Source organism: Leopardus geoffroyi, chromosome C1 (assembly GCF_018350155.1).
Source record: "Leopardus geoffroyi isolate Oge1 chromosome C1, O.geoffroyi_Oge1_pat1.0, whole genome shotgun sequence".
Classification (NCBI taxonomy): Eukaryota; Metazoa; Chordata; class Mammalia; order Carnivora; family Felidae; genus Leopardus; species Leopardus geoffroyi.
Window position 1 is genome coordinate 42978218 of NC_059328.1, and position 266796 is coordinate 43245013.

The window sequence follows — 266796 nt, forward strand, 5'->3', positions numbered from 1 at the left end:
ACAAACAAGCAATAAAATCTCCATAAAGTCAAAAGGTAAGTGACAAACTGAGAAAAACTATTTGCAGTTCATATCAGAAAGGATGAATCCCCCCCCCCCCACCAGTATATACAAAGCGTCTAGAAATGGAGGAGAAAAAGACCATCAATCTAATAGAAAAAGATGGGCAAGAGGTAAGAATAGGTAGTTCACAGATGATCCTTAAACATATGTAAAGATGGTCAACTTCATTCAAAGTAAGAGAAATACAGATTAAAACTATATCAGGCTACAATGTTTTACCTAACAGATTGGCAATAGTCAGACACATTTTGTTGCAAATTTGTGGTGACACAAAACATCCTCATCCACTGCAGATGAGACAGCAAAAACCTCTGAGCAGCAAACACCACCTATGAAATTTCCAAATTCATCTACCCTCTCATGCTACATCTTACCTCTAGGGATTCATCCTCTGTCTGGCACCAATGTGAAATGGCACGTGCACAGGGTTATTTAACTGCAGAATAGCAAACAGTAATAGCAAAAGATAGAAATAACGTACTGTCGTCAGGTGGGAACTGGTTAGATATTCTGTGGTGCATCCACACAACGGAGTGGTGAGAATGTATAAGAACATAAAGAACTTTGCACTTGAATGGAATGATTTCTGGCATATATTAAGTAACAAAATTAAGATGCAGAATGGTCATTGTGTAAGAAGGGGGAAAACAAAAATAAGTATTTGTGTTATGAGTATTTACAAAAAAGCGCTGGAAGGATACATGAGAAATCAAGAGAAATGTTTAGTAATTAGACTAGAGCAGCAGTTCTTAAACGTCTCAACCAGCATCACCTGGAAGGCTTGTTAAACACAGAGTACTGGCTCCCACTCGCAACGCTTCTGAATCAGTAGGCCTGGGAAGGAGCTCAAAACTCCTTCTAGCAAGTTCCCAGGTTGCCAATCACAAGGTCGGAATTTGAGACCCACTGGGCCAGAAAATGGGATAGACAGAGGCTGGAGCAAGGCTCTTCCAGGTATATCTTTTAAAATCATTTCAACTTTTTAAAAGATGTGAATGTATTACTTAGTCAAAGTCTTTATTTTAAGATGTGTTCAATAAAATAACCTCTCTATCACTTTCTATCCTTTTAACCTGTTTTATTTTTCTAACAATGACTATTATACCTAAATTGATGTTATGTTGTTTACTTGCTTTTCTCTCTCCCCTCACTAGACTAGGGTAAGGGTGTTGCTTTTTCATTGCTCACTCCATTTCCAACACTAACATTATGTCTGGCACAGAGCAGGTTCTCAAGAAATAGTTGTTGGGTAAATGAAGTATCGCTCAGTTCTCTTAGGGTATGCTAGGTCCAGCTCCAGATGCCTCACTGAGAGGATACCTTAATGCCCAAGACCCTCTTTTAGGTGAGGACCAATTCAGGCGTTGAATGTTGGAACACAGTTAACTTTAACAGTCTCCATGTAGGTTTCCCCCTTGACGTTTTAGTTCCGCAGTGAAGCCAGGGGACCCGTGGGCTCAGGTGACACCGTGCTGCAATCTTGCCACACTGTGAAAGCGCAAAAAGAGGTTGGGTTTGGAAGTCACAGACACATGGCATCCAATGTCACCAGCCACTCACCAGGTCTGTGACCTTAGGCATCTCTAGCCCTCAGTTTCCCCAACTGTAGATTCTGATGCCTATCTCTTGGGATGGCTGGGAGAATCAAATGCTATAATGCGCAAGACCCTGGCACCCAGTTAACGTTAATTATTTCTTGGCTTTTCAGCTGGTTTATTGCATCAGCTGTTTTCATAGTTCTGCCCCCTATCTTGGTTTATTAAGTAAGAGTTGTAAAAGTTTATAAGCAGCCTGCACCCTTGTTTTGATTGGCTCTCAAAGTGTTTAACAAAGATCTGACTTAATTGCCAACACTTAGTAACTAGAGATCCTACATAAAAATCTGGATTTGTGGCTTCATTGGAAACATCTGCATGACCACAATCGCTGGCGCTCGGCGTTGGCTTCTTTTCTGCTCACAGTTCCCGTGACTCTTCACCTCCTTCCACCTCACCACCCCGTGTCACCCTGAATAGCTAGCCACTACAGGCTTCGGGTCCCTGCTTTAAACCCCCCAGTTTATAAAGTGGTTCCACTTCTCTCACTTGAACTTCACCCTTGAGGGAGATGTTACCATTCACCCCTGCGCTCTGACCTCCCGGGGGTTGTTAATATTAGCAGCAACAATAAATAGCTAGCATTTGTTGCGTATTCAACACATGCCACGCATTATTCTAAGCACTTTACATGCCTTAATTAATTTAATCCTCACAACAATTTTTTGAGATATTTTCATTATCCCTATTTTACAGATAAGAAATTGAGGCAGAGAGAGGTCAAGTGACTTTTCCAAGGTCACATAGGTAGAAGGCTCAAAATGAACCTTTCTATTCCTCTTCTGTGTCCTCATCTGCATTGTAAGGCAGTGCAGTCTTTCCTTGTTTTCTTTCTTTCATTCATTCTTTCTTCTTTCTTTTCAAATAGGCAAACCTAGGGGCGCCTGGGTGGCGCAGTCGGTTGAGCGTCCGACTTCAGCCAGGTCAGGATCTCGCGGTCCGTGAGTTCGAGCCCCGCGTCGGGCCTTGGGCTGATGGCTCAGAGCCTGGAGCCTGTTTCCGATTCTGTGTCTCCCTCTCTCTCTGCCCCTCCCCCGTTCATGCTCTGTCTCTCTCTGTCCCAAAAATAAAAACGTTGAAAAAAAAAAAATTTTTTTTTTTTTTTTTAAAAAGAAAATGGAAGGGGCGCCTGGGTGGCGCAGTCGGTTAAGCGTCCGACTTCAGCCAGGTCACAATCTCGCGGTCCGTGAGTTCGAGCCCCGCGTCAGGCTCTGGCCTGATGGCTCAGAGCCTGGAGCCTGTTTCCGATTCTGTGTCTCCCTCTCTCTCTGCCCCTCCCCCGTTCATGCTCTGTCTCTCTCTGTCCCAAAAATAAATAAACGTTGAAAAAAAAAAAAAAAAAAACCAAATAGGCAAACCTATGGATGCAGCTTCTGGTAAGATTTTGTAAGGGTTTTTTGGTGGGGGGAGGGAAGATGGAGTTACATTTTGTAATATTTGTGCCCTGCTGTACCCCCATCACCCAGAACAATGCCTGGCATGTAGCAGAAGTATATGAAATATCGAAAGAATATAGCAATAGAGGCATTCATCATCCATTATCAGCTTTCAGTACCCCTGGGGTCTGTTAATTGGTTAGTTAATTGGCATAGAGATGATGACCTACTATATGGGCATATGATGGGTTCTCTGCTCTTGAGTAGTTCAAGTTCAGGTGAAAAACACTGACAAATAAAATTCAAATACAGGATATACACAGACATGTCACTGGCCAAGAAAATTACATTTCCCCATCACAATAATTGATTTTCAATAAAGGCTAAAAATGGAGTCAAGTCAGTTTCGAATGCTAATTATCTCATTGAGTTTGTATTTTCAGTGGTGAAACTGGATGCCTGAAACAGGAAGACCTGGAGTCTGGAAAAGTTGTGTGATGAAAACCCAAGACAAAATGCAATTTGATAGAATGTCCTGCTACAATATTCTCCTGTGGCTAGGGTAGGCTCACTGGGATCCAGCAGAGACAGTGAAGTTTAAGGTGTTTGATCAGACTGTTTCTACCAGTGTTTCCCCTATGAGGGTTTCTGGAGAGTCCAGGCAAGGACTGTAGACTTCCAGCCTTTTGTTTTCATTTTTTCTGGTATTGCTATGCCCTGGACTTGGCTCTCTAGAAAGCTAGTCACCTAGCATTGTCCGTGTCCCTTTCTCCCTCCTTCCCTCTCTCAACCTTTATCTCCCTTTGCTTCCCTCCTGTCTCGCGTCCCAACCTCTTTCCATCTGTTCATCCTTTTCCCTCCCTCCCTCCCTTCTTTTCTTCCTTCCGTCTTTTCATTATCCATTATTTCACTTTCTCCCACAATAAGCCTACGAAGTAGTCTGGTCAGGGATTATCACTGCAATTTAATGAGGAACTTAAATCGCAGAGGAGTGAAGTCATTCTTTTAGGATTATCCCCACCCTCCCCCCATGGATCTGACCCTCAGGTTGTGTGCCTTCCACCACATCACAGCTTTATTTCCCTGTGAGAACACAACCTCCATCAGAACCTTTCTGCTCTAACCATGACATAATTAAATAAAGATACAAGATGGAAAAAAAAAACCACCTAGACTTAGGATCCTTCTCCCTTTTTTAGGACAATCGAAATTTGGCATCATTTTCTAAATGGGGTGGAAACTCAGCTGCACACCTCGCTGCAAGACTGGGTATTCTCCATCAAGAAACCAGCTTCATCTCAGGTAAGAGATGAGTTCTGTTCAGCTCAGCTAACCCAAGCTTTTACCCTGGCTGGGCACCGGGCTGGGCACCGATGAGACCTGACACTGTTCAAGGAACTCACGATCTGTGTGACATAAGCTACGTAGAGAGGTCTTGGGAGACTAAAAAGGATCTCCAAACACAGGTGCTCCAAACCCCTTCTTGGAGGAGGTATCAGCTGAGTTTAGTCTTGTTGACGAACAGATGTTGTCTTCTGGTGAAAGTGAGGAAGGGAGAGACAACTTATCATATGAGCAAAAGGATAGAAAAAGGCTGAATAATATCCCATTGCATGTTTATGCCACATGTTGCTTATCCATTCATCTATCCACGGACACTTGGGTTGTTTCCATCTCTTGGCTGTTGTGAATAATACTGCTATGAACATGGATGTGCAGGTATCTGTTTGAGTTTCTGCTTTCAATTCTTTTGAGTATATATGTAGAAGTGAAATTGCTGGGTCACATACCTATTGCTGTTTTCTTTTTTCCATTTCTTTTTATAAAAATTTCCCTCGTAATCATTTTTAAGTATACAGTGAGTTGTATGAAGTACATTCATCTTCTTGTGCAAATATCACTACCATTCCTCTCCAGAACTCTTTTCATCTTGCAAAAACTGAAACATTTTACCCATTAAACAGTGACTCCCCGTCCCCCTCCTCCAGCCCCCAGCAGCCACCATGCTGCTTTCTGTCTATGAATCTGACTACTCTAGGAACCTCAGGCGAGTGGAACCATACAGTATTTGTCTTTCTGTGACTGGTTCATTTCACTTAGTGTAATGTCATCAAGGTTCACCCATGTTGTAGCATATGGCAGAATTTCCTTCTTTCCTTGAATATCCACTGTAAGTATATACCACATGTTGCTTATCCATTCATCTGCCAGTAGACAGTTGGGTTGCTTCTATGTTGTAACTATTGTAGATACTGCTTCTTAATATATTATGAACATCTTTTCCTATGAATAACAAAATTTCCCCTTTTTTAAAACAAAAGGCTTTTTTTAGTGCCTTATCATTGTCCCACAATTTAGTTGACTAGTCCCTGATAGTTGGAAATTTGGTTTATTTCTTAATGTTTTGCTATTATATATATATATATATATATATATATATATATATATATATTTGCTATTATATATATATTTGCTATTATATATATTATATATATATATATATATATATATATATATATATTATATATAGTGCTGGAAGAAATACTCATGAATAGCATCTTCGCATGCCTGACTGATTATTACCTTCAGATAAAAGAGTGTGCACTGTGTTCAGGCCTTCCGTACATACTGCTGGGCCCTTGTTACCACCAGCCTCCCTCCCTCCTATGCCCAGGCAGTAGCCTAAGCCTGAGCAGGCTGCTGCACAGGCCCCCACCCCTCAAGGCCAGAGAACACCATGATGTCCAGGCATCCCTGCACCTCCTAGGGGTGAGCACCAAAGGGCTCCTGTAATAGAAGCTGATAAGGCCTCACGCCTGCTTACCTGTCATGGGGTTCTTGGGTGGGGCTTTCCCCACGAGGTCAAGTGTGTGTCATGTGGCAAATGGTCTTTGCCAGAGAAAATTTGGCTAAACAGAAATATTCTCAAACTAGCTGAAACTAAAGGGGGTGATTTGTGAGAAGGGAAATGGAGAGCACTTAAAGGGCCTGAAGATAAGGCCACTTGGGCTTCACAAGGGTCTAGAACCAAGAACTGAAAAGTCAGGAGTTCAGATTCCTTCTCTATCCCTCTAGAGTGATCTCCTCTCTCATACCTTCTTCTCTTGTTGCATCCCCTCAGTCTTCTCTCTCTCTCTCTCTCTCTCTCTCTCTCTGTACAGATCAAGTATCTGTCTTCCAACATGCCATGGTGGACCACTTGTCCCACACCCAACAGTAGCTGACCTCTTGGTTTCAGCACCATCATGAGGAATAGCGGTTTCTGGGTCCCAATCCCAAATTCCTGGGAGAAGGTGTCTCTACCTAGAAGAGGTATCTATCTGGGGGAAAGAGGACAGTGTAGCTGAGCCCACACTCCTCATGTAGAAGTCACGGCTGAAGGACATAACAGAAAGATTTGGAAAGGTCTGCATCCAAAGGGATCCCACACCTGCCCGGCAACTCTTTCTTGCACTTCCAGATTTCAGGTTTCAATGGGATCATTCTCTGTCGACAAACCTTTGAACAGTACAACCATTCTGCAGGAAGGAGACCATGTACTCAGAAGATTAACTCAAGGGAGAGCATGAGGGTGTCTAGGGAGGAAAGGACAGAGTTAAGGGAGCCAACCAGGGATGGTGAAGCACTCTGGGACCAGAACCAGGAGAACCAGTCCCACCCACACATGGGCCTGAAGGCAGAGAGGCAGGAAGCTGTCATTGCTGAAACCAGAGAGGACTGAAGTCATCAGTGGTAGGTCAGAGGGGGAGGGACACAGCCACTGTCCAAACTGCAGACAGAGCAAGAAATAACTGGCCACTCTCTCCTCCCACCCAATCTGAAGCCAGAGGACAAGGCACTTGGGTGATGATGGGTTTATAGGGTTCAGCCTCCCAGATCACAGAGCAGGGCAGAGAAGGATGCAGAGAGGACGCAGCTGGGGTGGCACAATAGAAAATACCCAGTCCAGGAGGTTACGACATACTTTTTTAGAACATGATAGGTGTTTAACTCTCAACTTTGTCCTCTCACTCCTGGGAATGTAGTTTGAAGATGATGCAACTTAAAATTTTTATTTGTACTAACTTTGGGAGGCAGTATGGCTTAATGACAAAGTGTGGGTTTGGGAGGCAAAAAGGTCAAACTGCAGACCAGACTCTCCTATTTCTTAGCTTTATGGGATTTGGGGGCATGTGGATTGACATCTCAAAGCCCCATTTTCTTCATCAGTAATACCTGTCTCCCCATGAAAGAAGTTTTCTTTTCCTTCCCTTCTTCTTTTCTTTCTTTCTTTCTTTCTTTCTTTCTTTCTTTCTTTCTTCCTCTCTTTCTTTCTCTTTCTTTCTGCTTCAAATAATTCTTTATTGAGAGGCTTAACTACAACCTTATAAAGTGAAGTGTGTGAGCATGAGGCATCATGGATATACCACAATGGTTCTTATTTCTATGATTTTTTTCACTATAACATTATCTGTAACAAAAAGTTTAAAAAGTGTGAAAATAGCCTAGCTACCTAACAATAGCGATTAAATAATCAAAGCTTGCCATCCCACTCTAAGAACCACAACCATGACTGTCATGGTGAAGACAATGAAACCACAGGGGACAATAGCTCCATTGTAGAAATGACTGAAAGGGAAGTGTGGCAAATACTAGGTTTACAATACTTAAAAGTATAACAAACACAAGAGAACATGAAGAAATAGAAATAACCAAAATGGTGAGAATCATGGGTATTTTGTCTGTTTCTTTTGAAAAAAAATATGTTAGGTGATTTTAACAGTATTTATATAAACACAGTATCAAAAATCACACAATTATTTGACCTGAACAAAAGTAACTCCTTCCTAAGGCTGACTGGACTGTTGTAATAAATGGCCACAAAACACGGTGGCTTAAAACAACAGAAATGTAGCTTATAGTTCTGGAGGCTAGAAGTTCTAAATCAGGATGTCAGCAGGGCCATGCTCCTTCCAGAGGCTCTGTGGGAGAATCCATTCCATGCCTCCCTCCCAGCTTCTGGTGACTACTGACAATCCTTGGCGCTCTTTGGTCTGTGGCCATGTCCCTCCAATATCTGCCTCCACCTTCACATTGCTTTCTCCTCTGTGTCTGTGTGGTCTCCCTCTGACTCACTCTTACAAGGACACTTGGCATTGGATATAGGGCCTGTCTAGGTAATTGAGAATGATCCTATCTTAAGATAACATAAACACACAATGGCCAGACCATAATGACAATGGAAGTCTGACCTACAACCCCAGCAGCAACAAGCTTGGTAAGGAAAACCACAAACCTCTACAGTAACCAGCCCAGAACAGTCAAGCTTGGTCAATGACAGTCATCTTTCCTATTCTTTGCCCCTACTTCCAACTCAGGTTAGCCAGAGAAAGCCAAAGACATCCCCAAGCCAATCACATGCAGATGCCCTGCTTCCCTTAAATAGCCTCCAGGCAGAGCACGCTTGAAGGTCTCCTTTTTATTTTACCATAAAGCTTTCCTGCTCGGTGCCTGCCTTTGAATCTCTACCAAATGCAAATGATGGGGGCTGACTCCTTAGGCACAGTAAGCTCTAAAATGATAGCCTCTGTTCTCATTTGGGTCTTTGTTTATTTCCATTGGGAAGTCTCTCCATTCTGCTCAACTGAGTGCACTTAGGTTCCTACCCCTTGGTTATGAGCATTGCTTAGAATGTTTAACCACTAAACCAGTACAGTGCTTGGCACATAGTGGACGCTAAATAAATTGAGTTAATGAATAGCCCTCTAAGTTAAGGTGAACTGCATTGCTGCAACTCCACGTTCTTAGATTAAGTTTAAGAGAGTAAAATTATTTTACTTCATTTTAGGGAGATTCCATTGAACTCTCAGTTATTCTGAGTTCTTTGAAAATGGAAATTTTTAGTTAATAGAACTTTCTGGTTGACTCAGTCAGAGAGTCTAAATGCCCTTGAATATGCTCCTCATTGAAAAGACCTTAATCCTTCTTAAAGTGAAAGGAACAATCCAAATGACAGCCCTACCTTAGTTTAAAGCTAGGTTCTCTTTTCTGCTTATTATGGATCTTTGATAAGAAATACAATTGCTGAGAAGTCTGTTTTGCTTGCTGTTTGCTATGAGCATTGTGAGACCTTTCCTGAATGTAACCCGCTGTGCAGTAGAATGGGTTGTAAACCTTCCTAAATGTAATGGAATGAGTGGTTGTACATAAACTAACCGGCGTTTCTCGCTTCTGTAAACCTGCTTGCTTAGCACATTCCTCACCTATCCCCTTCCCCTTTTTTTTTTCTCTCCCACCACAAGTAACGGACAAAGCCTTCCCGCCAAAGGACAGACAAAGGACGCCCAATCAGAAAACCACAAATGTCCGTACTTTAAAATCGACTAATCAGGCCCCTCATAATTTGAAACCTCACCTATGCTGTTTGTCCCTGTCTATAAAAACCCTATACCAACTCTGATCGGGGCCTCTTGCGTCACCGGCGACGAGTGCGCAGAGGACCAGGTTCGAACCTGCAATAAACGACCCTTGCCGCTTGGCTTTGACTCACGACTCTGGTGGTCTTTTGTGGGAGGTTTAGGAACTTCGGGCATTACAAAAGATGCAGATGTCATGTTATCATTTCATAAATGGTGCTGTGAAAGTCTCAAGTGCCACACAGGATGGCCAGAAGTTGGATGGTGCTGGCTGTGGGGCTACACCCACATTGGGGGCTATTGTTGAACTAACTCCCCAACTGGAGTTTGTTTTTTTATTATTTCTTGCCAATGGAATGGAATGCAAACTGCTTTCATTCTCATTCCTTGATTCTTTTGGTTGTTCAGATTCTGGGTAAATAGGCTGTCAGGCTGTTACTGAGGACTAAGGTTGGAGGGAGCAGAGGTGAGAAAGGCAGAGGACCTGCAGGGAGGGGCCTCAGAAAAGGCTTCTGAGAGGCTGTTGTGCCCATGAGATGCTGGGGCCACAGGACCCTCCACTTCTATTAACTATGCAAGGTGGTAGGCACCATTTCCAAAGCATAGAGAAGACAATTTCTCTGAAAACAGCAAAAAGTTTTCTGACTCTTTTTAAAAAATATTCAAAACATCCTTTTCAAGCTCTGTTTAGCTCTGTTTATAGCTGTGTTTAGAGTACAGGGCCTTTGGTTCGTCACTATATATTCTGAGTCTTGAATACAATTCTGACTTTCACATCAGCAGGTATTCTGACATGAGAATTTATTTACCATAAAATCCAGAGAATGTTCTTGTCTCCATCTCTCCTTACTTTCCCTCCCCTTCTCCCTCTTCCCATTGTCCCACACGTGTACTAAAATTCTCTTCATTTCCCTGGCATGCTTCTACCTGTTCTTGTCAGTCTTTGCACATGTTATTCCCACCGCCTGGCACACCCTCTTCTTTCAGTCCACCCCATGAACCAAACAATTCTTTAAACAGAAAAGAGGGGGTTCTGGGAAGATGCAGCAGTAAGAAGCATGACGAGTCTGTCTCCCCACTGAGACAACAATTGCACTGGAAGAATCTGTCTGATGTAACTATTTTGGAACTCTGGCTCTGTTCAAGGCTTGCAGATTCCAGGGGAAGACTTGGACAGTAAATTGTAGTGCATTTTAATCAATTTTAGCTCTTAGCACAGTAGCAGCTGCCCACCCCAACAAACCCCCCCCCCATCTCCAGCCACATGGCAGGCAGCTGTGCCTGTGTTTCTGGAGGAGACTGCACACAACTTGTAAGAGCCAAGGCATGCAAAAAGTGTCCTGTCCCCCAAATATCTGTGCTCTGACACTGACTGCTGCTTCTTATCACAGAAGGTGCAAAGAGGTGGCTGCCATTGCTGTTACACTTCCCCCCACTGTTGCAAGTCCCTCCCCCTCCAGCTGAAGTGATTTGCTGGGAATTTTATGCATTGCTGCCCACCCCCCTTCATTTTTCTCTTCTTTCCCTTTTGGGAGACAGACATTAATGACCAGCTTGTTCAAAAACAACTGAAAAAAACAACTTTCAAGGGAAATTAGACAATGCATGCACAGACCCAGAAAAGACCTGAGAAGGTGTGAAGTTTATGCCTCTAGCTGAACCTCACCACAAAGGCAGCCTACAACAATCAAAACAACAAAAACAGTAAATAAAAACAATAACAAAGCCCAGCACACCCTGGGGGAGGAGGAGAATCTGATTTCCAGAGTCACCAGATTATTAGATTCAATTGTCCAGTTTTCAGCAACAACAACAAAATCATAAGACACACAAAGAAACAGGAAGGTATGGCCCTCAAAGGGAAAAAAATAAATCAACAGAAGTGAGCCTGAAAAAGACCTAACGGCAGGTATGCTGGACAAAGACTTTAAAGCACCCATCATAAAGATGTTCAGAGAACTAAAGGAAGATGTGAAGAAAGTCAAGAAAATGATGTATGAAGTGAAAATGGCAGTAAGGAGAAAGAAAACTTAAAAATCAAAAAGAAATTCTGAAGCTGAAAAAAGGAGTAACAAATGAAAAAAAAAAATCACTAGAGGAATTCAAAGTCAGATTAGAGCTGGCAGAAGAAAGGATAAGTGAACTTGAAGCTAGGACAAAAGAAACTTCTTCCTACGAATATGTCCTGGCCCCAGGATAAGAGGACAATGGATGGCATGGCCTATGTGGGCAATACAGGGCTGGACACATTCCCTGAAATTTTCCCCAAAGTGACCCTGTTGGAGTGTGAAAATAACAGAGAGAGAGAGAGAGAGAGAGAGAATGTCTCTATTGCAGAGGGACTGCCCATGTCAGGAATGAGGCTGATTTCTTAGAGTACTGTGATGGCTAATTTAATGCATCAATTTGGCTGGGCCATGGTGCCCAGATATTTGATTAAACATTATCCTGGATGTTTCTGTGAGGGTGTTTTTGCATGAGATTAACATTTAAATTGGTGGACTTTGGGTAAAGCAGATTGCTCTCTATAATGTGAGTGAACTTCATCTAATAAGCTGAAGGCCTAGATAGAACAAAAACTGATCTCCCCTGAAAAAGAAAGAATTCTATCAGCAGATGGCCTTTGGACTTGAACTGTGATTCTTGCCTGGGTCTCTGGCTGCTGGCCTACCCTGTAGATCTTTGGACTTGCACCTCCATAATCATATGAGTCAGTTCCTTAAAACAAATCGATCTCTCTGTCTCTCTCTCCCCTTCCCTTCATACACCTCCCCCCCCCCACCCGACCCCTACACACACGTATATATACATATTGGTTCTGTTTCTCTGTAGAACCCTGACCAATACAAGTACCTTCCAGGCTAAGAAGTCAAGATAGGAACCAATCAACCACAGCAGAACGTCAGAAGTCCCATTTGAATAAATATTTGTCAACTCTTGTGCAAACATGGTAAACTATCCAAGCAGGAAGCCAGTTCAGGATGCAGCAGAATGCCATCCCCAACTCCTTCCACGAACCCCTCACCCCATGCAAATCCATTTAGCGACCGATCCTTTCTTTTTCCTGCATTTCATCTCTCCTCCTGCTACCACCCTAATCCGAGCCATCCAGACAAATCCCCTGCCTGTTACACAGGGCCCTTGACATCCTAAACCCTGCTGGCTTCCGGCTTTGATCCCTGCCGGTCCCAATGTTTTCTCCCCACGCCAGCTGGCAGATCTCCTCACCACTGCTCATGTGGTTCATGCTCTTTTATGCCTCTGTGTTTTTCGGTCACCTCACACATTTCTGATAAGGACTGCCCTTGTGTACGACCCTGTGCTAAGAGCTGACCACGCAGTCGTAGGCCTCAGGCACTCTAGTCTGGGGGAGAGATGGGCCTGGGAGCATGCAGGTGCAACCTCAGGCTGCCAGGGCCCGAGAGGGGCCCACACAGGCTACAGATGGAGGCAAAGCAGCACGGAGTACGGGCACTTCACAGAAGGCAGGGACATCATAGTGTCACCCACACTTCCCTCTGTTGCCTGTGCCTCTTGCCCAGGGAACTTGCTCCACGGCTCCGTATCAGTTACGTATCCTCTCTGCTCAGAAGAGCCTGCTGTGGCCTCACTGCTCTCTCCAGGGACCATCCACTCTCTCTCTCCTGGGCTCCCTAACATTTCGTATTTACCACCTTCCTCACTTCCCACGTTGAGTACTCATACTCAACTGCCCGTCGAGCTTACTCTGTGCTGAGACGCTGCTGGCCCAGCAACCACCCTGTGCAGCAGGTACTGGCGTATTGCCCTCCGCTCACAGGGGTTACATTCCTTGCTCAGTGGCTCGTGGTTCGGGAGCTTAATCATTTGAGGCCCCAGGGCTGAGCACCCTTTCTGGGACACGGTAGGTAGTTAGTAAATGTTTGTTAAACGGAACTACAGTACGTCTTTCCAAGTGCACGGCTTTGCAAGCTGAACGGAACGGAATAAAGTAAACTAGACATATGTTTCAGGAAAGACTTCAAAAGCAGAGTCCGTTTGTTGTTGTTCTTTTCTGCCATCACTGACATGTCTCACTGGCTGGGGGAGGCCCAGGAGAGAGAAACCAGATCGCCCCCTCATTGGTTCAGGTCACCGCACCTTGCCACCACCAGCCAAAACGGTGTGGAATTCTGCAGCTTCGGGAACCGCCCTGGCAAGAAACACTCCTTGGCGCCAGGTTCCTCCCCCTTCTGTGTGCCAGCTGGGGTCTCTCCTGGCTGGAGCTGGCCCCGCTGAATGCCAGACATCTGCAGACAGGATTTGCAAACAACTGGCTCAAGGTTCTGAACTTTTGTGATCTCATCCAAATGCCTGACTGTGGGGGGCAGGCTTGTTTTCCTAGGCTACCAGCTCCAGAGGGGTGGGGGTGGGGGTGGGGGTGGAAATTACACTAGACTTGGACCCAGAGGCCTGGGGTTAGTTCTCAGCCCTGCCACTTTACAGCTAAATGATGCCGAACCTCAGTTTCCTTCACAATAAAGTGGAAATGATGACTGTTCCTACCTCACAGGGTTGTTATGAGAAGTAAGACGATACATGTGGGACATGCTTTTGACTGCTTTTTGCTGTAACGTGCAAGGGATTGTCAGTAATTCAAAGAAGCCAGAGTGCCTCAAGCCACAGTCTCAGGGCGACGTACCCACCGCGGCGAGCACGCCCTTAACAGCAAATGCCAAGATGTCTAGACAACCCAGTCGGTTTATCTGAGTTCATTACTGAGATCCGCATAACAGAGAAACTGCTTGTTGAGTTGATTGGACCAGATTTAGTTATTTATAGAGGCGCCTTGGAACTGGACCAGGATCTGGAGGCAGAAATACTGGAAATGAATCCTAGATCCCCAATTTCTGTTTGTGTAATTGTGAGCATGGTTTTTCAGCTCTAAAATTGGGACTATAATCTCTAGTCCGCCCTTTATTTCCCACGGAAGTTCTCTTACAGGAGATACAGAAGGGGATGTCTAGGAGGATATTCATCGTGACGGTGTCTGTGGTAGCGGACAGAAGAGGTACTGAAGGTTTTCCCTGCCAGAGGGATGGACGAGTAAGCTGTGGGGCCAGCAACTGTGCGGTTTAGACACACATACAGCAACGTGACTCTTCAAAACAGTGTTGGGAAAAAATGTAAGAGGCGGAACATCCGATCACAATACCATGGAGAGAAATACAAAACACAAGCACGCACAAAACAAGAGGACGTATTTCACAAGAATACCTGCGTATGTATAGAGATATCAAAGACGTGAGACTAGATGCCTATGAGGGGAGATGAAGAGGGGTGGCGATTAGTGAAGCGGGTTAGGGGATCAAACCAGAAAAGAGCATCGCACAGACCAACGACAACAACGGGCTACTCACCGAGAGGCACCATCAATTCAGCTTCCTGCATCAGATTAAAAAGAAATCCCTACCTCTTAAAAACTGAAAACAAACTGAGGGTTGATGGGGGTTGGGAGGGAGGGGAGGGTGGGTGATGGGTATTGAGGAGGGCACCTTTTGGGATGAGCACTGGGTGTTGTATGGAAACCAATTTGACAATAAACTTCATATATTGAAAAAAAAAGAAAGAAAGAAAGAAAGAAAGAAATCCCTACCAGCGCGCCTGGGTGGATCAGTCAGTTAAGCGTCCAGCTTCGCCTCAGGTCATGATCTCACGGTTCACGAGTTAGAGCTCCTCATCAGGCGCTGTGCTGACAGCTTGGAGCCTGCTTCGAATTCTGTGTCTCCCTCGCTCTGTGCCCCTCCCCCACTCGTGCTCTCTCTCTCTCTCTCTTAAAAATAAATAAACATGAAAAAATTAATTAAAAAAAAAAAAAAGAAAAGAAACCTCTACCTCGAAGTGTTGTCAGAATTATACATAATGTCCACATAGGTCCCTGGCTCGGTACTTGACATATGGGAGATGTCCAGCCACTGCTGCTGTTTTTATTATTCACTCATTGAACACCTAATATACCAGGTATCTACTTCGTGCTGGGTGCCGTGCAAGGAGCTATGGAAGAGACAAAGACTGGGTGTCTCTCAGGCACTGGAGAGATCATGCTGTCGCTGTCAGACCCCCCTCACTTTCCAGAATAAGGCTACAAAAAGTGACTTGCCCAAGGTCACACAGCAAATTAGTGACTAAGTTAAGGGCAACTGTCCAGGTCTCCAGGGCTCTTTCTAGAGCTTCATCAAAGCCAGGACCTCTGAATCCTAGACGACTGAGAGGCTTGTATTTCTTGTTCTATCACCCCGACAGTCCTCCCTGAGGCTCCTCTTTTGTTCATATACTCAGGGGTGTGTGTGTGTGTGTAAGAGAGAGAGAGAGAGAGAGAGAGAAGTAAATTAATAAACTCTTTTAAAAATGCACTTTGAGGGGTGTCTGGATGGCTAAATCAGTTGAACATCTGACTCTTGATTTCGGCTCAGGTCATAATCTCATGGTTTGTGGGATCAAGCCCTGCATTGGAATCTGTGTTAAGCATGGAGCCTGCTTAAGAGTCTCTTTCCCTTTGCCCCTCTCCCCCGCTCCTGCACTCACTCTCTCTCTAAAAAATAAATAAAAATAAAAACGCAATTTGGTAGGCAAAACCTTTTAGGTCTATGGGGAAAAAACAGAAAGGTTTTGAAGGCGGGCAGACACAGACCTCCAAGAAGTCCCTCCTGCCCTCCCTCTTCTGGGCCTGAACTGCTGCGTTAGCAGGTCCCTGGTCAGAGTCTCCCAATCAGAAGCAACCTCCACCCCCAGCCCTCAAACTGGCCCTGTTAAATCTTTCCACTTAAATGCTGCTCTGAGGAGAGGGAGAAATGTCCCTGTAACCTTATTTCCTTTCTCACCCTTTTACTCATCCTTAAAATATCCTGTTCCCCGGAGACCGCAAGAGAGCCTCCAGAGAAGTCTCTAATGGAGTGCAGCTCCCTGAGGTTTGATGGAGGGGTGGGGAGAACTCTGGGCCTGGCTCATGGAGTGCTGTGTCCAGGGATGTGAGTAGGTGGTCAGAGAAGCCCAGAGGAGACATAGACATGGTAAAGGAGAGGGACAGGTCCCTGAAGACTCTGCCAATGTCTTGCCAGCCTTGATTCATGGGGTATAAGAGACTTTCCTACGATTTCAGGAAAATTCAAGTTTTCTCATGGATTTCAAAATAAGATTGGCAAGGAACAGAATAACACGCTGATTTTCCGAGAAGACATGGTTAGTTTTGTGTCAGATATGAATAGAGATGAAGAGGAAAGAATTCTCTCTGTGATGGGAAGTCTCTATCTCCAGGGGATCTGGCACAGCCCCATGGCATTGCTGAGGAGGAGAAGTGAGGCTAACATTGAACGAGCACTTACTCTGTTCCAGGGACTGTGATAAGCCCCTACTAGATCGCTGCCATTTAGCTCTCACACAGCAGCCCTGTGAACCAGGCACTGCGGGGCATGCATTTTTCTGATAAGACGCAGAGAGTTCATGGGTTGCCCCAAATCACACTGCTGGGAAGTGGTGGGAACAGGATTTGAACCCAGGTTGTCTCACTCCATGGTCCATGGGCCTAACGGCTAAATGAACCAGCAGCTAGGTCATAGTCTGGTTACTAGAGATCTCCCAGCATATGGCCGAGAATGTGAGATAAACAAACCCTTTCTATTCAGGGCAGGGATCCCAAGTGCCCCCATCACTCACTGCTCATTTTCCCTGAAGAATGCTTCTTAGGGAAATGCATTCTAGGAAAACATCAGTCAACAGCCCTCTGGAGACTACTTTTGATTTATATTATCTCAGTATTATCTCTAATATTTTATGGTGTGGTCTCTGCTAATGAACAGCAGAGGATATCACTGGGTGTTACACAGCTAATCCCCTTTATTGTAATCAATTCAGTAGCACTACTGCTTATGGAATGTCTGGATGACACTGTTATAAGATATTTAAAGAGATTTGAAGGCACAAAAACGAAATAAAAGCCACCACAATTACTGGAAGAAATTCTGTAAACCACAGCCTGGTTCAGACAATACTGATAGGACCCCGCAAGGATTTCCGTTTAATGGCTAATGTGGCGCCACCGTGTGGCAGGAATGTAAACACCAGTCACAATATACCCCTGCTTTGAAATTGTGTCCTAAGTTTTTTTAATTAAATTAAATTAATTTATTCTTGTTATTATTATTATTTTTTTTTTTGAGAGAGAGAGAGAGAGTCAGGGAGAGGGACAGGGAGAGAGCGAGAAAGAATCCCAAGCAGTCTCCACACTCAGGGTGGAGCCCAACTCAGGGCTCAATCCCACTGTTCTGGGATCATGACCTGAGCGGAAATCAAGAGTCAGAGGCTCAACCGACTGAGCCACCCAGGTGCCCCCTGATTAAGACTTTTTTTTTTTTTTAATTCCAGTGAGTTGCATTATTTTAAAGTTGTATACATAAAGTCAGGCTTTATTATTATCTCATATTACACTATTATCAAGGAGCCTGTAAAGTACAACATGGGTGACCTGTAGATCACGGTTCAAAATTGCTCCTCTTGCATGTTCAACTGATTAAAGAAGCTGTGTGAAGTAGATGAGAATTCTGATAATCTGACATTAGGTGCATTAGAGAGGCCTTGGCTGCACCCCATCTGGCAGGTCCTCAAAAATATGGTAACAAATTAACTTAGAGAAGCACTCTGAAATTGAACCAAAGAACCTTGGGATTTCTGGGCCAAAAAGAACGTGTCAGACAATATGGTGACCCTTCAGGAAGGTACATGTTAATCACGTGACCTTCTTCACAGTCACAAGCTTGCTCTGGCTCAGTCAGCTGTCTTTAAATAAATCTCATTTGGGGCACTTGGGTGGCTCTGTTGGTTAAGTGTCTGACTCTTGATTTCAGCTCAAGTCATGATCTCATGGTTCATGGGATCGAGCCCCACATAGGGCTCTGTGCTGACAGCATGGAGCCTGCTTGTGATTCTCTCTCTCCCTCTCTCTCTCTGCCCCTCCCCCGTCCCTCCTCCTCCTCCTCCTCCTCCTTCTCTCTCTCTCTCTCTCTCTCAAAAACAAAAACATTAAATAAATCTCATTTGGGAGCCCATCCTGGATGGATTTCACTGGTCAAACTCTTAGAGTTCTGGGAACACTTGTTGGGAACCACATATAGATACAGTGCATGGCATAGGGTGCAGTCAATACTTTTTGGTTTCTTTTCCTTTTACTAGTTGAAATGTGCTTTGTAAATGACAAAGTGACAAATGTACAAATGTCATTGACAAACGTTCCTGGTTAGAATGAGGTAGGTGGTACTGGTCCAATGGAAGAGACCAGTGTTTCTCAGAGACTAATGTATCTATGACTCACCTGGAGATCTGTCTACCCTATGCCTCCACCATTTACCTTCAATGTGTCATTACTATTTGTCTATATCATATCTCTCTCCACCTGTCAGTCATTCACCTACCTATCCCAACAGCTCTCTGCACCCAGGGGTCTGTCTCTTTACCCTTTCTCAGATAACATTGTTAACTGTTAACTATGAATAATTAGAATGTGAATATTGGCCAGCTCTTTTATTTCAAATCTAAATTGTTCCAAATGCCATCATTTTATTGGCCTGTCTAGAGATACTCATTATCTTGGACGGGCATCTTTGCACCTCTGGGTCACTGTTAGAAAGCACTGATCTCACTGTAGAGCTGGAAATTGTGTGTGATTTTTATTTTAAAAACATTTTTAACATTTATTTTTTTGAGAGAGAGACAGAGGGTGAGCAGGGGAGGGGGAGAGAAATTGGGAGACCCAGAATCCGAAGCAGGCTCCAGGCTCTGAGCTGGCAGTACAGAGCCCGATGTGGGGCTCCAACTCACAAATCATGAGATAACGACCTGAGCCAAAGTCAGACACTTAACTGACTGAGCCACCCAGGTGCCCCTGTGTGTGATTTTTAAAATGCTAAATTCTTGACATCAGCTCTTTGTCAGTTTGTTCTTTTCTCATATAATCTTAAAAAAAAATCTGACTGAGGTTTCTGTGTGGTTGAATTCTGTGAGGTTTTTACTAACCCAGAGCACACACACACACTCCCATTAAAGTTCTTGTCCGTTGAAATTGCCAAAGGGGCACAAGAGAACAAGGCCTGAGGACTCAGTGAGGACAAAGATTTCCATTGGAAAATGGTCTTGTATAATAATCCCATCATATCGAGGAGATAGGACAAAGCCATTATTTTTGTGCCTTGAGACTCACCTTCCCTCTTTCTGCCCAGTGCTGACTTGGGGCTATGGGCGGAGAGGCCTGCTCCTACCAGGGAAGTCCACGAGTGAAAACGGCCACGGCTGGAGGATGCTGAAGTCGAGCTTAATCTTCCTCACTTTGGAAGAGCTGAGTGCACACAGGAGTGAAGCAGAAGTCAGGAATCTATTGCCACGGGGTCCAGAGACGGGCGGGACTTCCTCAGGAGGTACTCTCAGCTGTGGGTGAACGCTCCACCTTGCCCCAGCCCAACTCTGGCCCCTTCGTAGCCACATTCTCCATTGTATGCTTGTAGCCAAGGACCCGGAGGCCTGCCAGCTCAGATGACCAGAACCCATGTCTCAGATGCATGATCTTGGTCCTCTGGACCCCGCAAAAGGTGCACCTTCTACTACCTGAAGACTCTGCAAGGTTTTTACGCTCTGGCCCTCTGTTTTTTCCTCCAGTAGTTCTGGGCAATGCTTCAAAAAGTGGATGTCAGGTTAGTTATAAGTTAAAAGGAACAGGTTTTTTTTTTCACATACCACGATTCCTCACTCACTGGTTTAATCAAATATCTAGTGTACTCACATATGAGTTTGTTTGTTTGTTTTTAAATATTTATTTATTGGGGGCAGGGGAAGAGGGCAGAGAGCCCAGTGTGGGGCTCGAATTCACAAACCATGAGATCATGGCCTGAGCCAAAGTCAGACCTTTAACTGAGCCACCCTTTTTGTTTGTTTTTTACAAAAAGTCCCTTTTTGTTTGTTTTTTAAGTTTATTTATTTATTTTGAGAGAGAGAGAGGAGAGAGCGGAGGAGGGGCAGAGAGAGGAGAGAGAGAATCGCAAGTAGGTTCCACACTGTCAGCGCAGAGCCCAACGCAGGGCTCCAACTCACCAACTGTTCATGAGATCATGACCTGAGCTGAAACCAAGAGTTGGATGCTTAGCCGACTGAGCCACCCAGGTGCTCCCTCATATGAGTTTAAAAAGGGTTTTTTTTTTGTTGTTGTTTTCATGAGTGTATTATTCAGGGTTCTCTAGAGAAACAGAAGCAAAAGAATATATATAGATATACAGAAAGAGATTTATTATGAGGTATTGGCTCACAGGATTATGGAGGCTGGTGGAAAGCTGATGGAAAGGAAAGCTGATGGAAAGCTGATGATGTAGCTCCAGTCCAAACCTGAAGGCCTGAGAACCAGGGGTACCGATGTTCTCGGGCAGAAGATGGAAATCCAGTTCAAGCGGATAACAAACGTACCCTCCCTCTGCCTTTTTGTTCTGTCCAGACTGTCATTGGATTGGATGATGCCCACCTGCCCTGGCGAGGGCAATCTTCTTTACTCAGTCTGCTGATTCAAATGCTAATCTCTTCCAGAAACCCCTTCACAGACACACCAGAAGTAATGTTTTACAAGCTACCTGAGCATCCCTTAGCCCAGTCAAGTTGGTGCATAACATTAACCATCACAGTGGAGCAGGGAGTGTATTTTTTATACTTGGGTTTCAATTTTTTGTACTTAAATACTTTCTCACATACTGTTTCTCTTTAAAGGTTTGGAGTTCGTGATGACAAATCTCGCTGAGTGAATTTTTGAGGGCTGGCCTGCGACTTTCCTTATCTCAGGCAACATTTGGTCCAGGTAAGAGCCAGCAGAACTGAAGAACTTGGGACCGCCAGGCCAACTCGAGTTGCTAGTTCCTGTCATTTCTTTCAACACCTAGATCTCTTTTTCATTGAAATGTGAAATCTTCTGATGCTTATTTAAAATTCATTGTCTTTAAGAATTTTGATTTTGAATAAGAATATTACTTTAAAAAAAAAAAGAATATTACTTTAACCTGGCCAAGTTGTGCTTTTTCATATTAATTTGAAGCAAAGCAGAACTCTGGGATTACTTCAACACAAACAATTTATTCTTCAGGATTTTTCTCTAAGTGGAGGAACTTTCTTGACTCCTACACAGCAAAAGTTGGTGTTTCCAGTCTTCCAGCTCAGGGGTACCCTTGATGTGATGCAGGCACCAAGGCCATCCTGAAGAAAAGCATATCTTCATGATATGCCTGCGTTCAACACGTGGGTACATAAACAAAAACAAGAGGACCTGCCTTGGAGGACCTCAAAAAGTTTACTGTGAGAGATGAACTATTAATTAGATGAGTCAGGTTTCACATATATGACAGTAAAGGAGGATGAAAAGTGCTGTGGAGCCATAGAGGGAGCGATGCGTTCTTGTGGGAGGAGGAAGGATGAGGCTTGAGAAGGACTTCATAGAGGTTGTGTGTTTTGAAGTGGCGTTTGAAGGATGTTGAGGTGTACTAGGCAGAGAAGCATGAAAGAATATTCTAGAAGGAGGCACAGTTAAACAAAAGGCCACGGAGTAAGGACAAGTTCTGGGAATGCTGAGTCATTCAGTGTTACTACGGCATAGGGTCCTTGGGGTGACCCGATGGGGTTAAGAAGCAAAAATTCTTCTCCCCTTCAAGGTCCTTCTAGCTGGACTAAGAATCAAATTGATATGAGACAGAATAACAGGAGTAAATCAGATTCAGTAGTGTACATATGGGGAATCCACGCAGACATGGATATTCCAAAGGCAGTCAGGCGAAATGAGGTATGTACATCATCCTGAACTAAGGAGAAGGGGCCTAGGAGTCTGGGGCTTCAGAGGAAAGAAATACACTTCACAGGACGATAAGAAGAAGAACAGATGTTGGCTAAATTCGACGTTTGCCCTTACAGATGGGTCACTCAGATAAAATTTATCTCTGCTAATAACCCTTGTTCTGGGACCCTCCCTGCCCCCCGCCAATTTAGATTCTTTTATGTAGTTAAAGGAGAGGTAAAAGTTACTCTTGAGTCTGCAGGGTCTCAAATGCCTTCAGCTCAAAATGATCTTCATGCCAGAGTGGTCCATCTTGGGGCAGCCTGCCTTTGACCCTACTATGGGATTGGAGAAGCAGGTGGGGACCAGAATTAGAAGGCCTTGGCTACTGGTGTGAGGGGTTAGATTTGTTCCAATCAGCCATGCACCCACAGAAGGCTTTTGAGCCCCTCTTTCAGCTGTTATATTGGATGAGCACTATTCCTTAGCTCTCTGTCTCTAAAATGTTTATTTTGAGAGAGAGAGTGCACACACACACACGCAAGCAGAGGAGGGGCAGAGAGAGAGGGATTCTCTCAAACAGGTGCCGCACTCTCAGCACAGAGCCAGACGTGGGGCTCAATCCCATGAACTGTGAGACCATGACCTGAGCCGAAATCCAGAGTCAGACACTTAACTGGCTGAGCCACCCAGGCTCGCCAGCCCTCTGTCACTAGAAGTAAGCCACTGTCCTTCTACTGGGTCTGCTGTTTCTTCTGGGTTCTCTGATCTCCTTAGCTCTACACAGCTCCTAATGTTTGCTTCAGGTTTCAAGGCTTTCAAAACTGGATTTGATGGAATGTTCTAATTTAGAAAAGAATTTATATTCTCTCTCTGGCTCTATACACTGTAGGCAAATGGCACTGATGTTTCAGGTTTGGGTCAGCTCTGTCTGTTCTCCCTTCAGGGAAGGAGGATTAGATATTCAGTATCTTTGAGTTTCATGTTCAGTTCTTAAGGATTTGTAGTCACCACCGAATGAATGAGTGTTAGAGCTGGTTAGTGATCTTCCTGTTCAACCAGGGGTATGGGGTACCTAACCAGATTAAAGACAGGGCTGAGACAAAAACTCAGGTCTTTCGACTCCCAGTCTAGTGCTCTTTCTGATGTGCTCCGGCCACTGCCACTGTTTATAGACAACTATGGGGCAGACCGAATGTACCTGGCTACTTCAAACACACAGGGCCGTGACTGACAGCTGGAGCTAAGAAAAGGTCAAGTTCCCAGAATGGAATTCTGTCCCTCAAGCCAGCCAACAAGGTTTTATGTCTTTTGATACCTTCCTTTCTTGTGAAATAGGAGCAGAGCCTACTTAATCCTTCAGCTGCAGCTGAGAGCAGGGATTAGACTGTGGTTGGGGTTATTTGTTTTGTGAGGGACAACAGGTCTCTGTTCCAGTTGTATCATCTTAGAGTCAGGGTTGGAAGGAAAGCTGGAGGTGATTTGTGAGAAGAGGCAGCCTCCTGTAGTCAACAGAGCATAGCTTATCAGATTCTCAGCGCTTTCTTCGGCTTTTCTTTTCCTTCCGCTCCAGTTTCTGTATTGCTCCAAAACAGAAGGGAGTGGCTTCGGAGTTCCGTTTCCCGCCGCCTCCGGAGCAGCAGGGAGACCAGCAGGGAGAACAGCAGGGAGACCAGTTGAGCAAAGAGGCGGCGGCGCTACCCGCCCAGCAGCGGGCCGGAACCCCGAAGCCAATGGTGCGCCCATGGGCGGGGCCCGCTGGCGGGCGGGGCCGTTCGTGCGCGGGGACGGCGGCTGGCCCTTTAGTGGGCGGAGCTGGAGGGCCGGAAGTAGCTCGGCGGACCGACGCTAGCCTGACCGGCGGCGCTGATCCGGTGACCCGGGGACCTCGGGGTGGCGGCCTTGTCTCTGTCCCCTCGAATCCCCATCCCCTGCCTTCTCGCCGTCCGGGACGATGGTGGCCCGCCTGCTGCTGCGCGCCTGGCCCCGGGTCCCTGCAGTTGGCCCGGGGCCCCTGTGTCGGCCCCTTAGCGCGGGCTCGGGGTCCGGCGAGTACCTGCAGCGCAGCATCGTGCCCACCATGCACTACCAGGACAGCCTGCCCAGGTGAGCCCGGCTTCCCGGTCCCCGCTGCCCTCCAGGACCGGCCCCAACCTTCACTCCCGTCAGTCACTCACGACTCTTCTACTGGACCCGCTTCCACCCGAACCCCCTCCCTGGGAGGCTGTCGTAACACGCAATCTGGAATACTGTCACTTTGAGAGTCTCCTGGTAGAGGAACCTCAGTACGTTCAAATTCTCTACCAGAACTCCACCCCCCCACCCCCCATTGCTCGCTCGGATTCTCCATCCTGAACCCTTCTCGAATTCTTTCTCCAGTAACCCAGCTTCCATCCTGATACCGAAGACTCCCTCATATTTCTTCCTGAAAAATGCCCAACCTTCATATCTCCAACACCACTCTTACCCCTCCAACTAGGGTGTCCCCTGAAGTACTTTCATGACTGCCCCGCGTTCCTGCCCAGAATATGGACAGGCCAATTCCTGATACATAATAGTTACCCTCCCTCAACTTTTCCCAGCACTCCGCCCTCAAGCCCGTTGCTCAGCCCCACTCCCTGTGCCTCCAGTACTCTGCTCTTATAGCAGCTCATCCAATACCCAGCACACTCCTCCAGTGTTCACCTTACCCTCCCCCGACATCAGCACTCTTCACCCCTTCCAGACCTTCCTCAGCTACCCCTAGGTTTCTCCCCCTAAAATATCCTTTCTAACCCACATCACCCTCTTCAACTCCAGCCCTCTCGTGGAATTCTAGACACCACCCTCAGTGCTCCTCTCAAAGTCTTACTCAGCTTAGATCCAGAACCTACCCCAGTTCTTCTATTCTTCTGTATTCCTCCTCACCTTAACTACCCTCTCCACCTTCTAAAATGCTTCACCGAGTGTACTTCCCCTATGAAAACCCAATAAATCTTCCTCTCCCTTTCCCTCACCCAGTATTTTTTTTTACTCAGTATTTTCTTTTCTTTTTTCGTATTTATTTATTTATTTATTTATTTATTTAGAATGCATGAGGGAGGGGCAGAGAGAGGGAGAGAGAGAGAATCCCAAGCAGGTTCCTTGCTGTCAGCACAGAGCCCTACGCAAGGCTTCATCTCAGGAACTATGAGATCATGACCTGAACCAAAACCAAGAGTCGGATACTAAACCGACTGAGCCACTCAAGCGCCCCTCACCTGGTATTTTCTTCAATATAAAAAAAACCTTTCGGTTTTCCCAGCCTTTCAACTCCCAGCTTTAATCTCAGCTGCCAGGGCTCCTTTTTCAATGTTAGAGATTTCCTGAAGTTCTCTTAGCGTCTGAAACCAGACTTTAACTTCTGTACTCGCTCACCGGTTAGTTCCGGGGACTTTAGACAAAGTCCCAAATTTGTCTCAAAGACCGTTCTCACTTCCTCTCTCACCAAACTGCCATCAGGGATCTCCCAGTCCAGGAGCTGGAGGCCAGGGCTCCCCATCCCATGAACAGAACATAGATTGTATCACAGGTATCATCCTCAACTACTAGGTTGCTATTTTTCTCCACATCCAGTAGCTGTTTAACCCGTTGTTATCCCTGCTGCCCACCCCCGCCCTCTCAGGAATATCATTTGAGGTGAAATAACTGTGCAGACATCTAAAGCAGACTAAAATGAGATTATCTAGCCCCAACCCCAGTGCTTAAGTTTGGCAGGAGGAAGGGAGAGAGAGAAAGAAAAAGTGGCCTTTGTGCCTGTAGGCGAATCCTGTGTAAGCTGAGCCCGTATGTGGGGGAAAGGTGAAGAATGACAGAAGCTCCCTTCACTTGCCAAGCCCAGTTGCATCTGAGTTTCAGGCAGGCCTGGGCTCCAGCCCGGTTTAAGATCAGAGGGATTTTCTCCATTAGAATTAGAAAGCTGAGAGTAATACTCCAGATCATTTCCTCCAACCTACAGCAGAAAAACCTGTCGGAATTGAGCTGTAAATGAGCTGTTGAGTCATCAACATCAATGCATAACTTTCAGCAAGGACACCCAGGCCTCTGTTACCTCAGTTGTAAACTGGTGGTTAGATAAGTTGAGATTCCTTTTATCTCTGAGATTCTAGGCTGGCAAAATGTATTATCTTTGACACTCATTTTGATGTCCCACTTGGTGAAGAGCTCTGGCTTTGAAGTCTGGTAGAACTTGGCCTCATATGCTAGATCTGATGCTTTTGTAACTTCAGGCAGTTCCGCTAATTTCTTTGAGCCACGGTTCTTCCCTGCAAGGTAGGAATGGAACACATACTTCATAGAGCTAATGTGAGGATAGAGTGAGGTAAGATGCCCAAAATAGGGAACTATTTTAAGTCCTTGGCCTGGGGAAGGACTAGTCCCTTTGTGGTGGTCCAGTTGGATCCCATTCCCTCCCTCTTCCTGTCATATCACTGCCGCCTTATGACCCAGTGGCCTTGGACTCACTTTCCTCTAAGAATCCTTGCACCGTCATTTGTTTGTTTTTTAGGTGTTACGAAATTTTTTCTTGGCTCTTCTTTAGTGTGGTCAATATACATTCCATAAAATTTAGCTTTTTAACCATTTTTAGATGTATAGTTCAATTAGGTGTTATTTTTTAAGGGCTCTATTTATATACACTGAACAGTTAGCCTCAGAATATAAAACTGCAAGCCGTGAGGGGACAAAGGGTGGATCAACCTGACCGACTCATTCACATTATTAATTTGAGACACATTTATTGGTATGGATTTGGAGACCAATCAGTCATGGTGAGGAGTGTACATATGGGGAGGGGGCGGGGAGGAGATTTGACAGATAGTTAAGATATAATGTGATAAATGGGAAGCAACATTTCATCGTGGTTAAGATTGTCAACCTGAACATAAAGAGCTGCAATGAGAGGCAGATGAGCATTTCTTTGGGAGTAAAGAATTGCAGTGTGGGGAGCACAGATTCAAGTACATACCCAAATAAGATTCCCACTTGTAGGGTGAAAGCAACAGGTTTATATGAGGAAGAGATAGGGGGCAGTTACATGAGTTGAATTAAAAGGGGGAACAAAGGTTTCCTACACATGCTTACAAGCCAAACTACTCCAGGGTATATATTAACTGCTGACTTTTCTTTTTTTTCTGGAATGTCCATAGCCATTAGTCTTGTGATCATGGTGTTTGTTCTCCTGTTGACTTCTCAAACAATTGTTTAAAAACAATTACCATTTTGTCCAGAAGGTTTTGGCCAGTTCAAACAAAAGCAAGTAAGGCAGTTTCTCTACAATGGCTGCTTCAACTCCATTTTAAAATGGCTCTAGTCCTGTCAGTTTTTCACAAGATCATGAGGCAGGAGTTAGATCTCATTATTGTTTTCAAATATTTTTTTAAGTTTATTTCTTTCTTTTGAGAGAGAGAAAGAGAGCATGAAAATAGGGGGAGGGCAGAGAGAGAGAAGGGGACAGAGGGTCCGAAGTGGGCTCTGTGCTGACAGCAGAGAGCCTGAGGTGGGGCTCGAACCTGTGAACCGTGAGATCGTGACCGGTGCGGAAGTCAGATGTTTAACTGACTGAGCCACCCAGGCATCCCATATGTTATTTTTAATCCAGCTCAACTTCATACTAACTGCACGGGTATAAGCAAAAGTCATCTAACCTTAAACTTGGGATGATAATGTTACCTTTCTCTCGGGATTGTTAGAATTAAATACCCTCATATAGTGCCTTTAATACAAATCTGGTAAGTACTTAGTAGATAATCATAAGTACTGTAGCTGCATTAGGCACACATGTGTTGCATATATAGGATGTGCTTGTTGACAACTATTGCATCAGTGTGGAGGTAGGAGTGATGGTGCCTGGGCGAGTAAGGGAAGCTTCACAGAGGAGGTGACATTTGCAGAATTTGACGATCACCAAGTGAGAGAAGTGAGGGAAGGATAGAGCAGCTAGTGCCCAGGAACAGAAGCCTGAAAATGCATGACATGTTCAGAAATGTTGAGAAGTTTATGGAGAGCCCAGCCCAAAGTAAAGAATCACCATTTGGGCCCTAAGTTATTAGAATTGGGCTAGGGGTGTGTGTGTGTGTGTGTGTATGTGTGTGTGTGTGTGTGTGTGTGTGTGTGTGTGTGTGCACGTGCGCGCGCACACGCATTGGGGTAGGGATTGGGAGAGACCCATTGTGTCTTTAAAAAAAATAATATCAGTCACCATTTAAGTTGTATAGTTGATTCACAATAAATGTCAATATTATTTTGTCTTTTAATCCCTAATCATTTTAGATGATAGTTGATGTTCAAGACAGAATGGGCAGGTTCTCTAGAATTCAGACAGGGAGGGAGGTGAGGCCAGAATGTCCAAGGTATGGAGGATAACAGGTAGAAACAGTAAGGTTCTGGGTAGGCCCCAGGGGCATGTCCTTAAAATAGATCGGCTTTATTCCAGTGATAACTAGATTGTGTAAAAATTACAAAGGGTTTTTTAGCTGTGTTCTTGGCAGGAAGAACAGTGAAGTGCCTGCTGCTTGGAAGCTGGGTAATGATAGCAGGTCACTTACACAGAGTCACTTACACAAGGGATAATTAGTGAGATATATCTGCTTGGTGTTTAGATGGGGATTCTCTAGATTGCGGGTGGGGAAGGAGAACCCGCGTGGTTAAGATGGAACTGCCAGGCATCTCTCAAGTCCCTAACTCTACCTCTTTCAAGGCACCTGATGAATTACATCACAGGCAGCACAAGAAACTACAGGTGTGCAAATGAAACCCCTTTTGGTATTTAAGGAGCTGCCAAGAGTCTGGGGGTGACCTTGCGACTTGATTTCTAAAGATAAGACAGTCAATGTTGCCTATAAGTGAACACTTACTGGCCTTTGTGGTAGCAAGTTACCGAACTAAACTGGCCTAAGCAAACAAGTATAGGGACTCACAGACCTGCAAAATCCAGGTTGGATTAAGGGCTCAAGTGATGTCATCAAGACTCTTTTGCCTTTCCACTCGAAGCTATTCATTTGTGTGATTCCATTCTTAGCCAGGCTCTCTCCTTATGGTGACAAAGTGGCAGCCACCACTTAAGAGACCCCAACCTTTTAGTGATCTCAGCTAGTAGAGATTTGCCCCTCCTAACTGTGCAAAAAAAATCCTGTAATTAAGTTTTATAGGTTCACCCTGAGTCTCATTGGGTCTGAACCAGTAAGCTGTAAGCCCACTCCATGGATTTGGGTTGGAGTCAGCTCCACCTGAACCAGAGGGACTCGGGTAGGAGGGGTGCTGTTACCAGAAGAAGAGAGAATACATGGAAGGCAGGCAAAACAATAGAAATGGTGAAACGTTGTGCTGGGCACAGCTAGTTCCCTAGGGATGTGAACAGTCTAATGGCAGAATTTGGATCTATAGGACATAAGGACTGAGTAGATTAAAAAAAAAAACCTCGTATTTAATTGAGTGCTTACTAGGTGCCAGGCACTATTCTAAGTCAGTGACATGCATTGCCTCATTTAATCTGCACAGAACCCTAGGAGGTACATATTAATATCAAAAAATTTTTTTAATGTTTATTTTTGAGAGCGGGCATGCGCATGGACACAAGAGTGTGCATGAGTGGGGGAGGGGCAGAGAGTGAGGTGGACAGAGGGTCCGAAGCAGGCTCTACACTGACAGCACAGAGCCCGATGTAGGGCTCAAACTCACCGTGAGATCATGACCTGAGCCGAAGTCAGATGCTTAACTGAGCCACGCAGGTGTCCCTAGGAGGCACGTACTAATATTATCCCCATTTTATAGATGAGGAAAATCAGGTATAGAATGAGTGGTGTGCCCAAAGTCACATAGCTGTGAATGATGAAACCAGATTAGCCACTGCAGCTATGCTGGCTTGTAAGGGGAAGAATCAATGTGACTCCTGAAGTTACAGTCACAGAATTGTAGAGGGGCCTTAGAGACCACCTTTTTCAGTTCCGTTATCTTACTAAAGACAAAACTGATCACCAGAGGTGAAAAGGGACTTGTTTTAAAAAATTTTTAACAGCTTTGTTGAGATATTGTTCACTTTTTAAAAGTGTACACAGAGATTTTTTTGTGTATCACAAGAGTTGTGCGACCATCACCGCTGTCCAGTTCATTTTCATTCCCTTCCGTCCACCCGCAAAAAACACCCGTACTCATTAGCAGTCACTCCCTGCCCCCCTCCCATCCCTGGTAACCACTGGTCTATCTTCTGAAAAGTGACTTGTTTATAACTAAACTCAGGTTTGCCTGGCTTCAATGCTTATGCTTTTCCAGCATACCACACTGTCCCTAGACAGAATAAATCTGCAGTCGGCAGGGTCATGCTCCCTTGCATACGTTCCATTTTGCATCTCAGTACCTGCTTGGAGGAGCCTGTGTGTCAGAAATGAAAGTATCAGAGCAGAAAGGCTTAATGACAGAGTAGACAGGGGAGGGCAGAGGACCGAGTCTTCAGAAAACATGCACTTTTAGAGAAAGAGGACGTAGGGAAAAGAGACTCAGAAGAAGATGATGGAAAAAACACTAGCAGGGCGGGAGGAGAGAATTTCTAACTCCATCTTTGATGTTCTTAAGGATCTCACGGTTTGCAGTCTTATGGGGGAGAGGACACAGTACATAGCCCACTAAATGTGATGGAGAAGAATCAGGGCTGGGGGAGGAAGGGAAGGAGTAATCAGTGCCTGTTCTCTGGCAGCCCATGTGCTGGTGGAGGTCAGAAGTTTCAAGGAAGGATCCTGATGAGTGGCGAGCTTCCCTCTCTGTGCATCACTGTAACCACGAGAGCCAACTCTGCAGTTCTTCCCAGCTCCACATTCAGTGGCATTGTGTTGGTAGCTTGAAATTTGCCTGGTGGGAGAGTTACAGAAATTGGTAAATACTAAAAATCAGGGCTTCACCCCTTCCCACCCGGGAGCTGGTTTACTAACCCACCCCCCTTTAGAGTAGCAAACAGATGAGGATGGGGAGAAGGTGGTATACTTGGCTTTGAGAGGAAAGAGACTTGTTTAATGCAGGTGATGGGGGTCAGGAGGGTGCTGGTCCTTCCTAGAAGTTGAGGGGTGGCTTTCTTTGGAGAGAAATCTGAAAGCAAATGGTGTTTTAGAATAGTCAGATTTTTTTTTTTTTAAGTTTGTTTATTTAGAGAAAGTGTGCTTGCGAGGGAGGGGCAGAGGGAGAGAGAAAGAATCCACGTGACAGCGTGGAGCCTGATGCGGGACTCGAACTCACGAACCATGAGATCATGACCCGAGCCGAAGTAGAATGCTCAACTGACTGAGCCACCCAGGCGCCCCTAATAAGGACTATTTTTCTAAAACTGCTGTTGCCTCTAATTTAGAATTTTGTTTAAAAGAACTTTTGGGGGCGCCTGGGTGGCTCAGTTGGTTAAGTGCTGACTTCAGCTCAGGTCATGATCTCGCAGTCTGTGGGCTCGAGCCCCACGTTGGGCTCTGTGCTGACAGCTTGTAGCCTAGAGCCTGCTTTGGATTCTGTGTCTCCCCCTCTCTCTGCCCCTCCCCTGCTCGCGCTCTGTCTCTGTCTCTCAAAAATAAATAAACATTTAAAAAAAATTAAAAAGAACTTTTGTTAATGTCCCTATTGTATTAAAACAAAGTCGAGAAAATTAGGTAGATAACTATGAGTAGATAATTATGAGGTAGCTGAGGTAGTATTTGAGATTTTCTGTGTAGGTCCACGAATATAAGGACAATAATTGATGGCGTTAAAGTGTTATGAGTGGTTACTCAGTGCAGCTAAGTCCATACTGACTGTAAATAATTCAGATTAATTTTGACATCATGTTTTTGGTAAACATGCATTGAAAAATAAACTGAAGAATCACAGTATGTCTTACATATAGTAGGCTTTTAAACTGTGTTTTAAAGGGGCGCCTGGGTGGCGCAGTCGGTTAAGCGTCCGACTTCAGCCAGGTCACGATCTCGCGGTCCGTGAGTTCGAGCCCCGCGTCGGGCTCTGGGCTGATGGCTCAGAGCCTGGAGCCTGTTTCCAGTTCTGTGTCTCCCTCTCTCTCTGCCCCTCCCCCGTTCATGCTCTGTCTTTCTCTGTCCCAAAAATAAATAAACGTTGAAATAAAAAATAAAATAAAATAAAAATAAACTGTGTTTTATGGATAATTTCACAGTTTTCCAAAATGGCTGCTGTATTTAGATTTTTTTTTTTTTCAACGTTTATTTATTTTTTGGGACAGAGAGAGACAGAGCATGAACGGGGGAGGGGCAGAGAGAGAGGGAGACACAGAATCCGAAACAGGCTCCAGGCTCTGAGCCATCAGCCCAGAGCCCGACGCGGGGCTCGAACTCACGGACCGCGAGATCGTGACCTGGCTGAAGTCAGACGCTTAACCGACTGCGCCACCCAGGCGCCCCTATATTTAGATATTTTGAATATATTAGTGCTGATTTTGAGCTGACAGAGGTAACTTCGCAAACCACGATTAAGTTTTGGTATTATAGGCTATATCATTTAATAAAATTACTGACATGAAAGAAAGTACACCTCACTCTGCTGTCCATGTGTTTTCATTCCACTGTGGACCAGTAATTTTATCACCATAGCCATCATTGGGATTGTACTGGTAGAGAATGATGAGTAAGTACACACACAGGAAGATCTGGTTCTCCTCAAAGGACTCTTGGTGGCTGGGCATAGCTTGACCGTCAATCCCATATTTGGCTGGCCCTTGGACAGGACTGTGCTTCATTTCTGTATGATTTTCTCTCATAAAATGCACAAGGAAAGTTAAAAAATAGAACTTTCTGTTTTCATCTTGGGGAAGAAAAGTGCAGTTGTTCCAATTAAGAGTAGGATTAAAATCAGTACCAATACAGGGTTAACACAGGTATTGTAATTGTGACTAGGGAACAGGAATGCTTCAGGCGGCTTCCACTTCCCTATTTTGAATCTGTTATTTGAATATTTATTTCGCCTATGAAATTCACCATTAAGACGTTAGAAAGTTCTTATTTTACCTTTAAAAAAAGTTACTATTGATGCTTACATTAGTAAATCCTTCTATTCTGATTTGTTTGTGGATTCCCATTATTGGTTTTTGTTTTTGTTTTTGGAAGGAAATTATCTGGTCATTAGTTATTAGTTTGGGTTATGAAGCTAATTGACCCCTTCCACATATCGTCACACTTATACTTAGTTTCTTTCCAGGCTGCCTATTCCTAAACTTGAAGACACCATTAAGAGATACCTCCGTGCACAGAAGCCTCTCTTGGATGATGGCCAGTTCAGGTAAATGCAGAGAACCCTGAATGACCATGGTTGGGTGGTTCAAGAGAGGCTGGCAAGTAGTAGTTTCATGAAGTGTCTGTGATCCAATTGGGTCTCCAGAAATCTGGGACCTCGTCCTTACATTTTCAAGTTTAGGAAATAGATCTTCACTCAGAAGGGGCTGAGCAAGCCCTGAAGTGACATTGTGTCTAACCAGACTCAACAGGCAATGGTTTATAAGGCAGAATGCCAAATTTATACTGTATCTCGTCAGGTGGACCTGGAGGCTAGCTGGTAATGGTCATTGGCAGAGGGCGTGTGCTGTTGGTAGGGAGTTCGTTGAGGAGAGCACATGGCAGACCAGCAGTTTGCTTGTTGAGCATGTGTACTGAGCTGGATAGGATGCTGCCTTCCCCCCACCCCAATTCATTCCCTTCTGGGAACCTTAGTATGTGACTTTATTTGGGAATAGGACTGTTGCAGGTGTAATTAGTTGAGTTCATACTGGAGTAGGGTGGGTCCTTAATTTCGTATGACTGGCATCCTTAAGAGGAGAAGAGACACAGAGACAGCCATGTGATGATGAAGGCAGATTGGAATGCACCAATAAGCCAAAGAATGCCAAGTTTAGCTGGTAACACCAGAAACGAAGAGAAAGGCATGGAACAGAAAGAGAATACGGCCCTGTCAACACCTTGACTTTGTACTTCAAAGAACTATAAGAGAATACATTTCTATTGTTTTAAGCCATCCAGTTTGTGGCATTTTGTGATGGCAGTCCTAGGAAACTAGTTCAGCATGGAATTGGAAAATAATATTGGATATTGTCAAAAGTGGGTTGCATTAAGTTCTTCTATCCCACTTTTCCATAATGGAAGGTTTTGTGCATTTAACTGGCACTGTCATTAGAATCACAGAGTCCTTGGGGCGCCTGGGTGGCGCAGTCGGTTAGGCGTCCGACTTTGGCCGGGTCACGATCTCGCGGTCCGTGAGTTCGAGCCCCGCGTCGGGCTCTGGGCTGATGGCTCAGAGCCTGGAGCCTGTTTCCGATTCTGTGTCTCCCTTTCTCTCTGCCCCTCCCCTGTTCATGCTCTGTCTCTCTCTGTCCCAAAAATGAATAAACGTTGAAAAAAAAAATTTAGAATCACAGAGTCCTTCACTGAACAGTGATGGAAAATGTAGATGAATTGTTCATAATCTAGTCCTCTGCTTTTAAATATTCCATATTAGTCACTTGAAGCTTCTCTTGACATAGTTATGATTTAATAGCTACCAGTTACTAAGTATTAGGTTTAAAACTATCCTGAATCCTTAGCTTTAAAAATACTTTTTTTAATTTTGTAAGGTGGTATATTATTTCTGTTTTACACATTAAGAGACCAAGACTTAGATCAAGACACATGTCCAGGGTCCCACTCAGCTCTTCTTGACTCCAAAGCTTATGTCCTTTTCTCCATACCAAGCTGCCTCCTAGATTATAGATTGTTGTGTGAGATGTCGATTGATCTTCCCGATCAGTTATTTTAAGAAGATATCCTAAATGTATCTGTTTGGGATTGGTGGCTGTTCTTCTTGCTCAGAGGGACTTCCTGATTTCAGTCCCAGGTTCTAGGGATATGCTACAGGGGCCCCACAGCTCTGTGTAAGAGTTCTTGGCCATGAGTCTGGAAATCATGTATTTCCTGCCATGGTTTGATTCTGTCTTTTCTCGAACATTTCAGGAAGACAGAACAGTTTTGCAAGAACTTTGAAAATGGGATTGGAAAAGAACTGCATGAGCAGCTAGTTGCTCAGGACAAGCAGAATAAACATACGAGCTACATTTCAGGTAGGTGGGCTGGGCTGTGGGCACGCTATTCCTCAAGCCCTCCACAGTGGAAAGTAAGGCATCGTCTGTCCTGTTTTGGTCTCAGAATATTTTTGGTGAGACCAGCCCACCAGAGTAATGTCTCATCCTCTCTTTCTTTTTCTTTTTTTTTTTTTTTAATTTTTTTTTTTACACTTATTTATTTTTGAGAGAGTGAGACAAAGTGAGAGTGGGGGAGGGGCAGAGAGAGAGGGATCGGAAGCAGGCTCCAGGCTCTGAGCTGTCAGCACAGAGCCCGACGCGGGGCTCGAACCCACAGACCGTGAGATCATGACCTGAGCCGAAGTCGGACGCTCAACCAACTGAGCCACCCAAGCGCCCCTCATCCTCTCTTTCTGAGGTAAACATGAAGGCCGAGTGAATTCCTCCTCCACTAAGATCTCACCTGGAGTCAGTGCTGAGGAGCAATGTCTTGCCTGCTCTGTAGGTAGGACCGAGACAGAGCCTGATCATTGGTTCTGTTTGAAAAGGATGCAGGATTAAGTCCTGTGTCCTGCGTATATCATCCTAGACCCTTCGCACTCTGGCCTAACTGCCCTCTCCAGCCTCATCCCTTACTCTTCTCCATGACAGTCTCATGCCTCAACAAAACTCAACAACTCACTGTTTATTTAGTCTTTCATTCTTCTGCGTCTTTATCCATGTTGTTCCCACTACCATTTTTTAACCTGTCAAATTCTTTCTTTAAGACCCAAGTATGTGGTTGCCAGATGGCGGGGGGTGGCGGCGGGGGGACAGGCAAAATGGTCAAAGGGGGTCAAAAGGTGCAGACTTCCAGTTATAAAAGAAATACGTCATGGGATATAATGTACAGCGTCGTGACTATAGTTAATACTATTGTATATTTGAAAGGTGATAAGAGTGCAGATCTTGAGAAGTGTCATCACAAGACAAGAAGCTTTTATAACAGTGTGTGGTGATGGGTGTTAATTAGACTTACTGTGGAGATCGTTGTGCGATATATACAAAAACCGAATCGTTGGGTTGTACACCTGAAAGTAACAGTGCGTTATGTCATTTACATTTCAATTTTAAAGAGAAAAGACAAAAAACATCCAGGTGGGATGATTTTTCCAGGAAACCTTTCAGTTCTCCTCCCTCTCCTTTCAGAGTTTGTTTTTTCTGCCTCTGTTCTCACAGAACTTCTTTTAATTTAGTTTATATTTTCATAAGGTTATACATGCACATAGTTTACAGAATCAAATGGTTCTACCAGTCTTGTTTGGAAAAATGGCAATTTCCTGACCCTCCCCTAGTTTCCCGCTTCTTACTTCCAGCTGCTCATTCTTCTGCTGTCTACCCCCATTCTGCACATCACATGCCCGTTATCACTGCTTCTTAACTTTTTCAGTTGTAGGCATTATCTGCTGACGTCTCACTGTGGAAGACCAGAACTGAGCAGTCGCTCATGTCCCCACCACACATATGAGTGTACATGCACACGTCCCATTCCCTGACTATTGCAGGGTGGTTGTTTGTCATTTTGGTTTGTTCGATACGTAGTGTTTATACTAAGGACCACATATACCCTATTGTCAACTGAGTCGTGGAGCATACTGAGATTGTTTTTCCTGTTCCTGTGTGAACTTTTTTCCTCTTAAGTTAATAATGGTCTTCTACTTTATTTTGTTTCGTTTTCTATATGCTTAATAATTTATTGGGGAAGTTTTTTTCTCATCTTCCTTCGTAGTCTGTCTCCAAGTTGCTTTTTTTCTCTGTTTTGCCCGCTTTTCTTTCTTCAGATCCTTCATAATCCTTCTCTGTTGTCTTAGATTTGAGTGAGATATTGAAAAGCTCTGTGGATAAGGGTGGGGCTGGTCCGTCAGAACTTCACTGTAATGTGACCCGGCTAAACCATTTCCTTGGGGTGCCCTTGTACTAATGTCTCTGGGTTAGACTCCCAAGAAAGGCTTTTCCATTAAACTGCCAAATGGTATGTTCCCCGGTTGCTACTGTTGTAGGAGTAGAGTAAGGGAAGAAGGCTTGAGATCTCACCTATGACTTCTGTCCCTAGTTTTACTTTCTCCAGAGAAGAAAACTTGTCTGCCAAATACTACGCATTCTGGGGGTTCTGCTGTGTAAATCATGTTATCTCTTGGCTTTCTCTGCCACTGGCTTAAGGTTGGCTTTTTTTATGTTTATTTATTTATTTATTTATTTTGAGAGAGAGAGAATCCCAAGAAGGTTCCTTACTGTCAATGCAGAGTGCAACATAGGGCTCGAACTCACTGTGAGATCGTGACCTGAGCCGATTTCGAGAGATGGACGCTTAACCAACTGAGCCACCCAGGCGCCCGTGGTAGACACATTTTCTGATAAAATATTGCTTCTGGAATTTTTACAGGTGAAATATCCACAGGAATGTAGAAGGCTAGTTTGGATGATCCACACACTGACTATTATTTCTAATTGCTTTTTGAGCATTTCTTAAAAGAGGGAGTACACAAATGTACAGCGTACCCAGACTGATGGTGAATACTTTCCCCCACGTTAGGTTGACAGCCAAGTGTGAATGTTGTCCCTGAAAGGAGATAAAACAAGAGAAATCCAAGGAAATGGGTGGGAACTAACACCTGTTCTGTTTGAGCGTGAATACAGGTGAGATGTTACTGTATTTCTTTGAGAGTCAAGAAAGGAAATAGAATGAGAAAGAAAAAGCAATAAACCTAGGGAAATGGAAATCAAAACCACAATGATATACCCACCAGAATGGCTGTAGTCAAAACGACAGACAATAATTAATGTTGCCCAGGACATGGAGAAATTGGAACCCTCATGCATGGTGAAAATGGTGCAGCCACTTTGGAAGACAACCTGGCAGTTCCTCAAAAGATTAAACACAGACTTAACTACGTGACCTAACAATTTCATTCCTAGCTGTTGCCCTAGGAGAATTGAGAATATCCATCCACACAAAAACTTGTACACACCAGCATTGCTCATAATAACCAAAAAGCGGAAGCAATCAAAGGTCAGTCAACCAATGAATGGACAAACAAAATGTGGTATAATGGAACATTACTCAGCAATAAAAAGAATGAAGAACTGATACACGCTACAACATGGCTGAACCTCAGAAACATAGTAAGTGATAGAAGCCACATGCAAAAGATGGTGTACAGGTCGTGAATTATTGCAGATCGAAAAAATAATTAGGGAATTTCACCCTCTGGAGGCTGATGTCATTTTTTTCTGCATATGCTTGTTTTTCTCCCTCAAATTTTATTTTTAGGGACTACATTAACTTTTTATGTTGTTCTTTTTTACTTTTATTTTTTAGGCCCCTGGTTTGATATGTACCTGTCTGCTCGAGACTCCATTGTCTTGAATTTTAATCCATTTATGGCATTCATCCCTGACCCAAAGTCTGAGTATAATGACCAGCTCACCAGGGCAACCAACATGACTGTTTCTGCCATCCGGTTTCTGAAGACACTTCGGGCTGGTCTTTTGGAGCCAGAGGTTTTCCACTTGAACCCTGCAAAAAGTGACACTGATACCTTCAAGAGACTCATACGCTTTGTGCCTTCTTCTCTGTCCTGGTATGGGGCCTACTTGGTCAATGCTTATCCCCTGGATATGTCCCAATATTTTCGGCTTTTCAATTCAACCCGTTTACCCAAACCCATTCGGGATGAACTCTTTACTAATGAGAAGGCTAGGCACCTCCTGGTCCTAAGAAAAGGACATTTCTATGTTTTTGATGTCCTAGATCAAGACGGAAACATTGTGGGTGCCTCTGAAATCCAGGCTCATCTGAAGTACATTCTCTCAGACAGTAGCCCTGCCCCCGAGTTTCCCCTGGCATATCTGACCACCGAGAACCGAGACGTCTGGGCAGAGCTCAGGCAGAAGCTGGCGAGTGGTGGCAATGAGGAGGCCCTGAGGAAAGTGGACTCTGCTGTGTTCTGTCTCTGCCTAGATGACTTCCCCATTAAGGACCTCGTCCACTTGTCTCACAACATGCTGCATGGTGACGGCACAAACCGCTGGTTTGATAAGTCCTTTAACCTCATTATAGCCAAGGACGGCACTGCTGCTATCCACTTTGAGCATGCTTGGGGCGATGGGGTGGCGGTGCTCAGGTTTCTTAACGAAGTGTTCAAAGACAGCACTCAGGCCCCTGCTGTCACCCCACAGAGCCAGCCAGCCCGCACGGACTCTTCTGTCGCCGTGCAGAAGCTTAACTTCAAGCTGAATGATGCCTTAAAGACTGGCATCAGCACCGCTAAGGAAAAGTTCGATGCCACCGTGAAAACCCTCACTGTCGACCTCATCCAGTTTCAGAGAGGAGGCAAAGAGTTCTTGAAGAAGCAGAAGCTGAGCCCTGACTCGGTGGCTCAGCTGGCCTTCCAGATGGCCTTCTTGCGGCAGTATGGGCAGACGGTGGCCACCTACGAGTCCTGTAGCACTGCAGCATTCAAGCACGGCCGCACTGAGACCATCCGCCCGGCCTCCATCTTCACCAAGAGGTGTTCCCAGGCCTTCGTCAGGGAGCCCTCCAAGCACAGTGCTGGAGAGCTTCAGCAGATGATGACCGAGTGCTCCACGTACCACGGCCAGCTGACCAAAGAAGCAGCAATGGGTGAGATGGGGTTGGGGAGCATGCCCTTGGGTCGTGTTGCCCTCAGCTCTGGGGTAAGCCTCAGTAATATTCTTCTACTCCAAGTCTGATTTCTACCACTTTCCCAGTTTAAGCCATCTGCCAACTCCCAGATGATTATTATTTTCTACCCTAGCAGTCTAAACAGCCAGACTAGCACTAGGGATCAGAATGTTCTTTTCCTCCTAAGCAGGGATGGAGAAATGCATCTAACTTCATCCTCACTTAGGGTCACTTTCAGCTGATTGTCTTTCTATTATTTATTATTATTTATTGGCCATCTAACTTCTGACAATCCAGGATTTCTGAGTCTGCGGCCTCTCTTGCTTCACCTCACTTGTGTGTTGGCTTCCTATCAATAGGCCTTCTCCGAAGGTCTTCCCAAATCTAAGTGTCCTCCTTCCTTTGCCTCTTTGTGGTAAAATCGGAGACCCGGAAAGAATTTGGAGGACCATATAGTCCTGTCCTTTTCATGCACCCTAAAGTCCTGGAAGTAAAAGGGATCTCCCAAGACATTCTGGTCTCATCCTTCTCCATTTTAGGGGTAGGAAACTGAGGCCACTGGCTCAGCATTGCACAACAAATTAGCAGTAAAGCTGAGATTAGAACTCTGGTCAAATACCCTTTATATTTTATTCCAGTGACTCAATCTTGTCTTTTACACTTGACTTGGACTTCGGGTTTTATTTGGGTTTTTGAATTCATAGCTCTCTTCATGCACTTTTCTTGACTGCTTGACTAAACTAACTCCGTTTCAGAATTTTAAAAATCATACTTTAATTTTAGGCCCTGCTGCAGAGGTTAGTGAGTTGGAGGTGCACATGTGGAGGCAGATAGACCCTTCTTCCACTCTCAAAGATGCCGTGAAGGGGACTCCTACTATGGGTGGGAGGTTTTACTAAGGTCTCTTAATTCCGGGATTCTGAGACTCTGGTTTCCTATTTTGTCTTTGACAGGCCAGGGCTTTGACCGACACTTATTTGCTCTGCGTTACCTGGCAGCAGCCAAGGGGATTGCTCTGCCTGAGCTATACCTGGACCCTGCATATGGGCAGATAAACCACAACATCCTGTCCACGAGCACTCTGAACAGCCCAGCAGTGAACATTGGTGGCTTTGCCCCTGTGGTCCCTGATGGCTTTGGCATTGGGTATGCTGTTCATGACAACTGGATAGGCTGCAACGTCTCCTCCTACCCAGGCCGCAATGCCCGGGAGTTTCTCCAGTGTGTAGAGAAGGCCTTAGAAGACATATTTGATGCCATAGAAGGCAAATGCATCAAAACTTAGCTTCTGAGTGAGTGAAAAACTTCCATCACTTCTTGGACGTGAAAATTGGAGCCTAATAGCCAGTAGGTGCTAGTATAAGAATGAAACTAATCATGAGGTGCCTAAGCAGCCAGTGCTGTAAGACTTGAGCTTTAAGGTCATGGTTTTAAAAATTTTTTTTTTTTCAACGTTTATTTATTTTTGGGACAGAGAGAGACAGAGCATGAATGGGGGAGGGGCAGAGAGAGAAGGAGACACAGAATCGGAAACAGGCTCCAGGCTCTGAGCCATCAGCCCAGAGCCTGACGTGGGGCTCGAACTCACGGACCGCGAGATCGTGTAAGGTCATGGTTTTAAAGCTAAACATATAATTTCCAAGTGGGACTAGACCACAATTAAGGGTAATGTGAGATTTCAATTTTAAGGACATTTGATCAGAAGGTGGGATTTGGAAAAATAACTCTCAGGTGTATTTATTGTTGAAGCAGAAATAAAATTTAATTGTTGCTTGGAGATGGTATCTTTCAGTTGTTGTTTAACCTAATTTCCTAATCCCCACAAAGAACATTAAGTTCAGGTAACAGTAAGTTCCCATGGCTCCTGGCTCTTCAGGTGAGGTGGGAAGCACTGTTTCATCCTCCCTATGAACTTGTCTCTCTCTCCTGGGGACATCTTCTCTTTGATTTTTTTTTTTTTAAACATTTATTTATTGTTGAGAGACAGAGTGCAAGCAGGGAAGGGGCAGAGAGAGAGGGAGACACAGAATCTGAAGCAGGTTCCAGACTCTGTCAGCACAGAGCCTGATGCAGGGCTCGAACCCATGAACTGTGAGATCGTGACCTGAGCCGAAGTTGGAAGCTCAACCGACTGAGCCACCCAGGCGCCACCGGAACATTTAAAGACATCTTCTCTTTAAAAGTCCTCTTCATTTTTCTAGTAAGTGTTCTGCTGGTGCTTCATTCTGATAGTCCTGCAGCAGTGAAGGATATTCCAATGGATTTGGGGAGTGTTATTTGACTATTCCAGCCAAATCAAGATTTATAATTGGTGGTGTATTTATTTTAACCAGTTGAATCTAGCGTGCTATCTGTGGCCTAATGTACACATGATCACTCAGTACATTTTGCACTTGAAATCTCTGGTTTTGAGTGAACACAGAATTTTATGTTAATCTATTGTTATAACACCACTGTGATATGAAGGGTGTTCTGTTCTATCTTGTGTTTTGAAAAAGAAGGGTTTTTGTTTGTGTTTAATTTCAGCTGCATTCCCAGTGGATACCCCAGTGACTCAGTGGACAGCTGGGATTTGAATTCCGGGACTGGCCAGTCACCAAGCACTTCCAAAGCATCATCTCACTTAATTCTTCTTACAGTTCACATAAACATGCCTGCACCCCTTCTTAGTCGATTCCACCCTTCACTCAGTAATCATTTAGTGATGACCCAACAGGTACCAGGTCCCCTGTATTCCGTGGTTTGATTAGAGAGGGCCATCTGAAGGCTGCCAGGGCACGTGAACATGATGTTGCTCTCACCTGGGAACTATCAAGAAAACCTGAACTAGAGCCCCTCCGTGCCCGTGCCAACCCGGAAGCACTTGCCGAGGCCCCGCCCTGCCCGCCCTCTGCTCTGCCGCTTCCTCTGCGTGGTAGCGGCCACTGTTTGCTTTCGACCGCGGAAGTACGCTGGTGGGTTCGTGCATCTGTACGGACAGCGGAAATGGTTGACAGGATGACAGGCAAGTTCAAAAGCAAGTTTAAAACCTATGCTATCTGTGGGGCCATTTGCAGGGTGGGTGAGTCAGACGACTCTATTTCTCCGACTAACCAAGAACGAGGGCCTCGTCTCAAAGAACTTCTAACTGGAGAGGATCCTGGATGTGTACTATTTGTCATAAACAAATAGTGACACCGCCCCCCCCCCCCCCAACACCTGAACTCCTGGTATCCTGGTTCTACCGTGTCCTCTCTATGTGACCAAAGGCGAGTTATTCTGCCTGTCTGCTGTGTGAGTTTCTTTTCGTAGAATGAGGACAGTTCCTATAGCACGGGGATGTCATGAGGACTGGATGTAATGATAGAGGTAAAGCATCTGGCATATAGTTGAAGCTAAATCTGTGTTCTCTTGCTGCTGTGAGGTCTCTGCTGTTCCATTCCTTATTAAAGCGAGTTGGTTCCAGTCACTTGCATAGCGAGTTCCCCACAGCATAAGCTCTTAAGACTGAAGCTTTGATTGGAACTTACAGGGCTGAGATGCCTGTTTCATGCATATGTTCAGGGTGAATGGACCCTTGGGTAGTACAGTGTTCGGCATTCCTATTTACAACTTACCCGACCCTTCCTTCTGGTCTTGGGTTCATGCTTGAATTCTTTCATTCAACATCTGAAACTAATTGACCTCCAATGATGAACTTTGTTAAATTAATCCCTGCTCTTCCTCACCCTAAAGCCGCTCCCATGTGGAATTTCCTGTGTGAGGAGTAGGCTTTGGGAAGTCAGCAAGTTTTGTCCAGGTGGCTTTCTCTGTTCATGACTCTGGAACGATGTGGCTCATCTCCAGGTTCACAGCCATACCAGCCTCTCTGGAGATTATTTGCTTTTCTTTGAGATTCCCCCTGGACCTCCTGAGTGAGTTTTGTGGATATCATGTAGTTTATGGTTTTTTTTATAGCTTTATTGAGATATACTTCACACATTATATATTCCACTTATTTAAAATGTATCATTCAGGGGCGCCTGGGTGGCGCAGTCGGTTGAGCGTCCGGCTTCAGCCAGGTCACGATCTCGCGGTCCGTGAGTTCGAGCCCCGCGTCGGGCTCTGGGCTGATGGCTCGGAGCCTGGAGCCTGTTTCCGATTCTGTGTCTCCCTCTCTCTCTGCCCCTCCCCCGTTCATGCTCTGTCTCTCTCTGTCCCAAAAATAAAGAAACGTTGAAAAAAAAAAAAATTTTTAAAATGTATCATTCAGACATTTTAGCATATCCACAGTTGCACAACCATCACTACAATGAATTTTAGAATATTTTCATCCCCCCAATAAATGCTGTACCTGTTATCAGTCACTCTCCTTTTCCCTCAACTCCTCCCTCCCCACCCACAAACCCTAGACAAACACTAATATACTCTTTGTCTCTCTAAATTTTCGTATTCTGGACATTTCATATAAATGGAATTATACGATATATGTATGGCCTTTTGTGATTGGCTTCTTTCACTTAGCATAATGTTTTCACGGTTTACCCATGTTCTAGTATGTATCAATGCTTATTTTCTTTGTATTGCTGAATACTATTTCAGCATATGGATATACCACATTTTATTCATTCACCAGTTGATGGCTATTTGGGTTGTTCTACTTTTTGGCTGTTAAGAATAATTCTGTGAACATTTGTGTGTAAGTTTTTGGGTGGACATGTTTTCATTTCTCTTGGGTATAGATGTAGGAGTGGAATTGCTGAGTCATGTAATAGCTCTGTTTGGTCATTTAGGGAACTGCTAGGGTGTCTTCCATTGGACACATTTTACATTTCCACCAGCAGAGTATGAAGGTTCCAATGTCTCCACATCCTCACCACCACTTATCATCCATCTGTCTATTTTGCATGTGGTCATTGCGGTGAGTGTGAAATGGTATCGCATTGTGGTTCCTACTAGCTTATGTTTTAAGTTAGACCACATCAAACATGCTTTCCGAATCTAGCGACACCTCTCCAGTTATCCTCATGTAACATGACAAAGAATGGCTAGAATTTGAGGAGGGGGACACGAGACAGTGGCGGGTGGAGAAAGTGAGGGAGGTTAGGGTGTGGCGGGTCGTCCCTTTCTCCATTCTCCTGCTGCTCCTAGCTTTGACTTCTGTTTTAGCCAGTAAAGGGCCTGACACATAGTGGGTTATTGCTGGAGATGTCTGTTCTCTCCTAGCACCCACACCTTTGCAGGGTAACCTTGTGGCTTCTCCTTTCAAGAGGTGGAATCTATTTCCTCACTCCTGACTGGCCCTCCTGACTCTAGACTTCACTCATTCACTCCAGTCCATTCTTCCTCCTCACTGTAGCCAGTGATTTTTTCCCGTTTCAAGCCTGCTTGAAATATCCCTGCTTAAAATTCTAAAATGGTTTTTCACTACCTTGCAAAGAAGTCCATATCCTTTAATGTGACAGTTGAGTCCCTGAGGGGGCTGGCCCAACTGATATTTTCAGCCTCACCTATCTTAACAGCTTGCACATCCTCAGGGATGCCATGCTATTTGCCATTGCCTCTGCTTGGAACATAACCCCCTCCCCGCCCTTTTGGCCATCTTCTGCTCGTCTTTGAAATTTCAGCAAGATTTCACTTCCTGTAGGAAACCTCCCCTCACCCTATCCTGAGACTGAATTAGTGCTCCTGAGTATGCCCAAAACGTCCTGACAATTTAACCTTTCCCACAGCACTTTACAGTTTCTGCAATTGTCTCCATTGCGAGGCTGTGGGCAACTGGAGGGGCCCAGGGCTGGTTAAATATTTGGGAACTAACAGAATATCCGCCTGAAGCCCCGTGCTGTGATTGTCCGTTCATCTGTCCCAGCAAGCGTCTTGAGGGCTGTATCATCATCCCCATGTTCAACACAGTGCGTGGCATCTGAGCCTTTGTAGTCCGTGGAACAGCAAGATGGTCACTGTAGGTAGAGGTTCTGAGCTGGGCAAGAGAGAGTGGACAACAGTGCTTACAGTTCAGTATGCCGAAGGTACTGAAGCAGCCTCTCCATACTAACTCCAAGCAAATCAGAAGAGTGGCAACAACCCAGCGAGAGCCCAGGTTTTTCAGGAGAGCTAGCTCATTGAATTACATTGGTTGCAAATTCATTTTCCTCTTCAGTTATTGTTAAAACTTTGTTATTAGGATATTTCAGAAGAGAAACAAGTTTTTGGTTTTCTCACCTAGTCTTGACAGTTGACAGTTCAACTCCATATATTTGTCTGTAGTAGTGATTCTTAAGGTTGTAAAATTCCTAGTATTGTCTAGCCCAGTAATTCCTGCCTGGATGCATCAAAATAGAAATTCTGATGTGATAAATCTGGTCTTGTGTTAAGTTAGAGGCCTGAATCCTCATAGTCTTTTCTTGAAAGCCTCCAGGGATTGGGAGCTCATGAAGTAAAATGTATCACATTCCAATTCTGGATAGACATTAGGAGAGTCTCCTTTATATTGAACTGAAATCCCCCTGAAACTCTACACTTGGTGCTAGTTTGCCCCTATGGAGTATAATTCGTCTTTGCACTTTTCCATATGTCAGTCCTTCAGCTCTGTAGAGGCTGATCACCTCTGCCCCTTCCCCCCAACCCCCTTCCTAATGTTTTCTCCTAGAGAAACCTCTCCTGTTCTCACACTATACCTCACAGGAATGATCTCCAGGTTTTGTTTGTAATTGCATTAAAGAGCAGAGCACCAAATGAGACAGTTCACCACAGCATGGACTAACCAATTAGAGGCTGAGAGAGGGCCTGCTCTCATCCCATTTCTTGCCATTATTTCTTTTGATCTAGCCTGTGATCACTTTTAATTCACAGTGAATTTGCAGTTGTCATAGGGTGAGCTTATTATGATTAACCCAAAGCCAGGTCTTTTCTCACCTGTAACTCAGCCCATGTCTGCTATAAATCTAAGTAATTGGGTTTTGTAAGCAACAGCTGGTGTTTGTCTTGTCTTGTTAGATTGTGTCTTTCCAGTCCAAACCAATTCTTTCTAAGCAGGAAGCGATAGGCTCAGAAGAGGGAGCTGTAGCAGCAGTACAGTACTTGGGGAACTAGGGCAAGGTTGGCTATCTACTGCTGTTTCCCAGTTTAGGGAGCAGCTCCATGTGGGTACTTAGTCATTAGAGAACAGCCCAGACTGTCTGCATTTCTTTATCGTTTATTTACTTATTGAAAGAGCATGCGTGCATGTGAGAGCAGGGGAGGGGCAGAGAGAACCCCAAGCAGGCTCTGTGCTGTCAGCCCAAAGCCCAACAAGGGGCTTAGTCTCACAAACTGTGAGATCATGACCTGAGCTGAAATCAAGAGTCCAGACACTTAACCGACTGAGCCACCCAGGTGTCCTAGACTGTCTGCATTTCTAACAAAATTGGAACTGCCTCCATTTCTTCCTGTGTGTGGTGCCCCCGACATTGCGCTGAACATGTTGCCTTCATTATCTCATTTAGTCCCTGCAGCGGCCCAGAGCACATCCTGCTGTGAAATCTCTTCTAATGATTCTGGTGGTCTAGAAACATCAGATTCATCTCAGGTTTTAGCCCAGAGATTCTAATTCAGTGGGAATGATGTGGGGCCAGGAAATTTACCCTTTTCAAGTAATCCCAGTGATCCAATGCGTATGTATGTTTGGCAGTGACTATTTTAATTAGTGGCTTAGTTACTTGGCTCTTGAACAAGACAGCGTGGGTCTGATTCATCTTTCTCCCTCTAGAGCTTGCTGCAGCAGAAACCCTCAGGGAAGATGGCCGAATGAAAATTCAGATGCATGCTAAGTGTCAGGAGAGTGAAGATGTCCAGTGTTGTGGGTCCTGAGCTTTCTGGAGGCCAGCCAGGTATGCAGCCTTCTCTGGAGCTCTAATGGCTAATGAGGGAAAGGGCTCAGTCCAAGGGAACTTGGCTCACACAGGAATGGGGACAGCATTGTGAGATGATCACTCAGGCTGCCTAGCCAGGCAGAGATTCTGGGTGACTTTGCCCTTTCTGGGAAACAACAGAAATGACTGTTGTACACGAGGATGTAGCCTAATGTTACCCAACCTTCATCTCATTGCTATTCACAAAAAGCCAAGTGTTTACACACACATGCCTAGTTTAAAAAAATGCTGCTGGATAAAGATGGTACCTTTTAAACAGCTGTTCAGGGATCACGTAAGAGTATACTGAGGACCTTTGCAGAATGTCCAAATTAAGATGGTAGGGAACTTAGGCCTCAAATGGTCTCATCTTCCACTTGTCCCCACATCTGGCTGCTTTAACTTCCACTACCTGGACAGGAGACCACAGTCCTGGAGTGTGGGGCCAGGAACTAGCTTTCCTGGTGGTGATGAAGGGCAGGCCTCAGACATGCTGCCACCATTTTGACTAATCTTATTGAGCAACAGAATGTCAGAGGTCAAAGTGCCCTTTTCTTTTAGATGGAGAAAATGGGGTCCTGAGAGGAAACGTACTTGCCCAGGGTTTACAGTAAGCAAGACAGCCCAGGATTCTTCTTCTACCCAGCATAATGCTGTATCAAAGCACCCAAGAGAACTAACCTTGGAATAGACTTATATGCCAGTGAAATAACGCCCCAGTTTCATTTAATGGGCAAATGTAAACAATTGCCCCAGCACCACTTATTGGCAAGTTAATCATTTCCAAACTGGCAATACCACCTGTCTTAAACCATGCAGTTTTCATACATGCAGGGGTCTGTCTACTGTTCCACTGGTCTATTTGTATATCAATATACAAATACTACATCATGGAGGCTAACTGCCACTGCTTTATAACTACATCATGGTATCTGGTAGAGGGAGTATCCCACCTGCGTCATATCATGGATTTCAGAATTTACATTCTGTTAAAAAAGTTGAGATTACAAGAACTTTATAGATACATTTGTTGAGAAGGATCTTTATAATTTCAAGTTTTCCTATCCATCAATAATAGTATAGGTCTCCATTTAGGCTTTAACACCTTTCAGCAAAGTTTAATAATTTTCTCTAATATCATGGTGGCTTACCTGCCATTGCTTTGTAACTACATCGTGGTATCTGGTAGAGGGAGTCTCCCATCTGTGTCGTATCATGGATTTCAGAATGAATTTACATTCTGTTAAGAAAGTTGAGATTTCCACAAGAACTTTATAGATACATTTGTTGAGAAGGATCTTTATAACTTCAAGTTTTCCTATCAATCAACAATAGCATAGGTCTCTATTTAGGCTTTAGCACCTTTCAGCAAAGTTTAATAATTTCATCCAATAAGGTCATGAACATTTTTGATAGATTTAGTTCCTAGTTTTGGAGGTATTTTTTGTTGTTACTATTATAAATGGCACTTTTTTCTTGAATTAGATTTTGCATATTGCCATCGTACTGAAATGCATTTGGTTTTTGGGTATTGATCATAATTCCAGTACCTGTTCATGCTTTTGGATTTTCTAAGTGGAAAATCACAATCTGTGAAAATGAGTTGTTTCTTCCTTTTCGAGACTTACCCTTATTTTCTTTTTGCTGTGGGACCTCAAGCACAAGGAAGAGTAGCAGTGATCAAGGGGATTCTCATCTTACCATGACCTTGCATGGAATACTTCACACATTTCCTTTGCTCTAGGTTTTCTGTAGATCTCCTTTGTGAGATAAGGATAGTTCCTTTCTACTTTGTGGTCTGCTAAGAGTTTCTATGGTTTGTTGTTTCTGTTGAATCGGCGTTAAATTTTACTGAATATTTTTTCTGCATCTGTTGGCATAATCTATTTTTCCTTTAATCTGTTAGTGATCATTTGGTTTCTTCTACCTCCCTGAGAAATGAGAAAATAATCTAAAATATAAAGAAAACCTTGAGATCCTTTTAGTGTTTGTTTTCATGAGCAAACACACACTGGATATTACAGAGGCCAAAACCTAGAAAGGCTGCTTACTCAGGCTTCTTCCACTTATTTGCTTTCATGCCAGGCAGTGGACTTGGACCCTGTGGGTGACATACTTCATAGACCTGCTGAGGGAGGGCCAAAGAAGCCCTGCTTTATCAGGTACAAAAAAAGAGGTCCAGGGGCCAGGAACACAGAACCTGGAGGAAACATGATGTATGTGCCAGACTAGAGAATGGACAAGGTAGGAATCTGTTCACCACCCTTGGATACAGCCAGCTTTACCTGAAATCTGAGGTAGTGCCCCCCATAACCGGTCTGGAAGTGGGCAGGCTCTTCCCCTATGGGCCTCTCAGAAATTGCAGTAATTTTTATTGCAAAGAATTCCTGGTTCCAGCAGAACACTAGAGCAATAAGGTCTCACAGCAGGTTTTCCAGATGGTGGATTTACCAGTGTGAAGGCATGAGCATGTCCTCCTGACCTTACTGTGCACTGAACTCTTCTTTCTATCTGCAGGGGGATCTTCAGACCTCCACAGGGGTGCATGACCACACAGTGACAACCCAGGACCAGCAGGAGCTGTAGGGAGCACAGAGGCTGACTTAGCAGAAAGAAGAACTTTCATACTGACTCCCCTGATGGGAGAGGATTGCCCCATCACAGCAAGTGGGCACAGACCTGATGACTGTCTGGCAGGAATTTTACAGAGCAGATTCATGCCAGGACTGGACTGTTGACTCCAAAGTCCCCACCAGCCCTGGAACATGAAGTGACACCAGCTAGAGATGCCTGGGTTTACCTGAGAGCAAGGTGGTCAGTGCAGTGTTTTGGTTCAGGACGTAGGTCCTCCGGGTTGACCTGCCCCCTCCCCAAGAGCTGGAGAGCCCTGAGAAGTACAGGATGGATCCTGTACTGTGGGAATGTGCCAGGAAACAGAGACTCCCAACATGAATTGTCATTTGTGGAGGGAGTGGCTGTTACCTGACTCTGTCTTCATGCACCAGTGTAGCACAAACAGCGGCTTTATTGGTGATGCTTGGGAAGCTGTGGCAGAGCCCAGCATGCAGGCTGTGAGGGCTCAGACAGCTTCCAGCACACAGGGGATGAGGGGATTAGCCTCAGTGGGCTCTGCTGCTTGGGGCACATTGTCCCTTCTCAGTTCATTGAGGCACGTGTGCAGGAAGAGGGTTCAGCACTTCACAAACTGGTGGGTGACCTCGTAGATTCCCACAGATTCCTGAGCTTTTTCGTCATAGTCAGTCCAGTCCTGTGGGAAAAATGGCCGTTATTAGCCTCACGAGATGGGACAGTGTGCACAATGGTCACGAACTGGGACTTCAAACATGTATGACCCAGAACAGAGCCAGATTCCGTTTTGGGCAAGTCACTTAACTTCTCTGAGTCTCAGTTCTATTAAAAAAAAAGGGGGGGGGGGGGCGGGAACAGTAGCAGACCTCCATCTTGAAAGAATCTAATGAGGTAACACATGTAAAAGTATTCAGCATAGTACTGAGCGCATATAAGAGCTCAGTAAATTTCAGTTACTGTTGTTATTAGGTGCTATGCAGACTGAAGTTTCTGTTCTTTTGAAGCCTGACCACAAGGCCTATGTAAGACAGTAATGTGGCCAGTAATACAGTTGATTCTTGTTATTCATGGTAGTTACAATCTACATAATCACTACAAACACTGAATTAGCAAACAGTGAACCGCTATTCCCAGGGAAAATATAAGGTTAGGTTCTCAGAAGCATCTGATCACATTTTCTTCAATGAATATATAACCTTGTTTTGGGTAGGTTTTTGTTAAAAAAAAAAACCAAAAAAACAAAAAACACCTTATTTAACATATATAGTTGATTCATTAATATTGAACTCCTAGCTGACAGCACTATTACTCCTGCCTAAACAAAGCTGATCTAACATGCATTTTCTCCATGCATTTTCACCCCAGACTTCACTAGACAGCACTTTAGCACTACACTTGGGGCCATTTTAAACACCAAAATCATCAGCAAAAAAAATGTGGAGTCAGCTTTGTATTGATGATCTTTGTTCACCAGAAGGGTAATTCCCACCAGGTACCCTCCAGCACCGTGCAAGACCCCCCAAGTCCTGTACCTTCTCCTGAAGATTAATATCACTGAAGACCGTCCCCGATTCCACGCCCTCGGCAGCAAACCCAGCCTGTAGGTGACGGGACGGCAGCTGTTAGTCTGGGGAAAGGAGGCACCAGTCTGGCATGTGAGGCCTGGCCAGGGAAATGGTTCTCTTCCCACCACCCTTGGGATGGGAGGACAGAGATGCAGTGGGGGCACCTGCTCTGGAATAACTACTGCACTTCCAGGGCCTGGCAGCTGCCCCAGGAGTATAGTAGTTCCTCCAAACTAGAGCCTTGGACCAGAGGCAGGAGGTGGGGGGTAAACCTTTCCATTACCCAATTTTCTGAGATCCTAGGCACGTCACTCCCCTATCTGGACCCGAGTCATATTGTTTATGAAATGGGGATGACAAGACTGTCTCATCTCCCTGCCTCACAGATTTGTTGTGAGGTCAAAATGCTGCACAACTAAAGTGGGATAAGCACTGGCTCTGGAGTCTGACAGACCTGGGTTCAAATAACAGTACCAGTGTTTATGAACTCTGTCACCCTGGGCAAGTTGCAAAATCTGAAATTCTTTCCTTGTCTGAAAGATAGGGTGAATAACTTCACAAGGTCACTGTGAGGATTAAACGAAGTAACACGTAAAAGTGACCAGAACGTGCCCATCATATGGTAGGCACTTAATAAATAATTATTATTCTGAGAAGGAAGTCCTAGTCCATGGTCTGTGCATGAAGCAGAGTTCTGTTGTCACTTTCTATATGCCCTCCCCAAAGATACAGGTTCCCTGGGAAGATACACGCACCTGAGGCTGGAAATCAACTGGTTCAAGGCCCCGACACTCAAACTCTACAATTGTCTTGAACTTCTCATTGTCTTCAGCCTAGAAAGGAAGTGTGTTGAGGGGGCAGGCCCAACTGGACCCTTAGGATGATCCCACTGCCCCTGCTCTTCCTGCCAAGTGGGCCCAACTGCCCTTGTGAGCCCAGAATGGGACTCAGGAGCAACCCATTCCCTTCCGGAAGAAGTCTGCACTGGTCACCTGCTCCCCATGAGACCTTCTTGTACACAGATGCTGTAGAAGAAACACTGTGGGTTCTAGAGTCAGCCTGCCTGGATAGGAGCTCAGACAGAGCTCTGCCTTCTGCCTCTCTTCCCATCTAAGATGGTCAGACTGGGCTGAAGAAACCACTGCAGGTTTGTTGTGAGAATCTGAACTATGTGTAAAGTGCCCAGCTATAGTCCCTGGCTATGCTCAATAAGTGATAAAATTCTCAAAAAATATGAACAAGAATGTTAAGCTATAAAGTCTCCAGATCTTCCAAATGGCCCAGTACACTTAACTGCAGCCTTTTGCTAACCATCTGCCATGCTGTGAGACAGGAGGCTTGGAGGGGTGCCAGGGTGACACAGTTAAGTGTCTGACCCTTGATTTCAGCTCAGGTCATGATCTCACGGTTTGTGAGTTCAAGCCCCTCATTGGGCTCTGCACTGACAGTGCAGAGACTGCTTGGGATTCTCTCTCCTTCTCCCTCTCTCTGCCCCTCCCCTGTTCATGTTCTCTCTTTCAAAATAAATAAACTATAAAAAAAAAAAAAAAGCCTTTGAAATGGGATTTTCACATGGAGGGGGCACCCTGAGAGGGGTGAGTTAGTGAGGAAACTCATGCCTACCTCACCCATGGGCTCAGAGATGCCAGGCACCACACCCACACATTCAATCACATTGTGTCATTCACTATAAAATCTATACATTAACCATGTGCCTAGCACTGATGAGACACTGTTGGCTCTGGTTTGTTTTTGTTTGTTAATCTGTCTCTTCCACTATATTATCAATTACTTGGCAGCAAATCCTCATGACTTCTCCCTTAAACTTCAGGAAAAAGCTGAGAATTTGGCAAAAATCATACATGTTTCAAAAATATTAAACAAGGGAGGGGCACCTGGGTAGCTCAGTCTGTCAAGCATCTGACTTTGGCTCAGGTCATGATCTCATGGTTCATGAGTTTGAACCCCACGTTGGGCTCTATGCTGACAGCTTGGAGTCTTGGAGCCTGCTTCAGATTCTGTGTCTTCCTCCCTCTCTCTACCCCTCCCCCACACATGGTCTCTCTCAAAAATAAACATTAAAAAAAATTTTTAAATACTAAATAAGGGATAGATGAATACAAGTAACTACCCTTTAAACAGAGACCCAAAAGCACACACTCCCTCCCTCCCCTTTAGACTACTTTGTTAACACAGTAATGCATAACTAGTTATAACGTCAATATCAAGGATGGGATGCACCAAAGGACTGTCCCACCCATGGTTTCAGAGAAGGCTCACTAGTCCCTCAGGGTAGACAAAGTGCTCTCAGTGATGGAAACTGAGTGGCCAGGTTGGGTCAGATGTACACTGAGCTCCACAGCCCAGCGCTTATAAAGAAAACACTGTAATAGCCTGTTCATGAATCTCTTTCCTACCAAGCACTCAGCCAGTATATTGTGAATAGACGACTAATACCATGACAGACTGAATGAATGAACAAGTATATGAATGAATGTCCCATGGCAAGTCACTCTGGTACAGACAGAACTCTAGAACCCAGGCCTCTTAGCTCCCAGCTTAGATTTAATCCCACCACACCTGCCACCACAGCAGGAAACTTACATTGTAAGATTTGATGGTGCTGCTCAAAATCTCTGAAACATAAGAGAAGACAAAGTTGACGAGTCCATACCCTGGCCCTGTCCAGGTGCCCAGATGTGGCTCTGGGAAAAAGAGTCTGCTGCAATCGCTTGGGCACCTCAGGCCTGGGTCCACCCGCAGTAACATGAGTTTGCCTTTGGTCTGGTACCAGGAAGATGTGGGCCTGGTTGGGGGAGCTCAGGATTCACAACCTGACCTACCGATGGAGTTTTCCCTTGCACACAGCTTGCACTTCTGGACCATGGAGGCGCTGCCACGACCTCCCTTCAGTGCCACACTGTCCTGGCAAGGGTAAAAAGAACCTCTAGTCAAACATCAATTAGACGTAAAGGTCTCAAAGAGACCCAGTCCTACCACTTATTAGCTAAAGAGACCAAGATGGAGAGAGGGAGAGCCACCTGCTACAACAAGAATCCTGGGGAGGCTTTTTGAGACTGAGAAAAAGACTCTTTTTGGTTTTGGGCTCTGCCTCACATCCCAAAGAAGCCTGGTCTCCCCAGTGTTGATCATACTAGTGCCTGCCCTCCCAAACTACAGAAAGTAGGGTGCAAAGACCTGTGAGATTAGGGCCACAGGTTCCCTCCCTAAATCCCTGCCCAGAGGCATATGTGTGTTTGTGTTTGGGTATGGTGGTAGGGGGAGTAGTTACCATCAGCCGAATATATTGCCACTTCTCTGAAATCTCACCACAGTTGCCACATTTCATCTTGGGGGAGGAAAAAGAAGATCAGTAAAATAGCTGGTTCAGCTGGGCAGACACTAAAGGAAGGGTAAGAACAGTGAGAAGTGGGCATGTTCAACCTACCCCTTGACCACAGTCTCACCTCATCCTTACAACCGGCCCCACCAAGGATGTAACTGAACTTCTCTCCGGGCAAAGAAAAGGTCAAGTGTTTTTCGTGCTGGCATGCACCCCTCCTAGAAGCACCCAGTCTAGCTGGAAATTCAAGGCTAATATATAGTACAGAAAAGGCTTCAACAGCCCTCACCCCCATCCCCTCGTTAGGTCTGGAGCTTTCCTTGTGTTCTCACAGGCCTTGTAGGTTCCTAGTAAAAGTACTCATCACTCTGTCGTTACTCTATTTCTCTGTCTCCTTAACTAGACTGTGTGCTTTTTGAAGCAGAAGGGCATCAATTCCTCAAATAAGCTCTGGTACTCGAGCTTCAAAGTATTTGGTAATAAAGGTGCCAACAAAGCTTCCTGAAAGAGACAGAGCTTTTGCCAGGTTCTGAAGGATGCTGGGATTTAGACAACGAGGGAAATAAAGCAGAAGTTCTGAGATCTGGAAGAGTGAAGGACCTCAAACTGCTCAGGTAAGAGGGGGGGCCTCTGTAGACCCAGTCACCAGAGTACCAGATTCACCAGTATAGGGTAGAGAAGGAAGGGGGAAGCCACGCACAAAATTAAAACGCTTTCACGATAAAGCCTAATCAACAAATAAAACAGCGAAATTCTCCTCCTTACTAAATAATCCCAAGCCCTCTTCAGGTAGTCTTTCGGTGTTTACACAACATGAAATATTTCACGGAGAGAAAATTACAAAAGGAACTCCTAAAGACTACCACTTAAGAATTAACCAATACATTTTAAAAAGCGAACAAAATTCTATCCAGGAAAATAACATTTAATGGCTACATATTTCCGATCTTGCTGGACACAAAGCTCCCGTTGGACCGGCACTTCGGGACTGGAAAACTATTCTGGGAATGGGCCTGTGGCGCCCCGCCCCCTTCCGGAGTTGCTCCGGGGCCGGGAACCTCACCGCGCCTACAGCCTCCACGATGCTCCTCCCTTCTCCCGCCAAGGCCCCTCCCATCAAGCTGTACCTTCAGGTACCACCGGAAGTCCTCGCCCAAAGGCCGGAGGTTGGTGACATTCTCCAGCGTGGCTTTGAGCTGCAGCGCAATTTTCTGTGAGGGAGGGCCACCGCAATTGCAACAACGGCGCCTGCGCCGCCCTATCTAGCCCCAGTCCCTCCCCTCCCGGTACGAGCCTCCCCGCTCCTTCTCAGCGCGGGCCCACTTCTCTCATTCCCCCCTGGCACAAGCTCCCGCCACCTTCCCGTCCCTGTCCCGGCGGCAGTCCGCCCTCGCCTTACCCCCATACTGGCCCGGCTCGGCCCGACCAGGCCCGGCACTGGCTGCAGCCGCTACTTTCCGGCCCGTCGTAAACTGTGGGCGCCGCCAGCGCACCCGGGTGCGGACCTCCGGCGTGCGTGGGGCGGAGCGGAGGGCGGGGTCTTCACGCGCCGCGGCTTCCGGGGCATGCTGGGCTTTTTCTCCGATTAGGTGGACCTGTGTAGGTGTCGTGAGTCCGCAATTCGCCTGAACTCAGACCCGCCGAATCCTTCCTCCAGCAGTCAGCAATTTGCTGATCGCCAATCTCGTGCCAGCACTATGCTAGTTTGAGGGATACCGTAGCAAACAAGATAGTCCCTACCCGAAATTTCGGCCAGGGCTTTTTCCTGCTCCTCAGTTCTTTCCCGGCTCCTAACTGGTCTGGTCTTCTCTCACCCAACAACCACTTGGTTCCTGCTTGCCTTTTGAGGCTTTTTAGATCATGTCAGTTCCCCCTGCCCACAGCCAGCTTCGCAGATTTTGGGGGATGGAGCCTTTCATCTCTAAACTGCTCTTTCCTCTTTTCCCCGGAGACCTGCCTTCAGAAGGTTGCCCCGTGTACACGTCTCTCACTGCAGTCTCCAAGAGGGGCCACTCCCTTTCAAGGGCTCTTCTCTGGGCTCCGTGTACATTTACTGAACCTTGCCTTAACTGTCCTCTTAACCAGGGCACATCTGAGACCATACAAAAGCTGTGAGTGTCCCAAGGAACAGCCCATTTGAGACTTAGAGCCTTTGGGGTTCTCATGGCCATTTAAAATTTGGAGTGACTGTGCTTGGCTACTTTACCACCAACTTGATTCATTGCCCTGGGGAACCCTTCTATAATGGGGATATACACTGGAGTTAGGAGCCCTGATATCTCTGGTCCCAGATCTGCACCTAAGTTGCTGGCCCGTAATCTTTGAAGGAGGCACTGTGTGTGTTGGAGGAGGGTTCAGGGGGAGACACTGGCCTAGGAGTCAGAAGACTTGGGACCTGTCCCAAGCTGGCCTGTCTTAAGGGACGTGAGCTTATCCTAATCACTTCCCCTCAAATGAGATTTGTCAAGCCCAGCTCCTTTCAGCGCCCACAATCTGTTCAACCAGCAAGGAAGCTTCCTTGGCTAAGGAAGCAGTACGATTTAACATCAAGAAAAAGTTCCTACAAATACACCTGCTGAACAAATTCCCACAGTATCCATATCAGTTAGGTATCAGTTGTTAATGGGTGTTGGTATTTCTGATTTTATTTATTTTTAATTTTTTTAACGTTTATTTATTTTTGAGACAGAGACAAAGCATGAACGGGGGAGGGTCAGAGAGAAAGGGAGACACAGAATCTGAAACAGGCTCCAGGCTCTGAGCGGTCAGCACAGAGCCCCACGCGGGGCTCGAACTCACGGACTGTGAGATCATGACCTGAGCTGAAGTAGGCCGCTTAACCGACTGAGCCACCCAGGCGCCCCGGTATTTCTGATTTTAAAATGGATTATTCGAAAACTTTTCTGAGACCAGGCATTTTATCCCTTGTAATGTATTAAACCAAAATGTTTTCCTCCATACTGAAATACCTGCAGATGTGTCTATAAAAGATGATTTAAAAAACCCCAACCTCAATTATATCTCAATAAAGCTGGAGGAAAAAAATACCACTTCACACCTAAAAAATTTAGCAGTACTTCATTAATATAAAATATCCAGTGTTCAAATTTCCTCAATGATGTCAATTTTGTTTTTTGAATCAGGACCCAAATAGGGTCAAATAGTGTACTAATTATGTGGTTTTTTTCTAATGTGTGTTTATTTTTGAGAGAGCGTGAGCGGGGGAGGGGCAGAGAGAGAGGGAGACAGAATCTGCAGCAGGCTCCAGGCTCTGAGCAGTCAGCACACAGCCCATCGCAGAGCTTGAACTCACAAGCCGTGAGATCATGACCTGAGCTGAAGTTGGATGCTTAACCAACTGAGCCACCCAGGTGCCCCAAATTATGTGTCTCTTAAATCACCTTTAATCTCCTTAAATCTGGTTCTCATCCCATCTCTATTTTATGTTTGCAATTTGTTTATTGAAGAAACCACATCCTCTGCCCTGGAATTTCCTCTGGATATTGGTGATTGGATTTCTATTGTATTTGATAACTTTTTTCTCTATTCTCTTATTCCTATAAATTGTTAGTTGTATCTAGAGTTGATTAGATTTTTGGCCACACTTCACATACGATGTTAGTGTTTTAAAAAAATAACAGAAAAGTTCACATGCTCAGGTCTTTATGAAATAATAAAAAATTGCATTTTGTTAATGTATTTATTAAAGACGTTTATAGTTTATAAAAAAAATATTGCCCTGATATACACAAAAATTTCCTGATAATGGTAATTAAAAACAGGTACTCCCAACCCCCCGTGTGTCCACACCAATATTCAATCTAGATTGGCTTAATCTTGAAGTGTAATCCAATAAGACTGAAGACCAAACACTTTAGGTCCTGGACAAGATAATAAAATACTCGTAGGCCTTCTGGATCCCTATAATGCAAGAGGAAAAATATGTTTAAAAAGCTGAAAAAACTGGCCAAAACACCCCATGCATTAAAAAACCCATATTATTTATGTACCAAGATATTCTTCATAAAGATATATACAACATTAAAACTTTAAAAATAACCAAGTGTTACTGAAGGAAAAGGCTATGTGTTATATATTAAAATAGACTATTATGAGGTCATTTAAAATGTTAACGTTTTTAATAGGGAAATATTTATATTAAATGAAAAAAATCATGATTAAAAGATTGTTGATCTCAAATATATTTTTTGTACTTTTTAAAATATAGTTTTTAATGCACAGAAAACAGACAAGAAATACTTCGAGATATAATGGTTGTTTAATTGGTAAGTTTATGGGTGATTTCCCCCTTATTTTTCTGTATTTTCTACAGTGAGCATGTATTACTTTCAGAATTAGGAAAACCTTTTAAAAAAGTAGTAGTACTAAGCAGGACCAAGAGGCTGAAGATTACTATGAAACAACTAGCTAAGAACAAGAGGACTGTCCAAGGGAAGACAGTTATGCGTGACATGTACTAAAAGTGAGGCATATATAATTCTAAATCCTCAAAACACAGGAGCCACAGAGGTTGCCAAATTCTAAGGGCTCTTTGTAGCATACAAACTCATGTCTTAACTCTATAATTTGCCCTACTGACAACATGATTTTTAAATTTGTATTCTAAACAGTTGCAAGTTTCACCATAGACTGTAAGATGTGCTAGTCTGAATGGCCAACACTGAGGAAGGTGTTCGGATCGATCCACTGACTGTACAGTTTATCTCAAGCTCCTTTTTGGTATATTTCATTTTCTGTTCTGGCCAGATTCCTACCTACTTTGGCTGCTCCTCTGACATTACTCCATTTGTGTCACTGAGAAGCTGTATGTACCAATGACTGAATAAAACATCAAAAGCAACAGGAGCAAGCCCCTGGAAATAATTTGGAGTCTCTATGAGAAGAAAGCTGACCCCTTCTGTATTGCATCTGTCCAAGATCTTACCATGATGGTCCCAATTTGGTTAAGGCTTCTTATCAATCTGCTTAAAAACAGACACATCTGGATATAAGGATCATGTACACTTACTTGGATTGATTGACATCGATAAGAGAACCAATTTTTGATGTTGTGAAAGAAATGTGTTCATCTCCAATGACAATTTCAAGCTCCTAGAAACATTTAAAAAAACTAGGTCAAGCCAAGTTGGATTTTTCATCAACCTCGCACAAGATGCATCATCTGTCAAGTCATACAAACTCGATGACAGATGGTCACATAAACAAGACCAGTTCACTCTGATCACTAACTGTGCTGGGTACTAGAAACAAAGAAATTAAATACTGGTTTCATCCTTGTATGCTCTTGGGTCTCAATTTCTAAATAGTGAGCACTGTAAATCTTTAAAAACTATCAATGGGGGAATGCTCACTGTGTGCTAGCTATTGTTCTTGGTGCTTGGGACAGATCAGCAAAACCAAACAAAGGTCTCTGCCCTTGTGGAATTTACAATCTAGTGAGTCCTACTTTTTTCTTAAATTTTTTCTATTTCTTTTGGTTTATAGTTTTCAATTATGAAAAGACTTCGAACAGAAAATATAGAAAACTATGAGACTGATGTTCTTAACACCCAGATGTGAAAATGTTAATAGTATGTCAAACTTGTGTCAGATTTTTTTTTTTAAAGAAATAAAACATTACACCTACAAAGTTTAGGTCCACCTCCCCATTCCATTCTCCTTCCTGCATCCCAGAAGTTGAGGCGTATTCTTTCCACTCATGTTTTTTGATTTGGTGGTATGTTTTTACATTTTTACGTAAATGATCATACTATATGCATCTTTTTGCTTTTTTCATCAACACTGTTTTTGTATGTGACCTAGTTCATTAGTTTTAAATGCTTTAGAATATTCCAATCATAGCCCTATTGAAGCAGACTTAAGTTCCCAATTTATTTTACTATAACCAATGTGGCAAGAATATTCTTCCATGCATCTCCTTATATGTATGTGAAAATGTCTCTAGGAAAATTCCTAGAAGCAAGGTATAAGGTTTTTCAGTTTTGCCAGATACTATCAAATTATTTCCTAAAATGCCTGTACTGATGTTATTCCCACTACCATGTAAGATCTTTTTCTTTCTCATATCCTTTTTTTAATTACTTTATTTATTTTGAAGAGAGATCACATGCAGAGAGGGAGAGACAGAGACAGAAAGAATCCCAAGCAGGCCTGGCACTGTCAGTGCAGAGCCCAATGTAGGGCTTAAACTCAGGAACTGTTAATTATGACCTGAGCCAAAATCAAGAGTCAGACGCTTAACCAATTCAGCCACCTAGGCGCCCCTTTCTCATATCCTTTTTAAAACTTGATGCCCCCCTCCTTTTGCCATTCCAATGAGTCTGAAATGGCATCTCATTGTTTTCCTAATTTTCATTTCTCAAAATGAAACTATACATATTTTCATGTATTTATTGGCCACTTGTTTTTCCAGTTCTGTAAATTGTCTACTCATAACCTTTACACATTCTTATCTTTTTATTATTAATTTGTAGTTCTTGATATATCCTGGATATAAAAACCCTTTACCGGATGTTTTGCAAACATCCTCCTTCAGTCTGTGGCCTTTCAACTTTATCATGATGTCTCAAAACAGAAGTTTTAACTTTAAAGAAGTCAAATTTATCAGTCTTTTCCCTTGAAGAATTTAAAATATTCCTTCTCTACTCAGAAATAAGAAGATTAAGTTTTCTTTTATGTTTTACAATCTTGCTTTGTTTCTATAAATGGTCTAACTTAAAAATATTCTGTAAACATACTGCAAATTGTACCGGTATAACTGTTAAACAATCCATCCTACTTCTATTAATTTGAAAGCTCACCTCTGTTGTACACTGTTCTGAGTTCCCATAACCTTCATGGGTTTGTTTCTGGGCTCTATTCGTTCCAATGGTTTACTGGCCAATTCTGAGGCAATACCACAGTACAAATGACTATACCTTTTCAAGAAATCTTTAAAATTATCTTGGTTACTCTTGTCCCTTTGATCTTCCATGAATTTTTTTTTAATGTTTATTTATTTTTGAGAGAGAGAAACAGAGTGTGAGAGGGGGAGAGGCAGAGAGGCAGACACAGAATTGGAAACAGGCTCCAAGCTGTCAGCGCAGAGCCTGATGGGGGGCTCGAACCCATGAGCCATGAGATCATGACCTGAGCCGAAGTCAGACGCTCAACCAACTGAGCCAGACACCCCTGATCTTCCATGAATTTAATGCTCTCTTAGGTCTTAGGAAAAATCCTGTTGTGATTTTGATTTGAATTGCAATGAATTTATAAATTATTATGATTTTTTGAATTTATAAATTTTAATGAAATTGATACAATATTGAATCTTTCCGTCCATAAAAATGATACATATTTTTGTCCTTCATAAAGCCCTTTCCCGTAAGTTTTATACATCTTGTTAAATTTACTAAGTTCTTTTTTTTTTTAATGTTTATTTGTGAGAGAAAGAGCGTGAGTGGGGGAGGGGCAGAGAGAGAGGGAGACACAGAATCCAAAGCACGTTCCAGGCTCCGAGCTGTCAGCACAGTGCCCAACGTGGGGTTCGAACCCATGAACCTTGAGATCATGACATGAGCCAAAGTCAGACGCTTAACCGACTGAGCCACCCAGATGCCCCCCAAGTTCTTTTTTAGAGAAAGCATGAGAGCATGCGAGCAGGAGGGCAGGGGCAGAGACAGAGGGGGCAGAGAGAACCCCAAGCAGGCTCTTTGCTGTCATCGTGAAGCCAGACGTGGGCTCTATCCCACAAACTGTGAGATCATAACCTAAGCTGACATCAAGAGTTAGGCGCTTAACTGACTGAGCCAGCAGGTTTAAAAAAAGAAATTAAAAAAAAAATTTTTTTACTCCCAAGTTCTTTATAGCTTTTGCTGGGATGACAAATGGAATTTCGTCATAATTACCCTATCCGACAGGTTGTTGCTAGTGCCTAAGAGTATGCCATGTCCTCTTCACAGGACTACTGTGATTGTTGAATGAGTTAACAGAGCTGAAAATGTTATAAATGGTAAAGCAAAATATGTACATATGTTTCTACTGAGATCCTATGGACATAAATTAAAAATCAACTTTAGAAATTAACGTTAGAAAGTACTGAGGATTTTTTTTCACTCTTCCTCAAGAGCTGCCCATCATTTTGAGGTGATTTACGAATGAACTTATCTGGGTTTTTATATTAATTTAATAAATGTAATTATTACTGAGCTTTTACTACACACTAGCACTACTTTAGTCACTAGAGATACAGCAGTGAAAAAAAAATAGGCAAAATCCTTGTACTCAAGGAGCTTGTGTGGGTATATGCGTGTCTGTTGTAGTGGGGGAGGAAAAGGGATACATGACAGCAAACAAGACAATTTCAGACAGTAATAAATGCTAGGAGGAAAATAAACAGATCTTATTTTAAAAAAATGGGGAGGGACATTTTAGATTGGATGGATAGGCAAGACATCACTGAGGAAGTGATGTTTGAAGCCTGCAATAATAAAGACAGTCTTGGATAGAACATTCCAGATAGCATGTAGCAAATGCAAATGTCCTAAATTAAGAACAACCTAGTTGTGTCTTGAGGAACAGAAATTAGGTCAGTAAGGTCTGAACACAGTAAGAGATTGTGTGAATGGTCGAAGATAAGGCAGGAGTTTGGAATTTATTTTTCATTTATTTACTTAATAAATGTTTATTCATTTTTGAGAGAGAGCATAAGCAGGGGGTAGGGAGAGGGGGACAGAGGATCTGAATTGGGTTCTGCGCTAACAGCAGTGAGCCTGATGCAGGGTTCAAACTCACCAACTGTGAGATCACCACCTGAGCCGAAGTCGGAGCTCAACCAACTGAACCACCCAGGTACCCCTGGATTTTATTTATTTAAAAAAAAAAAAAAAAATTTTTTTAATGTTTATTTATTTTGGGGAGAGAAAGAGAGACAGAGCATGAGCAAGGGAGGGGCAGAGAGAGGGAGACACAGAATCTTAAGCAGGCTCCAGGCCCTGAGCTGCCAGCACAGAGCCCCACGCAGGGCTTGAACTCACAAACCGTGAGACCATGACCTGAGCCGAAGTCGGACGCTCAACCGACTGAGCCACCCGGGTGCCCCCTGTGGATTTTATTTTAAATGGAATGAAGGCAGTGGAGAATTTAAAATTAGTGGAATACATACATTTACATTTTAAAGATTAGTCTAGCTTCAGGATGGAAAAATGGGCTATACAGGACAAGAAACAAGGAAATCAATTAGACGTCTGGATTAGGAAGGGAGCAGCTGAGGCAGAGAGAAATAGCTTTCCTATTAACACAGTCAAATATGACACTGGCTTTTATTTTAATTACCATAACAGTCTTCAGAATAAATGTATAAGCCATGAATTTAAACACACATACTTAGTTTGCTGAAATAGCCATGTTCTATTTATCTTTGTATCTTCACACTGCTTTGTCCATAGTCGTTACTCAGTAAGTGAGGTGGGCAGTGAAAACTCTGAGAATGGCTGTGGGGAGAGTTACATGGAGAAATCCAGGGCTGGGCTCTAGGTGGTCAGAAACACCACTTGCTATCTCTGTATCCTCCCTGTGGGATTACTGCTTCCTTAGACAAAGTGCTGGTAATCTGCTTTGTGTTGGGCTCCGTAACACACACACACACCCACACACACACACACACACCCAACACAGCTTCAATGTCATATGCAGAGCACCTTATTTGTAAGATTTCTGCAATACAGGATAGTTGCTAAAACACTCACCTGCCGGCCTACTCGGTCAGGAGGAGGCCACAAAGCATCATCCTCTTTGGTAATTTCACTGTCATCAATTATTCTCTTCAGTTCCTCCATTACACTTTTATGTACATAAGCCTGAAAGCAAATTGAAAAATGGAATTTAAGTTGCAAGTGTTCTGACTCAGATAGTGATGAAAGATTAGGCTTACAATCAGTTAAACAAAATCGTGTGTAAAATACCAAGTGCCATGCCTGGCATCTAACATGTGTTCAATGATGTTAATAAGTAGCAGATTCAGAGTTTAAACCAACACTTGCAAGACTTTAAATGATTACCAGTAATTGATTCAGCACTGTGAAAGAAAATATAAACTAAAAGAAGATGTGAGAAAAACTTTAGGTGTCTATAGATATGTCTACGCTTCTCTATTCTTTTTCAATACTACTCCCAGAAAGAACAAAAATAAGACAAAAGGCTAAACTGCAGTGAATGAAAGGCTCTCAGAAGGCTCATTACCTCTTTTCTGATCATGACGTCATTTTTGTAATTGCTGTTGTTGGCATACCTCAATTTCCCTGTGAGGAGTAAAAAACATTCAATGTATAATAAAAACATATGAATAAAGCATCGTTAGTTCACCCAGACTATCACCTGTTGCTTAAAATGTATACCACCTTTCCCTTCAGTGTCTAACAGATTTACTATTTATATTTTTGGGGTTCCAACAATAGCAGTCTTTTCAGTTCTTCACTTTAGGCTATTAGATAGCCTCAAAGCCAAAAATACTGCTGACACTGAATTATAATTCTTGCAAAAGGCGGCTCAAGTGTGGTAAAAGAACACAAGCAAATCCTATCTCTGCAAGTTAATGTCCTCAGCTGAAAACAGGGATAATAATTGGTAATTTCATTGCACACAGGGCCTCCTGAGGCTCAAATGAGTTGAAAGCAGCCTGAAAACTGTAAAATGCTGTTTACGTATATTGATGTGACCATGCAACATTCTGATCTACTCCCGTGATGGAAAAGTTGTGATTTTATTATTGAGCATATTTGGCATATAAGGCCCTTTGTGTATATGTGCATCCAAAAGACTAATCGGGGTATATGGTGGGTATGAAGGTTTTGTTTTGTTTTGTTTTTACCTATAGAATAGAAGGCACAAAAAGAGCCAAATTAACTGATGCCTCACTGCCTTGTCTCTCTTTTGGTTCAGTTCATTCTCCATACAGTAGACAAAGTGATGAAGTAACCGACCAATCTAAATAGGCTACTCAGGTACTGACAATAGTTTCTCACTGCCTTCTTGATAAAATCCAAATTCTTCAACATGGCAAACTGCTAAACTGAGCCCCTGCCTGCCTTTCAGGCTCACTCCTGCAACAGCCCTCTCTTACATAGCTGGAGTTAATCACACTGCTTGGTTTCTGCTTGGAACATCCCATGCTCTTTTTGGTTTTCAGCCTCTATGATGTTAATGCTGTCCAAATGCCTTGACTCATCTGCCTAACCAACTCCTACACAGTACTCAAGACTAACACTCCCCCTTTCATCGAGTCATTGTATGCCGGAAGCTTCCTCTGACTCTCTAGGTCTCCTAAGGCTAGGTTAGGTGCCTTCTTTCTGTTCCAGAGTCCGATCTGTTTCTACCACAGCACCCAAAACACTGTCTTGTCATTGTCTGTTTACAACTGGGGTTTGTCTGATTCATCTTTGTGCCCCCCTTTAGTGGGGGTTTTCTTTCATTTTTGATTCCTTTTCCTTCACCACAGTGGCCCTTCTCCCAAATCCTATCAAACAGCAACGTCCTATTGGTTCTGCCTCCAATAGTATCCTAAATCCTTCTGTCCACTTTTACTAGCACCCTAGTCCCAACCAACATCCTTTTGTCTGGAACACGTAACTGTCTCCTAATAAGTACCGGTTTCCACTCCTGCCCATAATTAGAATGCTTTTTCAGGAAAAGATCACATCTCTTCTCTCCTTAAATCTTTCCAAATGCTTCCTGCTGCATTTAGAATAAAATCCAAACTCTTTACCACGGCCTATAAAGACCTACATGATGTGCCCCAGGCTACTTATCTGACACTGTCTCCTGCTCTTCTTTCCAGAGCTCTCTACTCTTCAGCCATACTAGCCACCTGAAACATGCCTAGCTCATTCATGCCCTGCAGCCTTAACACTTGTTACTCCTTCTGTCCAGAACTGCTCATTCTTCTTGAGCTTCACAAGGCTGGCTCCTTCCTGTCAATCAGAGTTCGGTTTAAATATTACCTTTTCAGAGAGCACGCCAGTGGCTATCCCGCTTAGAAGCAGCCCACCAGCAATTGTTCCATCATTTTATGTTCTGACCACTCTGTCACTATCTGGAGTCTCTTTTATGATATCTCTCCCAGCACCAGAATACAAGTTCCACGAGAGGAAGCTTGTCTGTCATTCACTCCTATCTCCCAGAATGTGAAAGAGAGCCTGGCAAAGTAGGCACTCAATCAGTGTTTGCTGAATGAAGCATTCTGGGCAAAAATGTCACCAAATAGAAGTCCCTGCATATGGAAAGAACCAGCGGAGCGGACACAGGAGTGATCCTTTGAGATCCGAGCCGCAGGCAACAGTCCCTTCCTCTTCTAGCTCCTCGCACGTTCCGGAACCCCGGCCTCCCCATTAGCCCGACCCCAGGCCCAGTCCTCGCTCCCGGGGGCCAGAGGCCGCTCTTACCGTCTGGTCGGAACTCAAACTCCAGGAACTCGTGGCCGAACTTGCCCTTGTGACCCACGTAGTAACGCAGATAAAAGTCACTCTCCATGGCTCACGAGGAAGCAACCAAACTTTACCCGCAAACCTCACCGCCACTGTTTGCGCCCAACACTGACGTTTACCAGGGCGCGCGGAAGTGACGTAAAGGCAACACGGTCCGCCTTAGCGCAGCGGCTCGGTCGCTTCCCAGTCCCGGAAGTGGGGGCAAGTCTGGCCCGTTCCCCAGCGGAAACAAGGCTTCTTCCACCTGCCCCGCCTCCTCGACCAGAGACGGGAACGAGGCTGAGGCTCGCTTTCTAGGGTTTTCTTAACACCTCGGGCCAGTAGCAGCTCCAGTGCCTCTGGGTTTCTGTGGAAGGTGTGGGGGCGTTGTTTCGATTTCGGGCTGAGCATCCCGAGTGCTGCGCCCTTCCAGGCTGCGCCCTTCCAGCCTCGACTTGTGTGAGTCAAACAATCTATTCACCATCTCTGGATCTAGGTCTCGGTAGTAAAACGTGGTTAAACGACCTGACTCCCTAGAATTCACACAATGGTACATGTGTCAAAAGTTGGCTCCAACTGAACTTTACTGTTCACGGACCAGTTCAAGAAAACCGTTCCCAGAGACGCTTTTCCAGAATCCCGGGTGGAGATTGCCATTTCCCTGGAACTAACTTACCTCCCATTTTATCTCTTAATACTTTTATTTCTTTTTATTTCTACCTTTCCCTTTCTACCTCACTGGTCTCTAGAGAAGGTGCTGTGAGTAGAACTTTAATTTGAATATTTGATCTCCTACTCGTTTTCTATACGTTTTTTACCCAGCAGTGATTCTCAACCGTGGCCGTGCAATGGAGTCATTTGGGAGCATCTAAAAAATACTGATGCCTGAGCCCCACCCCAAACCAATTAATCAAGCTCTCTCACGGTAGACGTTGGTTTTTTGTTTTTGTTTTTTTTTTTTTTTTTTTTTTTTTTTTTGCAAAGCACCCCAGATAAGCCATGTCTGAGGACAAATGCCCAAAAGGCCCTTGTCTCTTCAGGTCAAAGTGGTTGACCTCAGTGAAAGTTTTCCGGCTGTGGAAAAATTTTCCTCCGTGAGTAGGCAAAGGACAATCAAAATCCTAATTATTAGAAGCCTGCTTAGGCTCATCTAAGTTCCAGCCAGAGAAGGTAATGAAATCAGTTCTAGAGACAATGCTGAGATGGCATCACTCTTGGGACCTGGCTACTATAACTGTATACTATTCTGTATTCAGGTAGGGGTCTCTGATTCTCATTCCCAGTCTTACCATTACTCCCTTTCTTCCTGAAAAAAATAAACGGCAGCCGAGTATAGAGTGCGTGGGATGGGGAAAAATCACTGGAGGCTTGTGTTAATGACTGATTCACTGTGACTGAAGGCGAACCGATTAGCTTTTTGGACCTCAAGTTTATTTTTTAAATAAGCAAAATAATGTTTTACATCTGGCAGGACTGTTGTAAGGATAGGAAATGATATTCTGGAAACTGGAAAAATACTTTGCAAACTGTAAATTGCTATAAAACTGTAAGGCATTTTCTTAAAAAAAACACTGGATATGGGTGGTAACAAGGGAATTGTATAAAAAAGAGAAAGACGGGCTCCGTTTTGACAGCTCAGAGCCTGGAGCCTGCTTCAAATTCTGTGTCTCCCTCTCTCTCTGCCCCTCCCCTGCTCACACTCTGTCTCTCTCTCTCAAAAATAAACATCTTTAAAAAAAATTTTTAAGGGGTGCCTGGGTGGCTCAGTCGGTGTCTGACTTCAGCTCAGGTCATGGTCTCACGGTCCGTGAATTCAAGCCCCGCGTCGGCCTCTGTGCTGATAGCTCAGAGCCTGGAGCCTGCTTCCAATTCTGTGTCTCCCTCTCTCTGGCCTTCCCCTGCTCACACTCTGTCTCTCTCTCTCTCTCAAAAATAAATAAACATTAAAAAAAAATTTTTTTTTAAATAATTTTTTTAAAAAGTGGGGAGCACCTGGGTGGCTCAGTCGGTTAAGCAACCGACTTCGGTTCAGGTAATGATCTCACAGTGAGTTCAAGCCCCAAATCTGGCTCTATGCTGACAGCTAAGAGCCTGGGGCCTGCTTGTGATTCTGTGTCTCCTCTCTCTCCTCTCCCCTGCTCATGCTCTGTCTTTCTTTCTCTCAAAAATAAACAAATATTTAAAAAAAAATTTTTTTTAAAGAGAAGGGAATCACCAGGTATTAAGCACCTAATAAATGTGAACCCATTAATAAGTGCTTGTTCTTTGCATCCTCACAACAATCTTGAGGTGGTAATTGAAATTAAGTATATAGAAACATCAGGTAATCACCATGAGGTTATTTTCCAAGAGTGAAATTATAAAAATTATAGTGTAACTGCTGAATCCAGGCATCTGCAGATGTGGTAAATAATGAAAGTTTTGAGAAAATTTAAAGGACACTGGACTCCAGACAGGCTGTAAAGTGATCCAGGTTTGGGGGCATGAGACAACATGGTGTAGCTCAAAGAATAGGGTCTGTGTATTTGATGTGCCTGAATTCAGCATGATTCACTGAGCATTTACTGTGCTATGTGCTGGGAATACAACAGTGAGCAAGACAGACCTTTATAGAACTTGCAGACGAGGCAATTAAGGAGCATATGAGTGATTATTATGTAGAGATAAAGGTTACAAACAGGGGAAACACAGAATACTATGGAAGCACATAGGATGGCTCCTAATCCAGTCTAGGGGCTTAAGGGCTGCCTTCCTGAAGGAAATGTTGCACACAGAGGGCCCAGAACTGTGTGGTTAGAATACAGAATGAGGTTGTGAATATAGTAATGAGGTTGGAGACGGGGCAGAAGACAGATGGCTTACAAGCCATATTAAGGAGTGTGAGCTACAACCCAAAGGTATTGGATTTTAATGCAAGGGAAACCGACGAAGAGCTTTAAGCAGGGAAGTAGAAAGAAAGGGTGGTGGTGACACAACCTATTCCATTCTAGAAAGAAATCACTCTGGCTGCAATATTGTAGATTGGAAAATGGAAAGAATTAGAAATATGAACTTCAGATAAGTAGTTGTTAATCTACGGTCATGATAACCCAAGATAATGGTGACCTGTACTCAGGTAGTGGCAATGGAGATAATAAAAGCGGATGGATTTGAGACAGAATACCATAATGGAAAGGGTAGGTAAAGGAGATGTGGCCAGAGAAAAACCAGGAATATGCTGTCATGTGAGCCAAAATAAGAGTAATCTAAGGAGTGTCAGCAGTGTTAAATACCGCTTCCAGGTCAAGGGAGATAAAGACTGAAAGTATTTATAAGATTTATAATCAAGGAGGTCCTGGGTGACCTTGGTAAAAGCAACCTCTGTGGCTTGGAAGCAGAGGTGGGGCAGAAGTATTGGTATGCAAATAGGCAAATTTGTTGTGGAAGCCTAACCCTAGGAGTTGGCTCTAAGAGAATGGAGAAAGGTTTGCGGAGGAATGGTCCTAAAAGGAATATCAAGGACAAACAGGAGTTAGCCAGATGAAGAGGCAGAGAAGGAAAATCTAGGCAGAGAATGCCATGTGTCCAGAAGGGCTACATGTGCTACATGTACTTTGGGGATACTAAATGTAACAGTGTGACTTCAGGCAGTTCCTTCACCTATTTCCTCATCTATAAAATTGGAATGATAATATTGATAGTATTTATCTCACAGGACTTAAAATCATTTTTAAATGTATTTTTTATTTTTGTTTTTTAAAGTAGGCACCATGCCCAACATGGGGCTTGAACTCACGACCCTGAGATTAAGAGTCTCATGCTCTACCAACTGAGCCAGCCAGGCAGCCCGATCTCACAAGATTGTTGAAGTCTAAAATAATTTGTTTAGAATACCGGGTACACATCAGGGACTCAATCAATGATAGTTCACCGCCCCCCCCCCCATTAAAGCATCACCATGAAACAATACTTTCAGATTTTAAAAAATGAATTTAATCTCTCTCTAGAAACAGTGCACCCATTTTACAAATGTTCACATTTGGTTTTTCGTTCACCAAGATGATGTCAGTACAGCTAGTGAGATGCAGCACACCACCCTTTGCTTCTGGAACAGAAACCAGACTGCAAAGGGCACTGGGCACAGAAGCTAATGGGACTCGGAGTGACAAGACAAAAAGAGCAGAAACGGTTAGTGTGACCCAACATTCTAACATGCCTGTTACATCAAATATGGTCATTCGAGGGGGGGGGGGGGGTGGGGGGGGGGGGAAGACAAACAAGGAAAATTCATTTGGGTACAATGTGATGCAGTCTGCAAACCAGTACTTCACCCCCAAATTAACAACGGCTGTATAGAACAAAATGCTATTTTAAAACACATGGTTTGTACAGGTATGTTTTCTCTTGTAGTTTTTGTAAAAAAGTATCAAAACCTTCATGTCTTTAAATATATATATATACATATACAGGTGGCTTTTTTAAAATTACTTTTTATAGCACAAAGTGTTTGCAAATGCAGAGGGTTTCTGCTGATTCTTGACTATGCACATGGTGCATAGCCTGAATGAACAGAGCTTCCTGATTTCTTATATTAACTGAAAATTTGAAGCTGTAATTCCTCCACCTCTAAGTTCTCTGTGTCCTGAAAATCCCCAAGACCCTAAAAAATACAGTGTGAGAAGACTCCGATACTCTATCTTCATGCATTGATGGGAAAGGAAGTTATTTACTCTGAATGTTTAATTGCTAACTCATTTAAATTCTGTGAAATAAAGAGTGTGTGGCTGGAGTTAGGGAGGGGAGTGAGACTCACATTCCTGTGCTCTCTCCCGACTCCCACCAGCGCCTGACTAGACAGTGCTCGGGGTTCCCTCTGCAGACTACACATCTCCAAAATTTCATTTTCTCACTGTTGAGAAAAATCTCAGAGGCTCTTGACAACATGGAATGCTTCTGTGACAATTCCAATTGCCCTTCTATTCAAAGAAAGTCAACTCAAACGTATGAAATGCAGTCACTATTTCCCTTTGGCCACTGGAAAGCTTGAGGCTAAAGACTGTCCTGTCGGCAAAGTGCTGGCGATGCATCCTGATGAATTTTCCATGGTGCACTTGGTGCCTCGTACACAATAAATGTCTTAGAAATGTTTGCATAATTGAATCAGAAATTAAACATAAGTATTCTATAAAGTGCTTACGTTGAACCTGTCTTTCCATCCAGCCTCATTTCTTGCTAAGTCCCCCTTGAACCTTTTGCTCTTTATGATGAATTACATGCAGCTCTGTGAAGTCCCCATGCTGTTTCATGCCCTTGTGTCTCCTCTGCCCGAAGCAGCCTGGACACCCCTGTTTAGTTTTCAAGACTTAGCGCAAGGTCACTTCTACAATGCCCTTCTTGACCCCATTCCTCATCTCCTTGTGTAGAAGTGACCTCTCTCTCCTTTGTGCCTTAATAATACTCTGGAAAGAATCTATTCTTTTTGTTTCCGCATGACTTACTCTATTGTTACCGTGAACTCCTCCGTAAGGACAGAAAACATCTGCTTGACCTGTACATCTGCAGTGCCTGGCACTTAGTTGGTACCTAGCAAATGGTTTCAGTGAATGAATATACTGCAATCACAGAGAAAACTGGAAGGACTGATAGTACTTATTGCCATAAACTGAATTCCCATCTCATCTTGAGGTTAAAGGTCACGTCAACCTATTTTATAAATAATCATGCTATCAAGAGTAAATAAATAAAATTTTAGTTTTCTGTTTCTGGAAGGCTCTTTCTGCCAGTGTCTTCATAATTCCTCTGGAAAGATAGGCCATAAGATAGGTAGCAGGTTTGGTATAATATTCAGGCAGTTCAAAGTGGTCTCTTGGAGAAGGAAAAGGCCTGGGACCAGTTTCTTTTAAACAGAGAAGAAATTGTCTGATAAATCTTCTACCCGCCTGGCATTATCTCTAGGCTTCCTTCCAGCTCTAAAATCCAATGACTCTATGATCTGGGTATTGGCTGTAGATACATGGTAGCACTGGGGCAAAAGGCAACAGAAATGCAACTACACCTCAAAATGAGGCTCAGAAGCCTCCAAGACTAGAGAGGGAGGACGGACATGACCTCCTCAGACTTCATCTTATTGACTACCATCCGACACGTGAGGATTCTGCAACTTGTCTTCTGTAGGTTGCTCCCATGGGTGTCTCTTTCAAACTGCACTTGTAACATATTCAGGAAACATGGATGTCTCTGAGAAAGTTGTGTTTCGCCATCATTTTGAAGTCTCAGGCTGAACCATCCTGACTTTTCTCATTTTGTGTGTGTGTGTGAAGACCAGGCTCTGACTGAAACTACGCATCATTTCCCCAGGAAATTGTTTCTTTGGAGGCAGGCTATTGAACAAGTTGCTTGTTCCATGTAAGTCTCAATATTTCTTGTCATTTTTATTCAGTCAAAAATAATTTTACTTTTCATTCTTGAAAGAGTAGTAGTGACTAATTAAGCTCCATAGGAGTTGGCCACCTGTTTTTAAAATCCTATTTGGTATTGGTCATTCTAGGTCCAGTGCCTCTCAATGAATATTTCAGGACTATCAACACATGCTTATCATGAGGAAATTGCTTGTTTATGCAGAGCATGGTGCCGACGCTCCAGAACACAGCTGTTTTTGTCAGAAGTTAGGAGACCGTGAGTGACGTGGAGAAAGGTCCTAGGAACAGGGTTCTAGAACTCCAGAGTGCCTGCCTGGAAATTGGAAGGGTATCACGCTGGTAAGACATCCAAACTTCACTGAGTTGGGGGCAGCTGGGGGTGGGTGGTGTCAGAATTTGCTTACGTGTCTTGTCCCTGGCTGTCTGGTGGGAGTGACGTGGCAGAACAGCAGAGTTAAGAAAAGATCAGACCTTGGATGAGAGAGCCAGTGGGGACAGAATTCCTCTGGGACTATAGGATTATGTTTTCAATGGTAGACCCCGCAAAGAGAAAAGAGCATTTCTCCCGCCTCTCCCAAGGCCCAGGAAAAACAAAGAAAAGTGTCCATGATGAAAAAAAAAAAAAATCTATACATATACCCAGAGTTTTTCCTTTTATTTACAAAGCAGTAAACCAAATCCCTGTTTGAACATATACATCCGATATACTATAATGTTGTGTATGCCATGTCTCCCTCAGTAGGACTTCAAGTTTCGCCACTTTCATCGATATGAACACGTGATGGTAGCAAACCTGTGTTGTATTCCCCACCTAAAGGAAATGGTAGAGAGTAAAGGAAGGGAGAAATAGAGATGTAACAAAACCTATTCCACTGTCCTTATCCTTGCTCACAGCATATCTCAGAGGTTGAGCATATCTCGGTGCCTGAGCCAGTCTCTACAGTAAACTTGGGCTGTTCTAGAAATGTCTTCACTTAGCTCTCTACAAGTAAGGATGGCATCCTAGGAGTGCTTCAGAGGAAACATAAGGAAGTCAACCCAAGCATCCTGAAGGAAAATGCAGTTACTTGAAACGCTGAGCTTTACAACAAGGAGTAGCCGAGGTTCAGGCATGTTCTCATGTGAGCTCATGAGACCTCCTGGCGCCGTGCAAAGCCTGTGCACTGGCCTCAGTCACAGAAGAGAAAGCCCAAGTGGGAGTCACGGCAGCCACAGGTGAACTGCAAGGCCTTTCATGACTGACTGGGGTCCTAGAAATTGCCAGAGGTGGAAAAGATCTGCTTCTCCCACCACATGTTTGCCCAAACCATGGCATCTGTTTTTTGAGCCAAATTTCCAAAGGCTTCTCTGAAAACCACAGATACCCCTCTGTGGACTGTTTTACAATATACTTATCTTTATGTACTTGAACAACAGCCACAGGTGCGCCTCTTCTCTACAGATTTCTCTCTCTCACACACATACACATATAAACGTAAATGCACACAGAGTCTGTATGGTGGGCCAATCATACCAAAAATAAATACTCTCGTGTCTCTAAATTATTTATAGAACTAATCTTCTTTTTGAAATATGTTAATAAATAATCTAAATGGGGGAGGGAGTTGAAGTATTTTTTTCTTCTTCTTCGTCTTTTTTTTTTTTTACTTATGTTGATGGATAGCCACAAAGCATAATCATTTTATATGCCAAAAAAAAAAAAAAAAAAAATCAACCCCCAAACTCCAAAACCTAAAAAATCCCCCCCAAACCAAATACCCTCTGTAAATATAGTTTTAAAATGATGAGTAAGCTACTGGACCGTCAGCCCCATTTGGTTATGTACATCATGTTAGTCACTCAGCAGTAGCCATTCCATGAACTCCTCATGGGTAGTGCAACCAGTTAAAAAGTGTATAAAACATTATACATATAAAAACTCTCACATCCTTTGGATGTTTGCAGTTCATCATAACTTTGTGGTTACCTTTCTGCAACATAAATTAAAAAAAAATTACACATACACACACTCACTCACACAGACCCATATACAGAAAACCCTTTCATCCAGGCATACACCATCCAGAGAGTGTAGTGCATGGGACCGAATTCCATGAGGCACGAAGGGAGTGGTCCCATCCTCAGGGCAGTCCATCATCTTCAAGGCTTAATGCCACTCGCTGGGGAGACAGAGCAAAGAAATCACCATTAGACCCACAGGAGCTATTTATTGAGTGCCCACAAAGCACCGGACATTCTATTACTTTATAGGCATTAGCTCACATAATCTTCATACTACCCCAAGAGACAGGTTTGTCATATTTATTTTATAGATGAGGAAACTGAGACTCGATGAGCTTTAACAACATTTGTCCTGGATCACATAGCACATGGGTGAACTAAAATTTGAACTCAGATCTGTGTGAATCCAGAGTTGTAGCTTTTGCCTCTTTGTAAAGGATCCCTGCAGAGATCTCAACTTCCTCGGTCCTTCCTTATAGGATTTTAGATTTGTTCAACTTCAGTGGCTTAGCTTTGGCAAATGCTTAATCCCAGGCCATTAGCCACTTGTCTCTAGCTTGTGAGTCACAATTAGGAAGGCAATCTGCCGCACCCCTCCTGATTATACAGAATCAGAATGTGATACAAGTTGGTTACATTCAATCTCTCTTTCCCTCAACCTTATTTTCTAGTCATTAGATAGACTAGACTTAGCTAGACTAGTCTAGCGAGACTTACCCGCCCACAAATGGCTGACTGTACTGGGCTGAACCCATTAGCCCCTGAGGTGGTCTATTCCATTGGAACAGTGGACAGTGGACTTAACTTCTTTCCTATACTGACATGAAATCTGTTTCTTTAAATATTCTAATGTTCCCTGATTCTCTTAGACCCAGAGGGTTCTATAATACAGACAACCCTTGAAATATGCGGATAGTGTTTGAGTTCTCTTCCTTTCCTTCTGAGTGTTTTCTCCTCTGGGTTACACATCAAGCTTTCCCCAACTGGGCCTGATGTAATCCTGCTTGCCACTCTTCCATTTCCTGGATACACTCCTTGGGCAGACCCCAGTGTTTTGCTATCTTTCTCATAGCTAAGTGAATTTGGGCTAACCACTTCACCCCTCAGAGCCTTGGTTTTCTCATCTGTCAGATGGGAATAACAGGACCTACCACATAGAGTCGTTGAGAAAGCAGATGAGGTCATGTCTATAGAGTGCTTAATACAGTAACACACATGAGGTCTAGAGTATTCTAGACCAACTTGACCAGCAGAATAAAATAGAACCAGACTAGCATTTCCCATCTCTGGACAGCCTACAATCAAAAGTGACCCCCCTGCCTTTCAGATCATCTTTGGGCTTTGCAAGAATACCATGGCCTTGCTCTACTAGCACTGACACTTGAGACTCTCTTCTGGTCCTGTTATCCTCCCACTCTCTCCAAGACAGATCTCTAGGCCAAAGGTAGGTCCCAGAAGTAATGGTGGAGTGAGACAAGGACAGGGGGGAGAACGGGTTGTTGAGGATACTGAACAAGATTCCAGGCCATCTGCCCCATGATGTAAGTGGAAAGAGCACAGACTTTTGTGTACATACAGACTGGAGTTTTTATCCTGGTCCTTCTGCTTCTTAGTTGTGACCCTAGGCCAGTTATTCAGATTCTCTGACTCTCAGTTTCCCCATCTGCAAAATGCAGCTAATCATATCAACTTTATAAAGTTACTGTGAAGACAATACAAGGAAGTGTATGTAAAACACAGAGTAGTGTCTGACACACAGGAGGTCTCACTAAATATCTCCTATTTCTCTGCAACTGGCAAGAGCTTATTCCTCAGGCCCTCGAGGCATCAGGAATAGCTCCTCCAGAGTGGTTATTTGTTCTACACATCTACTTTACGCGTGTAGAGTGCTTTATAACTCACAAAGCTCTCTCACGTGAGCTGTCTCACCCGAACGCTATGAATTTAGGAGGCAGACAGAATGGGGGTTATCATTCCAATTTTACAAATAGAAGTGAGCAGAGAGAAGTGACTGAGACCACAAGGCTACAGAGCAGTGACACTGGGAGCCACCTCCTCAGGCTAAGCTCAACACTTCGTCCACTGTGTCCCCCACCCCCGCCCAAGTCTTTCAAACTTGGTCAAACACCTGTTTGTATGATTGGCCAAGGGGAAGGCTCAAGGCCATCTGCTGACCCTCCTCACTTGCTCAACTTCATTTCCCATGTCTCCCTTCATGAATAATGTACAATGCAAACTGCCCTGCCCCATACTTGATGATTTCTTCCACACACCCTTTCCTTGGTCAGCAACGAGCTCATCTTTCCTCTGCCCCGACACCCAGCTTACAATTTGCAGCCTTCCAGGACCGGAAAGCCGCCTGGGATTGGCTGCACCTGCCTAAGCTCACGCCCTCACTCACCAGCCCCTCAGACTCAAAGTGGCACTGCCCTACCTTGCACTTGACGACAGGCAGCTCGGAAAGAGGGTTCTTCGGGAGTTGGTGCAGCTGTGACCTTGGTTCCCCCGGCAAGACAAAAAGCTCCTTGAGGGCAGGGGCTGGGTCTTCCAGTTCTCTGGTCTCCCCAAGACAGGGCTCTGCCCACAGTGGGTGATCAAAGCTGCTGATCGCCTGACAGGGGGATGGACTGGATGACCTATGAGGTCACACTCAGCCCCCTGACTCTGCTATACAACCATGACATCTGCTCCAGACACTTTGCGGTCCTTGCTCCCCCAACAAGCCATGCCCTATTGTACCCCTCTGCCTTTGCACATGCTTCTTTCTGGAATGCCATTTTTCTCCTTCTCTCGCTGGATAATAGCTATTAACCTTTCAAGGACACAGTTCATCTGTCACAGCCTCTGTGAGGCATTCCCCTGCCTGATCTCCCAAACCGAATGAACAGCTCCCCTGTTGGTGTTTCCATAGCATTTGTTCAGCAAATATGTACTGGGAGCCACCTAATTCTGTGCTAGGCACCAGGGAAACAGATTAATCAGACAATCCGGCCCTCAAGGAGTTCCCGGTCTAGTGGGGAGACCAATGTGCAAAAAGACAAGTTGACTACAGTGTGACAGGTGCTGTGATGGACAGAGGCTGTGGGAGAACAAAGAAACCAGGGAAAGCTTCCTGGAAGAGAGACTCCTGAGCTCCACCGTGGCATGACACACACAGCCGTACAATAATAAGTGACTCTCTCTCACCCCCCACCAGCAACTTGGAAGAGAGTACGTTCCTTTCTTACTTGTGAACACGTCACATCCAGTGTGGTGCTTGGCTCACGGCCAGCATACAGTGTTTGTTGAAACAAATACATTTGAATTGCACGGCCACAGTTACCCTTCCATGCCAAAGGTTCTGAAAATGTACTCAGCAGAAAGAAAGACATTTGGCTTCTTTACCCTAAGGAAGAGCCTCTAGCTACAAGGTGGCCCTTAGACACTTCTACCCCAAACACCTGTCCCAGCATTTCTGTGTCCCCAGGGCCTAGAGGAGTGCCTGGCACATGGTAGGTTCTTGATAAAGTTGGAAGGAAGGAAGGAAGGAAGGAAGGAAGGAAGGAAGGAAGGAAGGAAGAAAGGAAGGAAGGGAGGGAGGGAGGGAGGGAAGGAAGGGGAGGAAGGAGGGGTGAGGAAGGGGGGAAGAGAGGGAAGGATGGAAGGAAGGAAGGAATTCTTCCAGCAAGGGATACTTACTGCAGGATAGACATGGCCGATCTGAGCAGTCCTCCCTATGTGGAGCTCATCTTCTTCTTCTTCTTCTGTTGTTTTCCTGTACACTGGGTTGTCAAAATTCATGCTTTTGGTGTTCTTCCGCTTCCAGTTTCTCCAGATCAGGTAGCCACTCATGCACAGCAGGGCTATTACCGCTGGAGGAAGGGACACATTACACTGAACTTCCAGCAGGCTCTAGCCCACTGCTCAGACGTCACTACACTTCTTGCCGCCTCTCTAACTTTCCTGCCCCTTGTTGCTCAGGCCGTTGTGCTGGGTTCTTCTTCTGCTGCTTGGAAGCCCTTCTCCTATCTCTTCCTTTATTAACTACTCATCCCTTGAGATCCAGCTCAAATGTGAAGTCTTCTCAACTTCTCAAGGAAGAGTCAGTTGCTCTCTCATGTGTGTTCCGAGCCTACGGTACTATACTTTATATATCTGTACCCCCAACTAGATTGCGCTCTTTGTGGGCAGGGACTGTGTCTTCTTTATCTCTCTATGCCTGGTGCCTTGCTCAGCAACATGTACTGAGTGAATGAGTGAATTTCTTCACCACACCATTGTCCTAATGCTGCTGCTTCCTTGGATTTCTCTGAGAAAACCATTCTTTCCTCCAATGGAGGGTGGATGGTGGGGGTGGGGTGTTTCTTCCCAAAGCTGGGACTCTGCAAGAAGAGAAGCATCTCTAGAGGGGGACACAGCGGGAAAACACAAGCTCTGAGTTGGAATAGATGAAAATATTAATGAGTAAAGGAGGAAGTTCTCAAACAGAGCTGGGCAAAACGGGCGCAAGCAGCTTCATAAGAGAGTAGACAATCACCATGAGCATTCAAGTGGAGGCTGATGGCAGCATCCAGGATGCTAGAGAGGGGGGTTTTACTTCAGTTAGACTGTAATAATCAAGACCCATTAAAGATAGGAACAAGGCAAGGATACCTGTTACCATTGCTAGTATTTATTATTCCAGAGACCTATCTATGCAGTAAGAACAGATAAAGAATTGAAGGGTACACACAGGGGAAAGGAGGAATACCAAACTTATCAGTTTTGTATGCTTAGAAAATCTTAGAAAAGCAGATGAAAAACTATTATAAATAATTTTAGTTCATCAACAGTTCATATAAGGGGTGCTGGGGTGACTCAGTCAGTTAAACATCCAGCTCCTGGTTTTGGCTCAGGTCATGGTCTCATGTCTCATGGGATCAAACTCTGGGCTTGAGATTTTCTCTCTCTCTCTACCTCTCCCTCGCTCATGCTCTCTCTCTCTCTCAAAATGAATAAAGATTTTTAAAAAATTAACAAAAAGTCAATAGCTTTCTTATTAATTAGCAATAACCAATTCGAAAATGGAATGGAAGAAGAACAGAACACATTCACAGCAGCCCAACAAAAACCATAAAATACCTGGAATAACCTAGCAGGAAATGTGCAACTCCTATATGATCTACAAAATTTTATAAAAGGACACAAAAGACTCAAATAAATAGGGAGATGTGTTAAGTTCCTGGATGGGAAGCTTCAATATTGTAAAAACATGAATTCTCCCCATATCAATTTATATATCCAAAGCATACGATTCCACCATAGTTTTTATAAAGATGATTCTAAAGTTCATCTAGAAGAGAAGTTGGAAAAAACAGCTAAGAAAATATTGCAAGAATAATGATGCCCTATTAGAAGCTAAAGCACAGCACGGAGTTGTTCTTCTGGTACGTAGGAACAGAGAATAAAGAGGCTAGCAGCAGATCAAAGTCTAGAGAGCCATGTAGTTTAATATAAAGATGACAGTTCAAGTCAGAAGGATGAATTATTCAATGAGGGTCTTGGGAAAACTAAACAGGCCTATAGAAAAAAAAAATAGTTCAGTCTCTACCTCACACCATACTCTATAATAAATTCCAAATAGACTGCTATCTAAATATAAAACAATGTTTAGCAGAAAAATGTATAGGGAGATATTTTAATAATTTATAGTGAGGCAGACCTTCCTATGTGAAACACAAAACCCGGAAGTCATAACAGAAACGATGAACAGATCTGATACTTAAAATTTTTAAGTTTATGCATGGCAAAAGATACCATGAACACATTTATAAATCAAGAGGCAGTATGGGAGAAAATATTTGTCACATATATTACAAAGGTTTAATATTCATCATGTATAAATATTTCTACAAATAAGTAAGAATAAGAAACAGAACCAACAGAAAAACAAGACTGTGAATAAGCAATTCATTAAGGATGAAATATAAATGGCCATTAAGCTTATGAAAAGATACTCTACCTCATAGGGAAATATCAGGGAAAGAATATTCATCTTTAACCTCTCAGATGAGCAGAAATTAAAAATATTAATCATATCAGAGTGTATTGTATCAGGGAAGGTGCATATACAAGCCCTTCTATAGAACAGAATATGTCAGGAAAGGGCTTGATTTCTCTTTCACTAAGCAACCTTCAGACTATTTTCCACTCACTCTACTCCAAATCGGCCTGAAGTAGTCTCTCCATCATCTTTAGTGTTGAAGACTTTCAAGGCCAATTCAAATGGCGTCTTCTCCAGAAGTACCATCCCCTCTCCTCTGCCGGGCATCACGCTTCTATTACAGCACATTGTGATACATGTTAACACCTCTCTTGTATCACTTTTTATGACTAAGTCTGACTAAAGACCGAAAGCTCTTAAAGTCTTTTTTATCTTTTTCTTCCCTGGGTCCTTGGCACTTGGCACAGTCCCTTGCCCGGAGTAGAAGTTTTTAAAATATTCACTCACTGGCTCACCACCATACTGAGGACTGCCAGGATAAATGGGCAACGTCCCTGTCCCTGACGTGCTTGTGGGCAAGCCAGGGAAATCAACTTGCGAATGGACAGTTGCAATTCAAAGATCCCACCAAGAGAAGAGACTGATATAAGACACGGCATATTCAGGATGCTAAGTGAACAGCGGGAGGCGAGAGAATAAATCGGCCTCCGTGGTTCTCCGTGAGGTTTAAATGTTACATTGTGGCCATATTGAACTTCTAGTTCCAAACCCACTCTCTCCCCTCCCCATGCTATTTCCCGGTGCTGGTTTTACTTCATGCTGTTATCACTGCTCAGGTTGCTCTGGATTCTTCTTCATTTGGCTGACTCAGCTCACATTATCATTTCCACTAGGAAACCTTCCCTACCGATTCCAAGTTAAGCATTCTTCAGCACTTCCACTGGACCACATATGGCTTTGTTTTAGGACTTCCCCTGACATAATCAAAATTATCTGTTATGTGTATCTCTCTGACAAGACTACACTTTTGGAGGACAAGAACCATGTTTTAGTCATTTTTGATCACCTTCCTTCCACCTCACAGAGGCTGGTACCTCGCAGCTGCTTGATAAATGTTTGTTGAAAACCAAACAGAAAGAAAGCAAAATAGCATGTTCTACTAAAGGAATGGCAAGCAGCTCTCCTCATTAATTCAACAAATACTTTATTTCCTACCGCGTGCCAGCCACTGCGAGCAGCTGGGGAGAGTGGCGAGCAAGAGAAGCTCCAGCCCTGTCCCCATGGAGCCTACAGTCTGCCTTCACATGGCTGGCATGCAGAGTGTGAATAGTGGGGAGCAGGGGTGCACTGGGGGCTGCCTGGGGTCAGGTCCTGAAGGGCCTTGTGTGCCAAGCTAAGAAACCAAATTATAGGAATGGGAAGTGGGTGGGAAGGCTGCCGGGACAGAAAAAGTCAATGAGACAGGTCCGTGTGCTAAGTGCTTGGCCTTTCTAGTGCTTTTCCCCAGACCCGGAGCACCGGTTCTCTCTTTTCCACAGTAACTCGGGGCCACACTCACCCATGGGCACGATGATCCCAATGACAGCAGCAGTGACTGTTGAGCCCATCTTGCCACCTTCATTCCCATCTGCAAAACACAAATGTGCAGAACGATGCTCTGTCACCCAAGTCCTTGCTGGCCTCACGCTGTAAGAATTGCCCAACTGCTTCCTGCCCTCATTCCAAAGTGATGATCCTGGCTAATGCCGAACAATGCAGTCTTTTAAGATCCTATCAAAACTCCCTTGAGGTGAGCAGGACAGAGGTTATCTCCCTTTCACACGTGGGGAAACAGAGTCTTACTGGGGTTCTAGGGACTCAAGAGAGAGTGAGCACTTCTGTTTACACCGCCTTCTTTGTCTGTCCTAGTGGTCTTGTGAAGCATGTAGGGTAAGGGTAATTATTCTTCCCACTTTGTAGGTGAGGAAACTGAGGCTCAGAGATAGGAAGTGGCTTCTTGCAAGACCCTCTACAAGTTAGTGGCACCTAAGACTTTTAAATAGTAGGTGGGCACCTCCACCTGCTTCCTCAGCGAGGTCCAATATTCTGTTCTGATATGATCTCGTCTTCCCACATATCCCCCCATCATGAAAGAACACAGAACTCATTTACTTACAGTGCTGGGAGTGGTTGCTGGTCACAGGGCTTGGGGTAGACGGGCTGATGCTTGGCGCCCTGGGGACACTAACTGAGCTGGGGACCACAGCTGCCAGGCTTGGTGTCTCTGTGCTGTGGTTCTGGGAGGTGAGGCTGTGGACGGTGGTCCCAGGGGCTCTTGCAGTGTCGGCTAGTGTCCTCGTTGTGGTAGGAGCTAACATCGTAGTTGAGGTAGATTGAGGTGCTGGAGGGGAAACACCGTGGAGGTCACTTGGACAGAGAGTTTTTGTTGCCTTATGTCTAACTTTTTGCCTCTATGAATTATACTTATGAACTCATCCTCATGGCTCAGCTCAAATGTCACTTCTGGGAAGCCTTCCCTAAACCTCCTGAATGGACTATGATCTTTTCTTTAGCTGAATCCCAAGCACTTTGGGTTTATACTGCACACTGATTTGACGAAGACAAGTCATTAAAGCAAGACTATAGAATTAGGTGTGGGAAGACCACTGTAAAAGATTGGGAGTAGGGGAAATCACACAAATCTACAAGGATTTTACATGCATATTATTACCCTGCTAGGTCGAAATTCTCACTCCACTTTAAACAAAGTGGAACATGGAAATCCCAAATGATGCAGCAGATTTATGTTCAAACAAAAGGCCTCGGCCCTGTGTCAAGACTGAGCGATGAATATAAACTTGTATGGTCGAAGTCATGACTATTAGTCTCAATCGTATCACAAAAGGGCTTCTTTTTGTGTTAAGTTCTAGGTGAGGAAGAGGCAAGCTCAGAGTCACCTGCATATAAACAGTAACTGAAGCCATAGGGGTCAAGGGTTCTTAATTTCAGGTCTTTAATGGGTTCCAGAAACCCCCTGAAACTGAATTTAAAATGTCGTATGTATACGTGCATTTTTCTTGGAAGTAAGAGGAGAAAGCCTCAGACGGACCCTGGGGAAAACCAGCATACAAGGAAGGTAGAGAAGAGACAATAAGTAGCCAGAAAAGACAGAGGAAAACTAGGAGCATATGTCATCCCAGAAGCCCATGGAGGGTGTTAGCAGGAGGGGGTCTCGCACTGCCAGGGGCCAGCCCTCCTGGTAGGTCTGCTTACCTCGGTAGCACCTCTTCATGTCTGGGCCCAGCCACATTGTGTCAGGACAGGCACACGTGTACTTGGGAGAGGGGCTGGAGATCTGAGGAGCAGGAAGGCACAGGTACTCACAGCCTCCATTGGGCTGGGCACTCAGCTCACAGGCATCTGCAGCTAATGGCACAGAGACAGAGACAGAGTTGGAGCAAAGGTAAGGCATGCCAGTTCCTCCCTTCTCCTGAGGATGAGCCCCTTCCCACTCGGCTTGATCAAAAAGCTTTCTCTCCTTTTACTGGGCACCTTCCAGCAGTGTGTCTGGTGTTTTACCCCCACACTTTCATTCAATCCTGACAACTCAGAGAGGTGGGTGTATGCCCCAGACTGACAGATAAAAGACACCCAGTTTCAAAGAGAAAAAAATCGTCTAAGTTATAACTCTAGGGATTTTAGAGATACGATTTAAACTGAGGTCTATCAGGGTGCCTGGGTGCCTCAGTCGGTTGAGCGTCCGACTTTGGCTTAGGTCCTGATCTCGCGGTTTGTAGGTTCGAGCCCCGTGTCGGGCTGTGCCGACAGCTCAGAGCCTGGAGCCTGCTTCGGATTCTGTGTCTCCCTCTCTCTCTCTCTCTCTGTCCCTCACCCACTCATGCCCTCTGTCTCTCTTTCTCTCAAAAATGAATAAACATTAAAAAATTTTTTTTTAAATAAATAAATAAACTGAAGTCTGTCAAATTCCAAAGCCTGTTTCCCCCCTCTGCCACATGCCACGTCTATTTCTTTTTTTTTCTTTTTAAATGTTTTATTTATTTATTTTTGAGGGAGAGTGTGTGTACAAGCAGGGGAGGGGCAGAGAGAGAGAGAGAGAGAGAGAGAGGGAGGCACAGAATCTGAAGCAGGCTCCAGGCTCCGAGCTGTCAGCACAGAGCCCGATTCAGGGCTTGACCTCACAAACCGTGAGATTATGCATGGTCTGAAGCCGAAATCGGATGCTTAACCCGACTGAACCACCCAGGCGTCCCATGTCTATTTCTTACTTAAATTTCTAGGTCTAGAATCAAGCACCAAGCTTATCTCCTTTCCCCACTGTGCCTTCCCACTGTCACCTGGCACCCACACCTCAGTTACAGTTAGACTTAGTACTATATCCTAGTGATAGAGGACGGGACAACCTAGTAGCAGGATTCCTGGCTTCTATTCCCAACCAACAAGCTGGACTGCTATGGCCCTAGGATACGTTAGCTCACACTACTGCAAAATGGGTACACATAATAAATGAGAAGCAATGTGTTCCTTCATGGCAGAAGGAGCTCTTGAAATCAGATAGACCTGAGTTTGGGTTTCAGTTGTGCCACCCGCTAAAATTATTTTGCCTCTCTGAGCTAGTTTCCTCCGTTGTTAAATGGGAAAAGTAATACCTGTTCTTTGTAGGCAAAAATAGGGCTTTATATATTTTTTATGCCCGGCCTTATTTCACCAAGAGCTGAAGGAAATGAGAGAAAATATGTGACAGCGAAGCGCTCTACCGATGAGAGGGACTGTTGCTATACCTTCTGGGTGTGCTGAGATATTACATTACACGAACGTGAATGCAGCCTACCCAGGGGAGGGAGAGGACAAGGGCGGGGGACCTGGGACCAGGGAAGGCTCACCTCTTGGCTGCTTCAGCTCATGGAAGATGACAATGTCATGTGGGTTATTGAGGTTCTCAGCTAGGATGGAGATTTCCAGGCCATTGAGCCGATTTGCACTGAAAATGGCCTCATTCTCCAGGTCTGTCCAGAACACCTTGTCCTGTAGGGTACAGATGCAGAGGACGGGAGGCTAGAGCGTAAGTCTGAGGGCCTGGCCCCAAACCACAGTCACAAGAACTGCCCTGCCATCTCCCCTGAGCTCTCCTGCCCACAGATTCGCAGGGGGACACTCAGCCTCTAGTCTGTGGCATATACTCTGGTTCCCTTCTGTCACAGAGGGCTATTTGTTGATTCTGGGCCTTGGCCTGGAGACTGCTCATTAATGCTGAGCTAGGTCTGCTTCCTGGAGTCCAGAAGAAACCGAAGGTTGAATCTTTATAGCTGTTACTATTACTGGGGCCTGGGACCAAGATTGGAGGGGATGTATGAGCTGCTGAGGACTTATTCCCTGCAAGGCTGTCCTACGGCTTCTGGTTATACACACATACACATCCAGTGCTTAGTTCATATAAGACTACAGGTGCATGTGTAGGCAAATCCATATTTATAGGTATAACCATGCAGCCTCATGCAGAGATCTGGACACATACCCCTATGTTCATCTACACACACAAAGGCACGCTTGTACCTAAACACTTAACTAAGTATTTGTATACATATTTACATATTCACAAGCATGAGCACATAGAGAAAGGCACAATTTTAGGTGGACGCATTTATGTATACGTATGCACATACACCATACATGTACATGCCACATATATACACAAGCACATACATGTCTGAACACACCTGTCTTTCGAAGCAGGGGCTGGACTTGAAGGTGGGGCTTTGCCCACAATTTCAGAGCAGTGCTGAGTGAGGTCACTCCAAGCAGATATTGCCAATGCCCACCATAGACCAGTGTCCCCTTGCTTTCCCTCCCCTTGGTGGCAGAATTAGTTTAGGGGAAGAAATAGGTGTGTGAGACCTTGGTTGGTTCTGGCTTCCTCGTTCCCCGAGGAGAAAGGTTGTTAGGGTCAGAACACAGGTTCAGGAGGGTCTTGACTCTTCACCCTCTGGGGAGCTTTGTGAGGGCCGAGATGGTGTCCGACTCACTTCTGTGACCCCAGGGCCCACCAAAGGTCAGTGAAAGTGTGCTGAACTGAACAGCATCTCTCAGGCTATTTCTAACAGTAGGTTTTATGGAAATGTATATTCCTTCTTCCTTCTCTCCCTTTATTGGGTACTTCTGTATATGGGGGTAACAGTGCCAGGTGCTGAGGGTACAGAGAGGAAACACACATGGTCTAGCAACTTACCCATGAGAAGGGCTCTGAAAGAGGTCTTGGGAAGGGAGCACAGGACAACAGGCTGCGAGGCCTTTGTCTGCAGGGAGCTCACACATTGTGTACACATTTGGCTTCCCTATCCCTTTATCTCCATTTAGAGAAGTCTCAGAGAGCTGATCGGTTTGAATAAGCCTTTTCTAGGCTTCAGTTTCCTAATAGGGCCACGTCTCCTCTCATGGGGCTCACCTCAAATACAGCTATCCCAAAAGGGTGGCTCAGGAAGTCAGGGGAGGAAATCAGCATCTTTCTGTTGCCTCCGCTGAGGTCAATGCTGGAGAGTTGGTGCAGCTTGGAGTCTACCCAGTATAAGCGCTGGTTCAGCAAATCTTGGGGAGGAGAAAGGGGACAGAGGATGGGGTCTTGAGTTTGGGACCCCAACCAGGATCTCTGCTTCTCTGTGCCCTCTTCCCTACCCATATTTCTGGGCCTGGCCTCAGACTGAGGCCAGCCTGGGGCAACCGTCAGGAAATAGAGGCACTGGCACTATTAGCGGGTACAGAAACAAAACCCATGGAGCTCCAGACGGTGGTCAGGATCAGGTAGTAGGACAGGCCCCCAATCCAGGGAAGGCAGGGCTCACCCAGGGTGATTCCATTGGGCCATTCAATGTTGTCTGACACCAGCGTTTGCCGGTCTACACCATTGAGCCCAGACTTCTCGATCTTGGCCTGGTACCCCCAGTCAGACCAATACATGAACCTAAAAGAAAGAAGAACTCAATTGTGCTTGTTGTCAGGGGACAGGGTTAGGGCTGTCTATGTCACGGCACTCAATGACCCACCGAATGTTGAAGATTACGCGTGATGGGAACTGGGAAGGGCTCTGAAATCCACTGGAACCATCATCAAACCTAACAGTTAGCAGATGCGTTAGCTTCCCCTCATCTGAGAGCCTGGGGAAGCCTGTGTTCACGGAGAGCTCATCTGGCCTCAGTTGCACCCCTGTGAGCCCCTTTCTCCCACTTCTGGCAGCTCTAACCAGAGTCCAAGAGGCCAAAGCAAAAAAGGCCCTTGTCAACCCTCTCTTACCTTCCTGGTGTGCAGAGGAGAAAGTGGACAGCTTAACCCAGGGTCACACAGCTAGAACTCTGTCCAGGGTTTCTCTCTCTTCTTTCTTGAACATTTATTGAGTACCTACTCTGTGCTGTTTATGGAGTACCTACTTGTGTGGCAGGCACTGAGCTGAGTGGTTTCACCTCACATACTTACAAATGCAGTCATCACTGCCCCTCTAATCCAGTCCCCACAGAGCAGGCAAATGAGCGTTCAAAAATGGAAACAAGTTGTCACTCTCCAGTTTTTAAACTTTACAGCGGCTTCTCCTATTGACCTTAAAATAAAACCCCAACTCCTTACCACAGCTGACAGGGCTCTGCATCATCAGGCCCCTGCCTACCTCTTTGATTGTCTCTTCTGCCATCATCCCCACCTTTCCAAACCCCACACCTCCCCACAGGGCTCCTTAGTTCCTCCAGGGCAGGAACTAAGCTTCTTTGTCAGACAGGCCATCACAGAGCCTCGGGCCTCCTCCGCTCTTCCCCTGGTTGCTTCTCAGTTACACATCTCTTCAGTACAAAACCTTTCTCTGTGAGTAGGCTTACCCTGTTATTATCTCTCAAAGCACAGGATCTTTCCTTCCTAGCACTTACGCAATCAGTTTATTTATGTACACATTTGAGTAGTTTGGTGTATTTCACTGTCTATTCTCCCCACTAGTCTATAAGCTCCACCGAGGGCAGGCTCGTCTGTCTTGTGCCTCATTGTGTACCCGGCAGGTGGCTCATGCGTGATACAGAACAAGCTCTTATTTAATATTTGCTGAATAAAGTAATGTTTTCATTATTAGTTCCATTTTATAGATGAGTAAATTGTGGCTCAGAGGGGCTGACTTACCTCGGATCACACTGCTCATGAGCAGTGGAGCCAGCCTTCACATTTAAATACAAACTCAAGTGGAACTCGAGAGCCTGTGTGCTTAATTCTCCCCAAAACTGCCTTTGCTGAAACCAGGTGTCAAGCCAAGGCCGACTCTGGGCTTGGGGGGCTGAGTGGTTGCCCTGGATATTTCCTGTCAGCCACTTTGGATTCACTCTTCACTCATCCCCGTTCTGCTCTGTACACCAAAAAACTGACCCATGTGCGAACCACATCGGTGGGCCTGGCTCCCTAGCCTCCTGGCTTCCAGGTGCATTCGGCAAAATATTTGAGCAGAGGGAGGGAGACACTGAGATCAGGATATTTGTTCTGGACTCCTCTCTACAAAGCTGCCTCCAGCCGGCTACTGCTCTGAAGGTGACCCTCTTTCCTTCCTGGACCAAGTACTCCTCCCTGCTCCTGCCCCTCAGTGCACTGTTAGGGACAGTGCATTACATCTCATCCATGCCTCTGTAAAATAATTCCCTTGTTAAGCCCTCCTCAAATGATCTTAATTTGAGTATGCGGTGGGTTTCCTGCTGGGACCCTGACAGATCCATAATGGGCCGGAGATGAGCTAGGTATAACTATGTCGGGGGGGGGGGAAGCATACAGGGAGCAGGGCTGAAGTGGGGGCTACGTGACAGAGCTGAGCATCTATAGGGTGCCTGGTCCTGTGTGGGGTCCACCTATGCGTGTTCATTAAATGGCGGCTGTCAAGTCACTGCCCGGGGCCTCACACATTCTCTCAAGTGGCCACCCTGGCCCCCAGCTGTCCTCACTGGAAGAAGAGGATTTTCTTATCCCTGTTTAACAATTAAGGAATCAGTCATTGGAAGAAGCTAGTGATCCTTGTAAACTTAATATGACACAGCTGCCAAAAACCATGCCCTCTCAGGACATCCCCACGGAGGAAGGGAGGAAGGGGGCCTGCTCTGCTCAGAATCCCTACCCCCAAAAGGGAGGTATGGCCAGATCAGGGCAGCCTGAGTGGTGAGGGGCCCAGGGCACTCTGGGCACAGGGGTGGGCAGCCTGGAGCAGAGCAGACCCAGTGATCTTGGTCCTCCTGTCTTGCTGGCTGTCATGCAGGGCAGGGAGTAGACATGTTTGATGTAACTCCAGAGGCCAATACAGAAAGTCAAAGTTAGGCAGATTTGGGAATGTGAGAAAAGATCCGAAACACTCCAGTGGGCAGAGCTGTCTTGAAATGAAACAGCCCCAGTGGGAAACCCTGTTCCTGGGAGCAAGGGAGCAGCCACCAGATGCCCACCTGTGGCATGCAGCAGCCTGAGGAAAGACTTCCTGCCCCAGGAGCTTCTACTAGGCAATCTCTGGAGCCTGATTCTGCTCTGACATGCTCTGATTCTATGATATGATGGGCAAGCAGTGGAGTCCAGGAGAAACCTGGGACCGATGCCCAAGGAACCCCTGGTCAGGGGTTAATAGTCTGAGGGACCCACATGGGCTTTCTTCCCTTGGGCTGTCTGAGCGGCTCAGGGCCGTCCAAAGTCTTCAAGAAAGCTCTTGTGACAGACACACCAGGACTCAGTGCCACTGGTGGGGGAATGGGAAGTCTGGGTGGGGACACTCACCCTCTCAGGGGGTCGACCGCGATGGCCCGGGGTTCACTGAGGTCACGGCTGAAGAGAGTACATCGGCGGCTTCCATCAACTGTGGCCACTGAGATGGTCTTGTTGCCCGAGTCAGTCCAGTAGATGTGCTTGTGGACCCAGTCCACCGCCAGGCCCTCTGGAGAGTGCAGCTGCTTGTCAATGAGGACCTCCTGCTCTGCCAGGTCGCTGGCCTTGTCCATGTAGGCGCTAGGAGCAACCAGAGCTGGCCGTGGGGCAGGTGTTCCAGCCACGGGTCCATCTGGAGCTGCCTGGGTGCCCTCTCCCTCTCTCAATTCCCTCTAGGCCATGGCAGTGGATTTGAGAGGAACTTGGCTACTTCCTATTCAACACATTTCCTGGGCCACCAAGGCAAGCATACAGGCTTGAGTCAGCCACAGCCTCTGGGCTGGAGGAGCTCAGGTTAGTGGGGGACGGGAATTTACAGACAGGTAATTACAGTGCAATGTGACTACGGAAAGCATCAGAGACTAGAGCAGCAGAGAAATGGAGACTCCATTATCCTGGAGGGCTGCAGAAGGCTCTGTAGTTAAGTCCTGAAAGACTAGTTTGCTAGGAACGCAAGGAACAGAAAGCAGAAGGAATAGCATGTTCAAGTGCCCAGAGGTATGTGTTCTGGAATAGTGAGGTATTCGGTGAGGGTAGAGCTGAGTATGTGGGATACAGACTGGAAGTACATGTAGGCAGGGGCCACAACCTGACAGGCTCTGCAGGCCATGCTAAGCAGTGAGGATTTTATTCTGGAGGGAGTAATTGAAAAGGTCAGAGGACATGGCCAAAGAGGCATGTTAGATCACTGTGGCACTGATGCACTGGAAAGGGAGGGAGTGAAGGCAGGGAGACTGGCTAGGAGGCCATTACAGCATCCGGGTGAGACATGAAGAGTGTGCAGAAAGGCTGTGCCAGTGAGAATGGAGAATAGGGGCTGAGAACACAGTAGACACTCAAGAGGCAACACTAACAGGACTCTCTGTCTCCCAAATGCTGTTCTTCCCAAGGTTCTCTTCTCCCCCATGTCCTCTCTCTAGTTAATTAGTTCCATAGTGCCCACCGCCACCCAGAACTCTGGCTCTCCCATTGTGACAACTCTCTTAAGCTCCAGACTATAAAGGCAGATGGCTCCTCTCAGATGTCCCATGGACACCTGGAACTCATGTCCAAAACTGCCCACCCCATTCCCCTCCCCTCAGCCAGCCTGAATGGGCAACCCCCCCAACCCCATCCTCCTCTACTGCTAAGATCTCAGAGAATGGCATCACTGCCCACAAAACCTTCCAAGCCAGAAACTGGAAACCCCCAGAATAGGTCGTCTGTCATCAAATCCTGCCTCTTCCAGGCATAACTGTTGGGCAGGCACAGTCCTAGCTGCTTCTGTGTGTGTGAACTGAGTATGTGTCTGTATGTTGGGGGTGTGGTAGGCATCAAATTGTCCGTGAGTAGGAACTGATAGATCTGCCTCCATCCATCCATCCATCCATCCATCCATCCATCCATCCATCCAATCGTTCTTTTAACAGTCTACCCCATGCCTGGTCATCAGCAGTTCTGCCATGTGGATCTCAGGACAAACAAAGGACATGACGTCTAAAGGGGAGCCCAGGCATGCAGGGAGGCAGGCTTGTGGTATTTGAGAAAGACCTATGAGAGGACCTCCTCATGTTGTGTGAGGACTTCTGGAGAGCCAAAGTCCACTGACTATGGCATCAGACTGGGGGTAGTGCCAGCCAGGAAGGGTTCCCTGATGCCCCCTATTGGGTAAGAGGCCCCCCTCTGTACTTTTCTCTAAAGATCACCACAATAGACGTCACTATGTTATGGGTTGATCCTCCAGGCAGGACCAGGTTGAAGTCATCTTTGACTGAGTCAACCTCAGTCATCCCCAGAATCCAACACACAGATACACGAGTTGCTTTTAAAAGTCCTCACCAGGGGTGCCTGGGTGGCTCAGTCAGTTAAGGGTCCTACTTCAGCTCAGGTCATGATCTTGCAGTCTGTGAGTTCGAGCCCCATGTCGAGCTCTGTGCTGACAGCTCAGAGCCTGGACCCTGCTTCGAATTCTGTGTCCGCCCCCCCCTCTTTGCACTTCCCTGCTTGCACTCTGTCTGTCTCTCTCTCTCAAAAATAAATAAACATTAAAAAAAAAAAAGTCCTCACCAAAGTCAGAAAGTCTTCCTTTCTGCCCCAGTGGAACATTTCCTGTGTCTTGCTCTGCCCCACCAGGCCACCAGAGGTCAGTCAGGCCCAGGTGCCTGGGGCTCTGAGCTGCTCTCCCAACAGAGCTCTCAGCCCAGGCCAGCCCAGGCCAGCCCAGGCCAGCCCAGGAGAAGGAGAAGGTCTGGCAGCTCCGTATCCATGGTGATCGCATGTCCTTTCCCAAGTCCCAGTCCTTCCTGAGGGATACTCAAGGTGGGGGTGGGCGGGGCACAGAGGCTACCATTCCTCTCCCTCTCTCAGGCCCCCACTCCTGCCCAGGCCTGGCTACAGGACACCGGCACTGCTCACCTGTAGATCTTGCGGTAGGAGAGGTCACACCAGTAGATGCGATTGGTGGCAACTTCCACATCCAGTGCCACGACATTCTTGAGCATGGGGATGAGGCGTGAGTAGTCCCGCTTCACCAGATCGATCCTCCGCACTTCATGCCGGTTAGTGAAGATCAGGGACGGGCTTCTGCCGGCTGCCGTGCAGGAAGGTTGAGAGAAACGTTCAGTGCAAAAGGCAGGGAACTGCCACTCGATGGCTTGGGTGAGGCCTAATTTTCCTATAAAACGGGGCGAGGGGTGCAATTCCTGCCTCACAGCTCAGAGGAGCAGATGAAATATAGGTATGAAGAGCATAGGTACAAAGTACCATGTATAACAGGAGGATTTTCCTTCTCTTTATTAGACACAAACTCCCCCCAAATCTTCTATGACTGCCCACTTCGTTAGGCTCACACTGAAGGCCTTCTGTGGTGCGACCCCGAGCTCCCCTTCCAGCCTCATCAATCACCCCCTAACACACCTCGATTCCAGCCACCAGACCACCCGTCATTACCGAGCCATGGCAGTTTGGCCACCTCGGGCCTTTGCTAAAGTGGTCCCCTCTACCTAGCACGTGCTGCTCCCCAACTCCCCTGTGTAGGGCCCCACTGCAATAGTTCAAGGGGCAACATGAGCATTAAGTGTTCTAGAAAGAAGACTGAGGCTACAGTGTGAGGACAGACGTCAGAACTAGGGGGAGAGGTGAAAGAGGTGAGACTTGGGGAGGTCATCGTGAGTCTTCAGTTTAGGCACAGTGTGTGTGGGGACGTGGCAAGAGATGAAGATTCAGCGGTTGCCGGGGGCCAGATTTCGAAGAGTCCCATGAGCTGGGTGTGGAGTTTGTACTTTATTCTGAGTCGGTAGCAGGGGTGGGATGCGTGTTATGGCACAGGTCATATACGTGCAACAGAGACAACACATGACAGCCCGTGCACACACAAAACCCATTTTTAGATTTAGGATTATATTTTAGGAAGCTCGCTAGTAACCCAGACATTACTGGCTACTCAGTGTGAGGACCGCTGTGCCACAGGCCTGTTAGGACTAGCACCTAACTCTGGCTGCCACTTCTCCAGCCTGTTTTTAGATGTATCCGGCCACTCTCAGGTACCAGCACTGTCTGAGCGGCAACACGTGTCCCTGGAGTTGCGTGGGCCTTCTCCCTGTGTTTCAGCTGACACTTCTGCAGGCCACCTGGTCCCTGTCACTGTGCATCTGTGCCAAGCTGATGTGTTCCCTGGGGGCAGGGCAGGACTGGCACGGAGCCACGTGGGGTCTGGGCCTGTGACCCATGTGTGGATGGAGCAGGGTGGGAGTGAGAGGGAGGGTGCGGTACTGAAAGAGAGCACAGAAAAACAGGACTCCAGGTACAGGAAGGAGAAACAAGGAAAGCCAACCTCAAGGCCCTGCCATTGACTGTGCGATTTTCCTCATCCCAAAACGAGAGCAGGGGCACTATGCTGCGGAAGGCAGGAGCGGGCTTACGGGGTATCTTGAGGCGATTTTTACTGAGAGCTGCGTCCGTGACAGGAATCCAGTGTGCTGATGATCTGAGTTTTGTGTGACTGCACTTGAGATGTTCATTTGCGGGGGTCCGTGATTACGCGGCAGTTGGGTGGCATTGCCACTGCACGTATACAATTCAGGGTGTGGGTTACGTGCATCCCACGTGGGGTGAGAACAGGCCGCACGTTACGTGTGATGTGATGTGCACGTTGCATACTGTGCAGTTGGGGTGGTATGTTTTTGGGTTTGCTGGCTACAGGTCCATTACCGTGGCTGCTGTGCTGTTACAGTCTCTACACTGTGCATCGTATTAGTGCATCTGAACTCCAGACTCCTGTGTCCAACTGTCTCCTCACAACCTCTGCTTAGATGTCTAAGCAGTTTTCTTACCCTTAACATGCTGAAATCAGTCTAATATTCCCCCGAACCTGCTTCTCTCACTGTCTTCTCTCACCGTCTTTCCCAGCTCTGTAAATAGCAGTCCTGTTTTCCCAGTTGTTTGGCCAAAAACCTCAGCGTCATCTTTGACTCTTTTTTTCTCTCACGTCCCACATTCGATTGGTAAGTCCTGTCGTTCCAAAGAAACCCGGACCTTCAAAGTATGTCCAGTCTGTCTGCTTCTCGTTATTTGCACTGCAACATCCTGGTCCAAGCCACGCTCACCTCTCTTCTGGGTTATGGCAAAACCCACTTACATGGTTTCCCTGCTTCTTCCCTTGCCCCCTACAGTGTCCTCCTAGCACAGCAGCCAGAGGAAGCCTGTGAAAGTGTAAGGCACACCGTGTCCCTCCTCGACTCAAACCCCTCAAAAGCTTCCCCCAGACTTGGACTGAAATCAAGAGTCAGCCCTTACAACGGTCTAGAAGGCCTTTGTGATGTGCCCCGAGTCACCTCTCCAAATTTATCCCCTATGCTCCCTGCTCTACCTGCACTGGCTTCCATGCTATTATCTGAACACACCAGGCATGCTCCTGAATTAGGGCCTTTGCACTTTCTGTCCCTTCGGCCTGAAATGCAGTTCCTGCAGATACATGCATGGCTCCTTCCTTCACCTGCTCCAGGTCTTGACTCAAATGTCACCTCCTCATGAAGCAGAGGGCGTCCCTGACCACTCTACCTGAAACTGTAACCCACTGCCCTCCTGGGCCTCCCTCCCCGCTTCCCCACTTCGTATTTCTCTTTCACTGGTAGGCCCATCTGTCATGCACTGTATTTACTTATCAGATTTCTTGTCTGTCTCACTCACTAGGATGTAAGTCCCATGAGGACAGACAGGGATCTGTGTCTGTTTTGCTTCCTGCCAAATCCCCAATGCCTACAAGAATGTTAGGTGTTCACTATAAAGAATGGAATAGGATGGATTCAGCTGGCTGAGCTGACCCACGGGTAGCTCTGCCCAGGTCATGCGCTTTGTGTGGACCACCCGTGTTGTGTGTGTAGTCTGCATGGTCCAGCTCGGGTCTATACGTCGTGAGTGGTGCATGTGCAGTCTCTGTGGGCTACACTGGGTGACTCTGTGTGGGGTCTGTGTGGGTGTTAGTGTGGAATGCGTTGTGTGGATGACGTATACTTACAGTCTGAGCACTGTGTGTGTCACCTGCTTTCTGTGTGTGTATATGCACATGTGTACCCATCTGCTCCTCACATATGTGCAAGCACGCTGCTTTCTGTATCCTCGCAGAGCTGCCCCCTCGTCCCCCACCTTAGGGTGCCCATACCGACGGCCTTGCAGTTCTTGGTCAGCGTGTCCATCTCGTAACCCGGGTGGCACTCGCACTTAAAGTAGCCTTTGTAATTGACACAGATCTGGCTGCAGGCGTCTGGATCCTTACACTCGTCGATGTCTGTGGGGAGGAGCCCAGGTCAGAACTGGCAGGAGGATCTGCCTCCGCTCGGTGAGTGGGGGGGGAGGGGGGGGGTGACAGGAGGGTCTCACCGCCACAGGTCTTCTGGTCCAGGAGCTGGTAGCCTGCTGGGCACGTGCACTCAAAGCCAATCTTGAGGTCAGTGCAGATGTGGGAGCAGCCGCCATTGTTGTGCAGACACTCGTTCAGCCCTGGGGAAGGGACACAGGCTCCTGAGGGTCCAGGAGCCCAGGCTAGGGTGGGGGCAGGAGAGGGGTAGGGCCTAGAGCTGAAGCAGAGACTCAGGGCAGCGGGACTCCCACAGAACCAGGATGCTCTCCAACCTCACTGAGCCTCAGTCTCATGAACCGGGTGACTAGGGAAGAGGAGGCTCAGAGAGGGGGCAGGTCCTTGGTCAAGGCCAGACACAAAGACAGGGACAAAGTGGAAGCAGAACACAGGTCCTTTGCCTCCCAGACCAGAGCTCTGTCTACCAGAGGCAGCTTGGCTGCCTGAGTTCTTTCCTTTCACAAACACGTTTCTTACAAATCCTTCTTCCTTGTGACCTCATCGTACATGGACCACATCCAACTCTCAAGATACCCCAAGAACCCCTTCTGAAATGCCCTTGCTTAAATATCTCCAGCCTCATGGAGCCCACTTTCCTCCTAGGTAGCTGGTTCCACCTGGAACAGGCCATTATAAAGCTCCTCCTCACTGGACTGGCCTTCCTGAAGCTTCTGCTTCCACTCCAGCTTTACTGGGTGGGATTGGCCAGAGTCTGACGGCTCCCTCAGAATCTCCTTTAAAGTGCTAATTTGTGGGGGTGCCTGGGTGGCTCAGTCGGTTAAGTGTCTGACTTAAGCTCAGGTCATGAACTCACGGTTTGTGAGTTCAAGCCCCATGTTGGGCTCTGTGCTGACAGCTCAGAGCCTGGAGCCTGCTTTGGATTCTGTGTCTCCCTCTCTTTCTGTTCCTCCCCACTCTCACTTTGTGTGTGTGTGTCTCTCTCTCAATAAAGATTAAAAAAAATTTTAAGTGCTAATTTCTGGTGCCCTGCCATTCAAGCGCCTTCCTCTGGACACATTCCCTCTGTCCATGTCCCTCCCTGGCAGGGCCCAGTAGTCTGCCGTCCAGAGGGAGTCTGAACAACAAAGGCTGCCCCTACTGAGCTTGTGGTTATCTAAGACCCCAGGCTTTTTCTACATAGAGCTGCTGCTTGGTCAGTTCTCTCCCACCATGAAATACAATAGATTATTTCCACCTGCTCTCCTCTCAGCACCCGTCCCTCTTCCTACACTTAGCCACAGGCCTGGTCCCAGGAATACCAACTGCTACAAAGGGTGAAGGGATGCCAGGAGGTTACCTGGTCTCCTCGTCCTCCACCCCCTCATCCCCTCTGGCAGAATCCTAGGGGACGTCAAGGAGGCCAGGACCAAGGCTCACCATGTTCTCATAGCATCTTCTGAGCTTTGGAATCCCAGAAGGTGAATTCTGCAAGCCAAGAGAAGGTGCCATGCCATCCTTCTACCCACCAGGCTCGTGCACTGCCGCTCCAGCCAAGCCAAGCAGAGCTGAGCCCGCCATGGCCATGCACATGGCTGGACTGAGCTGCCCACCCCAGGCCATGCACAGCTGTGGGTGCCCCCACTCCAGCCTGAGCCATGCTTAGGGAATAGGGACCCCTTTACCCCTGGGCCTCCTCCTGTTTCCCGGGGACGTTGGTGGAACTGAAAGAACAAGATGACAGCAACCCCATGACTGGAGGATCTCGGGGTGACTCAGCCAGGCCCAGCCCTGGGAAGGCCCAGCCCAGTGGGGTGGGCGGTACCATGGCAACTTTGGGGTGGTCTGTGTGGGGATCCACCCCTGGGAATCTTCTGTCACTCCAAACCTTTCCTGCCCTCTCCCATACCGTATTATCCCCCCAGTGCTGTCCGTCCATCTGCTCACCACTCACCCACTGCCTCATCCATGCCCCCACTTGCTGCCCCCCTCTCCCTCTCTAGGAAGCTCCAGGTAGCAGCAACTCAACAGCTGTATTTACGGAGCACTTGCCAGACTGGCATGTGTCGGATGGCCCAGAAAAGGGAAAGCTCAAAGTGGCTCAGGCTTCTATGAAAGAGGAAAGCACAGAGTCCTCCAGGGCCGAGGTGCCTGGGGGCAAGAGAACGGGTCGTGGGTCCGGACTCTGTGGCCCCTGCTCTGGAAAAGCCAGAGCCGAGGCGGAGGCTGAAGGGCATGTCTGGGCCTTCCCAATTCTATCTAGCCTGGAGGCGATTGATTCTGCTGGGGGCCTGCAGGGGAGGAGGGGTGGTGGTCCAGAGGCCTGAGTGGCATCTGAGGCCCAGCAGGGAAGGAAGGGGCAGTGTCACCTTCCCCAGCACGTGCGCCTACCTGCATGCTCACACGCACCAGCTCATGTGCAAAGGCACCGACAGGCCCATGGACTCCACAGACACATTCACACAGATGCGGGGACACGCAGAGACACGAGATGCGGTTCCCTTGCCTCACTCAGAGGAGGAGCCACGGACACAGATACTGGCCTCTCACCAGCACAGAGACACAAATACATGCGTACACACTTCTCTCAGGTATGTCATGCAAAAGATCAGAAAGAAGAGATTTAGTAGGTTAGTGTCCCTGGTGAACTCCCAATCTGGGCGGGGTGGGGGGTTAGGCTCCGTTGCTCCCACTTCTCTATCCTCTTTTCCCTAGGCTTCTTCTTCTGGAACTTTACCTGGGAGGGCCCTTGGCGGAGGGGTGGGGGCAGGAGGGCCCGAGAGGAGAATCTGTCCTGCAAGCTTAGGTGGAGCCTGAGTGACCTTCACCCAACCACTCTTCCATTCAAAATCAAGTTTTAAATCTCAAAAAGGGGTGGAAATATGCCACTCCTGGGGAGTTCTAGAGAATGAAACCCCCCTGAGTGCCCAGGATGGGAGATGCTGGGTAGAAATGAGTCTGCCAGGAAGGGAGGGTCCGATCTAGGCTCTGTCCTCCCAGGAACCCTCTGTTCAAACCCCTGACCTTGGCAATAAACCCTCCTGGAGCCCACACTGGGTTTCCAGCATGTTCAGTGGGATGTTCACTTCACCTACAGCCCAGACCCTCCTGTTCTTTTTGGCTTGGAACACACCCTGACAGCTGTAGTTATTAGGACCGTTGCCTCATTCTGCCCCTCACTCACGCCCAGCCTGTTAAGTCTTGTCTCCCAGATTGTCTGAGCTCCTCCTCGGGGTCAGGTTGGTGCCACCTTCTGCTGATTGGTCTGCCTTATCCTCACCCCAGGCCTGGCCTGAGCCAGGTGGCCCTGGGATCCACTTCAGTTGGCCACCTGCCTGCTGTCCCCTACCTCTCCCTCTGCAGGGGGCTGGCTGGGAGGCCTCAGAGGCCAGGGCCCTGGCTAAGTCAGGAGGGCAGAATTACTGAGGAAGAAAGTTTCAGAGTGAGCACATACTCAGAGGTCTGAACGCGGAAGGAGTGAGGAGGAGAGTCCGAGTTTGTGAGAGGAAGCATAATTGAGCATCCGGATTGGAAAGAAAAGGCAGTTCGACTTGTAGAGATGCAGAATGAGGCCCCAAAGGCAAAGAGCCCCGTCTGAGGCCACAGGACAGCCCACAAGTCCAGAGAGAGGGTGAGAACAGAACGTGTGCAGTATGGCGGGCACAGGCCTCCACCAGGATGCCAGGAGGGGGTGGGGGGGGGGGATTAGTCCAGCATCCAGAAGTAGACAGGTACTGTACCACACTCTTTCAGAGGCTCATCCGACCAGTCCCGGCAGTCCCTTTGAGCATCACACACTTTCCCGCCGTCCACGCACTCGCCACTCTTACACTGAAATCTGCGGGGACCCTCACATGTTGACTCTGTCGGGCCGGACAAGAGAGTGGACAGGATCTGTGAGACCTTGGGCAGGGAGGGCTGGGCTGGGCCAGGTCCCTGGGAGGTGAGCAGAGCTCCAGCCCCAGTCCTCCTGGTCTCTACAGGGCCCAGGACAGACAGTTGAATACAGGGCTGGTGGGAGCTCTGTTCATAGAAGTACAGGACCCCAGGGATAATCAGGACGCCTAAGTGTCATCTAGCTGGGCAGGGCTAGAAGGTGGCGGTGTCTGCACCTGATCTGGCAGTACTGGGGCCCTGAGAGGGAAAAATGGGAGCCCTGTGGAGATCCTGGGGGCTAGACTGACCATCTGAAGGAGACCTGTGCCCTAGAGACCCTGCATCGGGGAGGCTGCCTCACTGCCCAACCCTTTATCCATTTCCCCAGATGACCCAGGGTCAGGGTCCCAGAGAGTCATCTGAGAATTAAGGAGGCTCCCAGCAGGGGACTGAGCTTCTTCTCATTCTGGGAAGGAAGCCACTTGGAGGCTTGAGTGTGGACAAATGGTGGGGGCTGGACTTCCTGCAGTGTCTTTTCACATCCCCCTAGGCCTCTTTCAGTGTTTTGTGAAGTCCAAAATCTGCCAAAATCTGGTTCTGGGGCTAGTAGGCCTCCAGGGAGTAAATCTGGGTAATTTAGGGGGCAAGGGATGCTCCGAGGGAAGACACAGCTCAGGGACCGAGGGGAGATCTCTCCAAACTCTGCTCTCTCTGGAGCCTGGGAATGCTCAGGCCTCTTCTTCGAGGAGGATGTTCCCCTTTGCCCCCAACTCCACGCACCCTGCAAGCAGCCAGCTTCGTCACTCCCGTCCAGACAGTCCTGTTCCTGGTTGCAGCGCTTGATTGTAGGGACACACGTCCCATCCCCACACTGGAACTCATCCCCACGGCAGGTCCCCAGTGCTGCCAGGAGAGGGCAAGGAAGGAGCGTCAGGGCCAACATGGTGTTGGAAAAGCTCTCCTCCCCCAGGCCCAGCCCCCATCCACCCCTGGCAAGAACAGAACCAGTGGCTGAGCTTGGGAGTCCTGACAGGACACCTGGCCAAGGCACTTCCAGTATACAGATGGGGAGACTGAAGCTCAGAGAGGGGGAAGGCCTCACCCAGGATCACACAGCACTCTGGCTGGCAGAGCCAGTCTAAAACTCAGGTCTCCTGTTTTCCCATCCACTGCCTCTCCCCAGGGCCACCCGTCTACGCCGACACGTTGCCTTCTTTTGAGTGTTGGTGTTCATTGGTTAATAATTTCATCCCTTCGGCAAACCCTTCCTGAGTGCCCACTGCATGCGGGGCACTATGTGGGGTGTGGGGAACCCAGAGACTACTGAAGGGCTCTCCATCCTCTAGGAGCTCAAGGGTGCCACAGGGGGGTGGGGGTGGGGGTGCTGAGGAATGCACAGACGACACCACAGAGTTGGCCACGCTGTAGGATAGGGTGGTTCAGGGTAGCCCAGGGGGAGAGACCCAGCCCAGCTGGGAGGATTGAGGCCTTGAAGGACAAGCAAGCCCAGCAGGTAAGGAGGGTTGGGGGAGCTCCTGAGTGTATCAAGGTCTCGGGCATTGGAGCCAGCGGGCAGGGAAGGGTAGGGGTGGGAGGCATGACAGGGAGGGCAAGACCAGAGAAGACCCTTGACCTGTGGGGTTAGACCTGAGCCGCGCAGCTTTAGAGACTTGGGGACCTCAAACAAGACTCCACCTTCCCCAAGCCCACGCCCCACCGTAACCCAGGTAACCCGGGCGGGCGGGGCAGGCGCCCCGGAAGCCCGCACATCTGGCCTGCCGGAAGGGGGCAGCGGGGCCGCGCAGGGGCCGCGCAGTACGGGGGGCGGGGGCTTACGGCAGTCGGCCTCGTCCGACTTGTCCTTGCAGTCGCGGTCGCCGTCGCAGCGCCAGCCCAGGTGCACGCACTCGCCGCTGCGGCAGGCGAACTGGGCGGCCGCGGCGCAGGAGGCGGGCGCGGCGGTGGCCCCGGGGCCCGCACGGCCGCACAGCTCGGCCGCCTCGTCCGAGCGGTCCTCGCAGTCGAACTGACGGTCGCAGACCCAGCGCTCGGGGATGCAGGCGCCGCCACCGCCGCCACCACCGCCCCCGCAGCGGAACTCGCGGGGCCCGCAGGCCGGGTCGGCGCAGCCGCGCTCGTCGCTGCCGTCGCCGCAGTCGTCGTCGCCGTCGCACACGAACACGGCGGCCAGGCAGGAGCGGTTGCTGCACTGGAACTCGTGCGGGGCGCACACTGCGCGGGACAGAGAGCCGGGTCGGCCCGGCGCCCCGGCCCCGCTGCAGGGGCCCTGACCCTCGCCCACCGGCCGCATGCGCTCTGCGGGGCCCGACGGTGGACGTGCCGTCAGGGACTGCACAGGGGGCTTCCAATCCGGGGCCATGCAGGGGGGTCTTGGGCAACACGCTTGCCCTCCCTTGAGCCTCCGTAGCCTCACTGGGAGCGAGAATTCCCGTCCCGCCTCCAGCATGGCGGTGGGGCTAGGAGCGCTTCCGCGGCAGGGCACTGCCTGTCTTGAAGGGCCTTGTGATGTTCCTAGGGAATACCTAACGTGACACTGACCTTTCCCAGGTAACGAGGTCTGGAGCTGTCTCCTAACAGCACAGCTCCAGGCCCCTTCCCCCCACCCCCCACCCCCCTCCCTGGCCCGCACTATCCCAGTTAAGTCCCCTGGCCTGGCATCCAAGGTCACTGGCACGGAACCACTGCTCTACCCCAACACCTCACTCCTGCACACACCGTGGCTTCAGCCATACTAGACTATCTGCCCACCTGCTCACTTCCAGGTCTTTGCCCAAGCTGTTCCATCTGCTGGGTGCTCACCTCTTGCCCACCACCGTCTCAATTTCACAATGAGGAGTTCTCATCGTTCAGGGGCCCCAATTCCACCTCTTTCACAACACACTTTGGCTCTCCTACTTGGGAAGCCTCCCTCCACCTCTGCTTTCCTTTCCGGTGCCCTTCACAGCATGCTCAAGTGTCTGGGCCTGATGACCTTCTCTGTCTCCCTTGTGACAACCGCATGGACAGGTTCTGAGACTGACCCAGCTTCGTCCTGAGGGCCTGGCACAGAGCTCCGGGCAGTGCACGGTGTGGAGCGGATGGATGCTGGACCAGCCCAGGTGTGAGGGGTAACTAAGGGATGTGCAGTAGTTAAGGGCATAGGTCACTGGCCCTGCCTGGGGCCCTGGGCTTCCTCTCTCTGGTGAACTGCTCGGTTCAGAGCCTGGGAGGGCCTTGGAGACCACCAGCCCAACCACTAGTTTACCGATGGGGAAACTGAGGCCCAGAGAGGAGCAACTTGCCCAGGGTCGCACAGAACCAGAACTCAGGTTTGGGGCTCTTCTCTCCTACTCTGACCCCTCTCAGCTTTCTGGTTTTCTCCTCTTTTCCTGGAGTGTAAGCTGTTTTCCGAGCAGCGACCTCTTCACCTTTGCCTACTTCATTCCTTACACGGAGGCCATGAAAAAGCGTGGGGAACCAGGTGGGACATGAATGCAGTGGCTATGGCCTTGGGTAATGTGGTGGTGGCAGCAGCACCAGATCTCTCCACATGGGGGCGCCAAGAGTCTGTTTTAATTTTCTGATAGAAAAACGTCATTTTTCATTGTTATTGGACATAAAATAGAATGATGTCTTCAGTTTCACAATGTAGGCGGCTCCTCACGTGTTGCTGACGGCTCTATCAAGTTTCTGACAGTTGCTTTTTTCCCCCCTTCTGGGCTTTTGGGATGTTGGGGCACTGGTGGGAAAAGCACACATTACCTTGTGGTGTCTGCCCCTCAAGATTACTCAGATGCCTAGATTAGCTCCCTTCTTTCCTGCCAGACTCAGCTTGCACATGTCTGGGGGGAAGGACTCACTAAGTTTAGCTTTCTGGGAAGATGTGCTTCTTTATTCTGAGTTCTCCCTGAGGTTCAAAGCTGACAGCAATATCGAGAGCCATATTCTCAGATCTGCATCCAGAGACCCCACTCCCAGCACTCACAAATGGAAGCAGCTCTGAGGGAGGAGAGAAGGAGAATTCTTCCTCTGCCCAGGTGGTTGGGAGCTATAGCAGAGACACTCAGTGAGACCTTCTAACCCCTCCCCTCACCTCCCCATCTCCCTCCCAAGACGTGCCCTAGTTAGAGATACTCCCACCCTGTGCAATAGGGGCTGATGGCCCTTAGAGCTGGGGAAACATCTGATTATGGGTGGGTAAGGAGGGAAGTGGATTTTCATTGGCCAGCGAAGCTCCGCAAAATCATCACAGCTGAAGAAACAGGCCAATGCCATCACCAGGGCTTTGAAACTGCTGGCCCCAGCCAGGATCTCCCCCCATACCCAGATGCTTCCTGCTTCAGACACCTCAGAACTCCAGACTTGGAATCTAGAATGCTGTGACTCAAAAGGCTCCAGAGAGCTGGCATTTCCTCTGGGCTAGGGAGGATGGAGAGGATGTAAATATAGAGGCTGGTGGAGGAAGTGGGGTAGGAGGCAGTGGTGGGTAAGTGCCTGGCAAAAGCCCCCATAATACTGCAAACCACCCCTATCTCAGCCCAGCCTTGCAGCCTCGTTATCGACAGCCAGTCTGTCTCCCCTATTAATCATGAGCTCCCAGAGGGAGGAGCGTGTAGGATTCACCTCATCATCCTTTCAGAGCCTGGCTCCAGGCCTGGCACACAGGAGGTGTCCATCGAATGGAAACAAGCATAGCCCCACTGGCCCAGGACCTGCTGGCCTGCTCCCTGGGAAGGAGATAATCCTGTGTTTGAAGCTCAGTGATGTGGAACTACCCCAATGACCACTTCCATCTGTCCCTGCCGAGGTTGCTGGGGATGTCTTCTCTGCCCTGTGACATTCGAGCTCACCAGTCTGAGATTTCAGCATCAGACGTCCTTCACACTTCAGGAGTCTGCCCCTCCCCCCGGCACCACCAGTGCCCTGGCCCAGGCGGCCACCATTACTTGCCACGTCCCGGCTCTGGCCCCCTGCCCTCGCTCGGAGGTTGGTGGAGACGGATGGAATGGATGAGCAGATGTCAGATATGGTAGAAGTACTCCTGGGCTTGGCTATCGAGAGCTGGATTTGAATCTCAGTTCCATCACTCAGCCTCGGGTGCTTTTTCCTCACTTGTCTGAGCCTCAGTTTCCTCACCCGTAAAATGGGAATGATCATGGCTGCTCGTGAGGTGGTTGTGAGGATGAAAGCAGGAAATGTCTCTCCAGAGCGCCTGGCCATTACTAGTGTCCTGATCGTTACCCTTTGCTCTCCACCCACTGAGCCCCGGAGAGAAGGCCCCTCCCAGAAGTGGCTGCTGCTCGCCAGTGCTGCCTGACCCCCTTGTAGACCCCGCGACCTAACCCAACTCACAGGTGGCACAGCCGGCCTCGTCCGCTCCGCTCTCACAGTCCTTCTCCCCGTCGCAGCGCCACGAGGCGGGCACACACTTGTGGCTGGCAGGTCCACAGCTCAGCTTCTCTGCGGGACACACCTGTTTGGCTGTGGAGACAGACACAAGGGCATGGCTTAGGCAAGGGGGACACAGGGCATGGTGCCAACCAGTCCTACTGCCCGACTCCGGCCACCTGGCCTGAGCCCCTGGGGATCCGTCAGGGCCCTCCTGCCCAAGGTCCCGGTTTCTTCATCTGAGAAGCAGCCACTGTCTGCCCCTGAGACCCTCCGAATTCTACATCCGATCCCACCACTCCCTGTCTAACGCCCTTTCACGGGCCCCTGGCCCCTGGCACTCAAGCCTCCCTGACTGCCTCACCAGCCCCACCTCCCTCCCTCCAAAGCTCCCCTTTCAGCTCCAGCAACGCAAAGCTGCGCGCTTCTCTGTCATCTCCCCTCTGTGTGCCCTGGGGTGAAAAATATACTCCAGTTTAGCCTCGGTTTGGCTTCCAGATCAGTGACTCGGCGATCTGAACCTGTGGATTTGGAGGGCTCACCAAAGCCCCAAGAGCTCCCTCGGTGCAGCCCACCCCCTCCTGGCTGCTCCCCCAGCAGTGGTGCCGAGCCCGCTGTTGCGAGCAGTGCTGTGCGGCAGGGCCCAGCGGGACCACACAGCTATAATTACTGCAGCCGCAATCAGAGGCTGACTCAATCAGGGGCCTGAAGCCCCAGGGTTGATTCTCAATTTGGAACAAAGAATGAGAACCCTGATCAGAGCTGGGGACGGCGCTCATCCTGAGCGTCCCTGGATGAGCCACGTGACAGACCCAGCTGTGGTAGATGCATTTCGGACCTCCATGGCTGGCTCCCTACTACCTTCCAGGGTGTAAACTCAGTCGTCTCTAGGATGTGCCAGGCACCGAGCTAGGCACTCATTTCATCTTCACAAAAACCCAGCAGGGCGAGGATTATGTCGAGGCCTCCAGCTCGGAGGTCGAGTGCATGGGCTCCGGAACCTGGCTTGCTGGGCATTAATTCAGTCACTCACTGGCTATGTGACCTTGATCAACAGTCCTCACCTCGGTGCCAATAGATGGGGGAGGATACTATTCCTTGGCCCACAGGATTGTTATGACTCCCAAGTTAACGTCTGTAGGGCACTTAGAAGCACGCTCGGCCCAGTGCTCACTTATGATTATGCACTCTCCTCCAAATGAACAGAGGAGCACTTGTCTCTTCACTCAGCGAGTATCTATTGGGTACTGCTGTGTACCAGACATGGTGGTAAGCCCTGGGTGCTAGTCACACAGCTGGTAAGAACTGAGCGGGGACTCAAAGTCAGCTGTGTCCGATGCCGGGCACTTGGCACAGTCCACTGCACCTGCAGGCAGAGGTCACTCTTGCCTCCCCCTTCAACTTCGCTCTCTCATCCCCGACCAGGTCCCCTTTCTCTGCTTCCACAGCAGGGAGGAAGTGGCACAGGAGATGGAGAAAAGGGCAGATAAGATGGGAGAGGGGGCAGCTGTTTGAGGAAGGGCCCCCAGACACTACTATACCAAGGGACAGGAGTACCTTGGACCCCAGAGTTATCCGTAGGAATAGATGTCATGAAATACGAGGCACCCTGCTGGGAACACAGGATTCACAGGATTCATTTTATGGAAATTCCACTTCCCAAAACTGTTGCATAGAGCCCTAGAGAGCGCTGACACTCAGATCTTCTACAAAGACTGCCTTGCGGGGCGCCTGGCTGGCTCAGTCAGTTAAGCGCCCAACTTCGGCTCAAGTCATGATCTCGCGGTCCATGGGTTCCCACGTCAGGCTCTGACAGCTCAGAGCCTGGAGCCTGCTTCGGATTCTGTGTCTCCCTCTCTCTCTGCCCCTCCGCCACTCCTTCTCTGTCTCTGTCTCTCTCTCTCTCAGAAATAAATAAACATTAAAAAAAAAAAAAAAAAAAGACATTCTGCAAAGGCTGCCTTGGGGCAGGGTGTAGGGTGGTGAAGGAGGTCTGGCAGCTGGGAGGTGGGGCCCTTCCGGAGCACCTCTATTACCCCTGCACTGTAGGACCCCAGTACGCACAAGAGGGAGCTGAAGCCGACCAGTGTTTCCCAGATTCCTGACTGTAGGGTGGGGTGTGGGGGCTGTGGGAAAAGCAGGTTCCTGGGCCTGGCTCAACTTAGGCTGAATCCAGACTTTGAGGGCAGAGCCCAGGAATCTGCATTTCAGTAACGCTCTTCAACCCCTGGTGATTCCCATGCACCCCATTTGAGAACCACTGGGTTAACATTCTGCAAGTCTAAAAGATATAGGATATGTTATCCGTTTTAAATTCACTCCTATAAAAGCGATAGAAGCATTCTATATGCGTGCAAGCTCCCGAGAGAGCAATGAGACAGAGGGACGAGGTGACCGTTTACCCCTGAGCCAGGCCTCAGGAAACAGAACTTCACGGGGAGCTGGAAGGAAGCCGTATTTACTGAGCACCCACGGTGTGCCAGGCTACTTCATTTTCTCATTTCACCCTCACCCTCCCAGATGAGCAGACCCTGCAGGATAGAGGTGCCAGCTCCAAGGGTGCCATTCACAAAGATCTTCATAGCAGCACCCCTGGGGTAGAGCAGGGCAGCAGGCCTTCAGGTAAGCACTCCATTCTGCAGATGAGGAAATGGGCTCAGAGAGACCAAAGAACTGGCACAAAGATGCACAGCAGGTGAGAGGCAGAGGCAGAGAGGCTTCTGACTGAAGCCTGCCCTTTCCATCAAAGCCTGCACGCCCCCGTGGATGGAGAGGTAGACTGAACTGGCCCCAAACTCTACACCCAAAAGCCCAGGTGACTGAAATGGCCCTTGACCGTCCTCCCTACCTCTCGGGGCCTGGTTCTGCATACCCCAGTGCAGCAGGCAGCCGCTTGAACTTTTAATGAATATTTATATAGTTAATTGCATAACCTTTCAGCAAGGACAATGATTAAACAATCCGTCTGCTTCCTTTCTTTATAATTAATAAGACATTTGCTGTGTCCTTAAATAGACAGCTCTAATTATAGGCTGCGGAAGATTCAGCAGTGCCTGACACCAGCCCTCGTACCCACCCTCAAAGAGCCAAGACACCGTCCTGGAATGCTAGGACCCAAGAGGTCACATCGAGGAACACCCACTATAGTGACAGCAGTCAGAGACCCAGCGAGGGGAGGGACCTGCCTAGGCTACTGAATATCAGGTATTCCAACCACCTCTCTCTCCTAGAACCTCACCGTCTCTGTTGTAATGCAGCTCTTCCCCGAAGCTAGCAGGCGAACCTCGCTTTCCAGGCTCCTGGGTCAGGCCTCCTCACTGCCTAGCCCCAGGAGGCTGGTCCGGGCTGGCGTACAATATCCCCTTATGAGGCGAGTGCTCTTACCACCTCCATTTTACAGACGAGGAGAGCAGAGCCCGGAGAGGGTACGTTGTTGGCTCAGAGTCTTGTGGAGAGAGGCAGAGATGGACTTTGAGCCCAGGTCTCTTACCTCCAGACACACTGCTTAACTTACTGCACTTAACCACTGCCCGTGAGAAAAGCAGGCCCCATGGGTCCCCACCAGCACCTCTGGGCTGGAGAGGGATCACCAGAGGAAGGAGGCTCCCTGGGCCTTTCCTCAGGTGGGGACCGCGACATGGCCACCTATTGTCCACTTTCGGGATAACTGAAGCCAGAGTTCCCCCCGACCCCGCCCCAGGCAGCACAGTGCAGGACAAGGAGCATGAATGTGTTTTGGAGTCGTGCACACCTAGGTCCAAAACCATCTATTAACATGAAGCAGGTCAGCAAGTCACTTAACCTCTCTGTACCAAGGTTCGACCTGAAAATAGGGTAACATAATCCCCTAGAGTTGGTAGATGGTTTAAATGAGGAAACATGGAAATCTCTACACTCAGAGCCTGGAACAAACTCAGAAACCAGTTGCCCCTGTTTAATGAAAGGCAAACGCACGGTGCTGGGAGGGCCCCGGTCTCGTTCCTGGGGGTGCACATCATCAGAGTCCACATGGCCCACCACGATGACGCGCTCTACCCAAACGCCTCTCTCTGAGAAAGATGCCCCGAGGAATGCCTTGGCTTGCTGTCAAGCGTCCCAGAGGTTCTGAGAGGCAGGAGGAAGAACCCCACCATCTCTCAGATACCAGGAATCCTCCAACGCCAGCAAGGGCGTGAAATTGCATGCTGGAGTGGCTGTAGGCATTATCAATTCCCAGAGAATCCTGCCCCAGAAATCTAATCCATTTTAATTTATGACTTCACAAATTAATAAAAAGAGAAATGTCTGTCGAATAAAAGAATGAAGGTGTTTGATGGCCGCTTAGTGAGCGAGACGTCTGTGGTGTCAGGTCATGTGAGGCTTAGGGGCAGACGACCTCCAGATGGGGATGGGCAGCTTTAGGAGGGCCAGGGACTAACGGGGTGGAGGCTACCAGTGTCCTGCTGCTGGCAGGAAGCAAGGCATGGGGTCATCCCGTCATACAGGAGAGGTGGCCACACCCAGCTCCTTCCCATGGGCTCAGGTGAAGTCCTTCTAGCTGGTCAGCCTCTAACTGGCTAGGTGATCTCCAAAAACCTCCAGGCCTCCACTTACTGATTTATGGTAGGAAAGTATACTTCCTGATGGTTCATCAGTAAGGTCCCCCTTCCAGTGGAAAGGTTCTAAGACGATGAACAAAATCCCATTTTCAGTGATCAGTACCCAAAGTTGCAACTCACTCACCTTGGACCAACCTCCCCACCCCTACCCTGTACCCCTCCCATCATGTGCCTGGAGGTGGGTGAGAAGCTGTCTCCAATCAAGTGAGCTATAATTAGAGCTAAAATGCTACTTTCATTAGGCAAATGTCCCAGGCTTTCCTACTGTGACTCTTGGCCGTATCTGATAGACACAAAACCCAGAACCAGAAGGAAGGAGAGCCAGGAGAAATCCCAGCCAGCTAAGGGCAGATGACATAGTGGGGGAACACAAGAACATGGGGACCTGCTCCCAAATGCCTTTCCCTCTCTATGCAGACCTCCTACTTATTCTAAAATGTGAAATTGGTGTATGTGGGAGAGAGAGACTGGGATCAAGATGCAGTAATAAAAGTAGCATTGCCGTTTACTCCAGCACTGATGCTTTGCCACATTTTTTTCATTTTATCCGTGTAACCCCATAAGGCAGGTGCCATCACTCCATTTTACAGATGAGTAAACTGAGCCGTAGGGAGACTGGACAACCTGCCTGAGGTCTCACAGGACCTGGACCCAAATATATCACACAACCAAACCCACTATACTTTACTATTGCCTGGAATCTTTCTTTGAGCTGGCATAGTCCTTAGGAACCTGGTAGGCTATAGAGGCGAACCTGGTAGGCTGTGGAGGTTGCTATGGCAACACCAGTTATATGAGCGGTGGGTCAGCCACCAAGTTCCCCATTTGGTGGGGAGGCAGTGAGCAAGCCTGCTACCAGGTCCTGCTGCCCCCAATTCTGCCTGTCCCTTGAAGTCCCACTCTGGCCCACCTCCTCCAGGCAGCCCTCCTTACCCACAGGCCTTGCCTGCCCCTGACCAATGTAACTTGACACAAGAAGTGGGATCCTGGGCCTTGTGCCCCGGCTGGGACAAGGAAGGTGCTAGGAGTCCAGGAATCTTAGATCATGGTCTTTGGAATTATGAGACGTTAGAAACTGAGGCCTGAAGAGGGATGGGAAAGTGTGCAGGATCTCACAGCAAATTCACTGGGAGAGCCCAGAGGAGAGCTGGGCCTCCCAACTCCCAGGGTGCAGCCTTGAGTCCTGCTCCCACGGGCACTCCGTCAAGCCTGAGAGCCTGACGAGCCCACTCGTCTTCTATCACAGAAGGCCGACCAGCCACAAGCAACCTGTGTGTCCTGGAAGCAAAGCCCCCAACTTCTCTGGGCCTCTAGTAATTCAACTGTAGGCACAAAGCAGACGTGGGAGGCAGGAGGGGGGAGGCTGGAGAGCCCCTGCCAAGGGATAGATAGGAAGGCAGCAACTGCTAGAGGGAGAAAACCAGAGGGAAACGTGGGGCCGGGCAGGGAGGAGAGGGGGGCGAGAGGGAGGATGAGGAGAGGGGCAGGCAGAGGAGGGAGGCGGTCCAAGACAGCAGGGGTGGAGAGGGCTCCGGAGATAGGGTAAGGGAAAATGAAAATGGACACTCACACAAGGAGGCAGAGACACAGGGGAAGGGGGAGCCTAGCTCTCAGGCAGCAGGACAGACCCCAATAATAACGGTGATGAAGCTCCCCCCATCCCCCTGCTGCCTCCTTCGTCCATGGTGACTGCTGGAGTGGGTTGGGATGGCCCGACTGGCTGACTGCAGTCCCCCTGCAAAGCCCCCTGTGGCCACAGCCCCTTCCCCACACACACACTCCCAGCCATATGCAACTCTGCCCCTTGTTAGCCAGGCAGCCTCCGGCAAGTGGCCAAACCCATCCTGGCCTCAGTTTCCTTCTCTCTATTTTTTTTTTTTTTTTTTTTTTTAGTTTTTTTTTTTTTTTTTTTCAACGTTTATTTATTTTTGGGACAGAGAGAGACAGAGCATGAACGGGGGAGGGGCAGAGAGAGAGGGAGACACAGAATCGGAAACAGGCTCCAGGCTCTGAGCCATCAGCCCAGAGCCCGACGCGGGGCTCGAACTCACGGACCGCAAGATCGTGACCTGGCTGAAGTCGGACGCTTAACCGACTGCGCCACCCAGGCGCCCCAGTTTCCTTCTCTCTAAACGGGGATCCGAGACTGCGCTGAAGATGAGAGTCACAGTGGGCGTGGCTAGGCTTTGTTCCTTCTGCAGCTCAGGAGGAAGCTCAGGACAAGCTCCAGGACAGGTTGGCCGCGTGGGGAGTACGAAAAGGACAGGGCGGATGGCCTGGCCAGGGAAGGCAGAGGCAGCCGCGCAAGGAAACGAGGGAGCCTCCTATCTTGGGCCAGGGTTGCTCTTGCTCTCCCTTTCTCTCTCCCTTTCTCTCTCTCTCACGAGGAGACCGCTAGCTCTGTTGCTAAGAGACGAGGAAACTCAGTTATCACCAGCCACAGCCCTAGACAGGGACAGGACGCAGGCCTCCACTGTCCCCACCTCTGCATCTGGGGCAGATGTGACCCCTGAGGAGTGTGACTTGGGTGTTCACCAGCCCTACTCTCCTCCACGTGCTCCCCCCTCCCAACCTTTTGTCTCAGTTTTACTCTGCTGAGGCTCTGCCTCGGGACCCCTGGGTCCTTCCCCGCCCCCTTCTCATCTCCTTTTTAATTTAACAAATGTCACGGAATGACCTGCCGGGTGTGAGTTTGCTTTGAGGATTAGGGCCTGGAAAAGAAATCACGGAGAGACAAAGCCCTGAGTGTGGGAGGCGGGCCTGGCGCTTGGGTCTGGCCCTCTGCCTCACCCCTGGTTGCCCCTGCTGCCACCCACCCCGCCATGGAGGCCAGGGCTCCTGGGTTCAGCCAGCTCAGGGCAGAAGAAAGAGCAGGGGCCTCAAAGTCCTGGCTGGGTAGTCTTGCACAAGTCTCTCAACCTCTCTGAGCCTCAGTGTCCTCTTTTGCAAAGGCTGCTGCGAGGAGAAGATGAATTAATGCACACTAAGCGCCTAGGACACAGTAAACATGTAATAGGCTCCTGCTGTTACCAGTACTGCTAGAATTATGATCAGAACCCTCCAGAAAAATTGTGTGTGTGTGTGTGTGTGTGTGTGTGTGTGTGTGTGTGGCAGAGAGCCCCCGAGGATATGCTCTGGGTGCTTCTGGGCAGAGGCAGAAGGGCTGTTTCTAGCTCCCGATGCTCCAGGAGCAGGGCTCAACCTGCAAGAGGCCTGTGAGGAAGTTACCAGAAACTAGCACTGGATACACCTGGCTCTTTGCCAGGGGCCCCCCAAGGGTGTGGCAGAAGGTCGGTGTGGAGTTGTGTCTGACAGATTGCCTCACTTGAACCTCCCAACCTCCCAGCAAGGAAGCTCTGATGAGGAAGCCGAGCCCCGCCCCTCTCCCCAACCCCAACCCTCCCCACATGCAGCCCCCTCCCTCAGCCCTAGGGCCAGGACTCACTGCACGTGGTCTCTGCCTCATCGGAGCCGTCGGGACACTCCTCCTCGCCATCACACTTCCACCTCTCCGGGATGCAGTGGCCGTTGCCACAGGTGAAGTCGCTGTCCGCACAGGTCTTCTTGGCTGCGGGGCAAGGAAAAGAGCGTGAGGCGCCTGGTGGGCACAGGTTTTTTCAGGATACAGTCAAGTGGCACTGGGGTGCCCAGGATGTGCTCTGTCTGAAAGCAGGACCCCATGACCTCCCACCAGCCCACCAGGCCACGGAGTGCCTCGCCTACCAAGAGAGGACAGGAGAGAAACGCTTAGTCATTCCCCAGGCGTCTGCTGAGCGCCAGGTGGAGGCAGGTGACGCCTGGCCCTGCCTGCAAGTTCAGGAGCTCAGGTCCAACAAGGGTGACAGGACCCATCCACCAAGGGACTGCCTGTTCCCCTGTCATATTCCTCTTCCCCCAAAGTCCAGTTCCACTGCCACCACCTCCAGGAAGTTTTCCCCCATCGCCGATGGCAGTTACAGTCACCCCTTTAGCCATTTCTCAGTCCCTTTACTGGCCTGTCCTGCTCCCCCCAACCAGGCCCCTCTGGAAGCACCAGGGAGCTGTTGCTAATGAATCCTAAAAGCAAATGATTACTCTGAGACAAGATTAATGAGGTATGTTCTGTTTGGAGTGATGAAAAGAGCATCTACTGGGTAAGAGACCCAAATCAGTCTCCTAAGAGTAAGAGGCACTTAGACACTCTGGAAGGGAGGCTCCACATGGGGGTCTGAATCCCGGCTCTGCCTCTCTCTATCTGTACGACCTTAGGGGTGTTACTTAACCTCTGAGCCTCTGTTTTCTTAATGGGAAGAAGAAAACAAAAAGGCTCTGAGGAGGAGTGACAAGCTACAATGTGTGAAGCATATGGAAAGAGACCCTGGCACAGAAGGTGCAGTAAGCAGCAACTACTGCTGTTTTTATGGTTTCAGCCTTAGTTCGAACAAGCTAAGGAAACAGGTGTTCCGTGCCCTCGCAGGGAACTTATGTAGCAGGCTGAGATCTCACAGCTGGTAACAAAACTGGGATAAGAAGGCAGGAACATGGTTTGCCTTCCTCCCTCTACTGTCCCTCTACTGGCCTGATGTTCCTCCAGGGTAGGGATGCTGTCATATTCAGCACAGGACCCAACTCAGGGTTGATCTCAGTGGGGACAATGAACTGTATGGGAACAAGGCTCCCACACCTCCAGGGCTGGGACTCACCTGCTCCCAGGGACGCTTCTTCCCAGTGACCAGCGACCAGCGTTGAATTATGTAAATCCTCCCACAGGCCCTCTGGCTGCCTCTGGGGCCATGCAACTGCTCCGCCTGGCCTGAACAGCCTGGCAGGGATTTGGGGACAGACCCTGGGTCTCTTGAATCCATTGTATTTCTGCCTTTCAGTGGAATCCTTGCAGTACATCTGCATTCTGAGATGAATTTTTTTTTTTCACCCTTTCTTTAGAAGAATACCTCTGTCTGTGCAGGGCTAGCAGAAACTAGAGGAATCAGTCTACCTACAGATTGGGCGGAGGAGTGGGGTCTGAGGCCCAGAGAGGGAAAGGGGCTGGCCCAGGGAAACATAGCAAGACAGGGATCAGAACCACCTCTCCTGGGGCACCTGGGTGGCTCAGTCGGTTAAGTGTCCAAGTTTGGCTCAGGTCACGATCTCATGGTTCATGAGTTCAAGCCCCACATTGGATTCTGCACTGACAGCTCAGAGCCTGGAGCCTGCTTCAGATTCTGTCGCTCTCTCTCTCTCACGCTCTCTCTCTCTCTCTCTCTGCCCCTCCCCCTGCTTGTGCGTGTGTGTGCGCTCTCTCTCTCTCCCCCCAAATAAATAAACATTTTAAAAAATTTAAAAAACGAAAAAAGATGGGGCTCCTGGGTGGCTCAGTCGGTTGAGCATCTGACTTTGGCTCAGGTCATGATCTCACAGCTCGTGGGTTCGAGCCCCGTGTCGGGCTCTGTGCTGACAGCTTGGAGCCTGGAGCCTGCTTCCGATTCTGTGTCTCCCTCTCTCTCTGCCCCTCGCCTACTCACACACTCTCTCTCTCTCTCTCTCAAAAATAAATAATAAACATTAAAAAAATAAAAAAAAGTTTAAAAAAAAAAGAAAAAGGAAAAAAGAAAGAACCACCTTTCCTGCCTACCAGTCTGGGTCCCCAAGCAGCCCTCCCTGAGACCCGCACCGAGGAGCTATTGTGGGTAATAGATACCAACGCCACGGCCTGAAATAAGTACAATTACAAACCACAGCACGTGGGGTATTTTGTAACATGAACACCAGAACATCCCTTCCACAAGAAGCTCAGCGTCCACAGAAGAGAAGAAATGTATATACCAATGTCTCCCTCATCCTGTTCAAACCTTCTCCAAGTGCATTCTGTGTGCCAGTCTCTGTGCTGAGGAAATCTTGACACAGAAGTGTTAAGTACATGCCCAAGGTCACATCTGAGTGGGAGCAGGGCCACAATTTCACTTCAGTCAGATACCCCTCTACCTTACCGTGGCTCCCCAAACAAAACACTCAGCAGCATCAGATTTGGAAGACAAGCCTCAAACTAGGTGGGAAAAATCCCATGGCAGCTTTGGCTTGGCATTCAGTGAGGCTGCCTCTGTGCCAGGCTCTGCACTGAGCACACAGAAGAGAAATCAGCCCAACCTGCCCCCCGGAAACTCAGTGCGGGTGAAGAACGGGCAGAACCCAAAAGAGCAAGGTCAGCTTGATGGAGAAGGTGATAAAGGGGCTCTGTCGCTGGCCTGGACCAGCCAGACACTATCCAAAGACCCTTTCCTCCCTCCTTGCTGGGAGCCTGGGAGCGAGCTTGGCCTCCCACGGTGTGCCAAGCCCTGAAGGCACCTGGCAAGGAGACCAGGGCAGCCAAAACACCATCATAGTCCTGAAGGGCGGCCTTGAGACCAAACAGGCTCAGGAAGGAAGTGGCAGCCTCAGGAATGGATGTCTCCTGGCATGTTCTGGAGAACAGATTTGTTCACTGTCCTGACTGGTTTGGACATTTTTCACCCTGGTGCTCTGGCCCGGCACCTTTCACCCAATGTCCCAGTGACTCCTCGCATCTATCCTGGTAGTGCTGTTAATCCCATTTTACAGAAGAGGAACCTGAGGCTCAAAGAGGTGAGGGTGGTAGGTGGCAGAAATGGGATTTTAATTCCATGAGCCAAAGCTTGAGCTCTTTCCACAGGCTCTTTCTAAGGCCCTCAGGCTCAGAGGACCCCAGAAGAGCAAATGCAGTGTGATCAGTGAAATAAATAGCTCTCGGGTCCCCGGGGCCACAGGACAAGGCAATGAGGCAGATCAGGCACACAGATGAAGTATTCCCTTGGAATGTGCCCAAAAGTGTATGCCAGAATAACTGTGGGCTTGCGACAATCTGTCTCTGCTAATGGACCACCCTGGGGAAACTGAGGCAGCATGACCACTTTCAGGTTGGGGACCAGATTAAATGCCCTAGTGGGCCACATCTGTAACCACATGGAAAGATTTGGAACGAGAGCTGAGACTGATTGCTGGCATGGCCCCCTCCTCTCTGGGTGACCTTGGGCAAGTTCCTTCCCTCTCTGGGCAAGTGAGGGGTGGGGAGGGTGGCTTTCCCATGAAGCACTGCTACAAGAACAAAAGGCAAAAAAGGCTCTCCCAGGGGATCCCAGCAAGCATCCCAGTGTTGGGTCATTCAGTGTAATGAGCCCGACAGTCCTCGTCAAGAGGCTACATCAGCCCTGCCAAGGCATGCCCGTCAGAGCAAGCCATGCCAGACCCCCATTCCTAGCCTTGGCTCCAACTCCCAGGGTGATTCCCCAGCTGGGCTTGAGGCTGTGGCTCCCTGTTTCCAGGGATTTATTTCCTTCCATGCCAGTCTGCCCCTTGGACAATGCCCACCTCTGTGAGCCCCTGTCCTCCACAACCCAGGAGCTGTACATAGTCATCCAGGGTCTGCGACATCATAATCTGGTGCCATGGCAACAGATGGGCCGCCACAAAGGATTTGGGATTCCAGAGGGTGGCGGGGAGGAGCTGACCCCAGGGCAGAGTTGGGGAGAATGGGAAATCCAGGACAAAGGAGGGAGGCGTTGCTACTTATAACAAGAACACAGGCAGAGGAAAGCATCAGACAGTCCATGGTCAGACAAACTATACTCTGCTACTTGGGCTGTGTCACCTTTCGCAAGTTACACAACTTCTCTGAGCCTCACTTTCTTCACCCACATTCGTAGCTAATATCCTTGCTTCGCCACACACACAAGGCTGTGGGAAGCAAATGGGCTGAGGATGAGTATCAGAGCATTATAACTGAAAAGCGTAAAGGTGCAAGTTTGAGGCGTGGGAAGTCAGCAGCCCCAGCTGCTGCGTGTGTGTGACATCGGGTCCATCAGTCACATAGGGCCTGCCTCCTCATTTGGAAATGGAGGTGTGGTGCTGACTGAATCTTAAGTCCTGCTCAACACCCAGAGTCTATGATCTTGTGCAATTATTATGATCACGCAGCGCCTCCCAGCTTCCCCACCCCCGGAGGCCTCCTTCCCTGAGACAGTTAAGATCCTTCCCACTGCTGTTCCCCACCCACGCTCATCCAGCAGCCCCAGTGCAGACAGGGGGCTTCAAAACAAAGATCGGTCAGGGCTGCCAGGTGGAGCTGCTTGGTGTGGATTCCTCTTGGCGATCAGTGCTCTGTCCAGGCAGAGCCCAGGGTCTCCAAGGTCCCTCCCTCTACAACTCTCCCATTCTGTAAGGCAGAAAACCAAGGCCCGGAGAGAGGGGGCTACTCAAGGTCACAGCACATGTTTGTGGGAAGGCTGCACTTGAGCCCTGATGTATTCTGACTCTGTGGCCAGGAAGCCAGGGGGTGGGTCACCTGACCCAGCCCAGGCATTAAAGACTTCCCGAAGGAGGGGACTATGTTCAAGGAAGAGGAGTCGGCCAAACCACCCAAACCGCGGGAGTGAGGAGAGCGACAAAGGGCATTCCAGGAGGTGGGATAACGGCCTGGGGTGTGGGGGAGCCAGCAGAATGGCAATCTGGGGCAGGAGAGGAGGCAAGTGGCAAGGGACCTGGGAGCTCTACCATGCCAGCACCAAGCTGCCCCTCAGAGGCCCAGCACAGGGCCTTTACTTTCTCTGAGCTCACCCAGCCTCTGCTGAGCACAGGGGCCTACTGCTTCGCAGCCCACAAAACCCATGGCTCCAAACTGCCGGGGCTTCCTTCAGGATCTGGTGAGACTGTGCGAGACGGATGACTGGCCCCTGGCAGAGGAAGAGAGAGGCAAAGGGGCGGGAGAGCAGGGGCAGCCATCCACCCAGATGTTTGTGAGAAGACTTGCTATTTTCCCCCTTGGAGATGCATGACCCCCACTGGCTTACTGAAGGTCCTGAGAAGGCCTGCAGATATCAGAATGACTTTGTTTCCTCCCACACTTCCCAAACCTGGTTAGCCAAGGGACATCCTTTGCAGGTGCCATTGTCTATTAATTTTCCAAGAAACAAATGGGCCAATAAACGACACCCGAGGGCATACTGCTGCAGTGCCAGCCCCTCATCCTGCAGATAAGAAGATGAGGCCCGGGGAGGGGAAGGACTGGCCTATGGTCACACAGCAGAGGCTGGTACCCAGGCTTCTGTCTCTGGGCCAGCTCCACCAAGCCATGAAAAAAAGGAGAAGGTATTCACAGACACTTGGCCGAAGCTACGGGAAGACCCCAGTCCTCAGAGCGGGGACCTACCTGTGCAGAGAAGAGCAGGAAAGGGGGGAATTGGGACCAGGCCACATGGGACACGTTGATGAGAGAGATGTCAGGGATACTGGCCCTCAGGTTTCTGCAGACAGGCTGTGGGCCCCAGGGAATATTCTCTGAGGGCAGAGCAGAGACCCATAGGCAAGGTGGATTCCAGCTCAACACGATTGCTGAGGCACTTGGGTCAGTCCCTTCCCCTCCCACGGCACAGAGGGACTGATCTGTCCCCATTTCCTCTCCCAGGCCTGGACCAACACCGGATAGCTTGGCTCCGGCCCTGCAGCCCAGCCCTAAGGCAGCTGGGCCCCTTGTACCCGGGTCGGGGAGATGAAAGGGCTGCTCCCCCCACAGTTACACTACTGCAGAGCTCGCCAGGCCCCAGCATTGCCAAGACAACCGCTGCCAGCAGAATGAAGATCCGGGGTGGGGGCAGGGGGCGTGCCAGCCCGCCCCTGGCCTACTAACCTGGCAGGCAGATTTAAATGACAGCCCAGGAAGCTACTATTAAACTGTCACCCCAGTCAACGGGACGACAGACCCGGAGTGTTCTCCGGCTGCAGCAACAACACAGCAGGAGTGAGAGGGGGAGGAGACGGTGGCCCAGAGCAACCTGCACCCCCTCCCGGGAGGCCCCCGTCTGCCTGCCCAGTCACCCGCTGGCCAGAGCCACCCTCTCGGGCTGTGGCGAGTCCTGGCATGGAGCTGCAGCACAGCACAGGGCCTGGAAAACTTTATTTTGAGGCACAGGAACCCTTTTACCAAGTGAAACCCCAACATATAAAACAGACAAAAATAGAGGAGCAGTACTTACTGGAAAGAGGGTGAGGGGAGACCCCATCGGCTGTTTCCCCATCATCCCCTGGGCTCACAGCCCATCCCCAGCAGCACTGGGTTCAAACCCCAACCCCTCCCCGGATGTGTGATGCTCCTAAGAACCCTCTGTTTAAAGACTCCATGGGTCTAGGTGCCTGGCTGTCTCAGTCTGTACAGCATGATTCTTGATCATGGGGTCTTAAGGTCGAGCCCCATGTTGGGTGCAGAGATTACTTAAAACTAAAATCTTAAAAAAAATAAAGATCCCATGGGTCTAATCTAACATTTAGAACAGCTTCCATGGATTTAAGATTGTAACTCTCTAAGGAGCCAAGGTTCTAAGCACATTGTGATCTGCTCACGCTCAGCCCCGTGACGGGACTCCAGGACAGTTATAGCATGAGTCACACAGGTCCATAAGCTGTGGATGGCCTCCAATTCCATCCTTGCAAGGCACTGTGTCTCTCAATCCAAGCGTCCACACGCTGACAATCAGACTCAAGGCTCTAGGCGGTGCTGGAAAGGCAAATGGTTCCCACAGTGTCCCAACACCCACGAAGCGTGGTGGGCGGGGCTTGGCTCCCAGCTTTGTGCTGCCCAGCAGGCTCCAGGGCCTGGGGCCACCATCATCCATCAGCAGGTGACATCTGAGTGCGGTTCTCCCCCCCCACCCTCTGATCCCACCTGGGGAGAAAGAGGAAATGAAGCAGCAGCAGGTGCTGGGGGGGCCGGGAGGGGCGGGCATGTGAAGGGCTTGAAGGAAAAAATGAAAGAATGGAGCAGTGAGCCTCAGAGGACCGCTCTCTGGTGAGGGCATCTTTGCTTTTAAATTGGGCAGTTTCCCTTAAGATTTTCCAGGTTCTCTCCTCCTGTTCCAACTCACTACACAAAGAGGCTGCACATTTCTTAACCGGTCCAGATCATAACACAAAACCAAAATACAAGGTATGGAAATGAGGTGTAGAAGGTCGGGAGGTTGGAGGTGAGACTGGATGAGAGGCAGCCACAGAGAGGTCTTCTTGGAGGAGGTGATTCCCCAGCAGGAAGGGGGCAGCTGAGGGATGGCTGAGGGGAATACAGGACCGGTGGAGTATCCCACGGTCGACTGTGGCCAAGGACACAGACGTTGCTCATGAGCTGTCCACACTACCTTGTTTTAAAATGGAGAGACAGGGTCTCCATACTACCCTCAGCTGGGGGTCCTTGGAGGGGCATGCCATCCACTAGGTGAGGATGGAGAGGGAGCTCCAGATCGGGAGAGGGGCTAGAGCAAGACTTCCTGGCCAGACTTGAACCCTAGCCCCTTCTTCCCCAGTCCAGGGCTCTTGCCTCAACATCCTTAGCCCAGGTGTTCACCTGGATGCACACCAGTGCTTCCCCATCATTTCCTTCATCTCAGTGATCGCCCCACGCAGGGTCTGGAGCCAAGTGGGTGCTCAGAGAATATCTATGGCCCCACTCCTCTGATGGGCCATGTGACCTCTTCCCACTCTGCACGTCAGTTTCCTTTGTGAACAAATCTTTAAGGACACCCTCCAGCTGAAATTCTGGGCCAGTGACTCTATGACATAGGTGTTGCTGCCCCTCCAAAAGGATCACCTGGGACTTCCCACAGCCGAGTCCCTCCTCTGGGCCCCAGCACATCAGAGCTGCTCTCAGAAGCTGCCGGCCACCCCGGCCCCACCGTCACCAAGGGAGGTCCAAGCCCTAGCTGGGGTATGTGGGACTCCCTGTCGCCACGGGGAAGATGAGCGTCTCCGAGGGACAGACGACAAAGGGGTCTAACTGTCACAGTGATTTGTGGACACAGGAGGTATTGAGCCAGTGACAGCTGTAGGGGGTGGCGGAAGATGGGGGTGGGGGAGAGGGGAAGGGGATCTGCAGGGGTCCTTGGCTGGTGCCTGCAAAAGGACCAAACATTATAAGAGAGGTGCTGCTTAGATGATAAGGTGGCACTCAGCTCAGGCCCCAAGCCCTGGCTGGTCCCACCCTGGATTTGGGCCACCCACTTGGCACTGGGATTTTAGGGCCCAAGGAAACAGCTGGAGGGAAACTCATGGCACCCTCAGAACAGAAGCCTCCAGAGGGCAGGAGGTGTGGCTGGGAAAGCCTCTATGACCACCAGCCAGAGTCCTGCCTGGCTCCCAGCGGCATACTGTCCCTCCAGTCAGATGGGAAGCAGAGAGCTGGCCCCAGTGGGGACTCAGCCTCCTCTGACCAGAGGACTTTCCTGTCTAACCCCAGCCAGGCCACCTGAGCTGGGGATGCACAGCTCTGCCTCCCTTGGGCAGACTTTGGAGCCTGCCAGGGCACCCACCTTCTGGGCCCTGTTCTCCTGGCACCAGCAGCGCCCTGCTAGAAAGAGAAGCAGTTCTTCTGCCTCTTCCTCTGCGGCTGAAGAAAAGGCTCCAGATCCCACTCCAGCCAGGCTCGGCCCCCAACAAGCTGGGTGGCACCCGACAGACTGCTCTGGGCTCCACTACCTCTACCCACTTTGATTTTAAGTAGGAAACCTAGGGCTCCCCAGGGCAGAACTCTGCAGCCAGGGGTAAGGAAGCCAGGCCAGAGGGGTCGGAGAACACACAATGGGCAGGCACCGCCTCAGGCAACAGCCTGCGTTGGGCTTGCTGGTGGTCAGGGAGTGAATGATGGAGTGGAGACCCCTGCCTGTCTGGGAGGGGGGCAGTCCCTCCACCCACCCCTCAGGCAGTCAGGGCCCTGCCCCTGCAGCAGTGTTGATGCAGCACCCTCTGCCTAGCAGGCAGTGGCTGAACACCCTGGGAAGCAGCCCTGGCTAAGTGGAAATGCAAATGCTTTTGCCAATTAGGCTGCTAGGAGAAGCACTGCCCAGGAGGTCCCCCACTGGGCCATCCTGGTGACAAATGGGCAGCACATCTCCCGTCTCTGGCCTGGGGGTCCTGGCTGTATTATGTGACCTTGCCTACTCAGTGCCTTCTCTCTTTCTCCATGACATGGCTGGATTGGATAAGAAGATCTCTACGTGCTTTCCTTCAGAGGTATGGTGTCATCCACCACAAGGCCCAGAACAAGGCTGATAGATAGAGGGAACTGTGGCTCTGTCCCCAGGCCCCCTAAGCCACTCCTGTGGCTCCAGGTGGGGGGCGATAAAACCAGAGCCAGTAGCCATTGTCCTGCTGAAGGCCTCTCTGTAATCTGAAAGCCATCTTTCTTTCCTTGTCCTGCCAGGTTCCCATCTGCCCCAGGAGATGACCAAGTGTCTCAGTAGGGTCCTCACGGACACCTCAAGCTACACTGCTAGTTGCTCTGGCCCAACCCTGGCTCCCATGGGCTTGCACATGCACTCAAAGGTCATGGGCAAAACCGTGGGCTTCCCTCTGGCTACCTTTACTCGTGCAGCTCCACCAGGCAGGAGGTGCTTCTTCTGTCTCCACCCGGCAAACTCTCCCCACTCCTCAACACTAGCTCAAGCATCTGCGGTTGATGGGGTCTGACAATGCCCTCCACCTCCGATAAGGCAGAAAGGAGGGGAGGCCCAGCCTGGGGTGCCAAGGGAAAGCATTCACAAACTCCATTCCCACAGGCTGCTTATCTGGCTGCCATATTTTTGGCAGGCTAGATCTGGGCAGTGCCCGGAGCACGCCCTTCCAGGCTGCACCCACCTTGGCAGTCAGTGACGAGTTGAAGATCTGCAGTCCTGCTGGACAGCATTCATTTTCTGGTTGGGGCTCTGGGGAGGCCTCCCCTCCACCAGACTGGAGCGAAGTAAGCTCAGTATGTCATCCCAACGGCTCGGTCGGCCGATGACACATGGCTCAGGTACCACCATGAAGTCAGTCTCAGGGAGATGCAGACCCTTCATGTCTCATGGTAGCTGGGCCCTTAGCTACAGGAAGGCCCTTCACAGGGCTTCTCTGGGGGAGCCCCACAAACCCAGGCCTGGGTTGGGGGTGTGGGGAGGAGCCTCTGAGTGGTCTGGGCCTTGGAGTCCTGGGCACACCTCTCCAGGCTTCCCTGGACCTCTGCAGTGACCTTGGAAAAATCCCTTACACTTTCTGTGCCTCAGTTTCCCCATCTAGACATGGGAGGAGAAAGAAGTCAGGTTTTCCACGTGTGTCATTCATGGGCCTGCCTTGGGTACCCCGCCAGGTCAAGAGTGGAAGGGACAGATGAACGGCTCTCTAGGCATGTGGGCAGGGCTGAGTGTTACAAGCCCAGTGTAATCAGCACCTGATTCCAGGAGAGGTGGCAGGAGTGCTGCTGCGTGACGAGGACAGCAGAGGATGTACGAGGTTCTGGCTAGGTGCTCCATGTGGGGAGGGGAAGGACCTTGAAAGTAGGGGCCACAGAGGAGCTCTGAGAGGGGGAACTGCGGGCTATTCAGGAGACAAGGAGATGTCTGGCTGGAAACTCAGCAGAGCCCAAAGGAAATCTGCAGAACTGGGATCCTGAATGGATGTGGGGTTGACGGCAGGTTCAAGATCCCTGCCTCCCACCCCCCAGCTCCTGCGCCTGGCTCTTCACAGCAGCTCTAGAGGGTGGGCAGTAGGGGAGGGGGGCATCACTCTCTTTGAGAGATGAGGAAGTAAAACCCTTGAGAGGCAATGGATTGTTCCAAGGTCACAGGGCTTGAGAAGGATCAGAACCCAGTCATCTTATCCCTAATGCTCTACAAAGAAATTGAGGGTGCTGTGCGGCCTCAGACAGCCATCTCCCCTTGCTGAGTCTCAGTGCCCCAGCTGAAAACAAGGACATTGAACTTGGGAGTCTCAGCTCTCACCAGCACCTCCTTTCCTGCAAGTGGGGGCTGCTGGTGGGGCAGAGGGGATAACTGGAAGCCCAGAGCTGGACCTCAAAGAAGAGGTGATTTTGGCTGGCAGCAGTGGGGGCTGGGGAAGCCCACCCTGAGAAATCTTGTTTCATCCAGAAGTAAAAGGTAGATTCTAAAAGCAGATGGAGAAGGCGGTTTCCTTTTTGGCTTTTTGGTGCATCTGGAAGGAAATGGGGTCCACTCTCTGAAGCCCTTCAACATCCCTGGGGTTGGGGCCGGCAGGAAGTGGGAAAGTGCAAGCCACAACCCTGCCCGGCAGCAGGTTCCTGGGACAGATGACTCCAGGGTCCCTGAGCTCCCTCATCACACTGACCACCTTGGCTGCTTACATCTGCTTCAACTCCAGCCGGCAGCCGGCCTGCAGCTACACTAACAGCAAGCGACTCGGTGTCCTGGAACTGCTGGTGTGACTACAGGTGAGTTACTTAACCTTCCAGAGCCTTAGTTCCCTCACCTATAAAATGGGGCTAACAATCAATAACTAGCCCCCTTAGGAGGCACAAATCATGGGAGACTGTAGATGTTGAACTTATGGTGAACAGTACAGCCCACAAAGGCACTGGAGCTCTTGTTAATGATTGTTTTCTTCCCATCACCTCCACACCACTTTTCCTTGCTGAGAGTTTGGAGGAGAGTTCAGTTGCTTTCCTGCTGGAAGGGGAGAGGGCTCAGGACAATTAGACAAGGGGAGAACATTCTGGGTCCCCTGAGGTGCCGGGAGGTGGCCAGTACAGAGGGGGCAGTGGGAGATGGGGGTGGGTGGGTAGGCTCAGAAGGAGCCAACAAGGACTACAGGCAGAACATACCTGGAAGTCAAGTCCTGGAGGCCATCTGGTCCAACCCTTACCTTTCATAATTGGGGAAACTGAGATCAGAGGGGGCCTACACTAGCCTCCTAAGGCAGCCCCAGCAAAGCAATTACACTCTTGCCCAAGACCCAGACATGGAGCAGAATGCAGTTTAAGAGGCTCACAGAATCAGAAAATAGCCTTAGAATCACTGCATAGAAACTTCAATTCAAGGAGATGACCTTAGAATCTGAAAACACACAGTTTAAAAGTACTTAAAACCAAATGGCCCAATGTTAGAGCTGTGGATGCACAGAATCTGTCCAACTTTGAAATCACGGAAAGAAATCTTAAACTCACAAAGAACAGAACCCTAGAAGGTTCTAATCCAGGCTCCAGGAGTGGCAAAATCCTGCCCCTTCCCCCCACCAGTGCAGGAATCCTCTGTTCCCAGTGCTGACATATGGCCATTCTGCCCTCTTGAATGCTCTCAGCAACAGGGGACTCAGTCAGCGGTGCCCGCTGGAGGCTGGACACGTTCCTTCCTCTTGAACAGAGAGGGAAATAAGTTCTCAACAGGAGATCCCCACCTTGTACAAATGGGTTTTTCACCCCTCCTTGTTCTTTGGCTCTGGTCAGAAAGATTCCTAGGGAAGTGGAAAGGAGCCAAGAGCTGCCACAAAATGACTTTAACCACCAGACAGGCTGGTAATAGGTTTCGGTGGGAAAAAAGGAAGGAGAGGGGCGATTAATTCCAGCTTGCTATTCGATAAAGGAAATTAAGGCATAATACTGAGGAGGGAGCAGTTCTATTAACCTGCATGGAATACCAATGACTTCGGTCTTCTCAAAATTGCTAGAAATAAAGAGAAAACCCCAAAAGAGAATGTGATTGTGGCCCAGGGCTCATCTGGATTAGGCTGTTTGTTTGCCCTGGCACCCTAATGATGGGAATGAGGGAAAATTCCCCGTTTCCTGGGAGACGGCCGTGCCTGAGTCGGGGAGGAAAGGCAGGCCCACGCGTTGCCACTGGACCGCTTGGCAAAGAGCTCAGGGCAGAGGGGGTCCCCAGGCACCCTCCAGGAATAGCTCAGTGCAAAGGCCCTCAGGGCCTCTCCTTGTCCAGCACACTCCCTTGGTCTTGTGTTCTGGGGGGACCAAGGGAGGGCCAATCTTCTGATGCCCCCCCCATTCTAACTGGAAAGTCTTAGATCTCTGCTGCTGGAAGCCAAAAGAATTAAGCAGGGGGCCTACTGTACCAGGTGTCCTGCCAGCTGCCGGCAAGCCCTGCAGTTTGGTAAGACCCTCAGAGTTGGCCATGTCTCAGGGTGCTGGTCCTGCAGAGCTGGGGCTCAGGGCCCTGAGACCACCTACATATCTGAGGCCAGCCGCCTGCCCGAGGGGCAGGCAGCATGGGCAGAGTTAATAGTCATCGGCCACAGCTCAGTGCCTCCAGTCAGTGGCCCAGCAGGGCAGCTGTGAGGCCTCTGAGCCAGATCTGGGCAGAAGGAGGTAGACGGGGCTACAGGAGACAAGGGCAAAGAGGGAGCGGGGCAGGTGCCCAGCAGATCCTCACGCCCCAGTGGTGCCCTGGCCCAGACCTTGGTCACGTTTGCCACTTCTCAGAACCCCTCACCCTGAGATTCTGAGCCAGCATGGTAACTCGAACAAGATAGATCCCAGCACAGCTTAGGTGAAAGGAGAGCCACTTCTGAAACAGCCTACTCTGGGAGCATCCCACCCCTGCCCTGTGACTTCCACTCACGTCTGCCTTTCCTTCAAGTAGACATATTCTCCTAGCACAGATGTTTGGCAGATGCTGGTCCGTTGCCCACTATGGCCCTCCTCCCACCAGGAGCAGGTTAAGGAACCAGGGCTCAAATCCTGGCTTTCTCCCCTTAGTAGCTGGCAGGTAACTTGACCTCTCAGAGCCTATGTTTTCCTCGTGCAAAATTGTGATGGTGAATTCTGACTTGCAGGGTAGTTGGACGTGAGCTATGTCTATCAGTTGGAGCCTGGCACTTAGAAGATATTCAGAATATTCTAATATTCCAGAAAATAGAGATTAGAAAATGTTCGCTGGTGGAACTTCCAACTTTTCTCAGTTGCTCCCCCACTCCATAGTAGGCCCTCAAAAAGTTCTTGTTACAGTTATTAAAGGACATCAGGAGGCCTGGCCTCTTGTCCTGGGCCTCTTGGTTCTTCCTAATTTGGTTTTTCCATGTATATGTAGAAGGGCTGTTCCTTGGAAAGCTGCATAGGGGAGGGGGGCTGGAAGGTGTTCCGCTGCCCATCTCTGGCTGAATCATGAGCCTGTCCAAGGTCGAGCCCATGTGAGGCCGGGAGGCCAGAGGGTCCTGTAGGCACATCCACCTCATTCTCTGGGAGTCCCCTGCTCCACCATGAAGTCCAGGACCCCACCTCCTGGCCTTCTCTTTAGGGTACCCGGGGGACAAGTGTGAGGGCCACTTCTGGGCCAAACTCTCATCTGTCCACTGTACCTTGGGGTTTACAAAGCCCTTTGCATACACTTCCTCATTTAGTTCTTACAAATACCCTGTGAGGCTCAAAGATGGATGGGATGGGCCCAGGTCACACAGCTATCTATCTGCCCAGTGTTCTGCCCTGACATCACCACCCTAGGCCGGCCCAGTGGCCTAACTGCCTCCTCCACAAAATGAGAAGGACACAGGGTCTGCAATGCAAGTCCTGACCTGGTCTCCCCACCAACCCAAGCAACCCTGAGAAATGGGGGCGGTATTCTCTCAAGAACATCTCTGAGCCACCATGAAAATCTAACAGCATAAGAGATGCCAAAGGCAAGAAACACTGGCCAGTGGAGCAGAAAGAGCACAGCCCAGGGAGCCCCAGAGCCTGAGCTCCAGTCCTGGCCCTTCCACACTTTGGCTCTGTGCTTGGGCAGGCCTGGGTCTCCCCATCTGTCAAAGATGAGACAGGAATCCCTCCCTGCCTGCCCTCTGCAGGCCAGCTGTGCACTTGCCAAACCTACCCTCCTCTCACCTGTGCACAGCGTACCTGCCTGTGATCACCACCTCAGCCAGGAGGGGTTTGAGAGGCTGCCCCCTCTCTGTACCCAGCTCAGCTTGACCCATGCCCCCAAAAGCTAGCCCTGCAGTGCGTTCAGGCAGGCGTGCTGACCCTCGGTGCATGTCCACAGCGTGTGTTCTTGCACACGAACACACATGCCCACAGAGGCACACACGGCCCACTTGCATGCTCAGATGTGCACCGCGTGCCAAATATACTCGGACGCACAAGCCACACGGTGCACGTTCCACAGCACACGGACCACATACCCACACATGCGCAGGTGGCTTAGTATGACATTCGCACAGTACAGACAAATATGCATAGATTTTCCTGCCTCTCTCGTGACAGCCAGATGGTGGGATTCTCCCACAGGGCTACCATTTAATGCTCTAATTAATTTAAAAAAATTCTAGGTACGCGGAGTCTGGGTTTGTTCCAATGTCCCAGGCAGGGCACAGTGCAAAGCCAAGGAGGGAAGCAGGGCATAGGGGGAGGGACTGTGGGGCCAGGGAGTGGGAGAGGCTCCCACTAAACTCAGGAGAGGCTATGCCCTTACCTTGAGGGTTGATAACCTAGCCTAGAAAGGGGGGTTGGGCTCAAGAGCCATCTGCCCAGACGTGGGCCTGATCCTGGTTCCAAGAGTGCCCCACAACCCAGGATAGGGAGACACCCCTTCACGGCCTCCTGGCAGGGCTGTCTGGCCTCAGCAGACGGGCAGCTGGTCCCTGTGGAGGATACTGGGCTGCTGTCAAATTGCACTGCAGTTCTGGGGCTCACATCCAGATCCGAATTCACTCTTTAGGGGCCCTACTGTGTGACTTCAAGGCTCTATGGGAGGAAACAAAACACAGAGCCACCGCAGTCTGTGGTGTGAGATGGATGAGGTGGAGATGATGGGCAGGTCCAGAGGGACTTGCAATGTTCCCTGCCCTCCTGCTTACATGCCTCCAGGGACGGGGTGCTCGCTACATCTCCAGTAGCCTTCTCTGATTGGCCCAGAGTCCATCCTCTCCCAGTGAGCCCTGGCTGTTCTCTGGGCTACAAGGCCCAGGTGGTTCAGGCTGGCAGAAGCCGTACAGCGCGCGTCCCCAGGCCTTTCCTCTGACTTTCCCAGGGGCACATTCTTTGCTGCTGAGTGTTTGGGAAAACGCAGCAATAAATTTACCACTTCACTTATGAATAATTTGCTGTCAGGAGCTCTGCGTAAGCAGAGAACTGAATTAACGAGGCTTAATTAACATTAATGTTGTGACAGATCTCAACCCTAGTCGGAAATTCCCCACCCTCGCAGCCCAGGCCCTCGCCTGCCGCTTCTGGGCCCATGTGGGAGGTGACAGGCCCAGGGAGGGTTCTGGGAGCTGCTGACGGACCTGATGGGGGCGGAAGGGGGCTGCCTCTTTCCCAGGATTAGGAGGGATTTGGGAGCTGGGGGCTGGAGGCTCGCAGGAGATCAGCACGGGAAGCCAGGAGCCTCTGCGATTCCAATTCCAAAGGAGCTTTCAGGCTAAGTCCTTCGTCCCTGCCTGGCGCAGTGGCATGGGCCTCAGAGTCTGAGCGGCCAGGGCTCGAATTTGCCACTCACATGCTGACTCACCCCACCCCTCTGTTAGCAGAGGGCCAGGGGTCTTGGGGGATTCATGAGGTCACTCGTAGAGAACAGAGGTGTTCTGGGATCTTCATTCCCGCCATCCCATCCTGAGCGTGAGAGCGAACGTGCTCATCATCTCATCTAATCTTCCCATAGTCCTTTGAGCAAAGGATTGCTATAACCCCACTGTACAAATGAAGAACCCAAGGCCAGCTTTGGGCAGCGATCTGAGAGGGGCAGTGATCTGCCCGAGGTCACACAGATAGTCAACAGGAGTGAGGGGACCATAGCCACCCACTACACTCCCTGGAGAGCAACTGAGGATCCAAAGAGCCAAGGTGAGGGGCAAGTGCAGGCCGCAGAGGCCATGCTGGGGTGGGCGCAGGGCCCGGCAGCCATGTTTGTAGAATCAATCTATGAATGATGGAGAAAGGGGAGGAGTGTGTCCCACCAGAGGGGCCCACGTACCTGTTTCTCAACCGCGAAGATTTATTAAGCTGCCCCCTGAGTGCCCAGCCTGTGACAGGCTCTGGAAAGAGATAAATGCAGTGGAAGGTACCCACCCTCTCTCGGGATTGGTACCACAGTCTACTCTTGGCTTTCCCCCAGGGCACCCGGCTGCGGTCTGGCACAAGGTGAACACGCCATAATTTATCATTAATGCTTGCCATTATTAATATTAATGGGGAGGACACTTCGACCAGAACCAACTTTAAGGACCGGCAGGAAGCCCAGCTCCCATCCACTACCCTGCCTTCCAGGGTGCTGGCCATGACCCCACACGCATCCCAGGTCACTGACCAGGAAGGGCCATGGTAAGATCTTTAGGCTCCAGCCTGGTCTCCAGGTGGGGATGGGCTCTGGGTCTCGGGAACCCACGTCTCTCCTGAAGTACTGGCCAGTTGAAGTTTCAGTGTTAAGGATCTGATTGTGAATAGTATGGGGAGGAAGGCAGGGATGGAGGCTGGGCCAGGGGCAGATCTGCCTCCAGAGTGTGACCCCTCCTCAGCCCTGCCAAGCCCCACATACCCCTAAACTCTGCCACAACACCCTGCTCCGGGAGGTCTTCCTGGCCCATCCAGCCACCCCTCACCTCCTGACTCACACATCAGCCACATGACCTTGAGGAAGCCGCTCACTGTCTTCTGCCTCATTTCTCTCCTCTGTAAGACGGGGGATAAAACACGACCTATCTTACGGGGCTGATGTGAGGATCCAATGAGATACCACCTGGCACTGAGTAAAGGTCAATAAGTGATAGATGTGATTACTGATAACCCAGAGATTAGTGCAGTGGAGACCCGGCTCTCTCAGGTGCCAATGAGGAGCTAGGTGGGCTTGGGGGTGTCTCTGGTCTACAAGACTGCTCTAAGGCAGCAGGATCATCAAGGGGGCTCTGTATGGCCCCTGTACCAGAACTGGGATCTGTGAGGCCTCTCAGGACAGAATCAGAAAGAACTTTGTTTCTGGAAATAGAAAGAATTGCTGTATGAGGAGGTTTCCAGCCCAGGAGGTATGCAAGCAGAGGATCCATCTATTCATCTAACAAGCGTTCACTAGACTCTGCCTCTGTCCTGGGCCCTGTGTTGGGCATTGGCTGGAGGCGGGGGGGGGAGGGGGGGTGCTAGAAAAGAGAGCATGAGACCTAATGCTGCCTGGAGAAACCCACATTCCAAAAAGGGATGCTGAAGGTGCCGAACCGATCCCGGAGCGGGCCTGCCCACGCTGTCAGAGCCTAGAGGAAAACCAAAAGGTCTTTTGCCATGAAGAAGCCTTGGGAAACCCCTGGGCAGCTCAAAGAGGGGCTGAGCTCTGGTCCTGCAGATGTGAGGCTGGACCCCACCTGCTCTGAGCCCCCCATGGCCCCAGAATCCCAAAGGCATGCAGATGCCCATGTTCTCCTTGCCCTGGTCCACACTGACCACAGCTCAGCCCCAGCCCCCAGAGCACCCGCCCAGCCCGACACCCAGTGAGGGGTGGGTAAGAGGTGTCCTTGGGGGGAGGGCCCTGCGGCACAGGGTATGGAGAAGGGAGGAGTGGCTGACTCTGCTTGGGCAGGAGCAAGGGCATGATCCGTCCCAGGCAGGTGACAGGCTCATCCCATTGCCTATTTTCCTGCCCAGCAGCATCCATGCCCCCCTACCACCGTGGTTCCCGGGGAGCGGGTTCCAAGGAGCCAGCAGCCAGACCACCAGCTGCTGCCCCCTCCCCATACAAACCCTGGCCACAAAGCACCCTCTCCCCCAGCTCTGCCCGCCTGCGGTGACAGCCTCTTGGCACTAGCTCTCCCCTTCCCTCCATCTGTCAGGAATTGGTGCAGACAGACTGTGAGAACCACAAGAGGAAGCAGCGGCTCTGTTTGGACCCCTCCCCCTCCCCCTGCCTCCCCAGCGCTCTCCCCCTACCCCCGAACCCCATGGCCTTCTTCTTTCCCCCTCCTCCCTGTGTCTTCCTTTCCCTTCCATCTGTCTCCATCTTTTCCTATTGATGAAGACATTGACAAAGTGGGAGTGGGAGGGGAGAGGACCGTCCAGCCAGTGACCCCCACACAGCATGGCCACTCACTTCTTTTCAGCCCTTCATCCTGTGGGGTTGTGGGCTCGGCGTCTCCAACTGTACAACTGGTGCAGTAAATCCTTCCAGGCCTACCTCCCAGGGGACACTAGGAGCCCTGAGGCAACACGTGGAAAGGGCTTTGTAAACTGTAGAGCCTTGTGCAAGTGTTTGGTGTCCCCAGCTTCTTCTTATTTAATGTGGGAATGCTCATCTTGGGAGTAGCGAGGCCAGAATGGGACATAAAAAAAAAAAAAAAAAAATGGGAAAATGCCTTGAAGAATATAAATGACAGCAGGAAGGCAAGTCAGGGTCATCAAGGTAACGATCCTCACCATACTACTGTGAAGTAAGCGAGGAAGAGCTGGGGAGACAGGCTCGGAGAGAGCAGTCACAAAGCTATGTTAGAGTCTGGAACAGAACAATGGTCATGCCACCCGGCCCTGTTCACACCAGCACCCCATCCAGGATGCCCCAGCTCCTCCTGACCTTCCAAGGGGGCTCTCTTTCTCCTCCAGTCCTCCCCAAACATGGGAACACTTAGCCTTTTCCTTGATCTCAAGTGAGCCCCGCCCAACCGGCAGCAGAACCCGCAAGCAATGGGGCCGCCCTGCCGCAGACCTGGAGGGGGTTCGCAGGGTGCGGGTAGCTTGGGGCTTTTAGTTGTAAAACCAGGATGCTGGTGAGCAAACCATCATCCTGGATGGGAGTAAGCTCTTGGCAGCTTCCAACTGCTGGGCAAATGCAGGCATGGGTATTTCCCCCAAAAAGAGAGCAAAACCCATGCCCACTCCTACCCCATGAAGTCCCCAGGGGCCAAATGTTTGTGGAATTGTTCCTTCCAGAAAGGAAGTTCTGGTCTAGCCACAGTCTCAGGGCCCTGCATGGCCATATCTGACCCCAGCCACAGCACAGATGTGCCTGAGAGAAAGGGGAAGTGTCTTGGGCCCTCTGCCCCTTTCATAGCCAAAGTAACTTGAAGTTCAGAGAAGTGAAGCTGATTACTTGAGGTCGCACATTGAGTTAGGCAGCCAACATTCAGAAGACAGGGCCTGCTTTCCATCTGCAGATCCTCCCGGGTCCTGGCAGGGTACTGGCACAGAACACCCCTTTGGTGAACACTGGAGCTCAGACTCTCAGAAACACCGATGCCCCACACATACAACGTGAGGGGTACAAACAGCTGGCAGGGGCACTGGGCATATGCAAAGCCAGAGAGCACCCCATGCCTTCTTCTTACCTTCTCTCCTCCTCCTCTGGCTCTGGCCAGGTCCCCCTGCCCCATCCCCCTGAGGCCTGTGGTCTGGTGTCAACCAGACTCTTTTTTTTTTTTTTTTTTTAACGTTTATTTATTTTTGAGACAGAGAGAGACAGAGCATGAACAGGGGAGGGGCAGAGAGAGAGGGAGACACAGAATCTGAAACAGGCTCCAGGCTCTGAGCTGTCAGCACAGAGCCCGACGCGGGGCTCGAACCCACGGACCGTGAGATCGTGACCTGAGCCGAAGTCGGATGCTTAACCGACCAAGCCATCCAGGCGCCCCTGGTGTCAACCAGACTCTTAATCAGACCATCCCGGTGCAGAGTGGCAAGGACAGACAGAAACACAGGGATGGACAGCCCAGAGGAGGCCCAGACCCACCTGGGGCTGGAGGGAAAATGTCCCTGGAATCAGTGACTCTTGAGGTAAAGAGCAGTTGGACAAGCAGAGAACCTTCCAGGCAGAGGGAACTATATATAAGAGTACGATGCCCTGTGATATTGCTCCTCATTCTGGGTACTGTTGGAGCACAGAGTCATGGCATTTGGGGGGCAAGTAGATGGTGAGGTCTGGGGCTGCAGAGAAGCCAGGTGCATGTCTTAAAGGGCCCTGAATGTCAGTCAAGCAGACTTGATCCTCTGGGTGGTAGACGTCACTGTAGGATGCTGAGCAAGGACGGGACAAAGCCCTGCATGCTTGACAGCATTTGGCTGCTGAGCAGAGAACAGTTTGGAGGGGAAGAACAGATTTAGGTTGTCACTGCTGTACTGGTCTAGGGATAGCGCAGTGGGATGGGGAAAGGCCCTGGACTGGCAGGGCAGGGGAGGAATCTAAGGACTTAGCGACCCTTAGCAGTGAGGGGACAGGGGTGGTGCTGACCCCTAGGTTCCTAACCGAGGCTGGAGTGGTGTCCACGCTGTGAACCAGTTCCAGGGGCAGAAGAGACCCACCATAGCCCGGAGTGCTTATGGGCTGGGTTGCAGGTCACTGTGGGGTCTGGGAACTGCTGCCCTGCTAACTAGGAGACCAAGATGTCTGTAGAGATGGCACTTTACATCTAGGCATGGCACACCTGTCTTCACTCTCCACTTCCCTGGGAAGCAGGTCACAGTCACAGGAGGTGGCCGGCACTTACAGAGCCCAAGAGCGTGCAGCCTGCCAGGCACCAAGAAGCAGTGGCCCAAGAGGGGAATGGGCCTTACCTCAGGTCTCATAACATGTCAGCTGTCACAGCTGGGAAGGGACGCTGAGCAGGCTTGGGGGGTGAAGGGGTGAGGCAGTCTCTTGGAGCAGAGGCCTCAGAAATAGAGCTGATCACAGGCAGCAGGGCTTGTCTTATTGAAAAGGAAGATAGATTTTCTAACAGGAAGAGCTATCCAGGAACAGAAGAAGCTATCTGGTCAATTAGTGTGCTCCTTGTCCCCGGAGGTATTCAGGCAGAAGTTGGACATCCCCCACTCCAACCTCCAGGGCTGCTGAGGGAATCCCTGCATCGGCATGGGCATGGGGTGGGAAGGCTCCTTGGGCCAAGTGAGGCTGCAGGTCTAGCCCCAGGAGCCACAGCTCACTCATTCATTCACCGAACATACATTCACCAAGGCCTGCTCTGTGCCAGGCTGGGGACAGCGGGTACCAGCAGTGGGCAGAACAGAACCAGAGAAACCTCTCAACCTCCTCTACCCCTACCTGGAGCGGAGGTGGTGCAGCTGGAGCTGGGCAGGGGACAGAGAATGGAGGCCCTGGCTGCCCATGCTCCATGTCTTGGGTCTGCGCCCTCCCCGCTAACAGACCAAGCACCCTTATCTTCCTGGGCACATCTGGAGCACAGGGACAAAGGCTGGGCAGGGTCAGACACAACGCAGCCTCCTCCTGCGCCCCACCCCTCCCAGAGGTCTCTGAGGCTCTGGACTCATTTCCTAATGAAGTCCCTGGAAGGACTCTTCCTAATTAAATTAGGACAGTAAGTTCTGGCCTGGGGCCACCGGGAAGAAGGCGGGGACAAAGGAGCCTTTTTGGGGGCTCCCTGGCTCCTCCCATTCCATACGACAGCGCAGCAGCCCGGCACAGGAGGGGATTCCTGAAGGATCGACAGGAGACGGGAGCTCAGAGCAGAAGGTCAACGTAAACCTAGCAAGTCTTGAACTGAGCATTGACCACTCTTCGTGTTCTCCCTAAATTAACTCACACAGTCCTCCAACCACCCTGTGGGGTAGGGATCGATGGCTCCATTTTACAGATGAGACGAGGGCTCACAGAGGTGAAGTAACTTGCCCAGGGTCCCCCAGCTAGGAAGAAGTGAAGTATGGACTCGCCCCCAGGCCGCCTGGCTCAAGGCCCTGCTCTTATCTGTGTCACAGTGGAGCCTCTCACGGATGACACGACGCACGCACGCAGGAGCCATCAGAGGTAGGAGGGCCTGAGGAATCTTCACATCCGTGGCTCCCACCTAGTTGCACAGCATGCAGAGGTCTTGGTTAGGCCTGGGCCACGCCAGGGAATCTGAATTTCACAAGCTGCCCACAGGAACTCAAACTCCAGATCCAACCCTAACTCTCTCCCAGTACAGATGGGGAGACTGAGGCCCAGGGAAGGGCAGAGACTTGCCCAGATCACTCAGCAAGTCAGTGACAAGGAGAGGCTCCCTGGTTCCTGGTGTGGTGGCACTGAGAGCCTGGGGGGACTGGCTCTCAACAGGGTTCAGTTGACTGACGGAGTCCTCCGCTCCCAGGACAGAATCTGCAAGCGTGGGCAAGGCCAAAGGCCAGGGAGGGGGAGGCCAAGGGTCTGGGAGAGGAGGTGGCAAAGAGAACAGGAACTGTAACCACACAGGCTGGCGGACCCCTGTGCTGTGGTGCGGCCCAGTTCTTGGCTCTCTGGGACCCAGTGAGGTTTCAGGTGCTGTGCAAAGGCCAGGGACTACTCACTGCTCACTGTACAGAAGTCTGAGGTTCAGGTTCAAGGGACTTGCACCAGGGCCCCCAACCAGGATGTGGAAGAACTACAGGGGAAACCCAGGTCTGACTGACACTGGGTCAAGAGGCATGCTTGTTCCCACACCCTTGAGAAGCAGGTGGCTGTGGCAGGCAGGGAAGGGGAAGGGGAGAGGAGACCATCACCCATGTAGCTGATATGAAGTCTGTTCTGTCTAGTTCTAGCTCACAGGTATTAAAGAATCAGTCCAGCCACACTCAGCAGGAAAACAGACAGAAACTCCCAAGTGGCTGTAGTATGTTTTCTATGGTTTAGGCCACGTCCCCTGTGGGAGGGGTTGGATGTCACAGCCCCTGCTCTGGAACTCTGGGGCCTCAGGAAGGGGCAGCTCCTTGCGACCCCCACACCGTGGGCTTGGCCATGACAGACTCCAGCTCCTGTGAACAACCTGGCTCTTAGGGGAAAGCAAAAGATACCCAGAGAATTGGGTCTGAGAGGGATGCCCTACTCCTAATGAGCAGAGACCCCAAGAGAGGCAGGGACCTGCCAATGTCACTCGGCAAGGTAGGAGCTGGGGTGGGGCAGAGGTGGGCCTGGCATCTGGGTCAGAGTTTACATCAACCTCAGCCTTCGGGGTGGGGATAGGTGGGGGCCAGAGAGAGGGCTGCAGGCTGGGGCTTAGCGGGGAGAGGCTGCTGTGGCGTGGCAGGGGGCAGGCTGGGAACAGAGACTGCTGGCGCCTATCCAGCTACAAATAATTCTCTGCCACAAACACCCAGTGGGGGACTTTGGCCTTGGCTTGGCTCGGCTGTCTTGGCGGGCGTGGGAGGAAGAACGTCACCCTGACCCCGCAGGCTTCGTATATCCAGAAGGGTCACCTCCCGCCCGGTGCACACCCCCTCCTGGAGCACGCACACCTATACACACGTGTGTTGGTGCAAATGGCTGAGAGAGGGCTCTGTGGCTGATAGGGGCAGCAGGTGGCAGTTCGGGGTCCAGGAAGTAAAGGAGGGAGGGACAAGCGCTGGCCTGAATGTCCCTGGATTCGGGCCACCAGGAAAGCCCACCCTTGGCCTCCAGCTATTCACTCGAGCAGCTTAACCTGGCCCTGACGGGGCCTTCCTGCCTCTCATCAACTGCCAACTCTCTGATGTTAACCTGGCCTTGTCGGTGAACTCAGGCCCTCTCTGGATAACTAACCATGCCAGGCTCACTAGTTAACCAGTTCTCCTGGGCCCCTCTGCTTGGCCAGCTCCCTCAGACCATGCCGGAAGCAGTCGCCCTGGGGCCCCCAAAGCAGATGGGAGCAGAGTGGCTGGGTTCCTCCAGACCCTCCCAATCTGAGAAGCTGCTACACTTCCAGGCAGCCGGGTTCTCCCAATTGGCCAGTTGACCTACATCTCTCCCGCTACCATTCCAGGAGCTGCCCCTCTTGTGTCCTTGCTGGACGAAGAGGGAAACTGCTGACAGTCCCTCTGCTTGGCCGTTCCCTCAGCAGGGATCACAGGCTAGGGAAGGGGAACAGGGATGCTCAATTTCAGGGCCAGGTTCTGAGCAGGACATCAGCCCGCACACCTCTGAGACGTGGGCTTATTATCCTGTTTCCCAGACCGAGGATCTAAAGCTCAGAATAGAAGACCCACACCAGGGACCCCAGCTAGTCACGGGGCTCGTGGGTCTGTTTTTGTCCATTCCGCCACTATACCCAGCACAATCATGGGCACAGGAAAAAGGGCAGAAGGGAAAGTGGCCTGAGGAACCTGGGCCTCGGGGCTGAGTTCTGGAAGGAGATCTTACAAAGTCCACTACCCTCTGTCTGCCTGCCCAGAATCCACCCACCAAGCCGGCAATGCTCCTACTAACCCTTCCCAGGCAGTAAGGAGCTCGAAGGCCATAGGTCCCCCACCCCCAGGCCAGGACCGGCCCTGAGCCAGCTCCGGGGAGGAGGAGTCTGCTCAGACTGCTGTTTGCAGGGCAGGTGGAGCAAGGAACAATGGGTAAGGGGAAATAAGTTCAGAGAGGGAGAGACACTGGCCCAGGGTTACTCAGCAAGTTACAGGCCGATACAGAACAACGATTACAATGATGTGGGAATGGATTCTACAAATATCTGGAGAAGAATGAAGACTGGTTTTGTTCCCTTTTGTTTTCTTTGGTGGGGGGTGGGGAGTCCTTGAGGCCAGAACATGGTTGTCCTTTCTCCTTGCTTTGCTTTGCGTGGCCCAGATCTGGCTACTTTGTCTGACCCACGGGGCGGAGATCAGGGGGCCCTGTGCTCAAGGAGGTCCTGCGGGCCGCCTGCCTGGCCGGGAAGGGCTGTGGGGATTTAGGGGTGTGGCAGTGAGGTGGGAAAGCGTCACCTCGAGAGAGCACCATGGTAAGGACGGAAATGGATGTGCTCGGCAATGTCTTTCCTAAGAATTCATCTTAAGGACAAATGCACAAAGGTATACAGTACAAGGATGCGTATCCCAGGGCTGTGGACAACAGGACAAAAAACAGAAGCAACTAAACACACGTCTATCAATAGGAGACTGTATAGTTAAGTTATGGAAGATTCCTGCATTGGATGACTGACTAGCCCTGGGAAACAATGATATGACTCTACTGTTATTGACAAAGAAAGTCATGCTTGACGTGGGGAGAAAACAATTAGCATTAACATAGCCTCATTTTTGTTAAAAGAAAAAAAATGCGTGTGTTCATGCACACCCGCTCACAAGCAGAGAAAATCCTCTGGGAGGAGATGCTGCTTACGTGACGGTATAACCGAGGCTGACCGTCACCTTCTTCTTTTTGCTTCTCTGTATTGCTTGTGTTTTTCTTGAAATTACAAGTAGAAAATTACTTTTATATAATCAAAGTAATTTCCGTTGGAAAAATAAATAAAATCAACTGAGGTGGGGGGCGCCTGGGTGGCTCAGTCGGTTGAGTGTCTGACTCAACTCGGATAGTGATCTCACGGTTTGTGAGTTTGAGCTCCACGTTGGGCTGTGTGCTGACCGCTCAGAGCCTGGAGCCTGCCTCAGATTCTGTCTCTCCCTCTCTCTCTGCCCCTCCCCTGTTTATGCTCGGTCTCTCTCTGTCTCTCAAAAATGAATAAACATTAAAAAAACAAAGTTTTTTTTAAAAAGAAAGAAATAGTCTCCAGAGTGTCTGGGATAAAGTTCCTTGTGGCACCTCAAGGTCAGTGACCAGGGGAGGATGTTGGCCACATGACCATTCCCACAGACCCAGACTGGTAGTTCCCAGAGAGGCTTTGGGCTGTCTGTTCTGCCACGTTCCAAGGGGCAGGTTACATGTAGAGGGCACGAGTGGTCACAGGAACTGGGAGCCTCACATCCCTGCCTCTCCTGGGGGACTCTCCCAGTCACCACAGGGCATCCTGAGGTGCCTGATGTGTGCTGGGCTCTATACCCCCAAAGCGGCTAGCTTGTGGGCATCTGGGCTGGGCCCTCCCAGGGACACAGAGGTCACACCGGGTGCAGCAGGTGAAGAACTCACAGTCAGGGCCCCTTCCTGAACCACTCGGGCTGAGGGGCTATTCCTGGGGTCTGTGACACTCAGCAGCTTATGAGAGGCGCCAGACAATCATGGCTGGGGATTATAATTGCCGCTCAGGGGCCCAGCACATGCTTGAGGGCACCCAGGGGCCAGAGCCGCTCAGGAGGGAGCCAGTATACTCACTGGTAGGGGCTGGCAAGCGGGATGCCTGGGGTGCGTGGGAAGGAAGCAAGGCCCCCCGGGGCCACCCTCGTTGTTGTGACTGGGATGTGTGAGCGCATAGGGCTTCCTTTCACTTGTGATAGACTGCAGCCGGACAGGCGTGGCCCAGTCCTGCCACTGACCAGCCGGGCTGCCCGGAGCAAGTGACCTCATCTCCTGCAGCCTCAGCTCTTTCCTTTGTGAAGTGCCGTGATGATCCTTTACGGTACTGGCTGTGGGAGGTCTTGCATGAGAAAGTCCTCAGCAGCAAGCACACTCATTAACTCCTATTATAATTAACATGATTTTAGATGAGCAATTCAGGGGCAGGTAAGGCCCAGGGTGGGAGCCCCTAGCCGCTTCTTGTGCAGAAGCCTGTGCCCAGCCCTCATCCTGAGAACACCTTGTTCCCTGATCCAGCAGGGAAGAGAGAGGGCAGGGGTGGCAGGGGGAGGGGGAGCATGGCTGTCTTGATTCAAGTCCAGCCCAGGGAGTGAGGTCACCCTGGTTCTGAGAATGGGTCCCTAATGACATCTAGGGCCGATTTCTGGACACCAGGGCTTTGGTTTCAGTTTCTGAAGCCTAGGGCTGGAAAAGCACCCAAGTCTGCAGGGTGGGCACTAAGAAGCCCACACGCACATGCAAGGAGGCAGTCCAGGCCCTGTGTGACTGCCAATAAGCCACCGGCACTCTCTGGGCTTCAAGTGACCCAGCTCCCTTCCTGGTCCTCAAGGGCCCCCCATCTGACCAGTATCAGCTTTTCACCCTCAAAAGTAGGTGACGTTTCCTCGATCATGTTCATTCATTCACATGCCATCCTCCAAACACTTCCCCTGTGCCAGACCCTGTGCGTCACCTCAAATTGCTCAGACACTCCCTAGTAACCTGGACTTCCTATGAGGGGCTATGACAAGGGTGCACAAAGCCATGAGCATCCAGACACAGAAGAGGTTAAAAAGCTGGGGAAGGCTTCACGGAGGTGGCCATGAGCTAGGTGTTGAGGGATGGGTGGTCATCAGGGAAGTATGTGCAAAGACCTAGGATCAGGGACTTGCATGGGAGGTTCAGAGAAATGAAGACCACACTCTGATGTCTCGATGGATGGTCCTGATGACTTGGGCTCTTGAACTTTCCTGGAGGAAACATCTTTCCACTCATAGAGCAATGCACCTGTATCAGTGGCAATTTGCCAGGTCCTCAGTTTCCCTATCCGTACAGGTGGAACAGTAATCTCCACCTCACAGGCAATGGCCAAGAGAGGCCTTGGAAACTGTGGAGGGTCACACCTGTGGGAGGCTGCACAAGGAGCACCGTATGTTCATGCTCCATGGGCGTCTCCAGAGAGGAGTCCCTGCCAGGCTAGAAACCTGCAGCCTGGGACATCGCTGCTACTAACCCACTTCCTCTACATCCTCTGAGCCCCAGGCTCTCTCACCCCCACAAGAGCAGAAGAGTCCTGGGGAGAGGAAGAGTCTGAGGAAGCACCCAGGCTCCAGAGCAGACAGACTCGAATCAAATCCTGGCTCCACCACTTCAGCCTCATGACGTTGCCAAGTCACTTCTCTTTGGGCCTCAGGTTCACCATCTTTAAAATGGGAATAATAAGAAAATAGCCCTCACAGGGTTGTGAGTAGCAAAGCTAACGAATGCAAGTTGCCCAACGCGGTGCCAGGCGTGGGTTAAGTGGCCAAAGTCTGTTGTGTGGAATTCCCTCTAGGGAACTACTTCTTTCAGAATCCCTAGTGCCCAGCATGAGGAGAGCGGACAATGTAGAGGAGGATCTGAGACTGAGGAAAGAACAAGGACATGTTGTAGGAGCTCAGGAACAGGAGAGCTGGAGGACCAGGGGTCAGGGAAGGCAACCTGGCCAGGGGTGGCCTCTCCACCAGGCCTTCAAAAACTCAGTGATCTGGATTTGCAAGATCTGGAAGGGGGGGGCAGGTGTTACCAGCGCTGCTTAGAAGTGGGGCCCCAGGTCTGGCTTCCTGGGGGCGGAGCTGGCCCAGGGCTCTGACTACTAACCCTGGAGCCAGGAGAGCTGGATTCCATTTGGTTATATGGCTTGAGGGGGTACAATCCGGTCCTATACTCTCCTGCTCCCTATCCTCTCCCCAGGGGGCATCTCTCTGGCTTCACCTGCTGCTGGTATTTCCCCAGGGAGGGAAAAACTGTCAAGCCAGCTGCCCAATGACAACTAGGGAGGGTGGAGCCAACCAACCCTGAGGCCTACTGCCCCTGGGGGGTGGAGGGCGGGAGGGGGCTGCAGTCTTGAGAAAGCGGAGGGGCTCACAGAGCACAACTCTGTCCAGGGAGGGCCTGTGGAAAAACCCTGAGGGAGAGTCTTCAGCAAAGGCTCCCAAGGCTCACAGGGGCTGGCCCTGGGGGCACAAGCCTGGATCTAGAAGACAAGGAAGCTTGGGGCCTGCTGGGCAGAGCTATGGGGGCTGTAGGGTTTCCTTCCTTTAGCAGGCACAGCCAGGAGGAAAGGAATACAGGCCAGACCGGACGGAAACCAGCTTCGGGACCAACACAGGGCCTGAGGGCAGCCATCCTCTGCCTCTCCCAGGGCCCCAGGCCACTCACCCACTGAGACCAATCAGGCCTGTTTGGCTCATTTCTTCCCTCAACCCCTCCTTGGGTACCTTTCTGCCACATCCAGGTCCATTGAAATGGCCTTGGCACCACATCCACCATTACCGGGAAGCCCACTGGCTGAGGCAATCCCCAGTGCAGGAACCTTCCGACATCTGGCTAAGCAAATGGAGGCAGGGGAAGCAGGGGGCTCTTGGGTGACCTGCAGAGACCCCAGCAGTCAGGTTCCTAGAGACTCAGCGAAGCTCCTCCCTCCAAGAACCATCACACCTAATACCATTCATTGAACACCTGCTGCTCATCAGGCACATTGCCTCATTGGCACACAATCCTCAGAATATCTTTGGGAAGGAGAGACTATCGTCACCCCCAAGGCCTATCAAACAAAGGTCCCAGCTGGGATAGAAAACTATGTGTGTCTGATTTAGGGCCCCACTGAGTTACGATTTCAACACGGCTCCCTAAGTCCCTTCTCACTCTCTTCACTCCTGTATCTTGGCCTTGGGAATAGAGGGTAGCAGGGAGGGCTTCCTGGAGGAGGAGACACCCGCACTGAATCTTCTAAGACGGCAATAAGAAGGGAGCCAGGTGAGGGAGCAGAAAGAGCGGCCCAGGCAGAGGAAATGACAAGCACAAAGGCCTGGAGGTGAGAAGCAGCAGGAAGGCCAGAGTGAGAGAGAAGCTACAGCTCAGTGTTGCGGGCTCAAAGGAAGAGGCTGGAGGGGAGTGGCAACAGGAGCCAGTCACAGAGAGCCAAATGCAGAGAGGTCTAAGCTGACTTTATCCTGTGGGTATGTGGGAGCCTCAGGAAGGCTGTGAATGGTGGCGTTGCCTGGTCACATGGAGGTCTCAGTTCAGAGGGGAGTAATACTGTCTCTCTGATGAGTCCATCCAAAAAGGGGATGAAGTGGGGCCTAGGGTCTGGGGTGTGAGACCGGGGCCAAGGCCAGGCAGCCCTCTGAAGGCCAGATGCTGGCTGCAAGCCCCAGCTGGGAGCTGTGGCCGAGCTTTAATTATTTACAAGGCTGCTTCCCAGCAAGCCTCAGTGCTCCTGCAGCCTGGCCTTGCCCAGCTAATGAACTCTCAGCCATGGGAGACCTCACTGCGGCCATTTTTTATTAAACCTAGGATGGAGGGCTGATGGGGGCTGGGAGTACAAGGGCAAGCTGAAGAAGCATGAACAAGGTGGAAGAATTTGAGCACGAAACCAGTCTACCTGTACACGCAGCCCGGCCCCAAGGAGGAGCACAGAGCTGCGGGCATGAGGGAGGGGGTGGGGGGAGGCTTGATGTCACCTCAAGGGAGGAAATGGAGATCTGGGAGGTCCTGCCTGAGGTCATCAGCTGGTGCTTGGGGCAGCACAGGTGCCATAGTTGGCCGCCTGCATTCACACCCCAGCAATTTCACTTAAACATCAAATACCCATGGGCCAGTTACTTAACTGCTCTCTTCCTTTGTAAAATGGGGCTAATGCAGGTACTTCAGAGACTTGCCCCATTTTACAGAACCGAGGATAATGAGGTGACGCGTGTGGAATCTCGGCACAACGCCTGGGCCAATGCAAGGGCGCGGTAAGTGTTCACTGTTGCTGCTGTTACTCTGGGAGCAAAGGGCTGGCCAGAGACCAGAACCCCTGTCTCTGTCCCCAGACACTAAAAAGCAACAGGAAACTGAGGCCAAGGAGCCAACTGGCCTACGTGACCCAGGTCCACAGTCGGGGATCCCACCTCACTTTGCCTGCCTGGGCCGCCTCTGGGCTTCCTTGAGCATAGTCCTCAGGCTTCCAGCCTTTTCCTCCGCTTTGAAGCTCTTCTGAGCTAGGAGCTGAAGCCCCATGAGCACTTCACTTCCCCATCCTCCCGGCTCTACCAGTGTCTCCGGTAAGTGCCAAGTCCCACCCACTGTGGATGAAGATCAGGACTTAGAAGGCCTTGGTCTGAGTTCTTGCTCTAACCCTGAGGAGCTGTGTGACTTTCCGGGGCGGGGCAGTCGTTTCACCTCTCTGAACTCTTGTTTCCTCCTCCACAACATGGGGACCGCACCACCTATTTTTAAATGGTAAGCCTTGAGCGAATGATATTAGTTACCATCTTTCAAGGCCTGGCTTAGCTGTCTCCTCCTCCAGGAAGTCTTCCTTGGCCTCCTCAATGTAAAAGCTTCCTCCCTCCAGCCTCCATCGGGTATTGGTAGTCGCGGGCTGCATCCTGGCCCCGTTGGGAGCTTGCACTCATTCTGTCTCACACAGACTTCACTGACAGAGGGCAACACCCATTTTGCAGGCCCAGAGAGGTCCAGAGGTAGGGTGGCTCAGGCTCTCTCACGGGATAGAAGGGTCGGAGTGACAAAGAGGGGGTCAGGTATAAGGCAGAGAGACTGCTCAGGGAGGAGCCAACAGACTTGAGGGGAGGGTACTTCAAGGAAATGCAGGTTGGGCAGGCGGCCCACAGTGGGGGAAACTCCCCACATGAGGAAGCAAGGAATGACGAAAGACCAGTTTTGAACACGTAGCCCGACACAGTCACCCACAGCCCCCGTCCCCACTCTTCAAGATTTCTCTTTATGGCTCCTGGAGTCCCTTTCTAAGGAGGTGTAGACTCATCCATTCCCTTCCGCCAACCAACCCCGTCTGAAGACTTTCCATGCGTATAACCTATGATGCACTACTTGGCATATGAGGAAACACGCTCAGAAAAACTAAGCCAGGAAGGACTGATACTTGACACTAACAGCAGAGCCCCCACCCTTCCTACTCCAAGCCCTCAACCTCATTTGCTTTTATGTTCACTAACTCTTCACCTGCGACTCCACTCCATCCACCTCAGAAGAAAATCAGGAGCCCAGGTTGGCTGTGAGAGCTCTCCCGGTCCCATCTAGGGTCACCCGGCCACCCGTTACTTCACTCCTCCATCTTCCCCAGAGTTTCACAACAGGTCCAACATTCAGAGCATGGCTTTCCAGCTCCTGGGTCACCTTTTTGGGTCCTTCTGCACCACACTCCCCACTGCAGCAGGCAGTATTCCTAAGCTAGGAGGCATGTGGACATCCTGACCAAGTGCTGTCACTCTCAGCTGTGTGACCTTGGGCAAATCACTCAACTTCTCTGAGACAGCATCCCTATCTCTACAAACAGGGATGACAAGAAAAACCCGCACAAGACTGTTGTTGTACAGAGCCAGGGAGATAAGGTAAAACCAACCCAGACTCGAAGTTTCCCTTTGCTTGCCTCATCCTTGGCACTCCCGCTCTAAGGGGAACCACAGAACAACTCCCAGGGAGGACACTCACTGCAATATTTTACTCCAGCACTACCATTTTCATTGTTTCAATAGCCCTGAGAAATAAATGGTGAGGGTTATGACTGGGCTAAGAATTAAATTCAAGCTCTTACTTAGCAGCTCAATAGCTCAACTTAATCTCTCAGTGCCTCAGTTTCTTTAGTCTGTAAAACAGGGCTGTTCAGAAGATTAAAGGAGCTTATGCAAGATAAGCACTTACCACGGTGCGGGCACACAGCTAATGAATGGTCAGCACATGTTAGTCTCCTTACTTCCAATTACACGAAGAGAACTGGTGTTCAAATACAGGGCAAGAACGATTAGTCCGAGTGGTCAGGTGAGGAGATGGAGACAGGACGGGAAGGGCCAAAACACAGAACCAACTCTGGGTTGGGTCTGAGAATGAATCCAGAGGCTGACTGGCAAACCCACGGTAAAACAAACAAACAAACAAACAAACAAACAAACACAAAAGCCTCAAAGACTCAACACACAGTGTCCGTCCAGGTGTCCCTCTACCCATCCTGCCACTGTGTGGTGCTGTGGATCTGTCCACCTGTTGCCCTCCTGCAGAGCCTATGGGCCTCCCTGGCCTGCAGGAGTGGGCCTGTTGTCCAAAGTGCCCCAGTGCTGGCACAGAGCAGGCATTCAGTAACGATGAATAATGACCACCTGCGTCTGTTTCTAAAGAGCCCTGTTTTTCTGTTCCTGGAAATACACTCCTTCACGGTAACTGCCGGCGAACTCACTTCTGTCCCACAAACACCCCAGGAAAGAACTTGCAAAGCTGTAGCGCCCAAGTGTACAAACACCACGCTCAGCAAAGAAGGCCCGCCACGCGCACACGGCCACCACGGAGGGTTCACGCGCAGCCTCGCAATCCTCGGGCCCTCTCCAGGAAGCAAACCGTTCCTCCCGGCCCCCTCCTTCCTAGTCTGCCCCATGACTCATGCCCGAGCCGGGCTGGCAGTAGAGCCCAGGGTGGCACAAAAAACTCTCCACCGTGACTAGGCAGAAAAGAAGCGGGAGCCAGCGCCAGGGCCTTGCCAGCTCTAGCAACCCAAGAGATGCACGCGGAGGTGTGGCCGGGGCGGGGCCGGGACAGGGCCCCTGCACCCTGGGCGCCAGAAAACTGCACACCCTCCCGCTCCACGATTGGCCGCTCCGGCCACGGGGGCCTATGGGGTGGTCCTCGCCTAGCCAATCAGGGGCCCCGGGGAGCCCATTCATTCACAAAAAACCAGCAAGGAAAGGAGCCTGGCGAAGCCCGGAATTGCCTGGAACTTTGAAACACCGGTGCGTTCCGTGGGGCCGACGCAGGAGTCCAGGAGGACCCGATCGCAGGAAGCTAGACGCGTACAGGGACGGTCCCGTTCCGGCCTAGCAACCCGGGCGTGGCGCGCCATCCTCCTGGGCCACACCGACTGGGGCTCCGCCCCCGACCCCATTAGGACACGCTGGACGCCCAGCTCACGCTGGGTCGCCAAGGGCCACCCAATCCTAAGGAAGGCGGCGCCTGGGCAGCTTCCTGGCAGTGAGATCCACGCAGGTGGCCCAGCGGCGGCTGCAGCCACGTGTGCGTTGAGCAAGGAGCCCCCCGCCCCCGCCCCGGTGCCTTCCTCCCCCGCCGGCCACTCACGGCAGTCGTCCTCGTCGCTGTTGTCCGAGCAGTCGTCGTCCTCGTCGCACCTCCACACGGAGGGGATGCAGCGCTCATTCCGGCACCGGAATTGGTCTTCTTCGCACTCTTTGACCGGCCCTGCGCGGGGGAGATGGGGGCGTGAGCAGGGTGGCGGATAGCGCAGTCCTGGCTGGGGGGAGGGGTCTACTGGGGTGCAGGAGAGGGGGCGATGATGGAGCCAACGACCTCGGGAGGCCTCGGGCCCCCTCGATCCGGAAGGAGGGGAATGGTAACGGGATGGCGGGCTACTCCGTGGCAAGACGAGGCCAAGCACACTGTCTGTGTCACACGATTTGACTATACCCCCCATTTAGAACACTCACTCGCACTCACGGCCCATAGCCAGAGATCTACGCAGGCATGGCCCACAGGGAGCCCCCTAACACGCCGCGACGCAAGCACTGGGCGCTGCGGGCACATCCCCCTCGCACGCAGCCCCTCTTTCTCCGCGGCGCGCAGGGGTCGCCGGAAACGCATTGTCAAGCGGAGAAGTCTCCCGGCTCAGCTCTCACCGCCGCCGCGAGGCGTGCGTGTCAAATAAACCCCACTGGCGAGATTCACGCAGCCCACCCAAAATCATCAATGACCACCCCTAACCTGCAAAGTTCCCGGCCCGTCTGGCCCCCACGGGGCCCATCCCCCAGGAGCAGGTGCCAGAGGGCAGAGCCAACAACACCGAGAGCCGCGGGGGAGGGGGTCGAGGGCAAATTGAAGGATAACTGGGTCCCGAAAAGCCTAACCCACCCAGGCCCGGGCTCGGGGCCCCCGCGCAACCCGCATCCCGGTCCCCGGGCCGCGCTTTGTTGGCGGCTCCGGCGGCTCAGAGCCCGGCCAGGGACCAGCCTCACGCACCTTCGCCGCCGCGCTGTGGATCTGCCGCCGCCGCGAGATGCTGGAGCTGCAGCAGCAGCAACAGCAGCAGCGCCAGCGGCCGGAGCGCGCCCCGCTCGGGGCGGCCCATGGCGGGCCCCGGGCTCCGGCCGCCGCGCCCCGCGCACCCCGTGCGGCTGCCGCCGCCGCGCCTCAGCCCGCCGAGTCCTTGCCGCGGCGCCGGGGCTGCCGCTGCCCCCGCCGCCGCCGCCGCCGCTGCCGCCCGCCCCGGCTCCTCGGCTGCATTTCAAGCAGGTTCCGTGACGCTCGGCGGCGGGGCGGGCTCAGGCTGGGCGCGCGGCCCCGGCCCTGGGCGGCCGCCGCCGGCGCGCGCGCCCCCTCCCGCGGCCGCCTCCGCCCCACGCTCCTCCCGCCGCCGCCGCCTCTCCCTCCTCCCTCCTGTCCTTGGTCCACTCCTCCCTCGGCTGGCTCGCAGTGACCCTGCTGAGGGCCCGCTGGCGAGTGGGAGCCGCAGACGCTGGAATGAGCCGGGCGAGGCCCCTGCCCCAGAGGTAGCAGACAGGCCAGGGAAAGCAGCACTGGCTGCCTGGAGGAGGTGACAGGCTGATAGATAGGAGGCTGAGGGGTGAGTAAGAAACAGTGAACCTGGGCTGGATGGGAGATGATGTTCCCTGGTGCACAGGCCTGTGCAGTGTGCACATGGGACAGAGGTGGTGGTGGTGGGTCAGGGTCTCCATACCAAGACATGTGAGATCAGGAGAAGCTGGGGGAGCTGGACTGGACCTAAGCACACCTCATCCGCTCCCACCCAGATATGATGCATGTGTGGAACTGGTTAATGTGCCCATGTGCCTCTGTGCATATTACATGCTCATGTGACCGTGGCTGAGGAGGCAGGTGGCTTCAGTCTGGCACACGGACTTTATGCATTCATCCTTTTCAGCACTCTCCATGGCGCCAGGCAAAGGGGCAATCGGGGGGACCTGCAGGGACAACACCAAATTCTTTGCTATGATGGACAAGGGAGGGGACTGTGGCGCTGCACAAAAGGAATGTGTTATCCCTGCCTATAGGGGACACACACCCAGGGCCTCTGTCCACCCTCTGTATGAAGGAGAAGTCCCCGTCTCTGGAGGGTCCTAGTCCCATCTCACCCATGCCAGGGTGCAGAGAACAGACTGGGAACTAGATTTTAGCTGCCTGCTGGTAAGTGAGGTCGAACCCACACAACCTTCTTTGGAAAATAAGGTTTGAGGGCATTGGCCACTAAAAGAGACAGACTGGCAGATGTCTAGGCCCAGTAGAAATCCCCCCCTTCCGTCTCCCCCTGCCCCTTCTCCTCCATGACAGAGGGGCAGAAGAGGGAGCTTCAGGAGCTGTTAGTCCCAGGCCTGGAAGCCACTGTCTCATCAGCAGCCCTATTACTGAGCCATATTCCTTCCCACAGGGGGCAGCCCCTTGGCAATGGCTGTGGCCACCTCATGGGAGAGGGGCACAGACTCCAGAAAGCCCAGCAAGTGCTCTTGCCATTACCCCTTTTATCCTTTGTTCATTCAGTCATTTAACAACTGTATCCCAGCCCTGCTCTGTGCCAACGCTTTCCTGGGCCTAGGGGCGACAAGGTGAATCAGACATGGTACCAGGCCTGGTGAAGTCCCTGACTGATGGGGAGACAGGCCATCAACACACAATGAAATGCATGCACACTTTCCACAAAAACTTATGGAGCACCTACTCTGTGCCCGGCATTATCTGAGGCCCAGGGATACAGTGTAGAAATAGAGGAGGTCTCTCTTTGTTCTCCTGCAGCTTACATCTTCCTTGGGAGAGGAAAACACAAAGGCAAGAAAACAAAAAAGATCATTTCAGATCATCATAACTACTATGAAAAAAAAAATAAAACACGGTGATGTGAGAGTGATGGGAAATAACAGGTAAACAGAGAAGGCATCTCTGAGGAGGTGACATTTCCCTGAATGGCAAGAAGGATGCTCTAGATTGAATGCGTGTGTCCTTCCAAAATTCATATGTTGAAACTTAGTGTCCAGTGCAAGGGTATTTGGAGGTGGGTCTTTTGGGAGACAATTAGAACGTGAATAGAATTAGTGCCCTTATAAAAGAAGCCTCAGAGGGATCTCTGGGCCCTTCTGCCATGTGAGGACACTGTGAGAAGACAGTCATCTGTGAACTAGGGAGTGGGCTCTCATCAGATACCAAATCCGTTGGTGTCTTGATCTTTCAGTGCCTTGATCTTGGACATTCAGCCTCCAGACCTGTGAGACTTGAATTTCTGTTGTTTATAAGCCACCCAGTCTATGGTATTTTGTTATGGCAGCCCAAATGGACTAAATGCCCAACAACATGAAGACCAGGTGGAAGGGCATTCCTGGCAAAAGGAACAGCATGACAGGGCTGGAACCTGCTGGTGAGGAGAAGGTGGGTGCATCAGGTGAGGTCAGAGGGAGTCAGGAAGGCTCTGATCACATGAGGGCTTTGTAGGTCACAGCAAGGAGTTTGGGTTTTATTCCAAGCACGGTGATGCCTGCTGTGACAACAGGATGCCTGGGACTATGGAGCCCAGGATGGAGTCCCTCGTGTAGCCCAGACTGACCTCTCCAAGTCAGCGGTTCCTCCTCTACTCTGTGATCTTAAGAAAGTCAGTCCCCATCGTTAAGCCTCAGTTTCTCCTCTGAGAAATGGGGGAGATGGGGAATTTCCAAGGTAGATTCTAGTTTTAAGATTATTGTGTGGATTGCAGTTCAGAGGCAGCAAGGTTAGAGAGGTTAAGAGCCTGGGCTCTGGGTTAGACTGCCTGGGTTTAAATCTGTTCATTCCCTTCCTAGCTATGTGACCTTGGGCAACTCACTTAACCTCTGTAGCTCAGTGTCTTCCTCTAAAATGGGAATGATGATAGAACTCATCTCACAGGGTTGTGAGGATTATATTAGATGAGATTATGTATGCACAGGATGAAGTATACAGTTGGCGCATATTAACCATTATTTATGTTACTATAATTCAAACACAACTCCCTTTTCAAAAACCCCCAGTGACTTCCCAACACTCAAAGAATAAAGATTGAGCCCAGGCATTCACTGACTTCCCCTCCCAAGGGAGATCTTTGTTCATATGGTCTCCCCCAGATCCAGTGGCCAAGATGGGCAGCTCCTTGTTTCTCAACAGCCCACATCAGAGGTTTTCTAGGCTCCCCTCAGTCCACAGCCAACTTGGGCCGCTTCCCTCTCTCCCTAGTCAGCCTGTGACCTCCCTGAGGACAGGAAGCAACTCTCCTGAACTTCTGGGTCTCTGCCATGGGGCACATTTGACCAATATTTGTTTCTGCCTTGCTGAAGTTTTCTGTACCCCCAGGAGGACTATGTCATACTCATCCTTATTTTCAGAGGATAAGTACAAGGCCTGCCGCACAACTAGCGTTTGATAAATGATGCTTAAATACTCGAGAAGGTTAACAGGTAAACCATATCAAGTAATGATAACAGCTAATTCTTACAGTACACTTGCTGGGGGCAAGCACCATCGAAGTGCTTTAAATGCTTTAACTCATTTAGTCCTTATAATATCCCCCCTGAGGCAGGTTGTGTGTTTATCCCACTTTACAGATGAGCACACTAAGGAATGGGGAGGTCACACAGCTAGTAGATGACAGAGCCAACATTTGAACCCAGGTGGCAGAACTGGGAAGTTTTCAGGGCACGTAAGTTGGCTAATTCCGGGGAGGGGCAGTTGGAGAAAGCCCAGCCCCTGACAGACACCAGGCACCAAATGGACACTGGGGTACAGTTTTTGCTGCCTGGGTGATTTGTCCCCACCTGTCCTCTCGCTCCATCCTGGGATGACTCAAGCAACCGTACAGGCTGTGTCTGCTTTTGGGTGTCCGAAGAAAACCCTCAAACCCAACCCCAAGCGCAGTGAGTTTGCCACAAGAAAGAAACAAATGTCATTCCACCTGCTGTCAGCACGTCACTCTGCCCTGCCCAAGCCTCCATGTTCTGCCTCCAGAACTGCTGGGGCCCAGCAGCTCACCCGATGCAGCTCCACTCCCTCACCTTTGCCCCACAAGAACTGGAGCTTCAGGCTTTTGCCAGTCTGTACCCTCTGCCTAGAACACTCTTGCACTGTCTGACTTCTATTTCATCCTTTGAGCCTGAGCTCAAATGCCTCCTCCTCTGGGAAGCCTTCCAGCCTCATCCAGAAAGGTCACAGCCAGAGCCTAAAGGCTTTCTGCATATATCTCCGCAGACTTCCTTGACTGGACTTGTGCTAGGTGAGGCACAGATGAGCAAGACTAAGTCCCTGCCTTTGAGGATCTCTGGTCTGGGGGCAGACAGTGACAGTGCAGGGTAATAACCCCTGGTGGGGCTGCTCAGGGGGGTCAGATTCCCACGCCCAGGTACCCGAGGCTATGTCACCCACCCAGCCAGGGTAACAAACCAACGACCTGAGAATCACAGCTGAGCTGTAAGGGCAGCAGAGCTCTCCCACTGTCCATGGCCTTCAGTTTACAGAAGTCTAGCCCAAGTCTTTCCCGCTGTACTGTGAGCCAATTGCTAATTTCTCTTTGCCACTTTTCTCTGTATTTTTTCCTCTTACTCTCTCTGGCTAGACAGAATATCTTCATTCCTGTAAAAAAGGTATTCTCATTCATTACGTGTACTTATATAGGTCCAAACTGCTAGGGTTTAAATCACTTGCTAACTGTGTGACGCAGGGCAAGTTATTTGAGCTCTCTGTGCCTCAGTGGCCTTATCTATAAAATGGGGATGACAATGTTACCTAATAGTATTAGTTATCTATGACTGCATAGCAAAATACACCAAAACTTAGCAACTTAAAGCAACAATACATATTTATTATTTCTCACAGTGTCTATGGGCTGGGAATTTGGAAGCAGCTTAGTTGGGTCACAGTGTTAGTGGTGCTGTGGCCTTCTGAAGGTTTAACTGAGGCTGGAGGGTCTGGGTTGTCTCATTCACATGGCTGGCAAGTTCTTGTTGGCTTTGACAGTATGACTCAGTTTTTCACCACATGGATTTCTCCACAGGACTGCTTGAGTGCGCTTACAACATGGCGGCCAGCTTCTCCCACAGTTACCCATTCAAGAGAGACAGAGAAAGCAAGGAGAAAGTCATAATGTCTTTTTATGATCTAACTGTGGAAGTCGTACTGCATCATTTCTGCAATATCCTACTGGTTACCCAGGTCAGCTCTCGTCCATGTGGGAAGGGACCATACAGGAGCATACCAGCCAGAAGACATAGATCACCGTGAGCCTCTTGGAGACTGGTTGCCACACTCATAGAATTGCCATCTCATAGAATTCGTGAGGATGAACGAAGTTAGTATACATAAAGTGCTCAGAAGAGTTTTCGATACATAGCACACCCTGTATAAGTGTTGGTATTGTTGTTGTTTCTGTGAGTTAAGAGTACAGAGTAAGCCTCCATAACGATTATCTACAGTTACCATGAACATCATTGCTATTAGCTGCAAGGACCCCTTCATGACACAGATGGAGACACCCAGCAACTGAGAGGATGAAGGCGTTTCACGGTTTCATAGCAGACCACAGGCAGAGCAGGACCAACCCCGCCTTGGTTTCTTGCCTCCTGGCTATGTACTCTCAGAAGAGCTGGAGTTTTTTTAGTAATCCTACACCCAGTGTGGGGCTTGAACTCAGAACCTCAAGATGAAGAGTCACATGCTCTTCCAACTGAGCCAGCCAGGTGCCCACCCCCCCATATTTGCTCTTTTATGATTGGCTTGTTTCACTTGGCACAGTGTCTTCAGTGTTCATCCATGTTGTAGGGTACTATAGAACTTCCTTCCTTTATAAAGCTGAGCAATATTCCATTGTGTGTGTATTTCACATTTTGTTTATGTATTTATCCATTGATAAATAAATAAGCCCATTGCCACTTGGGTTGCTTCCATCTCTTGGCTATTGTGAATAATTCTGCTATGAATATGGGTGTACAAATATCTCTTCAAGATCCTGCTTTCAGTTATTTTGGGTATATACCCAGGAGTGGAGTTGCTAGATCATATAATGATTCTATTTTTAATTTTCTAAAGCACTTCCATACTGTTTTCCACAGCGACTGCACCATTTTATATTTTCACCAACATGGCACAAGGGCTCCAATTTCTCAACATCCTCACCAACACTTGCTATTGCTGCTTTTGCTCTTACTTTTTTGACAGTAGTCATTGTAAGGGTATGAGGTAGTATCTCACTGTGGTTTTGATTTGCATTTCCTTGATGATTAGTGATGTTGAGGATCATCTCATGTGCTTCTTAGCTATTTATACATTTTCTTAGGGAAAATGTCCATTCGAGTTCTTGGCTCAATTTTTAAACCAAGTTGTTTGGTCTTGTTGTTGTTGAATTGTAGGAATTCTTTATATAGTCTGGATATTAGCCCCTTATTGTATACATGATTTGCAAAGGTTTCCTCCCATCCCATGAGTAGCTTATTCACTCTGTTGATTGTGTCCTTTGATACACAACTCTTATTTTTAATATAGCCCAATTTGTCTATTTTTCCTTTGTTGCCTATGCTTTGGGTGGCATATCTTGGGAGGATTTTTATGTGATCACAACAAAATAAATGCTATTCCCAGTGTGCCATGATGAATTTTTTTTCCTGCACAACTTTGTGTCTTTCCTGGAATTAATAATTGATTCTTTTTATTTTTATTGTCTTATTCTTTGCTTAATTTTCTATGTATTCATCCCTTATTCATCCCCAAACTCTCCCTCAATTTGTGTAAATCTCATCTTAACACAATCACCCATATTAAGGACTCACTGACTCGTGTGGAGGAAGTCCTTGCAGATCTCTGACGACTCTATCTGGACGGGTGGACGGCAGGGCCAGCTGCTCAGCTCTCGTCCTGGACTTTCCCTTCACGGTCACCTGGAGGTTTCTCTGCACTTTTCTCTTATGTCAAATCCCTTGCTTCCCACATCCCACATCTTCCTCTCTTTTTTTTTTAAACTTTTTTACATTTATTTATTTTTGAGAGACAGAGTGAGAGAAAGTGAGAGTGGGGATGTGGCAAAGAGAGAGGGAGACACAGGATTGGAAGCAGGCTCCAGGCTCTGAGCTGTCAGCACAGAGCCTGACACGGGGCTCCAACCCACAGACCGTGAGGTCATGACCTGAGCTGAAGTCGGACGCTCAACTGACTGAGCCACCCAAGCGCCCTCCCACATCTTCCTCTTTTTATACTCACATCTGTATTGGGGGGAACACCTACCCACAGCTTTCTAGAAGGAGGTATTTGAGGTATATTTTTGGAGGCCTTGCATTTCTAAAAGTGCCTCACATTTACTCAATAGCATAACTAGGTATTGAATTCTAAGTTGGAAATCATTTTCCTTCTGAGTTGTGAAGGCTTGCTCCAGTGTCTTCTAGTTTCTGTCGAAAAGTTCAATGTCATTCTGTTTCATCATCTTTTATCGGAGCCCTACTCTTTCTCTCTGGAAGCTTTTAGTCTCCTGTGTCCTCAGTGTGTCTTGGGGTAAAATCTATTTCCATTCATTGTGCCAGGCACGCAGTAGGTCATCTCGTTCTGGAAATTCATCTTCAATCTGGAAAAAATTTTCTGGAACTACCTCTATAATGATTTCCTCACCTCCATTTTCTCTTTTGTTGTTGTTTTTTCTTCTCTTTCTGACTGTCTTTAATTATTTCAATATTGGCCCTCTGGACTGGTCTTCTACATTCTTTTATTTCTATTTTTATTTGTTTATATTTTTTAAGTAATCTCCACACCCAATGTGGGGCTTGAACTCACAACCCTGAGACCAAGACTTGTAGGCTTTACTGACTGAGCCAGCCAGGCACTTTTCTACATTCTTTATATATATATATATATATATATTTTTTTTTTTTTTTTCCACCTCTTTTTGTTCTCCATTCTGGAAAATTTCTTCAATCCCTACAGAGTTGCTTTTTTTTTTTTCCTTTTTCTCAGCACATTTCCAAGAGCTCCTTATTTGTTCTCTGACCACTGCTTTTGCATAGTATCTTGTCTTTTTTTTTTTTTTTTATGGATGCAGTATTTTTCTTTTTTTTTTTTGAGGATGTTAACAATGTTTGTTGTTGTTGTTTTTGTTAAAGTGTTTATCACTATGCATAGTCTCTGCTTCTTCCAAGTTAATTTTTTTCTGACTGTTGAAAAGGCAGGTTATAAATTGGGAGGATGTATTGAAGCACACATAACAAAAAAAGCATTACTACTCAGAATCCATAACAAATTCTTACAAGTTAATAAGAGAAGACAGCAACTCAATTAAAAAAAAAAGAAAAAGAAAAAGAAAAAAAGAAAAAAAAAATAGGGGCACCTGGGTGGCTCAGTGGGTTAAGCGTTTGACTTCAGCTCAGGTCATGATCTCATGGTTTGTGGGTTCGAGCCCCGCGTCAGGCTCTGTGCTGACAGCTCAGAGCCTGGATCCTGCTTCAGATTCTGTGTCTCCCTCTCTCTCTCTGCCCCTCCCTCTCTCAGTGCTCTCTCTCTCTCTCTCTCTCTATCTCAAAAATAAACATACAGTAGCAAAAACTTCAAAACCAAGCTGGTGTCTTTAAGCAGGAAAATGAATTAATAAATTGTGCTATCTCCATATAATGAAATCCCACATAGCAGTGGAAATGAATCAGATCTAACCGCAGCCAACTATGTGAAGGAATCTTAGAAAGATAACACTGAGTGAGAAAAGCTTGTCACAGAAGACTCCATGCAACACGATCCAACACTTTTAAGGTTCAAACACAAGCAAAAATAAACTATGTTGTTTAGGTTTTCATACATATGTGGTATGTAATACAAGTGTTTTGGTTTTGGGGTTTTTTTATTGCGGAAACGATTCATACAAAATTCTAGATAGCAGTTTCTTCTGTAGGGAAGGCAAGGGAATGGGGAAAGGATGAAGCCCACATATTAGTCACGCTCTCATGGTTTTATTGGGTTCAAAGGTTTTCATGATTATGCTTCATAGCCAGGGTGGCCATACATCCGGTATTCCCAGATTTACACCTGTTGTCCCAACATAATTATTCATCACAACCTCTTTCTCAGAAAGGTTCTGACTTGGATAATAAATTACATAATTAGCCTATTTATTTCTTATAAACATGTGTCATACATCCATTTTGTATGTATCTGCTACTACATAATATATGTAATTTTAATGCCAGGGCCATGATATGGCTGCAATGTAATAGGGTATCTGTGGTTTGGCCTGGGCATTCTTCTGAACCAGTCTGGGTATCTGTCCTTGGGACCTCGGATGAACCCCTCTGGCCACTCTGACCTCCCTACGCCTTGGTCCTCACCCCGCATCCTACCCCAGGTCCCACTCTGCCCTCTTCTCCACCTGTCACTCAGTATGGGATGGTCCTCTAGAGGTCCCTAAAATTTCACCCACAGTACAGGACCACCCAGGATCAATGACACCCCCTCTGTGCCAGGCTCTATGCTGAGCAATGGTGGGGACCCAACCTGGCCCTGCCCTTGAGGAGCTGTCAAGGTTCAGGTGGACAGGGAGACTGTGACAGTCCAGCACACCATGGTAGTGACATAGCCTGGGGTGTGGCCCAGCAAGGGTGCAAACATAGCCCAACCCAGGGACCCAAGGAACTGTGGGGAGCTGGGTGGGACAAGTGGGGAAGAGTGGTCTCAGCAGAGAAAACAACATGTAGAGAGCAGTGGTGGAAAAGAGCCAGCTGGACTCGGAAAAGGCAGTTCACACAGGTCAATCTAAGCGGAGCACAGGGCACAGGGCAGCACAGGGGCAGGAAGCAAGCCTGCAAAGGAGACCTCCTGGGGGCCTTGAATGCTGAGCCTGGGACCTGGTCCATATCCTGAGGGTGGGGAGAAGGCACTGAAAGAATCGGTGAGGCCCCAAGAACTATGAAGTCAGGAAGAGTTGTATCAAATGAGGTTAAGGAGAAAACTGGAGAGAGTCAGAGACACAGAAGGAGACAAAGCAATAAAGAGATTTTACTGTTCTGCTAGGTCTTGGAAGCCCACCCCAGCCCAGGCTCCCCTCCTGCATCCCTTGTGGCCACCCGCACACCCATGCTGACACGCTCTGCCGAGGTGACACGCTCTGCAGAAGTGCTCAGTGGTCTTGTGTGCGAGCCCTGGGTTCCCATCCCAGCCTTGCCAAGTTCTACCTGTGTAACCTTGGGCAGTGACTCAGTCTCACTGTGACTCCGGTTTCCTACTCTGTAAAATGAGGATGAAGAACGTATCTACCTCATGGAGGCTTAATGGAATCAAAAAGGGGCTGGAACATAGTAAACTCTCAATGGGCGTGAACCATCCCTGTTCATGGAGCAGAGGCAGTCGGCTGCAGAGACGAGATTTGTGGGCCAGGACTCAGCACAGCACCAGGATATACACCCAGATGCAAGGACTTTGGCGTGTCACTGCTGTACCCTTTGCAACTAGAGCAGTGACTTGTTCAGTGAATAGATGAATGAAATTTCAGGACTCCAAGGTACCCCACTTAGAAATAAAGCCTAAAAGTCTCTCCCTGTCCTTGCCTGGAGTGGGGGTGGGGGATGGAATGTGTATAATGATGCAAAGTGCATTCTCTGAAGCCCAATCCCCCCACCTACAGTTTCCAGTTCCTTTTGGATCCTCACCGCACCCCTGTTGGCAAAGTATCACTGCCTCTACAGATGAGGACACCGAGGCTCTAAAAAGTGTGTCGCCTGCCCAAGGCCACACAGTCAAGGACCAAGCTCAAGACTTCTGGCTCTCACTGCTCCACAGCTGTCTGAATATAGAATCCCAAAACATCAGAGCTGGGAGACCTTGAGAGAGGACATCTTGGATGTGGTTTTTTAGTCGTAGAATTCTTTCTTCAAGAAAAATCTGGGGACACTGGAGCACCTGGGTGGCTCAGTTGGTTAAGCGTCTGACTTCAGCTCAGGTCGTGATCTCATGACTCATGGGTTTGTGCTCTGCTTCAGGCTCTGTGCTGGCAGCTCAGAGCCTGGAGCCTGTTTCGGATTCTGTGTCTCCCTCTCTCTCTGCCCCTCTCCTGCTCATGCTCTGTCTGTCTGTCTGTCTCTTTCTCTCTCTCTCTCAAAAATAAATAAACATTAAAAAAAATCTGGGGGCACCTGGATGGCTCAGTCGGTAGAGCATGCAACCCTTGATTTCAGGGTTGTGAGTTCGAGCCCCACGTTGGGCATAGAGCCTACTTAAAAAAAAAAAAAAAGAAAGAAAGAAAAATCTGTGTGAAACCTCCAGATCTGAAATCTATCGAAGAACATATTAGTCATGCTAGTCTGGGCTCTACTAAGGTAGCAAATAAACCCCGAAATCTCAATGGGGTAACACCATAAAAGTTTATTTCTTGCTCACACAACTACAATGTGGGTCAGTGGCTCTCCTGAGCATCTCTTTTCCACGTGACAACTCAGGAATCAGGTTCCTTCCGCATTATAGTGCCACCGTATGTAATGTGACTTCACTGCACTGCCATGTGGGAGGTAAGGGAAAGAGCAAAGAGTGTCACGCTAGCAGTTTTCTAGCTGGGCCTGGGAGCAGCATACATTACCTCTGCCAACACCCTTTTCAAAAAACCCCAGCTGCTGGCTTTTGTCACCTTGGGCAAGACCGCAAGAAATGCAGTCTTCCTGGGCACCCAGGAGGAAGAAGTAAGTCTGGCGAGCCCGTGGTGTCACCACGTGCTTCTGTTGCAGGGCAAAGAGGAATCCCAGGGGCCCGTAGCTGGCATCGCTCCACCCAAGCCGCCTCCCCAACGGGGAACATAGTCTGAAAGTCTCCACTTGTGTCCAGCAGCTGGAGAGGCTGCGGCCCAGAGAGGGGCAGGATTTTTCTGTCCAGCCTCACTCTGGGAGTCCCCACTCTCCTGGGGGGAGAGCCCAGCGCCCAGGCTTCTTCTAAAGCTGCTCTCTGCTCTGGCTGTTTGGCTGAATTAAAGGCAATCAGCCTGGTGCTGAGGTTTCCTACCTTTGAACTTTTTCTGCTGTCATCTCTTAAACCCTCGTGCCAGGTCCAGCGGTCGTCTCGCAGCACCTGGGACAGCCTGAGACACTCGACTCCTTCAGATCAGGGGTTGTAAGAGCCTGGGGTTGAACCTGCCAGGGATGTTGCCTCCACCTGGTAACTGGGCCACTGCCTGTTAGGACCCGGAAGTGGGGCTGGGAGAGCCGCTGCTGTTCCACTGACGCCTAAGGTGTTGAGGCCCAGAGCCCCTATCCTGGCATGTCCAGGAGGTGGCTTCCCAGAGCGAGAAAGGCCACACTGCTCCCTAGCAAAATCTACCCAGATCCAAAGAAAGACGCCCCCCCACCCAGAGGTCTCCCTGCCTCTGCTGCTCCTGTGGATGGCAGGTGAGGGCTCGGGGGACCCAGCACTGGCCTGGGGGCCCAGGGACCCGGAGCTCCCTCAGGAAAGGTGGCCCATTTCTGCACCAGTGGTATCACTTTTGGCAAGTCCCTTCACCTCTCTAAGCCTCCGTTTCCACACCTTTAACGTGAGTAGGACGATCCCACCTGTCAGAGGTGTCAAGGAGGCTTGAGACGTCAGTGCTGTCAGGGCCAGGACCATGGGGAGGCCTTGGAGGCCCCTGGGGTGGAGTTCTCCCCGTTTGGCCTTGTGTTCGGCAAATGCTGCTAAGCGTTTGTTCTTACTATTTAAAGACAAGATTGCTGCGGGTGCCTGAAGCAACAGCTGGGGCCTGGTCTGGGGGCAGCAGCTTGCTGGGCCCGAAGTGGTCTGAAAGCACAGTGGCCAGAAGAAAACGGGAGCCAGGAATCAGCCCAAGAGGACCCCTCCCTCCCAGGACCCTCCACCCAGGAGCCCAACACACACATCATTTATCTTCCTCTCCAGGCCTGAGCTCCAGCCGGAGGTGGCGGCCTGGTTTCCCAGGCCCCGCTACGTGGCCTCCAGCCTGTCTCCGAGGAGATGTCCTCCCAGCCTCGGGGCAGAGCCGGCCAGCCCACCCTGGGGAATGACTTCAGTGTGTGTGCACATCAGCACATCCGTGTGTGATCCCACCGCTGGGTGGCGGTGCGTGTTTCTGCATGATTGTATACTGGCGTGTGTGTTTGGGAGTGTAGAGGCTATTTCTGCAGGTTCTGTGGGGGTAGCTGCGTCCCCATGTGCTTGGACGTGTGCTGTGAGCGCGAACACGTGGGTGTGCGGGAGGATATGTACATTCACAGATGTTACCCTGTTGCTTGCTTGAGTGTAAGCATGTGCACGGGTGCCTTGGTTAGGGGGTCACAGATGTATGCATGTGCCTTTGGCAGTTGGGGTTTAGGTGCCTGGGTGTACCCTATGGAAGAGAGCTGTTGTACGTTTCTGTGTGGCTGCATGTTTCCGAGGGCGTTGCTGTGTGTTAGGAGGGGATTATGTGCTTGTGTAAAACTCTCAGGTACATAGACCAGAGTTTTGAGACAGACACACAGTCATGATGGCGTGTGATGGGGGCATGACAGAGGCTGTGAGGGCCATGGGATTCCAGAGGAAGGTGGGACAGACTCTGCTCACAGGGAAAAGAAAGTCTTTCCAGAGGTGGAGGCTTCAGGCAGAGGGAATAGTTCAAACAGAGGCTCAAGCTTGGAAAGGGCATGTTGGAACAATGTCGTAAAAGTGTCTTCACTTAAGAGGATCTGGAGGGGGCAGGATACAGGACAGGAGAAGGCAAAGGATGTGATCTTGCCTCCCATGGGGCCCCCTGTAGGGTTACAGGCCAGGTTCAGGGAACTGAGGGGAGAGGTCCCAGGATGGAAAACAGGAGGCAAATGCCTCCTTCCTGCATCAGCTGGGCCAGCCCGGCCTCGGGTTTCCAGGGAGATGGGTGGCATCTCTCCTGCACTGTTCTCAGCCTGTTAACTCTCTGTCCTGGTGGTTATGGCCTGTGTCCCCAGCCAGTGCCTGGGGCGGAGTAATGGCAGTCAGAACAGTCTGGGACAGGAATCCCCGGGGCCTGTGTCCATAGCCCGTATGGGTTTAGGGTCCAGCATGTGATCATGCACGGTGCTCTATGTTCATAGGGTAGTGGGGCAAAGGGGCTGGGCACAGGCTGCAAGGTGGCAGCCTCCACTCACCAGCTGCAAACCCGGGGAAGGAATGGAAGAAGCCCAAAGTGCCAAAGCCCAAACTGTGGCCCCAGCCCTCTGCCCTGCTGGTCTCCCTGCCCCTTCCCAGAGACCCTCTCCTAAACCCAGTCCCTCATCGGAAACCCCTTCATGGCGGTTGCCCCAGCTACAGGAAGTCACGTGTTTCCCATCTCGAGAATCCTCTCACACTTGCACTGTGACCTTGGACGGGTTTCAGTGTCTCCCAGCTTCGGTGGGTTCATTTTTCACCACACGAGCTCGTCGCTAGTAAGAGTCCCTGACTTGTGTGTTGATGACTCTCACTTATGAAGCACCTGCTGTGTGCCAGGCTCTTTCCAAGCACTTTACCTGTATTAAGTGAATCCTCCCACCAGCCCTGTAAGTGGTATACTGTTCCCTTTTACCCCTCCACCCCAGGGCAGAAGAGGTCCCACGTCATAGGGCCACATGAGGAACAAATGAGATCACAGAAGAAACTTACTTTGCGCTGGGGACCTGATAAGTGCTACATACGTATTTGTTGTTACTATGACTCCCAGAACCTCAAAATTTACAAAACACCAGGACCCCCCTTGTGCCCCTCTAGGAACAGGGAATAGGCATTATTATTATTACCATTTTTTCGGTGTTCATTTCATTCATTCATTCATCAGCCCACCACGCATCCGATGACCAGGCCTGGGCCAGGAACTCTGGGAACCATGAGACAAGAGCCTGGGGTCCCTAACTTGACTCAGGCGTAGAGAACCCACCAGCTTCCAGGACTGGTGTGGCCTGTAGGGACTGGAGAATGTGACTCACTCCAGTGGATTGTTTTCCTGGCAGAGGGGGGACCCACAGAGGCTGGATCTGATTTTTCAAAAAAAGTGAAAAATCTAGATTTTTGTGCGAAATTCCCTGATCTTTTATAAGTGTTGCCAATGAATTTGATTAAAACAAACAGGAACATAGACTACTATAAATGCTGTGTCCTGCTCATGGAATGTTCGGACCCTCTGGGAAATTGAGGCCCAGAGATGTAAGGAAGCCTGCTCAAGGTCCCACAGGTGGGGGCAGAGCTGGGAATCTTGAGTCTGCATCCCCTTCACCAGGTCCAGAACATGCAGAATTGGTGGGCTTTGGTCGTTGGCCCTCCAGTTGTGATCGGCCGCCTGAAAGATGCCACCAAGACCCAAAAGGTAGAGCCCCAAGCAGTGGGGAAGGACAGGCTGCCCAGCTCTCAAGTCACATTAAGAAAAGTGATGTCATTAAAAATTTTAAAAATCAATCCACGTTATGGCCTCTCCCACTTCCGGCTTGCACACCTGTGCTGGTGTGTGCAGCATTTGCAAGGGCAGGACTGGGAACAGCACTGGGAGCCATAGGATTCCAGCTTCCTGGTCCCCTGAGAAGATCTGACTAGCAGGTGGGTGTCCAGAAGCTGGGGGCATCATGGTAGCCAGGGCAGGGAGGGCCCAGCTGATTAGACAGTGGCCAAAATTCTTGGACACCAGCAAATAATGTGTTTGGTCCAATCCTCCAAGGACATAAATGTGACTTGGGCCAGTCCCATTTACCCTCTGGGCCTGGATTGTGGGGTTGATGGTTCCAGGGCTATGTGATAGAGACAGAGCAAATGTGGCAGTCTCTTGGCTTTGCAGAGCCTCAGGCCCAGCTTGAGGAAGGGGACTCTGCTTCTGAGAAGGGGTACTTTGGGAGCCTGGGGCTGGGGCAAGGCTGCCCCTCAGCTCAGGCCTTCCTACACCGTGAGATACCTGGCTGGAAGGGAGCCCAGAGATAGCTTGCCTTCCCCTCCCCTCCCCTCCCCTCCCCTCCCCTCCCCTCCACAGAGACACTGACGAGCATTCACTCTGCCTCTAACTGCACAATCTGGGACAGGCCACTCACCCCTCCCAGGCAGCCCATCCATCGCTGAGCTGATCATAAACACCTTTTCCGTGGACCTTCTGCCTGGTTCCTTTCAGCAAGTAGCATGGTGGAGTGGAAAGCATAGCCCCCAGTTACTTAGCCCCTCTGGGTCTCAGTTTCCCCATCTACAAATTGGGAATAATATCACCTGCTTTGCTGTTTGTAAGGATCAAACACATCTAAAGCATCCATGCCTGGCACATAGTAGGTGCTCAATCAGGACAGTTTCCTTCTCCCATGGGGCCGCATACCCAAAGCCTTCAGGAGCCAGGCACTTTGCATCGGCTCAGCTTCACCCGCTGGTTTAATTTGCCTCTTCCACACTCAGCATGGCAGGCACTAGGTCAACAGTGCCGATCCAGTTTCTTGCCATTAACAGAAGGTGCTGTGGATTCCTGGAGTCCAGGCTGGAGCCTCCAGCCCCCTGTGGGGCAGCCCTTTGGGTTGGGGCTTGCCAGGCAGACCAGGCTGGGGGCTGGCCAGGAGGACTGCAGTCTGACAGGCCATTCGCCAGACAGCCAGTCAGGCCCCAGCCTGGTCCTGGCCTCCTCTTCACTCTCCTGATTCCACCACGTGTCTCCCCCCATGTTGCCCACTCCAGGCTAGGTGCCCACCTTCCCTCACCTGGCTAATTCCCCGGCCTCCTCACTCTTCTCTTTACTTCCACCCTTCTCTCCCCTAGTCCTTCCTCTCACTCAGCCAGAAGGGTCTTTCTAAACCTGGATGGGACCTGTTGTTCCCCCATCTAACACCCTGCCATGGCTCCCACTACCCTCTAACTGTTGGTCTGGCATTCACGACCCTTCTCAGGTTAGGTCTTCCTTTCCCCACCTGGCCTCTTGAGGATCTCACTCCTGGAATCTTACATTCAGTAGCACCTTCTTACTTCCCCACCGTTTCACACCTCCAGGCCTTTGCATTTGCTGTGATCCATTCTTTGTTTAACTAATCTCTGAGGCTACTGCTCAGAGGTGCTGCTTAGGCACGGAGATGTGAAAGCAAACAAAAAAGACAAGGACCCTCCCCTGAAATAGCTTGCATTAGTGAGAGAGCCAGAAAATTAACAAATAAGCAAATTTAAAGTGTATCAGATAGGGGGCATCTGGGTGGCTCGGTCAGTTAAGCATCTGACTTCAGCTCAGGTCATGATCTCATGGTCTGTGAGTTCAAGCCCTGTGTGGGGCTCTGTGCTGATAGCTCGGAGCCTGGAGCCTGCTTCAGATTCTATGTCTCCCTCTTTTCCCCTCCCCCACTCACACTCTGTCTCTCTCTCTCTCTGTCTCTCAAAAATGAATAAATGTTAAAAAAAAAATTAAGTACATCATATGGCAATAAGGACTGCTCTCCAAAACAAAAGTAGGGAATGGGGAGGATGGGGACTAGATGTGTTCAGGCAGGGAGGATGCTGGAATTTCACACAGGGTGGCCATTGAAGATCTTGTGGGGCCCAGCTCAGGACCTTTCTACCTCAGGAGAAGCCCCTGTGCCTCGGAATCAGGAGGCTGAATCCAGGCCATTCCGGCAGGGCTTCCTGGAAGAAGTGTCCTGATATTGACCTTGAAGGATGGGTGGTTACCATGCAGGTATGAGAGTCCCAATAAAAGACATTCTTGGTGGAGTCTGGGGATTAATTCTCCTGACCTATTGGATCCCAGGAGGCAGCTCTGACCCCAAGTCGGGGCCTTGAACCCGAACTACTGGCTCAGGTACCTCACCCCCAAGAATGCCTTGACTCCCACCAGACCTCATTCTCCTGGATTAGGAACTGGGGCTGAGCCACCCAGGGAAAGTGTGTCAGGCCGGAACACAGCCTGAGCGAAAGCCTGGTGCCCAGGTTCTGCATGGCCTGTGGGGAAGTCAAGCGGACATGGTGGAGGGGCAACCCTGCTAGCGCCCGCCGAAGGTGGCAAAGGAGAGTGGTTTGTGGCAAAGTCGCCACAACTCACTCTTAACTTATGAACTTAATTTGTCCTGCGCATCACACTGACAGCTCAGAATCAGGCCGCTGTGGGGGCCCCTTGCCTGGTTCCTTTGCCATAATTCTGTCTGTGCTTAGGCAAACCGGGCCGTGGTGTTTCTTTGCTGCTGGGTTGTGCCTGAGGTCTTTGGGGATGGGGTAGTTCAGTTGCTATTTGCAGAAAGCCCCTGGGGCTTGAAAACCTGACCTAGAATATTTTCTTATTCCTGGGCTCGGACCAAGCTCACTGCCCCCATTTTACAGGTAGGGAGGGCAAGGCCCAAGGTTACGCAGTGACTCAGAATAGCAGAGAACCCAAGACTGCTGCATGTCAGCTGGAGCACTTTCCACGGCTTCAGCCAGCTCAGGATTTTGTCAACAAGGCCTCCAAGCCAAGAGGAGGACGTTCCCATCGCCTCACCCGTAGGGAAGTGTGGGGAGGGAGAGAAACTGTGGGGCAAGTGAAGAGCCCACGGGACCAGAGTCTGCTGGGAAATGGGACAATTGCTCAGAAATATGCATAATGGGGGTCAGGAGAAAGCAGAGGGTCCTTGCCCTCCCTCAGTCCCTGGCAGGCATCCTGTGCTAGGCAAAAACTCCCTCCCATTTCCTCAGGGAATTTCATTATTATTTGAAATAAACATAAGTCTCAGTTTTTGAAGGGATATTAAAAAAGTCATACCTATGGAAACAATCTAGAAAGAAACCTTCACATGTGGTCACCTCTCAGGAGCTCTCCATCACAGAGGTTCTGCAGACAATGGCTGAATTACCCCTGGTCATTGGCACCAGGCCTGGAGTCTGAATCTGAACTCCAAGCCACTGGTTCATTCATTCATCTGTCCACCCAACAGTCATTTATTTAACATACATATTTTTTAATGTTTATTTGTTTTTGAGACAGAGAGAAACAGAGCATGAGTTGGGGTAGGAGCAGAGCGAGAGGGAGACACAGAATCCGAAGCAGGCTCCAGGCTCCGAGCTGTCAGCACAGAGCCCGACGCGGGGCTTGAACCCACCGACCGCGAGATCAAGACCTGAACCAAAGTCGGACGCTTAACCGACTGAGCCACCCAGGCGCCCCAACAGTCAATACACGTGCTAGTGGCAGCTCTGTGCCAGGCACGGGGGTGTAGCGCTGAGTAAAGAGGCACATGTCCCGGCCCTTATGGAGTTGACAGACTGGTATAGAAAACAGTGTCATGGTTTGAAATGCTTTGTAAAGTGCGTCAGGTGAAACAAGAGTGGGGGCACAGGAGCTGGCCTCTCTGACGGGGACCTCTGAGCAGACACCCAGTTAAAGGGAGGGAGGGCATTGGCACGCACACAGGAAGAGTGTCCGGGCCCAGGGAACAGCCAATGCAAAGCCGTGTCTACACTGCCCACACTTCCAACTCAGTTCAGACAGGATGTTCCTGCCTTCCCCTCCCAGACCCCAGCCCTGTCACCACCAGCTGTGGTGGGTTCGGGTGGCATCCTTGTTGAAAATAACCATGGAGATCCATGGAGATCTCTCCTATTGTAAGGCCTGATTTTCCCACTATGTGACAGTCATACCTGGAGGAGTGCACGGGGTGACTTTAAAGGAGACGCATGGGCAGTTGTCTCCTTATTTTCACAGTAATGTATTTATTTTTTAATGTATTTAGGAAAAAAAAAACAAGCACACCAAGCCTGGTATTATTGCCAAGGACATATGGCGAAAGGTTTTGTTTATTTCCATTCACAATGGAAAAATCCATAGAGAGAGAATGTTAACAACTGTTGAATCTTGGAGAAGGATGTAGAGTGTTCATTTTCTAGGCTTTCACCTTTTCTATGTAATCGAGGAATTTCAGAGTACAAAGTTGGTGGGGTGGAAATAAAACCGAGGAGACCTTCCCCCTTTAAAATTGCCCCTGCCTTCTCTGCTGTCAGGAACAGAGCACAGCATTTGCAAGGGCAAGGTTGGGAGCCCGACTGCCTCAATGTGGCTTCTGCCTGTGACCTTGAACCAGCTCTTTAACTTGCCGCAATCTCTCCATCTGAATAGTGAGGTAATAATAATACCCAGTACCTTGTTAGATTGTCTCGAGGTTCTGATGAGCCAATCGATGCGAGTCCTAAGAGCGACGCCCCACTGGAGGCCGGTGCTCCATAAATGCTGGCTGTGCTACGGCTGGCCCCCTCCTCCGAGGACTCTTGGCAAAGCCATTGATGCAGGTCACGGTGGAAAACCACCTGATGCCTGGCCATGGCCTTGTACCGTGAAGGGCTTCACATCCTGCCTCCTCTTCTGTCTACACACTCACAGAGAGCCCGGCCAATTCGGCACAGAATGCATTTTAATAAATCAATCGGATTCATTGGTACTTCTATTGGGCTGTTAAGTTTTTATTTCAATTTTTAAAATTTAATAACACTGTTTTGTTTTCACTATTCATTTTTAAGATTAAAGTCTACATGAAGCAACTCATGCTGGTTTTCCATTTGCAGGAATAACGAAAAGTTTCCCTTTAACGTTTAAGAAGTGAGTCGATCTCTGAACTACTTTCACAATATTTCCCAAAACCAAAACCTGTTCTAAAATAAAAATCTTCTTGTAAAGACCCAGATTCAATTCTTTTAAAGCAAATTTTTACAGAAAAGAGAACTGATTAAAGGAAAATGCTAGATTCTGGGCTCTGGTGATGTGGAGAGACCGATGGATGGACAATGGCTTTGCAGGGAACCAGTTTGATTAGCCAGCTTTGCCGAAGGAAGCAAGCAGGTCCAACAGGAAGGGAACCAGGCAACAAATCCCCAGCCTCTCTCACCTCCCACCCTCCCAGCTGCTGCTGCTGTTTCCCACCCGTGGAACCAACCAAAAGCCAGAGGGCAAGGGACCCTCAGTGATGCAGTGGGTGGAGCAGAGAGAAGGGCAGAGAATGAATCTGCAGGGGCAAATGGAGATTTGTGCAGTTGCAGGTGAGAATTCTGCTGCGAACATTTAGCAGATTGGTGGAGAGAGCCAGGAGGCCAGGGTCAGACTGCCCACGCTTCACACCTGCTGTGCAGTATAGGACAGTCCCTCCTCTCTGTCCACAGGGGTAGCAGACGTTCCCCCCAGGAGTGCAGAGAAGCTAAAGTGAGTCAGTGCAGACTAGGGGTTATCGGGCACACAGTAGGCTTGCTGGTCAAACCAGAAGATCATCTGTCCTTTCTAAGACAGGATCCAGCCCCTCCCCTCTCCTCCCTGCTCCACAGGCCTGAGACTGCTCTTCACAATCATTTAGGACAACCTAATGTCCTCGGCATAGCCATGGTCAGTCCTCCCCTGCCAGTTTGTTTACACGGTCTCCTTGCTGTCTTAAATGCCACCACACCCTTTCTCACCTTGTCCACCCTGCTGCGTACAGACCAGGAGCTCGAGGCCCAGAAATGGAAGCAACTAGTCCAAAGCCACGAAGGTCAGTTGGTAGTTGAGTGGATATACAGGGGCCTGGTTGGCCAGGACATCAGCAGGGAGGCCCTTTCCCTGGCACTGGCCTGATTTCCTGGCCTGCCCACCCCCCCACCCCAGGAGGCAGGGGAGTCCTGGTCGAGTTTCTGGCTGTCTATAATTTTCTAGCCTAATTAAACACCTGCAAATCCATTTGCTGCTAATGATATAGAGGGAGCCCCAGGGAATTTTGGAAGAAAACAATCATTCAAACTGAAAGAATAAATAAGTATAGTTCTGCAGGAGTGTAGGTGCCAACGGGAGTTCCGGTGATTTCAACACCTCCCCTCCCCCCATATCCAGCAGGCCACCCCTCCCCTTTCTTTTATGGATAAGCGATGGCCTTTTGGTCTTAAGAGATTGCAAAAGTATCTTCAAGGCCCCTCTTCCTCCCATGGCTTTCCTGGGCCCAGCAAGGAAAGCCCCGGTTCTAATCTCTGCCTGGGCAAACTGGCTGTGTGGCCTTGGGTGGATGTCTACCCTCTCGGAGTCCCAATCTTTCTCACCTGTATAAAGGAACAATGATCTGTCTCCTGTTGTCCTCATCCTGCCAGCCCAGGAGATGGGAAAGCATGCAGACTCAGCCGTTCTCATCTCTCTCCCCATCTTCTGACAGCCTACCATACTGCAGTCACACTCAACTTCCTGCCACTCCCCAAATATACCCCATGAGATAGAGAAGGTGTATCAGTTAGATTTTGCTGTGTAAAAGCCAGCTCCCAAATTCAGTAGTTGCTTTAAAACAATAAGCATTTACTGGTCGTCCGGGCTGACCTGAGTCGGGATTCTCCTTCTGTGGCAGACCGATTACAAAATTGGCCCCAGTTCTTCATCCTTGCCCCCCATCCCTGTCCTTTGCAATATGACTGTACAGTTCATCCCATCAAGTGGGGGAGGTGGTTTTTTTTACCCCATTAATCTGGCCTGGCCTTGTGACTTGCTTTGATGAATAGAAGGTGGTAGAAGTGATGATGGGCCAGTTCTGAGCTTTAAGGGGCCTTAAGGGGCCTTGCATGCTTCTGCTCACTCGGGACCCCTGTCACTGCCGCCGTGAGAACAACCTCGGCTAGGCTGCGGGGGACTGAAAGACACCATGAAAAGAGGCGCCAGCCATCTTGGCCCCCGCCAGCCTGGACCTGACAGCTCTGGTCATCCAGGACGACCGAAGGTCTCAGTTTGAGGTGTTTCACGGCAGGCAGGTCTTGCAGCGATGTACCTGGGACAGTTCCAGGTACATCAGCAAACCCGAATGGTTGGGTCCTCTACAACTGGCTCAGCAGGTGTCTCAAGTGGAGGAATAAGCCCGTCTGGGATTAGAAGCAGCCGCCAGCTGACGTGTAAATTGTAAATGCTTATCATTTGAAACCAACTGCTGAATTTGGGAGGTGATTTGCTATACAGCAAAATCTAATTGGAGGACCTTCTCCATTTCTGTGTGAAGAACTCAGAGCTGCTGCCCGTGCACGGCGCAACTGCAGGGGGAGCCAGTCACAGAGACTACCTCGTGAATGGCAGTGCTTGGAACTGTGTAGGACAGAGCCCCGGATAAACTCTTCAAGGCCCCGGTTCAAATGTAACCTCCTCTGTGAAGCCTTCCTAGATTCCCCTGGATTTAATTTATTAGGGAAAAGGACTCTTTTGTGCTGAAAGAGTATAGGTCTTGGAGTCAGACAGGCCTGGTTCAAAGGCCCCACCCCTCACACCTCGGGCAAGTTACTTTAACCTCATTTGGAAAATTAGGATGACGATAACTGTCATCCGCTGGGGTTGTCAGGCGGAGGGGCTGCGTGCCTAGTTCCCAGCCAACAGTGTGCGCTAAGCCAGGTTGTATCATGAAAGACTGAAGCACAAGCTTTTCTCTCTGACTCTGTTGCTGTTGCTCCCTCCCCGGGCTCTAAGAATTTCTTTTCTTCCAAAATACAATCACCTCCTCACTGGTCTCCTGGCCTCCAGGCTTGCTCTGTATTATGCATTGGAGCCAAAGGGTAGCATCTTGTTTTTTTGTACTTAACATGTTTTGGAGATCGATTCATATTTGTAATAATTACAGTCTACACATACTTACCATGTGCCAGGCACTGGTCTAAATGCCTTCAGACCCGTTTTTGTTGTTGTTGTTCTGTTTTGTTTTGTTTTGTTTTGTTTCACTCATGTACCCTCAGCATAACCTTTTGAGGTAGGTGGCATTATTATTACTGCTACTAATCCCACTTTAGAGATATGAAAACCGACACAGGCACAGACAGGCTAGGTAACTGGTTAGGTAACTGGCCCGAGGTCACACAGCCAATAAGCAGCAGAGCTGGGATTAGGACCTGGGCATTCTGACTGCAGAGTCCACATTCTGAGGCACCACATTAATCCACTTTGGTACACTTCAGGCAGTTTCATGAAATTCCATTATATCCAGACATGGTCGTTTATTTAACCAGCCTCCTCTTGATGGCCATTATTTGCCACCGCGAACAAGGCTGCACTTGTATCTCTGTCATTTGTCTTTCTGGACATGTGGAAGTGTATCTGTTGGATTAATTCCTGGAAGTTGGATGGCTGGGTCATAGGGTATGTGCAGTTTTATATTTGATAGATATCTCCAGATTGTCCTCCCAAGAACTGTAACCATTTATACTATGGTCAACAATGCATGAGAAAGCTTGCTGCCCTACACTCTTACCAACATGGGACTTTGCAAAAAATTTTGATCTATGTCATCTAACAGGGGCAAATGGTAGCTTGATGTGGTTTTTATTGGCATCTCTTGTGCTGTAATTGAGCGTGGACATCTTTTCATATGGTTAGAAGACACTTGTATGTTTATTCTTAAGCCATCTGTCCATGTCCTGTGCCCATTTTCCTTTTGGATTATTGATTAAAAATGGACCCGTGGTCTCATGTATGCATAAATGCTTGGTTATTTTAATTTTATTTGTGGAAAATTTTTTCCAATCAGAAATATTCAGTTTTAGAGGTCACGCTCATATTTTCTCCCAAGGATTCTGGGTTTGAATCATTTAGAGAAACTCCCAAACTCAGAATCACGAAAGAATTACCCATGTTTGCTTCAGTACCCTCACAGTTTTGTTTATTTACCTTTAAATCTTTGACCCATCCAAAATTAATGTTGGCATAAATAGTGACATGTGGTTCCAAGCTGCTTTTTTCCAGTTACTTCAATATCATTTATTAAATAATCCATTTTTACCCACTCATTTGCAATGACATCTTTCTCAAATTAAAGTTTCATATGTGTTTGTGTCTAATCCTGGATTCTTTTTTATCATCTTCCCAGCTATTCTTTTTAGGGTTTTTTTTTTTTTGTGGCATAATATAAATATAATAAAATACACAGATTTCAAGTGTTCAGTTCAATATATTTTGGAAATTGTATATATGTGTGACTACCACTCAGAATAAGACAGAACATTTCCATCATCCCAGAAGATTCCTTCATGCTGCGTCCTCGTCTCCACACCCACAGTGCAAGAGGCCACAACTTTGCATTTTTTTTTTTGCTGTGGAGCTGTTTTGCTTGTTCTAAAATGTCACATAAATGGAATTATATGGCATCCACATATTTATGTAAGCCTTCTTTCGTTCAACATAATGTTCTTGAAATGTATCCAAGTTGTTGTGGCTATCAATAGTTTGATCCTTTTTATTGCTGTGCTGTTCTATTATATGAATATTCCAGTTTGTTGAGCCAATCTCCTATCAATAGACACCGGGGCTATTTCTAGTTTGGGACTACTGTGACTAGAGCTGTTATGAACATTCTTATGAAATGTTTTTTATGAATATATTTTTTCATCTGTCTTCAATGGAATTGCTGAGTTGGAGAGTAGATATATATTTAGTTTTATGATAAGCTTTCAGACTTTTTTTCAAAAGTTGCTGTGCCATTTTGCTTTCTGACCAACAATATATAAGAATTTCAAGGGGGCCTGCCTGGCTCAGTCGGTAGAGCATGAGACTCTTGATCTTGGGATTGTGATTTCAAGTCCATCCTTGCTAATAGTTGGTGTTGCCACTTTTTAAAAATATGGGGGCGCCTGAGTGGCTCAGTCGGTTGAGCGTCTGATTCTTGATTTCGGCTCGGGTCATGATCTCATTAGAGCCCACATTGGGCTCCCCACTGGTAGTGTGGAGCCTGCTTGAGATTCTCTCTCTCTCCCTCTCTCTCTGCCCCTCCCCTGATTGCTCTCTCTCTCAAATATATAAATAAAACGTTTTTAAAAATTAAAAAATGTTAATTATTCTGGTGTGTGTGTAGTTGTATCTTATTGTGGTTTAATTTGCATTTCCATGATGACTAATGGTGTCAAGCCCTTCTTCATTTGCTTATTGGCCATTTGCATATCTTCCTTTGTGAAGTATCTGTTCAAAATTTTTGCTTATTTAAAAAATTGGGTTGTCTTTTTTATTATTGAGTTGTGAGAGTTCTTCATATTTCCCAGATACCAATCCTTTTTCATATATATATGTTTTGCAAATATTTTTTTTTTTTTTACCAATCTGTAGTTTGCCTATTCATTTTCTCAGTGATGTCTTTTGATGGCAGAAGCTTTTAATTTCCAAGTCTAACATCAGTTTTTCAGTTTATGGTGATTTTATGTCCTATTCAAGAAATCTTTGTTTACCTCTAAAGTACCCAAAAATATTCTGCTATGTTTTCTTCTAGAAGCTTTCGGATTTTGATGTTTCCATTTAGGTATATAATCCATATGAAACTAATGTTTGTGTGTGGTGTGAGTTTAGTATTTTCTCATGTGGCTATCCAGTTGTTTGTTCCAATACTGCTTGTTAAAAAACAGGTTCCTGCTCCAATGAATTGTTTTGTGCCTTGATTGGAACTTATATAAGCATATATGGAAAGTCTATTTGGATTTTCTTTAAAAAAATATTTTTTCATGTTTATTTATTTTGAAGGAGAGAGAGAGCCTGAGCAGGGGAGGGGCCGAGAGGAGACACAGAATCTGAAGCGGGCTCTAGGCTCTGAGCTGTCAGCACAGAGGCTGAACCCGTGAGCCGTGAGATCATGACCTGAGCCGAAGTCGGATGCTTAACCGACTGAGCCACTCAGGCGCTCCTAGAAAAGTCTATTCGGATTTTCTATTCTGCTCCTTTGATATATTTGTCTATGCTTATATTGATATATTGATACTGCATTGTCCTAATTACTATAGTTCTAAAGTAAGTCTTTAAGGCAGCCAGTATTAGTTATTCAGACTTCTTCATTTTAATATTGTTTCAGTTATTCTAGGCTCTTAAATTCTCATATGAACTTTAGAATCAGTTTGTCAACCTTTCAAAAAAGCCTACTGTGGTTATGATAGGGATTGTGCTGAATCTATCTGTCAATGTGTGGATAATCTTAATTATATCAGGTCTTCTATTCCATGGTGCTTGTCTCCATTTATTTCATTATTATTTCATTTCTTTTAGCCATATTTTGTAGGTTTTAGATATAGGCTTACACATATTTTATTAGACATATTCCTAGTATTTGATGTTTTCTGATGACAACATAAGTGGTATTTTTACAATTTCATTTTACAATCGTTTTTTTTTTTTTTTGCTAACATACAGATATTAAGTTGATTTTTATCAGCTTCCCTCATACCTATAACCTTGTCAAATTTACTTGTTGGTTCTAGTAATTCTTTACAGGTCCCAAAGGGTTTTCTATGTAAACAATGTATCATTTGTGGATTCCAATAGTTTAACTTATTCCTTTCCAATCCTTATGCCTTTTATTGCTTTTTCTTGTTTTATTGCACTACCTAAGACTTCCACTTCTACGTCAAATAGAAGTGGTGAGAGTAGACATCCTTGCGTCATTCTTGTACTTGCGAAAAACTTCATATTTCCCCTTTGCTGATAGTTTTTTTATCATGAATAGGTTTTGAATTTTGTCAAATGATTTTTCTGCATCTACTGGAATGGTCATGTGAGTTTTTCTCCTTTATCAAATATATATTTGAAATGATTCACAAACATATATTTGAAATGATTCACATAATGTGAATCACATTAATTGATTTCTGAGTGTGAAACTAACCTTGCCTTTCTGGAACAAATCTCACTTGGCAATGATGTACTATTCTTTTAATACATCGCTCGAGTCTACTCATTAATATTTTATTAAGGATCTTCACATCTATATTCATTGTCTGCAGTTTCTTTTCTCCTAATATCTTTATCAAGCTTCTGTATCAGGAATATGCTGGACCCATAAAATAAGTTGGGAAATGCCCATATTATTTTCTCCACAGATGATAAAATTCAACATTCACGGCTGATTTTAAAGCTCTATTTTCTGAAGGTGTTTGTATAGAGTTGGTGTTATTTCTTCTTTCAAAGTTTCATAAAATTCACGGGTGAAGCCCATATGCACTCTGAGTTTTCTTTGTGGGAAGGATTTTTAGTACGAATTCTATTTCTTTAATAGATAGGGGCCTATTTAGGTTTTCTATCTCTTCTTTTGTCAGTTTTCCTAGAATTGCATTTTTAGAGACCTTCCTTGTCCATTTCATCCAAGTTGTCGAGTTTTGCATAAGCTTGTTTAGAATGTTCTCCAGCTATTCTTACATGTTTTTCATGTGACCTTTAGAATCTGTCCATTTTCCCATGACAAAGAGTGCTTTGAACTCAATTCTTCTATTTCCTGGGCACTCATATAGACTATATATGCTAGCCTTTCTTGTAAAAAAGGTGGTCATATGACAGAGCTCTAGCCAATGGCATGTGAGTGGAAGTGATGTGTACCACTTCTAAGACTGGCCCATAAAAATTTCCCATATTTAATCATTCATGTTTCTCTGCCAGTGTCAGGCAGATGAGCATAGTTACTTTGAAAACTATATGTTGAAAATAGCAGGGCCAAAAATTAAATCTGATTGAGAGAAAGACTCACACACACACACACACACACACACACACACACACACACGCGCATACACACACAGATATCCACTGACCAGGAATATCTATTTTGGGCTTCATATAAACTAGAAATAAACACCTATCATTTTCTAGCTATTATATACTTGGGTTTGTTTGTTAAAGCAATTGCTCTACACTAGTTAATATATACTACTAAGAACTCTATTTCTAATTTTATTGGAATCATTTCAAATATATATTTGATTTCTTTTCACTGTCTTCCTATCTAAGAACTGAGTATTTCTTTCCATTTATTCCTGTTTTGTTTTAGGCGTCCAGTAGCATTTAAATTTTTTTTGTAGAGATCTGGCATTTTTCTTATTAAATGTGTGGGTAGATATTTGATCTTTTTAATATTTATTTATTTATTTTGAGAGAGAGAGAGAAAGAAAGCGAGTGAGCAGCAGAGGGGCAGAGAGAGAGAGAGAGAGAGAGAGAATTCCAAACAGGTTCTGCACTGTCAGTGCAGAGCTCAATGTGGGGTGTGATCCCATGAATGGTGAATCATGACCTGAACCCAAATCAAGAGTTGGGTGCTTAACCAACTGAGTCACTCAGGTCCTCAATATTTTATCTTTTATATCTTGTCTTCTTTGCTATTTTTGTAGATGGGATTTTTTCCTTTAATTATTTTTTATAATTCACTGTTAATGTATAAGAAAGTTATTAATTTTTATATTTTAATTTTATACCCAGTAATCTTACTGAGTTATCTTATTTGAAACAATTATTTCATTTTCTTGGGGTTTTCAAGTGTACAATCATAGCCTGCACAAAAACAATACTTTTGTCTCTTTCTTTCTGATATTATGCCCCCATTTCCTGTGAAATTATAGTGGCTTGTATCTCCAGAGTAATGGTAAACAAGCTTGGTGAGAGGGAACATCCTTGTCTTGCTTCTGAATTTATTGGGAATGCTTCAAGTTGTTCACCATTATACAAACCTATGGCTTTTGCCAAATATATTTTATCCTATTAAGGAAATATCCTTCTATTTCTATTTAATTGAGAGGTTTTTAAAAATCAGGAATTAATGTTGAATTTTGTCAAATTATTTTACAGCATCTATACAGAAAATAACATACTTTACTTCCTCTTTTGATCTACTAATGACGACAGTTTATAATATTATATTCTTGATATTAATCTACATTAGTAGGTTTTCTAAAATTGAACCACTCACAGGTTAGTTACAGACATGTGCTATTTTCTTAATATGCTCTGGATTCTAAACTATATTCCCCTATTAGGGTTCTCCAGAGTAATAGAACCAGTAGGATGTGTGTGTGTGTTTGTGTGTGTAGATGGAGATAGATATATAGGGATTTATTATAAAGAATTAGCTTATGCAGTTATGGAGACAGAAAGTCCAGAACTGGGAGAGCAGATAGTGCAGCTCCAGTCTGAAGGCCTGTGAATAGGACAGCTGATGATTTAAGTTTCAGTTCTAGTCTCAGTCTGAAGGCAGGAGATCAGTGTCTCATCTGGAAGACAGAGAGGAAGAATTCTCCCTTCCTCAGCCTCTGTTCTACTCAGGCTGTGAACAGATTGGGTGAGGCCCACTCACATTGGAGGGGGGTAACTTGCTTTACTCAGGCTACTGATTCAAATGTTAATCTCATCCAGAAACACCCTCATAGACACACCCAGAATAATGTTTGACCAAAATATCTGTGACCCAGTTTTAAGTTGACACATAAAAATAACTATCACATATCTTTTGTTCCCCAATTTTTTATTTAAATTCTAGTTAGTTAACATATAGTGTAATATTGCTTTCAGGAGTAGTATTCATCACTTACATACAACAACCAGTGCTCATCCCAAGTGCCTTCCTTAATACCAATCACCCATTTAGTCCATACCCTGCCCACCTCCCTCCATCAACCCTCAGTTTGTTCTCTATTGTTAAGAGTGTCTTATGGTTTGGGGCATCTGGGTGGCTCAGTCAATTAAGTGTCTGACTCTTTTTCTTTTTTAACTTTTTTTAAAGTTTATTTTGAGAGAGAGAGAGAGTAAATGGGGGAGGGGCAGAGAGAGAGGGAGAGAGAGAGAATCCCAAACAGGCTCTGCACTATCAGCGTAGAGCTCTGATACAGGGCCTGAACTCACAAACCATGAGATCATGACCTGAGCTGAAATCAAGAGTCAGACACTTAACCAACTGAGCCACTCCCCCCAAGTGTCCTATTCTTGATTTGGGCTCAGGTCATGATCTCACAACCTGTGGGATAGAGCCCCAGGTCAGCTCTGTGCTGACAATGCAGAGCCTACTTGGGATTCTCTCTCTCCCTCTTCACTTCCCCTCCCCCACTCTCTCTCTCTTTCAGAAATAAACTTAAAAAAGGAGTCTTTTATGGTTTGCTTCCCTCTCTCTCTTCTCATATGGTCCTCTGTTTTGTTTCCTAAATTCCACATATGAGTGAAATCATATGGTATTTGTCTTTCTCTGACTGACTTATTTCACTTAGCATTATACATTCTAGCTCCATCCACATCATTACAAATTGCAAGGTTTCATTCTTTTTGATGGCTGAGTAGTATTCCATTATAGATATATCTTCTTTATCCATTCATCAGTTAATGGACAGTTAGGCTCTTTCCTTAGTTTGGCTATTGTTGATAGTGCTGTTATAAACATCGGGGTGCATGTACCCCTTTGAATCTGTATTTTTGTATCCTTTGGGTAGATACCTAATTGTGCAATTGATGGATTATAAGGTAGTTCTATTTTTAGCTTTTTGAGGACCCTTCATACCGTTCTCCAGAGTGGCTGTACCAGTTTGCACTCCCACCAACAGTGCAAGAGGGTTCCCCTTTCTCAGCATCCTCACCAACACCTGTTGTTTACTGTGTTGTTAGCCATTCTGACAGGTGTGAGATGGTACCTCACTGTGGTTTTGATTTATATTTCCCTGATGATGAGTGATGTTGAGCATCTTTTCATATATCTGTTGGCCATCTGGATGTCTTCTTTGGAAATGTGTCTATTCATGTCTTCTAACCATTTCTTCACTGGGTTGTTTTTTGGGTTTGGGTTTGATAAGTTCTTTATAGATTTTGGATACTAATCCTTTATCAGATATGTCATTTGCAAATATCTTCTCTCATTCCATCAATTGCCTTTTAGTGAGGTTGATTGTTTCCTTCACTGTACAGAAGCTTTTTATCTTGATGAAGTCCCAATGGTTCATGTTTGCTATTTCCTTTGACTTCAGTGACATGTCTTAAAAGTTACTGTGGCCGAGGTCAAAAAAGTTGCTGCCTGTTTTCTCCTCTAGGATGTTGATGGTTTCCCATCTCACATTTACGTCTTTCATTTGTTTTGAATTTATTTTGGTGTATGGTGTAAGAAAGTGGTCCAGTTTCATTCTTCTGGATGTTACTGTTCAATTTCCCCAACACCATTTGTTGAAAAGACTGTCTTTTTTCCATTGAATATTCTTTCCTGCTTTATTGAAGATGAGTTGACCATATAGCTGTGGATCCATTTCTGGGTTTTCTATTCTGTCCCATTGATCTATGTGTCTGTGTTTGTGCCAGTACCCTACTGTCTTGATGACTATACCTTTATAATATAGCTTGAAGTCTGGAGTTTTTATGCTTCTGGTTTTGTTTTTCTTCTTTTTCAGGATTGCTTTGGCTATTCAGGGTCTTTTGTGATTCCATACAAATTTTAGGATCATTTGTTCTAGCTCTGTGAAAAATGCTGGTGATATTTTGATAGCGATTGCATTAAATGTATACATTGCTTTTAACCATCACAATTCTTAACACTCATTTTACTTAGGATAGTTGTACGCTCAGTATTTACATGAGACTGATTTATCATTTTCTATTTTGTACTTTGCTGTGTTGTGTTATCAATGTTAAATTACCTTCATGAAAATAATTGGAAGTTCTCCTCCCTCTATGCTCCAGAACAGTTCACTTGGCATTGGTGGTATCTATTTCTTAGAGGCTTAGAAAAACCCACCTTTAAAACTTTTGGGGGCACCTGGCTGGCTCAGTCAGTAGAGAGTGCAACTCTTGATTTCAACGTCATGAGTTTGAGCCCTACATTGGGCGTAGCATTTACTTAAAAAATAAAATAGGGGCACCTGGGTGGCTCAGTCGGTTAAGTGTCCAACTTTGGCTCAGGTCACGATTTCACAGTTCGTGAGTTCGAGCCCCATGTCAGACTGTGCAGACGGCTCAGAGCCTGCTTTGGATTCTGTGTCTCCCTATCTCTCTGCCCTCCCCTGCTTGCGCTCTGTCTGTCTCTCTCTCAAAAATAAATAGACATTAAAAAAATGTTTTAATAAAATAAAAATATTTTGAATAAATAAATAAGCAAATAAATAAATAATAAAACATTTAGAGGATGGTAGTTTTGGAGACTAGCTCTTTAACAAGGTCCCTAGTTTATTCTGTGCTATTTGGTATTTTAAGATTTTCTTCCAAGAAAGGCAAATTTGATCTTATCTCACACCTGCTTAGACTATAACACCTTCAGTGACTGTACCTCAAGGTAACCTAATAGTTAATGAAGGAAGTTTCTCATTACAGAAACATTTTAGCTTAAAAAAATGATAAAGGAATAATAGAATCAGAGTATCTTTATTTTCCAAGCCCTAATGAAATGATGGATTAGGTCTCTGTTAATCAATGACTGCTAATATCACAAAATGACAACCAGGCATTTTATTCTTCCTGATGGAAGTTCACAATACTACCTATGAATTATTCTTTCTAGAAAATCAGTATGAAGATGATCAAGCCTCTACTTCTAATCATCAATTTACAGGAAATACAGGAGACAGAAGAGCATGTTAAATAATGTAACTGGAACACAAACAAGAAAAATCCAGATGGCAGGGGGAAGAAATAGGAGAAACCCTCAGATTAAGAGATTTATGAGATCCAGTAATCTAATGCAATGTGTGAATCTTATTTGGATCTACATTCAAACCAACTGTTAAAATCATGAGACAACTGAGATTGGATATTTGACAATATTAAGGAATTCTGAGCAATATTTTAGGTGTTATAATAATACAATATAACAACTAAATAAATAAATATAAGCCTTCCGTAGTTTGCTCAGGCTGCCATAACAAAAGACCACATTGAGTGGGTAGTTTAAACAACAAAAATTTATTTTCTCACGGCCCTGGAGGTTAGAAGTCCAGGATCAAGGTACCAGCAGGATTGGTTTCTTCTGAGGACTCCCTCCTTGGCTTGTAGATGGCCATTTTCTCCCTATGTTTCCTATCTTCCTCCTTTTGTGTATGTCTGTGTTCTAATCTCCTTTTATAAAGACAGCAGTCATAGCAGACTAGAGCTACTGTAATGGCCTCAGTTTAACTTAATTACCCCTTTCAAGACCCTATTGCCAAGTACAGTCACCTTCTGAGGTACTGGAAATTAGAGCTCCAACAGATGAATTTGGGGGGACATCAATCAGCCCATAACAATTGTGATTATGTTTTTTTTTTTTTTGAAGAATCCTTACTTTTGAAGCTTTACACTAAGATTTTAATGTATTAAATGATATGCCATCCAGGGTTTGCTTTTCAACAATCCAATTTGCCGAGGAGGGTGGCAGTGGAGGTAAAAGTCAAACAAACTTGGCCATCAGCAAATAACTGTTGGGAGTTGAAAGATGGGTACATGGGGCTAATTATTCTATTCTCTGTATTGGTATATATATTTGAAATTATCTATAAGAAAACTTTTTCAAAACACACTAACCTTCAGTGGCTTCCCATCACTTGCTGAGTGAACTCCAAATTTCTGACCCCAGTCTCTTTCATTCCCCCCTCCGCCTCCTCCCCACCCGCTTCGGCCTGCAGCTTCCACCAAACATAGCAGGCCGGTCCTCATCCTCCCACCTTTGTTCCTGTTTTTCCCCTTGCTCATGATGTCCTTCCCCTGTTTTTCTTCTCCTCCAGGGTCCCCTCCTCCAGGAAGTCTTCCCTGATCTCCAGGCTGGGAAGTTTCCCTCCTCTGGGCTTCCCATACCCATGTTTCCTGGTGCTAACCCACCTTTGTCGTGACCATGGGTTTCTTTCTCCCTTCTTCCTCTCCCCTCCACTCCCTGACCCCTCCTCACCCCACCCCCGTCTACATGAGGACACATGCCCCCTTCACCACACACACACACACACACACACACACACACACACACACACAATGAGCTCCTTGAGGACTGGGACTCATCCCATTGTTTTCCGGGCCCAGGAAGCGATTAGCAGCAGGGAGTGGGGGTGACTGGCAGTCACAGGCATTTCCTAGGGAGGCTGCCAGCCTCGTGATAACACAAGATGGTCTTACTTCAGCCCAAGGGCAGCTGCTGAGTGCTGGGGGTGACTTTTAAGGAACATGAGTCTGCGTAGGAGGGAAGAGGCTGTTCCCTGCCTCTGACAGGAAGATTCTGGCCAGGTGCCAAGGCCTGGTACCACTGGAATTCTGGTTTCCAGAAGGCTGTTCTCATAGACATGTGTGGAAAGTTTCCCAAGTCCCTCCTTTTCTTCTTGGGACCCTCTCCCAGTCTGTTCCCCTCTCCCTTGTACAGATGAGGAAACTGAGGCTCAGCAAAGAAATCACCTGCCCATTTTCTAGCTGTGTGCCCTTGGGCAGGGGCCTTAGCCCCTCTGAGCTTGGATGTCACCCTAAGTAGTCAGGATGAACAATAATGCCTGCTCCCTGATGACTGTCCCTCTCCCCAACAAGAATTAAAAGACCCATCCTGGATCAGTGTTCTCGGCCTGCCACTCCCTTCATTAGTTGTATAGCCTGGGGGAAGTTCTTGCCTCCTGCCAGCCACAGTGTTCCCATCTGCCAAACGGGCATTCCTGGGGCTTGCTGGTCACCATCTTCCTCTCTGCAATTCTATTCTGAAACCTGGCTAGTGCGAGGCACCCAAGCTAGAGAGCATAGATCGAAGGGCTTCCGGGTCTGCTGCTACCTGAAGCAGTTGAAGGGTTGCATGCTAGAACTGAGATTTCTGCAGACTCGTGCCAGGAACTAATTAGCAGAGAGAACTCTGCAGAAGCAGGTCCTTGATTATCTCCTTCGGCCACTTCCAGATGACTTAAGTCTGACCCCAAAGCCTTTCGGCAGCTGAGCTGGTTCCTGATCCTTGCAGCCCTGAGTGGAGCTTCCTGCCGGATCATAGCCTCCCCCCAGGGTCTCCAGCCTGCCCCTGTCTAGAGATTCCCTGGCCAAGATGACCAAGGCAAAACTCTTCAGCCTGGTTGCTGCCCACTTGCGGACCCCTGCCAGCATCTCATTTCTACCAGGCCCTGTGTAGAGACTCCAACCCACCATGTCTGGTCCTCCTCAACCCTTTCGTTCAGGATGCTCGGCTCACAGATGACAGCTACCCTTACCCTCTCCTGAAGACAGTGGTGTTAAGCTTTCAAAGACAATTCATGCATCTCTCCGCCATCACCTCCAGGAAGCCTCCCCTGACTACCCTAGCCCACAATAAACTTTCCTTCCTCTGACTTCCCTTCGTGTCTCAGCTACTAGACCGTGAGTGCCCTGAGGGTGGGAACAGGGCCTGATTCAAATTTGGGGGGTTGGCAGGGGGGTGGAGGTGGGGGTAGGTGTCCCAGTACTCCAGGGAGGCAGTTTGGCCAGATTGGGTTTAAACTGCATCTCAGCCGCTTTTCAGAGTTTTGACCTCTCTGAGCCTCAGTTTTTCATCTGAACAATGGCCACAATATGGATGATTCTGTCCCAGATGGACTGCCTGGAGGGAGTTGTACTCCGTGAACTCCTTGAATTTCAGCCACACTCAGCAAAGATTTGGGCTCAGAGCCTGGCTCTGGATATTAATCTGTTAATCCTCACCCTGTCACTGAATTTTACAGTTGCTGTCTGTGAAATCCCCTTATCACCTTAATCTTCCTTAGTCTGCCATTCCCTCTCTTCCCATCCCCCCGTCCCCATCCTACCCCCATTCTTCCATCTTCTAACACCTCCCCCCTAGAGAAGGAGGGAAGCCTGCCTGGTCTTGGGTCCTGGGTGAGCCTGGAAGGAAGCACTGTGCCTGAGAGCTCTCCCTACTGTGCCCCAGGGGAGCCAGAGTGGGAGGGGGCTTCCAACCTATACCCCTAAATGTCCTAACATGAAGAAATGTGCTCCATCACTTACAAATTCCCACGGGCCTGTGCTGGGCACTGGGGACCCTGGAGTAGAGCCCTTAGGAAGCTCACACACTGCTAGAGATGATGCCTCCTGCCCCAGTACTCCTGAGGGACACCCAGCGGCTGGGACCTATGGGATGATGGGGGAGGGATGCACCAGGAGGAGAGGAGGAGTAAACAGCACCAAGCAGTTGAGCTGGGCGTGGGGTGAGGGACTGGCTTCCTGCAACCCGTGCCCTCAATCAGGGCCCCAAAGTCAGAGGCGTTAGTGCTCTGCAGCCATCTTGAAATACACATTTGAACAAGGGGCCCCACATTTTCATTTTGCACCGAGCCCTGCAAATTATGTACCAGTCCTGCATGGGGTGAAGCTGAGACTACCTAAGGGGCCAGAGAACGGCATCCCACAGAGGGAGGGCAGGATTGGGGCATGACTTATCCCTGACACTGAGTGACCCTGGACAAGTTCTTTTCTCCCTGCTGGGTCTGTTTCCCCATATGAATGTGGAGGAGAGCAATTAGGTGATGAGATGTAAAGATGTAGAAGAGGGTGGGGAGGCAAGAGCAGGAGAGTTCAGAGGGAAGGCCTTCTTCTAGCCCACTTCCTCTCCCCACCTGCCTGACCAGCCCTCCTGGACCCTTCTGGCAGCTAATCTGATTACAGAATCCTGTGGAATGTGCTGATAGTGCCAATGGACTCCTGTTTTCCTGGCAAAACCCTGATTGCATTGTTCTGGGCTCTTAGTTCCTCTGAGGACTTGCTGGTCACTCCAGTCCCCTGCAGGCTTGGGGGATAGTTCCCCTTCCTACCTTTCCATAGCCAACCCCTCCACAGAAAACCAAACTTTCTTTAAAGATCTCCCCCCTATCTGGGAATAACGAGGTGGCCTAAAACTTTCCAGACCCAAGGCTGGTCCAAGCAAGCTTTGAGTAAGCCCCTACCACCCCACCCCCGGCTTAACTGAGCCCTGAGGCCCTGGATCCCTAGGCTGCCTTCCTATGGCCTGGCCACACCCACAGATTCCTCCATAACCCTGCAGGACTAGTGGGGGCCCAATACCCCTGGGGTGAGCCCCCCCCCATAGAAGTCCTCTAGATTCCATCCCTGTGTGCCTGAGCAGGGCTCCAGGCAGGTGGTGGTGGAAGACGAGTGATCTCAAAGGGTGCCAGGGGACCACCACAAGAAGCCAGACCATTTGGGATCTAAGCTCCAACCCAATCTCTCATGTGGGGGCTGTTTGTTAAGTAGGTAGCTTATACTACCTGAAATGGATCACAAATGGAATTTTTCATCCTCCTGAAACCCTGTTCCTCCTTCTGGGTTCCTCGTCTCCGAGGGGAAACATCCGTCCATCAGGCACCCAAGTCAGAATGTAGACCTCTCCTTCTCCTCACTGGGTCCCCCCCTCCCTCTCTACCCTGTTTTGCACTTGCCCTCTGGCTTCCAGGTGAGTTTGGCCAATGGGAGGTACCATCTGCAGTGGGAGGTAAGGTTGGCGTATTTGCTGCCAGACTTCCTCCCTGACAGGCACCCTCTCCCACAGCTACCCTGTCCTGTTCTAAACAACCTTGCCCTCTCTCTAGGAAGGGGAGGTGATGGCTCCCAGATGTGGCTAGCTTGGGCCCCTGCTAGAAACACCCTCTTCCCTCTCCCACCACCCCCCCCCCCATCACAGTCACCAAGTCCTCTCAATTGTACCCTGTCACTCCCAAACCCACCCTCTTCTCTTGTCTTCCCCACTTGTTATCTGACATCCTGGTAGCTGTAGACTGGTTTCTTCACCCCACCCTGTTCCCCCAATTCATCATTCACTAGCAGCCACAGTGGCTTCTCAAAATGCAAACCTTTAAGGAAATATTTTTAATATTGAAAACATTTTCTCATGAAAGCAGGACTTGCTTATTGTGCAAAGTGTCAAACAGAGAGTTATAAAGTGAAAAGTAAAAATCACCCTCCCCTCCCCTGGCCCGCACAGCATCCCCTTCCTTAAAGCCGCCATGGTTGAGGGTTCCTTGTGGATCCTGACACACAGTTTCTATTCATACGTGCATATATAAAAGTACATCTTTTTTCTTCACGCAAACGGAATCCTATCATAAATAAGAGCCTGCAAGTACTTTTTCATTTCTAACACATCTTGGAGGACTTCATCTGTCACATGCATAGATTTACCTCTTTCTTTTAGCTGGTGGCTTAGTATTTTGTGATATGAATCTACCAGTTTTCTCATCCATCTCCTCGTTAGTGGATGTTCCCTTATTTCACATTTTTGATGGCTACCTTGCTGCCACAGGCATTCTTGTCCAAATATCACTGTGACGCTGCGTGGGCATCTCTGAAGGGTTGACCTGCTGGGTCAAAGATAACGTGCGTTTAAAATTTGCGTGGATGGGTCACATTGCCCTGCCAAACACCATCCAACCTACGCGTCCACCAACAGAAGATGAGGGTGTCTATTTCCCCCACATCTTTGTCAAAACTGGGTTTTAAGAGGAAAACCTAACCTTGTGAATTTCCTGCTTAAAACCCCTCACTCCTCAAGGAGGTGGAGCGTATGTCCCCAGCCCACACTTGTGGGCTAGCCCACACAAGCCCACACTAGAAACCTACCAGAAATTGCCTTCCAAAGAGTACAGTATGGGAAGCAGGGGAAGAGTAACTTTACAGTTACAGTAGGGAAACCTGACGAACACTGACAAATCTGACCTCGGCCAAGTGACAAAGGTTAACATCAACAGTCGAGAAGTCGTGCTGACAGTAAGTACTCTTGTTACACTGTCATGAAAATGGCCCTTTATGTCTGTCTTCTTTCTCCCCAAAACCCATAGCCCCAGACTAATCATGAGTAAAGCATCAGACAAATCCCAATGGAGGCACGTTCTGCAAAATAACTGACCAAACTGTCAAGGTCATCAAAAGCAAGGAAGGAGTAAGAAAGTGTCACAGCCAAAGGGTTGCCTAAGCTGACTTGACAACCAGGGTATCCTGGATTGGATCCTGAGGCAAGAAAAGGACATTAGGTGAAAACTAAAGAAATCTGAATAAGGTATGGGCTTAACAATAATGTACTGATATTGGTTCGTTAGTTATAACAAATGTACCATACTGATGTAAGATGTTAATAACAGGAGGAACTGGGTGGGGGCACCTGGATGGCTCAGTCAGTAGAGCCTTCCGCTCAGGTCACGATCTCATGGTTCGTGAATTTGAACTCTACATCAGGCTGTCTGCTGTCAGCACAGGGCCCGCTTCAGATCCTCTGTCTCCCCCTCTGCCCCTCCACGACTCACTCTTGCTTGTGTTCTGTAATGTGATAAATAAATATTAAAAAATAGTTTTTTTTAAATAGGAGAAACTGGGTGTATAGAAATTCTCTGTACCACCTTCACAATTTTTCTGGAAATTTAAAACTGTTCTACAATATACTTTTAGTGGGGCGCCTGGGTGGCTCAGTTGGTTAAGCATCCGACTTAGGCTCAGGTCATGATTTCACGGTTTGTGAGTTCAAAGCGTGGAGCTCAAAGCATGGAGCCTGCTTCAGATTCTGTGTCTCCCTCTCTCTCTGCCCCTCCCGCCCACACGTGCTCTCTCTCTCTCTCTCTCTCTCTCAAAAATAAACATTACAATTTTTTTTTTCAAATATACTTTAAAAAAGCAAGCATCGCGTGAGCGTCAGGGGACCTCTGAGATCAGGCCTTTGCCTCCTGTTGTGTCTCTCTCCTCTCTCCTTCCAGTGCATCCCACTCCCACCATATCTCCAAGTTGAATTTTCTAGAAAGCACCATGATGATCAATTCTTCCAGGGAAATGCTATTCCTCTCCCTGGCCATTCTTCTCCCTTCCCTACCTGATGAGTACTTCCTACTCAAAGTCAAAACCCAAAGTAAAGAAGACCTCCTCTGAAAAGCCTGCCTCTCTCTTCTGAACCGACCCCAGGCCAGCATAGTGCATGACCCCAGGGGCCTCCAGGGATTTCCAGGAAAGCTTCCCAAGGGAGCAGGACGGGACCTGGATGTGGGGCCTGTATGCCTTTCCTGTGGCAGCTGTAACAAACCGAGTGGCTTAACACAACAGAAATATATTCCCTCTCAGTGTTGGAGGCCAGAAGCCCGAAATCCCGGGGGTGGGGCAGGGCTGCACTCCCTCCAGGGGCTCTGAGAGGGATCCTCTTTTGCCTCTTGTGGGGGCTACCAGCGTCCTTGGCTCGTGACAACATCGGTCCAATCTCCACATGCCCTTCTTCTCTATACGTGTCTCTCTCCTTCCATCTCATTGTTACAAGGACACTTGACATTGGATTTAGAGCCCACTTGAATAATTCAGGAGGATCTCCTCGTTTCAAAATCTTTAACTTATATATCTGCCAAGACCCTTTTCCCAAATGAGGCAAAATTTATAGGCTCTGGAGATTAGGGCATACACATATATTTTGGGGAGCTACTATTCATCCCACTACGGGTCCCAAAGTGGCTGGCCTCCAAAGCCCTTTCCTGGCCTAACTGGTCCCTCATTTCTTTAGATTGGTCTTTGCTCCACCTTGAAGGGACCACTGCCTTAAGGACTGGCCTCTGAGGCCGTGCTGCTCACAAAAGCAGTCTGGGGGCACCACCCAGGATTTAGGGTTGTCATACAGACTGGAATATAAATGAGCCCTGTGGCACGTGGGCTTGTCCAGGAGCAGACTCCAAGATGGACTTTGATGCAGAGGATAGTTATTAGGGATCGACACTCGGGGAAGGGAGGAGGCAGAAGCAAGATTAGAGAAGTTGATGGGTGATGCTGGTCTAAACAGGGCGTCAGCCACCCCTGGAGCCTACACAGCCCCTCTAAGTTATCTCCTAGTGGGTCAAAATGTCTGGGCCTTTACATGCTGGCCATGACCAGGCACCTGTTTGCCCTTCTGTGAAATGGAGGTAGCGGTAGCTCCTCCCTCCTAGGGTGGGAGGGTTAAATGAAAAGCCCTGGGTTCATACCTGGCATCTACAATGACCCCAGGAGGCTGTTCTTCACATAGAGGGAAGCCAACGCTCAGAGAAGGCAAGCAACTTCCCGAGGCCACCCAGCAAGTAAGGGCAGAGCCAGGATTCAAACCCAGATGTGCTTAATGCCAGAGCCCAAGCCCAAGACAACTGGCCCAGCTGACCCCAGGAGCCCCATGGGTTCCTGCCTCCATACCCAGCTCCGCCCTCTCACTTCTCCAGCCTGTGCCCTGTTCATCTTCCTCTCAGCCATCCCCCTTGGCCTTCCTGTGCTCTAAACCTCAGAGAGCCTCTCCACTCCCCATGGGACCCCAGCAGGGGGCCACCTTCCTCCCTAATCTCTAGTCTCCCTACTCTCAAGGCCAGTGCTCCAGCCTCCTGGGACACCTCACAATTCTCAGAGCACTGCCTTGACCGACTCTGCCTCTGTGCTTTGCTGCCATGGCTGAAATGCCCTCCCTTCATCGTGCCTTTTAAACTGGTGCACAATGTAAAAGAGAATAAATAAAAATACAATAAAAAATTACAAATTCTTGGGGCGCCAAGTGGCTCTTTCAGTTAAGCGTCCAGCTTTGGCTAAGGTCATGATCTCGCGGTTTGTGGGTTCAAGCCTCACATCAGGCTCTGTGCTGACAGCCCAGAGCCTGGAGCCTGCCTCGGATTCTGTGTCTCCCTGTCTCTCTGCCCCTCCCCCGCTCGCACTCTGTCTCTTTATCTCTCTCTCAAAAATAAGTAAACATTAAAAAAATTTTTTTTAATTACAAATTCTTTTAAAAGAGCAGGGGGAGGCGTGTGCACCTGGCCTGGCTGGCTCAGTCAATAGAGCATGTGAATCTTGATCTCGGGGTCATGAGTTCAAGTCCCATGCTGGGGGTAGAGTTTACTTAAAAAAATACAATAACAAATTACAAATTCTTTAAATTTTTTTTTTCAACGTTTTTATTTATTTTTGGGACAGAGAGAGACAGAGCATGAACGGGGGAGGGACAGAGAGAGAGGGAGACACAGAATCGGAAACAGGCTCCAGGCTCCGAGCCATCAGCCCAGAGCCTGACGCGGGGCTCCAACTCACGGACCGCGAGATCGTGACCTGGCTGAAGTCGGACGCTTAACCGACTGCGCCACCCAGGCGCCCCAAATTACAAATTCTTTAAAACAAACAAACAAACAAACAAACTGGTGCACAGCAGTCCAGATGTCCCAGTCAGACACCTTCTCCTTCTTCATGAAATTCTCTTCACTGGCACTCCCTCCTCGGTGTCTGTCTCCCAAAGGAATCGGTTTACACCTTAGTCACAGCTCCGTTGCCTTGGGCTGGTATGAATGTTCCCCCAAATGACTAAAACTTCCAGGAGGGCAGAGAATTGCTTCAGGTTAGCTCTGACCCAGCCAACGGTGTGACCTGGGGCCAGCTACTTCCTCTCTCTGAACCTCAGTCTGCTTACCTGTAAAATGGAGCCAAGGGTCCCAGCACGTTGCCAGGCACAAAACAGGTGCTCCCTAAATGCTGGCGTCTAAAGGCTGAGGCTTTAGCCTTTTTACAACTTTGCACCACCTGCGGGGCCTTCAAAGCCCGAGCACGCGGCTGCCTCGTTTGCTTTCCGTTGTATCTTTTCTTTCCGCACTCTCTAGCCCTCAGTCTCTGTTCTGCTAAATGGGCCGGTAACAACTGCATGCTGCAGGTTCTTGTGAGGGTTAAATGAGGCACAGGTTTGCTGGGAGTGGTGCTTTCTTCTTGTCACTCTGCCCACGGGAGCCAGGCGGGCCCTGACGCTCAGCCCAGCTGCAGATCCCTCCCAGGGCAGCGGGTCCTCTTCACCACGGAGCACTTGCTGGGTTCTGGCAGGAGGTGGTGACACAGGTCTGCATCTTGACTGGGCGTGAAGAGGAGGCTGCGGCTGCCTGCTGACGGTCTGTCCTCTCCCCACCCCCCACCCCGCCTCCCATCCTCCCGTCCCTCCTCCCCCCTCAGTCCCAGCCACCATGCCAGCCGCCTCCATCTGTGGGTTCGTCCTCCTCCAGGTCCACTTTGAGGGGGCAGAGCGGAGCTCGCCGCCAGGATGTGGGGCCTTAGCAAGTGTTGCCGGTGTCTGGGTCTTAGAGGGTGCCCAGGGCCAGCTTCGGCAACCCCAGACCTCGGAAAGCAAACCCTTTCCATTCCTCCCCGGCCGCCAGCCCGCACTGTGATGGTTAAGGGTTGACTCTGAAGCCAGCCTTAGCCACTGTTAGACACTATTGGCTGTGCCTGTGGGCCAATCATGTAACCCTCTGTGTCTCTGTGCTCTCATCTGAAAAGTGGGTTAATAGTACCTACCTCACAGGGCTGTTGTGGGGCCTCAATGGGTTATACCTGGATGGCTCTCGGGGCAGCAGACCTCCAGGAAGCGCCGTGTGAGGATGAGCTGTTATTGTTGTGTCTGTGCGTCGTGAGCGCGCAGGGCAAGGACTATGATCCCCGCTGACAGAAGGAAAACCGAGGCCCAGGAAGGGGGCCACAGCTTCCTAAGATCACACAGCGGCACAGACCGTGGCTGGGCCTCACTCCTGGCCTCCTCGCTCTCCAGACCAACATACTGGCTCCCTACCTCACAGTCCTCTAGGGCTCAAGAACACCTGCTCTGTGCCGACCACTGGGGGGACTCCCGCCAGCCCGACTGGACAGATCTAGGGCCACAGGAGGAGGAGGGTGATAGTGCTTTACATCAAAGTTACGCAGGAGATGGTGGAGGCTCAGGGAGGTCAGAACACTGGCCCAGGTCACACAGCTAGCTCATGGCAGCTAGATTTTTAAACCCATTTGGCTCGAGTCCTTTGCCTCAAACAATCTCCCAAACACAAACTTTTCAAGGACGCCTGGAACAGAACCCACCAGCTAGGCACCTTCTTCCCATGAGACTCAGAAAGAAACCCAGGGCTCAGGGGCCCATTCCCTAGCCACGAATCCTGCTCCTCCCACCAGTACTCCTGTCCGGGGCCGATTGGGCCCTGCCCCTCTCCTTGCAGCCACCAGGCCACCCTGTCACCCACCTCAGTGCAGAGGAAGAATGAAATTTTGGCAGCCCTAAAGAATGCTGCTGCTCTGGGTGATTACAGAGGACAGGAATATCATTCAGGAGACTGGTTTATGTCTTTCTCTTGGTATTTCCTTCCACCCCGTTCTGACTCAGGGGAGGTTTGTGGCAGGGCCCAAAGCAGAAGTTGCCTGCTAGACACTTCCCTTCCTGGTTTGGATTTCAAAAGCTCCTAGGGAAATTGTTTGTGAGGGGGCCTCTGAGGGAAGCTTGGGGAGAGGGAATGAAGGAATTTCCACAGAGGGAAACAAACAGAAGCCCTCACTGGGGGATATATGAGCCCTGAAATAACAGGACCTCAGGCAGGAATGGGCACATGGTTCCAGGCCCTTCAAGTCCTGAGGACCCACACGGCCAGAGCCCCGGGCCAGCCACCAACGGGAGCTGGGGACTGTAGGACTGGGAAGTGACAGGTGTGGACCAACCTGTGCTTCAGCCTAAGCCACAAGGCCCAGACTAAGTGGATTCTTAGAAAAAACCAGGAAGGTACTACGCACACACCTGGGCCTGTGGGCTTGGCCCTGGCTCCACTCAGCGGTCACCAGGGTCACCAGGCCGTGCTTTACATCACCTCCCCATACTGGGTGACCTGAAGGGACTGTGCTGTTATCCTCCATGGAGAGGGAGCAAGTTACCTGCCCCTGCCCTGGTTAGGCCCCCATGCCAGGTGATGGCAGCCTAAGGGCTGCTGGCATCCCATAGGCACACCTGGGTCCCAGTGGTGACAACCCCAGGTTTCTGCCAGGCCCAGCCCTATTTCTGCCCCTAATTCAGAGGTGTTTCCTATAGCGACAACCACATCTCTGTAGGAAGTCCTCCACTCTCCATCCCTCCCTGCACTCCTCTCCCCCAGGGGCTCTCCATCCTGAGTCCTCTGGCTCTGGGCCAGCCCTGTCTGGATCAGGAAACTTTTCCATTTGGGGGGCTTCTGGGGGACTCCCTCTGGTCCTCCGAGCCCGTGACCCCGGCCTGTTCTTCCTGTTCGCCCACGGTTCTTTGAGCCCAAGAGTGGGGGACCATGGCCAAGCGGCCCTCCCCACCCCTCCTGCGGGGGTTTAATTAACATGCTGATGCTGGGGGCCACCGAACCACCTGCAGGGGGCGGAGAGCGAACCATCACGGCCAGCGCGGGAGCCCTGAATCTCCCCTCCTTCCTCCCCACCCCCACTCGGTTATCAGCCTAGAGTTTCATCCCCGCCTCGCGGAAAGTCGCTTAAATAATTTATTCGGACGTTATCACAAACCCACTCCTGGCGCAGTGGGAAGCGCCCGAGTGAAGGAAGCCTGGGCTGGAATGACAAGCAGGGCAGGCCCGCTCCTCCGACCCCGCAATGCACCTGGCCCTGGTGGGGGGGGGGGGTGCAGAATGCCAGGAGAGGGGGAACCCGGCGCTAGGATTCCAGGGCCTGTGCGTCCCTCCCCAGGCTCATCTGTAAAATGGGCAAAGCCACACATGTCCCATTCCTCCGTTGAGATGGAGACTCCACGGGCTGGGGCACGATGGGTACATGCGGTGTCCTTCCGTCCCCTTCACCCTGTCTCTGGCTGGCTAGGCATTCCCAGCGGCACCCCAGCCCCAGCTCACAGAGAACCTGCTTGGTCTGGCATCCTCCCACTCTCCCTCCCTCTCTCCTCTCCTTTGGCAATGCCCGGCGTGAGCATGCACACTCGGTGGTCAGCGGTGAACAAGCTAAGGCCCTGTTCCCCTGGGCTCTGAAAATCAGAGTAGACCTCAAACAAGTAAACGGCTAAAAAAGGATTCATTGAGAAATTAAAACAGGGTGCTGGGGTGGAGTGAAGGGGATGGGGCAGGGGGGGCCACCTTAGCCACCAGGGCTGCCGGGGGAGGGGAGACTGAGAAATTACTGAAGTGTGTGGGGAGGGGGTTTCAGACAAAGGAAACAGCGAATGCTAATGCAGAAACACAAAGACATCAGAGAGCTGGGCCAGGGCGGATTAAGCAGGGCCAGGTAAGGAGTTTGATTTCTATTCTAAATGTGAAGGAAATCATCAGAGGGTTTAAGGTAGGGGAGAGGAGTGACATTGGGCTCCTCTTAGCATGTCTGATCTGACAAGGAAGGAACGAAGGAAGGGGAGAGTCGGTGATGGTGTGTGAGACGGTCATGTGGATATGACATTACTGTTATCACCACCATGATGAACACCATTGTGACTAAATCCATACACTTCCTTGATTATTTTTACAGAATACGCTCCTAGAAGTGGGGCCAGTTAGGATTCTTGGGACATGAGATGGCATGCGGGAGAGAGTGCAGAGTGGGACACATCTGCCAGAAGGCTGCCCAGGGTGATGAGGTGGTGACCCTTAGACAGGTAAGTCCTGGCCTCTCCCCTCGGCCCGTGGGTAGGGCAGGTCTTCAGTCTTCACTGGGGCCCAGGACCAGGCTGTTTCAGATGGCCTCATCTCAGGGTGCCAGCTCTATATTAGTGTCACACGGCTAAACGTGTCCCTGAGGGCCTGCTGACTTGGGCCTGCTCCACCACCAGCCTCTATACTATATCACCCCCCAGTCTCCCCCACAACTCACTCCTGTTCTCCTTCCAGGCTCTTGTCACCCGGGCTTTGGCGCTCCATAATGGGTGAGACGTTAGATGCCAGCTTGAGGTGGCAGTCCTCCTCTGGGAAAACAGGGTCTCTTCCTCTCAGCGCCATGCCTATCATGTGAGGCAGGTCCACTGGCCCCAGGAGTTTGTCTGTCCCTCTCCCCCTGTAGCCAAGGCTGGGCCAGGAGCAGGTGCTGCGACTGTGAGGCTGGAGCCAGGCCAAGAGGAGCCTGGATACACAAGTAGGGAGTCCCAGGCAGACCCTGACTCCATGAGCCTGAGCCTGGGCCATGGCCATGGTGTTCATGTCCAGCTCTTGATCTGGAATGAATGGTCAAGGCCTGTGGCCGGCCTCCTGGCTCCTTAGCCAAGTCTCTGAGCCTCTGTTTCCTCCTCTGCAAAATGGGAGTAATGATTGTGCTTCCCTCATAGAATTGAGATAATAACTAACAATAACAAATAAATAGTAGCATTTACTTGTTATTATTATCATAGCTAACCCTTTTATTCATTTATTTTTTTTTTTAATTTTTTTTTTTTCAACGTTTATTTATTTTTGGGACAGAGAGAGACAGAGCATGAACGGGGGAGGGGCAGAGAAAGAGGGAGACACAGAATCGGAAACAGGCTCCAGGCTCTGAGCCATCAGCCCAGAGCCCGACGCGGGGCTCGAACTCGCGGACCGCGAGACCGTGACCTGGCTGAAGTCGGACGCTTAACCGACTGCGCCACCCAGGCGCCCCTATTCATTTATTTTTAAGTAGTCTTCATGCCCAGCATGACTGTGAGATCAAGACCTGAGCTGACATCAAGAGTCAGATGCTTAAGCCACCCAGGCACTCTGATAGCAAACCCTTTTAAAACACTATGTGCTAGGCACTCTTCTAAGAGTCATTAAAAGAGTCACTGCAAAGTGCACAGCGTGGAGGCTGGTACTCAATAGGTGCTTAATAAGTGGTGAGTGACTGCACCTAATGAACATTCCCATTTTCCAAGGACGAGCCATATACTCAGACGGCCACACACGGGGCCTGTGTGCTCCAGGGCTTTGGCTGGGTGTAGTGGACCCTGTCTTTCCTTCCCACCCAGACGGCGGGATGCTGTTGCAGGCGGTCAGATGTGCGGAATCAAAGAGTAAATGCTGAGGCTGCTGTCATTCGGATCATTATTGTTTTAACCTGCCTTCCCCACAGTGAGTAGCTCTCCACAGACAACGACCACATTTGTCATCTGGTGGCCAGGCCTCACACCACTTTGGGTACTGCAGAAGGGGAGGGGGGCTCGTTTGCTCCGAATATGGCTCACTGACAGCTCAGCACACTCTCTGATCAAATATTTAGGCCCTCAGGAGCCCTGCGTGCAAGATTAATGTAGCTGGTCAGAGGTCTTGGCTGTAGCTAGGCTGAGGGATGGACTTCGATAATGAACAAGGTCCTTGCCCAGAGAAATGTGAGCCATTCTGGCCCAAGAATAGGACAAAGACACCACAGTAAAACATCTGAGATGACCACCCACACACCAACTCACACACTCAGAACCTTTCCGTCACAGACGCCAACAGGGCATTTGGTAACAGGCATCCAGAGACTTTTTAAAAGTTTGTACAACTTTAGCCGTGGATTTTCCTCTGTCTCAGGAGATGGAATGAAGGAAATAACAACAAAGTGTGGGGAAAGCTTAATGTTTACTTATTTATAATAATAAAAAGTTAGAAATACCCCAAATTCTAAACCGTGAAGGAATAGTTAGGGAACTAATAGCATGGGAAGAATATTCGATGGCCGTTAACGACCTGGGGACATGATCATGATGTGATTTGGTGAAAAGGACGGAATAAAAAAATGCCATATCCAGTATTAATACAATTGTTAAGATAATGTTTAAACTGGGGCAGGGGCGCCTGGGTGGCTCAGTCAGTTGGGCGTCCGACTTCAGCTCAGGTCATGATCTCACGGTCGGTGAGTTAGAGCCCCGCGTGGGGCTCTGTGCTGACAGCTTGGAGCCTGGAGCTTGCTTTGGATTCTGTGTCTCCCTCTCTCTCTCTGCCCCTAACCCACTCACCCTCTGTCTCTGTCTCTCACAAAAAAAAAATAAACATTAAAAAAAATTTTTTTAACTGGGGCAGATTTCTTCATCCCTCAGGGCCTCTGTTTCCTCATCTGAAAAATAGCTACAATACCTATCACATGGCTTGTGAAAAAGAGTACGATGACATTTGGAAATGGTCTAGGACAGTATCTGCAGGAGACCAGCAATTCATGGGTCTTGCCGTAAAAACGTAAGCAAAAGGAACCAGAAGACATTGTCCATTTTGTTTTTTGCTTGAATGAGCTGGGATCTCTGCCGGGATCTGAGCCTAGGGCGGCTGTGATCTGATGTGGATTTGATCAGGCTCGTTCTTGACGCTAATCTGAGAAGAGACTGTAGGGGACAGGGGAGAAGCAGAGACCAATGGGCAGTAAGTGTCCAGGCCTGGGTGGTGGGGGCTCAGCCACAGTGGGAGTGTGGAGGAATACCGGAATCTGAGGGAGGTGCCACAGATCTGCCCACCTGGATGTGGGTGGGAGAGACAGAGTCTTCCAGAATGATCCCAATATTTCTGGCTTGGGCAACTGGAAGGAAAGGCTGTCCCTGCAGACATGGATCAGGAGAAGAGGAAGGAGACGAGTATATTTAAAAATGAAACAAGGCACAGAGAGAGAGAAGCGTTTGATGTGCAAGGCTCCTGGGGTGAAAGGAGCCAGGGGAGGACCGGACCCAGGTACATGTGGATCTGGGGGCAGCCTGGGCCTGGTGAGATATGGAGGAGACTCAGCCTTTGATGAGGAGAAACTGCTGGCAGCCAGGATGGAGACAGTTCTGGGCTGGGCCACTCTAGGATTCCCAGGGGACCCTTTCCCCCAAGGTAGGCTTCCTCTGTTTCAGCAAGAGTAAGGCTGAGACTGTTCTAGAATACCAGAGTCCCTTTATTACAACTTCCACTCAGGTGGGACTTCCCACTACAGCATTCCTGGTGGCCAGTCTCTCAGCCTGTGCCCTCACACCACTGGGGACAGGGGTTGGGGAGGGGGGGGCTACCTTGGTTGGAGTAGAAGGAAGTCAACTGCCTCCACCACTCACCGCTCCCTGTGGGCCCCCCAGGCTTCCTGGAGACGGGCCCAGGTAAAGGCCTCTCCCGCCCTTGACTAGAAGCCCTTTGGAGCCCAGACTGGGGAAGTTTGGGAGAACACTATGCTGCAGGGATGAAGCCTAACTCAATCTCTTGCTATTGACTTGTGGCTTAACCAGCACCTTCCAGATTCTTCCCCTTCATTGTCCACTGCCCTTCCATTCTCTACTCACCTGTCTGTTGGCATTTCCAAGACCCATCTAATTGTCCTCTGTTTCCCCATCCACCCACCCCAGCCTCAGACAGAGCAGGTCTAAATATTGGCTTGGCCACCTCCTAGTCTTGTGGCTTAGAAATGCTCCCTGCCCTCTCTGGGTCTTAGTTTGTGCCCCTTTAAAATGGGGCTATTAATCCATATCTACCTAGGAGTGGTTGCTGGGAGCGTCACATGACACTTTGTGAAACACCCTGCACATATCCGGGAACAGCTGGCACTTGGAGGTGACATTTCCCTCACCTTCCATCCTCCCCAGGGTGGAAGAGCCAGCTTCCTTTGTGGCATCCCAGACTCCCCCCACCTCCCATCCTGGTCCTTTCCCCCCAGCCTCTCCTCACTAAACCTGCCCACAGCAAAGATGGAAGGCGAACAGCAGGGTGTACGGAGGGCCCTTGCTGGGGAGCCACCAGCCGCTGCTTCTGCTGCTTCTCCTCCCAGAGCATCCCATCTGGAGCATGCAAAGTGCTGCCCTCTGGGAAGGGGCAGGGTGGGAGCGACAAAGGCTTAGGATAAAGCACCTGGAGTCTCACGGTGGGATCACAGACAGCAGTTCATAGGCGAGGGGAGAATATTAACCGAATCGGATTCCTGGCAAGGAAAGGGCCTTTGTTAACTGTAGAATGGTGTACATGTGCAAGCATTGTTACGATTGTCATGACTTCTGCTTGTTTGATTCTCAGAATTACGCCGGGAAATGGGAGAGGCCATTGCACTCATTTTAAAGAGAAGGGAACCAACGCTGGGAACTAGTAGCGGGCAGCTAGCACGGGTCCTTCAGGGCGCCTCACCCACCTCCACCTGTGTCTCTGTTGACGGCTCGGTCGTGGAGCCCCCCTGGCTGACGCACTCGGCCCTGGGCCAGTGCCATGGAACAGCAGCCAGCTGCTGCTGCTGCGGGTTCTCATGCCAGGCAGCCCCAACCCTGCCTGCTCGGAATAAAGATCGCACCTTCCGAATGTCACTCGTCACAAGACAGTGGCTCCCCCTGGACTGCCTCCCGCCTGAGTTCATGAAAAGCAATTTACTGTGTGTCAAGTGACCGCAGGAGTTACAAGGAAGGCCCCGCCCTGCGCCGCCTTGGGCATCTTGCTGAGACGGTAGGCTGCCAAGCAGGGCAACTTGCAGCCTTTGATTAAAGCTGGGAAGGAATGGTGCCCACGGGCCCAGCTGAGATGAGAACCAGAGACCCTGAACAGCTCTGCAGATTTGAAGGGGTCCAGAATCTCATCCCACTCACACTTGACAGCAGGAGCCTTCCCTACGTGCCTCAATCTGACTGCAAAGCAGGGCCCCTGACACCTCCCAGAGCCATCCCTGCCCTTCATGGGGCCCCCTGCTATCCCCAGCTCAGGGGGTGGGTGCACAGGCCTGGCTGCAGTGGTCCTGAGTGCTGAGGTAAGGGTTTTGGACTGGATAAGGCAGAGCAAGGTGAGAGGTGGGTCTGGATCTATGTAGTCCTGCTGAGGGGTTTGGGAAAAGTTTAGGGAAATTCTCTAATGGTGGCTGAGTAATAGGGTACTGAGGGGAGTGGGAAATGTCACCTTGGAGATTGATGTCAGGAAGGCCAAACTTGGGCTTTCTCAAATCCCTGCTTTGATGTTCTCTGTGCCCCAAATAGAACCTATTCAGCTATCCTTCTATCTAGCCCTTCACCCATCCATTCATCTACCTATCCATCCATCAGTCCATCCATCCATCCAATATACAGTATACATCCTGTGTCCAGCCAAAGACTCTGTGAGCCTTAGCCTGGAGGCGTCACAGCAGGCCCCAGGGGGCAGGTACAGCATCCTGTGTCTGGACAAAAATCATGACGATAACTGTCATGTTTCAAGTCCTAACTGGGTACCATGAACTCTGCCAAGTGTCCAACACAAGTTCTCAGCATGGACACAACAACCCCACGAGGTCGATATCATTAGCCTAATTACGAATAAGGACACTGAGGCTGACAAAGATTAATTGCCTCCTCCGAACTCCCATCATTCATAGGCATTGGGGTTAGGACTCCAGTCCAACCAAGTCCATGTGACCCTAAAGCCTATGCTCCCGACTCATTCTTATGCCTAAAACGTGATGGAGCTTTGGAGAGAAGGAGTGTGGATACGGACCTGGATGTGTGTTTGACGTATAACTTATAGACCGACTGTCAAGTGCCCCCTCTGCCAGGTTCATTCTGGTGTTCAGTCCCCACAGCAGGGTCCCAGGGAGGGGGGAACCCGGCCCTGGTGTGTGCAGAAGCTCCCATGGGAACCACTCCAAGTCTTGAGAAAGACTCTTGGCATATTGTAGCGTGAAGTGGTTCTTCAAGCAGCTGGGTTTAGTGTTTCCCTGGTTGGAGAGAGGCAGACACGGCACATTAAAAATGACAGCGAGGAGTATAAATTACCAACCGTGGCTGCTTAGGTTTATGCACTTTGTCCGTAATTCTTGCTCCGTTCGGGTGTGGTCAGAAATGAAATACGTCCAAGCTGTGCCGGTTACCACGTGTGGGCCTGGTGTCTTTTGGCTTATTTATCCTTCCCTGGCAATTTACAAGCCCCCCAAAAAGCCACCCTGCCACGCCTCGTGGATTTCTTCAGCTGAGGGTCATCTCTCCTCCCTGCCTGCCAGGAAATAGAGGAAGCTAAGAGGTCACCCATCAGTACAGGGAAGCACGCTGGAGGGCACACAGTAAACCCCAGTACAATCCCTCTGTGGTCTGTTTCCTCTGTGTCTAAAAGCAGGGAGTCAGGAGATTAACTTGTTAAATGACCTTCAATGCCTCTGAGCCTGAGCCTCCATTCCCCAGCCAGGGATAGGACAGGTGCCTGGGAGGGCTGCCTGGAACGGAGTGTGGACATTGACTCAGAGGTGCTCCAGGTTCATGCGGAGAGATGCCTGTTTGATCAGGAATGTCTGCCTCAGTCAAGGGCTGGGAGAAGAGACACTACATCTGCCACGTATTCCCCATCCTTAATAGATGCCTCTAAGGGCCTTCCTGCTCTACCGGGGCCTCTGTCATGCTTCTCTGCAGAAAGGTGGTGATAATATTTCTCTATTTGTAAACTTGAGTGTTAGATGCTCCTGTAGCATTTTGTACATGTTATCCTTGGCTGATACACGTCACATGCCGGACTGGGGATCTTGAGGGCTGGCATCTGACTCACGTCTGGGTTCCTGGAATCCGGTACGGGGTTTGGTACAGAGCAGGCACCAGTGAATGTTGGATGAATGGATGGATAGATGAGTGCATATATAGAAGAATGAATGAATGAATGAATGAATGAATGAAAAAGTGACTTCCAACCTCACAGAGTGTTAATGAAAACTAACCCCATGTTGCTAAAGGTCATGGGAATGGGACAGGGAAATGGAATGTGCCAGATAAGATGTCCAGAGCGTTCAGGGCGGTGAGGAGGAAGAACAAGGACACAAAGCCAGAGTGTGGAGGGAGTATGTGTGGGTCTGCCCCCTTTCTGGGAGACGAGCAGGCCTGGGCTCTGAAAGAGGACACCTAGCAGGTAGGCTGCTTCCATGAGAGGGCCCTGGGGATGGGACACAAGCACCGGTGACTAGGGTTTTGTTTAGCAAAATATAATTGCCCTCGTTGCTTTCTCTGATGATGTATGTAATACATACGTACTCCTGGTAAAAATATTCACATAGGTAAAGCGAGCAGAAAAAATAAAAAATCACTCCAAATCTCACCACTGCGAGGTAACCCACTGGTACGATTTAGGTGAACCTTTTTCAGACATATTTGCACCTAAATACATACGCATATATTAATTAAATATGAATACAAAGCTGTGAAAATGAGACCCCACTCTACATGCTGTGCTGTAACCTAATTTTGTCACTCAACAGCATGTTAACACATATTCATCCGTGTCATCATTTTAAAGGTGAAGAAATTTCAGCTCAGAGATGTGAGGCCCTTTGTTCACATGTCCACCCTGTGGATTCTCTCCCACCCTTCCTCTCTTCCTTCCTCTCTCCCTCCTTTCCTTCCTTCTTTCCTTTCTTCTTCCCTCCCTCCCTCGCTTCTGTCCTTCCTTCCTCCCTCCCTCCTTCCCTCTCTTCCTTCCTTCCTCTCTCCCTTCTTCCCTTCCTTCCTTCCTCCTTCCCTTCCTCCCTCCTTCCCTTCCTTCCTCCCTCCATTCCTCCCTCCTTCCCTTCCCTCCCTTCCTCCCTCCCTCCCTCCCTCCCTTCTTTCCTTTGTTGTAATTTGCCTCTGTACTCCAAAAGCAGTCTGAATGGACCTGTTCTGCTGCTATGCTGATATGCATGTGTCTCTTTTCTTCGGAAGGACCCCAAGCCTTAATTGAAAGCAGTGCATCCCCATGACGTGGGAGTTGGCAGATGTGATGCAAGCAGGAGCTTTGGTGTGCTTTGCCACGGGGCTTGCGTGCCCCGCCACTGCTTGGAAGAGGACGTCCCTGGCCTGCTGTCCCAGCTGGGGATGATTCACGTGGGGCCATCGCAGCGCCCCCCACAGACTGGTGAGGGCAAAAGAAATGCTCATTGTTTTGCAGCACTGAGCCGGTGGGGTTGCTTGTTCTGTGGCAGTCGTTGACCGTTGACCGTTGACTGGGATGTCATGCTAAGTCACTTGAGCTCTCTGGGTCTCAGTTCCCTCATCTGAAAAACAGAGATAGTAATGACCTACCAAAAGGGCTGTTGTAGGAGTCAACACGTGGTAGTGAGTGCCCGATTAATATTAGCTATTATTAATGTCTGACCTTACAGTGATGTTTTTCAAATCACACAACCCACCAATGGGCCATGAAATCAACTTAGTGCGTCACCATTAGCAGTTTCTTTGGCTAGAAGAGAATTGAATAGAAAGTCATCACAATACTTGGCAATGAGAAAGGGTAAATATTGTTTTGCAGGACTGTTGTTTCCGAGCGTTTATATAAAACAAATTTCTTTCTGTGGGTCATCGTCAAAAGGATTGAAAAGCCTCTGCCTGAGCGCGGTCAGGCTGTTCCCTTCCCTGGCGGCTGGCTGTTGCAAGTGGGGCAGGAGGGGAGGTGTGAGGACACCGAGGGCACTGCTTCCCCCTGTGTGCCTCCCTTGGGCCCCCCTTGGGCCCGCCCTCTGGTCGCTGAGTGGCCAGGTCAAGCGAGCACTGAATGTGGATGAAAGCAACCCAGAGGCTGCCCCAGGCTGACCTCCTAATATCTTTTTCTCAGCGACTTGAGTGGGTTCCACAGGCAAAATTAACAAGGACAGGTCTGGCTCTGGGTTCTCCAGCTCTCTTCTCCCCAGGCCTCCCCTAGCACTTAGGTAGAGTCCAGAAGGGGCAGGATTGAGAGTCAGACCTGGGCACAGAGCCCAGCTCTGCTCTGCTAACAGAGGACACTAAACAAGGGGAACATTCTCCCCCAGATCAAATGAGGCCCTGTGACTCTTACCTCTGAGGGGTGTGGGGGTATTATTACAGGAGCCAAGTATCACTATCTTCATTTTTCGACAGATATACAGTGAGCTCCTCCCAAGTTGGGGGATTGGGCACATCTGGCAAACAGTAAGCACTTAATGAACGGCTGCCTCTATTCTCAGTATTATTGTGCTGTTCCCCGCAGTTTTTAGTTTTCACTTGTTGGCTCATTTATTCATTTATTTGCTTATTCAAGAAGCATTTATTGAGTGCAGGATGCCGGGGACATCAAGATGACCCTCTATTCAGAGGCTGGTCTTTGTTGACTGACCTACATCATCGTGAAGGATTAAGAGCTCAGAGTCTCCATTGGACTGCCTGAGTCTGAATCTGGGCTCCTTTACCTACCAGCTGTGTAGCCTTGGGCAAGTTCCTAACACCCTGTGCCTCCTCCATAAAATGGGCCCATCAGTAATACTCATGAGTCGTTGGGTGGGTTAAGTAAGCATTCGCATAGACTGGCCCACAGGAAGCAATAGCAAGGGGCTGGTGGCTGTTACTGCTGCTCTCAGGGTTCAAGTGTGTGACCAGGAAGACACCCAGGAGGCTCTTCTAGCCCAGCGGTGGCAACACACTTCATCTCAAGTGCCAGTCGCCTCAAGTGCTGTATTGAGAAGGATTCTGAGATCAAATCTGGGCTCAGGATATAAACCCTTGAACAATTAGAGACATGGGCCCAGGCAAGAGAGGGCAAACTAGGGGTGCAAGGTTCACATACTCGCTGCTCCTGACCTAGCCTGACTTCTTATCTTACAGACAGGGAACTAAGCCCTGGAGAAGGGAAGGGACATGTCCTGGGTCCGAGCTGGCTTTTGGGCCGGGACTTTTGACTCAGTCCAGGGCCCCTGCTGACTTTCCCTCTGCCCTGGGGGGAACCAGAGCAGTCAACCAGCCTTTTCCAGGGAACTGCTGTAGTATCTCCATCCACACCGCTCTGCCAGGGTTCAGGAGCTCGCGGGAGGCCTAATTGGGCTTGGGAACATCTGAGGCAAAACACAGGCCTGTGGAGAGCGATCGCTTGAATGGCACTTTTTGCGATGATGAATGTGCTTGTTTGGATTTGAATGAGGCCGAATCAGCAGATACGGTATTGCGCTGGAAACCGAAGGGGTGGGGAACTCTCCTTTTTTCCCTTGAAAAAGCATGATTTTTTTTTTATTGCAATTAAACAGCCCTTTGGGCTGATTTTGCTTCTCTGCTGCTGACATTGAGAAATGCCAAACAAAGATAGCAGCTCTGCTCTCCTTGAGATGTGACTCCAGGGATGGGGAGGCATCCGCCGCCGTTTCTTGGGAAAATGGGGTGAGGGAGGCTGACACCATCTTGAGAAACATGGCTTCCAGCCTGTAAGGAAATGGCTCCTGGGTATCTGGGGGACCCAGCTGTATTGTCCCCATGGAGGACCACCAGCTCATGCTCCAAGTTACCCACTCTCTCCCAAAAGTCTGTGTGCCTAGCTCCCCACCTGGGGGCCTAAAGTTTTGAGGGCTATACACAGGAAAGTCTTCATTAGGAGTCATCTCAGTCCTGCAGGGGCCATTGACCTTTGAGGATTAGCCAGTACCTACAACACCTTCTACATGTGGGGGAATCTTAAGACAGTTGAAATGCAGGGCCATGCCTGCCATGCCTCTGGCAGAACAGATAGTCTCCTCTCCTCTCCCTGACAATTCGGACATGGACTTAGCTCAAAACTCCGCTGGGTCCTTGGCTCCCAAAGAAGGGACACAAAGCAGGCAGACTATCAGAGATAACGGCAACAAAAACAACCATGGTTATTCAGAGGTGGGCTCCAGAACTAGCCAGCCAGATGGAATCCTGGCTCTTCCATTTACTGGCTGAAGATCTCGGGCAACTTGCTTGGCCTTACCATGCCTTGGTTTCCTCATCTACAAAATGAGTTACACCGGCCAAGCATTTGGCACATGCCTGGGCCTGGTGAGGGCTCAGTGAGGTTAACTGTTACTGTATGATATCTTTTCAACAAGCCCCTTTCTTGCTCAAGTTGTTCAAGTCCGTTTTTATTGTCCTTAACCAAGGACCCTGAAGGGTACACGCCATACTTAATCCACAGAACGGTTTAGTGGAAGCCTCAATCAATTTGTTTGGTCAGGGCGGCCTCGGATTAAGAGTGTGATATCCGTTATCTGTCTGATCCTCCACGCTCTCCCCCCACCCCCACCCCCGCCCCCAGAGGGACAGAGCACCTTCTGTTTTCTACTCACTAAGTACTAGTAGATGAGATGAGGGACACAAAGGCTCTAGATAAATACAAAGTTTTGCCACCAGTGGGTCATATTTCAGCATGGTGTGACAGGATCCTCAGCAAACCTCTGTTCAAATCCTGTTTCCTTTGCTTTCTTTGGACAAATTATCCCCTTACCCCCTGGGCTTGGTTTCCTCATCAATACAGTTGGAAGAACAATACCCAGAGAATTCCAAAAGAGAATCCACCGCACTGGGAGTGTCGATTGGCAGGACAGTTGATCGGCCTCACTAAAGAACTTTCTGGTTCTGTTAGAGCTCAGGGCAGGAGAAGGGCTCTGGGGCTTGGGGGCAGGGTGTGGGCATGGAGGCAGGAGAGACCTGCGAGGGGCAGAGGACTTACTCAGGCCACACGCAGTCAGTTCCCAGGACTACAGGATTCCTTGAGGCTATTTCTCAAGCTACCCCAGTCACCGAAGCCCCTCTGGACATCTTGGGACAAGGTGGATGGGAACTGGGGGTTGTGAGAGGCTTCTATTAGCTAAACAAATCATAGTGGTTCAAAGCAATGTTTCTGGAGTTAGACTGTCCAGGAATACCACCAACACACTGTGTGACCTTGAGCAAGTTCATTCACTTCTCTGAGCTGTAATTTCCCAGTCTGTCCCCCACAGGGTTTTTGAGGATTAAACACTTAGCACTGAGTCTTAATAAATGGTAAAATTAGTATTACTCTTGCTGTTGAGTTTATCTGATCAACCTCCTCATAAGGTACTCCCTGTATCTTCTCCCCCAGGGTGTCCACCAGGGTGTCTGGGCTCCTGGAGAGGTGTTCATGGGGTTCACCAGTGTCTGAAGCAAACCCAGCTCTGGTACCCAAGAAGTTGCCTGCTGCAGAGACAGTGAGAGGTCCCCAGGCGGGAGCTATAGTTATTATTATTTTGGGCACAGGGCCTCATTCAGAAAGTGGATGAGTTTAATTACAGGAAAATCATGAATAATGTGATCCTTTCATTCCTGTAACTGTGACTTCCAAACACCTGCTCCATTCAAAGAAAAAAAATAGGTTTAAATTGAAAAACGCTTCTTCTGCAGTCCTTAATCATCACCTCATTGAAGTTTGTGGTACAGAATGTGTTCTGTTAGGAAGTGCGTCAGAGTGATGGGCAAAGTCTGAGGAGGGAAGGCAGAGACCCTGCTGTGCAAAGGACCACACCTCTTCCTACTTGGCAGGGCTGGGGATTATCCAGACTTAGGAGCAGGGTCAATGAAACCTGGCCATGCCCTTGACAGAATATTTTGCATCTCTCACAGTGACATCTGTGGAAAGTTTATGATCTCATGAAAATGCTTATGTTAAAATGCTGAGTAAGAAAAAGAGAGAATTCTGACTACCTAAAAACAGTTCTCATATGAAAAGAAGAACTTTGCATCTACGCAAGATGGAATAGCAGGGACCAGATTTACCCTTCTGCCTAAAACACTAAACAAACACTGGACAGAATATATGAAACAATGGATTGCAGACATTTAACAACAGGCAGCACAGGACATTGGATCCCTGGGAGAAGAACTACCCTGAGGAGTGAGCCTTGATTACCTCAGTTTTCTGCCTGGAGAGCAGGACCGGGCTGTGGTATGGTTAGGGGAGTCCAGGTGGAACCTGGTCCTCCTGAGTTGAGGAAACAGAGTACAGGGAGCAGTGACACTAGGATCCACTGGCAGAATACCAGAGAGGAGGTGCCCAGAGAGAAAGCTCTGGAGATCTGCTTTGCTTGGGCCTTCAGCTGAGAACTGACAAGGGCATGTGGTGTGGAGACAGTCCGAGGCTAGGGACAGAGCCACCCACAAGGAACAGGGGACACAATGTTTCTCACATACGATAGGGAATCGTTTGTGTCCCCACCAGCCATAGTTGCAAAATTCTTACAAAACTTTCCCAAATGGAATACAACAATATATATATAGAAAGGATAGCATATCTTGACTAAGTGGAGTCAATCTTAGGAAAGTAGGGAGAGTTTAATATATTAATGGGCTGAAAAAGAAAAACATATGATCTTTTTAATACAAGAAAAATATTTTGACAAAACCTAGTCTCCACTCATGCTCTCAGCAAACTAAGGACAGAAGGGAATTTTCTCAACCTGATATAAAAGGCATCCACAAAAAACCTTCAGCTAATATTATACTTAATGGTAAAAATCTGAGTGATTTTCTTTTTATTTGAGATAAAGAGAGAGTACATGAAATCAAGAGAGAAGGGCAGAGGGAAAGAGAGAGAGAGAGAGAGAGAGAGAGAGAGAGAGAGAGAGAGAGAGAGAGTCTTAAGAAGGCTTCATGCTCAGCGTGGAGCTCAACATAGGGCTCGATCCCACAACCCTGGGATCATGACCTGAGCTGAAATCAAGAGTCAGATGCTCAACTGACTGAGCCACTCAGGTGTCCCAAAGTTTGAGTGATTTCTAAGAAAGCTGAATACCTTCTAAGATCAGGAACAAGGCATTGATGTCCACTCTATCACTTGTGTTCAGCATTATACTGGTGGCCCTAGCCAGTGAATAAGGAAAGAAAAAGAAATAAAATGTTGACAGGTTGGAAAAGAAGAAGAAAAATTTCTTTATTCACAGATGACATCATCGTTTATGTAGAAAATTTTACATCCCCAACAAAAAAGCTACTAGAAATAATAAGGGAGTTTAATAAGTTTGCAGAATACATGGCCAATGTACAGGAATTAACTGTATTTCTACATACTAGAAATGAACAGTTGTAAATTGATATTTTGAAAGTAATATCATATCATAATTTCAAAAATAGGAAATTCTTAAGGACAAATTTGTCAAAAGATATTCAAGACCCAAACATTGAAACAATACTGAGAGAAATTAAGACCTAAACAAATGGAGAAATAGACCATGTTCATGGATTAGAAGATTCTATATTAAGAAGTTCTCTCCCAAATGATGTACAGATTCAATGCAATTTCCACAAAAACCCATCAGGCTTTTTGGCAAGTGTGCAGAGATTGACAAGCTGATTCCAAAATGTATATGTAAATGCAAAGAGTCTGGAATAGCCAAAACACTTTTCAAAGAGAAGCACATGGGTGCCTGGCTGGCTCAGTCAGAAGAGCACCCAACTCTTGATCTCGGGGTCATGAGTTCAAGTCCCACTTTGGGTGTAGAGATTACTTAAATAAATAAAACTTAAAAAAAAAATAGAGAAGAACAAATTTAAAAGATGGGCACTACCAGGTTTCAAGACTTATTATAAGGTTACAGTAATTAAGCCCGTGTGGTATTGGCATAAAAAATAGATAACTCACAGAATAGAGAGTCCAGAAAAATACCCATGCATAGATGGTCAATTGATTTTCAACAAAATGAAAAAGGTGAATGGATGCTCTTTTCCACAAATGACGTTGAAACAATTATAACACCAAAATGACAAAAAAATAAAAATAAAAATGAACATTGGCTCTTACATCATGCTGTATACAAAAACCAAGCTGAAAGGATTATAGACCTAAATATAAGAGCTAAATCTATAAAACTTCTAGGAGAAAACATAGGCGAAGATCTTCATGACCTTGGGTTTTGCAAAGATTTCTTAAATTAAAAATTACAAAAGAAAAATAAGCAATAAATTGGACTTCATCAAATTCATAAAGGTTTGTTCTTTGAAAGAATCTGTTAAGAATATGAAAAAGCAAGCCACAGACTGGGAGAAATATTTGCAAACATACATCCAGCATAGTGATGATCAATGCACAGCTTTGTGAATATACTAAAAGCCACCTTTTAAAAGGATGAACTTTGTGGTATGTGAATTATAGCCCAATAAAGTTGTGGACAAAGACAACATATATCCAACAAAGGGCCTGTATCCAGAATATATAAAGAACTCTTACCACTCAATAAGGTGATAAAACCTCAATTTTAAAAGTTGAGCAGGGGTGCCTGGGTGGCTCAGTGGGCTAAGCATTCAACTCTTGATTTCGGCTCAGGTCGTGATCTCACAGTTTTGGGATCAAGCCGAGCCCAGCAAGCCGAGCACATTGAGCCAAGCCCCAAGTCGGGCTCTGAGCTGACAGCACAGAGCCTGCTTGGGATTCTCTCTCCCCACCCCTCCCCTCCCCTCCCCTGCTCTCATGCCCTCTCTCTCTCTCTCTCTCTCGAAATAAATAAATAAAAACTTAAAAAAAATGTTGAGCACAAGATTTGAATAGACGCTGCACCAAAGAAATTAGAGGAAGGGCAAAAGAGTGCATGCAAATACCTTCCAGCTCATCAGTCAGTAGAGGCACACCAGTTAAAACTACAAGGTGACACCACACTTACACGATGGCTCTAGTTTCAGTTCTGTTATGTCAGCTCCCAGGCAGTGTGGTCAGTTTGGCTCACCAGCTCCCTGCAGTTAGGAGACTGTCTGCCTCTCTTCTCCACCTACAGCTTCCATCCCAGCATCCCAAAAACCCACCATGTCCAGAAGCTCACTTAACCTATGCCTGGTTGGACGGTGCCTGGAAAGCCCAGGCAGGGGTGGGGAAGGAGAGGGAATAATAAAGGCAACTTTGGTGAATGACAGCAGCAGCCCCTGTGGTCTACGGGTCTAGGGATGAGTGTGCAAGTGAGAGCAAGGCTGGCTCCTGGCTCCCACCTGTGGTGTCATGGAGGGGCGGGGGAGGGTTGGGGGTAGAAGAGGAAGGGTAAAGAATGAGTGCAAGCCAGACAGATTCAAGGGTCTGAAGTCAGGCAGAGACTGAGGAAGAGCAAAGTGGGCAGATCTGAGAAGAATTTAGCAATAGCATCAAAGGGACTGGATGAGTAATTGAATGGTGGTGTTAGTAGGGTTGGAGGACAAAGAGAGGAGTGAAGATGACCCAGGGGGCCAGGGTCATGCTAGTCACCGAGGCGGAGAGTACAAGGGAGAGGAGGGGGTACGTGGAAGGACACCAGTTTCCACTTTGCAAGTGTGTGGTTTGGGTGCCTGTGGGCAGCTGGGCACCTGACCAGTGGGCTGCTAGCTGTCTGGGTCTGAGTAGGCACCGCGGTGGTCAGCAGAGGGAAGTGTCTGTAGAGGAAGAAGTCGCCAGGGAGAGGGGAGAGGAGGAGACAGGAGCCGGGGCCAGGCGCCGGGAGGCACCTACGTTAAGGTCAGACCAAGCCCTTGGAAAGGAAAACAAAAGCAAGTGGCCTGTTTCCCTGCCAGCCCCTTCCTGGCTGTGACTTGAGATGACATAAGGGAGAGAGGGGAGTGGGGGAGGACTCTGGCCCTGAAATTGAAGGAGACAGGCCCTCTCGGAGGTGCCAGACACAGTGCCCATCCCAAGGAACAAGCCAGCCTGGTGTCCTAACGTCCCAATCTGATTTTTTTTTTTTGTAAGAAGTGGGACCAAATTCATATCTATAGTCCACCAGCCCCGCTGCTGTTTCCTCCTTCCTTCATGCATTCATCCAACAAGCAGCCACCCAGCCCCCATCACACACCAGTGTAGGTTGGTGCTGAGGATACACGGTCTTCCTGTCTCCCCTTCCCAGCACTGTCTCCACTCTCAAGGCTTCCAGATGCTTCCCTCTGCTGACCACCACGGTGCCTACGCAGACTCCTGTGGCCAGCAGCCAACTTGACTGCCCATGGACACCCAAGCCACACATTTGCAAAGTGCAAGCTGGTGTCTTTCCATGTACCCCGCCACCCCCACTCCTCCTACTCTCTGCCTTGGTGAATGATGTCAAAGTTTCAGAATTAGCCAGCATAAGACCAAAGAACCACTGAAGTCACAATTAGTAAAAATTTATTGTGTACACATCAAAAAAGATAGTTTGCAAACTGGGAGCACTCAGACCAAAACAGGGAATGAGGCTCAGGGGTATGTTGTTATAAAGCAGCTTATCCTGGTGAGAAAGCGGTGACTGTGTATTCTTCACAGTGATTGGTTATAATGTTAGGATTTTCTTAAGTGGTAGGAAATTGGTCAGTGGTTACTTCATATCACCCTTGGAAAACAAATTTTGCTTCTGATTTTCAGAGGCATAAGCAAGAAATGCCCCAGATCAAGTTAGCCTTGCAAAAGAAACTAAATCTAACTTTCCTTGTATGACTCAATTGGTTTTGTCTGCTCGGGAAACTTTCAAGGCTGGTCTCCATTTGGTTTTGATTTTAACAATAGGATGACCCTAGCCCCCAGGCTCATCCTCACTCCTCTCTCTCCCTCTTCCAACAAATCCATTCATTCAACAAACCCATTGATGATGTCCATTGAGTTCTTCTTGAATCTATTCACTTCTCTCTCTCCCTTGTACTTGTCCAAGTTCAGGTCCTCATATCTGACTGGTTCCCTCTCATTCCCCACCTATCTTTCTCTGGCCTTAAATTCCTCTAATAGGGAGTAGACAGGAGATTTCTACTTGCAAGTCGCATAAACCTAACTCAAATTGGCTTAAAGAAAAATTTGAATTCATTGGCTTTCATAACTAAGAAGTTCATAGTGACTTCAGGCATGGCTGGATCCAGGAGATCAAATGATGTCAAAAGGACCTGGTGTCTTCTGCTTGTGTAGCCCCTCAACTAGTATAACTTGGGTTGACCTCACTTTCTCTGCATCAAGGACAGCAGAAAGAGAGATTTCTTTCTTCCCTACAGATCTAACCAAAGTCTAAAGGTTGAGTTGCATCGACTGTGACTGCGTTGCACGTCCATTCCTAAACCAATCACTGGGGGCACAGGTGCATGCAGTGTTCTGATTGCCCGTGTCTGGGTCACATGCTCACTCCTGAGGTTGGGCATGGGCATAGCACCACCTAAACTACAAGGACTGCAAGTAAGCGAAGGAAGGTTCCAAAAGTCGATGTCTCTGTCAGGGTGGGTAGGATGGGCACGAAACTGGTGTCAGGAGGAACCATCACCTCTACTTTAGACAGGGAAGCACTAGCAGAGGACAGGAAGCCGTGCCAAGGTTTGCTGAGCAAAAACAGCATTAATTACAGTCATTTACGTGACACATTTTCTATTTTCCAGTCATTTATACGACACATTTTCTATGCCTGCCCAATTATAATGCCGCACAAGCACACCACACGTGGCTTTAGGTAGGCGTAGGATTAACTTTGTTGCGTGTAGTACTTAATTACAGCACTGAACTCTGCTTGTCTGAGGCTTACTTGCATAGCACACTGCACACTCCTGAGCCAGGCTGCCTGCTCTCACCCTAAAGTAACTAAAGAAGACCTCCTCCAGCCCCCACCCAGGGCAGTTCTGGGCTAATCTTGGAACTGACTTCAGGATGAACCCCACCCGAACCCTTGGCCTCGGGTCAGAGCCAAACCTGCCCAGTGTGGGTATTGTGGGGGGAGGGTCCCAAGATTCTGACACACCCCCCTGCCGCTCAGATCCCTGAGAATGAGGGAGCCTAATGAGGGAACAGGTTAAATGGGCTCTGAGAAATGGCTCTGGTGAATGCTAACAGGGGCCCCTGGGAACCTCTTCCAATCAGCATCCCCGCCCCAACCTTCACTCTCTGATTATCTGTCCTCCTTCCTTGATGAATGGGACTGACCAGTCATCTTGGAAAAGCTTCTCCTGTTGAGAAGGGCTTGGTCCAAAGGGGCTGGGTGGTAAAGAGTGTCAGAAGGGCTTGTCTGAACATGGTTTACTGAAGACATCTGACCATCTGGGCTTTGGGAAGAAGAGGAAGAGCAGGGACACTCTGAAGGACACGATTTCTGGGTGACGCTTGTGGGCCCGTCCCAAGAAGTCATCAGTCCTGGGGCGCCCCCTGCTGGTCATAGCCCCAAATTGCATCTAGGTGAGCTCAGGCCTCTGGACGGAGGTTCAGAGGGTAGGTGCAGCCCTGCTCTGCTTTTCAGGCCTGGGGCCTTCCGGGCTGGCCTGGCAGAACTCCTGGGGACACCCCAGGGGAGAGGGCTCAGGCTTTGCCGCCTCTGAAGGCACCCAACGACTGAACACAGAAACGTGTGTGTGACATTTTCCCCTCTCCCTCTTTAGCAGGCAGCGTGAAAAGGAACGTACCAGGCGCCAGCGTGGGCCCACCACAAAATGACTGGGAGTCTGGGACAATCTTTTCGTGGGCGGCCACCCGTGAGATGGGCTTCAAACACTTGCTGGCTTCACAGGGCTGTCTGAGGTGGGTCATCATAACCTTACATAATTCACAGAGCGCTTCTGTGTGTGATACTTGAGACGGTGCTCACACAAGGCCCCGGGAGGAGCTGTGCATGTCTTCGGTGTGTTGACTGCGGCTCATACAAATCTCCTGCCACAAGGATTTCCCCACGGTGAAAATCTGACCACGTTGCTCTCCATGGGCCTCACCACTACCTCAGGAGAGTTCAAAGTCCAAGGGGCTCCAAGCCCTCAAGACTCCAGAAGGCCCTGACCAGCTACCTCTCTTGTCATTCCCAGTAAGAATTAGTTGCTGTCCCCTCCCCCAAATCCCTCCCCAACGCCAAACTGCCTCATGCTTGCCCTGAATCATGAAGTTCCCCGGCCGATTTACCGGCTAACTCCTCCCCACCCCTGTCTGGGCCTAGCCGGAAAGTCGCTTCTGCCAGGAAGCCTTTCTATCAAGATGGGCTGCTCCATCTCCATCCCAAGAGTCAAGGGATTCCCTCTGTCTTGCCCTGTCATAGCTGTCTGCAGCTAGCTCCCCCACCCCCACCAGTGTGCGTGCCTCCAGGGAAGGGTCCTGTCCCCAGCACCTGCACCGGGCTTGGCCCGCGGAGGGGCTTAGTGGGGGTTGGGGGTGAGGGGAAGCAGGCAGTCCTCGGGAACCCAGCCAGGACCGCATCTGGCAGAGAGCCTGCTGGGCGGAGGCCAGGGAGTCAGAGATGGCCCTCCCGGTGGAGCGGTCTCTGGATTCATTCATTTACACGTTAAGCGTGAGTGCCCGTGGGTCCTGGGACGGGGACCCAGCCACCACCAGAGGCTGCCGCCCTTCATTCCTCCCTCCCTCCCTTCCTTCTTTTTAAAACTTTCTTTTAAATGTTTATGTATTTTGAGAGAGTTTGAGAGAGCAAGTGCAGGGGAGGGACAGAGAGAGAGGATGGGTGAGAACCCCAAACGGGTTCCAAGCTAGGGCTCGATCCCATGAACTGTGAGATCATGACTTGAGCTGAAGTCAAAAGTCGGACTTTTAACCGACAAAGCCACCCAGGCGCCCCATACCTTCCTTCCTTCCTTCCTTCCTTCCTTCCTTCCTTCCTTCCTTCCTTCCTTTGTCAATCAGTTGTACTGAGGGATAATTCACATACAATAAAATTTACATACTTAACACAATTGAGAAGTGTTGACAAACAAACTTAGAGCATTTCCATTGTCTCCAGAAGTCCCCTGGGGACCCTTTGCCATTGACGCCCTCCCCACCCCCAACCCTGGCCAGGCTGGTCCCTCTATACTTTCTATCACTGTAGCTTTACCTTTTCCAGAATATCAGAGAAATGGAATCTTACAGCATGTGTCCTGAGATTTGCTTCTTACACTTCGTATATTCTTTTTGAGATTGGGGAATATTGCTGCGTGTGTGGGTGACTCACTCCTTTTTATTGCTGAGTAGTACTCCATGGGAAGGGTGTGCCATTCCCAGTAAGGGACCACCCCCTCCCTTAAGACAGAACAATCAAAAGCCCTAAAGAACTGTGTAGATGACGTGGTTCTGGGAGAAAAGGGGTGGTAGGGGCCCCTTCCAGAGGGGACACTCAGGCTAGGCCCCCTCCCAAAGGCTTGTCTAATGGGGTCACTGTCTCCGTTCCCAGCAGGGCTGTGGAAATGATTTTTTTCCTGGCTGCATTCCCAGATCCGATCAAAAGCCTTCCCCAACCGAAGTCTTTTGAGCAGTGCATTCATTAATTCTCTCGGTGCGGATGTCCTTTTTTGCACTAGGCAGGTATTAAAGGTGGTTAAAATGCTCCATCCACTCTCCTGGATCACACCTGCCCCTCCTGAGCCCAAGAGAGAAATAGGGGTGTCAGCTGGGCGAGCTGACATGTGAAGATCTCTGCTTGTCCAAATAGAGGCGGCTGCAAGGCTCTCTTTCTTTGCCCTGTGGGGGCGGCTGTGGCAAGAGGGCCCCTTCACCCCCAGCCTGAAGCCTGGCCCTGTGGGAGTCAGGGCCATGTGGAGGAGACAGAGGAACAGGACCGGAGAGACAGAGAGACCTGGAGCCCCTGGCTCTGGCCAGCTGTGCCCTCAGCAAGAGTCTCTCGGGGTCTAAGCGGGGACTCACAGTTGTTAGGGAGTTATGGGCAAGTCCCAGCTTGTCCTCGCTGTGGGCCCCTGGCCAAGTTGTGCCCCTTGCACCAAATCTTGCACACTTGACTGCATTAATAGAGTTCTTAAACGTGGAACGTTCTTTGATCTTTTTTGGGTGCGCTTTGATGTTTTGCCATAGGCATACCTTTGGCGGCACCATCTCTGGCATCTAGAGAGAACATACCTATCGCTCCCCAAATTTCCTCTTGTCCCTTTAGAATCACTTCCTCCTGACCCCTCCCCAGGACCCCCTTCCTCCAGGCAGCCATGGGGCTGCTTCCTGTCACTATAAATCAATCTGCACTTTCCAGGGTTTTATATGCACCCTTGTTTGGTCTGGCTTTTTTCGCTCAGAATAATGATTTTGAGATTCATCCATGGTGTGGTGTGCATCAAGGGTTCGTTTCTTGGAATCTTCTTTGAATTCCTGTGATAAACCCTACTTGATCATGGCCTATTTCTAATACCCGGCTAGATTTGGTTTGCTAATAGTTCCCTTAGGACATAAGTATGTGTATCTGTGGTGAGGGCAAAGAACCAAGATTTGGATCCAGAATAGAACCACCAGACAGGAACAGCCCAGAAAAAAAAACCTGATTTAGAAGCTTCAGGCCGTGAAGAAGGAAAATTTAGAAAAAGCTGTGATGTCATGACCCTGTGTCTATGTGCAAACCCCACACGCAGTGCACGGTGGCCTCCTATGGTGGTCCCATGGAGGGACCAGCAACAGGTTTCTTCCACTGAGCACAGGGTGAACTTATGCTGAATTAACTGACCCGTCTCAGTTTGGGGCTTCCTTAGAAGAAGGGGAAAAAAAAAGTCTTTTTTTTTTTTTTTTTGGTAACTTTATTAATTCCAGAGAGAATGTAGAAGGGTGAAAAGTCAAATAATTATTATAAAATACTTGAAAAAAGCAGCCTCGATCCCTGACAAGCTGGGAAGAAAGCCTTCATGTGGTCACCGGAACAAAGCAGAGACTCAGGCTTTTTATAACAACTGAGAAACATTCTTCCTGGTCATCATGTCTGAGAAAAAGGTGGTGTCCTCTGGGCAGATACCTAAGCAAGGTGCCACGAGGAGAGTGGGGGACCTGGGAGAGAAAGGCAGAACAGAGACAAAAACAGGGCAGAACAAGAGTGGGGGGAAGGGGAAGAAAAAAAGAAAAGAGACAAAGGGAGGGAGAGGAAAGGGACCAGGGAAAGAGAAAGATGTTAGTCATTTCAAAAAGTATTCAATAAGGGAAGCCAGTCAGCGCCCTTTTCTGAACCTTTCTGCAAAATAATGACACCCAAGTCGCTCTGAGATCAGAAGGGCAGGGGCATAAAGAGAAGAGGTCTGCTGTGGGTTGAATTTTGTCCCCCAAAAAGATAGGCTCAAGGTCTAACTCCCACTACCTGTGAATGTGACCTAATTTGGAAATAGAGTCTTGCAGGTAAAATCAAGTTAAGGGTGGTCATACCGGATCAGGACGCACCTTATAAGGAAAGGGGAAGTTTAGCTACAGACACACCTAGAGAGGAGAGTGCTATGTCAAGTGCAGGCAGAGAGGGGAGTGATGCTTCTACACGAGACCTGCCACTGACGAAGGCCACAGAACACTAGAGCGGGGAAAAGTGAAGAGCGAGCCTCTCCTAGAGCCTTTGGAGACAATAGGGCCTTGCCAACACCTCAATTTCAAACTTCTCGCCTCTAGAACGGTGAGGAAACAAATCGTGGTTCTTTTAAGCCACTCAGTCTGTGGTAATTTGTTAGGGCGGCCCTAGGAAATGAATACAGGGTACCTATAAAAGTAAAGATTCCTGTTAGGGGCTGAATTGGGTCCGCTCAAAGTTCATTCGTCGAAGCCCGAACCCACCGGTAAACCTCAGACTGCACCTGTACTGGACATAAGGTCTTTAATAAAGTGATTGAATTAAAATGAAGTGATTAGTGTGAGCCCTAATCCTCTTCATAAGAGGATATTTGGACACAGACAGAGGGAAGACCATGTGAAGACAGGAGGAGAAAATGACCATCTACAAGCCCAGGAGAGGAGCCTCGGAAGAAAGGAACCCCATCACCACTTTGATCTTGGACTTCTGTCCTCCAGAGTTGTGAGAAAATACATTTCTGTGGTTTGAGCACCCAGCCTGTGGTACTTGGCAATGGCAGCCGGAGCAAACTAACATACCTCAACCCCAGCGTTCACCGGCCCCGCTGGATGGGCCTGGCTGCAGAAGCTTTTCCAGTGGCTTCTTGAGGCTGGCCTCCATGACTGCCGTAAGCTGGCTCAGGTTGGGGTGGAGGAGTCAGCGCTTTGTGCTGTGGGCTCTGCCTGACACCTGCCCAGCCCTCCCAGGAGCACAGAGTCCTCACCTAGTGCCCAAGTAACCAGCCCCAGGCGCACCTCTCAACCGCCTGCTTCCCCAAGCCACTCTTGAGCCAGCTTCCCTGTAGAACTTGGCCTGGGTCCTTTCTCCCACGACCTGGAGCTGCCCACACGTGGCTTTGGACACTTTCCCTCCCCGACCACCAGCATCCAACATGAAGTGTAGCCTGGAGATGTGCACCACAGAGGACTAGATAACGATGGTGACAACTGGGGTTTCCATGCCTGAGTAACCAGTTTTTATGTTTCAGTTCTGTCCCTAACCTTTCATTTTCTGCCAGTTCTGGGAATTCATCTTTCAGAGCTGCCTGCTGTTGAGTGGACTCCTATTCCTGAGAAGAATGTCAGAGCAGAAAGATCCAGCCTCTTGTTGTTTTTGTTTTCTTTTGGACAGATGAGGAAGCCAAGGCCCAGAGAGGGGAAGGGACTTGCCCCAGGTCACATAGCTATTTTAGGGCGAATCAAATCCAGAACACCAGGCTCCTGCAGCCAGGCAAGCCCGCAGCATGCTCAACAAAGCACCCATGAATTCTCAGATAATACAATTAGGTCACTCTTTTTTCTGCCTAACAGTCGTATTAAGATTTGGGATGGGCTGCAGACGTTTTTTTCCCAATTTTAAAAGCACTTTAGCATCTTATTTATTACAGCAAAATCCAGTTCATGTCACTGTTACTAAAACTGCACTTTAACAAAGGGCTTTTATTACAAAAATGAATTCGTGTAATAACTGCTCAACCAGACACTTTGCAATTAAAAATGAAACTGTGAAGTAAAGAGAAATGCAATTCACAATAAACGGACTTGTTCCCTCTGCCCGCCCTCCGCCCGCCTGGGTTCTGCAACAGTGCATCTCGATTTCGAACCATTTCCCGGCATTAGGGTGTTGAGTAGTTCTGTTCTGTTCTCCAAATGGTTAAACGATGTCATATTTTTAGCTTGAGACTGATTCCCTAACAGTCACATGTCCTTTCGGTCAATAACCGGCTCTAACAAGAAAATAGGAGCCGGCGACACCCACCCTCAACGGCCTGTCAAAGGCAACACACCCGATGCCTACGTGGCCGCTTGAGTGTATCTCTTTGCTTAACGTAATCCCGAATTTTGATCTCATTGCTGTTTAAGACGAAAGCTCGGAGTGTGAGAACCCCAGTGCAGTAGTCCGTTTGGGTCACCATAACAAAATACCGTAGACTGGGTGGCTTAAACAACAGATCTTTATTTTCTCACAGCTCTGAGGAGGCTGGGAGTCCAGGATGGGTACAGTTCTGGCGAGAACACTCTTCCAGGCTTGTAGACACCTTCAACTCTGTCTCACGTGGCACAGAGAGGAAGCAAGCTCTCCACTATGCCTTCTTACAAGGGCACTAATCCCATCACGGGGCCCCACCCTCACGGCCTCATCTAAACCTAATTACATCCCAGAGGCCCCATCTCCGAATTCCATCACATTGGGGGTTAGATCTCCAACATATGAAGGGGGGGGGGCACAATTCAGTCCATAGCACCCACCTACTAAAATAGCTGACTAGTTATTTGGACAGTGCTCATGTGCAAATTTGTGCTTGGAATCGTATTAGTGGGAATAGTTGTTCCTCATGCATGTCTTCGACGCAAAAACTTTGTTTTCCTCCAAGCAATTCCCCCTTTGGTATGCTGGCAAGGACAATTGAAGAGGAATGGACCAAGTTAGAATCCCAGTAGTTGGAAGCAGACGGAAGGGTTAATGGCTCTTCGCAGCTCTGGAACTGCTCGTTTTCGCTGTAACGGCTCTGAACTACTGGTAGTCGGAGACCCCAGGGATCTCCGATAATTTCCCCCTGATTATTGTTGTACTAATTCTTCACTCCTCCAACCCCTCTGTAGTTGATGGGTGAAATAGCTCTTAAAGCAGCAAACAAATAAGGCAAATGCTTTGGATCACAAGTGCAGATAATACACACCCCACAGACTCTCTTTTGTGGCATTTTTCCATACATATTGACACAGCTGATCTTTGCTTCTGCAGCATGTACATAAGTATTATCCAAGATGACTGGCATATGGTGCTGTTACGTGTCTTTTAAGAAAATCTCCAACCGAACCCAACATTTCCCATGTGGCACCTGATGTGCAGTGGGCGAGGGGTATTTATAGAACAGTAATAATGATATTTGAAAACACTGTAATGTCTAAAGCCTCTATTTCTCTGCAAATTTCATCCAGAAGGCTGCATTTTGCAGACACAAGCTCCCGCCAGCCATTCACGGCGATTGCTGGAATGTTGAACATTGTTGAGATTCACAAAGTGGCTGTTTGGAGCGTTAACTGCCTCTGAACCCTTCAGAAGGAAAGTCACCTTCTCACGTGGATGGAAATATTTGCAGGTAAGGGCTTGCCGACTGACTTGGCCTTCCAACGCTAATCTTTTGCCCTTCAGTAGAATTGAGTTTGGGATGCATTTTCCCTTAAAATCCATAGTAGAGCCACAGGCTTTGTATGGTAGTTCATGAAATTGTAGAATCAGAGAATCTCAGCATCAGCTAATCTGTGAGCTGGGAGTGAATCTAGTTACCATTTTAACCAAATCTTCCCCCCTTTTGTAAACCATTGAGGACATTGGTTTGGCGACATAATTGTGTGACCTAGTGGATTCGGGCCTATTATATTTAATACATGTGTATTAAAAAGCCCACTGGGGTACTAACTTCCACTTTTACATGTCTACTGTGTGCAGACGCTCTACCAGGCCCTTATCTGCATTCTCTCACTCCATTTTATCAGAACCTTATAAGGCAGGCATTATCATCTCCATTTTGCACATGGGAAAACCAAGGCACAGATAGGTTGCCCAAAGTCCTCAAACTAAGTGGTCGAGTCAGTATCGGAAGCTGGGACTCTTTGGCCCTGTAGCCCTGTTCCTGCCATCAGATTTGAAGAGGAGCCGAAGGTGAAGCTGGAGATAGGGTCCTTCCACGTGAACAGGATCTGTTATTCAGTCTGGCCAGACCAGAGGCGTGGGCTTTGCATATTCACATTCCTGCCTGAGCTCCATCACAGATCAGTCACTGACCGCCCACCTTGTGCCAGGCTGGGGGGCCCACAGGCCAATGGAGCGTGGCCCCTGCCTGGGAAGGACACTCCAGCTTCGTGGGAGGTAGATGTACAAACAGACGGCAGCGGCCTGTGATCCAGGCTGGACAGAGGGGTGATCGGGGGCTGTGACGTTAACCCCAGAGGCTGGGGATTGCCCCAGGAGGCAGTGACGCAAAGGATCGGGGTCTGGGAGGATGGCAAGGAATCAGTCAGCTGAGCGGGGGGCTGGGAGGGGAGGTGGGGCCGCCAGGCAGGGGGTTTGCATGAGGAGGCCCCAGGAAGTAGGAAGGGTAGAGCGGAAGGGCCCTGGCTAGAGTGGTTGGAGGACACCAAATCACAGAGGGCCGTGAAAGTGTTGCCAAAGTCAGGGGTAGACCCCACCCAGGGGGCCAGGGGAGCCCTGGGGGTCATGGATGGGGAGGGAATCTGACTTGGACAGCTAACCCATTCAGGTTCCATTCTGAGTGAGGGGGGCCAGGCTGCCCATGGAGGCTAGGGTAGGAACCCAGGCCAGAGGTGACAGTTGCCATAGGAAGTGAGAAGAGGTACCTGTCGGAAAGAGCCTGAGGGAAGGGAGAGGGAAATCAAGGACGACTCCCGGGTACAAGGAGAAGGGGTGTGGGGGTTGGTGGTGCCAGCAGCTTAGAGAACATGGAGGCTGAGATTCCCCTGAGAGAGACCTGGAGCCAGAGGATGGGGGAGGGGGCTCAGGAGAGGGGCAAGGGGCTGAGTTGCAGGTTGGCTGGGACAGGGAGAAGGACAGTTGGGAACAGCCCAGCAGTGCGGAGAACCCAGCGGCGCTCAGTAGCCTGGGTAGGCACAGAGAAGGGCAACTGCAGGATTGTCCTTGGGGCGGGTTGGCCAGAAGGTGGGGGAAGGACTGGGGCACAGGTATGTGGTAGTGTCTGGGCCTGGCAAGGAGAGGAGTGCACTCACAGGGCATACACTTCACAGGATCTGAAGAAAGCCGCGGGAAAAGGTCACGTGAGTCTCCAGACAGCGGTGCCAGGACGACCCGTGTTCGGCCTTCTAGGAGGCTCCCCCAGTCAGTAGTGGCCAGACCCCAAAACGGCTGCTTTAAGCGCAGCATTTGCTGCCTACCTTCCTTCCTGCACAAGGCAGGCTGCATTGCCAGGGCACCAGAAGCAGCACATCTGAACAGTGTTTCCCTGGCAACCACACTTCAGGACACGCATGCCCAGGGCAGCATGGGGAATAGAAGGAGCACTGGACGGGGAGTCCCGGGATATCTACCCACAGCTCTGCCACAGTCCTCAGTTACCCCATCTGGGATCCAGATGGTCCCTCTGGTCCCTTCTGGCTCTTTGAAGTCATTAATGCCAACTAAGAAAGAATGCCCGCAAAAGGAGAGGAAAGTGCTTTGAAGAGAAGCACTTACAGGCACGCCTGGGTGGCTCAGTCGGCTAAACATCTGACTCTTGGTTTCGGCTCAGGTCGTGATCTCATGGTTTGTGAAATTGAGCCCCGTGTTGGGTTCTGCACTGACAGCGTGGAGCTTGCCTGGATTTTCTCTCTCTCTCTCTCTCTCTTCTCTCTGTTTGTTTGTTTATTTATTTAGAGAGAAGCACTTATAGGGTAGTTTGCAAGCCCTCTCACAGACCAGACCAAGCTAAGGAAACCCAGGAGGAATTTAGACCCTCATCCCAGGGCCTAGGTGGGGGGTCTAAATACCGCTAGAAAGCTCAGTGAAAGGAGAAGTCTCCTGCGCTTGGGAGTCTCTCCTGGCTCATCGCCAGGCGGGATGTTTCTGATTCAGTGCAATCTCTTAAATGGCACATGGGTGGCCGTCGTAAAGATCTTGACCATAAAAAAGTCCAGTAAACAGGACACCTTGAGCGTGTCAGGTTCCATGCCCCGTGCTGTGCGTGTGCACTTGTGAGCCTCACGACAACCCTTGCAGGTGGGTATTATTATCCCTACTGTGAGGCTCAGATCGGTTAGGGACCTTGCCCTGGTGGCTGTGTTAGAATCTGCCTCCAGCTCCGTCCGTCCCACGAGGAGGCCCAGGGACCTCAGGAGAGTCTCATCGGCCCGTCCAGGCAGAAAACGGATCGCTGCTCCTGGGCCACTGAGGTTTCAGGGGATGCACTGCGAGCCACAATTCACCCTGACGGGCCGGGTGGCTACCCTCCGGGAACTTACAGTGTGAGCAGCAACCTTAGAGCAATTTTTAAGGAAATTGCTTTCATGGGGTTGAGACCCTTGGGAGAGGCAAGCCCAAGCGAGCAGCAGCAAGGTCTGCCTTTGCAGCTGCTGACAGACCAGCACCCTCCACCCCCGCCAAACATGGCCTGGCAGCCACCCCACTGTGGAGGCATCTCAGCTGTCCGACCACGCACACATCTGCCCAGCAGCTCTGCTGCTGACAACGGCGTGTGACAGATCTATGCCCGAGGGAGTGTGAGCCCGACGCGTCTAGGAGGAGAGGCAGCGTTTAGCTGCGGGGGCTCCTCCTTTCCTCCCACTGGGCCCCCCAGTACCGGACGCATGGACCCCCATCTGTGCTGGCATCGCTCATCTCTAATGCAGCCTGGCAGGTGCTCTGGCTGAGGGGAAGTAGGATAAGAGTCTGGATGTGACATTGATTCATTTTTGTGGCGGGAGATTGATGAGATGTTTGAGGGTGACTGGATGCACTCTGGTTTGCCGCCTTCAGGAAAGGATCAAGCTGGTGGAAACAAATTCAATCATTCTGATTTAGGCAAAGGCGTCTTGAGGCCTTTCCCTTCCTTTTTGTATCACTCCTGGAGTCTCTCTCTCTCTCTCTTTTTTAAAAGATTTTATTTTTGGGGCGCCTGGGTGGCTCAGTTGGTGAAGCGTCCGACTTTCGCTCAGGTCACGATCTCACGGACCGTGAGTTCGAGCCCCGCGTCGGGCTCTGTGCTGACAGCTCAGAGCCTGGAGCCTGCTTCCGGTTCTGTGTCTCCCTCTCTCTCTGCCCCTCCCCCGTTCACGCTCTGTCTCTCTCGGTCTCAAAAATAAATAAATGTTTAAAAAAAAATTAAAAAAAAAAAGATTTTAAGTAATCTCTACACCCAACATGGGGCTCGAACCCACAACCCTGAGATCAAGAGTTGCACACCCTACCGACTGAGCCAGCCAGGCACTCCGCTCCTGGAGTCTTAAATCCTAAGTTACTTTTTTATTCAAAACACATTTATTTTTAAAGTATTGGCCCATTGTTCTTTTAGAAACTTTACCCAGAGTTCAGTTTAAGGAGTTTGTCGGGTATCTTTTAACGACAACTTGGGACTGCAAAAGACATACTGCACTGCATATATTTTGTTTTTAGAAAGATGGATTTAATGTTCAGTCTTTATCTATCATGCCCACTACAATTATGGATAATTATCATGTCTTGCTGAGAAATCACAGTGGGATGGGGGCTATGCCGAAGAAGACAAACTCACACACACGTTCCTGCCTGATAGATTCTAAAACACGGTGTTTAGACTTCAGTAATGGCGTGGAATACAAGGAATTCTCTCATGCTGTGTGTGTATGGGGCGGGGGGGGGGGGGGGACAAAAAATATTTCTTAGAAAAAAAAAGCCCTTTCCAAGAGTGCAAGTGGAGGTAATCAGTAATCTACAAGGAGGTAAGAAATAGGGAAATAAATAAAGAACTAAAAAATTAGGATACTTTAAGACTGAAAATGAGGCTTTGTTTGTAACATGCTCACACACACAAAAAAAGTCAATCTTTCAGGAAAGGCTGTCATTGCCAGAGTGACAGGCCTCTGGTTCTTTCCTTGATGCAGCTGATATTGATTAGGGGACCACCATGTACCAGATTCCAAACATATCGATTTAAAAAAAGTAATAGAAATCCCTGAATGTCAAATTGTAGTGCTATCCATGTTGTAATCACTGATTGATAAGACAGTTTTTAAAAAACATAGAAATATTAGATTTATGAATGTTAATGTACTCTTTGCTGTTCATGATTCAGATCCTGGAACAGACCCTCATAAGGAGAGTTTTAAAACATAGAGGAGGAATTTCTCACATGGAATTAATCATGGCATTTTGTATCCTGTATTTCGGATTTGGGCCACGTACACTTCTGAGCCAGGAGGGGCACTGCACAGACAGCCGTGGGTGAGAGGGTGGGGGCAAGAGCGTGGAAGGACAATGGACACGGGGTGGGTGAGGGAGTCGGTGGGCCTGGAAGTAAAGCAAAATGGGGCAGAAAGAAGGAGAGGAGGTTAGAGGCAGGAAGCGGGGGAGGCTAGCTAATAATATGTGAAAGACTCGTTTTTGGCAAGGTTTACATGTAGCTTCCAGGACCTCTACAGACAATAACTGACATCTGTCTAAACCCCCCGGTGAGACTTGACTCCCAGTTCTGTCACTTCTTAGCTGTTTGACCTTGAACGTGTTATTCAGTTTCTTGTGCCTCAGTTTCTCATCTGTGAAACGAAGCCCTATCTTCAGTGTGAGGACTGAATGAGTTCGTCCCTTTAAAGTACGTGGCACAGTGTGCAGTAAATGTTAGCTATCGTTATTGAGGGCAGTGAAATGGACATTTTTCATCTTTTGACAGCCCAACATCCAAATCTCCTCTTGTGTGGGTCCAGGTGGGAGGCAGGGCTTAACTCTGCAAGAAAGGAGGCAAGAAGGTGGGCCTGGGGGGCAGCTAAACACAGGCCCCCTCCTGGGGTTTTAATCCTGAGGGTTTAATCCAGAGGTGCGGGACCACACTTGGCGATGACTTGCAGAGCTGGGAGCTATGAGGAAGCAATGGCTGGGTCGCTGTGCTGGGGGCAGCCGGACTCTCCCTGTGGTAACTTGGCATAACCCCGGCTGCCTAACCTCCTTGGCTCCTGCCCCTGCTCTTGCAATAAATTCCTCTTCTGCTGAGTTAGCCAGAGGTCATCCTATAGGTTTGCAACCAAGAACTCCTAGAGGAGCCACGCTCCACGGAGTTGTCAAATACCACTCCCTTGGACTAGGGAGAGAAGACAGCTCTAAAAATCCACCACAGAATCCAGAATGACCTCAGAGTTGACCGGCAAGATCCCAGGGCAGATATCCCTCATAGGGAGAACTTGGTAGGCTGCCCGGAAGGGCCAGAAGCATCATGACAGAACCCCCAGGAGGGCCAAGACCGGGAGAAACCACACACCATTCCTGGGAACTTGGAAAGATGGCAGGGGCTGGGAGGCCGGAGATAGGGGAGATGAGCAAACATTTACCCAGGACCTAAACCACGGTTTTTGGAGTCTCTAATCCTTTATTACTGCTTTTCTGCCAACTGCTTCCTTGCAGGGAGCATGAGACTTTTCCTGCAAGTGGGGCAGGGATGTGTTTATCAGCTACTTGCAAATTACATGGTAAACACAGCTCCCCCTGGTTGAGGCAGTTACTGAGTCTCTTTGTTAGATTAATAAGATTACAACAATCTGGGCAGACTTTCAAGTGTTTATTTTCAAAACCTTAACTTCAGAGGGTGGTAGTAACATAGTACCAGACCTGACTGGATTCTGTGTATTTGGATAGAGGGTGTCTCTATTCTAAGTGGTTATTTTTCCACATATGGAGGGGGGAAAGAAAAGGTCATTAACCCTCAACTGCTACCAATTTATAATCAGTACCCTTTAGCCCATTTTGTGATCAACAAGTTAGTGTTTATTTTAACACCTACATGGTGGCTGGCCTTGTCCCGCAGACTTCAAAGGGCTTTAAAAGGGATAACCGTTACAGGGAATCATTTCCTGCAACTTTTAAAGCATTTTGGCAGACTTTCCTTCAGTTTGTAACTGTGTGCATTTCAGCAAAATTTACTCAGAGTGAAATTCCCTAACACAAACCCTATTTTCCTGTTGACTTGCCTTACTACACTGTGGACGTAGCAGCTCCTTGGCAAAAAACATACCACCCCCACCACTCAGTGCCAGGAAGGAGGGCTGGAGACTCGGGGCACAGCTAGGGTGGTGGCTGGGGTGGGGGTCTTTCCTGCACTTTAGAACTTCCCATCATGGTCCACCCTCCGGACTCACTGCTCAGCACTGTGCCCCACAGGTCCCGAGAACCAGGGGGAAATCAGAGGGTCTGAAGCCATTTCTGATCTTTGTGTTCAAGGAGCTTTCAGGCGGGCGGGGGCCGTGGAGCCTTCTGTACTGCCCCAGCACGCACACAAGCACTGAGAACCTTTACCCCAGGCCAGGGCTGCCTGTCCAACCTCTCCGTCCCCGCTGCAATTTCCCCAGGATCACCTCACTCCACTCTCTTCCACGCCCTTCCCCACCTCACCACATCCTTCTGGACCCAAGAACAGGGGCAGCAGTTCTGAAATTCATCCCTAAGCTCTGGGCCTTCCCATATTCTGCAGCACCCAGTGTGGTCACAGAGTTCCCCACCTGGTTTTTGACTTGACGGTCTCCCTGTCTGATTCTTCCCTGAGGCTCTTTGGGAGCATTTCAAATTCATGTTGCTATCCCCCATGTTGAGCTTAGGATGTACTAGGGAACTTAAGTTAAATAAGTGGATGAATGCATGAAAAAAATGATGAGTGTGTTACTAGAGATACCAATAATAATGAGCTTTATCTAAAAGGCTTTTCAGTTTATGGGAGGATCCTATTCATCAGTTTATAAGCCTCATAGCAAGTTAGAAAGGTGGTTACTATTGCCTGAATTTCACAAAGAGGTTAATTTACTATAACAAATAATAGCTCTAATGTCTGAGGACACTTAATAAACATGCTCTGTTGATAATCTGAGAACAGCTGGGCCAGGTAGGCAGTCATCTTTTACAGTTGGGGAAACTGAGGCTCAGAAACTTGTGTAAAGCCAGAGGCAAGACTGAAGCCCACTCTGGGGACTCTAAAACCTTTGTTTAGTCCCTGACACAATGCTGGCAGACGGAGGACGGAGCCAACCCCACAGATAAAGTGTGCTTGAGCTAAATTTTAAAGGACTAAAGTGAAAATCAGTAAGGGATGGACAGCCTGGTCAGGGGGACTGACGTGGGCAGAGGAGGGAGCAGGAAGCAGGTGGGCCACGCTTGGGGCCTGGACCTGAAAAGCAGGGTGAGGGGTAGGTAGTGGAGCAGGAAGCAATCAATGCCAGTGGCATGGAGGGGGTGGGGTCGGCTGATAGCAAGCCTCAAATACTCTGGGTAAGGTGCTCAGAATTTATCCCACAGCAGTGTCAGTGTGTGTGTGTGTGTATGTGTGTGTGAAGGCGGCTTTTGAAATATTCTCATGTTATTAGGGGAAGAGACCAAGGGCAACAAGATCAGTTACAAGCCACAGCAATAATTTGGACAAACTATAAGCTGACCTGACATGGGTAATGGAAATAAAAAAGGGGAAACAAATACATGAGATCTTGAGAGTATTTCCCATACCTCTCCCCTTCTCTGTTCTTAGGCCAGAGAAATGTCCCCAGTGAAAGCTTCCCCACCCTTTCCTGGTTCAGGGCCCGGTGCCTGTGTGCTTCCTGTTCCTTCTGCCTCAAGTGCTCTCCCTCCCAACACACCCCTACCCACCTGGAGAATACCTATTCATTCTTTAAAACATTTCATAGAGGCAACTCCTCCAAAATCTTTCCTCGCTGCAGGCGTGATGGAGTGACTGATCCCACCTTTGTACGGCCTCTGTACATCGCACATGCTTCTGCGGGGACATCCGTGCCGGTTTGTTTCTGCATCTGCGTCCTCTAGTAGACAGCGAACTCCTCAGCGGTTGTGACCAGTTTGGTGCTTGTGTTTCTGCGCCTGCAGTAATGCCTGATGCGCACTGAGCACGGTGTTGAATGAACGCGATGTTGAATGAATGGACGGAAGCGCGTGTAAGTGAGTAAATGAATGAGAGAAGGTATTATTCTCCTCCCTCATTCCCAGTCATTCCCGATGTCCGATAGAAGTAAGCTAACTCATCATTCTCTCTCCGATGAGGTACTTTGTTTTGAGAAATGCTTCCAATCTAAGTTTTGTTTTTGTAAAATCAATGAGTGTCTCATTTGGCCAGTTTGAAACATCCAAAACTAGCCAAAAAAAAAAAAAAAAAAAAAAAAGCTTGGGTGAAAGAGACAGGAAAGAAGAGAGAGGGGGAACATGGTGGGGCCATCCACTGATGACAGGTGCTGTTTTTCCTGAGCGTGATTGAGAAGCACCGAACACCCAGGCCTGGGTCCTTTGTTACAAGTGACCTCCGACAAAGTTTCTCCCCGCAAGAGGAGCCAATACGAAAAAACTTTGAAAGTAGTAAGGAACACCGTGAAAAAGACGTATTATTTTCTGCCTGGATGGTGAAATATTGCCTTGTGAATTAAGAGCTAGCTTCCCGTGTTCCCACCCTTAGAAAGGGGGTGATTTTAATATTAAATGTATTCCTTTCACTTGCTAAGACATACATTAATTATGAGGAAAACGTTTCCAAAATATAAACTTAAATCTGTTAATAAGCACAAATCTTCCCAGAAAAGGAGGAAGCAGGGGAGACCAGCAGCCTAACCTGGGATGAGAAGCCATCTGTGACTTTAGAACAAGCCCTTTTACTAGCTGGTGGTGGTACTCTGTTGTGAAATGCTAAATTAAATACCACTAAACATTATTACGGTTTCAAAAAGTAGTTACAGGCTTCAATAAGCGCACTTTTATCACAAGAACACACAACCTAAAGCCAAAATAGTTCAGTTTAATGTGCCAAAAATACGCTCCCCCCATACATTGTTAGAAAGAGCAGTAGCAAAAGAAATCTAAAATTTGCTGCTAATTCATCTGACGGCAGCCAACATCTCCTATCTTCCTTGGCAAGAGGGCCATTTTTCTATGCTGTATTTTGCACACAGAAATCTGCATAGAGTGATTTGCATACCAAAAACACATTTGTAAAGGAAACTGTTTGCATAGAAGCCAGGGAGAGATGGGGTTGCCACTGTTGGCTTTTATACACACAACACCCCCAGGCTACTTGCTTTTCGTTTTCCTCTACGCTGCATTTCCCACAAAGGGTTATGTACTTTATGATGCATTAAAAATTAAAGCAAGTATATCTTGTACGTATCCACGAACAACCCTAAGAACAATAACAACACAGGCTAAATTTTTCTGTGCCAACAGACTTCCATGTTTACAAAGGAGCTGGTGGTAATAATATAATAATAATACAGGGAGCTTTTATTTTATACCACGTGTTTTATATGAATTACTGCTAATTCTCCCAGTCTTCAAGGTCGGTGCTGGGGTTCCCCATTTTACCTATGAGGAAGCTGAGGCTTGGGGAGCTGGAGGTAAGGTAATTCGCCAAAGCCGCACAAGCCAGCACTGGTGAAGCCAGGTTGGGAAGCCTGATCTCACCTCTCAGCCCTTTCCTCCCACCCCCTCCTCCTCACTGCCTCTCTTTCTACCCCCCCCCCGCCCCTGCAGTTTTGCTGCATACCATTGTTTCATTTCCAAGGGCCGAGCCTACCAGTCTGGGGGTGGTAGGGAGTCCTGCTGGGAGAGGTGCACCCCTTGGGTTTCCTGGCATTTTTTTTCTGACCAGAGTTTGGAAGCAGGACAGCCAGTCTCAAGGCTCAGTGAAGGTGCCCAATACACTAGCTCAGTGACAGACACGGGGTGAATGGGCAATGGCCTGTGATTCAGAGGGTGCCGGGGCGGAGGGGGGGAGACGGCTTGGTTGCCACACAAAGAAGGTACATGGTAGTTGAGATGCAATGGGAGCCTCCCGCTCAGTGCCCGTGCGCTGTCGCCGATTCAGTGCCAGCCCAGCTGTATTCTTGGAAACACAGAATGGTTTTGTGTGTGCTTAATTATAATGCTACTTACAGAGAATTTATCAGCAGCAAATCAGATGCTTGATGCATTTCTTAAGGAAAAAAGGGATAGTGGCACTTTGAAACGTGTTTGTCTGATGAAGCCTTCGGATTCTTCCGGTATACAGCATTTGACAGAACTCGGCCGTTTCTGGAAAGTCAATAGGGGGAAAAGTGCAGAATGAAAAGACCGAGGATGGTTATAAACATCTCGTTTTCTTTCTTTTAGGAAGCTTCTTTGTGTGTTGTTGCTCACCTACTTTCCCTTTCTCGGGACATGACAGCAAAATTTGTATCTAATCATATCTCCTTATCCAGGATTGCCGCTGTCCAAAGATCCCCGGCTTCGAGACTTCACTGTGATGCGGTCACTGTTAGGAGGCAGTTTTTCTGACACTTTCAGTAATAAATCTTTTTTGATATCATCTATAGTAGCTCTGCCTCATAGCAAGTTCCAGGCTAAAGCAGGTAAGGGGACAACAAACTGCCATGGAGGCAGACAGACCTGGCTTGATTGAGTCCTGGTTTTGTCACTATGGGTTTACCTCAATCTCTCGGAGCCTCCATTTCCTCATCTGTAAAATAGGGGAGAACGTAAGGGCAGAGCCTGGTTGCCTGCCAACTATTTCACTCCTCCTCCTTGCTGACGGCAACGACGACGACAAATCCTGATTTTGTTTAGCTCCCCATATGCCCAATCCCAGCAGATGCGCTGCAACGACCTAAGGTGTCCATTCCTGCTACCAATGGTTGGTTTGTAGGGTCCGTAGGAGAGCAAGTGACTATTGAATATTGAATATTCAATATTGAACCTAATATTGACCTAATTAGTCCCTAATCTGGGAAGCTTCTGCCAGATGTCCCGTTTGGCCTCATCAGTCAGAATTAGGTCATCTGGAATATTGAATATTGAACCAGATTTCTTGTCGACAATAAATGTCTTTTATTGTTTAACCTGTTGTGTAGGGTTTTGTGTTTATTGTACCCCCCCCCAAAAATCCTAACTTACACAAATATCAACCTCACAGGATGGTTGTAAATACGTGATACGTTGGATGTAAAGTAGTTAGCGCAATACCGGGCACAGCGAATCATTGCTGTAAATGTTAGTAAGGGCATTAATCAGACACAGGTAAGGATCCAAGAGAACAAAGTTTCCAAACACAACAGATGAATCAAATGAATGGTACGGATTTAGCACAACAAAAAAAGCTTTATATTTTTGGTAAGGGCTGGGGGAGACATTGAGGTACAGGACAATGACTACAGCGACAAATCCTTATATCTGGGAGTAAGATGTAACTACAGCCAGAATGTGAACGTTAATGGAGATGAAAGGACTGTGGTTCTTTGCCAGGTTTCCATCCACCCTCTTACAAACGGACAATCACCCTGTCAGCAGCTCTGATTCATGTCTGAAGACTAACAATTATGTGTATGTGAATTACCAGCCTTGCAAAGGGGCAGAGTTCTTTCAACCCACAGAATCTCTTTCCAGAATACCAAATTTTACGAGTATTTTCTAAAAACACATTTTTCCCCTTTGTGGCAGGAAAGATAGATATAGTGACATATATTAAAAATATAATAATTTAGGAATATTTCCTTAGATATAGTCTACCATTTTGGAGCCGTGGGATAACTCACAGGACTACGTATAGTTTACCGACGAAATCACCAGTTTTTGAAACAACCTACTAGAACACAAAGTAGGCATATAGTAAGATAACATGTGAAAGTACCTGGCATAATAGAGGTAATATCAGATAGTAGATATGTAATAAGTAATAAGTAATCTTCAAGTAAACCACGTTTCTTCCTTCACTGTGCTTTAGCAAAGGAGCAAATGACAGGGTTTCAAAGTAACACAGAGGATTAAACACACACATACTCACAGCCATATCCACTTATGTATGGGGTCCGTGTACATCCATCCAAAAGCCCTACACCTTCTACGGCTAGACAATAAGCATTGATTTTCATAACTGATAGCCATGAGGCTTTACAAATCCCTGAATTACTACTCATATTTAATATATTATGAAAGAGAATCAGACATGTAGACAAAAGTTCATCAAGAATTGGAGATAAAAAGGAATTTCTGGTTACCTTGCAGTTCATTAAATAGAACCACCAATTCTTGAACATGTTGGTTAATGGAGATTCTTTTGTATATTATACGCACATCTGCTTTTCTCAAAATCCATCTGTTCCTCTTTCTTTCTTACAATAAAGGGCAAAATTGTTGGTGGCTTAACAATTCTCCAAAATTAATGATCTCTGCATCACTAAGAGACGAAGATATCATTCATTCCTTAGAGGCAATTTCCAGCCTTTACCACGTGGTGCAGTTTGTCCCTACTCGTTTGTATGGAATTTAACATGACAATGACACAGCTAGCAGTTTACTAATGCGCTGTGGTCTTTTTTTTTTTTTCCACACAAGGTTTCTTATTGTTTAAATTGAGGTGTAATTGACACATAACATCATATTAGTTTCAGGTGTACAACATAACGACTTGATGATTTTGATGTTTGCATACACTGCGAAATAATCACCACAATAGGTCTAGTAACTATCCTTGCAGCTGGAGTCTTAACTCCATTGAGAAAGACAGAAAGGCTGTATTTCAAGGAAGAAAAAGATGTTTGAGGTGTATTTTATAGTCTCAAGATATTTTTTCATAGCTTTATTGATATCATTCACATACCATGAAATTCACCTTTTTAATTTTTTTTTTTTTAACGTTTATTTATTTTTGAGACAGAGAGAGACAGAGCATGAACGGGGGAGGGTCAGAGAGAGAGGGAGACACAGAATCTGAAACAGGCTCCAGGCTCTGAGCTGTTAGCACAGAGCCCGACGCGGGGCTCGAACTCACGGACCGCGAGATCATGACCTGAGCCGAAGTCGGCCGCTCAACCGACTGAGCCACCCAGGCGCCCCAAAATTCACCTTTTTAAGTGTATCATCCAGTGGTTTGTAGTATAAAAATTGTGCAACCATCACCATTAATTCCACAATACTTTCATAACACCAAAAAGAAACCTTGTACCCGTTAGCAGCCACTCTCCATTCCTCCCTCCCATCCCTGCACCCCCACCCCAGCCCCTGGCAACCGCTAATCTACTTTCTATGAGTTTGCCTGTTCTGGACATTTCATATAGATTAATGCATACCATTTTTGGCTCTGTCTGGCTTCTTTCACTTAGTATAATGATTTCAAGTTTCATCCATGTTGTAGCATGTATTGTATTCGTGTGTTTCTTTTATGTGAAACAGTATTTTATTCCTTTGTATGGTGAAAACATTCCATCGTATGGATATACAACATTTTTAATCCATTCATCAGTTGATGGACATTTGGGTTGTTTCCACTTTGGAGCTAATATGAATAAAGCATCTCATGATATCTTTATCGAGGTGAAATTAATTTAACACACAATTAACCATCTTAAAGTGTACAATTAAATGCCATTTAGTGTACTTACAAGGTTGTTCACCCACCACCTCTCCATGCTTTTAAAACCTGAGAAAGATACTCCATATCCATTAAATAATCACTTCCCATTCCCTTCACCCCAACCCCTGGTAACCACTAATCTGTGTACTATCTCCATGGATTTGTCTATTTTGATGTATTGTAAAAAACGAACCATGCAATATGTGACCTTTTGTGTCTGACTTTTTTCACTTTGCATGAGGTCTTTGAGGTGCATCCAACTTGTAGCTCCTGTCAGTCCTTTGTTCCTTTTTATGGTTGAATAATATCCCTTTGTATGTACATACCCCAATTTATCCATCCATTTATCCACTGATGGACTTTTGGGTTATTTCCACCTTTTGGCTTCTCATGATACTTTAGTGTCCCCACTGTCATCATAGTCCAGGTCACCATAAAGTCTCTCTCACCTGGATTATAGCAGCATTTTAACTGATCTCTTCTCCCTCCACTCCATTTCTTTCCACACAGCAACCTGAAGGTCATTCCATGCTTATAGTCCTTCATGGGTTTTCCGATGGCTGTAAGAACACTCTAAGAAGCCCAAATTTTTTAACAGGGACTACAAAGCTTGGAGTGGCCCTCTTCCTTTTTACCTTTCCTACTTCATTTTATACCAGCCCCTCTACAACTGAAAGGCTCCAGCCAAAATGAACTTCTCTCACTTTCTCAAAACCATCAGGCTTTCTCTTTCTTCAGGGCAGGTGCACATGCTGTACCCACTGCTATGTATCTTCTTTTTGCCAGTCTAACTCCTGCTTATCCTCTAGGTCTCATTTTTGATATCACTTAGATGTCCAATCTTACAAACACCCTCTACTTCTCTGCAGCACACTATGACTGTAAATTGCTTTTCCTACTAGACTGTAAGCTCCTTAAGGGCAGGGACCATGCATCATGCTCATCACGAAAACCCCTCTGCCTAGCACAACACTTGGTATATGATACATGTTGATCAATAGTGTTACAAACTGGGCATGGGCAGAATTACCAAATTGCCTCAAAAATTTTGGATACTCTATCACTGAATGTCTCAAAATACGTTAACTAAAATGGGCACACATACCCACAAATCTTAGTTATAATTGCATTGTTGGAATTCTTCCTACCATTCACAAAAGCAAGACAAAGCCTTCTAAATAATATTAAAATTTAATTCCCTTTCAAATAGTTCTTTGCTTATGATTAAAAAAAAAAATTGATCTTGGAGCGGCTGGGCAGCTCAGTCGGTTGAGCGTCTGACTTTGGCTCAGGTCATGATCTCATACCTTGTGAGTTCGAGCCCTGCATCGGGCTCAGTGCTCACAGCTTAGAACCTTGAGCCTGCTTTGGATTCTGTGTCTCCCTCTCTCTCTGCCCCTTCCCCGCTCATGCTCTCTGTCTCTCAAAAAATGAAACATTAAAAGATTAAAAAAACATATTGATCTTTTAAGATCACACAGAACAAACATACTATAATTGAATGGCTGCCTATCAAAATGTGATCTGACTTCAGTGATCATTCTTGCCTTTGAAAGGCTCAAAAGAAATACTTTCTAAAGACACATTTACACAGCAAGGACAAATACTCGAAACATTAATACCTTGATTCTTTTCAATCTTTATCAGTGTGGTTTAACGTGTAAATATGGCCTTTGTTTTTCAAGATTTTACCTACTCTCTTTATTCACTTCTCAAAGGATGGATCAGTGGATGAGATGACAGCTCCCTATCATGAAATTAATTTCATATACTTGAAACACCTACTTTGATCACCACCTGGGGGAAAAGATAAATAGCGTAAGCCAGCTTTTTTAGCTGTAGGAATTAAAGATTAGAGGAAAGAGAAAATGTGATAAAATAAAGCCTTGAAACTGCAATACCACAAATTAGAAAAAAAAAGAAGCAGCAGCAGCAGCAGCAGCAGCACTGTTTTTTAATATCATCAGGCCCTTCAAGTTAGGACTGAGGCACTGACCTGGTGCGGAAAATGATTTAAATATTGAATTACATGTATTTAAATATTTTGCAGTTTGATTACTTCTAAGCAATTATGCCATAGGTTTTCCCCAATCGAAATACATTATAAACTTTCCATTAGTGTAAAATTAGAAATCTTTTTTTACAAATAGAAATTAAAAAAATATTCTTGAGGCACTATAAAAAGCAGTTTATGAAAAGAATAATTACTGGTTATGTCAAGGCACTGAGCTTGAGTAATGAAGAAAATGTGGACTCTGATTCAGACGATCACTTACTAGCTATATGATGTTGAGAAAGTTACCCAGCCCTTGAATCTGTTTCTTTATATATATAATGCACTTTATCTATAAAACTCACTACTTCAAGGATTGAGATTATGAGAAAATGCATATAAAATGTCTCATAATGCCAAACATATACTATGGCTTTTCTGATCCTAACGGATTTGCATGATTTCACTGAGCGGTAATTACAAAGTAAAACACTGAATAGAAGTTTAAGTTGTACCAAAGGAATAGTTAACTAGGGAAAAAATCCCCAATGACTCTGAGTGTAAAACAGTCATTAAGTTACTTAATTAAGTTAACTTGTATTTATTAACCTTACTTAAATTGATTTACTTATTGACCTTTATTAACCTTAATTTTTAGTCTTTATTGTCAGCTACTCTGGCCCCTACTTAGACAGACATTTGTAAACTAGCAACAAAAAAAGAGATGAATAGAAATCTAGGAACTGAACAGGAAAACTGCCAACCCAAACTAAGTAAACCCATTTCCGTGACCATGTCCACAATAGTCAGAATCCGGCAAATAGTTCTTCTTAGATTATAATTCTCAGGGTATATTACAGAAATTATCTGGTGTTCTCAACAGAGCAATCATGAAGTGCCACAGAGCAGAACTAGTGGTATGTTGAAATTCCAAAGATTTTGTAGCAAATCGTTAAATCATAGTACTTACAGAAAGAACTTATTAAACTGTTGACCAAAGAAACTTCCCACTAACATTTTACAAGGCAACACCAGACAGAAATATATTTGTATTAAAATTTTCCTAGTAAGAACATGCACAAGTTAGTCCTTTGAAATTTATCACTCTCCTTCATTGAGAACTCTTTTCAAAAACCTGGAAACCAACTGCCTAAGGAAAGTCAATGTCTTAATAATACATAGTATCCTGGGGGTGCCTGGGTGGCTCAGTCGGTTAAGTGTCCGACTTTGCTCAGGTCATGATCTCACAGTTGGCAGGTACGAGGCCTGCATCCGGCTCTGGGTTGACAGCTCAGAGCCAGGAGCCTCCTGCAGATTCTATGCCTCCCTCCCTCTCTGCCCCGCCCCCACTTATGTGCGCGCGCGCGCGCGCATTCTCTCTCTCAAAAATAAACATTTAAAAATTAAAAAAAAAAAATACATCGTATCCTTCCCATGCATCTTCCCCAATAATAAACAAAATACAGGCCCTAAATATAAATTTCATTCTAGCTCATTCACAAGTTCTGATTTTTTCCTCCAAGTTCTTTATTATATTCAGTCAAGACAGTTCAAATATACTTACTTAAATTTAGACACTTTTAAGCTTCTGTTACACTGTGTAAACTTCAGCTTACACTGAACAGTTTACTATTACATAGTTAAAACATCAACATATTTTAAGTTTGCAGTCTTTAATACAAGTTAAGGCAACCGTGTAACATTCAGGCAAATTATAGCAAATATCACATTGAAGTTTATTTCTTGCTCATATTCCACAAACATCTCTAATTCACAGAATTTCACTAATTTTATAATTTCCTCAGGCAGAGATGTGAAGGGCTCAGAAAACTGAAAATGTGCCTTATAACTTCAGTAAATTTTATGAAGCTCAACCATTGTAAAGATCATGGAAACATGTACCAAATTAAATGAATGGCATTTGTGACATTAAAAGTGAGATCTTTCCAAAGTCACCAAAACCATTCTTTAATATTCAACAAAAAATTGGAATTGCAGGGTTTCATGTGTGTGTTTTTAAATGTCAGGGTGGTATGATCCTCTTTGGATGTGGGGCTGTTGAAAGCTGAGTTGTACAAAAGAAATTTTTAGAGAACAGAGCCTTTTCTTTACATATTTATTCTCAGAGCCTGCCCTTCATCTCATTTTGGTTTTCCACATTGATCCAATTGTAGCACTTCCTGGAGAGAGCTATGTTCTAATCAGCAACATCAGGAAGAGAATTGGACAAAGCAAAATGAGAAAATGCAGATCTTCATGTCTCTTTGAAAACAGAGAATACATTCTAAGGTATCAGGCAATACAAGTCACAATTTGACTTTTAATAATTTTTACCTGTAATGGACATGAACAAGAAACATGGTATGAGTCCGTCATCTATTCAATAGGTACACGACTTCTACTGAGGTGAATGCCTTTTAGTAGAATTTTACTTTGTTCCCTGTCCCACACAGTTGTGCTGACCTTAAAACCTCATTAGTAGGCTATTCAGGAAATCTCCACCGAACGGTGGATCAAGGTAGAAACAAACTAGAGACCCTGAATTACCTAACATGACTTCCCGTTAAGGGTTTTCTCCTTACAGTGGCTCAAAAGCTACCGAGCTAAAGCAGCCATGCCGACTCCCCAAAGACAAGGGTCCGGACCCCTACATGAAACGGCTGCAATCCTCTTGGATCGCCGAAAGAGAAGCAATCAATCCTTTAAAGAGAACTCGGACTACATATCGTCACCTCTCCCAAAGCAGAAAACCGAACATTTTACACGCTAGCACTGCCTGGACGCACCCCACCCCCACCCCCCTCCCACGGGATGGCCTTCCGGGCGGACGGTGGCCACAGGGGCTGACACACCCACGCCTACTTCTGCTTCTTCGGGGATTTGGGCGCTTGGGCGACCGGGGGGCGAGGCAGCTTGAAATAGACCTTGACCGAGTCATAGATGAACCACTGCAGCGCAGTCAGGGTGCCGATCATGATGATGCGGGCGAACAGGCCCTTCCACACGCCCGCGAACCCCAGTCTCTGGAGAACTCCCAAGGCCGAGCTGCCCTTCTCCTTGTTCAAAACGGACACGACCGAATCGGCCGGGTGGGACACGACGGCGCAGAAGACGCCGGCGATGTAGCCGGCCACGAAGGTCACGGCCAGCTGCTCGGCCTTGGTGCACTGGCTCTGGGGCTTGGGGACGACGTGCTCGTAGAGCGCCTCCACCGTGCGCTCGAAGCAGGCGAACTTCATCATGGTGTAGGGGATCTGGCGCAGCCACAGCGGCGCCACGCCCTTGTAGAAGGCCCGCGGGCCCTCCTCGCGGTACATGCGCGGCGCGGCGGCGCGCAGCGTGCCCGCGAAGCCGGGCTGCGTCTGGATGCGCACCTTCACCGCCTCCATGGGCGCCAGCGCCACGTCGGCGAACAACTCGGCGCCGGCCGACGCGGCCAGGTACAGGCCGGTTCTCCACCGGTACGCCTTCTCCGGGCCCAGGAGCTCGGCGTAGCGCATTTTGAAGGCCTCGTAGAGGCCGAACTTAAACAGGCCCTGCAGGGAGTAGCCCAGGAAGGTCGGCGCCCAGCCTCGGGCCAGGCCGCGCAGCCCGTCGTCGCGCACCGTCACGCCGAAGCCGCTGACGATGCCCTTGTACTTGGCGGGGTCCACCTGCATGCGGCACTTGACCAGGTCCAGGGGCACGACGGCCGTGTGAGTCAGTCCACAGCTCAGCATGCCGCCCAGGCCGCACAGCAGCAGGTATCTCGCGGAGCCGTACTCGTAGCTCTGCTCCGTCGCGGCCGCCGCCGCCCAGAACCTGCCCTTGAGCGGGCCCAAGCTTCCGGCCTGCAGGGCCCGGCAACCGCCAGCGTCACGCATGACCGCGCTCCGTCCAGCCCCACACCTCTCTCGGCCGGAGCTCGTTCCTCTCGGGGGCCCAAGGACAGGTGCGCATGCTTCGTGAGCTTCCCGCGCGTGACCCCAACCGTCGGTGTCCGTAGGGTTTCTGCCCGCCCTCGGCATGCGCCTGCGCAGCCGTACAGGTCGGGTTAGCTGGGAACCTGAGGCCGGCTCCCAGAGGTTTAGGGGGAGCATCACCCTGTCCCTCACCGCCAGGACCTCCCTCCGCTCCTCCCTCACACCTTCAGCCCAATGGGCTTCTGGTAGCGGCAGGAGCCCATCCCCTCAGCCCTCCTTAGCCAATGGGCAGTGGTCCCTAGATCTCACCTTGAGCGGTAGGTAAGGCTCTGCGTGCCCAGGTGGCTTCTGCCCAGCTCAGCTGCCTAGTCCTCTACAAAGACGCTAATAAAGTAAATCAATAGGTACAAACATGAGTACACACAGGAATAGGCGAGCAAATAGATAAGGAGTTGGGCTAGGGGGCCAAGAGTCGCCATGCACCGTTGCTTTCCTGAGAGGCCTTTCTGGAGGTCTCACCTAATTGTGCCCACTTAGGGCAATAGTCCTCTCCATGGCAACAGAGTGTTCTATGGAAGGAATGGGCAGAGAGAACCAGGAACATGGTGTTGGAGGCCAGCCAGTCCTGCGGCTTCTAGCCTACCATTCTCATCTGGCAGATAGGGATGCCGTCTCCCCCCAAGCACTCACACTCCACTCCTGTTTCCCTCCAAGAATTGCAGTGAGGGCTTGGGAAGCACGGAGGTACTCGCTGAGTTGGGGGGTGGGGATTCTGTTGATTATTTTCATTCATTAGGTATTTTTTCATTGACTACTGAATCCCTGGCATAATTCTGGAGATCACAAAAGTGAGGCAGAAACCCTCACTTCCTCTAGGGAGACTGCAGTCTCACTGGCTTGGAAAGTGAGAATTAAGTGACTCCACGTGTAAATCACTAGCATTCACTCATTCATTCACCCACTGTGTGCTGGGCCTTGTGCAGGGTTAGGGATTTAAGAAAGAGCTAGACTGGGGCACCCGGGTGGCACAGCCAGTTGAGCATCTGACTCTTGATTTTGGCTCAGGTCATGATCCCAGGGTCATGGGATTGAGACCTGCGTGGGGCTCCATGCAGAGCATGGAGCCTGCTTAAGATTCTCTCTCTCCTCTCTCTCTCTGCCCTTCTCCCCAGCTTGTAGTGCGTTCTCTCTCTCTCTCTCTCTCTTTCTCTCTCTCTCTCTCTCAAAGAGGAGCTAGATATAGTCCTGCTTATTTTTAAACAAGGGGATTTAAAAATCAGCCTTGTGTGGTATTATGATAGGGGTTTGATTCAAGTTCTGTGTGAACAATGAGGGAGCAACTAATTCTATCTCACGAGGTTGAGAAGACTTCCCAGAGGAGATGACCATGTAGCGAGGCCTTGAAGGATGAGTAGGAGGCTGTCCCATAAAGTAGATGGAAATGGAAGTCCAGGTTAGGGGAAACATGAATACATGAAGTACTGAGGAGGGGTGAGTAATTCACCATGGTGGAAACTAGCAAGGGTTGAGTCTAGAAAAAGAGAAACTGGGTCAAATTAGGGAAAGCTTTAATGCCTTATTCAGCACTTTAACATTTATCCTGTAGGGAGGCTAACATTTCTCAGAAGTGTGATCCATAGGCCACCTGCATCAGGATCACCTGGAATGCTTTATTTATTTATTTATTTATTTATTTATTTATTTATTTTATTTTATTTTTTTTTAATTTTTTTAACGTTTATTTATTTTTGAGACAGAGAGAGACAGAGCATGAACAGGGGAGGGTCAGAGAGAGAGGGAGACACAGAATCTGAAACAGGCTCCAGGCTCTGAGCTGTCAGCACAGAGCCCGACGCGGGGCTTGAACTCATGGACCGCGAGATCATGACCTGAGCTGAAGTCGGACGCTCAACCGACTGAGCCACCCAGGCGCCCCCTGGAATGCTTTATTTAAAATCTAAGATCACACCCCAGACCTCTGAATGAGAATCTCTGAGGGCAGGAATATGCAATTTTAATAAGCTCCCTCGGGTGGATCCTTCATTAGAGTTTGAAAACCACAGTATGTAGATGATGGGAGGTCAAAGATTTTTTTTTAAAGGTTCTCTGATTAAAAATTTTAGTACTTTATCCTGTGCAAATTCATCAAGCTGTACACTTAAGATGAGTGAACATTAGACACTTTATGTATGTTATACCATATTTTTATTTATTTATTTTAATTTTGTGTGAGAGAGTGTGCGTGTGTGTGCACACGGGGGAGGGGCAGAAAGAGAGGGAGAGAGAGAATCTTAAGCAGGCTCCATGCTCCGCACAGAGTCCTACATGGGGATCGATTTCACGCCTCTGAGATCATGACCTGAGCTGAAATCTAAAAGTGGACACTCAACCGACGGAGCCACCCAGGTGCTCCTAACATATACTTTTTTAAACTGGCGGTATAAAAAAAAAAAAAATAGAATTGGGTCCTAATTACAAACTTAGGATGATGACCTGATGGAGAGCAGAGGCAGATATAGATTTTCTCAATCAACAAGTCTTACTGAACTCCTGTCCTTATTGTAGTCTTTTTTTTTTTTTAATGATTATTTTTGAGAGAGAGTGAGTTGGGGAGGCACAGAGAGAAAGAGGGAGATACAGAATCCCAAGCAGGCTCTGCATGGTCAATTCAGAGCCCAATGTGGGGTTCAAACTCACAAACCATAAGATCATGACCTGAGCTGAAATTAAGAGTTGGATACTTATGGGGCGGCTGGGTGGCTCAGTCAGTTAAGCGTCCGACTTCAGCTCAGGTCATGATCTTACAGTTCGTGGGTTCGACCTTGCATCGGGCTCTGTGCCAACAGCTCAGAGCCTGGAGCCTGCTTCGGATTCTGTGTCTCCTCTCTCTGTTCCTCCCCTGCTCATGCTCTCTCTCTCTCTCTCTCAAAAATAAATAAATTTAAATTTAAAAAAAATAAAAAAAAAAAAAAGAGTTGGACACTTACCGGGTGGCTGGATGGCTCAGTCAGCTGAGCGTCTGACTTTGGCTCAAGTCGTTATCTCATGGTCTGTGGGTTCGAGCCCCCCATCGGGCTCTGTGCTGACAGCTTAGAGCCCGAAGCCTGCTTCAGATTCTCTGTCTCCCTCTCTCTGTCTCTCTCTCCCCCACTGGCACTCCGTCTCTCTCTCAAAAATAGATAAACATTAAAAAAATTTAAAAAAAAAAGAGTTGGACACTTAACTGACTGAGCCACCCAGGCGCCCCCTTATTGTATAGTCTTATACCAATGTTAAAGTAGTTAAACAAGGCAAATAGACTAAGTTGGACTTAATGCTTTAGCAGTCTATGGAAGGAAACCAAAATGTAATCCTGCAAATGTTAAGAAATTGAAAACTAAGGACAGCCAATCACAAATGGCTAACTAGGCTTTTCCATATAAAGCAAAATGCCAATCAGATAATTTCTTTGGTTTGCTTTGGCATCTTCTCTATGAAAGTCTGTCCCCTAGTTCCTGTCCCTGGAGGCTTCTAACTACTTCCCATTTGGTGCTGCCCAACTGGAATTGATCTTTGCTCAAATAAACTCTTAAACTTTTAATATGTCTCAGTTTATCTTTTCACATCAGGAATATAAGTATGAAAGAAGAGATTCTCTCTTTGACTCATAAGAAAACAAAAAGTGTTAAACTAAACTATCTCATGTGGAATAAATTGGGGTTCCCAAAGTACGTTCCTGGGAATACTGGTCCACTTGAGAAAGGTCAGTGGTGGGTCAAACACATTTGAGAAGCATTTCATGCCAGAGCCTGCATTCTCAAGTGAAGCAGTGTCATCCTCAAGGGGGCAAAAATTAGTTCACAGGGGGCAAAAACCCCTTAATACAATGGCTTGGACCCCCCCCCCCCAAACTCAACCTACTCACCAAAATCTTATTCCTTAGTATTTAATTTGGGGGAGGGGCAGGTGGATGGAAAGGAGTGATTAAGGGAGTGTCTAAAAAGGCTTCAGGAAACGGAGGGCCAGTAATGAAGAAAAGGTTGAGAACACAGCACTAGAACTTCCTCTTGGAGCTTCATGGGGCACACGAACTTATTACAGAGTGAGAAGTTTCAGAGGAAAGAACTTTAATGTCTGCTGACTAGCTAACTTAGGCTATCCTTATTTTACTGGATCCCAGAACCCCTTTCTTACCGGATACCTATTCTCATTTCACAGACATAGTCTCCCATGGAGTATATTTTGGGAAATGCTGAACTCTATCAAAAATAGAGCTTGGAGAAAATGAGGAGTAAGGAAGGCTAGAGTAATAACAGCGTGTACCATTTACTTAGGCCTCTATGTCCTGAAGGCGTAACTTGGATGTTTTGCCAACATGTAGCATGAGTCACTGGCCACTTCATGAAAACAGAAGTTAAATTAATTTATCTCATTCATAGGAGATACTTCTTCTGTACCATTAATATATCGCTCAAGAAAATGTACAAGTTGAAGGAAACAATTTAGGAAGCTTCTGTACCAGATTTTTTCACCCTTTTTTCCAGCTCGATGACCTTAGCCATGTTATTTAGCCTCTTTGTGAACTTCATTTATTTATTCCTTTTAAAAATCTGTAATTAGGGTTAATTATGGCTACCTTTAGAGTCGTTAAAAGAAGAGATAATCGCACAAAATACCTGGCCCAGTGCCCTGAACGTTAGTAAGCATTCCATGAATGTCAGTTCTGTTACTCACCCGCTTTTTCTGGCCCGCATTAATCCTCACAGAACTCATGTTTCCGTGATGCCCCAGTCTCTGCTTTCTCTTCCACTCGAGCGAATGATTTATTCAGTTAACTAAATTCCAACTGACTGATGATTTAAGATGGGAACTGAAGAAATCATAGCTGGCAGAAATGTGAACTTCTTTGACAATGCCCCAGGATGTGTCACAGAATAAAATAGGACAGAGACTGTGCACCTGTGGCACAGCAACCTGGGCCACAGAGAGGAACAGGACAGACAGACAATTGGGCAGCCTTCCTCCCTCCCAAACAGACCCTCCTAGCCTGGTGCTTTATTCAGTTGAATTCTAGCTAGGGCAACCAGCTTGTCCCAGTTTTGCCCCCCAACTTTCCCATTTACAGCACTGAAAGTCCAGTGTCCCCAGAACCCTCTCAGTCCCAGGCAAATCAGGATGGTTGGTCATGATACTTTTAAGAGTCTCAGCTGTGCCCAAGGCCTCCAGCCACTGCTATCTTGCCGCAACATAAGAATCAGTGGCTTGGGAGCCAGGCACACCTGGGTCCAAATCCTGGCTCATTCCATTTCTAGTGATGAATCCCATAAATGTCATCTAGCTTTCTTGAACCTCGGTTTCTTTATCCAGAGATTTCATCCTATTCTTTCCTGAATTTGTGATAAACTTCATATTATGGTTAAATTAAATCACAGTGCTTGAGCAATGTCAGCCCTCAATGAATGTTAGTTGGGTTTTTTTGTTTGTTTGTTTGTTTTTTCCTTCCTGAGCTCCTTATACTTACTAGAATTTCATTATCTCCTGGGGTACCATGTGTCTTAAAAATCCCTGAAACTTGTTTCGGGGAAGGGAGGTGGCCTTCGGGCAGCAGGGGGCACTGTTGTCACGATTCCTCTACTCACACCAAAGCAATAAAGCTTTAGTAGGCCACTGATCAAAGATGGCTAACCTCTAAACCCACACTTGGTTTTAACTTATCTAAATGTGTCCCACATGCCTGCAACAATGTTTGGGGTGTATCTGGATGATTTTAAATCTTGTACATTTAATTTATAATCCTTCTCACTCCAGGAGGTTTATGATGTGCCAGGGGGTCAAATGTTTATTCCTAGAATTATTTAACCTCAATCAACTAATTATTCTGATGAACTGTATGCCTTTTTTTTCTTTTTGCTTGACCAGATTGGGAACAACGACAGGCATTCAACTCAGATTTACTGTAAAACTTGAACAGATTGGGAATTACGGAGTTCCTTAAACTGTCTCTGAAAATAAATATTTCTGATGTATCTGGCAAGTTGAAGGGGAAAAAGCAACAATCCCCGAACTCATTAAACTAAGTAAGTCTAACCATGTTTAAAGAAAATGTTGTGGGAGGTAATAATCCCTATATGCTTAGATGAAAACCGTTCATAACAAATCCTCATGCCTTTTGTTTGCTTGTTTAAGGAATTATTTGTGCAAAGCAGCACTAATGCTCCTGGTGGTAGTAACTGTTTATCTGGGGTGAGTTCTGGGGGAGAAGGGCATAAATCAAATAATTTTTTATTAAACTTCCAGGGTTCCTAACAATATTACATGTCCAAAGGACTCCGTTTATCAAGCAGCATGTACATAATTGTCCATGCCCTCTGGTTGGGATCTTAGGAGAATCTAAAGGGTTATGTATCTCAGGAATGGTGTAACCTTAGTATGAAATAACACCCTTCTTTTCTAGTTTACGTAGTTTTTTACTAGCAATTTATACCTACCAGGAGCAGTATGAAAATATTCCTGTAAAAATAACATCAATACATCTGAAGGTTCAAAATGCAAACTACAGTTTTATTAGAATCTTCTAGCTGACATATCCTAATAGTCAGATAAATATTTCCAATTCTAAAGCACGAGACAGAGTTTTGATTCCATTAGAAAGGCCCGAAATGACACAGAGTAGGTTCAAGCTAGTGAAGGTCATGTGGCCTACGTGAAGAAGGGGTGTGTCAAAGTGGCATACTGTTGACGGTGGTGTAACAGCTTAAATTTGAGTTACTGTTAAAAACCTACTCTTTGGAAGTGGAAGAAGGCCCGCGTAGACAAATCTCTTTCAGCGCTATCCGGTAGATATACAAGGTGAGACATATACGTGATTTGAAAATTTCTTGCAGCCACATTAAAAAAGTAAAAAAACCACATTAAAATAAAATGTTATTTAACTTAATCTACTCAAAATATCATTGTTTCAGTATATAATCTCTACAACTTATCAATGAGATATTTTACATCCTTTTTTGGACTATGTCTTTAAAATCTGGTATTTTATATTTTTAGCACATCTTAATTTGGAGTGGCCACACTTCAAAGTGCTCAATAGCCACATGGGGGTAAAGCTATGGTGTCAGTCAGCTTGGGTTTAATCTGTGCTTGGAGAGCCTGAAGCCACCTGGAAAGATTGAGCAGCTGAATCAAATCTCCTGGTTGGAGGTGGGGATATTATTTCTTTCTTCTCACTCCCTCTTCCCTTGTCCTTCCTCCTCACGGATACCATGTAATGCATGCTAACCATGTGCCAGATACCAGGCACTGTGCTGGGCATTCTAAATGCACTATAATCCTGCAAGAGTCAGAGATCTGCTTTTATAAAAAAAAGTATAATGTAAATGAAATAACTAAATGATGGCAACGATAGCATATGGTTAAGAGAACAGACTTGGAAGCTATTCATACATGTTTCTGCCACTTCCTGTACACCTTGGGGAAGAATTTTCTTCACTTCTCTAAGCCTTAGTTTTATTATTTGTCAAATGGACATAACAAAAGTACTTCCCTTATAGATGTTCTGTGATTTAAGTTTTTTAATGTTTATTTATTTTTGAGGGAGAGAATCCAAAGCAGGCTCTGCGCTGACAGCAGAGAGCCCAATGCAGGGCTTGAACTCAGGAACTGTGAAATCATGACCTGAGCCAAAGTCTGAACGCTTAACCAACTGAGCCGCCAAGGTACCCTGGGATGTCCTATGATTTAAATGAGACCATGCCTATGTTGGAGAGGATAATTTTTCCTTTATCTTTCAAAGATTCTTCTGGCTGGTCTAAATTAAATTGACATGAGACAGATGGACAAGAGAAAAACAAATTTAGTTTTGTATGTGTGGAAACCCCCACATACATGAGACATTTAATAACGTTAAGGTTAAATGGCTTATATTTGCCATCCTGAGCTAAGAAATGGGATAGGGGCCTGGGGCTTCAAAGGGGAGGAGGGCAATTCACAGGCCAATAATAAGAAGGGCAGATTGGTAATCAGATGTTTGCCCTGCCATACAGATAGGTCATTAAGGTAAAATTTATCTCTGATAATAACTCTTACGCTGGCAAAACCCCTCAATTCATATTCTTCTAGTTAAGGAAGGGTGGAAAGTTTCTCTTAGGCCTGCAGGGTCTTGATCGCCTTCGGCTCAAAATAGTCTGTATGCCAAAGTAGCACATGTTGGGGAGACTTGTTCTGAACCCCTTCACCTGCAAAGCTGTGGGCACATTCATTAAATATTAATAATACTATTTGGGATAAATGTGGGGGTACTTTGGAATGTGTAGCACATTAGACAAATATCACTTCTGCTGGTATTACTATGGTGCAAAGAAGTTACGTGACCTAGCCATGGTAACACAGCTAATGAGTAGTGATCAGGTTCTCACCCAGTTTGCCTATCTCTAAAGCAGTATTTGTCATGTGTTTACAGTTACAATATGGACTGAATTTATACTGATGCCATGACATAAAATGAAAAGATCTCTTGAAAGATAAATTCCTGATATCTGCCTGCCATTCTCATAGAAGCAGAATTCAGGGGGAAAGTCCGCGTTTTGGTAAGGATTTACTGTTTTGTTTTGTTTTGTTTGGTTTGGATAAATAAGAATTTACTGTTTTAAGAAACTAGACAATGAATATACATGTAAAGGAAAATTAAATTTAATTTTCTTTGATCCTTTTTTCTTTTTGACTCCTTTTATTCGGAAACAGTGCCTTGCATATATTGGCATTAAATTCATGCATGTTGTGGGTGCCTGGGTGGCTCAGTTGGTTAAGCAAGCATCTGACTTCGGCTCAGGTCATGATCGCTTGGTTTGTGAGTTTGAGCCCTGCATTGGGCTCTGTGCTGACAGCTCAGAGCCTGGAGCCTGCTTCAGATTCTGTGTCTCCCTCTCACTCTCTGCCCCTCCCCCACTTGTGCTCTCTCTGTCTCTGTCTCTCAAAAACAAATAAATAAACAAACAAACATCTTAAAAAATTCATGCATGTTGTGTAAAACCAAATTTTCATTTTACTAAAGGAGAGTGATATTGAGGCTTTTATTCCCTATTAACAATGTGTTTATAGGGATATGTGCCTCTCGTCTTTTAAGACAAAAAATAGTACTATGAAAGTACATGTAACAGTTATATGTGAAAGTTTCTATGTGTAAAAATATTTTTTTCATCAAATTAGCAAGTGAAAACAAAACATTAGCCCCAGCGCTATTGGGTCTAACTCAGTTAATTGTACCACCTTGAGTATGCCCTCTCTGCCCAGATCGTGTACTTTCTGCACAGAATTGTTTGTTCTGGGCTTTACCTACAAAACCTTTTCAACTGCTTTCTGTTTGATTTCATGTCACTCTCTTTTTCTGTCACTGTTTTGTCTTCCATCGCGGCTGCTTTGTGACTCTTAGGAGATTCCTAGGGGAGGTCACATGAACCAGTGAACGGGGCTGCAGGCATAGGATAAACAATCCTGGCTAGCATAGTGTTAGTTCAGAGCCATGGCTAGCCTCGAGTACGTGCTCCGCCTGGAACAACCACCCCAAAGAAAACCATACTCAACTTCATTTTAATCTTGCAATACCTTTGTGAGTCCTGGTTACTTATTATTCTACTTTCTGAAAGAAAAACTAAGGGCAGGGACATGTCTAGATGTGTGGGTTCTAGTTTGGGCTGGCTCTGCTATGTCATTTCCTCTACTTAATCTTAGATAGTGACACCCATAATTTGTCCCCAAGGACTCCCTCCACAATCTGGCTACTGTTTAACTTTAAAAAAAAAAAAATTTTTTTTAACGTTTATTTATTTTTGAGACAGAGACAGAGCATGAATGGGGGAGGGTCAGAGAGAGATGGAGACACAGAATCTGAAACAAGCTCCAGGCTCTGAGCTGTCAGCACAGAGCCTGACACAGGGCTCAAACTCACAGACTGTGAGATCATGACCTGAGCTGAAGTCGGACGCTTAACCGACTGCACCACCCAGTCGCCCCTGGCTACTGTTTAGCTTCTATTCCTTATCTCTGTCCAGTCTCCTGACTTCACTCTACCATAGCCGCACTGCAGGCCTTGAAACATGCTATTCCCTCTGTCTGACACACCTCTCTTCTGCCCCTGCACCTGACTAATTCCTACTCATCCTTTCAGCCTCAGCTCGGAAATCAACCCCTCAAGGGAGCTGATTTCTTGATTCAGGTTAGGCCCTCATATGGATTCCCATAGAATCCTGGTTCTCTCCACATGCCCCCCACCCCCCACGATTCCCCAGCTTTCATCTGCAATTATCTGTTTACTGCCCAGCTTGCCAGCTAGAATGTATGCCTAAAGGTAAGGATCCTGTCTTTTTTATTTTTTTCTGTGTCACTTACACTTAGCACATAGTTGGCACTCAATAAATATCAGCTATGGGTGAAGAAAAGCAACTAATAAGCAGGGCATCTTAGGAAGCTTCCCCAGATTGATACTTCCTTCCCCCCTTTTGCCCCAGTTGTAATGGGATATGTAATAAAACAAACATTTCTATTCATCACTAAAGTTTTCTTGGGGAGAGCACTGTGTTAATTTAGAAGAAATATCAATTAGCAGATATAAGAATATGGACTTTGAGGATAGATTTTCTGGTTTTGAATCATGGCTCTGCCACTCAATGGCTCTAAAACCCTGGGCAAGTTACTTCTCTAGGCCGCAGTTTCTTCATGTGTAAGATGGGGGTGAACATAACAGCACACCTACCTTAGAGGACTGTTGTGAGGATTATACGAATTAATACACACAAAGAACTGAATAATTACTGCATATATAAACAGTAAGTGCTAGCAATGATTATTTCTTTTATTAAACCATTAGAGGTTGGGGGGTGAGCTCACGGAACCAAAGTTGATCACCAAATAATGCTTTTCAGGAGAGCGATCTTATTCATCGTGGGTTTTCTGTTTTATATGTTTGAGGAGAGTTGCTGAAGCCAAGCCGATTTACTGTGCCAATCAGAGATGAGATAATTTTGACATTGGCAGGAGAGGGAGGCAAGATCCATTTGTACATTCAACAAATATTTACCGAATGTCTATTTTGTGCTAGACATAGAGGAAAATAAGATAGTCACAGCTGTTACAGAGCTCCCAAAAAAATCAAGAAAGAAGAGAGAAACTAGAGAGGCTGGGGACTGGGAGTGGGGGGTGGGGTGCTGGGGGCAGACCAGTTTCTCTCTGGTGGGTATGGCACAGTAGAGGAGGATGTTGAGAGAACAGAAATGCTAAGGCAGGATTTTAAAGCGTCTGCTATAGGATGTGTTATGTAAATCCTCCCCTCCATCCCCTACAATATCTTCAATAAAATTTTCATTGCTCACTCAAGAGAGCCTGAAGAAGGGGAAGATAGCAGATATCTGGGTTATAACTGTTAGGGGAAAGAAGCTGTAGGCAAAAAAAGGCCTTCCTTACTCTTGTGTACTACCAGTAAGGAGGCATTACAGTGCATGCAATATTTAATGATTATAAATGATACCTCCATGCACTGTATAACACAAAACTCTTTACAATGAATATAAATTAAACAGTACCAATAGCAGTCACATTAACTGAAAAGAAGAGGCATTATTCAAGACAGGAAACTTGGGACTTCCAGGGAAGAGGAGCCTTGAACCTGGGAGTCACATATGACCACCAACCAGCCCCTCTGTGCTTCATTAGTCAAACTGGTGATTCATTGGTAACTATGACTTATTTTTTTTTTAATGTTTACTTATTTTTGAGAGAGAAAGAGAGAGCACACTGGGGAGGGGCAACGAAGATCCAAAGCAGGCTCAGATAGCAGCAAGCCCGATGCAGGGCTCGAAGCCATGAACCGTGAGATCGTGACCTGAGCCGAAATTGGATGCTCAACCAACTGAGCCACCCAGGTTCCCCAATGACTTGTTATTTTATAAACTACTGCTTACAAGGATGCAGCCTTTCTTAAACATAAGTATCCTAAGGTTTAGGTGTGAGGAAAGAAGGGGTCCACTATATACTTAAGGCTCCCATCCTTTTCGGACTTCCAGTTTTTCACTTTTACCATCCTTTAAAAATAACAATTTAAGGAAATGTATATATTTCTTTTAAAAAGCAGCAGCCTAAGAAGTAATCAGTCATCACACCAAATAAAACAAAACTATCAGTTTGCCTGAATTTCCAAGAGTGAAGTAAATAAAGCTCTGTTGGAATTTACCTACACAAATTGAGACTTTCCAGGGAAGAGAGAAATAAACTAGAATTTTTTTCTTTCTCTTAGATTTGTTTACTGTGTAAACCCTGGGGTTTTTGCATCTTATGTGACTACTGATTAAAAAGATATATGGTTGTTTATTAATGTTCTCAAAGCATGATGCAAATTCACATCACCTTGGGTATATTTTGCCCCTAAAGCTATGAAGTAAATATGGAAGCATTTTGTAGTTAACAAGAGCAAAATATGTTAATTCAAATAGTTGGCTTTGAATAGGATTTTCCTTTAAACCATTAATAGGAAAATGAAGAGAGCTTGGGTGGTCAAGCATGAAATGTAAATGAGAGCAGTTTTCTTTTTTGTCTCATCATCCGATGTTATTTGATGTTAAAATTTAAATTTGATAATGCGGAATATGACCTTATCATGAAACAATGCAGTTTATGCCCCAGATTTTTTGACAGCAGTACTGAAACTATGATTTTTAAGGACCACTTTCAAATGACAAGTGCAGTGAAAAAATTAGACATTTTGAATTGGTGGAGTCAGAAAAAGAGCTTGCCTGTCCTTTTATATACAGGATCATATTTTTTTAAATCAAAAACTAAGATAGAGGGTGTTAAAGCAAAGCAGAGACAAATCTCGATCTCTTTAAGTGGCTATAAAATTACCAGTGGAATTCCTGAAGGGCCAAATAATACAGGAAGCATATACTTTTGCCCTCTTATTAAAATGAGGAATATGTTTCTTTCAAGCAGAAAAGGGTTTTACAAACCTCTTTTCTGCTTTCGGTATCAGCCTCAGAAGGGCAACCATTTCCTATTGTCTGGAGGCTCGCGAGAAGTGCAAAGGACAGCCACTACCACGAGCTCAGGAAAATCGAGGTGGACACCAGGCCTCGGCTTCTTTTTTTTCAACGTTTATTTATTATTTATTTTTGGGACAGAGACAGAGCATGAGCGGGGGAGGGGCAGAGAGAGAAGGAGACACAGAATCGGAAACAGGCTCCAGGGTCTGAGCCATCAGCCCAGAGCCTGACGCGGGGGCTCGAACTCACGGACCGCGAGATCGTGACCTGGCTGAAGTCGGACGCTTAACCGACTGCGCCACCCAGGCGCCCCCAGGCCTCGGCTTCTACCATTCTCCTACCAGAAAAAGAAATTCAGAAAAAGGTCAGTTTAAAACACACACATTTTAGTCAGGTTTAAATGTAACTATCTCCTTAAATATGACTGATCCTATGATTATAGGCTTTTCAACTTAGGTATTAGTGACCCTTTTTTTTTTTTTTTTTCCTATTTTAGGGGCCTAAAAAAAGAAAAGAAAAAAAGACCTCAGAGTGGCATAAATTTCTATCAGACAAGAAAATGAATTAATTTAGTAGCATTGTAAAACTATGAAATTTGTGCCAGTTTTCAGGTGTCCCGATATTTAGGCTGCTTTATAGGGATAGCTAAATTCACTGGCAACGTTAAGAAATGGTAAAAAACGTTAAGAAATGATAAAAAAAAAAAAAAACTCATGCTAAAATATCCTGTCGCAAATATGCTTTACTTTGGAAGGCATCCACAACAGCAATGTACCATTTTCCAGAAGAGCACTTCTATACCAATAAGAGTCTTCCTCTAAGGGCAGACCCTTGCACAACCATCACACTGCACGGAGCTCTTGAGAATATTCTGGAAGCATCACTGTGAATCGTTGCTTCTCAGCAAAGAGAGAGAAATGAAATTCAGCAGAAGCAGCAACTTTTGGGAGGAGAAACACGGTTTCCCTTAGAATGCTTTTCTCCCGGTATGGGTTTACTGAGAGCTCGGCTTCTCTGGTGCTTTAAATCTGTGGACCGTTGAACGTCACTCCGCCTTTTTTGAAGTTACAAAAATACTTTGCGGTGTGGCGGGAACAGAAAGTTTGGAAAATTAACTGCGTAAGACTTCAGATAACACAGAAGACATACATGCAATAGCATTCCATGAAGAACTTAATCAACTCAATCCCTTGCATGTAATTAACCAAGGCACACAACGACTCCAAATTCTGCACTCCAAAAAAGGAGGGAAAATGCAAGGGTCCTGCAGCAGTTCCCGGGACTACGGAGAACTGCTTTGTTACAAGTGTATCCAAAGTCCCCAGCAGCAGAGACTTGTGGGGCGCCGCTTATCCTTGCCGCACTCGCTCTGCAGCTCCCAGAGGTGGCGGTTGTGCTATGAAGGAAGACCCTGCCAAGCTGGCCGACAAGATGCTGCGCACCCCCAAGTGCTCCAGGTGCCGGAACCATGGCTTTCTGGTGCCGGTCAAGGGCCATGCGGGCAAGTGCCGCTGGAAGCAGTGCACCTGCGAGAAGTGCTACCTGATCACCGAGCGCCAGAAGATCATGGCTGCGCAGAAGGTGCTCAAGAAGCAGGCCTCCGAGGAGGAGCAGGACGGGGCCCTCGTCGCGCAGGGCACGGAGCTGTTGACAGGGGTCGCGGCCGCGGCCGCAGCCCTGGGCGCAAGCCTCCGCCAGCTGCCTCTGCTGACCGCTTCGGGAGACTGGGAGCCAGGCCCCGCGTGCCGCGTGGCCGCCGGCTTCCCAGAGAGGCCCCCACGGGGCCCGAGCCCCGGCCCGAGCGCCTTCCAGCCAGTTCTGGGCGGCCACGGCCGCGGCCGCGGCCACGTGGGGCCGAGCGGCGATCGAGCCGCCGTGGCCATGCCCGGTTCGGTGGGGCCCCAGCTTGGGATGGAGGTAGCAGGCAGGGGGTGCCCTGACCGCCTGGGGCTGCGCAGTCCGTTGCGGCCCCTGCCCAGCCCGCCGTTCGACTTCGGTAAGATTCCCAGGCCCTGCGTGGCCTCGCCCCGCCTGGGATTCCTCTCCAGTGCCTTACGCTGGCAGCCCAGGCCATCCTGGATCCTGCGGGGATGGACCCTCGGGGTGGGGGTGGGGAAAATGCTTTCCAGAGGTACTCTTGCTTTGGGAAGCTTTCCTCTAAATAGAGATTTGGGTTGGGTGGCATTTTGGAAAAAGGTGACGAGAGAGGGTTAGAAAGGAACGGGCGGTCCTGACGGCCATTAAAATGTTAAAATTTAGCTTCTTGCTTTGCCGTCTAGCAAGAAAGAAAATGGCCCCCAGACGCCTTGGCTGTGGGTCCTTCTTCAGGAAGACGCTCGAGAGGCGGCCTACTGCGCTTGCGCGCTTCTTCCCGCCTTTTTCTTGGGCTCGTGGCGCCTCCTTCAGGAGGCCACTGTGGGTGGGCCTGCGCAGCCCTGACTGCGCCTGCGCACTCCTTCCGTTTCTAGAAGCTGGAGGCTCCTCCCAGCGGACTTCCCCTGCAAGGGCCCTAGCCCATTGCGCCTGCGCACCCCTACGCACCCTTTATCCGGGCGTGGGAATGAGACCGTTTTATGTTCTCCACTGGGGAACGGTTGAAATATTGATGTTGCTTCTTTTTCTCCCCACCCATCACATGCATAAATTACATGGTTCTCTATGTCTTGTGGTTTGCACTATTAAAAGTACAATTTCAAGTCATAGATTGGAGCCTCTTTAAAATTTCAATCGCAAGTCATATGTAGATTTGACGCTCTTTATGGGCAGAGACACGCTCCTTTTTGGTTTTCCCTATGGCAGTGTGGTAGGAAGAGCACAGGAGGCTAGGGGAACTGCTCAGTCACCTTGGGCAAGCTCCTTCCTTCTGTGGCAGCCTCTCCCCTCTACGCTAAGGGGACCGGCCTGGATGCTTTCTGAAGGCCATTTCTATCTTCTGGGACATTCTAGTAAAATTTGGGTCCCCAGGAAACTAGATGGGGAAGACAGACCTGAAATAGCAATTTTAGAAGATACCTTTCCATAGACACAGTGCCTTTCTTTGTTCCATCTCAACAGGGGCTGAGCATTTAACTATGTGCCCATTCACTAGTGATGAAGAAGTGAAGAGGGCAAAGGCACATTTGTTGCCTTCAAGGATCTTGTCTTTGTGGGAGGGACAGCACCGGTCGAGGAATCACACAAATCAATGTAAAGAGCTCTAATAATTGATGGTCTCGCTGTGGTCTGAAGGAAGAGTAGGAGCTGAGGACTTCCAGAGGCACAGTGGGATTAGGGGGGAAAGTCTTCTAAACTGAGGGAACAGCATCTGTGAAGGCCTTGAGGTTGATGAGAAAGGAGAAGCTGTTGGGTTATAGTGCATGCGGAGGCTGGAGTGGAGGCAGGAACCAGCCCTCATGGGGCTTTGTGGCTGTGCCAAGGACTTTTTCTAAGAGCAGTGGGACGTGGCTGAAGGGCTTAAAAAGCAGGGAGCGTCAAAAGCATAATGGACGTGGGAGATCTTTGTAAGTGGATCTGAGTGTTGTGTGCTGCCTTCGCACAGTGATGTGATGCTCTTTTTCCTAGCTCTGTGTTGTTTTAACACTTCCGTCATTGCTTACCTTTTCAGGGCTCCCTCTGAACATCAGCTCAGATCATGTGGTGGGGCCTGAGCACCTGGAGAGACAGCCTTCCAAGCTGTACCCCAGCTGCTCCAACATGCATTCCTACTGTGCATTCCCATTGGGCTACCAGGATGGATCCCCACCTCCGGGGATCCCCCTGCAGCGGGGCTTCCGGCATGTGTCCTGCAGCCCCTACCATGGAGGAAGCTTGGTAAGTCCCATCCTCACTCCTTTCCTGGTTCCTGCTTATCCCACATGCCCTGTTGCCATTACGGATCCTCAATCCCAGGAAGCAGACCGCTGTGCCAGGCTGTGCCAGGCCCTGAGCACTGGTGGGATGGATATAACATTGACCTTGTGCCATGTACACCTGTGGGGGTACACATGTGTAGGCAAGTCCATTCGCGTGTAAACAAGTTGGCCTGGGCTGTGGCATGTGCCTTTCAGAGCTGGGAGCTCAAGCAAGAACGAATGCAGACACATCTCAGATAAACCCGGGAATAGCCACACAGTACCACCGACCGGGTGAGTGACCACCAGCCTGGACTCACGGGATGCTGATGTTGGAAGGGTGCTTCATTTTGCTGGGTACCAGAAAGGAGGCATCACTGTCCTGGAACCACACAGTTGAGGGCGGAGCCAGGAGCAGACGTAGGTCCCCCGCCCAAAGGTATGGGCCGCTTGAGACTGCAGAGGGCTTTCAGGAGGAATTTAAGCTTAGTCATGAAAAATATGGAAACATTCCCCCGACAAGCCTGGAATACTGAGTATGTAAGAGTCAGGCCATCCCTGTTATGTGAGGTACGAGTCGGGGTGATCAGGTTTTGTGGCCTTGGTTACCAGCTCCTTCCAGACCAGAGTGGTTAAAAGCCCTTTCCCTTTTGGCAACCCTGAGACCTGTGATGACTGCAGGATAGAGGCCTGGGTATCCAGTCCTGACTTTGGGCCCATGAGGCTGGGCCTGTAGGGAAGGTCCACTCCAATGCAGCTCAAGCTCACGGAAAAGTAGACCCCTATTACCTTTCCTCCCTCCCTCAGAACTAAAAGCCTAACCCTGGGTGTTAGATGTTTCTCTTGCGTGGAGGGTAGAGAAGAGTGAGGACAGAGCGGGCTTCTTTGTTTAACGCGGAAAGTGACTGAGAAGAAGGAGGAACGCCTGACATGTATGTACCGAGAGTCTTAGCTGCAGAGTGTGGAGCGGTGAGCTTCCAGAGGTGTCCAGGCAGGTCAGGCACCCAGGGCGCTGCGTCCCCACTCCTGCTGCAGCCCCAGCAGCATCTCTGCTGTCTGTTTTAGATACTTTAGATACTGATAAGTCCTTTTCCATTGATTCAAGGGGAAACAGTTTGGAAACCACTGGTCTTGAGAATTTCTGGGGTGCCTCCTGACCCTTATGTGAGCCATTAGGGCACGCTGTATTACCCCACTGTAGAGTGGAGGAAGAAGACTCAGAGAAGCTAAGTATTTGCTCATGGTCACAGAACTGGGGATTCAGATTACACAGCTGCTCAGTAACAGAGTGGCAGTCACCCCAACTCTGGAGCCCTGGCACTCTGTGCCACCTGAGGTGTGTCTGTCGTGCAGAGGAGGAGCAAACGTGGCCCTTGACTCCCCACCACCCCTGAACTCTGTGGGCGCTGGCCACCCCCTCGCAGCCCAAGGAGAGCACGGTGCCTCCAGCCTTCACACAAAGAGGGGGCCCTGGCCAAGTGGAGCACGCACCCACCGTCTGCTCACACAGAAGCTTGGATGGAGCCTGGCGTCCAGGGTAGGGCTCTGATTGACAGGCTTGCCAGACGGCCTTTGTTAAGAGTGTGATCTCAGTTGGTTTATCTGGGCCTGAGCTGCCACCACAGGCCCCAGGCAGGAGCTGTGATCCAGGGAGAGACTTGGCTGAGCAGCTTGGAATTAAAGCACTAATAATCCCCCTTCCCACCCCCTCCACGTCTGGATAAAGGATCAGGCGTTTATTTGTGAAGCTGTTTCAAACCCAAGAGCCTATGAATTGCTTTCATCCTTGTCCTGCTGCACCCTGCCCAGGCTCTGAGATACTCTCTGGAGAGGTCTTCAGCCTCCTATTCCTGTCCCTGCCCCATTTGCTGCTGCTTTACTTCCTCTGTTCTCTTCCCACAAAACAGCACAAGCTTGGAGCTCGACAGACCTGGGATCCAATCTTCCCTCCATTGTTTACTAACCATATGGCCTGGGGAAGTCATGTAACCTCTGAGGATCTCACTCAGGTTCTCGGTCTGTATAGTAGGGGTAAGAGTACCTATCTCACGGGGCCATTGACAGACGGAATAGGTGTAATGCATGGTAAGGTGTGCCTGGCACAGGGTCTGGCATGTAGCAGGCACCTAAAGGTGGGCTTTCTTCCTTTCCTTGTGGTTAACTTAAGTTAGGAAATGATTTTTGCAGATTGTCTCAAGGCTTTAACATGCTCATGTGTGACTCACCAGTGTGGGGGCAGTGTGTGGGGTTTCTCAAACTGCCTTAACAAAGACCACTTTTAAGAGCACATCAGATCTCTTCTAGGACATTAGGATTCTCTAGAACATGGCATGTAAATTGCTGCTCTAAAGGATCTGGATGGAGAAGTAAATGATAGGAACTACATCTGAAATTTATTATTATTTAAAAAAAGATTTTTAATGTTTATTTATTTTTGAGAGAGAGGGAGAGAGACAGAGAATGAGCAGGGGATGGACAGAGAGAGAGGGAGACACAGAATCCGAAGCAGGCTCCAGGCTCCGAGCTGTCAGCATAGAGCCTGACGCGGGGCTCGAACTGCCAAACTATGAGATCATGACCTGAGCCAAAGTCGGATGCTCAACTGACTGAGCCGCCCAGGCGCCCCAATGAAATTTATTATTATTTTTTTTATTACATTCATGTCTTTCTGGGTTAAGCTCCAATCTGTGTAGTCCTCACTCCAGATGCCCCCACTCCAGCCCTGGGGTCCTGTGGCATGAGCTCAGCTTCCATGTTCTGAAGAAGGAACAGAAACATGGAAGGGCTAACTGCTGAAGTTGCTTTGCTGAGGTCCCCCAGCTTCCCTTGCCTCTAACAGCTGCACCACACGCTGCTGTATTGGAACAGGGCCTCCAAAGGCCCCCGACTCTCAATTCCAAGTCCTTAGCTATACCAGAAAATGGGGCCACAAGGGGTTGGGATGCATTCAGCACAGGGCAGTGGAGTCCGACAGACTTGGGCTCCAGTTCTGCCTCTGCACTTACCAGCTCTGTGGCCCTGGGCCCGAAGCTTCACCTCACTGACACTGTTTTCCATCATTATAGTGAGGATGACACTAGAACCTCCCTCCTAGGGTCATGAGGGTGGAGTGAGGTCATGGATCTAAGCATATACAAAAGGGCTCGGTGGGACTGGCTGCTCCCCAGGCTCACCTGAGATGTGCCGGTATTTGTTCTTGCCTTCAGTTATTTGGTGGGTATTTGCTGAACACCCTGTTCCGAGTGCCCTGTGCCCAGGTGTTTAGGTCAGAGAGGCGAATCGACCTCTTGGGGAGCGCCCCATTTAGAAGTACGAGACCTGTTTGATCAGCCCATCTGGCTAAGCCGCCTCCTCTCTGGCTTCTCTGCTGTGTGTGTGCTGTGCAGGTGTCGGAGTCGGTGGGAGACTTCCAGCCAAGCTACTACCCGCCGCCTCCGCCTCCGCAGCAGCCTCAGTTCCTCCCGCCCGGCTTCCTGTCTGCGCTCCACTTCCTCCCACCGCTGCCGCCGCCACCGCCGCCACCACTAGCATCTTTCTCTCTTGCTGTCCTGTCTGACACAGACAAGGAGACCACTGGTAAGTGACCTCTAGTCCAGCTTCTGGGGGAGCCAGGAAGACTTTCTAGAGGAAGGGGGACCTGATCTGAAGTGGATGTGGAGAGAAGGGAAATGGAGAACAGAACTTAAAATGTATCAGACCCTGGGATAAGCTCTTTCCTTATATCCCTCCCTTTATTCCCTGTGCGAGCATCTAAGAGAGGGGGTCCCAGGTCTCAGGTGAGAAAACCAACAGTACCCTGAGAGCTTCTCGCATACATAAGTGGCAGATGGCAGAGCTTAGATTTCAACAGAATTCTGTCTGGCTCCAGGTCCGCTGCTAATTCCCTCCCCTTACCAGGGCCTGTGGGCAGAGACGTGGAGGGTGGCATGCATGTGGTGTGTTCAGAAGACCAGAGGTGCCAGGCTTCTCTGGCTCGGCTGGGGCCTCTCTGGCTAGGGAAACGGCAGGTGCGGAGCCTGGAGCCGTAGCTGGAGCTGGGTTGGGCCGGCTGGGGAAGGGTCCTTTACCCCAGGCCACTTGTAGAGAGAAACAGACCAGGAGCTTGGGACCCCGTCCTTCACAGCTCTGCCACTGGTGCGCTGGGTGACCTCGGGCATTCATACCCTCTCTAGGACTCCGTCTTCTCATCTGTAAAATGGGTCATGTCACAGGGTTCCTGTGATAGCTGAAATTTTGGATGTAGAAATGCTTTGGTTTTCCTTTGAGACTCTCGCAGCTTTAAAGGTTCTAGGGTATTTTTTTCCCCTTTCTATCCTTCCCTGAGTCGCCTTAGGAAAAGAAACTAAGGCCTGTCGCACACTTGGCTGTGTGTGCGATGCCTAGATCCACAGGATGGGGAGACGGGACGTAGCTTGAAGCATGCCGGCCCCGGAGCCAGACAGCCTGGGTATTGGTCCTGGCTCTGGCATTTACCAGCTGCGTGACCTTGGGCAAGTTAATTCACCCCCTGGTGCTTCAGCTTCACCTTCTGCAAAAGCGGACTAACAATGGTTCCTACCTCACGAGGTTATTCTGAGGATTAAACAGAACCTAGAACGAGGTAGGCATTAGCGTTCTCACTGTTTCCCCTCGTCCTCTTGCTGACCTTGACGTTGCCAGGTAGCTCTCTCATTTGACGGAAAGAGGCTGAGGTTCAGAGCTGGGGAGTAGCTCGCTTGTCCCCCAGCTCGCACAGGCAGAGCCGGAGTTTGAACCTGAGTCTGTGTCATGTGGCAGGGGGCTAGATTGCCAGTGTCCAGACTAGCAAATGAGAGGCAAAGTCCTTCTCCACGGGGACCAGGAAGGGTGAGAATGCCTTATAGAAAGTTTACATCTGAAGGTAGGTAATCTTCCTCTTAGTGAATCCTGTAAACCCAGCCCCTCTTCTTTGTCCTTCACAGATGACCAGGATGTGAAGGTGCCAGCACCGGCACCGGAGGAGCTGCCCGAGGTGCCCCCCGAGGTGCCGCTCGAGGTGCCGCCTGAGAAGGAGGAGGGGGAGGAACCACCGCCTGAGCCCAGCCAGCCGCCCTCTCAGGAGCAGTCCGACTAGGTCCGGGCTCTCGGGCCAGCAGCGGGGGCGCTTTGGGGGTGTTACAGCGATGATGTTCTTGTTTGAGTTCAGGGATAGGTAGGGAGGAAGGATAGTAGTAGGCTTAAGAGAGCAGTTAATTTCCATTTCAAGACAGGAAGAAGGAGGGTGATTTCTAGGGTCCTCTCGGTCCCGGGATGGGGGACTGAACAGGATGGAGGATGGTTAGCAGGGGAAGGCCAGGGCTCTGAGGATCGGGGGGCTGGTGGAAGCTCACATTTAGGAATGAATTTAACCGTGTCCAGGTTGTGCCGCTGTCAGATTCACTCCCAGACGCGGTCTTTGATTTCCTCAGGCCGGGTTCCAGGACAGGAGGCACATCTATTTCAGCCTTCTGCTTCTGCCTCTGCTTGGTCCCAGCTGGGGGCACAGACACCAAGCTTCCAGCACATCCAGGTGGCTGGTGGGAGCAGCGGGGGCCCAGGGCATTGACAGCAGGTTCAGCAGCGTCCTTCCTTGCTGCTCGGGCTCCCGAGGGCTGCCTGGCCACTGCCCCGAGCCCCTTCTCCAATGGGCTTTACTAAGCATTCTGACCGCCGGGGCTCCCATCCATAAAGTTTAAGCCATTATAGGCATCGTTTCTGGTTTAAAAAATCGATTAAAGTTTGATTATTTGATATTTTTATAGTGATTGCCAACTTTAAAAAGTAGGCTGTTTGTAAGCACTGATACAGTTCTCAGACAATAGAATGGTGCTTCTAAATCATCTGTGGTATCCGTTCCTTCTCTGGGGACAGCTGACTGTTGAAATAAAATGAGCATTGGAAATTCTTGTGGAAGGTTTATTCTCTTTTTAAATCCTTATGGAAGGCAGTGTTGGGTTGGGGGTCAGGGGCCTGGCAAGCCACTCCCTAGTCTACCTCCCCTTTCCCTTTCCCTCTGTTATCAAGTGAGACGCGTGCGCTAGGCTACTAGATTTTTTAAATTATTATTGTTACTGTCACTACCTTTTTCTTAAGCAGTGGAGACCTTTTGAGGAAATCGGATTCAGACACATAAAATATAAAGATTTCTTCTAGTTTCCCTTCCCCGGCTGTGTGGGTGGGCAGAGATAGCCTTCT

General features: G+C 48.3%; 6 protein-coding genes, 3 long non-coding RNA genes and 1 other non-coding gene across 23 annotated transcripts; 5 read left to right on the forward strand and 5 right to left on the reverse strand.

Moving 5' to 3' along the window:
* Positions 1–16264: 16264 nt before the first annotated feature.
* CPT2 (carnitine palmitoyltransferase 2) lies at positions 16265–41731 on the forward strand. Of its 5 annotated transcripts, none has more exons than XM_045477447.1 (6): positions 16265–16741; positions 21181–21268; positions 33422–33502; positions 38629–39933; positions 40908–41375; positions 41563–41731. In XM_045477447.1, the coding sequence occupies exons 3-5, from the start codon at positions 33487–33489 to the stop codon at positions 41237–41239; spliced, it is 1653 nt and encodes a 550-aa protein (XP_045333403.1). In that variant the 5' UTR covers positions 16265–16741; positions 21181–21268; positions 33422–33486; the 3' UTR covers positions 41240–41375; positions 41563–41731. The 5 variants fall into 5 exon arrangements, with proteins under 5 accessions (XP_045333403.1, XP_045333399.1, XP_045333401.1 ...); XM_045477445.1 differs by lacking the exons at positions 16265–16741; positions 21181–21268 and adding exons at positions 24036–24337; positions 35203–35309; XM_045477446.1 differs by lacking the exons at positions 16265–16741; positions 21181–21268 and adding an exon at positions 24070–24337 and having other exon boundaries at positions 33411–33502.
* A 5566-nt stretch (positions 41732–47297) lies between these two features.
* On the forward strand, positions 47298–51683 carry LOC123597908. The gene is made up of 2 exons (XR_006712304.1): positions 47298–47780; positions 50319–51683. It is a non-coding gene; the product is annotated as an uncharacterized LOC123597908 (long non-coding RNA).
* Positions 50809–56833, reverse strand: CZIB (CXXC motif containing zinc binding protein). Of its 3 annotated transcripts, none has more exons than XM_045477449.1 (8): positions 56698–56833; positions 56426–56509; positions 55248–55304; positions 54799–54880; positions 54560–54660; positions 52711–52788; positions 51923–51988; positions 50809–51069 (listed from the first exon to the last, which is right to left on the reverse strand). In XM_045477449.1, exons 1-8 carry the CDS (start codon positions 56701–56703, stop codon positions 50992–50994), a joined length of 552 nt encoding a protein of 183 aa, XP_045333405.1. In that variant the 5' UTR covers positions 56704–56833; the 3' UTR covers positions 50809–50991. The 3 variants fall into 3 exon arrangements, with proteins under 3 accessions (XP_045333405.1, XP_045333406.1, XP_045333407.1); XM_045477450.1 differs by having other exon boundaries at positions 54560–54591; positions 56698–56832; XM_045477451.1 differs by having other exon boundaries at positions 55248–55357; positions 56698–56745.
* Positions 56834–58979: 2146 nt separating this feature from the next.
* MAGOH (mago homolog, exon junction complex subunit) lies at positions 58980–67912 on the reverse strand. The gene is made up of 5 exons (XM_045477452.1): positions 67736–67912; positions 65538–65596; positions 65045–65155; positions 60328–60410; positions 58980–59219 (listed from the first exon to the last, which is right to left on the reverse strand). Exons 1-5 carry the CDS (start codon positions 67821–67823, stop codon positions 59120–59122), a joined length of 441 nt encoding a protein of 146 aa, XP_045333408.1. The 5' UTR covers positions 67824–67912; the 3' UTR covers positions 58980–59119.
* A 3594-nt stretch (positions 67913–71506) lies between these two features.
* Positions 71507–71579, reverse strand: TRNAK-CUU. Its single transcript has one exon. It is a non-coding gene; the product is annotated as a tRNA-Lys (tRNA).
* Positions 71580–71705: 126 nt separating this feature from the next.
* LRP8 (LDL receptor related protein 8) lies at positions 71706–151034 on the reverse strand. 8 transcript variants are annotated; one of them, XM_045477454.1, is made up of 20 exons: positions 150763–151034; positions 149869–149988; positions 115101–115223; positions 107022–107150; positions 103506–103901; positions 102450–102572; positions 101534–101656; positions 97880–97999; positions 97662–97787; positions 94418–94592; positions 91877–92104; positions 88951–89069; positions 88557–88696; positions 86998–87139; positions 85370–85522; positions 84273–84497; positions 83676–83744; positions 79834–80006; positions 78590–78766; positions 71706–76313 (listed from the first exon to the last, which is right to left on the reverse strand). In XM_045477454.1, the coding sequence occupies exons 1-20, from the start codon at positions 150869–150871 to the stop codon at positions 76275–76277; spliced, it is 3009 nt and encodes a 1002-aa protein (XP_045333410.1). In that variant the 5' UTR covers positions 150872–151034; the 3' UTR covers positions 71706–76274. The 8 variants fall into 8 exon arrangements, with proteins under 8 accessions (XP_045333410.1, XP_045333411.1, XP_045333412.1 ...); XM_045477455.1 differs by lacking the exon at positions 101534–101656 and adding an exon at positions 99479–99517 and having other exon boundaries at positions 150763–151033; XM_045477456.1 differs by lacking the exon at positions 101534–101656 and having other exon boundaries at positions 150763–151033.
* Positions 151035–151208: 174 nt separating this feature from the next.
* On the forward strand, positions 151209–156692 carry LOC123599978. Its single transcript, XR_006713394.1, has 2 exons — positions 151209–151366; positions 155804–156692. It is a non-coding gene; the product is annotated as an uncharacterized LOC123599978 (long non-coding RNA).
* Positions 156693–241374: 84682 nt separating this feature from the next.
* Positions 241375–243795, reverse strand: LOC123597911 (phosphate carrier protein, mitochondrial-like). Its single transcript, XM_045477462.1, has one exon. It carries the CDS (start codon positions 243729–243731, stop codon positions 242727–242729), a length of 1005 nt encoding a protein of 334 aa, XP_045333418.1. The 5' UTR covers positions 243732–243795; the 3' UTR covers positions 241375–242726.
* A 5876-nt stretch (positions 243796–249671) lies between these two features.
* On the forward strand, positions 249672–256873 carry LOC123599979. The gene is made up of 4 exons (XR_006713395.1): positions 249672–249826; positions 250797–250949; positions 252208–252334; positions 256765–256873. It is a non-coding gene; the product is annotated as an uncharacterized LOC123599979 (long non-coding RNA).
* A 478-nt stretch (positions 256874–257351) lies between these two features.
* DMRTB1 (DMRT like family B with proline rich C-terminal 1) lies at positions 257352–266503 on the forward strand. The gene is made up of 4 exons (XM_045477463.1): positions 257352–258770; positions 260379–260584; positions 263991–264180; positions 265545–266503. The coding sequence occupies exons 1-4, from the start codon at positions 258173–258175 to the stop codon at positions 265694–265696; spliced, it is 1146 nt and encodes a 381-aa protein (XP_045333419.1). The 5' UTR covers positions 257352–258172; the 3' UTR covers positions 265697–266503.
* The last annotated feature ends 293 nt before the right edge of the window (positions 266504–266796 follow it).

Coding starts and splice junctions, on each gene's coding strand:
- CPT2 (XM_045477443.1), top strand. CDS start 23,965: ATGGTGCGCCCATGGGCGGGGCCCGCTGGCGGGCGGGGCCGTTCGTGC. Junction 24,338..38,628: donor TACCAGGACAGCCTGCCCAG/GTGAGCCCGGCT, acceptor TTTATTTTTTAG/GCCCCTGGTTTGATATGTAC. Junction 39,934..40,907: donor GACCAAAGAAGCAGCAATGG/GTGAGATGGGGT, acceptor TGTCTTTGACAG/GCCAGGGCTTTGACCGACAC.
- CZIB (XM_045477449.1), bottom strand. Junction 55,305..56,425: donor ACTTCCGGTGGTACCTGAAG/GTACAGCTTGAT, acceptor TCCTCCCCCAAG/ATGAAATGTGGCAACTGTGG. Junction 52,789..54,559: donor GCACCATCAAATCTTACAAT/GTAAGTTTCCTG, acceptor CTTCCTTTCTAG/GCTGAAGACAATGAGAAGTT.
- MAGOH (XM_045477452.1), bottom strand. CDS start 67,823: ATGGAGAGTGACTTTTATCTGCGTTACTACGTGGGTCACAAGGGCAAG. Junction 65,156..65,537: donor ACGTCATGATCAGAAAAGAG/GTAATGAGCCTT, acceptor ATTTGCTTTCAG/GCTTATGTACATAAAAGTGT. Junction 60,411..65,044: donor CTGACCGAGTAGGCCGGCAG/GTGAGTGTTTTA, acceptor AAATGTTTCTAG/GAGCTTGAAATTGTCATTGG.
- LRP8 (XM_045477454.1), bottom strand. CDS start 150,871: ATGGGCCGCCCCGAGCGGGGCGCGCTCCGGCCGCTGGCGCTGCTGCTG. Junction 102,573..103,505: donor GTCGGACGAGGCCGACTGCC/GTAAGCCCCCGC, acceptor CTCTCCTGGCAG/CACTGGGGACCTGCCGTGGG. Junction 97,788..97,879: donor GGACCAGAAGACCTGTGGCG/GTGAGACCCTCC, acceptor TCCTCCCCACAG/ACATCGACGAGTGTAAGGAT.
- LOC123597911 (XM_045477462.1), bottom strand. CDS start 243,731: ATGCGTGACGCTGGCGGTTGCCGGGCCCTGCAGGCCGGAAGCTTGGGC.
- DMRTB1 (XM_045477463.1), top strand. CDS start 258,173: ATGAAGGAAGACCCTGCCAAGCTGGCCGACAAGATGCTGCGCACCCCC. Junction 258,771..260,378: donor CAGCCCGCCGTTCGACTTCG/GTAAGATTCCCA, acceptor TTACCTTTTCAG/GGCTCCCTCTGAACATCAGC. Junction 260,585..263,990: donor CCTACCATGGAGGAAGCTTG/GTAAGTCCCATC, acceptor TGTGCTGTGCAG/GTGTCGGAGTCGGTGGGAGA.